Source organism: Ursus arctos, unplaced genomic scaffold, assembly GCF_023065955.2.
Source record: "Ursus arctos isolate Adak ecotype North America unplaced genomic scaffold, UrsArc2.0 scaffold_12, whole genome shotgun sequence".
In the NCBI taxonomy this organism is placed as follows: domain Eukaryota; kingdom Metazoa; phylum Chordata; class Mammalia; order Carnivora; family Ursidae; genus Ursus; species Ursus arctos.
Genome location: NW_026622786.1, coordinates 12,151,519 through 12,395,311, shown reverse-complemented (window position 1 = coordinate 12,395,311; position 243,793 = coordinate 12,151,519). Strand labels below are relative to the sequence as shown.

The window sequence follows — 243,793 nt, the reverse complement described above, 5'->3', positions numbered from 1 at the left end:
GTAGTTCCAGGGCAATTTTCGGGAATAGGGATAGGGGAAGGTGGTGGCCGGAAGAACTGTTTCTAGGTTAAGAATTCAAGCAGGCTGATAGAGGTCAGAAGAATGGAATGGTTGCGCCCTAAAGTATTTAAGAATACCATAGTAAAGTTTTAAGCTGCTTTCCTCTTCTATACTGCACGGTATTTTGGCCATTAATGGAACACTGACGCCTAACGGCCATTCCCACTCCACTTGAAACAGTGTCCTTGCTTGCCCAGCATGTAGCATTTGAGTCAGGCAAAGCTTGTGATAGATAATGGTCACACCAGTTACCACTTCAGAAAGCCTAAGAAATACGGTTCTAAGTTTTAAGAATGTCTTATCTATTAAATCGGGGTTGGGTGAAGTTGTCCCATTTTACTGATAAGGAAAAAGCTATTAAGTAAAAGTAACTTCCACAGAACTAATTAAAAATTATTTCACCCAGGCCTGATTTATTTTTATATTGCACACTTCTGATTTTGCTTCCTGACAGCTTTTCCCTTTAATTCTGTTGGGTTTCAGGACAAATGGCCAACTTAAAACAAAAAAAATGGATAAGTGACAAATGAAAAAGTCATTTATCTTAATATTTGCTTTAAGACCTAAATTACAAGCATTTTAGTTCATTGCTTAGCGCACAGAGACTTTGGGGGGGGGGGGGGGATTCATGGAAGAATTGAAATCAGGTAAGCTGCATTATGGACTAGTAGGAAGTAGCAAATCATCTTCCGCGTGCCCCTTTCCGGCAAGTTTTCAGTGCTTTCTAAGGCTGCCACATGGGCTTTGAACCAAGAACTGCATTCAAATCCCTGCTCCAATTAAAGAACTGCGTGATCTTAGGCAATTTATTCAACCTAACAAGCCTGTTTCCTCACCTGTATTTATTGTACCTTCCTACTAAATACTAAAGGCTGTGAGGATTAAATGAGATACCCTTCTAGAAAGTGCCTGGCCTGCGGCAGTTACTCAGAAACATTAGTTCCCTTCCTTTTCTTTTCCTAATCAGAACCAAGGTCTCAGGGCTTAGCAAATTCAAAGAGAAGTTCACACAAAAGTCATGAGGGAAAAAATCCATTGCATTGTGTCACTTAATACATCAATGACATCCAAAATGTTTATTCACCATCTTCATTTAACACTACTTGCATGTACTTTGAGAAATATGGACATCACCAGATTAAAAATTTAAGATTGTCCTCTCAAGTAGATATAAGCATCAGAAGGCACAAGTGCCACAAATGCCAAGTTTAGCTTTTCTTCTTCACAAAACTAGTTGCATCTCCGTATGATGGAATTTCCCCATTACCTCTGACCTTTTTTTTCTTTCTTTCTTTCTTTCTTTCTTTCTTTCTTTCTTTCTTTCTTTCTTTCTTTCTTTCTTTCGGAAAGAAAAGACAAAATTTTCTTAAAAGATTAGAAAATGACGGGACATAGAAAGTGGGGGATTAATACTTTAAAAACAGGTTCCAAGTAGCTAGAATTCACATGTACTATTCATTTGCTCATGAAACTTAAGTAAAGGACAAATCAGACTTTTGTTTATTAAAAAAATACTTTACAGGGGAAAAAAAAAAACCTCTATGCATTCCATTGTCCTATTTTACAAAGAAATAGCTTAACAATTTAACACACTTAGACAGCTACAAAAAAGCACTGTGTTAAAAGGATTATTATTCACACAAATTTAGATTTAAGACTATTCATTAAAAACCTTTTTAAAACACTCGTTAATGTCAATAAACAAACTAAGGCCACACAACGCAAATAGTCCGCCAGGCAAATTATACATTTCATCTATATGCAAAGACCTCTTAGATAAATTAAAGCCACAGGAAAAAAAAAAAGTCTTAGCTGCCAATCAAAATGGAGTTTAGTCACAGAAAACACTATTACATGAAAATTTACAACGTGATAGAAGTAGTACATAAGTATTTCTTTAGAGAATTGAAAAGTGCTATATTAAGAGACAGTGGTCTCAACTACATGCACAAGTGGATCATAAAAAATTTATGAAGAAAATGGAAGGCCATAATATTTATGGAGATACTTGCTTTTAAAGCAACAAACTTTCAGGATGAGGATAGGTCCCTTATGTGCTAAAGAAAAACATTTGTCTTGTACATTTCCTCTACTTACTGCATGACCAATAAATACAGCTATTACTTGTTTAAAAAAAAACTTAGCAGAAATATGAATTTCTGCCATGTACTAGTGAAAGGCTCCTTTTTTTTAAACCTGTAGCAATGATAAAATAGATTAGAAAGACACAAACTCAATTATCCTAAAGGTATAAACGCAAATAAATTTTTAATGGCAAATACAGATGAAAATATAATGGGCTAATATTAATGACCAAGAATATATTCACTAAGGGTTTTCTTGAATCTTGGAGTCTCGTTTCTAAATTAGTTTTTATTCTAGACACTATTTATAGAGGGAAAGGCAATAAGCAAAAGTTTCTCCAGGCATTAAGTGTGAACTTTATGCCTATTAAGACTGATGCAAGATGGTGCAAGACATCTTTTCCTAAGGTTTGGTAAAGGATTTTATTTTACAAGCTCCATTTTCCCCTACAAGAGCTTGTAATATTAGTCAACTGATATTCCAACTGTCTCCAAGGGGAAAGGGCACCTTTCGAGTTTTTAATTAAAAGTAATAAAGTACCAGTGAAACAAATTCTAAGTACTGAATAAGCAAATTAAAAACAATTAAGCTTAGGAATTCATTTTTAAAGAGTTAAAACTTTGGAGGGGAAAACTAATATGTAGGTTTTTATTATTATTGCTTTATGAATTTGGGATACCTCTGAATCATACTCCTACTCCTAGCATATCTTGGTAATACAGAATGACTTCTGGGGCAGGGGGAAGACTTTTATCCTTATTTATGAATACCATAAAATCATTCTAGTGACTAAGTTAGGAATATTCATTTATTGGGTCCTTTCCATAAGCACATTTTTAAGATATCCCTCTGCTCCACAAAATACTCAAACTTACAGCCACATTCTGCAAGTAATCTCAAAGAGTTGGCACAACAGATAATATACCAAAAAGGAAGATCAGCTTAAATTTCAGTTACAACTTCACTGCCATCACTACTTTACAAATCAGAAGACGCCAGATTGCTCCATGCCTCACTCCACCAAACCAAATAATTTCAAGATTTAGAAAAGTTGCAATCATTTGTATCACTAAACTAGGATACAACTTTGAAAGCAGTAAGGAACTCAAAACTTGAGCTTTTATATTCATCAGTCTTTAAAGCATGCTATTAAATCTAATACTCACATAGGACATTCAGTTTCCAGATACATCACTAGCTAAATGTTTCTCTCTCCATTCTATTGCAATTCTAACATACAATGAATTTATTAGTACATGATTTTAAACATTTGTATACTCTTTTAATGTGTTTATATTGGAGGTGAGGGTAGAATGTTTTATAAAAGGAAAATGGGGATTTGCTTTTGATTGTAGGTCTTTGCAGATCCGCTGGTTCCTGAGTGATTATACACAGTGCTGGCTGTCAGGAGACAGTCTCCTTGTTTATTAGTAATGACCAGCTTAGATGACAGATGGCATCTGCTGGATGGCAAGTGGGAGATGGGGAAATCGGATCTTGGAAGACAAGAAAAATAAAAATAAAAAAAGTTTTTGCTTTAACAACCTTGTTCTTCATGATTATTTTAAAAAGCAAATGCCTGAGAAGAATTCTACTTTGCACAGCCTAGTAAAGCTCTATGAAATTCTTCTGGACAGAAAAACAAAAACAAGAAAACCCAAATCCACATACTTTTGTGATTAACCCCTCCCCCCTCCAAAATAACAAAAAACACCCTCAAAGGCAGGTCCCTTTAAAAACTAGTCTTGATAAACTAGAATTTACCCTAGAATTTATACCCAAGATTTTAAAACACCCCTGCAATAATCACATTACTTTTCATACCATTCTAATTACCTTATTTACAAAGATAACTAAAACCAACATCACTTCCAATTCATAAATGGTTTACATTGAAATGTTTCTCTATTTGTCTTCATCCTTTGTAACAGAGAATACATACATATACATATATATAAGGAATAATACAGATTCTAACTAATCACTGCAGTATTTGCTGATGGTTACTTTTCTATCGGTTTACACAGTGACCTCTATACTTTGCTAATATGCATTTAACTACACAACAATATTGCACAAAGTAATATTTATATAAGATTTAGCCTATTTCAGAATATTTTAGAGAAAATTCATATTTGATATTTCAAAAGATGCAGCTAAGTTTTCATGGTGACAGACATAAGAAAGCAGCATCTTTTTTTTGCCTATGTTAATGTAAATATTCCAAATCTCACCCTCCAGGAAAAAAAATCTCCAAATTGCACAATAACCAGGTAGATACAAGAATCTGGTCTTAGGTGTGGGGAATACTCTCCCTTTAATGAACAAAAGGCCTATTAACTAAGAGAAAGTGAAATGTGTATCATGTTAACATTCTAAAATAATAGAAAGTTAAGACTACACTAGCTATATGAACTGTGCCTGGAAAAAAAAATTTTTTTTTAAATACTCAGGCACTAAGCAATAGGTTACCTGAAACTCTAGGATGAAGTCTAGTGCCATATTCTTTATCAGATCACAGCAACACAGAGTAATAGTAAATAAACCCAAGTATTCACCAGTTAAAACTGTGAATTGAAGTGTCTCAACAGATCTTTATCATGAAAAGGTTGATGCCAAGTGACAAAAACAGTTTTTCCTAAGTTTCATGCACAAAATATGACAGTCTCATCAGAAAGATTGATATCATTCTCTAAGTCTGATACTCGTGATCAATTTAGGAAGCAAAAGTATCCACACAAAGTGTGAGGATGCTAGGTAGCAGAATGATGGAGTATCATGTCAACATTATCTCTCTTACCCAATTATCTTCCATAGTTACCATGTATTCTAGAAGAGATTAATGAACCATGGACAATGAATGACCAAGGACTATTCATCTTTAGATATTTTTAATTGAAATATCCACTGGGCTTTAAATAACAGATACAAAAAAAGACAGTTTGGATCAGAAAGTGCTGTGCTTTCTCTTTTGTTAAGAAACCAGAGAGCCACTGAATTTTCCTTAGAAACTGTTCTTTGTGGTTGGAACTTACTCGCCCGAGTACAAGATGCAAGAACTCTTCCCTGCAACCTATGCCATTTTTACTGTAGAAACTGAATCGGTGCCGTAAAGACACAAGTACCAAAGCATAAATCTGATCTTCTACCATAAAAACAGCAAATATGGCAAGAGACAAGGCAAGATAAAATTAAGGGAAGTGAATAATTTACCAAATAAGAATCTGTTACTCCAGAGAATTCTCAGTTTGATTTGAAGAAGAGATTGAATTGTTACCTCACACCTTAAAACAGAAAGTAGCAGCAGACCCACTATTACATACTGTACTAACGGGATAAGATACAACTCTTAACTTTGCATAATCTGTGTAAAAAAGATATGCTTGACATTTGTGGAATGTCATTTCTCTTTATAGAATTATAGGCAAGATTTCTCCAATAAAACTTAACTTAAGCCAGTTATAAAACTATAACTTCACATCAAAATTTAAAAAAGTTAAAAAATGTGTTTGAATATGTACATATCACACAGGAGTGCTCGAATGTTCCTGTAGATTGTGTTGCTGGTCAGAGTCCAGTCTACTTTCCACCTTTAAAACTGGAATAGGCTGAGTCATCTGATCTTGCTGTAGATTAAGTTCCGATGAAGGGAAGGACGATGAAGCAGTTGTCAAAAGCTGCATCTCTCTGCATGTTTCTTCAGATTCAGTTTTTACCCTCACACACTGCGAGTCAACTTCTAATTCTCGCTTTCCAGTTAAATCACAGTCCATGGTAGAACTGCTTTCTGTGTTTTGAGTGGCTTCCACAACAGGGTGGTACTGTTTAAGCCTTATATGCCAAGCTAAGCTGCACACTGCTGACACTGTTTTGAACTGATGAATGACATTTCTAGGGATGAAGTAAATATCATTGTCACACAGCTGAATTCTAGCATAACGAATGCCTTCTCGCCTCATTTGGTTTAGTTTAGCTTCATCCACCCACTGCACACACTGCAAAGAAAAGAAAAGTGGCATGACACTTTAAAATATGTAATAATTTAGTCAAATAAAATATCAGAATTAACACTGGAAAACAGTAGTAAGGCCAAATTAAAGCCAAGCAATACTAAATAATAGACAACTTTCTAAAATTTCCTGTAATGTTTGGGAAACACTTTTACTCGTATTTACTACTCTCTAGTAACAAAGTACAGGTTAAAGTCAGGATGGCCTAAGGAATCATTTAAACAACTATTTCAAAATGCAGTTAGGTACCGCTAATGGATTCTCTGCCACACAGAAGAGCAACATTTATCTGCTCCTGTGTCTTTCAACCTCCTGTGCGCAGGTGAAGGCACACAGTGCAATGGGGTTGTCAGCTGAGACTGCTTGCAGCCAGTACTGAGCAGCCTAGACCCTCTGACCATCTGGGCCCGCCTGGCATCCCGAAGATTAAAGGGATCTCAAGCATTCTGCTTGGGAAGCTCTGTTTTAATGATTTCAACACGCTCCACACACAGCTTTTAATAGTAATAAAATTAAATTTACCATCCCATGCATCCAACTATAAGATCAAATGCAAAATAAAATGGGTAACAGGCACTTATTTCTATTATCTCACTCGAAAGATAATAAAAAAGCAAGAGTTTTACCTGGGAAACCGGAGGTTCATGAAGGTCTAACTGAAGTCTCTGTACAACATCAGTAAAATCCTCAGCATGAAAACAAATCACATCTTTGGTTATGCGAGGTTGGTCACTCCTAAGATTAACAAAATCAAATTTTAGAAAATGATGACAACTTTCAGTTCTCCTATTCCTGGAACTGCTACTACTAGCCTAGAAATAGACCCACAGCTCCTACAAACAGAGTGTGTATCTGCTTCTTTAATCAAGATTTAAAAAATAAATAAAACACCAATAAAGCTGTTTTAAAAAATGAAAATTAGATTAGTTGTTACAAAATCAAAATAACAATGACTAAAAACAGTTTCATTCTAAACTAGTTCCATCTGCATCCTCTCACCACTCTGCCCACCATTTCCAGGCCACCCTGTAATGTCATCATCAGGATGGAACGAAGTGGAGAGAAAACGTATCAGCCACATGAGTATCATGCCTTCAGTTTCCGAAGTAGAGAGGGAAAAAGAGCTGAATGATGTACCTGAAATACGTACTGTCGAGCTGTGACTGAACTATCCTTCTAAAAAAGGTCAGATCAAACTCTATTCTAATACTGAAGGCCCTGAAGTTATAAATATGAAAAACAAAACAGTTTTTAAATAAGCTAAATTCTATGCTCTGAGCTTCAGGTTCCAACTGAATGTTAAAGGGTGCAGCCACTATGGAAAATAGTATAGCAGTTCCTCCAAATATTAACAGTAGAATTATCAAATCATCTAGCAATTCTACTTCTGGGTGTATAGCCAAAAGACTGAAAGCAGAGACATGAAGAGATATTTGTTCATAGCAACCAAAAGGTGGAAGCAACCCAAGCGTCCACTGATGAATGAATGCAGATAAACAAAATGTGCCATATACATATAATGGAATACTATTCAGCCTTAAAAAGGAAGGAAATTATAACACATGGTACAATATAGATGATCCCAGAGGATATTATGCTAACAAAAATAAGCCAGTCCCCAAAAAACTACTGTATGATTCTACTTATGTGAAGTATTTAAAGTAGTCAAATTCACAGAAACAGAAAGTAAAATGAAGGTTACCAGGAGCTGGGGAGAGAGGAGAAAGGGAGTTATTGTTTAATGGGTATATAGTTACATGTTTGCAAGACAAAAAAGTTCTCTAAATCTGCTTCACAACAAATGTAAATATACTTAACACCTCTGAAATGTAAACTTAAAAAAATGGCTCAGATCTTTCATTTTCATTTTATGTTATATGTATTTTACCACAATTTCTAAGAAAGTTATCTCCCAACCTTTTAAATTGAGTCCACATTTTCTCAGACAACATTAACCAACCTTGCAGTTGAGTTCCCTTAACTTACCATTCACCAAACTGTACAGCTTTCAAAACCCCAACAGCAGCCGTACTCTGCCAGTCAAACCCCTGACCTACATGGTCAGCATGAGCTCTTGTCCTGTCTTCAAAGAGGACTTCACGGGGTTCACTGGTCCGAGGTAGGTACTGGAGATTTTTAATTTCATTCATTGATCTGGAGTTGATTTGGTTGTGAAGTAAAGGGGGGGAAAGTATTAACAGCAATAAGGTGAAAAAGCCTGCTAAAATATCAAATTTTTAATAAGACCAGGACTAATAAGGATTCAATGATTTTGATCATAAGCATTTAACATACTATATTGTCGTGTTTTATATGATTACCTTCTTCCCTCAGGATGTTATGATAATATAGAAGCTGTGTCTTTGATTTGGCTCGTGTAGTGTTGGAATATATAAAATTTAGGTTTCTAGCAACATAGAACACAATTCAAAGTTCAAGGCTGTATGTTTCTTTACCCTGAGTCATCTTAACTCTCAAAACGTTCTACTCGACTGGATTCAAGATGGCAAACTGAGCATGAGCACGATTTCCTTCTACATTAAAATGAAAGTAAAAGGCTTCAAACTACTACGGCAGGGGTAAGGGAGAGGAGATGCATGAATGGATAGGAGTACAGATGAAACAGACCTGGCTATGAACTGGTAACTGTTGATACTGAATACATGAGAATTCATTATATTATCTCTGCTTTTTTATGTGCTAAAAAATTTCTAAATATAATAATATAAAGGTGATAGTAAAGGAATGAATAAGAACCAACAAAGGAAATCAATTAGTTAATGAACAATATCAACAAATTTCTGGAAGATAGAAAATGATTACAAGTGTCTTAGACTAATAAAACTGAGCAGAGAAAGTCACAGGCCTAGAATACACATGAAAGGAATGGCAACTAAAAAGGCACCTGGCCTGCCCAAAAGACCTTAGAGAAGCCTAAGAGGCAAGGGGGTGGGGGGAGAGAAAGAAAAAAGGCCAGGTATAATGATGACAATAGATAGAAACGAGGTAAGGCTGAAAAATGGGGAATTAAAGTGAAATTCTGCAAATAAACCAGTCATCTGCCACCCCTGTGGGTAAAATGAGGTCAGGCACCTACCCCCTTGGAAAAGACTATGACTGACCCCCCAGTATCCATCTCTCAGATTTATTTCCCTGACAAACCTCTGATTCTCATTAGGTATCTGCTCCTACCCTGTAAAGGACCTCATTTACAAGCTTCAGAGCTAGATCCTGATGAATCCTGACAAATTATGGTAAGTGCATTCCCCTTGCTGGTGACTGATTTAAAAATGGGCATGAACTGATTCTGGACAGCAGTTAAGACAGGAAATCTGCTAAGGAGACTTTTGGGAAGTTTCCAAGCCCCTGAAAGAGAAGTAAAAGAAAAGATACTTTTTTCTTCTATTGCGTATAACCAGATCTATATGTGATGCCTAGAACAGTAAAAGTCATCCAGCAACCATAAAGAAAGCCATTGTGAGTACAAAGCCCAGGCAGAGAGAATGACAGAGCACACAAAAGGAAAAGACCTGACTCCTTGATGAATGTACTGAGTCACTGACTATATATATATATATATATACACACACACATATATAGTGCCCAGAGCCAAGCTTCTGGACTTGATACATGGGATAACATTTTATTTTACGAACCAGTTTGAATCAAGATTTTTGTTGCTCGTAGCCAAAAGCATCCTGATAAACTTTCAACAAAACAACAACAACAAAAACCCCTTCGTGTTCTTCTCTAAAGACACTGAACTTACCATATTAATAGAACTAATGTAATCCTCTGGCATGTGGACATATTCTTTAATGTCCAGTTCTATGCCTATTAACTCTACAATGAAACCTACCTAGTGACAAGCCTCACTAAAATATAAATAGAACACACAGTAAGCCCAAAGCTTTATTTCTAAGTACGAATACGTCAACCACAAATCACCAACTATGCGAAGATAGCCTGTAGCAGACTGACAAAGACCAAAATAAACAATGCTATAATGTAAGAATTCAAAAGAAAGGTTAAAAGACAAAAATCAAGTGAATGCACCAAAATCAAAATCAAAAAAACAGGAAATATGAGGATAATCAAAATGAGAGATCTATTACTCAACGAACAGTAGTTTCAGAAAGAAATAACAGAGAAAATGAAGAGATTACCAAAGCAGTTAAGCAAGAAAAATTCCCAGAAATAAAAGGAGACATGAATCTTTCAAATTTAAGGGACCTACCAAACAACAAAAAGGATTAAATATAAGAATAAGAATGAAAGACCCAAATACGTCACTGTGAAATTAAGCTTTCAGAGAGGAAAAGAAAGATTACCTACAAAAAACCCCCAAAATTACACCGGCATTAAGACTTCTCATAAACAATATTACATACCAGAAGACAAAATGTTTTAAGGGAAAATGCATCCTCTGGAATCCAGCTAAACTATCAATTCTATTTAATGAGAGAAAAAATTTTTCACACATAGAATGATTCAGAATACCTTCCTTTTGTTAGAATATTACTTGAGAATGTGTTAAAGTAAGAGAAGGAAATAAGCCTAGAAAGACAACACTATAGGTTAATGTAGAAATGCATTAAGTGGGAAGTCCTAGGTTATTAACTGTGAAGTAAGCTTTTCACATTGAAGAGAACACAGAGCTCCAAAACACTTCCAGGTTAAAAAAAAAAAATGATGTATTAGAGTAGACAGTATGACTAAAGTTCTGGATTCTTGAGAATACATACAACGAAAGCACAGAATCCAACGTAACTATCAATATTCTCAAAAAAAAAAAAAAAAGACTAATTAAAAAAGCCCAAGTCATAGTCATAGTAGAAAGTATGATTCTAGAAGAAAGAAATGTATTTGGAGCAAAAAAGAGAATACAAAATATTAGAGATATGGTCAAGAAAAGTATATGTCCCCCTTCAAAAGAGGGGTAAATCAGAACCACAGGAAAACAGAACAATTTTCTTAAAAAAACCGCACAATCCAAACATGAAACTAATTAAAATGTACATGATTTTCAGTATCTAGGTGAAATACTGGAAAGAAAGATCCTTTTGTATATTATCCCTTTGAACATTAACATAACATTGGAACTTTAGAATACAAATTTTTAACCTACTAATTAGGTTTGCAGTAAACTTACCTTCCCATAATGTTATAAATGCCATTTACTGACTTTCAAATTGTAGAATACACCTACTGACAAAGCATATAAAACCTAATTATGGTTTTAAAGAATATGAATTAACCTCAACAATGTATAAGGACAGCAGGCAAAGAGCTGAAAGGAAGGAGGGCAAAGGAAGGGTAATTTAACTGTTTGGAGAACAGGAAGGAGTCCCTACCATCATACCAAGAAACTGACAAGTTTCCTGCCACAGTCTTAAAACAAAAGGCATTAAAAACAGAAATGGTCTTTTGTCTCCGGTAAAAAGGTGTTTGCCTCTGGGAAAGGTGGCCAGGACTTTTCATTACAAACCTCACTGTGCCATTTGATTTTTTAAAACCCTGTGCTTTATGTATTTAACTTTAACGTCCATAAATTCAAAGATCATTTTCATTTTTTAAAACCCTGTGCTTTATGTATTTAACTTTGAAGTCCATAAATTCAAAGATCATCTTCATTAGCAGTGCCCTTGATAACTAGATAGCTTCTCACATTGATTCCACCATTTTCAGCAATAAAGAGTTCTCATTAACACAAAAAGATGACATGCGTGTTTAAGTTCTGATTTATTCATTCTAATTCAAAGTGCTTTTGAATGCCTTATTCAAGAATATTTAACCCCAATAAAAATAAAATTTGATAGTCCCTCAGATTAGTGAATAAAAAATAAATTATTAAGTAAATGATGTTGGTACAGCTGCCTAACTACTTGGAAAAAAAGATGAATGTCTCCCTCTGTCCTGAAATCAATACCAGGTAAGTAAAACATGTAAATAATGAAATCACAAAAGTACCAGGAGAAAATGTAGATGAATATTTTGTAATACTCAGTGAGAGAAGGAGTTTCTAAGTCGGCCACTAGGAGAGAAACCTCAGAGGAATATAGATCAGTGTGTAAAGAAAAATAAACTGGGGGGGGAAGGGGGACCAAACTCAAAACTGTGAGTAAAGAAAAAACTGAAGCTAAAAGAAAAAAAATGAGCAGGAAAATTTGCAACATAAAAAAAAGTTAGTAGTCATTAAAAAAGAGAATTTAAATGAAAAACAGCCCAGTAAACAAATGGGTAAAATGAAAGGGGAATCACAAAAGAAGAAATACAAATCCCTCAAAGAAAAACTAATTAAAATGAAACATCTCTGTTCAATCAGATCAACAAAGTTTAAAGAAAAATGTTAATGGAGGGTATGGGGAAAAGGGTACTGTCCTACTATTTGCGTGGGAGTATAAATTGGTACACTTCTGGACCAACTTAGAAATGTGTATATACTCTGCACCTTTAAAATTTGTACCAAGAAAATAAACATGCATCTGCACAAAGATATATATATCCACCTACGTACCAACCAGCCAGCCAGCTACCCACAATCAGTGATGTGTTATACATTCCTAACAACCGGCTTCAGGGAAAGATAGCTGATTATAGCTGATTTGCTTATTCCTGTGGTATAAATACTCCTAACATGGCCAATTTCAAGCAACTAATGTGACCTCATTCAATGTGGAATTGGGAGGCTAATAATGGCCCTGTGAGCCTGGCTCCAGCGTAGCACTGTCAAAGTCCTGTTTACATTGAAAAATTGGAAGCAATTTACACTAAAAAAGAATTGGTTAAGTAAATCTTGATACAACCATTCAGTGAGAACACAGTAATTTAAAAATGGTGATATAGCTGCATCTTAATATAACACATAACTTATGGGGTTAAAAAAAAAAAAACCCAAGTGTTAAGTAAACATCATGTAAAGAATGAGTTCATTTGTGTACAAAGTTTAGGAGTATAATACGGACTGAAATTTGAAAGGTGAATATGCCTAAGTAGGTGGGATTATGGGTATTTTCTGCCTTTTTATTTTTTTTCTATTATCTGAGTTTTCTAAAAGTTTGTAACAATCAGGAAACAAACAATGGTCATTTCCTTTTTGGAAAAATTATAGAACAAAAAAAAAGTATACGGTACTTAAGAATTTAGGATTTCCCGACTCACCATCATGATACACAAAAACTGCCGTGGTCTAAGCAACACGCAGAAGTAGTTTCCTGCCAGGTTCCACCATGCCACCACTTTGCATTCATATATATTTTTTACAAAGTATTTTCATTCAGTATCTCAAGTACCTAAGGTTATTCCATACTTAGCTTTAACATCATTCCCTGTAAGCTTTAAGGTAAAGTCTAGACTAGTCCATTAAAACTCACTTCTGGGGGCGTCTGGGTAGCTCAGTCGGTTAAGCTAAAAGGGTCCGTGGACTGAGCCCCACGGTAGGGCTCCCTGCTCAGCAGGGAGTTTGTTTCTCACTCTCCCTCTGCCCTCCCCCTGCTCTCTCTTGCTCTCTCTCTCTAATAAATAAATAAAATCTTTTAAAAATAAATAAATAAACAAACTCACTCCTGGATATTTATTTGGGGTTATTTCCATAGTCTAAGGAAATATAAATTATTTTCACTCTTATTAAAATGAGATATTTTTCATAGTACTAGAATAAATTAATCTACATTGTTTTAAGTGTCTGTAACACAAAATATGTTAGCCCCATATGAATTACTATAGGAGATATACATTACTGGTTTCATTCAGCAAACACTACTGATCACCTGTCTATGGGTCATGGAGACTGAGAAGAATAAAACACAATCACTGTCCTCAGAACTCAAAATTTAGTAAAAAAACAAAAAACATGTAAACAGATCATTAATGAACAGAATGATGTGTAAACACAGAGAAGGGAACAATTAATTGTCTATGGGAACAAAGTAAAGCTTCACAAAGGAAGTAACATCCAAGTTTAGTTTTGAAAATTTATTTAGAGTTTGTCAGGGAGAGAGGAAGATGGCGGGGGGATGCCATTCTAAGTAAAAAGAACAGTGCAAAAGTACAGAGCTGTGAAAGACCACAGTTTGAAAACCGAACTCTGCATGGCTGGAACAGACTAGAAACAGATCCAGCTAGAAGTACTGATGGGGCCAGATTATGAAAGATCCTTATAGCCACACAAAGGAGTTTGAACTTTTATCTTGCAGGCAGTTAGGACCCAGGTTTTAAGAAAATAGAAAAAAATTAAATTTGCTTTTTTAGAAGGATGCCTCACTCTGATGACTATGCAATGAGTAAACTGGACTGAGAAACTGACCACTGAAGATTTACTTAAGATAGCTTTTCAAATAATCTAGACAAATAGTTTTCAAACGGTGCCCAGGTCTCAATCACTTTTATAAGCAACCAAACTTTTAAAAAATGCTTTTCCTTATTTGGGAAAAATAAATGTTTACCGTCGTCTTTTGAAGGGTGACTTTGGCATATCTGCTGTAGGGATCATCTGCTCTCCCGGCCTTACCCACATGATCGGCCCATCATCACTCTGGGACCTACACTGGAGTCGGAGGCTGGAAAGCGTACCCCAGGGCAAAGTCATCTAGAAGTCAGATGAATTAGTCACATTAAAAAAAAATTTTTTTTTACTATTTACAAGTTAACTCTCTACTACCCCAAACCAAAAGAAAGCTCTAGAGCTGGAAGTTTACTTTGTATATGTATATGAAGAAATAAATGCTATATTAGATAATTTATATGTAAAATTCTGAACCAATAATTTCCTAAACATTTCTATTCAAAACATTGGATAAAATTTAATTTTAATAGACAAGATTAATTTAATATTAATACTTTTTAATAGAAAGTGTCCACTAAAGTAATGATCAGAACTCTAATAATTGGCATTAACACTCACTTTCAGAAATGGTGATTCTTCTAACATATCAAGGAACTCTGGGAAATAATCACCAACTTCTTCATCTACTGCTCCAACAAGACTTATCTGCCGCATGGGACCTGCTCGGTAGGTGCCACAGCAGTATGTCCTGTTGACCTGAGATAAAACGAAAGAGGGGGGAGAAAGGACTGAAGTACACTGTAATATAATTAAAGAATTAGAATATTGTTTCCATTGTTGCTCTTTCTTCTACATACTAAGAACTCAATGGTCAGTACCTTGTATAAAGTCCATAGTTACAGAAAGGTGCCCTAGCACACTGACAAACACATTAATATGATAAGCGCCACAAACAGAAATTTCAAAGAGCAAGTTAATCTATGACCCCAACATCTCAAAGAAACATGGAAGACATTAAGATATACTTAAACTTCTCTGAGAATGATTTTTGTACTTTGTAAACACTAAAAATAAGTAATAATAACAATAATAATAACAAAGTGATCTTTATTTAAGAAAAAAAATCAGTAAATAAACAGTAAAATTGGTAGGGCAAAGAAAAAAAAAAAAAAGACCAAAGTCAAGATTAATCTTCCATATCCATTCTGTACTCCCTAGTGAAAACCTTCACATCAGGCCAGATACCAGGCTTAACTGTTACCAAACCCAATCTCCCTCCCAATTACTTGCATATAAGATCCTCTACCCCGGGCAAACTGATCTTTTTGTCTACTCAACTTACGCCAAACTTACTTCTACCTGCAATGATTTTTCTCTTAAATCTGCCCTACTTGGACTGTCCTCTTTTCTGTCAACCCAAATCTTATCTTTCAAACATCACTTCAAGACTTTTCTTCTGGAAGCCTTCCTGATCACCCTTCATGATCTTTTCCTTTTCTGAAATTTAATGTTACCTGCAAGCACACAGACATTTTCTATATCAACTCTCTAGAGAACTGAGGGCATATTTTATACCAATTGTAGCCCAGAGAATCCTAGCATTCAAATGGAATCTACTAGTAGACCTGAAACTAATAGTACACTGTATGCTAACTGGAATTTAAATAAAAAAATAAATGGAATCTACCAATTGATTTGATACAATCTGATATTATTCTTCTAAGTTATTTCTTGTATTTTCTTATATTCCCACACCCAACTTATTTTTTTTTTATATTTTTATTTATTTGAGAGAGAGAGAGCACAAAATGGGGTAAGGGGCAGAGAGAGAAGCAAGCTCCCTGCTGAGCAGGGAGCCCAAAGTAGGGCTTTATCCCAGGACTCTGGAATCATGACCTGAGCGAAGGCAGACGTTTAACTGACTGATCCACCCACGTGCCCTTCCCATCTCTAATTTAAAATGAATGTTTCTCAAGGGTAAAGACAGATCCATGCATAGATGACTAGACTAAAAATGCTTAATTCTAACCAGAATTTCCACCCTGGATCAGTAACCAAGCATTCTCTACCTTAGTTAAGGTGCAGATTAGATTGAAAAACCTAATATAGGGGTGCCTGGGTGGCTCAGTCGGTTAGGTAACCAATTCTTGATTTCAGCTCAGGTCATGATCTGAGTCAGGCTCCGTACTCAGCGGGGAGGTCTGCTTAAGATGCTCTCCCTCCCTCTCTCTCTCTGCCCTTCCCCCCGCCACACACGCTCTGTCTCTCTAAAATAAATAAATCTTAAAAAAAAAAAAGATTCAATTGTTGTTTTAAATACCACCTATTCTGCCTCAATACAAGGCATAAATGACAATCTAGTATTTCTTACACAGTTCTCTACTATTAGTTCTCTACCAGCATTTTCAGAACCCACTATTTTTTTTCTGTAGATAATTTAATAGCACCCCTATTCGTACACAATACACACAGAAAAAAAAAGGTCTTAGCTCCTGTTCTCAAATATCAGGGATTTCTTAATTTCTTATGTATCTTTCCCAAGATCACCTTATGTAATCATTAAGCAGCAACCACCCACGACAAAAGTCACCTTGCATATATTTTTATGAGTTACCTTCCATTCATTTGTACGATCATCATGCTATGAAAAGCCAGGCGAGACAGACTGGAAAAGAAGATGATCATGGGATACAAAGATAAGGAAAGCTTTTCCACTTAGGAAAGCTTTTCTAAGCATTATTCTAACCTTTCTAGGCCAAGCACCCTAAAACAACTGAAGCAGATTCATTAACCTTCAATACAAGTTCTGGGAATTAACCTTCAATACAAGTTCTGGGAATTGCATGCTTTCAGGGATAACAAATATGAGTCCCCCCATAAAACTCCCCCCCCCACTATTCCCAATTGTAAGAAGTTCCTTTACCAAGATAGATTTTCAAAAATACAGAACAGTGGCATTTTATGTGAGAACTCTCCTAGAGACACGTCACAATTTAAAGCTTACAAAACTCAAGACTAATCCTAAAAAAGTACACTGCCATGTGCCACTTTTGCTAGCTTTGAGATTATGCAACTCTTAATGCATTATAAATTTGAAGGAATTCACACTACTTTAAATTTTACATACAAAGTAAGACTGAATTTTTTTTTTTAAGATTTTATTTATTCATTTGACAGAGAGAGAGACAGCCAGTGAGAGAGGGAACACAAGCAGGGGGAGTGGGAGAGGAAGAAGCAGGCTCCCAGCAGAGGAGCCTAATGTGGGGCTCGATTCCAGAACGCCAGGATCACGCCCCAAGCCGAAGGCAGACGCTTAACGACTGAGCCACCCAGGCGCCCCAAGACTGAATATTTTTATATCACAGTACCTGAAGTTACCTAATTTAAACAATTAGCAATAATTTAATCGATAGCACTGAACTTTAAGACAACTTAAAAATGTGAACACTTGGGATAAATAGTATGCGACATGAATAAATATAAAGCATCCTTTCCTATTTGGAAAGAGAAAGAAAGTTAAATTAAAAAGAGGGAATTGTTGAATTATTTTTTATTTAAATATATATATTATAAATTTACAATTTATCCTGTGTCTAGAAAGAACGTAATAATCAGACATTAAACTGTGGCCAAGGAAAAATAGTAATAATAGCAAAGCTGATTAACAGTATCTATCACATGTGTAAAAAATGTTCATAAATGCTACAGTTCATAATGCATTTAAATAATTAACAGCACAAGTTAGAAGATGGACAGCATTTATGACCAGAAATTCAACATGAACCAACTGTGTGACACCGAGCTGCCAAACAAGCAAACTACTAATTCTACCCTTCTTCTTTTTAGAAACAGAACTTCCTGGGCATATAGCCAATAAGCTAAGTTCCAGCCAAGTGTGGTCTGGAACTAAGTTCTGGCCAATGAGATGTTAGTATAAGTTACATATGCAATTTCCAGAGCATGCCTTTGTAAGTAAGCAGCTTGCTCTCCACTTCCTCTTTCTGTCTCTTGAGAGCCAGGTTCAAATACGCAGACACCACCACCAAAGGGACTGGCAAAACTTAAAAGGAAAGGAGAATCCTGGATGACATCATGGAACAAAACAGAGCTGCATAACCTCCAGACTTGCTACTCAAGAGAGAAACTTCGATTTTGTTCTGGCAACTGTATGTGACACCTCTTTGTTACAGTGGTTTGGCCTGTTTTGTATCTTGTATACCGGCACACACTTCACTTTATTATGTTTCACAGATACTACGCTTCACAGGTAGCTGCATTTTTTACAAACTGAAGGTCTGAGGGAACTCTGCCAAGAGTTAAGTCTATCAGCACCATTTTTCTAACATTTGCTCTTCGTGTCTCTGTGTCACATTTTGGTAATTCTCACAGTATTTCAAACGTTTTCATTATCACTGTATTTGTTATGATGATCAGTGCTCACTGTAATTGTTTTGGGACACCACAAACTGTACCCACATAAGACAGCGACCTTAATAAATACTGCATGTGTAGTGACTGCTTTACTGACTGGCTGTTCGTCCATCTCTCTCCCTCCTCCTCAGGTTTAGGCCCTATTACCTCAGACACAACAAAACTGAAATCAGGCCAGTTAATAACCTTACAATGGTCTCTGTTTAACCGAAAGGAAGAGTTGCATGTCTCTCATTTTAAATCACAAGCTAAAAATGAGTAAGCTTAGTGAGGAAGGCATGTCAAAAGCGAAGACAGCCCAAAAACTAGGCCTCTTGCACCAAATAGCCAACTTGTGAATAAAGGAAAATTTCTTCAAGGTAATTAAAAGTGCCACCACCATGAAACACACAATGATAAGAAAGAGCTTTATTGCTGATATGAAGAAAGTTTTAGTGGTCTAGACAGAAGATCAAACCAGCCACAAGATTCGTTTAAGCCAAAGCCTAATTCAGAGCAAGGCCCAACTTTTATCAATTTTATGAAGGCTGAAAGAGGTGGGAAAGCTGCAGAAGGAAAAGTCTGAAGTAAATAGAGGTTGGTTCATGAGATTTAAGGAAATAAGCCATATCCGTAACAGAAAAGCACAAGGTGAAGCAGCAACTGCTGATACAGAAACTGCAGCAAGTTATCCAGAAGATCTAGCTAAGATAATTAATGAAGGTGGCTACACTAAACAAAAGATTTTCAATGTAGTCAAAATAGCTTTATATTGAAAGAAGATGCCATCTAGGACTTTCATAGCTAGACAAGTCAGTGCCTGGCTTCAAAGTTTTAAGAGACAGGCTGACTCTCTTATCAAAAGATAATGTAGCTGGTGACTCCAAGTTGAAACCAATGCTCATTTACCATTCCAAAATTCCTAGGGCCCTTAAGAACTACACTAAATCTCTTCTGCCTGTGCTCTGTAAATGGAACAACAAAGCCTGGATGACAGCACATCTGCTTACACAACATGGTTTACTGAATATTTTAAGCCCACTGTTGAGACCTACTGCTCAGAAAGAGAGATTCCTCTCAAAATATTACTGCTCACTGATGTACCTGGTTACTCAAGAGCTCTGATGGAGATGGGTGGCGAGATTGGTATTATTTTCATGCCTGCCAACACAACATCTATTCTGCAGCCCATGGGTCAAAGAGTCATTTCAACTGTCAAATCTTTATTTATTTGTATAATACGCTGCCACAAATAGTGACTCCTCTTACGGGTCTGGGCAAAGTAAATGGAAAACCTTCTGGAAAGGATTCATCATTCCTAGATGCCATTAACAACATTCACGATTCATAGGAAGAGGTCAAAATATCCATATTAACAGGAGTTTGGACGAAGTTGAATCCAACTCTCATGGATGACTTTGAGGGGTTCGAGACTTAAGCGGAGGCAGTAACTGAAGGTGTGGTGGAAACAGCAAGTGAACTGGAATTAGAAGTGAAGCCTAAAGATGGGACTGAACTGCTGCAATCTCATGGTAACACTTTAGTAGGTGAGGAGCTGCTTCTGATGGATGAACAAAAAAAGTGCTTTCGTGAGATGCAGTCTACTCCTGGTGTGAAGATGCTGTGAAGATTGTTGAAATGGCAACAAAGGACTTAGAACAGCACATAAACTTAGTTGATAAAGCAGCAGCGGGGTTTGAGAGGACTAACTCCAATTCTGAAAGAAGTTCTATTGTGGGTAAAATGCTATCACACAGCATCACATGCTACAGAGATATTGTTTGTGAAAAGAGTCAATCAATGTGGCAAACTTCACTGCGGTCTTAAGAAATGGTCAAAGCCACCCAACCTTCAGCAACCACCACCCTGATCAGTCAGCAGCCATCAACATCGAGGTAAGAACCTCCTCCACCAGAAAAAAGACTCCCCAAAAGCACAGATGATGGAAGTTAGCATTTTTTAGCAATAGAGTATTTTTTTAAATTGAGGTATATGCATTGTTTCTTTAGACATACTGCTACTGCCCACTTAACAGACTATGCAGTGCGGTGCAAACGTAACTTTTATAATGCACTGGGAAAACAAAAAATTCATTTGACTTGCTTTATTATGGTGGTCTGGAACCAAAACCTCAATATCCCCAAGGTATGCCTGTACTTTCTATACTAAGAGAGACAATACTCCGTATTGCACAGATGACATCTGGAGTATTAGCTCCTGCTCTGAGCTTTAGAAGTCTGAAAAGGGAGCACATGCAAAGGAAACAATTAAGATGATTAGTGACTTGAAAACAAGATAAATCAGAAAAAGTGTGAAGAAATTATTTAACTTGAAAAGACCAAAGTAGAAAAGAAGAGCAGACTCATATAATTTTAAATAAAAAACAGGAATTATAGGACAGTCAGTATCATTCACTGAATGAAAGTTTACCGTATATTACGTCAGACACTGTCCTAACCACAGATATAGCAAGCCAGACCCACTCTTGGCCCCTGGAGGCTTCCAGTCTAGTCTTGCAGGGAGAGGTAGACACTAAACAAACATTTAATTATAAGCTGTGACAAGTCCTCAAAATGGAATAAGACACTGTGAAAGAGAACAAGGGATCCCGATTTAGAGAATAAAGTGTTCCTCAAAGTAACATGGAGTTGAAATATGTAAAACAAGTTTAAGAGAAACAAAACCCCATAAGAATCACCCTTCTCAAGGTCTACAAGAAAGCTAATGATGCTAAACACAGGAAGCAAAAGAAAAAAATAAGGATGAGGCTGGACGAATGAGCTGTAGCTGGATTAGGAGAGCCTTGAAGACTACACTAAAGATTTGGGAATCACTAAGATCCTTTCAAGTAGTAAAAGGAAAGTTATCAATTTGCCTTTGTCTTTTTTAGGGCAGAGGGGGCTTGGTGTTTTTGTATTTGTTTCATTTTCTCAGAGGGGTACTGAAAGAGACTTAGGCTTCTGTAATATTCCAAATAAGAAAACGATAAATGAAGTTACTAACAGTGGAGATGATTAGAAAATGATAAAGAAAAAAAGGTTTGAAAAATATCCACAAGTTAAAATTGCCAGGACTTGGAGACAGACTGGATATGATAGGGCAGAGGAAGGAATGCCAAAGATGTCTCCCCGGTTCTGACCTTTGCAAAGAGATAGAGAAACCACTGTTTCTACTAGAGGACCAGCAGGTTTGGGTGGGAAGGTGGTAGCTTCAAGTTTGAACATGATTAGCTTCAATTGTGTGGTGGGCTGAATAATGGCCCCCAAAGATATCTAGGTCCTAATCCCTGGAACCCGAGAACATCACCTTATACGGCAAAAAAAACTTTGTAGTTGTAATAGATTAAGAATCTTGAAATGGGGAGAGTAGCCTAGTCTACCCAGGTAAGCCCTAAATGTAATCACAGGCACCCTGAGGAGGCAGCAGCACAGGGAGATTTGCAGAGAAGGCGACACAATGATGGAAGCAGAGTGGAGTGATGTACTTTACAGATGGAGGTACGGGCCACAAACTAGGAAATATAGGAGGGTACCAGAAGCTAGAATAGGCAAAAAAACACACAATAAAACCCAGATTCTCCCTCAGAGCCTTCGGAACGTAAGAAACTAAAACTACGCACTGTTCTAAGGCACTATGTTTATGGTAATTTGTTACAGGAGCAATAGGAACTAATACCAAGTAGCTCTAAAACCCCCATGTGGGTATGTCAAAAGGGTAGCGGGCTATGAAATCAAGTGGTTTGGACTGAGGATATAAATCCTAGTCACTGGCTACAGAACATATATAGAGTTCAGAGAGCAGGGGTCTTTGCCTAGGAAGACCCAATTTAAAGAGCACCAAAGGAGGTTAAGAAGAAAACCAAGACAGCACGACATAATAAAAGTTAAAATAAGAAAATATTTCAAGAAGTTTGGTCAAAGCGTTTGTGAGACTTCAGTGAGATGAAGATGAAAAATGCCCACTGGCGACCTTGGCAAGAGAGGTTTTTCAGAGAAAGTATGAGGGCAGAAACAAAATCAGTAGTCTGAGAGATGAGAAAATGTGGACAGCAAGTGTAAACAATTCTTTCAAGAAATTAGGCTGTGAAAATAAAAACGCTGGTAGTGAGAGGAGAAAATAAGATCAAGAGAGAACTCTCTTAAATGGAAAGACTGAGCAACCCTCAATAGGGTTGTATGAACTTTCCCTCTAGCACTGTAAGAAAGACATCGTCCCACAGACCAACAGACTGTTTTTCAAACTTTTGGATTTTTACTAATTTGGTAAGTTAAAACTACCATCTTAGTAGTTCTAATTTTACTTTCTTAGGAATGAAGCTGTGTATCTTTTCAAATAAGAGATTAAAGGGTCTTTTGTATTTCTTTTTCTGTGAACTATCCACTCATAATGCTTATGTTTAAATTGGGCTACAAGTATTTATTTCTCTTATCTACTTCTAGAACCCTTAATAATTTAGAAAGATTAATCCTCTGTGAAATGTATACAGTTTTTCAAAACTTGTCTTTTGACGGTGTTGACCGTGATTTTTATTTTGTTTTGATCATAGAAAGACCTTTTGAACTACAAAGTTATGAAAGAGTTCTTCCATGTTTTCTTTGATTACATTAATGTCTCCATTTTCCACATTTAAATCTTTGATCTCATTCGGAATTTATCTTGGTATCCAGGGATATGGATACCAAGATGAATTCTAGGTAAATACCCTGATGTCCCAACACTATCATCTCTCTGCCATCAATGATTTGAGATACTATCATTTTTATGTATCAAGTACCTATGTGTATTTGGGCCTATTTCTAGACTTAATTTTCTGTTTTACTGAATAATGTTCATAAACCAATATACACTTACTTAATCACTAAATCTTTAGACTGTATTGGTATCTGATAGGGCCCTCCCCCACCACTGCTTTTCTTTTTTATCATTTTGATGTTGGCTCTTCTTAATCCAAAAATATATCTTTCCATCTAAGTCTTCTTTTGTGTGATGTCTTAATGTTAATGGGAAGAATCTGGTAAAGGTGAAAAGGTGAAGAGGGCTGCTATTTAAACATGGCAGACAGAACAAAAGATTTATGTCTATTCCGTAGGAAAACCCACTCAAGTGAGAGGAAAACAGAAGGCTATAAATCCCAGAAGCTCAAAGAGAACAGAAGTAAAAAAAAAAAATGACAGATACAAGTTAGCAAACCATTTTTTACAAGGGGAAAAGTGTACAGGGGCATTAGCCAACTGAGAACTTTGAATACTGAGTACCTACATAGAAGATAACCAAAAAGTCAGTTTGTGCTGCAGAATAATGGAAAGGCTAAGAAGAAGAAGGGGGGAGACAAAGCATGGAATTAAAAACTAGGAAGATGGATTTAAAATTTGTATAAGAATTAGTTAGATCCCTCTGCTTATGTTCCCCACTCCCTGCCCCATCCCACATTCTTACCCTATCTTGCGGAGAAAGTGAGCCAAAGAGACTATGGAAAATATAGATACCAGGCACAAATATGAAAGAAGGCCATTATACTGACAACCGACAATTAAGTGAAATTCCATATATTGAACAATGAACTCACAGTTCAACTCCAAGAATTCTAGCAAACAGAAATATAATCTACTCTACTCCCCTGGCAAAAATGCAGTAGAGTCTTAGCTGTAGAAATTAAAAGCCCCAGAGAAAAGATGTCTAAATGTTGATATTTGGAGCTTTTCTTACAATGATATGGCCAGATTCCCTACTTATCATCAAAGGGCCAATCCCACCTATGTGTCCGCAGTTTCTAATCTGTTTTATACTAACATATATTCCAATATAAATAGATCACCAGACATTTGAAGAAAATAAACAAGATTAAAACAAAATAGAACCTGAGGAAACAAACTACAAGAAAATTTCAAAACAATTATTAATACCATCAAAGAGATGAAAGATTATGATATTGCATCCATGAACAATAAGTTATTTAAATTAAAAAAAAAAACAACAGGGTCTTAAATTCAAAATATTAGTTGAAATAAATCAACAGGAGGGAAAGAAGATAGTTAAATCTCCCCAGAAAGTAGAACAAAAAGACAAAGAAAAATAAAAGGAGTGATAGGAAAAATTTACAGGTTCAGTCAGGAGGGCTAATACCAATCCACAAGTTTCAGGAAAAAAGAACAGGGAACACTAAGGCAAGGAAATTAAGAAAGAAATACACAAAACTTACCCAAACAAAAGGATATGCATTTCTATACTGAAAAGGCCTAAGTACTCATCAGAGTGAATATAAAAGGGCTCATACCAATGAAATCTGAGAAAATCATGTGGGTTGGAGGTGGTCTCCAACTGTATTGCTAAAATTTTATTTCTTGGGCCAAGTAGTTAGAACATAGGTGTTTATTACTCTTCATACCTCTATGTATGTCTGAAATATTTCACAGTAAATTAAAAACAAAAGCCAATTTAAAAAAAAATCTCAAGGCACATTATCCTCAGTATTCTGAAATTCTGCAGTAAAGAGGTTTTAAAATAAGTTTCCAGAGAGGGGGAAAAAAAAAAACACCTAAAAACATCAGGAATCATTATGATACTGGATTTCTCAATAGCAGTACTAGAAGCTTAAATAAAGACACTTTGCCTTTATAATCTCAAGAAAATGCCTTCATAAATCTCAAGAAAATGATCTCCAACAGAGAATGCCACACCTATCTGCACTACCCAAAAAATGTAATGGTAGGATAAAGACTTTAAACATGTGAAATCTCATTCGAATCACTGAATTCAGTCAAAGAATAGTCACGGGTTCTCAGAACATGAGAAAAAGGCAAACAGAAATCCCAGGGCACACATGTATAGGCTACCTGGGATGTATAGAGGGTACCTCTACATATATTCCCACTGCAACACTGTAATATTACAAAACTGTAAACAACCTAAATGTACAAGAACAGGAGAATAAACAGTGATATAATCACACAACAAAATACTAAAAATAGCAGTTAAAATGAATGAACTAGAGTTACGTATATCAACATAATTCTCTAAGGCAATGTTGAAATGAAGCAATCTGTAGAATGATACTCGCAAAATATTATTTATAAAGTGTTAAATTACACAAAATAGTTTTATATAGTCTATGTTCATACATGCATAGCAAGATAGTAGAAGGTGCATAAAAATAATAAACCACAAATTCAGAAGAAAGATTTACTTCTGGGGAGAAAAAAAAAAAGCTTAGTATTTTATTATAAATGAAGGAAACATAAAGAATTCACTTACTATAATTTGCACTTTACATGGGAATGGAGAGGGAAAAGATTAAAGGGGTGGGGTGCATAAAGATCCTAAGCAAATGGGTAGTTTCTGTTTCAAATGATGAAAAAGTTCAAGAAATGGATAATGGTGATGGTTGTATAACATTGTGAAAGCACTTAATGCCAATGAATTATACACCTAAAAATAGTTAAACAGTAATTTTGTTATGTATATTTTGTGACAATCCTAAGCAAAGTGAGGAGTGGAATCTAGAACACAGGTGAAAGATTAGCTTTTGAGGAGGAGGTGGGATTTCTTTCTATTTTAACAGGAGGGAATACAGAAAAGATGTATATAGATAAAGAGTTTGAATAGTCTTCATGAAGAACAAACAAGCAAGCTGACCAAAGAAAAGCAGCAAGCTTCCCAGACAATGTTGAGGGTCCACTGGCAGCCTTATGAAACCTTAAGAACAAACAAGCTCCTGAATAATTATCAATTATCAACCCAAAGTGATTTTCTAAAACACCTGCACTATGTAGAGGTTAGACAAGATTATCTCTAAGAGCCCTTGGTTTATGATTTCTATGAAATTCTAAAAGGATGATCTACAGGTCAAATGAAGGAAAACACAGTAATGCTAGATGGTATATATTTTCAAAGTTTCTTAACTTTGCCTGATCATAGGATTTGAATCACGTATTTATCTCAGGACTCACTCCAGACCTAATCATAATTTCCAGGAGAGGAACCTGTGATTCTAAATATGTATTTGGAATCAGCAAGCCCAGATTATTCTTAAGATCTGGCAGGTTTGAAAAACTCTGGCCTGAAAATGACACCCGAAAGCAGAGAACAAGCTGAGTAGAGGCGTTTCAGGAGGACTGGAGGGAGGAAGTAGAGACTTAAGAACAGAAAAAAGTAAGACTGCCATGGAAGCAAGAGACAGAATACCAGAGAAAACTCAATCATTACTAAAATCAGAAGGCAAAGGGGGAGCAGAAAAGGATTGTGGAATCAATGGAGAAAATGCCTGTAAGAAAATAGTTAGCTTTGCAGGCATTTAAAAAAATTCTTATAATATCTATAAAAGTTTAAGCAATTATATTTGAAAATACATATTGCTCTGTCAGTGGGTTATATAATCCTTTAGATTAGAAACTTAATTTCATGGGGCACCTGGGTGGCTTAGTCAGTTAAGCGTCCAACTCTTGATTTTGGCTTGGGTCATGATCTCTGGGTCTGGCCACTGAGCCCCGTAGAGCTCCACACTCAGCAAGGAGTCACTTGGGATTCTCTCCCTCTGCCCCTCCCCCTGCTCATGTGCATGCAAGCACACGCTCTCTCTCTCTCTCTCAAGATCTTTAAAAAGAAAAGAAAAACTTCACAGTTATCCTGTATCAATTGCTAAGAGTGAAATAAGTTCCAAATACATACACTTTTTAATAAGGACAGTCATCTGTCAGTTAAAAACTTAGAAGACAGCGGTTTTATTCATAACTGCCAAAACCTGGAAACAACCAAGATGTCCTTCAGTAGGTAAATGGATAACGTAGTATATCCAGACAGCAGAGTATTATTAAAAAAAAAAAAAAAAAGCTATCAAGACATGGAAGAGCCTTAAATGCATATTATTAAGTGAAAGAAGCCAATCTGAAAAGGCTACATACTATTTGATTCCAACTATTTCACATTCTGGAAAAGGCAAAACTATGGAGACAGTAAAAAGATCAGTGTCTGCCAGGGTTGGGAGAGGAAGGAAAAGGATGAAGAGGCAGAGCACAGAGGATTTTTAAGATGCGAAAATACTCTGTGTACTACCATAAAGAATGACTCATGTCATTACACATTAGTCCAAACCCATGAAAGTACACCATCAAGAATGAACTATAATGTAAACTACGGACTTTGGGTGATTATGATGAATCAATGCAGGTTGATCACCTGTAATAAATGGACCACGGGGAAGGTGGGGGGGGTGTATGGATGTTGATAATGAGGAAGGTTGTGCACAGATGGGGGCAGAGAGTTTGCGGGAAATCTCTGTACCTTCCCGTCAATTTTGCCATGAACCTAAAACTAATCTAAAAAAGAAATTCTTAAACACACACACACACACAAACACACAAAAACAACACTTAGAAGAACACCAAGCTAGAAATATACTATATGGACATGCCCACCCAACAACTGAGTGCAGGGGTAATTATTCTACAGAACTCATGTTTTAGGAAGAAGCCTATTCAAACTGATTGTTTAAAAAACAGAAAGGATAAAGCTAGCCAGCAATCTTCCCAATGTTGTGATCTGTGAATAGAAAGGCATTCCTACTTTAAAACATACAGTGAAAAAGCAGGATGAGTCAAAATGAGTTTATTATAAGCTGTACTTAGAATGAGAGGAAAAAAAGATCCAAACCTACCATTCCTATGCTGGTTTATTTTATAAAGCCAGCTACTTAAAACATTTACTTCTCCTTTTATATAACACACTGATGTGTAGTTCATAAACAGTTTCTCAGTTATTTAACAGCTACAAAGCACTCTCCCAGTTCGACTCTCTTAATTAGTACTACCAACTCACCATAAAATGTTAATTATATTGATCAAAGATGAGGAGCACCTAATAAGCCCAATTTAGGCCTTGCCACAACACACAAGGAAGAAATAACATTCGCTGATTTTCTCTGGAACAAAAGACATTACCATTTTATGGTAATAAAAGTATTATTTGTAAGAACTTCCACCACCACCTAAATAAAGTTAAAAAACTATGATCCTCAGTAAAAGACTTCAACATTGCATGTATACAGAATTTTTTTAAGCAGAACTTAAAATATGCACACTTGCCAGATAAAGAAAAACTCTTATTATGGTAGATAGGCTTTTTTAATCAATTGCCTCTCTCCCCAGCACATACATATACACATCCTTCTTCTCCATATACACCCTTCAATCCCCTAGTTGCTCTAAGGTGAAAATAATCTCAGATGGCAATATTTAAAACAACTCCTAATTTAATTTCCACTGTATTTTTAGTGTTTTAGTGTTCCTTGTTGTTGCTTTGGCTTGCAATTCCTGTATAGAATTTACAGTCTACAGCCTTGCTGGCTCGTGACCAGCAATATTAGCGTCACCTGGAAACTTATCAGAAATGCAGACTATAAAGCCCCAACCCAGACTTATAAAATCAAAAATCTGCATTTTATATACACATTAAAACTTGCTAACCCTCACCTATAGGATTTAATTCCACTCAAAGACAGAAGAAAAAATATTTATCTTTGTAGATCTGCCACTATTTAACCTTGGGGAAGGTCATAACCAAAATGTGACCTTCCTCAACTATAAAACGAAGGCTTGGAAACAGCTCCCACCTACTCTAAAATCCTGTTAGTCCGTAAGATGGCTGGAAGACTATTATAATTACAAGATATAGCACCTAAGCAAAAGAAATCATAAATTTTTTTTTAAAGATTTTACTTATTTATTTGACAGAGACAGCCAGCTAGAGAGGGAACACAAGTAGGGGGAGTGGGAGAGGAAGAAGCAGGCTCCTAGTGGAGGAGCCTGACGTGGGGCTCGATCCCAGAACTCCGGGATCACGCCCTGAGCCGAAGGCAGACGCTTAATGACTGAGCCACCCAGGCGCCCCAAGAAATCATAAATTTTACTTACTCCTAAAATATATATAGGGAGAAATATATTTCTAAGTGGACACTAATTTTTTTCTTCATTAACTAAAGATTCCACAAACACTTAAACTTTTTGGTCAAAATTGTTATTTAGCCAATGATTATTTAAACCTTAATTAGATCTGAATAATCCTACAAAATTATAAAAATACCATACATATGTATGTGTCAGTACATATGTAGTTCTTTAGATAAGAAACCCAACTTTACAAAGTTATCCTGTATCAACTGCGGAAAGTAATCAAATTTGAGGATCAGGTTGGTGCTTCAATTGACATTTATTATGAACTTATTACCTCCTTTGGTGTTAGAATATCTGAGTTTTATAGAATACGAAAAGAAAAAAAACCACCTTTATGTGCACCCTAGCTTTGCCACTACAACAATTTAAAAATATAGAAATAACAGAAGCTATAATTATTCTTGCACAAAACAAACCTACATTTTACTTCCTTCGACTTATGCAGGTAAGTTCTATAGTGCCTCCGAAACCTTAATGCGCATATGAATCACCTGCAAATCTTATTAAAATGCAGATTCTGATTCAGAAGATGTGGGCGGGGGTCTGAATGCCAAGTTCATACACGGAGAAAGTAGTAGGCTTCTTAAAAAGCCCCATAAATGACAATATTTAGCCATGGTTTACAAAGCAGTGGTCTTGATAAGCACGGTTTCCAATTAAATTCCTAATTGAGCAACTTCACATTTTCCCTTCCTTATCTTATTTGATCCCTCCTACGAATGTGATACTTAATTACTCCATCATTCTTAAAACCTAGAAAATTTGTATCCTAATCTTCCCTCTACCTCTCTTTTGGATCTCTTTCCCACGTTCCTCATACTTACATGTGGGTGCATCACAAGATTCCATTCTTAGCTTCATTTCTTTTCCACTCTAATGCTGTGCCTGGATCACCTATATGCTAATGGATTGAACGGCTGCTTTTCCAGCCTACACACGTCTCCCAGTCTTAGATCCATAAATTCAACTACCTAACAGACATTTCTAACCTTTAGTCTTCACAGGTACTTCCAACACAAAGTATTTCAAACTGAACTCTTCGTCAACACCTTCCGCCCCTAGAAATGAGCTTTTTCAACCCTGTATTAACTTTGTGACCAGCATCACCATCTGCCCATTTGTCCAAACCATATTTTAAGACTCTATCCTTCTCCCTCACCAACTGCAATTAATCCCGTCTTCTAATTATTTCTCAAATTTCATCCCTTCCTCTCTAGCGTCAGTATCGGTTTTGACATGGATCATTTCTGACTTGGTTACTATAGTAATCTAACCAGTCTTCTTGCCTCCAATCTCATTTTCGTCTTCAATCCCATCCTTCACATTTCTATGTAATCTTGGCAAACATAACTTGATAGTACTCCCCTATTAAAATACACCAATGATTTCCCCATTACCTTTAGGAAAAAGTACTAACTTTCTTTCGGCACATCATATAAAGCTCTTCACAATCTTGGTTTTTTTCCTCCCATCTCAACTCCCACCAACCCTCAATAGTTAACATGTACTCTTGCCAAGTCGGGCTAGCTGCAGCTCCCTGAAAGTACATTCTCTAATGCCTCTGTGTGTTTGCATAGGCTGTTTTTCCTTTGCTTAAAATGCCCTTATTAAGCTACGTACTAATCTTCTTTTAAGACTCTATTCAAGCATCACAAGGTTTAAACTGCCCTTTCTAATCACCTCAAGTCTGTTAGGTAACACGCAAACTGTGCTCCCTCTATTCCAAGGTTTTCCCTATGCATACTTCTATTCTAATACTTAGCAAATTGTATTATAATTGCTGGTCTATTCATCTCCTCCACCAGACTGAGCTCATCAGTTAGTTCTTTTAAGAACAGAAAGTCCAGTACATGGTTTGCTGAGGGGCATTGGGTGACACAGCCGCTCCTGGTTGCAGCTCAGGTCATGACCTCAGGGCCTGGCTCTGCGGAGTCTGCCTGAGACTCTCTTTCCCTCTTCCTCTGCCCCTCTCCGCCGCATGCTTGCTCGCTCTCTCGCTCTCTCGCTCTCTCAAATAAATAAATAAATCTTCAAAAAACAAATGAAAAATAAGTGTTTGCTAAATAAACTATCTAATAATAGTCATGAATAACTGTTATGGCTACATATTTAAACTATAAATAGGGACGCCTGGGTGGCTCAGTTGGTTAAGCATCTGCCTTCAGCTCAGGTTATGATCCCGGGGTCCTGGGATTGAGCTCTGCATCAGGCTCCCTGTTCAGTGAGAAGCCTGCTTCTCCCTCTCCCTCTGCCTCTGCCTGCCACTCCTCCTGCTTGTGCTCTCTGTCAAATAAATAAAATCTTAAAAAAAAAAAAAAACAACTATAAATAACTTCCAAAAACTGTCTAAGGTAACAAAAGTTTCTTCAGTTTATTTATAGGCTTAACAGAACTTCAAAAGACTTCATTAAACAAAGAAGTCCAAAATATTTAAGGTATTCATTTAATTCCCAACAATCTAAAGGTGTTTGTTAAAAATTAATAGCCTTCTCATGGGGCGCCTGGGTGGCACAGCAGTTAAGCGTCTGCCTTCGGCTCAGGGAGTGATCCCGGCGTTATGGGATCGAGCCCCACATCAGGCTCCTCTGCTATGAGCCTGCTTCTTCCTCTCCCACTCCCCCTGCTTGTGTTCCCTCTCGCTGGCTGTCTCTATCTCTGTCGAATAAATAAGTAAAATCTTTTAAAAAAAAATTAATAGCCTTCTCAATATTGTGTTAAACTAAGATTATTTTAATTTCACTAACAACAGTGTTAGACAAATAAAAGCACTGGTCTCTGTTCCAATGGCTGAAGTAAAGAAGTATGGTAAAAGGAAGGCATATCGTTCAGGTGGCCTAGGTTAGCACCCTGACTTCTACTTACTAGCTACATGAACTTGGATAACAATGAACATCTCCAAGCTTCAGTTTCTTCAAAGGAAAACAGAGATAAAATTGCTTAACTACACCATAGGTTGTTTCAAATACTCAGTTATGAACGTGAAAATATTTCTATAAACCATGAACTGCTAAATAAATGTTAACTCTTGTGTTAGCTTTCATACTAACATCTGCCAAATATTTGACAGGTGGAAATTTAAAGATTCATGGACTACTTCAACCTCCATACCCACCCCACACTTCTCTTCCAACAACTGAAAATTCATAAATAAAATTAACTCCCAGGATTACCACAGCACATGACTTAGTCAGTAGTCCTCAATATTCTTATCTGGCTGAAGGCTTAAAGATATCTAATTTAATAATAATCTGATATGTTCTTAAGAAGAGGTTTTTTTATAAATCTCAAAGTAAATCTCAAGGTAAGTTGTTGGTACAGTCATTTAAATTTCAGCTCCATTTTAAAAAATTGGAGGACAAAAATCAGCAGGGAATATGTAGAGATACCTTCTTTTATTAACTAGTTAGATTGGGTACTATTGACAAATAAGCTTGACCTACTATAGACTAACTAACATGAAAGTTAAAAAGTCACCACTACAAAACCAAGACTTTTTTTCACCCATATTTCTGGCTTATTTCTCAGATACGCTTGTTGGTCTATCAATCAGAAGAGAAAATTTGCTGCATTTTCTAAACTAAAAAAGTGATGAAGCATGTTAATTCTGCTCTCAGCAATATCCTTCTTTGTTAAATAGGGACTTATGGGGATTATGGCCTATATCAGGAAAACTGTTTTCAGTCCCTTCTCTGCAATATTTATAAAAATAGGATTCTTAACCTTCAAAGGGCAAAACTCCTTAAAAAAAAAAAAAAAGTAAAAGAAAAAAGAAAATCTACTACAAAAGTCAGCACTTCGGTACCTGATTGTGGTAACAAGGCCAAAATCCAAGACGAAGCCCTTTATTGCACATCGTGTTCCAACGTCTTGGGCAGCCCCATCTTGCGACCTCTCCAGATTGGCTGCTCCTGCTCTCTCTACTGCAGAGAGAACTTCAATTAGAGAAATTCTGAAGCTCATAAATCTAAACTGGATACTCCCCTCACTGGAGGCAAGGATGGTAAGAATCATTAAAAAGATTCAAGTTAGAGGAGGTTTCAAATAAATCCAAGTGGCTTAAAACCACTATAATGCAGGCAGCTGAGAGTCTTATTATGCAACAGTCTATTTACCTAAAAAAAAAAAAATCTTAAGGAAAAGAATGGCAGCAAATTATTAGATAACCTGAAAAAACAGGTTATATAATCATAAATCTCTAAAAAGTAAAATATTCTCCACTACACTTGTGTTGAATTTATATCTATGATACCAACTTATAGCTGACCATTCATGTTTACAATCCTTATGAGAAAAGGAAGTAAGAAAATAACTAGGACATGTTATTAACTTTTTTCTGTGCCCTAAAATAACTCATTGAAAAAATGTCTGGTTAAAAACCACTGATTAGGAAGGAGAGATTTCCCTGCTGACTTAAGCCTAGCTGCCTAAGCAAGGCTTTAGAAAAGGTCTTCACCTACAACAGTGCATAGGCAGAAGGAGCAGAGGCTACGGCGGTCTTCCTAGTGACACTTCCAAGTCACACAAATGGGGTATGTTTCTGGGATAGACTGCCAACAAGTTACTGAAATAAACAAAAACAGCAAAAACCTGGCAAATAAACAGGCCAATGCCTTCATGTATTTATTATGACATAAGTCAGTCTTAACTAAAGTTACCTTGACGCTACCAGATCTAAATCACATCCTCTGTACTAACGGTACCTGATTTCTGAAAGACTGGGTTAGTTTCCAAGCTGGTTTTCCATAAAGACTTATAATGATGTATAACAGGTATAAAGCATTTCTTAGACCAAGCAAGTAACAAGCTAAATCCCAAAGAACTTCAGCAATTAAGATTTTTCAATTAGAGCAATAAACTAATGATTCGAATCACCTTTACCACCATGAATTTTTATCAAAAGTGTGCTGATAATGTGCAAATGAAACAGAATGAGGTTAATATTGTCAAGAAATCGTATTTACTAAACAATTTAACAGTGATTTTATCTTACCTGAGTGTGAAAATTTGAAATGGTGGTTGTTTCGATATCTTTCTTGCCCAGAATCTCCATTTTCACAGGAGTGTTGGGGAAATTAAAAGCAAAGTAGTCCAAGAAGTCTGGGAGATAAGCAGCCGCTCCATGCACTATTGCTAAAGCATAGTAAGCAGCATTTTTCTCATTTTCACTGAATGTCAAAGCAAGAAACTCCTCAGAAAATCTCTCCATCTCCATTGGAGACAAAAATGAGAGTTCATCCATGTAAGCATGAAGGACAAGTGCACCACCATTGGACTGGTGTTCCTCATGAATAAAGTTGCTAAATTTAGTACCTGTTTTTAAGAAATTTCTACGAATAGAATGTTCCTGGTGAGTCATAAAAGGTGTTTGTACTCCCTGGGGTACCCGATATTCTTGCATGCCCAAATTTAATCGGCACAGCTGTTCATCTTTCAGATACCTGAAGGACTCCTTATTAACTCCTGAAGTGCTATTTATTTGTCCTTGGGTGAGGATTTCCTTACTGATGCGGGTCAGGCCAGCACAGACGGTTTGTACTTCCTTATTGTACATTTTAAGGCGTCTTCCTCGCATATCTTCTCGGTGTTTCTTTTTCTTTTTCTTCTTTATTTTCTTCAAGACAAAATCATCAGCTCTCTGGGTTTTACCATTTTCATCTGGTGTTTCTGGCCACAATAATTAAAAAGAAGTTAGTTGCTAGGCCTCGTGTCAACATATAAACTTCTTACGGTACTTGATCTCAAACTAAATGGCCTATTCTCAGTTTCTCTGAATTTGCCATGTCAACTTACATGTTTATAAAATGAATGAGACAAAGATCTTAAAATACAGTAATATTCGGTGTTGAAAACTCTATTAAAAAGTAGACAATGGATACGTAAGCATATAATTTAATATGACTTGCAATCAAAAGTAAAGGAGATATCCAAGTAACTTCACATCTGTCATACTGTATGGAATATCTGTTTCAGTAACCACTATAAAATCTAAACTGAAGCTTGTCATGTTTTCCTATGACACATATAGGTAAATCAAACAAAGGCAAATTAAGCTGTAAGACACCATTTTGCCTACCAAACCGGCATGACTTTTCTTTTTTTGGCATTCTCATGTACTGTTGTTGGAAGTATAAATTGGTACAAATTCCATGGAGGGCAATATGGCACCCACCAAAATGGATATGTACACCAAAAGCCTTGAAAATATTTATAATTATCAGACCCAAAAATTCCACTCCCAAGTAAAAATTACCTAAGAAAATAACTGAAGATACACAAAAATATCCATGACAGTTATTTTGGGATGCCCTTAAATATCTATCCTAAGTAACAGTATGTTGATTAAACTCTGGTACTTACATCCTGGCAAAATACTACCCAGCTAATACAAGTTATATTACGGATGAAAAGAACTGATGAATTACAAGGTTATAAAATGCTTACGTTGCCAATCTTCCAGGAAGACAATTCATCCCTACCCAGTTTGGATAGCTGCTCCTACCCTGTGTTTCCTTAGCACTGTACACTTCCCTATCACAGAACTTACCACATTCTATGTTATCACATATCTAATTTTCTACCTTTCTTCTACACTATAAGCAATCTAAGGTCAGAAAGCACCAAAGGCATCTAATGTGTATATAATCCGATCCCATGTTTAAAATATTAAATAATCAAACATTTATTAAGTACCCACTAAGTGCCAGGGACATTTCTGGGCACTAGGGATATGGCACTAAGATAGACACAATCCCATTCTCTTGGACTTCACAATCTAGTTTGGCAAGAAAAACAAAATATTAGTAAGCTACTCTAGATGCTGAGGAAATGTCTCTTTGGGAGGTACCATTTAGGCTGAGTCCTAAATAATAAGATAAGCCAGGCATGTTTTCTAGGGGAAAATATTACAGGGAGAAGCAAAGGACCTAAAGAGAGGAAAAAGTCTGACTGATTTACATATGTTTTGTACATATATTACACAAAGAAAGTACCTGAAGAAATACATATCAAAGTGTTCATGGTAGTTATCTAGGCTGGCAGGATTATAAATATCTAGATGTTTTCTTTTTTGCTTATCTGTATTTTCTAATTTTCTACAATAAACACATACTACTTTTATAATTAAAATATTATTTTTAATTTTTAGGGGATTATCATGGATTGACAAACCCAAAATAGAATAGCATCTTTCATTTACTAGTTCAGAAATAAATCTAGCAAGAAATCTTTAGGATTAAATATCTGGTATAGTCCTGACCAACCTTTCAAGTTCGATGTGGTATTTACTGTATAGAATTTGTCCACCCAACAATAGTATTTCTGACATGATTCAAGTAATTCAGTCCTAAGACAGCTACTCCAATTGATCCTATGACTACACCTGGGAAGAACAAATTCAATAAAACTTACAGTAAATAATTTACTTGGTATAATATGCAAACATGATACTTGCAGTACTCTATACAAAATTATTCCAAATCACCAAATATTGCAAGTTATGAAAAACTTCTAAAGAAAATATTTAAAAGTATAAGTCAGAGACTCTAAAGTGTTAGATACCAAGTGACTTTCATTCTATTTAACATCTGTTTTTAAACAAAAAGAAAACCCTTCATTTGCACATCACTTGTAATTAAACTGAGATCATACAGCAAAATACACATGTAATCAGACTGCTTAAATTGGCAAGAGAAAAAACAGTCCATCTTTTACTCTATATACATCTAAATCTTTGAGATTTTGTTAAAACACTTAGTAACAGTCATTTATATTTCTTACCAAATAAAATTAATCTAAATGCTTTTCCCACATTAAATCAGTAATTTAGGCAATTCTCCCAAGCAACTAAATGTTAATGCCATTAAATACAAAGGTTAGACCAATTTTTAAAAGTCATCTAATTACCCTCTGCTAAATGTTTTAGCAACTTCACAAAAAAAAAAAGAAAGAAAGAAAGAAAGAAAGAAACTATCTCTGAATAGATCTGTTATTTTAAGCTTCGGAGGAGGTATTTGGTATGCAGAAAATGAATTGTGACCTAGATCTGCCACTGAAATTAACACTAAGAAGGAGCTGCCTTGATTGTAACACATTTTCTATATTACTATCGGCTTACCAATGGTATTTCTAACATGGCCAAGTCTCTGTGGGTTTTATTCCAAACTCATTTACATGAGAACCACTCAAATCATCCAACACGGGCCCATCAAAAAAACCACGGTACAAGGAAATGAAAAGGACCTTAAATTGATTGCAATCTCATATTTCAACATGATAAAAGTTTAAAATATGAAATAAATGTCAATCTATCTCCTCAGTAATCCTGTTTTTCAAATTTTGATTCTTATCTAAGGCTGAATATAAAGAGCTCACCTTTGTTTATAGAGAAATTTGAGATTACTTGTGTCATACCAGCTAATGAATTTCAATGAATAAACAAAATTTACCTTTGAATTAGTGTGATGACAACCAGTTGAAATGGCATACATATACAAAGTTATTAAAGGTTATTACAGTAAGTTAGCCCTTGTTGCACTATGAGAATATCAAGACTGCCTTGCCTTGAATTAAAAACGTTAATTAAAAGTCAATGTCTTTACAATATAAATGTATCAAATCAGCATACTGTACACCTTACACAGTGTTATATGTCGGTTATATCTAAAAAAAAAAAGTCTAAAATTTTCACAATCTTTCCATTCCCGGTTGATTGTTTTAGCTTTCCAACAGAGAACATATTCAGGAAGTAACATTTTGAGCATTTCCCTAGAATGCACAAGCTAAAATTTACTGACATCAGTTCTTTTACAGAAAAAAAGCCAAGCCACTCTATTATCTGTGATTAAGGAAAGCTTTCATATATCATACTGTGAGAGTAAACATAAAGAGAAGTATGTAAGCCTACAGAGGAAGATATATTTATCTGAGAGACAAATTGCTGTCTTAAAAAAAAAGGTTATTCTAACTCCAACGAAATTAATGCAGGACACTAGCAATAAAATCCTCATAAGAGCCCAAGTGTCCACTGAGTCATGAATGGATAAAGAAAATGTGGAGTGTATGTATATCACACACACTCATACACACAGACACACACGAACACACAATGGAATATTACTCAGCCATCAAAAAGAATGAATTCTTGCCATTTGCAATGATGTGGATGGAGCTAGAGTGTATTATGCTAAGTGAAGTAAATCAATCAGGGAAAGACAAATACCATATGCTTTCATTCATGTGTGGAATTTAGTAAACAAAACAGAGGAACATATGGGAAGGGAAAAAAAGAGAGAGGGAAGCAAACCAAAAGAGACTTAATGACAGAGAACAAACTGAAGGTTGATGGAGGGAGATGGGGGGGATGCGCTAAATGGGTGATGGTTATTAAGGAGGGCACTTGTTACGATGAGCACTGGGTGTTCTATGTAAGTGATGAATCACTAAATTCTACACCTGAAACCAAAATAAAAAAACAAAATAAAATCTTCGTATGTGCTAATATTATCAATTATCAAATAGCATCATTTATTTAACATCACTACTGAAAAGTTCTCATTAATGCAAAAAAATTAGCTTTTCCTATCACAAAACTTAAATTCTTATCACCATTCTTACAATTGAATTATAACTTAGAACTGAAAGAAATGTAATATCCTCAATTGGTGGATACACATTTTTAAAAGAAGTACAATGTTTTCTATTTTATTAATAATAAAGAAAAGGGCTAAAGTTGTTTTCTGAAAATAAATTTTTTAGTCTTATTAGTTGTCTTTCCCATTCCATACAAAAACCTGACTTAAAAAGGTCATTTTATATTTATAACACTGCCTTACTTTACCCCCATCCCTCCATACCATGGTGTTTAAGAGTGGCTGACTGAATTTGAATCCCTGTCCTAGTACTTCGTCCCAGAATATTACCTTTTGCAACTTAATTTCTTTGCACCTTGTTCCTCATTGGTGTAATTGGGGAAAATGGAAGGCGGAAAATTGGTAAAATGGGGGGAAGTAACAGTACCTCCTCATAAAATCCGTAAGCAGAGTAAATGAAACAAAGCACATAAAGTACTTAAAATAATCCTAGAATATAACAAATACTCAATACATGTTAACTACTATTACTCCAAAATAGTTAGATTGTAGAGGCAGTAGAGAGTGCTGTAAGAGCAAGTGCTTTACAGTTAGAGAGACATAGCTTAATGTCCCAGACCTACTACGTACTGCTTAAGGTCTCTGGGAACACTCCTTAATCTCTTTAAACTTCCATTTTCTCATCTTAAGATGTTAATTCCAGTATCTACCTCACAGAGCTATTGTAAGGATTAAACAAGACAATAAACATAAAGGCCTCATCACGGTACTGAACACACAATAAGTGCTCACCATCTTTATTATCATTTTCACAATATTTGATACATTCCTTGAAATTACTGGCAACGACTCTGAGATATCAAAACTAGAGACAGAAATTACTGACCTAGAAAACAATGTAGTGTACTACAAGAGAATCCCATAAAAAGGACAAAAATCTCTGAAAGAGGGAAGAAAATTATTATTCACCAAGGGTCTAGTAGGTATCATATATGCTATCTCATTTTAATCCTCAAGCAAACCAGTGAAGTAGATACGTCAGTCCATTTTATAGAGAAGAAAACAGCTTAAAATAAGATATGTTACTTACTGTAGGTCACAAAACTAGTAGTTGAGAACCAAGATTCAAATGCTCACCTTGTCTGATTCCAAAACTCAAACTCTTCCCATACACTATTACACTACATTCTTCCTTTCTGCCTTCCCTATCAACTCTCTGCAACACTCCCATGAGATGACCACCTAAAATTATCTGGTTACAATTAATGGACTTGAGAAGGAGGAGGAGGACCTACAAGAATCTCCAATAAAAGGAGCATTACTTCATTCAACAAATATTTTACTGAGTGTCCATTACATGATAACTCCGCACGATCACAGAGATGGCATTATTTATGTTAGGCAACAATTTCATGCCCTAAAGCCTTTTTCCCTCCTCTCTCTCGGTAGGTAAGAAAACGATCAGTCCCTAAAGCTGTTGCTCTGATAAATGAGATGATCTGTTTATCCCAGTTCTCTGTATAATCCCCCCAAATAATTCCTCACTCCTATCACCAAAAAGGATTTGGATTTTAAATTCCTGCCAACAGCTTTCTGACATCACAGAAAATTAAAATTAGTTGTCTGACTTGGGGATACTCCCTGTGACAGAAATTGGACGGTTGGTCAAAGATGAAAAAATGTGAGAAAGGAAAGCTGATTTACAAGTGAATACAAAAGAGCAATCCTGTCACTTAATGACACTAGAGAAAAGAGCTAGGGGGACTGATTTCCCCCTTTCCTTTTTTTCTACAAAATATTAAAATATTACTAAAATCATAAAATTACTAAACAAGAATTAAAAATAACTTTGAGCAAATATGTTCTATGCTTTTTATGAGCAACAAAGGGAAAGAAAAAATTATGATTTCAAAATACACAAGTAACCATCAGTTTAAGACTCAGCCTGTTACTTAGAAGAAATAAACAATATTTTAATATCTCTTTATTTAGTTAATCCAAATGTGCTTAGTGAAAACTGAAAAGCAAAGTGGACCACAAGTCAAAAAAACTGGGCCCTAGATTCAGTTCTATCACTTACTAACTAGAAAATCTTAAGCATGTCACTTCACCTCTTCAAAACTCACTCTGGTTCCCATTTAGAGATGAGAACTTGTTGTTTCAACTATTTATGAGCAACTCCAGACATCTGGAATCTGAAATTTATGATTAACTTATACATGAAGTTGGATTGAGTACAGCTGGGCTGGTGTGAAGGAACAAGTCTTTCAGCTGAACGATCTATCTCAGAGACTGGCAAACTTTTTCTATAAAGAGCCAGATAGTAGTAAGCTTAGCAGCCCATGTGGTCTATCTCAACTACTCTACTGTTCTAGTGTGAAAACTACCACAGACAATACAGTTGAATGAGTGGAAGGATATTCCAATTTATTATGACACTGAATTTAAATTTCTTATGATTTTCACATGTCATGAGGTTTTCTTCAACCATTTAAAATGTAAAGACCATCCTTATTTGACAAGTCATACAAAAACAGGCAATGGAACTGATTTTTCACAAATACGTAGAAGAAACCCAATGGAGGAAGAAAAGTCTTCAACAAAGGTGCTGGAACAACTGGAAACATGAACCTCGACCTAAACACCTCACACCTTACACAAGTAACTCAAATGAATCAGAGATTCAAATGTAAAAAGTTACAATTATAATACTTTTAGGAAAAAAAATAAATGAAAATCTTTGGGACCTAAGCCTTGAGACCTGAGATATGACACCAAAAGCACGATCCATAAAAGAAAAGAGAAAAAAAATTAGACCTCAACAAAATTTACAACTTTTGCTCTGTGAAAGACCATGTTAAAAGGAGGGAAACACAAACAACAAACATGGGAGGAAATACTTGCGAATGATAGATCTGACAAAGGACCCATACCTGTAATATACAAAGAATTCTCAAAACTCAATAGCAAAAAAAAAAAAAAAAAAAAAAAGCAAACAATTCAATTAGAAACTGTGCAAAAGACATAGATTTTACTGATGAAGATATATGGCCAGCAAATGATGACCAAAAAAAGATGTTAAACATCACTAGCCATTAGAGAAAAGCAACTTAAGTCCATGATGAGGTAATACTTATTACACATGTATTAGAGCAGATAAAACAAAAATAGTAACAATACCAAATACTGGTAAGGATGTGGAGAAAGTGGAAATCTCATACATTGCTGGAGAGAATGTAAAATTGTACAGACATTTTAGAAAACAGTTTGGTAATAAATTAAAAAAAAACAAAACAAAACAAAAAAACACCTAAACATACATTTTTATGACCCAGCAACTGCATCCCCAGAGAAATAAATGAAAATTTACATCCACTCAAAGACCTAAACATGAACGTTCACAGAGGCTTTATTCTAATAGCCAAACTGGAAACAGCCAAAACGTTATTCAGTAGGTGAATGGATAAACTGTGATATTATCTATACCATAGAATACTACTCAGCAATGAAAAGGAATGAGCTATTGACACATACAACTTGAACGGATCTCAAGGACATCATGCTGAGTGAAAAAAGCCTCAAAAGATCACATACTGTATTATTCCATTTATAACATTCTCAAAATGATGAAATTTTAGAGTTGTAGAATTTTGCTAGAGGTCAGGGAAGGTGGAGAGACATAGGTGGTACCTAAGACTTTCAAGGGATTAGCACAAGGGGGATCTTTGTGGTGATGGAATAGTTGTGGATCTTGATTGCAGTGGTAGTTAATCTACAGATGATAAAACGGCACAGAATCATACACATACCATTGTACCAATGTCAATTTCCTGGTGTAGATATTATACAATAGTTATGTAAGATGTAACTATTGGGAAAAACTAATGAAGGGTAAAAACTTCTCTGCACTATTTTTTCAATTTCCTGTGAATATATAATTATCTCAAAATAAAAAGTTAAAATAGTTTCTGAAAATCTAAGGATAAGGGAGAGAAGACATAACTCTGTAAATAACAAGGGTCTAGCCACTCTCCTTATTAATCGTAGAGTTGTTTCAAGGATGAAGCATGATAAAATAACAAAAGGCAGTTTTAAAAGTGCCTAATATCAGCCACTGTTTTAAGTACTTTCCACGTATTGCCCCATTTAATCCACATAATAACCTTGTAAAACAAATACTACAACCCCATTGTACAGAGGAAAACTGAAGCTGAAAGAGGTTAAAGTAATTTGCCGATGATCAACAGTAAGTAGTAGAGCCACAAGTTAAACTTTGACTCCAGAGGCACGCCTCCTGCACACCTCTATAACAAGTATAAAGATGTTCAGCAGAAAAAGTAAAAATATCCATCAAAATGTGTGCAAAAGCCTGGATTAAACAAGCTTAAGCCAGTTTGTTTTCTGTAGGGTTCTCAGAACTTTTAAAATGCTAGTATATGTCATGTATCTAGAAGGCTATAATATACACTTTTTCCCCCATGTGTAAGGCCAGGGAGCCCTTTCCCTGCAGAATACATAATCCAACAGTCCCTCACACAAAAGTTAAAATGTTTAAACTAGACTTATTTCGGTGTTCCTTCTACAATACATACAAATATCAAATCATTATGTTGTATACCTGAAACAAACATAACATTATATGTCTACCGTATTTCAGTTAACAAAAAAAAAGGTAAGATGGTGAAATTACCTGATCTTAACCCACTTCTTCACATACTGGCAAACCGTAAATGCTTCAAGCTGCGCTGTCCAATATGGTAGCCACTAGCCAGAAGAAACTATTATAAATTAGAATTAAATAAAATTAAAAATTCAGTTCCTCAATTACACTAGCCACATTTAAGTCTTCAAGACTTACTTCAAGGGCCACATAGGACCAATGCTACCATATTGGACAGCACAGATTAGAACATTCCCATCACTGAAGAAAGTTCTGTCAGCACTGAGTTAAAGGTTTGTTTTTGTTTGTTTTTTAAAGAACACGGGGCCTGTGCAATCCTCAGAGAAGCACACTGTTGTTTATTATACATGTAGCTGCCACTATCTCACCATAAAAAGGGGCTAGGTCAGAAATTTTTGATGGAGCTGGCTACTGTCATTCTGATGCCAACGCAGGGGAAGGGGTAAGCAAGGAAGGGGGAAAAGTAACTAGCATAAAAAAAAGAAAGGAAGAACAAGCCTCTGGGGGAGGATGCTTGAACTGGGATTCAAGGATCTGGGTTCTACTCCCTATTACACCAATTATTCATTAAAAGAAAGAATGTTTTAATGTTTGTACTTGGTACTAATTAACTGTAACTTAGACAAGTCTCTTCACTACTCTGAGCCTGGGTTTCCTCTTCCACAATATAAATTTGAACTGGTTGATCACTAAGATTCCCTCTACCTCTGTATAGTTAAAATACACACACACACACACACACACACACACACACACACTGAGAAGACTGGAAATAAAAGAAGGCAAGATCGTTGCATACTGGTGGTGGAAACTGGCAGTCCTGTTAGACTGGCACAAGTTTTATTCCTGAAAATAACATCTGGATACCACCAAAGGAAGAAAGATTTCATTCAATTCAATAAATATTTATTGGGCAATTATTTGCAACAAACCACTATTTGGAAGTAGTGAAGACAGCAGTCAACTGATTAAGTCAAGACCAAGTACATGGAAGGAATCCAAGATTCACAAAACTTTAGATTGAAAGACTTTGCTCATTAACATGTAATAACCCAGCTGGCCCAATACTAAGAAATACTAAGATACTTATACCTTAAAATCTTCTTGAGGAAATACAACTAACAAATTATATAAAATCGTATAAAAATCCATGGTATAATAAAATTCATACCCCCCTCCTTCTACAGAGAATACAAATAAATACTACATGTACTCGGGAACAGGAAGACACCAATTTTGGTAAACCTAATTTCTCTAGATCCCACATTTAAATGGGTAGTCCTACATTTTCTGGGTTCGATATTCTTGACTTTAGTGAGGGTTACTGGAATTAAATAGATTCTCAATTTTTTTGTGCCAGAAAGAATAAACTGCAACTGGAATTCTTGCTTCTAACTATTCACTACTGCAAATTTCCCACTTTTTACAGGAACGGTTAGCCCTGTTTCCTAGGATGAAAAGGGAAAGAAAACCTTCCCCAACCCTCTTCCCAGAATTAAGATTTAATATAAAAATTAAAAACGATTTCACCTCCGGATAAAAAAGAACCACTACAAACTACGTTTGATATTTTACCTTGCAGAAGCTAAAGCAACCTGTGAGTCGCGTAACCTCTGGAAGAATTCAAACTCGTTAAAGCCCCACACCATACCCGTGAATATTTTGGAGCCTAGGAGAGCGAATATTAAAGACTTCCACCAAAGACAACAAGAAGAAAGGATTTTAGCGACAAGTCTTTACTTCAGAAAAGCAGTTTTTTAATACCCCAGCTACTAATCCCACGCCAAGGACCGCGCGGCGCGGAAACCCTGGCGAATTTGAAAACAAACGTTGGTAAAGGCTCTGGGTAAAGGGCGGGGGCGGGAGGGGGGAGAGCCTGGTAAGGGGGTTAGTAACTGACAGCTCGGCCTTGAAACGAGAAGCCTCAAGTAGGTCAGGCTGTGTCAACGGTTTGAAATCCAGAGTCCACCCCAGTGGGCTTAAGGGAGTAGAGCAGCAGGAGGTAAGTAGGGGTTTGGCGTCTTTCAGTGCTAAAGGGGCGGGATATCAGAACTGAGAGAGACCTAGAGCCCAAGCTCGGGGCAGTTCGCCTGCTCTCACCTCTCTTGGGGGCCTTGATCAGAGGCACCCCTCCAGTCCTCTCGCCGTTTTCCTGCTTGTCCTTGTGCTTGAGATCGCCCGGAACGCAGGAGCTGGAGTCACCATCGGAGCCGCGGTGGTGATGGTGCTTGTGCCGCTCCTTGTGGCCCTTATGCTTGGGCCCGGCCGCGCTCACCGTCAGGGGAGAGAAGGTGAAGAGGGCCGAGGTGCCTGGGGCCGGGAGCGGGGCAGCGACAGCGGGCCCGGCGGGTGCCAGCGAAGGTGGCGGCGGAGGCGGCAGGAGCAGAGGCTCAACAGGGCCTGGGACGGTTGGGGCTGCATTCGTTGGCGGCAGCGGCCCGGGATGTTGGCGGCTGCGACGCCGCCGGTGAGGGGGAGCGAGAGGGGCGTCCTGGCTCGGCCGCCCCCGCTTCTCCTGAGACCCCCCACTGCTCGCTCGGCGCTGCCGCTTCACTCCCCGCAGCGAGACCCCAGCATGGGGTTTCTCCTTCCCTTCTTTGTCCGGCTCCTCCTGCGCCGCCACCGCCCGTACTACGCGCACCGCTCCGACCTGCGCAGCCATTTCACCCACAAACACACATTTAAATGGCCCGACCGCCCCCCCGTCCGTGTATCGCGCAAGCGCCGCCCGCGCACGGCCCGCTGGGCGTTGGAGTCTCTCCCCCGCCCTCCACTTCTCGGCGGTTCTTCCTCCGGAGCTAAACATGCCGGAAGCGGCTGTTTTCAGCGCTTCTCCGCAGGCCTCTCCGAGCGAGCTCTATTGTAAGCCCCCTGGGCGGCGCAGAGCCTCATGGGAGTGGTAGTTCTCTTGCGCCCCCGCCGCGTCCCTGGCTCTGGGAGTGGAGGAGCGGAAAGAGAGCGTGCGCCGAGTCACGCTTCGGGCTGCGACGCAACCGCCGCTGGGCGGAGAGTTGCCGCCAACCGCCTTAACGGCCGAAACAATGTTAGAGGCTTTCAGAGTCAGTCGGCACGTTCCCATTATCGTGTTCGTGTGCCCTTTCGTCATTTTACACGGAGTAGGTGGTCTCCATAGGTACTTTTAAATTTCATAGTCCTCTCCTAACCTTTGTGAGGTAAAAGAATCTGCGGCCTTTTATCTTTGAACAAGCGATGAAATGAAGAGGAAAGGGGAACTTGATCATATGTAAAATGAGGGCGATTTGGGTTTAGAATCGAACGGGGCCGCAGTGAAGACATTTTTTTAACCTCTTCGTGGGCACTGCTATGGTTACAGCTACAGGCGTAACAAGGCAGGTGCGAGAAGTGCCTGGGAGCCTGGTGAGCGCCGCGCCGCCCCGCCTTCGCGCCGCATCCCCTCTGATGCCTGGAAGGGTAGAGGCCATCATTTATTTTGAATCCATCCCCATCGTGACGAAAAAATTCGAGACGGAAAACCATGTTTTTAAACTTTTTTAGATAAGATTTTTTTTTCAAGTCGCAAGTATAAGGTTGCATAAATTTGAGAAGTGTGTCTACCACAGAACATTCCAAAAATGATCACTGTTCACCAAGGTTGCTGCCCGGAAATTCATTCACAATTCCATCGTCAAGATTTTAGATTTTACCTAAGATGCTGTTCATATATTTGGTCCTTGATAAAGATATTTGGGAATAATTGGCTACAATGAAGTACTCAGAAATACCACTAGTGCCTGGAGAAATATTCAGCTAAAATGAACACTACAGTAAAGTTAGTTTTTAAAAACAAAGTTTATTCAGCACCTATTGTGTACATTGTACTACAGTAAACAGGTTAACATGTCATCCAATTTGCCCCATCATTAGGCTCCGTAATGAAAGATACTGAAGAATAAATGCTGTTTAAGTATGTCATGTTTCTAAAAGTTAAAAATAAACTAAATTTTTTAAAAACTTAAATCATTAGAATTCGGGAATCCTCTAACGATAATTACCCACTCACTTGTTTGTTACGTGAAATCAGATTTGAAAACTCAGATTTTCTAAAAATAAGGCAGATCCCTATTCATACAGAAAAATTTTTAAGCCTCTGATTGGTTGGATAGAAGTTGCACATATTTATGTAGGACCTTTGAAATGAAAAATGCTACCAAAAGATAGCTATTTTGCTGATCATTCTTCTAGACTTGGTAACTGAATAATGTTGGTTAAAACTTACCAGAAATGTAGTTGAACATCTTGTTAGTGAATATATCCAAATACAGAAATTATTTTCTTTATTTACATATTTTATTGTCTTAAATATAACTTCTGCTTTTCTTACTACTCTAGTTTTCCACCTTTGGGAAGATGCACAAGGTTTACTCCATTTAGGCAAAATTAATTCCCAGGGAATAGTCATTGTCACAAGCACAAGTCAGATTTTGCGAAACACTTTCTATAGTAAATTCTGGCAATATAAACATTCAGTTGAGATCCAATTCTTAAAAATATTTTGAAGTTTATGTAGGAAAGTAGAATAAAAATAACTTCCAAATGAAAAATAAGTCCATTCTAAAACTGTTTCTCACACAACGTTCTCTGCATAAACTCAAACTTATTTCCAGCTTCCAGCCAATATAAATGAGATTAAAATGTAAAATTTCTGGCACTTATTTGAATATTCTTTTCTAATATCGCTATTAACACATTACAGTACCTTCATTGTTGAAATTATGAATATGGAAACCTTATTTTAGCTAATAGTATTCTAGTACTTTCATTTGCAGATACACTTGGAGCCTATATTCCAAAGTTGTGTTAAATATTCCAAGTCGGTGGTGGTTTCCTTGGTCCTTTGGGTTTTGAAAAACGATTTGCAAAACCTGGGAACAAAAATAAAATTGAATGAGAAGTTTTTTAGTATAGAAATGAATACTTAGATTTTAGAGCGTATTATAACAAATGCAAGTACATGGATTTTTTTCCAAAAAGTTAGGCAACATCTTTGATTATTTTAATAATAGATTGTAAAGGCATAGTACATAAGTTAATACTTGATGACAGAATACTAATAACATTTTAACTTTGTAGAACACTTACAAATTTAATAATAGTAATAATTAGATGAAGAACCCTGGTTATAAAAACCTTTGGTAATTCAGCATATACAGTTGACCCTTGAACAGCATTTTCTTTAGCTTATGTATATATAAGCTTGTATAGATATATAGATATAGCTTATATATATATATATATATATTTATATATATGGCAAACAAAATATGTTAACCAACTTTATGTTATGGGTAAGACTTCTGGTCAACAGTATGCTATTAGGAGTTAAGTTCTGGGAGATTTTAAGTTTTGCAGATTGTCGACTATATGGGGGGTAGGGGAGCATCCTTGTCCCCCACATTGTTCAAGGGTCAACTGTAATATCCTTTTTTTCCCAGTTCTATTGACATGTTATTGACCTATAACATATGTAAGTTTAAGGTATATAAAATGATGCTTTGATACACGTATATATTGTGAAATGATTACCACATTAAGGCTAAATAACACCTCCATCCCCTCATAAGTTTACCATTTCTTCATAGTGACTATATTTATGGTTTACTCTAAGCTTTCAAGTATATAATACAGTACTGCTATAATTATCATGCTGTACATTAGACCTCCAGAATTTATTCATCTTACAGCTAGTAGTTTGTACGCTTTGACCAACATCTCTCCATTTCCCCCAGCCACTGGCAACCACCATTCTACTCTATATTTCCATGAGTTTGGCTTTTTTAGATTCTGCATATAACTGAAAACATACAGTATTTGTCTTTCTCTAGCTGACTTTTCTCAGTATAATGCCCACTAGTTTCATCCATGTTGTCTCAACAGGATTTCCTTCTTTTTTATGGCTGAATAATATTCATGTGTATATGTGTGTGTGTGTGTGTGTATATATATATATATATATATATATGAAATGTATATATACCTATTTTCTTCATTCATCTCTCAGATGGACACTTAAGTTGTTCCCATGTCTTGTCTATTGTAAATAACAATGCAATGAATATGGGGTGCAGATATCTCTTCTGAGGTAATGATTTCAATTCCTTTGGATATATACCCAGAAGCAGGATTGCTGGATCATATGATAGTTCTATTTTTTGTGTTTTCAGGAACTTCCATACTGTTTTCCATAATGGCTATTCCAAATTTACATTCACACCAGCATTATACAAGTGTTCTCCTTTCTCCACAGCCTCGCTAATACTTGTCTGTTGTCTTTTTGATAATGGCCATTCTGAAGGTGTGAGGTAATATCTCACTGTGGTTTTGATTTGCCTTTCCCTGATGATTAGTGGTGTCAAGCGTCTTTTCACATACCTGTTGGCCACGCATGTGTCTTTTTCAGAAAAATGTCTGTTCAAGTCCTTTGCCCATTTTTTAATTGTTTGGTTTTTTAAGTAATATCCTACATCTGCATCTTTTCACCCACCACACACTCATAAAAAAAAAAAAAAAAACTGGGAAATTTCAATTTCAGAAAAATAAGCCCTACTGCTTTACAAAATTATTGTGTGAAACTCATATTTCTACTTCAGCCCAGAAAGCACTCAATTTACTAAGACATTCTGTTTGAAAAGCTTAGAAAAATAAACTAATAAAGAATTCTGAAAAATTTAAGTAGTTAATCACTTTTACTTATCTGTCTCCTTCAAACACTCTCCTCTGCCCTCCCTCTCACCACAAAAGGAGGAAAACAAGGAAATTTTGCACAACCAGCGAAAACTATTTCTGAGTCCTTTCAAAAAGATTTGCAGGTTGATAACATTATCTCTTTATCACTTCAACATAGGACTTTTCTTTGATGATGGTATATTTTCAAGGTACTCTGACACAGCAACTTCAGGTGCTCAAATTGAACAATGAAAGCTTTGAACAGAACTGATGAAAAGATCAGAGGAGATATTTGTTAAAGCATCGAGCACAATGCCTGGCACATTGTAACTGCTTAAGGGTTGCTTCAATCAGAACCACAAAAACACTATACCAGAACTAGAAGAAAAGGAGAGTATGGAAGAGGAAAAGAAAAGAATATAAAAACAAGAAACCTACTAATACTAAATTTAATAATAGTGATGATAAAAAAAATTGGGGGGAGAAGCACACAGCCAAGTTCATGTACATTTTACTCCTTTGAGTGACAAAAAAGAAAATAGAAGGAAAAATATTTCAGGTTAGTTTCATATACATAGTCACAAACTCATCTATTCAGTCTGGATAGCTTGACTGTAACCCAAGTGCACTGAGAATAGAAGTAAGAACATAATATACAAGTACTAAGTATCTGAAATTTGAGGAATACCTACATTCAGTCTTTTTCACTCATCAATTCTGAATAGTTTGGAACAATAGTGAGCTACCTGTTTTTGCATGTAGGCCATTTCAGGAAAAATAAAAACGTTCATAAACCACAAAAATGTTTAATTCACATTTAGATACCTTTTTAAGTAAAATATTACTACAATTTATATTGCTTTCTTTCTAAAAAAGAGCCAATGAAAGAGTTGTGCTTTTTAAGTAAGTAAATATTCAAATCAAAGCATATTTGAGAAGAAATAATCTGGAGGAAGCTAATATTTTATCTTCATGTTAGATCACAGACTGTTGTAAAGTTAGATGGGTCATGAGTTACTCAGGTGGTATCACTGATGAAGAGAAAAGGAAGCAAGGGAACATTTGTGTTCCAGGCAAAGTTTGGTGCTTTTTTCATAGGTTATATAATAATCTGTATGAATTTTTAACTGATTTCATAAGAATAATTTCTTTTTTACTAACATTTTAAACCTTAAGAGTTACTGTAATCCAAATAAAATTTTACAGCCCAAGAAACATATCCAGAGATTCTAGTTAAATATTTTGCCAAGGCAGAATGAATAGAGAACCACAATCCAGGTGGGGCAGATGCCTACCTTTCCACCAAAACCTTTCCTTGCTGCTTCATGAATAGAATTATATCTCAGCAACTGCCTCCCCAGCATTATTACATTTCCCAGTCACCCTTGCAATTTAGATGTAGCGCATGCCGAAATTCTCAAGGGAAGGTGAGCCAACATGATGTTGCCACTTCCAGGCCAGTACCTTAAGACCAGAAGAGGAGGCCACACCTCGTACACATTTCCTCTCATCTTCTTGCCACCGGCCATCTGGATGTGGCAGCAACCCAATTTTAACCATACAGACAAGGACAGTACCACAGAGCAGCAGTTCTCAAGGTCTTGTCCTAGGGAATCTTAGGGGGCTCCCAGACCATTTCAGGGATTCTGCTTTTTAGGTAATAATAATTTTTAGTAGTAATAGCCTACCTTAATTACTGTACTTCTTACAAAAATATGTAGTATATGTGATATTATCTTGAAGAGTATCATGAATTTATGTCATATAGAATAATAGGATGCATAAAATAATATAAAATTATTTTATGCTTATAGTTAGGGGCAGTGGGGCAAACAATTCCTTTAAACTGTCAGAATTGTGCTTCAGCTGCTATATAGAATGAGCAATACAAGATTAGATGGCAACTGTTGTTCTTATTATCATACTTGCGTATTTTTTTTAAGATTTTTTATTTATTTATTTGACAGAGATAGAGACAGCCAGTGAGAGAGGGAACACAAGCAGGGGGAGTGGGAGAGGAAGAAGCAGGCTCCCAGCAGAGGAGCCTGATGTGGGGCTTGATCCCATAACGCCGGGATCACGCCCTGAGCCGAAGGCAGATGCTCAACCGCTGTGCCACCCAGGCGCCCCTTTACTTGCGTATTTTTTTATAACTTTGATTAGATATGAACTGGAGTGTCATAGCATCTCAGAATTTCTTCATTTGGCTTTGGCTAGTCACATTCGTTCACTACATGCCAACAGAGACATTTGGTTACCTGGTTACATTCTCTGCTATGCTAGGTATTTCAGTCCTAGGTAAGATGTTAAGAGGTAGCGAAGGTCAAAAATGAAAAGATAAATTGCATGGAAAGAATATAAATATAAGGACCTATACCTCAACCTTGAGTCATATTTAAAGTTGTATCATACTATAAGATAAACATTTTTTTAAAAATAACACACATACCAAAATTCAGAAAGGAGCTGGAGCAATTTGACTGAACAGAGTCTGCAGGCTTGTTTGGTGGTGAAGAATTACAGATACCTAGAATCAAAAGAAAAAAATGTAAGGGAAAAAATGAAGGCAGACTCTGATTACTGTTTATCAGACTGCATAATTTTGAAATTAAACATTTCCTCCAAGTAATACCCCCAAATAAATATATTACTATAAAATATAACAAAATATAGATGCTTACAAATGGGTTAACACTATAATCTTCTCATTTTTGTGTGGGTATTTTTTTTAAAGAGTTTTTTTTTTCCCTTTGGAAACAGATTGTCTAGTAAAGCCCAACACTAAAGAGAATCACCAGAGTATTCAGAAATAACATCCTTTACATTGTGAATCAACTTCTTGGGGGATTCACATTGTGGTTTTTTCTTTCATTTTACTTTGCACTCTGATCACTTTTTTTTTTTTAAGAGAGAGAGATAGAGCATGCCCACGCAGGGGAGTGGGGAAGGGGGGAAGGGCAAAGAGCGAGAGAAAATCCTAAGCAAGCTCCACACTGGATCTCCCGACCCTGAGATCATGACCTGAGCCGAAATCAAGAGGCAGATGCCTAACCTACTGAGCCACCCAGGGGCCCCTGCACTCTGATCACTCTTAACACGTTTTTAAATAATTTGTTTTCCATATTAGTTCATCCATAGCACGTCTATGGTTTTTCTTACAGTATCCTTTACTCCTGAATAGCTTTCTTCACTTTCCAGCCTATCTTTTTCCCATTATAGATGATTCTAGTTAGGTCCAGCATCTCCCAAAAGCATTGTTACATTGCTTTGTTTTACAGGTAGGTTAAAAAATATGTTTCTCTTCCCAGCACCTTAATATATTCATGTAACAGTTTCTGCCCAGTTTTAAAAACAATCCAGTGAAAACCTCATCCACATTTTGCATGTGCACTACCTAGCAGTGAAAAACGATAATTTCAGGTTTGTATAAACCTTCTACAAGCCTTTGTGTAAAAACAGCATATAATTAGGGAGAAATGATTAAATATTCACCTTTTTTTGGTTTCCAACATTTTGAGTGTACAGCATAGACTGCATCTATGTTTGTAAACATGTGCCTAACGCTAGGATTCAAGAAAAACCTCCCTCTTTCTGGAGGTACTTGAGTATGAATCTCTAGAGTACATAGTGAATTTCAATCAGATTGAATTAAAATATGTATTTATTGAATGCCTATTATGTGCCAAGCATTGGGCTAGGCATTTAGGATACAGACATGAGTAAGAAGTGAGTGACGGTGAGAAAGTTCAGAATATATGAACCATCATTAAGCTGCGTATGAGCTGACAGTTGTATACATCCTTCAGAAAGAAAACAATTGTGCCAAAAGGGAATGTTGGGGATTGTTTTGTTCTGTTTTGTTTTTCTATCACAGGGGACGAAGATTCTGCAGATATATCAGTTCAGTTTGCTTTTTTTTTTCTTTTCAAAGTGGCAGTGCCATATGGTTGAACTTACTATACTTCTAAGTACTTAGTTTTGTTATTACATAAACAAGACTGATTATCCTATAATTTACGTTTCTCCTTTAATGAAATATCTTGGTTTTTTTCCTATGGCAGTTCCAGTAGAACTGTATTATGTCATAGATATTTTTATGCTGCCTGCCTGGCATAAATTCCTCCTTCTTCTGATAACAGAACTTGAGTTTTCCTTTAGAAAACCACCCCTCCCCAATTTTCAGCTCCCATACTTCTGGTGAAGTTGTTTCTACCCTCAGATTAAGGAACTGACCTACGGCTAGGGCTAATTTTCACTTGGTACATTGCCATGGTCATACCAGTTGTTTAGATCTGACCTCATTTCTTATTGGACAGTGTCCATGTGTAAAAATGTTCAATATTTTAATAATAGTTAACAGTATGACAGTATGACACTGCTCTGCTTTATCAGAATATACTGGCAATAATTGGTTCAAGGATGGGCAAATGAACCAAACCAAAACGATCAGACCCAATCAGCCCTAGTCACCAGACTGTTGCTTGAGCAACCAGGAAAGAGCTCATTTTTTCCATCACAAGCCTGAAACCACAGGGTAAAAGCCTCCCCATGAATGAGCAAACACGGAGTAAAACAAAGCTGGAGATATGGAAGGAGATTAGGTCCTGATTATATCGTTTGAACTCTTGATTACAGGTCAATGAATTCCCCTTTTCTGCTTAAACTAGCTTAAGCTGGGTTTTCTATCACTTGCAACTGAAGGATACCTGAGTAATTAATGTTTCCCATCGAAAGTAGGCATCAGGCATCATGGTCGATAGCTTCAATTTTTGTCACCCTATAATTCACTCACCACACAGCAGCCAGAGAGAGATTTTTAAAGAAACAGATCATGTAACATCTCTACCTGAAGCTCTTCAATGACTTCCCATTGCACTTAGAATAAACTCTAAACTGCTTAACATAGCCCGTAAAGATTTACTACCTTCTCCCCCACCTCCACCATCTTGTCAGCCACACTTCACTGCTCTGTCCTCTTAATACCATGCAGCTATGATGGCTTCCTCTCAGTTCTGACAACACACCAAACTCACACCTCAGAGAGTTTGCATATGCCGTTCCCTCTATCTGGAGGGCTCCTCTCCCCACTTTTCTCCTGGCTGGCTACTCCTTCATGTCTCAGGTTTAATCATCACTTAGAAAGAGCCTCCTGGACCACTCTTTCTAAAATAAATCCCCTTTGTTATTCTCTCTCATGGTTACCCTCTTGGTTTCCTGCACAGCATTTATCACCATGTGTTATTATGTATGTATCTGTGAATTGTTTAATATCCGAATCCCTCACTGGACTTACGTTCCACAAAGGCATAGCCCAAGACCTGTTGTGTTTGCCATCACATACCCAGTGACTTACAGAATGCCTGGCACATAGTAGGCACTCAATGAATATTCAATGAATGAATAACACTATGCTTAAATGCCAACTTAAAACAACAGATGAAGAATCCTCATTTTATTAAAAGTAGGACCAGCTTTAATTTACAGACCAGTTGGAGATCCAGGCTAAAGGAAGAACATCTGGACTTCAGGAGTCATGAAACTTCTGGAAGGGTAAGAGGACGCATACCCAAGTACAGGCAGATAAATCTAAAGCTTCAGGATCAATTCTGAGGGCCACATCTTGCTCTTCATTTAAGAACAAAAGACCAGAGGATGAAGGCAATGGAGAAATTGAAACTAGCTTGGATCTAGAGAATGATCTGGGAGGTCTTATTTGGAAATGAGACTCAGAATCTCTGAGAGTCCCACCACGTATTGAATCTACACCAACCTAAATGTACCCGAGGTTTCTGTGTCTTTGATATCCCCAAGATAGGTTGGGGCTACACAAAAAAAGTTTCTTTTTTTTCCCTTTCTTCTTTCTTTCCCCCTTTCTTTCTTTCTTTCTTTCTTTCTTTCTTTCTTTCTTTCTTTCTTAGAAAGAAAACGGCGTTTCAGAAGCCCAGCTGTTCAAACCGACCTGGCTAGCTATTCAAGTCAGTGACTTCTTTGCTTCGGGCTGTTTTATTTCCCCTGTTTTATACCACAGTTTTCTCTGAAAGGTTTAAATTCTCTTTTGACTCACATTAGAGGAAAGAGTGTATTTTCCAATCATACGTTAGCCATCATAGGTGAGAAATCCATTCACTTCTAAGATCAGGTATAATGTCAAGGAAAGCAGGCTAGCACAAGTTTATTGACAGGGAAGTGAAGAGAAAACTTAGCAGAAATAGGTAAGACTCCGCTATAAACCTTCTTATATAGACAATACCATAAATTATGTTTTCTCAGTGCTCTTTGTCCCTCCCTATAACACCAGTATAATGCCAAATAGCCGTTTGGTCCTTGATGATTAACCAAGTGGATCTAATTTATAAAAAGTATATCACTATTTTTTTTATATACTTTGTAGTTGTAAATAAGGCTTTCTCAGATAATGCCCCACAGTTTCAGGAGTCTTTTGGTTTTGTTTTCATTACAATATAGCAAAAATAATAAGCAACAGACTTTTATTGCTAATAATACTTGGCAAAAATGGAAACGTGTCAATACTTTGCTGCTTTCATTAAATCAACACATTTGTTTCACAATATGCTTTGCTGTGACTATTTTCAAAGAAAATACATCTGAGGTTAGACTGCTAGGAATTTTAAATAACACACTTGTATGACAGCATCTTAGGATGGGTAGAAAGTGCCAAGCATCGTATTATTATCCCAGTCTGTTACGCAGAAACTCCCCTTTCCCTTACTCCCTTCCAAGATTAGCGCTGTGGAGCTTCGCGGACTACAAGGCCTGGGAGTGAACATTCTGATACAAATGGCCCTAGCAAGGCTCTGTATAGGAAGAATATTGTTAATGTTTTCACAGAGTGGTTACATAAGGAAAAATTATATAACTGTGAAAGTATATGTTTTCTAAAAAACAAGTAAAAAGAAACTTACTCTTTTTCACATTTCTTAAAATTTTCAAACTCTACAAAAATGAAAAGGAAAATGTTAGTTTGTTTTCCTATGAAATCCAAAATACTTTAATCAAGTAAAAATATAGACTTCAGTTAAAAGGATTATTTCCTTAAAAATAGCCATCAAATGCACAAAATTATTTTTCCATCTTCCTCTTTTAATTCAGTGCAAAGTCTCCACTTGATTTTATCTTGCTGTTTTTTCCCATCCACATAAGAATCACCCTATGTCTTTAGAAGTAGTGGTATCAAAATATCAGAGAAAAAAGGAATTCCTACTTTTCTTCTTTATTATGGGCCATTCTAGAAACCACAATGGCTTCTGAAGGTAGCTGTGATACACAGCCATTCCCATTCTAGCCAAGAACATCTGCCCGTCATACTCTGAACTAAATTTACTCCATACTGTTACCATGCTACTTCCTTCTCCAACCATTCAGCTAACCCCACTCTGCCTCCTTTATGGTGAAATCCCTAACTTATCTCTTCCAGGAACTGACCCATATTTCTTCTTTTCTTCACATACATCGGCATGTATGGTTTTAATCTGTTCCATAGTATTTTGCTGTTTTTGATATTTTCATGTCGTTTCTCATATAAGCATTCTATTCCAATGGATTAACTGTCCTCTTTTCAAGGACAGGTAGTTATCCTTTATGACATTTCTATTTTCCAAACACCTAACAGAAGTGTATTTTTCTATGTAATAGATATTTAATAAATTCTTTTGGGGGAAATTTTTATTTAAATTTTTAAAAATAAATCATTTATTTATAATTCAAAATACTGTAGTCAAAACGTTCCCATCTTTATTTTCCATCTTCCCAGTTTCTGACCCTCCCTCCCCAGATAACCATTATTGTTCATTTCTTATGTATCCTTCCAGAGTCACTTATAACATATAATACAAATATAGATCATATTTTCTACCTTTTAAGGAAAAGTTAATGAATTATAAATAAATACACCAAGAGAGTCCTCGTTCCTTTTTTAACTATATAGTATTTCATTATATGCATATACTATGATTTATGATTTATTTAATCATTTATCTTAGTGATTAATAGTCTTGTTGTTCCCAAACAGCTATTCTTATAAATAATCTAATTTCCATCTTGATTCTGGCAGCAGGGGAGGGGTGGAGGGTGTGAACACCTTCAGAAATGGAAAGACTCTGGCATGTTTCTTAAAACTCCCATCTTCTTTACCTTAGTCCTTGTGAAACCTTTTCCAGGAGTCTTCAATGTCTGTTTTGAAGATGTTGAATTTTCCATGGTATTAGGACAGCTAGTAGAATAATTCTCTATAGGCTGAGCCTGCATACCTTAAAAAAAAAATGTTTTGTTGCATAGCTTTTTAAGCCTTTGGGATATATATAGTTATATATTCAGTAATTCTTAGCTTGGCTTTTTTTTTTTTTTTGCATTATTTTTACAATACGTTATGGGTTTTTTTTCATGTATTATTTTTATGGCTAAATCATTCTTTATACCTTTACCATTTAGGTCCTACTTTATTGTTAATCTTTGCCTCATTTTTATAGCTTTTTTGAGAGGGATGTACTGTCACTTACAATCTTCATCAGCAAGAATGAAGGACTCCAGGGTTCTTTCTGGGAGTGGAGGGGGAGGGGGAGAAGAACGATCTTGATGTAGATCTGTGATAAGAAGAGTAGACGACAAAAGAAAACAAAACAAAAATCCATCAATTAAAAGAAGTCAAAACCCCTTTTTGGTGTTGTATAACTTTTCCAACTTTTCAATATTAACCTACAACAAGCAAATAAAAAAATAATCGGCACAATAACCGGAACCTCAAGGATTTTGTTGTTCTAGCTTTTTAGCCAATGAGCTTATCCTGCATCAAAAACTCGTACTCCCTTAGAAAAGTAATTTTCCAAAGAAACTGAACTTGAAATTAATTAAGCTTCTAGTTCTAACCACCACTGTACATAGGACCCGGGGGATAGCGTAACATGTTAATAAATAAAACCATGAGAATACAAAGAACAAAAATCCAGAATATCAGTCTTTAGGACAAATGATCCATGCTCTTCTACAAATAAATGGCACAAGGAAATATAAAAAGGAGGGAAAACTGTTACAGATTTTAAAAGACTTAACGAATATATAAACCAAATGCAATGTGTAGACTTCGAATCCAGATGCATATAAACCAACTATAAAAAGACATTTTTGAGGCAATTTGAGAAAATTGAATAAAATCTGGATATTAGATCATATTAAGGGATTACTGTTAATTTCATTGGGGTGATTATGTTATTATGGTAGTCTTAAAATATGTTTGGAATTTTCCATGGTATAAAGAATTTTAAATAATAGAGCTATTTTCCCACAATCTAAGTCCTAAAGATACAAAGGGTGTATGATAATCTCATTATACAGTGCTGAGTATAATTACATACTATATTAACGTCTTTTGAAACTGAAAATGTGGCTCAGTGTTAAGAGTTTCACCTACCTTTGGTCTTTGGGTTCTTTAGGCCTTAGGATTTGTCTCTAAAGCAAGTCCTTCTATTTCTTTCTTATACACCGGGTGATAAACAAAAGTAAAGTACAACCCTTATTTCCAGCACCTAATATAATAACTGGCATACAGTAGGCACTTAATAAATGGTAACTACTCTGAAGTTGCTTATCGTCTTCCAGTTTGCTGTTAGGAAATACATCGAGAACTAAAGCTTACTTGCGGTTAATGCTATCCTGGCAAATATCCTCCTAAAATACCACTTTCATTTTATTTCTCCCTTGATGAAGAAACTACAATGCTTATTTCTTATTGCATGAAGTCTAAATTCTTCTGCCTAGCTCTGTGTGTGTGATAGAATGCGCATAATAAAATTTGCTATTTATGACAGTCCATTTACAGTGTTGTGCAACCGTCACCACTACCTATTTCAAAAACATTTTCATCACCCTAAAAAGAAACTCCATACCCATTTAGCAGTCACTTCCCATTCCCACCAGATTAGACTGGCAACCACGAATCTGCTTTCTCTAAATATAGATTTCCTTGACCTAGATATTTTATCTGCCTAACTTTAAAATCCTTCAGAATCTTTCCACATTTTATCCAAATTTATTTTCCATAGTTCCCAGAATAGATCTTCTATTGCAATTAAATTAACCTACCCACCATTTCTCTATACTCATCATGCTTATTTCTACCTTTTAAGTCCATGTTACCCCGATCTCAGCTCCTGGAATTCCCTCCTTTTTTTTTTTTTTTTAAAGATTTTATTTATTTATTTGACACAGAGAGAGAGACAGCCAGCAAGAGAGGGAACACAAGCAGGGGGGGTGGGAAAGAAAGAAGCAGGCTCCCAGCGGAGAAGCCTGATGTGGGGCTCGATCCCAGAACGCTGTGATCACGCCCTGAGCCGAAGGCAGACACTTGACGACTGCGCCACCCGGGCGCCCCTGGAATCCCCTCCTTTTACCTCTGTCTACCCATATTCTTAAATTTCTTTCTTCTTCTACTCAGTGAAGCCTTTCCTAACCACTCCAGTGATACCTCTTATTTTCCAGACTCCTGCTGATTATAATCAGTCCACACAGATTATCAGTTAATGGTTCCAGGTAACTAGTATATTTACATATACTAGTATACTAATATACTAATACTAATTTTGCCTACCCAATTTAAATATAAACATTAAATAGTACGCTTTCTTATATATCCTGACTGTTCTAACACTGTATAAAGCATATAGAACTTGCGTAGGAATTGCTCATTTAATAACTGTCTAATAAAAATGGTAATAGGTAACATTTAATGAGAGCTTTTTATTTGAGAACCACTGTGTTAAAAGTTTTATATGCATTGTCTCACTTAAACCTTACAAAAACCTTCTAAGAAACAAGTTCTATTATCCTCATTTTATAAATGAGGAAAATCAATAGAGAAAGTATATAATTTAATCAAGGTTATGCATTTTGATAACTACTAGTAGGCTAAAGATTTGAATTAAATCCTATCTGACTCCAAAGCCTATGCTCATTAACCTCTATGTTAAACTATCTATGTAATTTGAATACTATGTTCATATGAATAATTATGCTAAGGGCAACTACCCCCTGTTATAATGTATGTAAAGTACCTATATGTACCCAATACATGAGCTGTGGATGTTGTTATTTGATGTATAAAACAAGCAAAACTGAGGCATCTGGGTGGCTCAGTCAGTTAAGCATCTGCCTTCAGCTCAGGTCCCAGCTCAGAGTCCCAGGAGTCCCAGGACGGAGCCCCCATGGCGGGCTCCCAGCTCAGCAGGGAGTCTGCTTCTCCCTCTGCCCCTCCCCTTGCTCCTTTCTCTCTCTCTCAAATAAATAAATAAAATCTTAAAAAAAAAAAACAAGCAAAGCTCAAGAAAGTACTGGAGAAGCAACAGCAAGTTAAAGAGCTAAAGAATCACACTGCTAACAATGATAAAACCTATAAAATAGAAATGTTGCAAAGTGTTAAGAGATTCTATTTGAAATAGTTGTTTGGTTTTTTTTTAAGGATTATATATCAAGGAGCGGAATTCTAAAATCCTGTGTTTTCCTTGTCCTTGACCAAACAAAACTCCAAACCTGGGAAAATCAGAAATAAACCAATAAATAGTGAGAGCTATTACGGGAACAATGCCATCTCCTGAGGTGAATTACTCTAAATTTAATGAGTCATTCTTATAGTATAAATTCTTAGGGCTACATGTCATGTAAAGCCAGGGGAAATTTTTTACCTGATTTGGGGCTCCGGAGTTTTACACTCTGAAAGAAAGAAAGAAGAGAAAAGTAAAAGAAGAACGCGTATACAAATTTACAAACTCAAAGCAATAAAAGGCATTTTGGAAAGCATATTTCATATACTTAAAGAGACAAGTGTTGACCTTATTTTTCCTAATTTGTAAGTGCACTCAATTATGAAAAGGCATCCTTAACTCTTATAGTGCTTTACTCTCTTTTTGTAAGTTTATTTCTTTCTTTCCTTTTTTATAAAGAAAGCTCATGAATTTTTAAAATTTTTAAATTATTTTTTAAACTTCAAGTATAATTAACATATAGTGTTATATTAGTTTCAGGTGTAAAATGTAATGATTCAACAATTCTATACATTACTCACTAAGCGCCGTTCACAATAAGTGTTCACTATCACCTTCACCTATTTGACTCATGCCCCACCTACCTCCCCTCTGCTAACCATCAGTTTGTTCTCTATAATAATGAGTCTGTTTTTCTGTTTGTCTCTTTTTTCTTTGCTCATTTGTTTTGTTTCTTAAATCCCACATATAAGTGAATCATATGGTATTTGTCTTTCTCTGTCTGATTTATTTCACTTAGCATAATACCCTCTAGGTGCATCCATGTTCTCACAAATGGCAAGATCTCATTCGTTTTTATGGCTGAGTAATATCCCATGATATGTATGTGTCTGGTATACGTGTGTATGTGTGTATACATATATATGTCATATCTTCTTCTTTATCCATTATCTGTGGATGGGCACTTGGGTTGCTTCCCTATCTCAGCTATTATAAAGAATGCTGCAGTGAACATAGGAGTGCATGTATCTTTTCAAATACCCAGTAATGGAATTACTATGTGATGTGGTAATTCTATTTTTAACTTTATGAGGAACTTCCATACTGTCTCCCACAGTGCCTGCACCAGTTTGCATTCCCACCAACAGTTCACGAGGGTTCCTTTTTCTCCACATCCTCACCAACTTGTTTCTTGTGTTTTTGATTTTAACGATTCTGACTGGTGTGAGGTGGTATCACATCGTGATTTTGATTTGCATTTCCCTGATGATTAATGATGGGCATCTTTTCAAGTCTATTGGCTATCTGTATATCTTCTTTGGAAAAATGTCTATTCATGTCTTCTGTCCATTTTAAAAATTAGATTATTTAATTTTTTTTTTTTTTGGTGTTGAGTTGTGTAAGTTCTTTGTATTTTTTGGATAGTAACTCTTGACCGAATGTATCATTTGCAAGTATCTTCTGCCATAACCTTATGGTGATTTTTATATGTCATGGCAATTGGTCCTAAACTGATCCTTTTCTAATTTATTTCCTTCCTACTAAGAACATTTCCCAGAAAATTTAATTGGAGGTAAATTGTTGAAATTGAAATTACTTCATGACGTTGGAAAAGGAGTGATTGTTCTTGACTCTTAGCAGTTGTTAAGATAAAGACCATTACATGTGGGTGTATTATTAACAATAATAATTACTAATATATTAAAAGTGTAATTGAAAAGATAGAGAATGTTTGCCTACCAGCATTGCAATTGTAGGCACTTTAAAAATGTTTGTTTAGTCAATTACTTTTCTGATTTTTGAAATTTTAAGGTAGCTGGTTCATAGAATATATACAAACATGTAACAGATTATTGAAGTGTAGATTTTACTTCCGGGAGTGGGGAGCATTATTCTGAAAAGTTTATCTTAAATAATACGGACATCTGTCGGTCAAAAAATTATTCTCTACAATATATTATCACAGCAGCACGATACAGCCTACCAAATGACTACTGTGAACAGGCTACCCACTTATGAAACGTTTATTTTTGCCTTCACTGTCCTTTAGCAACCAGCTCAAATATTTCCTCTTTCACTAAGCCTTCCTTAGTCACTTCCAACTTGAAAGTTTCTTAAGGGCAATAACTGTGTCTTATTCATCATCTATCCCCACATCCTCTAGCACATTGTTTTATAAGGAGTACCTGCTTTGCATTTATTGAGTGGTGGGTGTTAAAAATACAAGGAGTAGGATTATGGTCTGTTGAATCCAGATAAGTAGAAAAAAAAAGGAAAAAAAGTTATGGACCTTAGTTGGTCTAAGTCTCACAGTGTCATCAGATGTCTTTGACTCGGATGTTCCGCTCCATTCCAGCGATGTTCCAACTTTTGCCTCCACAGCTGAAGATAAGGATTTGGGATCATTCAGTGCGAATTCTCCTGAAAGAAAGTAAATATGGTCCAATTCTTAGGAGTGTCGTAATTCTTTTAGAACAATGCAAATGTTACTCAGTAATAGCACACAGAACATTGACAGGACCGGAGAAGTATTCTAGTTAATCCACTTTATTTTACACTTACTGGACTGTACTCACCAGCTTCCTCCAGGACGATAAAAGATTCAGGCGTCCGCTCAGGAAGTGGAGGGGGGACTTCATCGTCTATCCTTGGAGAAGTTGCTATCCCAAACGCCAGAAATAGAACCATAATTTTTCATTAGAAAAATCCAAAGGAGGGGCGCCTGGGTGGCACAGCGGTTAAGCGTCTGCCTTCGGCTCAGGGCCTGATCCCGGAGTCCTGGGATCGAGCCCCACGTCAGGCTCTTCCGCTGTGAGCCTGCTTCTTCCTCTCCCACTCCCCCTGCTTGTGTTCCCTCTCTCGCTGGCTGTCTCTATCTCTGTCAAATAAATAAATAAAATCTTAAAAAAAAAAGAAAAATCCAAAGGAAATTCTTTTATTTAAAGACCTATTTATTTATTTGAGGGAGAGAAAGAGAGAGAGGGAAAAAAAATCACGAGCATGAGTGGGAGGGAGAGAGACTCTCAAGCAGACCCCACGCTGAGCATGGAGTCATATGTGGGGCTCACCATCTGAGCCAAAACCAAGAGCCATCGGATGCTTAGCCCCCTGCGCCACCCAGGTGCCCCGCCAAAGGAAATTCTTATATTCTAACCTTGATGTAAAGTCCATCAAGCATCATTACCATACTTAAGCTGCTATGTGTTTACTTGAGGAAAAAGCAAAATAAATTCTGCCATTTTAAGTCACCAACCCAGGAGGGTTTGCTGCTTTTTCAAAATGTATTATTTCTTTTAAAGGCCCCCAAAGTATTTTGATGGAGTCACTGAGTGCCGGTTAACATAATATAAAACATTATATCAATCTAGGAAGTTTTGAATTGTTTTCTATACAGCCCTTTTGTTTTATGTAGAATATACAATAAAGCATGATAAAGCACTTTGAAATATGCCAAGGATTCAGTTACAGAGTAGGAAGACGTATAAAGATTTCAGTATCTCTTCTTCATTCTACAGTGAAGAATATGGGTGTTTTTCCTTTTTATAAACCAATGGTATAACAAGGTTTTCTATTTTTCTACAGAAAAATTCCCAATTTTTATAGAAAAAATTCAAATGCTATTATAAGAAACTGCCACCAGGTGGCACGCATGTCCACGATCCTACAATCCCTAAAGCTAGGATTTGCTTTTAATGCTGATGCTCAGAGAAGTTTAAGGTATTGAGTGTATCTTTAAAAAAAAAAAATCCTTTGAATTATAAAACAAGATCAAAGTACATAAAATAAAGAAGGACTAGATCCAGATAAAATATTTTTGTAACAAACTACACATCCACACATCTGTCTACTAAGAAACACCGTACAATAAATAATGTTAGAGGAAAAAAAAAAACCTTTCTCTGCTTCCTAGTCAGGTAAAATGTTATTTATAAATTTCTGATAATATACCTGGAGAGTTAAGCTTGCTCTTTTCTTCACCTTCTTCCATATCAAGCAATTATAATCCTCTCTAGCAGGACATTTATTTCTACTTTCAAACCACTCAATAAAACAAAAACAAGGTGCGTAACATGCAACAATCCAGGATTATAAAAGCAAAAAAGTGGGAAAGTAAAGGTGTCTATAAGATGAAAGTCCCACCCAGAATACTAAATGCACTTTCTCATCTACTACGTAATCATACAAGGATGGGAAGAAACAGGTCCGCCTCTTCCAACTCCTGCAGGAAGAGAATTCAATTCTTAGCGATCTGTTTAGTTCAGTGCAGCCACATGGTTGAGCAATAAAAGCCCTATGGTGGCTGCGGATCAAATCCTTCCTGCTGTTCCTTTGGAAGTTGCTTCTGCATCGCAAGGGTAAATTGTGGACCTCTGATACACATTCCGGGGAACGGGGACTGCCTTCTTTAGGGACACTCTTGCTGGCATAGAATCCGCACCAGCTCTGACTGCCGCCATTGCTGCCTGTTTCAGCCACCATTACATGTTTGCTATTGCTATGTTTTAACTTACCACACCATGAAAACCCTTTCCTGGAGGAAAAGGAAGAAGGAGAAAGAAGCGGAGAAAGACAAGAGGGAGCATAAGAAGAAACCAAATCTTCTGTAGAAACAGAGTGAAATCTCAAATGCCATATAAACGTCCAAAAATAACTTACCTACTACCGCTGTCTCTGGGTTCTGTGGGGGGCAACTACTTGGAGGACTCAATGCTAAAGAATCATGGGAATTGTAACAAGGAAAGAGGGCTGTAGAAGGTGCTGGCAATGAGGAACAAGGTAAAACGTTTCCATCTGCCTTCTCAGGTAAATCGGGAGACATCTTAGAAGCAGCACTACTTGGAGACAATGATAAGAAATAAGGATCTTCTAAAGACATATAAGAATGTACATTAAGAGCACAAGAGTCCGGCCGCTTTTTATCAGAGGCATTGCACATTGGGTGCTGAGAGTCCGAGAGCAGTGAATAATTCAGTTCTGCTGAAGAAACATGCCTTGCTTTTTGAGCCTGCTCAAGACGAGAGTTGTGTGGTTGAGATTCCAAACAAGAAACATTTTCCTTGTTGTCCAGCTCCTGGGTGTCTCTGTGTTGTACCAGCTCAAAGGGAGTTGATTTGGTCCGCATTATCGGTCCCTTTGAATTAAAATGCCTTCCTGCGACATCAGCAGGTTTAGAATTTGGACACGCTCCAAACAAAATGGCGCTCCAGTCTAAACTGTGATGCTTCTGAAGAGGCTCCCCAACTACTGGAAACGCCTTTGTCTCCCAATTCGTGGTTGTGTCAGCATTTTTGTTACAACTACAGTTTAGCTCCAAGAGGTCAAAAGCACTGCCCTGTTCGGCAGGATGCAAAACTAACCCTTCCTGTTCACGTCTGTCAGAAGTCCTGAGGTCAAAGGAAGAAGCTTCCTCACTTTTCACCCTTAGCCTTTGTTTGCTTGGTTGCTTCATCTTTGCTTCTCTTATGCCACTGAAACAAAAAGAAAGTAATGATGACACCGCACCCCAAACTGGTCTCTTCTTAGCATCACAATGAGTTATATGCATGAGATTTGCCCTCCACCCTGACAGAATTAGACAACATTGGGGTACGTAAAATTTTTGGTAAATTAGGAGAATAAGACTTACCTTTTTGGTAAATTAGGAGAATAAGACTCTGTTTCTAGAGTGGGATTTTGCTCAAGAGCTGAATATTGTGCTTGAATCTTCAAGAGAAATAAGGAAGACACTGGTTTTTAGTGAAGAAATGGCAATGAGATATTTTAACATTCATAAAGTTGAGAAGTTATTTTTCAAAGAACATAGAGATTTTAAATCATTCATGAAAGAGATGAGTTTCCAAAATATTGCACCCAACAAGAACCTGTTCACATATCAAGATCAAAGGGATCCAAATAAAGGATTAATAGTGTTCTAGAAGCTAGAAAGTGTTTACTCCTGGTATCAAATGTGGAGTTTTAACATGTCTTTGAGAGTAACTTTACTCTTACGAACAATCTACCTTCAGAAATCACATCATCTCAACCCTTAAATTAGTAAGTGCTTATTAGGTCCTCACACTTACCTAGTTCTACCTCTTTCTTCCTTACCATGCTCTAGCTATACTGGTTTTCTTGCCATTCCTTAAGCATGCCAAACTTGTTTCCAGTTCCAGACTTTTACACTTACTATTCCCTCTGATTGAAATGTTCTTGCTCCAGATTTTGCATAGCTGTCTCTTTCTAAGTAATTATGCTCTACTTAAATGTCACCTGCATAAGAAAACCTTCTCTGACCACTCAACCTAAAATCATACTCCCACACACTTGTCAGCCACTTTCTTTTTTTCTTCACAGCAATTATCACATTATGAAATACGTTACGTAGACTCTTAGATACCACCAATTTGTAAAATATATGCTGATTTTAGAAATGTTTAAATATATTTTTTTAAATGTCATCAGCCTTTGTAAGATTCCACCTGTTATGGGTTTAATTATGACTCTTAAAAAGATGTGTTGAAATCTAACCCCTGATATCTGTGAGTGTGACCTTATATGGAAATAGAGTCTTTGCAGATGTTATTAGTCAAGATGAGGTCATACTGGATTCAGGTGGGCCCTATCACAATGACTTGCGTCCTTATAAAAAGATAAAACAGAGGCTCAGAGACATCCAGGGAGAATGCCATGTGATGATGGAGACAGAGACTGGAGCAATGTATCTGCAAGCCAATGAATGCCAATGATTGCTGGCAAACACCAGAAACGAAGGAGAAACGAGGAAGACTCTCACTAGAGCTGTGAGAGAAAGCATGGCCTTGCTGACACCTTGATTTTGGACTTCCTACCTCCAGAACTATGAGAAAACAAAATTTTTTTAAAAGATTTTATTTATTTATTTATTTGACAGAGATAAGCCAGCGAGAGAGGGAATACAAGCAGGGGGAGTGGGAGAGGAAGAAGCAGACTCATAGTGGAGGAGCCTGATGTGGGGCTCGATCCCAGAACGCTGGGATCATGCCCTGAGCTGAAGGCAGACGCTTAACAACTGCGCCACCCAGGCGCCCCCAAATTTTTTTTTTTAAAGAAGTACTGGTGTGTTGCATCTGAAGTTTAAGATTTTATTTTTTAATTTGACGGAGAGAGTGCACAAGTGCACAAGCAGGGGGAGCAGGAGAGAGAGAAGCAGGCTCCCCACTGAGCAGGGAGCCTGATGTGGGGCTCGATCCCAGGACCCTGGGATCATGACCTGAGCCGAAGGCAGACGGTTAACCGACTGAGCCATTCAAAGGCCTCAAAAATAAATTTGTTTTCAGTACTCCTTAGTTTGTGATATTTGTTACAGCAGGTCTGGTAAACGATAAGAGACATTAATACCCACTTTCAATAATGGATAGATCAGAGAGAAGATCAATAAGGAAATAGAGGACAGACATGAACAACACAATAAACCAATTAAATCTAACAGCACATATAGAACACTCCACATTACAACATACACATTCTTCTCAAACTTACGTGGAACATCGTCCAAGATAGACCATATGGTAGGCCACAAAACAAGTCTTGATAAATTTTAAAAGATTGAACACATACAAAGTATCTTTTCCAATTATAATGGATTGAGACTAAAAATTAATAACAAAAGGAAAACTAGAAAATTCACAAATGTGGGTAAATTAATGGGTCAAAGAAGAAATCACAACAGAAATAAGAAAATATTTAAAAGTGAACAAAAACGCAGCATACCAAAATGTATGAGATATAGTGAAAGTGATATTCAGAGGGTATTTATAGCTATAGTTGCCTACTCTTAAAAGAAAGATCTTCGGTGATACACTATATGTTAATTAATTGAATTTAAATTTAAAAAAAGGAAGATCTCAAATCAATAACTTAGCTTTGAACCTAAGTAACTAGAAAAAAAAAAAAACAAACTAAACCAAAAGCTAGCTGAAGGAAGGAAATATTAAAGATTATAGCAGAGATAAATGAATTAGAGACTAAGAAAACAATGGAGAAAATCAACAAAACCAAAAGTTAATCCTTTGAAGAATCAATAAAAGTGACAAACCTTAGTTAGATTGACTAAGGAAAAAAGAGAGAACACTCAAAGTACCCAAATCTCAAATTACAGAAATAAAAGTGGGTACATTACTACCAATTTTGTAGAAATAAAAAATATTATAAGACAATAATATGAACAATTGTACACCAACAAATTGTACAACCTAGATGAAATGGACAAATTCCTAGAAACACATGATCAACCAAAACAGACTCAGGAAGAAATAGAAAATCTGAATAGACCTACAACCAGTAAGTAGACTGAATCAGTAATCCAAAGACCTTCCGACAAAGAAAAGCCAGGACCAGATGGTTTCATTAGTGAATTCCACCTAACATTTAATGAAGAATTAATGCCAGTCTTTCACAAACTCTCCCAAAAAATTGAATAGGAGAGAACAATTGCTAAGACTATGACGCCAGCATTACCCTGATACCAAGGCCAGACAAAGATACTACCAGAAAAAGAAAACTATAGATCCATATCATTTATGATTACTAATGCAAAGTCCTCAACCAAATACTAGCAAACTGAATTCAGCATCATATTAAAAAGATTATATACCATGACAAAGTGGGATTTATTCCCGGAATGCAAGGATTGTTCAACATACAAAAATCAATTGATATAATACACCACATTAATAAAATAAAGGGGAAAACCCCCACACGAGCATGTCAGTTGATGTAGAAGAAAAGTATCTGACAAAATTCATGATAAAAACAATACAGAACATACAGAGAACTCCTAAGACTCAACAACAGCAACAAAAACCCAATTTGAAAATGGGCAAAGGACTTACAGTGACACGTTTCCAAAGATGATATACAAATAGCCAATGAGTACATGAAAAATGTTCAACATCGCTAATCAGGAAAACACAAACCAGAACCACAATGAGAAACCCATATAAAACCATTGGATGGTTACCATAAACAAGCAAACTAAAATAGAAAATTAATAGGATATGGAGAAATCGGAACCTTGTAGATTGCTAGTGGGGACGTAAAATGGTGCAGCTGCTGTAAAAAACAAAACAAAACAAAAAAACAACAGTATGGCAGTGTCTCAAAAAATTAAACATAGAATTATCATATGAGGAGCACCCGGATGGCTTGGTCAGAAGAGCATGTGACTCTTGATCTCAGGGCCATGAGTTCGAGCCCCATGTTGAGTGTAGAGATTACTTAAATAAATACTTAAAACAAATTATCATATGACCCAGCATTTCCACTTCTGCATATATACTCCAAAGAACTGAAAACAGGAACACAAAAAGAGATACACACTCATGTTCTTAGCAGTATTATTCACAATAGTCAAAAGGTGGAAGTAAACCACCTATTCACCAATGGATGAATGGAGAAACAAAATGTGGCATACAATGGAATATTATTCAGCCTTAAAGAGAAAGGAAATTCTGACACATTATGACACTGATGAACCTTGAGGACATTATGCTAAGTGGAATAAGCCAGACACAAAAGGACAAATATCATGTGATCCCACTGATATGAGGTACCTAGAGTAGTCAAATTCATAGACACAGATGGTAGAATAGTGGTTGTCAAAGATGGGGGAAGGAGAGGAAGGAATGGGGAAGTATTATTTAATAGGTATAAAGTTAAGTTTTTCAAGATAAAAAGACTTCTGGAAATGGATGGTGGTGATAACTGCGCTATAATATGAATGTTCATAGTATCATTGAACTATACTCATAGAATTAGTTAAGGTGGTTAAATTTATGTATATTTTACCACAATTTTTTTTAAGATTTTATTTTAGGGGGAGAGAGCGAGCGCGTGCATGTCTGCGTGCACACATGCAAATGCAGGGAGTAGCAGAGAGGGAGGGAGAGGAAGAGGGAAAGAATCCCAAGCAGACTCCGTGCTGAGCACAAGCCTGACTAGACTTGATCCCACAACCCCAAGATCATGACCTGATCTGAAACCAAGAGTCAATGCTCAACTGACTGAGCCACCCAGGCACCCCTATTTTACCACAATTTAAAAATTTAGGGAAAAATAGTAGGCAAAGGACTTGGATATACATTTGTCCAAAGAAGATATACAAATGTCTGATAAGCTCATGAAAATGATGCTCAACATCAACTACTCATTAGGGAAACGCAAATCAAAACCATGAGCTACCGCTCACACCCATTAGGATGGCTGTTATCTAGAAAACAAAATGAAAACCAAAAACCAGAAAATACCAAGTGGTGGCATGGATGTGGAGAAACTCTTGTGCATTGCTAGTGGGGATGTAAAATTTTGCAGCTGCTGTAAAAAACAGTATGGCAGCACCTTTAAAAACTAATTTTTTTTAGAATCCAATTCCTGGATTCTTCTGGCTATATACCCCCAAAGAATTTAAAGTAGGGACTTCAACAAATATTGGTACACCAATTTTTAAAAAGATTTTATTTATTTATTTGATAGAGAGAGAAAGAGAGCTCATAAGCAGGGGGAGCAACAGAGGGAGAGAGAGAAGCAGGCTCTCCACTGAGCAGGGAGCCTGTTGCGGGGCTCAATCCCAAGACCCTGGGATCATGACCTGAGCCAAAGACAGATGCTTTACTGACTGAGCTGCCCAGGTGCCCCTGTACACCAATTTTTATAGCAGCATTAATCACAGTAACCAAAAGGTGGAAACAATTCAAGTGTCAATTGGTGGATGAATGAATAAGCAAAATGTGGGATATACACACAATTGGATATTATACAGCCATAAAAAGGAATGAAATTGTGATGCATACTAAAAACAATAGATGAACCTTAAAAACACACCACATGAAATAAGCCAGATACAAAAGAATAAATACATGATTCCATTTATATGATGTACCTAGAATAGCAGTTTTATAGAGACAAAAAGTAGAATAGAAGTTGCTAGGGGTTGTGGTAGGGGGCATGGAGAGTTTCTGTTTGGAACGATAAGAAATTCCTAGAAATAAATGGTAGTGATGATCACGAATATAGCAAAGGTACTTATTGCCACTGCATTGTACACTTAAAAATGGTTAAGGTGGTAATTTTTTCCACTGTGAGACAGTGATATATTTGGCCGCAACAGAAAATATGAATGGAGGAAGTGTTTACTCTTCCTATTTTCTGGTATAGATTGTGTAAAATTCATGGTAATTCTTCCCTAAACATTTGGTTAGAATGCTCAAGTGAAATTATGTGGGCCAAGGGATTTCTTTTTGGGGAGTTTTTAAATGATGAATTCCGTTGCCTTGACTGTTATGGGGCTATTTAAATGATCTATTTCATGTTAAGTTTGTGTTTTATGTGGAAGTAATCCATTTTGTCTAAGTTGTCAAGTATAGATGTGTCCAGTTCATACTATAGTCCTTTATTATCCTTTTGATATCTGCAGAGACTCCAGGGCTCTCCCATTTCACTCCTGATATTGGTCATTGCTATCTTCTTTCTTCCTCAGCAGTCTTCATAGAGGTTTGTCAACTTTATTGATCATTTGACTCTTTCCACTGTTTTTCTCTTTTCAATTTCATTGATTTCTTCTCATTATTTCTTTCCTTCTCTCTTTTTTTTTTTTTAAGATTTTATTTATTTATTTGACAGAGAGAGAGACAGCCAGAGAGAGAGGGAACACAAGCAGGGGGAGTGAGAGAGGAAGAAGCAGGCTCCCAGTGGAGGAGCCTGATGTGGGGCTCGATCCCAGGACTCCGGGATCACGCCCTGAGCCAAAGGCAGATGCTTAACGACTGAGCCACCCAGGCGCCCCTCTTTCCTTCTCTTTTCTGTGGGTTTATTTTGCTCTTTTCCTCCATTAGAGTCTTAAAGTGGGAGCTCAGATTGTTGATTTGAGACTTTTACTATTTTCAAATGTTTGCATTTAGGGTGCTATAAACTTTCCTCTCAAAACTGCTGTAGCTCTGTCCCGCAGATGTCAATGTGTTCATTTTTATTCAGTTCTATGTGCGGTTTTTAAAAAAATTTCCCATGAAACATCCTCTTTCACTCAATGGATTATTTAGAAAAATGTAGTTTACTTTCCAAGTGTTTGGATCTTTTCCTGTTATCTTTTTGTTACTGACTTCTGGTTTGATCCCACTGTGGTCAGAGAATACATTCTGTATGATTTCAATTCTTTTAAATGTTTGAGATTGTTTTGTGGCCCTGAATATGATTGATCTTGGTATATGTTCCATCAGCACTTGAAAAAAAAGATGTGTATTCTTGTGTTGTTGATTGGAATGTTCTATAGATATCAATTTGATCCTGTTGGTTGATCGTGGTGTTGAGTTATTCTATATTCTTGCTGATTTTCCGTTGAGTTTTTCTACCAATCATTAAGAGACGGGTACTGAACTATAACCAGATTTGTCTATTTCTCCTTTCAGTTCCGTCAGTGTTTGCTTCACATATTTTGTAGCTCTGTTTGGTTGATACACACTTAGGACTGCTATCGATGTCTTATTGGTGAATTGATCCTTTTATCGTTATATAACGTCCCTTCCTGCCTAAGAAAATTTTCTTTACTCTGAAGTCTACTTTGTCTGATATTAATATAGATACTCCTGCTTTCCTTTATTTGTGTTTATTTTTATTTTTTATTTTGTTTTTTATTTTTTTGCCATTTAACATTGTTTTACTCTAGCATTAAAGACTCTTCTTTCTTACAGATTATTTCCTTGGAACTCTAGTGGACCTGACTATCGTATGGGTACCCTGGGTTTAGATTCAAAATCTCCCCATAAATCACCCCAACAAATCTTTAGGCCACATCTTTTGAAATCTATTAAAAGATGGATTAACAATTTTCCAAACAATCTATAGACAATAGAATTCTGGCCATAAAGAGTACATTAACTCAATTTACACTACAATAGTCCTGCTGACGTTCTATGATCCTTATTATTTTTTTTCTTCAAATTTTTATTTAAATTCTAGTTAACAAATAGTGTAATATTGGTTTCAGGAGTAGAATTTGGTGATTCATCACTTACATATAATACCCAGTGCTCAACACAAGTGCCCTCCTTAATACCCATCGCTCATTTAGCCCATTCCCCTCCATCAACCCTCAGTTTGTTCTCTATGGTTAAGAGTCTTTCATGGTTTATTTCCCTCTCTTTTTCCCCTTCTCCTATGTTCATCTGTTTTGTTTCCTAAATTCCACACATGAATGAAATCATATGGTATTTGTTTTTCTCTGACTGACTTATTTCACTTAGCATAATACACTCAAGCTCAATCCACGTTGTTGCAAATGGCAAGATTTCATTCTTTTTGATGGCTGAGTAATATTCCAGCGCACGTGCCTAAACACACACACACACACACACACACACACACACACACACCACATCTTCTTTATCCATTCATTAGTCAATGGACATTTTGGCTCTTTCCATAATTTGTCAATTGTTGATAATGTTCCTATAAACATCAGAGTACACGTGCCCCCTTGAATCAATATTTTTGTTCCCTTATTCATGTTTATATGAATACATGATATATCTTTTTTCCCAATCTTTACTTTAAACCAATCTATATATTTGAAGTATATTTCTTATAGATAGCATATAGTCGGGTTATGTTTTCAATACATTCTGCCAATCTGTGTTTTAATTGGTATATTTATACCATTTACCTTTAATGTAATTATTGGTATGTTAGGGCTTGAGTCTGCCATTTTGTTTTTTTGTATTCTGTTTGTTCTGTTTTTCATTTCTCTTTTCTTTCTCCTGCATTTTTAGAATTTTATTTTGATTTATCTATAGTGTTTTTCAAGGTACATCTTTGTATAGCTTTCGTAGTGGTGGCTCTAGGTATTACATTATATATATAGCCTATCACAGTCTACAGGTGTTATCATTTCACTAGTTCAAGTACAACCTTTCCCTTTACATCCCTAACCCTTCCCTGTTTATAATTGTCTTAAACATTTCCTCTAATACATTTAGAACCACATCAGACTGTATAATTTTTGCTTCTATCATCAAACAATTTAGAAAACTCAAGGAGAAAAAGAAAACCTATTACATTTACCCATGGTTTTGCTTATCATGTTCTCCCTTTCATCATTTTCTTTCTGCTTAGAAAACTTTCTTTGTCATTTTTTAAAGATAGGACTACCAAACAAATACTCTTAGTTTTTTGTTTGTTTTTCATTTGAGAATGTCTTGATTTCTTCCTCATTCCTGAAGGATGTTTTCAGTGGGTGTGGGATTCTGGATTGCCAGTTATTTTTTTTTCAGCCCTGGAGAAATATTATTTCACTTTCTTCTGGCTTCCATGGTTTCTGATGACAAATTTGCTATCATTCTAATTGTTTTCTCCCTACGGTTAAGATCATTTTTCTATGGCTGTTTCTTAGACCCTTTGTCTTTGGTTTTCAGAAGTTTAATTATAATGAGTCTTTAAGTGTTTTTTTAGCCTTGCCTTTCTTCTCCTCTCCTTCTTGGACTTTGCTGACACAAATGCTAGTTATTTTGTTGTAGTCTCTTCCCTAAGGCTCTGTTTGTTCTTTTTTCCAGTCTATTTTATTTCTGATGTTTATATTGAGTAATTCCTATTTTTCTATCTTCTAGCTCATTAGTTCTTTTTTCTGTATGTACCCTGAATTTTGCTCTTGAGCTCATCTACTAAGCTATTTTGTTTCAGTTACTACCTTTTTCAATTCTAAAATTGCCATTTGGTTCTTCTTTATATCTTCTGAATTTTTTGCTGAACCTTTTTATATTTATTGCTGAGCCTTTCCATTTAAAATAAATTTTTAAAGCATGTTTATAATTGTTCATTACAGCATTTTTATTGTGGCTGCTTTTAAAACTTTGTCAGATAATTCTAACATCTTTATCATCTCAGTGTTGTCATCTATTGATTGTCTTTTATTCATTTGGTTTGAGATCTTCCTGGTTCTTGGTATGATGAATGATTTTCAGTTGAAACCTAGGCATTTTTGTATTGTTATGAGGCTCTGGATCTCAGTAAACCTTCTCTTTTGGCTAGGTTCTTTGATTTTTAACTCCATTCTACAGAGGAAAGGGAAGGTGCTGCCTCATTACTGCCTTGTTACTGTCAGGTATATTCTACTTCTACCAGTTTCCTCACTGAGTCTTTGTTGACACCCAAGGGGCGACATCATGGGAGAGGCTCCCCATTGTGGTCTCTACTGACACTGTGGTATGGGGAGGCCTTATCACTGCTGGATGATGGTGGAAGTCTTAACTCTCTTACTAGGCTTCTTCTGATACTACTGTGGGAAGGCATTAGGCTACCACGTTACTGTCCAGTGGAAGCTCAGGCTCTCCATGCAATCTCCAATGACACTGCAGGAAACCCTCATTTCAGGCCATTGAGGATGAAAGTCCTACCTCTTTACCTGACCTTCTCTGACACCACTCCAGCATTCTACTACAGTGTTAGAAAGGTGGGAATCTAGGACCCCACTCAGCCTTTGCTGATATGGGTGGGGTTGAGGGACCATTATTTTCTGTTGACTAAAGTAGAGTGATGATTATCTAAAAGTTTTCTGTCTTGCTGGACTGCCTCTTTTCTGGTCCTTTGGCTAGACAGTGTAGGCTTTTGTTGGGGCTTTTTTGTCTGCATCACTGGCATTTCCAGGTTGTTGACTACTTCAGTTTTAAGTCTGGGATATATGAGTCAAAACAAAACCCAAGGAATTTACTGTCATGTCTTTCCTCAGGTCCCAGGGTCCTTAGCTGGCCTATCTTCTTTCTATCTCTCAGAACCTTCTTATAGTTGTTTTATATATAATGTCAATTATATATATGGTTTCTGGTATACTTAGTGGGAGGAAGAGGGGAAAATGTCTACTTGATCTTTCCAGACACAGAAGTCCTCTTTAGCTAACTGTAACCAATTCTCTCTGTAGGAGTTTGAACTGTGTTCCTATGTTTCCATTTACTAACTAAGGACCCACTGCAAACAATCCACCTGGAGCTATGGCACTGCTACTGGGCTAAATTTGAGAATTGGCATTTCCTGAAACCTAAATAAAATATTAGCCCACATACTCCAGCAACATATCAAAAGAATATTTTTTGCTCAAGAAGGGTTAATTCTAACAACACAAAGATGGTTTGGTATTAACAAATCCAATAGTATGACTGTATTAATAGGCCAAAGGAGAAATCCATGTGATCACTCCATGAATGCAAAATATGCAATTGACAGAATTCAATATTCTTTCTCTATATATTTCCTAATAAAATAGAAATCAATGAATACTCTCTTTAAACAATTGAAAAACAACAGTCCAATTTATAATCGCACCAAAATGAGTAAGATACCTAGGAATACATTTAACCAAGGAGGTAAAAGACATTGATTAAAGAAATTGAAGATGATACAACAAATGGAAAGATAAACCATGCTCATGAATTGGAAGAATTAATATTCTTAAAATGTTCATACAACCCAAAGCAATTTACAGATTCAATGCAATCCCTGTCAAAATACCAACAGCACTTTTCACAGAACTAGAACAAATAATCCTAAATTTTGTAAGGAACTACAAAAGACCTCAAAGAGTCAAAGCCCAATCCTGAGAAAGAAAACAAAGCTAGACATATCACAATCCCAGATTTCAAGATATATTACAAAGCTATGTCATCAAAACAATATGGTACTGACACAAAAATAGACACATAGGTCAATGGAACAGACAGAAAGCCCAGAAACAGATCCACATTTATATGATCAATTAATCCATGACAAAGGTGGCAAGAATATACAATGGGGTGGGGCACCTGGGTGGCTCAGTTGTTGAGTGTCTGCCTTTGGCTCAGGTCATGATCTTGGGGTCCTGAGATTGAGCCCCAATGCAGTTGGGCTTCCTGCTCAGCAAGGAGTTGGCTTCTCCCTCTACCCCTCCCCCTGCTTGTGCTCTCTCTCTCACTCTGTCTTTCAAATAAATAAATAAATAACTTAAAAAAAAAAGAATATAAAATGGGGAAATGACAGTCTTTTCAATAAATGGTGTTGGGATAACTGGACAGCTACATGCAAAAGAATTAAACTGGACTACTCTCTTACACCATACACAAAAATAAACTCAAAATGGATTAAAAACCTAAAAGTGAGACCTAAAACCATCAAACTCGTAAAAGAAAACATAGGTAATTTCTTACAGTAATCTCTTGGACATTGGCCTTAGCAACATACTTATGGTTATGTCTCCTCAGGCAAGGGAAACGAAAGCAAAAATGAACTATGGGGACTAAATAAAAATAAAAAGCTTCTGCACAGCAAAGGAAATCAGCAACAAAACAAAAAGGCAACCTACTGAATGGAAGAAGATATTTGTAAATAATATATTTATAAGGAGTTAATAGCCAAAACATATAAAGAACTTGTACAACTCAACACCAAAAAAAAAAAAAAATCTGATTAAAAAACAGGCAGAGGACATGAATAGACATTTTTCTAAAGAAGATATGCAGATGGTCTACAGGTACAAGAAAGATGCTCAACATCACTCATCATCAGGAAAATGCGAATCCAAGCCACAGTGAGATATCACTCCACACCTGTCAGAATGGCTCAAATAAAAAGCACAAGAAACAACAGTGTTTCCTCTAACAGTGTTAGAGGAAGTAGAGAAAAGGGAACCCTCGTGCACTGTTGGTAAGAATGTAAATTGGTGCAGTCATTATGGAAAACAGTATGGAGGTTCCTTAAAAAATTAAAAATAAGACTACCATTTGATCCAGTAATCACACTACTGGGTATTTACCCAAAGAATACAAAAACACAAATTTCAAGGGATATATGCACCCCCATGTTTATTGCAGCATTATTTACAACAGCCAAACTATAGCTCAAGTGTCCATCCATAGATGAATGGATAAAGAATGGAATATTACTCAGTCATAAAAAAGAATGAGATCTTGCCATTTGTGACAGCATGGATGGACCTAGAGGGTAATACGCTAACTGAAATAAGTCAAATAGAGGAAGATGAATACCAGATGCTTCCGCTCATTTGGGGAATCTAAAAGGCAAAATTAACAAACAAACAAAAGGCCTTTTTTTTTTTTAATAGGCTCCAGGCCCAGTATGGAACCTGACACGGGGCTTGAACTCACGACCTTGAGCTCAAGACCTGAGCTAAGATCAAGAGTTGGAGACTTAACTGACTGAGCCACCCGGATGCCCCCAAAATAAAGACTCTTCACTATAGAGAACAAACTGGTGGTTGCCAGAGGGGAGCATATCTCCAATCAAGTCAGCATCACACTTGATAGTGAAACATGAGCATCTTTCCCATTAAAATTTGGTCGCCCATAATCACCTTTATCATTTAACCTTGGTCTGGGAATACTAGCCAATAAAACATACATAAATAGGGTATAAGTAACAATTTCTGACAAAACTATACTCTTATTTCCATGTCCTTCCACCACATTGTTTTCCCTTGAAGTTGACACTAGCTGGGATTGCTTAGTTCATTTCAAACTTCAACAGTTTTTCTTTCCTTCCCCATGATTCAGCATTTGACTGACAGGAGTTAAGATCAGAATCAGGTCTTATAGGCTTTGTATTCCTAATACTAGGTAGTAGTTAGGTAGCAGGCCCTCAGTGAATATTTTCAGATTAAGAATTCAAAATGTAATATTAAAAATTAAATAAGTATATGTTACAAAATATACCTTGGAAGGTAAATCAGTGATTTTATCTTCTTGAAGTTTGTTCAAAACCTAATGCTTTGTGACTACACAGTAAGTATGTGACTTATCAATTTTTGTAATGAGATCAAAATAGCATATCCTGGAATACTCAGTATTTTTTCACTGGAATTTGGTTAAATCATAACTGTTCTTATACTTAAGAGCTTCAGCTAGAAATTCCTCTGCATGTTCTAAAATATTCCCCAAATTTGATGAGACATATGCAATCAAAGCAAGACTGGAGGAACCCGAAAAATCACATCCGCACTCAACTATGATTTCACTTTGTAACTGTCACTCTCACTTTTAACTCACCACACAGCTATTTGACCTGGGAACAGAATATACACTTGCCTTGTCACTCACTCCTATTGTTTCTAAGCGTAGCTGAAAATTGTATACAGGAGGTTAACCAAAAGATTCATTTTCTAAGTTGAAGTACTTCAATTAGTCCGTCCTTCTCCACAGGAGATTTGCAGTGTAGTCCCATGCACCACTGACGCTCCAATTTAGTTCTGACAATAAACACTGAGTCCTGCAACTGATCTGAGATCCCTTGACCAAAATCAAATACGAAAAAAAAAGAGACACAATATCAGGTTGAATGCTTACCTCTGTTCCCGAGTGTTGATCCCTAATAACATCCATCTGTCTCTTAAATAGTTCTAACACAGCCTGGTAGACCAGTTCATACTGTTCCTGAAAAGCATCACACACCGAAACAAATGAAAACAAACAAGACACTTGGTGAAGCACAGCACCAGAGTTCAGGACTGTGCACATCAGTCGAATCCTAGCATAGCAGACCTGGAGAGACCATCGACCGCAGTTTCATTGCAGTGCCCTTATGTTTGCGTGGCCCATTTCGGATTGCAGAGCACTTCTAGGCTACTAGAAACAGCTAAATATTTGATCTTCTAGCTCTAAATATACAAGGGCCTTCCAGCATGGTTTATGTTCTGACCCACTTTCTCACTTATCTTTCCCTCCACCACCCCCCCTCCAATCCTGTTTTCCTGGCTCACATTTTAAACGTTTTATTTGACCCCGGATGCCTTTTTTGGTCAGGCACCATCTTTTCTGGAAAAAAGGAAAAAAGGGGGATTGATGGTGGTCGATGGGTAGATAGATAGCTTCAACACATATTCTTCACTTGACCCTGACAATTGATCTCCAAAGTAGGTAGGCTGTTATCCCTGTTTACACTTTGGGCAAGGTCGTTCAGCGGTAATTTCCAGACTTGGATTCGAACCTGAATCTTCTGACTCTTAATTTAGCATGCCTAGATCAAGCCGCTGAAATTCCCTCTTAGTGAAGACACTGAAGAAGAGTAGACCACCCAAGAGAGTCTGGAAATTTGTGCTTGTAAAAGGATTTCACTGTGGAGAAATGACACCACCGCCATTACAGGGTCGGCTGAGGGGTGGGGGTTGGTTCTGTCATGGGACCTGCTCTAACACTTGATTTTGGATCTACTTCTCATCTGAAAGAGCCTCAGCGGGGTTTTCCCGGCACGTCACACAATCCTATACAAATAAAGCACAACTTTTGCCAATTATAATTTTAGCAGGAGAACCATACAGAGTCCTTATCACCCAACACATCTATTGGTACACTCTACCATTTTTTTTAAGAAGAGAGAAAAATCAGACAGGAAGTGCTCAGCTGGTTACAGTGCTATTTCCTGGTGAGAGTGGTGTCAGAAAAAGCAGCGACAACTGGTAAGGGATTTGTTCAGCTAGTTGTTGATAATGCCAACATGTGAAGGCTAACCGGAAATCGTTTCCTCTGTCTTCCGACCTTTACAAGAAGACCGGAAATGGGCTTTCTCTGAAATGGGGTAGGATTTTATTGATTGAGTCAGTATTACAATGTAATATTAGACAGCTAGGTTGCATTCTTCCTGGGGTCTTCAGAAATTTACATGGATCAGCCTGCTTTTAAGTCCGGTGGTTCTAAACCAGCCACTGCTTTCATTTCACAAAAACTTTTTCCCTCAGGTTGAATATAGAAAACACCTACAGTCGACGCTCAAAAAAAAAAAAAATTTTTTTTTTCCACTAGCTATTAATGGAAAACCTGTGTGGGCCAAACGAAGGCTTATATTACAATAGCTCTTCATTTTTTCCCCTCAATTCACAAATGCCAGATGAAAATATCTGAAATGCCACTGTCGATTATTTTACCTCCAACTCTATGTGCAGGTCCATTTGTAAGTGCTTGAAACACTTCAGGGTCTTGCTATTTAAGCGGTAGAAAGTAGTTATAACAAATTATGTCAATGTGTCTGTTACTTAATATCAATAAATACTCGGTGAATGAATGAATGGTTGAAAGCTAAACTCCATCTTAAAGATGGAGACCATCTTTTTAGAAATGTAGGTAAAATTATTGGTGTAGAAATCTGGGTGAAATTAATATTGTAGAGAGTGAGAGATCTTTGCTGGGAATGTTTCATCTAGGCGGTGGAACTTGAGCAGGAGAGGAGAGATCAAAACAGGAGAAGAACATTCCTAATGCAATGAAAGAGGGTGAGCACTTTGGGGTGGATGAAAATATTGTGTGACATATGTAACCCTATATATAGTATAATTATAATTATGGTTTTTTAAGTATGCTTACAGTAAGGATCAGGAGAGACCACAGAAAAATAGTAATCGTGGCCACCTCTAGGTGATAGGAGTATGGTTGCTTTTATTTTTATTTTTCATCAAGTCAAAAAATGAGTATACAGACTGCATTCTCCAGATTCTGTTACCACTTCCTGAAGTCGAAATGACAAATCTTTGATTTTTCTACAGTTTCAGAAGCGAATTACTGCTACAAATAACTTCAAGTTACCCTGACCCAACTATTTCTTTCGAATCAATCAAACAGCTTGTGGAATTCTTTCAACATTCTTTATAAGAAATGTTGCATTGTTTTCTTAATATTTTCTGCACAGACAGTAAAATACAAGGAGTGAGAGGAATTTGACCCAAGGCAAGGGATACAAGAAAAATATTGATCCATTCAGAGTTCGAGGAAGTGCAAACGGGCTAGCGCACCTCTGAGTACATTGGTGGCAGAGCTACGCAGTCAGCTGTTTTGTGTTGCCTTCCTATTGACCAGAGAGACGTAGCAAGACTGACACATGTCATGATCCATTCACCACAGCCGCATACCTGAGTTTGAACAAAGGAAGGCCTTTGCGTTCGCATTTCCTGGATCAAACTAAAAACACTGAAATTCTCAGGAAGTATCTATGAAATAAAAGGGAAAAAAATATATCTTACTCCTTTGTTCCTTAGCTTTGTTACTAAATTATTTCTCCCAGCCTCGTCACTCCCATGATATCTCCTCTCCCCCCAGAAGATAATATCCGAAAAAGAATGCATTTTTAAAATAAATGAGATTTCTTGTCATTTGCAGCATGATTGAGAGCCTGGTATTTTCCCCAAAAAAGCTGGAAGAAGCTCCTGAGAATGATTCCACATGGGGTGGTCAAATGTCTGAAGTTAAAAATATAATGAGGGAGAAGGCTCAGATGAGTGTGAGAATTTTATGAATCAAAGAAATTGGCAGATAGATTTAAAGCCCGTATTTCAACCTTCCCACTTCCTATTAGACTTTTTTAAAATGACTTAGAGATGGGAACACAAGGTTTGATTGTGGTAGATTGAGTCCATCCACTAAAGTAGTTTGGGTAAAGGAAGGGTCACTGTGGAATTTAGGTCAGTGATTCTCAAACACGCATCCGAAGCGCCTGGAGAGCTTGCTGCCTGCCCCCCGCCCCCAGAGTTTTCGCTTCAGTCCATCCAAGGCAGGGCCCAAGGTTTTGCATTTCTAACAAGTTCTCAGGTGATGCCGATGCTGCTTGCCTGGGAACCACGCTTAGAGAACCACCAGCCCAGGGCCTAACTTAATCATCTGACAAAGCAGGTCTACAGTGAATATTCTAGAAAAGATGAGTCATGGAGATAGATGTCTGGAAGAACCAAACAATTCCTGAGTCTAAAAGTAGCAGGGTGAGCAAACAGGAAGTGCCTGCGGAGAGAAACTCACCCCATCTTTTAGCAACATCCAGGTATAATCAAGAGCACAGATAACACCAGTCCTTCCACAGCCGGCACTGAAATGAGAGATCACAGGAGCACGCATAGTTGGAGAGCCTGGATCATTGACGGCAGCTGGGAAATGTCACCAGCACATTGAGGAAGGAGAAATCTAGAGGCAATGGAACGGTCCAACCCCGCTCCCCACGCCCCATTTCCCAGAGCACGTTTGTCGGTTGCCACATGCCCACACCGAACCGCAGGACAGAGCCTCGGCGACTTCTCTCAGCAAGAGTCTCTAGAGCTGCCCTGTTCCCGAGGAACTTGTCAGAAAATATTAATTGAATGCTCAGGTTGAATTTATTATGGTTTGTTTTTGCTGTGGACCAGGCTCTTTCGATCACTCTCATTTCTAAGCTTCGTTCCTTTCTAATCAACTGGAAAAATTGAGACGAGGATCGGGAGCCTACATCCTTTTTTTTTTTTTTTTTAAAGATTTTATTTTATTTATTCATTCAACAGAGATAGAGACAGCCAGCGAGAGAGGGAACACAAGCAGGGGGAGTGGGAGAGGAAGAAGCAGGCTCATAGCGGAGGAGCCTGATGTGGGGCTCGATCCCAGAACCGCGGGATCACTCCCTGAGCCGAAGGCAGACGCTTAACCGCTGTGCCACCCAGGCGCCCCGGGAGCCTACATCCTATGTGCTTGTACCACCTTAAATTCCAACAGAGTCCGTCTTCCCTCAGTTACAGCGAGAGTCCTGGCCAGACCGTAATGTCCGGTTTGTTTGGGGTGGAAGGTTCACGGAACAGCATCATACCTGCAGTGAATGCATATGGGAACACTGTCGTCCTCTTGGTAAGACCGCACATCCCAGATGAGCTCAAGAATAGGGTCTATCGATGAAGGCACGTCATGGTCTGGCCAGTTCTTGTAATGAAACTGGTAGATAGTTCGAGTTTCCTATAAAAAAGAGCCAGAATTAAAGGAGAGTTCAGTGTTAGGACCCCACCTCATTCTACCACAAGATCTCCCTCCTGTTGGCAATTTGTGCTGCTTTCTTCTCTATAGGCCTCTAGGTGCCACATGCCTCCTGAGAACAATTAAAAGTGATTTCGGGTCACTGACTATTGCTCTTTCCCTGTGTGCCCCACTCACAAGAGGAGGTAGAGATTTAGTCCAAACCAGAGCTTCCCAACTGGTGTGCTTCACTGGTTCAGGTGGGGCACAGGCATGCTGATATCTGAAACCCCTTTGCCCTAGAGACACTGGGCGATGTGAGCTCTCAAGTTGGTTCCCAGCCTCTATTCACCTCACAGCCTCTATTCATTCTACAAAAGTTCTCATTTTATAAGTGTGCCATGGTGTGTAATAGATTGGGGAGTAGAGGTTACACCAAAGGTCTCTTTTGCATATGAAGATTTATCCAGAACGTGAAAGGCCCCACCACTCCCTATCATCTTGAGCCTGGCCCGAGTCATACATATGTATTTGCCTCTGTGGGCTCTTGAGTTGACCACTCCGGGTCTATACTTACACTATTGAACTTGGCTTTTAGAGTCCTGATTATGTAATCAGATTTTCTATTTTCTGCTTCCTAAGAAGTAAATTCAGATATTAGTTATTTCAAAGACTAATGTTCAAAAACTAGTCTCTATAAAGTAGACCTTGGATCATCTGCTCAGCCAGACGGAAGCAGGCATCATACTCACACAGGATATGGAGAAGGGGCCAACTTGCCGCGGTAGCTCTCCTGGCTCAGTCCAATAGCGCTCACACTTTTTCTGTTGCACAAAGCAGAATGTCATGACTTCCCTCCGGATATTCTAGTCTCTTCTGGGTAACAAAACCCACTCCCTCCTTCAGAAGCAAATTCAGCTCTGCGTCCTTCACCTTGGGTTAGGACCATTTAACCCCCTGGGGCTTCATCCCCAACATCGTGGTCTGGAATCTCCAAGGATAGGAAAAACACTAAAGGATATATAACTTACAGACTTCCTGGAAGTCTAAAGAAGTAGAAATAGGGATCTGACATTTTCAGTACAGTAGTGCCGGCTTATCCACAGCTTTGCTTTCCATGGTTTAGTTACCCACAGTCGCCACAGTCTTCCAGCTACCTATCGTCCAGGATGTGTTGCTGGAAGGTCTGTAGTAGCCTAACCCTACATCACGACACCTACGTCATTCCCCCCTCATTTCATCTCATCGTGTAGACATCTGATCGTCTCACGTCACCATCATCAGAAGGGTGAGTATAGTACAATAAGATATTTTGAGAAAGAAAGAGATCACATTCACATAACTTGTAGTATATTGTTATAATTGTTCTATTTTAGTATTGTTGTTGTTAACTCCTACTGCGCCTAATTCACAAATTAAACTTTACCATAGGCGTGTGTGCGCAGAAGAAAACACAGTGTATATAGAGTTTGGAATTATTCTTGGTGTCAGGCACCCACTCCAGGCGTCTTGGAGTATATCCCATGTGAATAAGGGGGGACCACTGTATTTCAAAGGGATTAACAGAAATTAAGTCTACTAAAGCAAAGCTTCACAAGCTAAGTGTAGCTTGTTTTTTTGGTGTTGTTGTTAAAGATTTTATTTATTTATTTATTTATTTATTTATTTATTTATTTGAGAGAGAGTATGAGGGGGTTGGAGAGGGGCAGTGGGAGAGGAACAAGCAGACTCCCCACTGAGCAGGAAGCCCAACTGGACTGAGCAGGGGCTCGATCCCAGGACCCTGAGGTCACGACCTGAGCCGAAGGTAGGTGCTTAATGAACTGAGCCAGTTAGGTGCCCCTGAAAGCTTGGTTCTCACTAGAATTATGAATGTCAACAGTAGGTAAGAAGAGTTTCTATTCAATAGAAACATAATGTGAACTACCCATGCAGTTTTAAGTTTTCTAATAGCCACATTCAAAAATGAAAAATATGAGAGTAATTTTAATAATACATCTTAGCCCAGTATATAAAAAAAAACATGTAATCAATATAAAACATATATTTGATACTTGACATTTCTTATCTCGGTCTTCAAAACTCAGGGTGTATTTCCTATTTACAGCACATCTCAATACCCTAAATTACCATTGGAAACATCTCCTCTCCGTTTAGAGTTCATCAAATGGATAGTTGAGAAAGATTCACATACCCAAGCTGTTCAAAACATACTTAAAGTTTTCCAAACACTGAATTGGAAAACCGAGTCTTTAAATTTAAGCTCACCAGAATGAAATGAGATAAAATGGAGCCCCTGGGTGCACTAGCCATGTTTCAAGGGCTCGATAGCCACATGTGGCTAGTGGATGTCATGTTGGACAGCACGGGGTTAGAAGTGCTGACTGTTAAAGATGCCTGATTAATAAAAGTGGGAAAGTGAACCATTACTCTAAAAACATATCTTATCTTAACATAGAGAGTCTACGGGGACAGTGGACAAAAGGAGTTCTTAGGGGTAAAAAGCCTGGAGAGTCATTTGGCATTCCCAAAACGACAGCTAGCAAGATGAGGATAATTTTTAAGTAGGCACACTTAAGAAAAGTTCTGCAACCAACTCTTCCCCTTCTCTCTCCTTCATCTGTAGGTTCACCAGAAGGCGACTCACCTTCCCCATCTCAAACTCCATGCATGCCATCACAATGATCTGAGGGGACGAAATAGAGCATTGACGTAGTTAGAGCAGTTCATACCTGGGTCCCAGAATCATTGGTTTTTTTCTGTGTTATTTGTTTTTTAACCCCCAAAGGAAATCTTAGTAAATGATTAAATGTTGCTCCCATCCTTCTTTCTGCCCTCACTTCCCTTTTCTCTATTCAAATCAGTAAATTCTTATTAACAAATGAACCTGTCAAGACATGAACTTTCATTTCCTTGAATAACGGTGACATTGTGATTTTGACAAAAATTTGCTTGAACACTGAAATCCTAGTGACTGACCCCAAAAGGCCCCGATTTTAATGTAGAGGAAACCTCAGTCACATATCCTGACACCCTCCCCACCCCATCCCTAACAACTACAGAACAGAGGAACAAAACAACTCTGCCCTTACCAGGACACTGTGTTCCCAGATCATCCTCCAGAAGTCCAGGAGAGTTGTAGACAAGGGTCCCTGGGTGGCAATATAACCCTTGGGTCCATAAACTCCCTAAAGGGGAACAGAAATTGTGTGGGACGACTACCAATAATATCCTCTTCCTCCTGTCTCGTATCCCCTCCGCCTTTTTTTAGGTACCGAGAGAAATATGGTCTAGAATACCAACCCTTTGTTTAGATGCCTAGAGACCTGCCGTATACAGGGCGTACCTTAATGAAGTTGGCGTTGATGTAGTTGGAATCTTCATCCGAGGTTATCAGGGCCAGCTCTACTCGGCTGTGATCATCTATAATACAAAAGACAGACACAGTGTAACTACAAGGGCTTAGTCATAGGGTTTACTGTAAGTCAGGACGTAGCGCTGCCAATAGCGGATGCTTGGAAGTGTTTGCTGAGTGAGTGAGTGAGTGAGTGAAGGTTCTTCTGTGGTTGTTAATAGTACAAACTAATTTGTCAGAGCATTGTTGGGGCTTAGGAGCAGCAGACAATGGGTAAAAAGAGATAAGAATGATGGAATTTGGGAGAAGGTACAAGCTCATAGGGAGAAACTTACAGGGCAAGATATCCTTATATCTGTTTTTCTTGATATTTGCGGGCATCTCGGCCACAGTGGTGGGATAGGTTTTGTCTGCCTTGTACTTGGTGGATTGTCTTTTCAGCTTCTGTAATAAAATTCCAAAAATTAGATCCTCCTAGGGTACAGAGGTGAGAGGCTGTCTCTGGACAGCTTTCCTTCTCTTCTGCCCAAACAGTCCCCTTTTCCATTTGTAGCACCTTCTAGAACTACCTCGAATTCAGGACAGAGTCCTAGAGCATAAGGTCAACAGACTTTAGTTTGGAGAAGTGAGAAGATCACACTTACAGCAGCTGAGCCACAAATAGCTGAAACCTAGAGGTGAAACTAGTGAATATTTTAAAAGTCAGTGTCTTTTTGAAAACAAGCTCTATGCTCCGCACAAACGTTTCTCGCTTTCTCCCTGTCAAATAAATAAATAAAATCTTTTTTTTTAAGATTTTATTTATTTATTCGACAGAGATAGAGTCAGCCAGCGAGAGAGGGAACACAAGCAGGGGGAGTGGGAGAGGAAGAAGCAGGCTCCCAGTGGAGGAGCCTGATGTGGGGCTCGATCCCAGAACGCCGGGATCACGCCCTGAGCCGAAGGCAGATGCTTAATGACTGAGCCACCCAGGTGCCCTGAAATCTCAAATTTCTATATGGAGATTCGATTACAAAGTTCCAGTTCTGAATTCCTGACCATGTCCTAGACCTTTCCACTTTCACTTATTATTAGAGCCTCAGAGTCGCCACATTTCAAACTAAAATCAGTATTGTTCCCGCTGTCAGAGCCACTGGCATTACCCTTATCCCAGGCAACTATACCCTGGAAATTGAGAGTCACTTGTGGTTTCCTGCTTCTAACAATTCCCACCTCTCGCTGTGTCAGCAAGTTCAACTGATTCTTCCCATGTCGTATCTTGCATTGACCTTCGTTCCTATCTCCACCACAGGTATCTTAATGAAGACCCTCTACCTTGAAGCTTGAACCGGTCCAGTTGCTTCTTAACTCCCGTTCATGCTTTTCTGTCTTTCCTCATCCAAATTCATTGAGGGACAATTATGCCAAATTAATCTTACTAAAATATTGCTTTCTTTTTCTCTCTCATGCCCAAAACAACTTCAGTGAAACCACCCCCCGCCTTGCTACTGGGAAAGAGCCCAGACTCCTGAGCCAAGTACTTGAGATTCTCCCCAGTTGGATCCCAAGCTAATTTTCCCATATTCCCCACAGTCCTAGAATTGTAAGGTGCCTTAAGATTGACTTCCAGGAGACATCATATGTACTCCATAAATGTTTAATAACTGCAGGAAATAGGAATAAACAAATGACTTCAGGCACATAAAATTCTTTTTATAAAATTTTTTAAAGATTTTTATTTTTTATTTTTAAGTAATCTCTGCACCCAATTTGGGGCTCGAACTCACAACCCTGAGACTAAGAGTCGCATGTTCCACTGACTGAGCCAGCCAGGTGCCCCAGGTTCCTAAAATTCTTAACCCGGGCCTAGGTTGTGGCTCTGAGGGTTCATACTTCTCTGGTCATATGCATTCGCCTGCAATGACTTCATTGTCCACACATCCTTGCTTAGCCAATTTAACAGGCTAGCTTTCAGTCTATGTGAACTCTAACTAGAAAAATATATTTGAGGATGTTAGAAAAAATGTATTTAAGGGGCGCCTGGGTGGCTCAGTCGTTAAGCATCTGCCTTCGGCTCAGGGCATGATGCTGGCATTCTGGGATCAAGCCCCACATCAGGCTCCTCTGCTGGGAGCCTGCTTCTTCCTCTCCTGCTCCCCCTGCTTGTCTCTCTCTCTCACTGGCTGTCTCTTTGTCAAATAAATAAATAAATAAATACATCTTTTTAAAAAAATGTATTTAAGATTGTCTAATAAAACAAGAAACATTTTCTTTCCTTTAAAAAAAAAAAGATTGACTTCCAGGTTCTTTTAAGATTATACAAATTGAGGGGCACCTGGGCGGCTCAGTTGGTTAAGAATCTGATCTGGATTTTGACTCTGGTCATGATCTCAGGGTCATGAGATCAAGCCCCGTGGTGGGCTCTGTGGAGAGCCTGCTTAAGATTCTCTCTCTCCCTCCCCCTCTGCCCCTCCCTGCTCCTTGTGTGTGCAGGCACCCTCTCTCTCTTAAAAAAAAAAAAAAAAGATACAAATCGATGTCACTATCAATTATGTGTAGTATCATTACTTTAAAACGATGGCTTTCCTTTTCTTTCTCATAAATGTATTTCTGATACTGCTTTTGCATTTCTCAGCCAAGATTATGGTCCATTTTTTCCATGGGTTAAATAATAAAGAGAAATAAGGAAATAGAGAAATAACTTTCTTCGAGTGACTGGCAACAAGAAAAAATAAAAAAGAAGAGGGCTGTTAATTATTGTTGCCTAGTCGCTCTACTTTATACGATGTTTTCACATAATTAGGACGTGTGTCTATCTGTAGGAGTTTACTTAAGGACGCATACTTATAACTACATCATTTAAAAAATGGGTGAGGAACGGAGAGCCTCAAACCAAGGTGCGATGACACGGAGAGAGATAAAATAAAGGTCGTAGAGGATAGAAATTTGCTGCAATAAATCATCCAAATCCATCCTTAGATTTCAAGATCAGCTCTGGATACCTTGATTTAAAGCTGGGGTCATGAGATGTTTGTTAGCTGGGAGTTCATAACACAAAGAAATCCAAATATCTAGAAGCTAATTAAATGGATACTTTCCAAATAATACATGATCGCTCAATTATTATACCACCTCGGAGAATAGGAATGCAAGCCTTTTCCAACTGAGGATGACAAATGGGACAGACAGCCAGGGCCTGCTTCGTTGCTGGGCCACACAGCCCAGCATGTGTTGTTTAATGACCGGTTTTTCTGTTTCTAGAAGCAGATCAGACACAGGCCACCTATTACAAAGCCAACGTACGGTCATTTCTTAAGTCCTAGGTTCTTACCATGGTTTGAATTCCTGCGGATTTGCAGCATTAGATTTAGGGGGAGAGATGCCGAACTGATAATGATACAGTATATTTTCACAACAAGATGGATGCAGGTGGGCTAGTTTGGGAGTTTAACCAAGGACGGGCCACAGGCACATGGGAAACTACAAAAGATTCCCACTCAAGTTATCCTGATTTTTCAGCTGTCTCTGCTCTTATGCATGTTTGGAATGATCACTTTTAGGTTGTCATTCCTTCCAGAGCTGCTGAAAAGCTGTCAAGTCCCAGAGCTGTTCCTCTCAGAAATCTCCAGAACGTAGCCTAGTGCATACTCCTTGTTACCCTGTTTCTACTTGTTTGTTTTGCTTTGCTTACTTACGGAATGCTTCCAGAGAGAACGCTATAGACAAAAAGGCCTTTGTGTAAGATATGCTTCTATTGATTTGGCAAAATGTCACAGATAAAGATTGTGAGTGTGTGTGTGTGTGTGTGTGCATGCACACATGCACTTGTAAACCTGTGCTTGTTCAGGGGCACCTGGGGGGCTCTGTCAGTTAAGCGTCTGCCTTCAGCTCAGGTCATGATCCCAGGGTCCTGGGATTGAGCCCCACATCGGGCTCCCTGCTCAGCGGGGAGCCTGCTTCTCCCTCTGCCTGCCGCTCCCCTTACTTGTGCTCTCTCTCTCTCTCTCTCTGACAAATAAATAAATAAAATCTTAAAAAAACAAAACCAAAAACCTGTTCATCTTCAGCCACCTTAACTGCCCCTTGCAACAGTGGGACAGGATGGCTTTTTCTCCCCGACCCGTTCCTCCTTCTGGAGTTATCCTGCTGGATGAGACAGGGAGACGCACTTTCAGCTAAATATCACATAGGAGATGCCAATAGCCAAAGTGGGGTGAGTAAACCAAGAAGCTCAACTTTTTAGATGCTTACAACATGAAGTTATGACAATACATGTGTGTTTTTTAATCCTGTGAATAACTGGAAATGGGGGACTGGACGATCCCTTGGGGGGGGGGATGGAGTTGAGAGGAATTCACTTTAGAAGTGATGCAATATATTTATTCTGGTGGTAGCAGCAAAAAAATGTTCACCTTCGTGTGCACAAAAGTCAAGAAATGTTGATAAGTACATTCAAGCGATAGGTTGTTTCACACAAACGAGTCATTTCAGTTGGACAGATGTTTGTGCACGGGCTATGCAGGAGGTAGGTACTGTGCTCATGACTGCCCTGGTCGGATTGTTACTGCAAATAAATATAGAACTAGGATACCTCTAGATCTTCTCTGTGCAACTAAAATGTACGCATGCCTTCTCTGGTCTGTCTGTGATAGGTCTCCAGAAGTTGCTACACCACCAGTCTGACCTCTAGTGTATTATAAACCAACATTACCGGGGCCTTCACGACTGGGTATATTCTATTAGGGCTCCCTGAATGCTCCATATTTAATAAATACGTCTTCGTAGTGGATAAATACAGTGTTCACTTTTTCTACAAAAATACCTCCTCCCCAAGAACCATAAAAATCACCACCCCTTTTTTCTTTTTGCTTTTTCTTGTTTAGATGGAATCAAGCAACACTAAAGGAAAATTTTAAATATAGATTTCTTAAATAAAAAAGTAATGCATGTTCATTGAAGAAATTTTAGCATACAGAGAAGCAAAACAAAATTATAAAAACCACCTATTATGCCACACTACCCAGAGTGAATCATGCCTAATATTTTATATTACATTCCAATCCTTTATCTGTGTGTGTAATAAAGATGGGATCACACCGCATATAGGGATTTGCAACTTGCTCTTTTTACTTATGAATTTGCGTTCTACATTTTTAGTGACGGCAGAGTGTCCCATTGTAGGGGATGTGACATAAATTACTTAGCCTATTCCTTCATATTATTGCACGTTTAAGGTGCTTCAGTCTTCCTAAATGATAGTTCTAAACAATATTATTACAGGTGCCAAAACCTATACAAATAATTTTCATCATTTTCTTCAGATAAATTCTTAGGAGTGGTCAAAGAATTTGCCCACTATAAAGGCTTTTGATCCATATTATCATATAATATATCGTATATATGATATGATATATATCATATCATATATATCATACGATATATATATACCGCATATATATATCGTATGATATATATATATATATTGTATATATCAGAAATGGTATGCAAATTTTGCCTCCAGAAAGGTTATAACAGCAGTGTATGAAACTGCATTTTTCTGAACTCTGATCAACATTAGGATTATAGGGGCACCTGGGTGGCACAGCGGTTAAGCGTCTGCCTTCAGCTCAGGGCGTGATCCCGGCATGATGGGATTGAGCCCCACATCAGGCTCCTCCGCTATGAGCCTGCTTCTTCCTCCCCCACTCCCCCTGCTTGTGTTCCCTCTCTCGCTGGCTGTCTCTATCTCTGTCGAATAAATAAATAAAATCTTTAAAAAAAAAAACAAACAACAACACTAGGATTATAATGTTTTAAATATAGGGCCACCTGATAGGATAAATGTTGTTGGTGGTGTTTTTGTTATTTGTACTTCTATTTGCAATTTCTTCACTCCAAGCGTTTTTTAGAAGGAGGAGGATACACCATAATCAAATTATCCTACCTACATGAAGCCATGTTCATATTTCTGTATTCCCATCCAGTCTTTGTACAAACACTTGTGGACATCCAATGAGCTCATATATGTATATTTTGCACAATTCTTGACATTTGCTAAGCTTTCACTTTTTATACACAATTCATACTTTTACACATGCTTTCTTTTTTTTTTAAGGTATTATTTATTTATTTGACAGAGAGAGAGAGGAAGTGCGAGCGCACAAGCAGGTGGAGCGGCAGGTGGAGGGAGAAGCAGAGCAGGGAGCCCAATGCGGGACTCAACCCAGGACCCTGGGATCATGACCTGAGGCTAAAGGCAGTGCTTAGCCACCCAGGCGCCCCTTACACATGTTTTCTAAATGAAAATGCTTCAACTGCCTCCAACACAGAAAAGTGTATCAAAGGAGTTTTAAACAAAATTGACCAGCATGTGGTATGCAGAACCAAGACTTGACCCCTATTTCATACAATGGCTGAAATGTACATACCATAAAACCACAATCAGCTGCAGTAATTGACCAAAGAGAATACCTATGCCTCTGCAAACTGTAATGTAGCTGATCACAAACGCACTAATGGAAGTAGATGGTCCTCATTAGCCTAGAAGCCAAGACATCCGGCACTGTCACTGTGTCCCTAGTGCTGGCCAGGAAAGAATGGTGGCCACCACCTTGAAGGTTCGGTTCGAACAAGGAGGTGGAGACCATACCATCACAGTTGAGGCCACCAAAATCGCTATGCTCATCAGGCAACTTTCTGATTATAGCTGGCTTCTCATGTAAGTTTTTCTCCAGATTAGAGAACATGCCGTCAGTCAATGCAAATGTCTACTCTGATAGTGATTTTTCTCCCTGAAAAATTAATAAATTGGCATTCTTGTTTCTGGTGAATTTCTTATGTGTTTGCCTAGTCCTGATCAACTCTGCATACTGACAAATCGGAATTTTTAGGCTAGCAAAACAAAAGCCAAGACACCGGACTGTGGTGATCCCAAATAGTTAACACCATCCTAGGTGACTACCTGACCTTGCTCAGTGCACGCTGTGATCACGACACGACAGTAATTGCATATGTTGGACCCTGATGGAATTCATAAAAATGATTAGAAAAAAATCAAGACCTGGCTACTTGTAACAAAATGGGTGGAATTTATAAACATAATGTAGAGTGAAAGACAGAAGACATTAAACACACACACACAAATACATAACATGATTGCATTACATAGGGTTCCAAAACAGGTAAAATTAATCTCTACTGTTCAGTGATAGGCTTTAAAGCTATGCAGAAAAATAAAAAAATTCACAGAGAAAGGCAAATATCATATGATTTCATTTATATGTGGAATCTTAAAAGACAAAACAAACAACATGAAAAGAGAAATAGACATAAATATTAAAAAAAAAAAAAAAAGCAAAACGCTAGTGGTTGCCAGAGGGGAGGGGGTGGGGGGGATGGGTGAAATTGGTGAAGGGGATAATAAATAAATAAAAATCATAACAATTTCAGGGCAGCATTTACCTCTAATGTGGTGGGGGTTGGGGGGAGTTGTGATCCAGAAGGACACCAAGGGATTTCCAAGGTGTAGGCAATATTGTTTCTCCATCTGAGCTGTGCTTGGATTCCTGCTTTATCCTAGTTGTTACATTGTGTGTGTGTGTTTATTTTTTTTTAAAGCTTTTATTTCTTTATTTGAGATAGAGAGAGAGAGGGAGCATGAGCATGAGCAGGGGGACAGGCAGAGGGAGAGAGAGAAGCAGGCTCTCCGCTGAGCAGGGAGCCCGATGTGGGGCTCAATCCTAGAATCCTAGGATCATGACCTGAGCTGGAGGCAGATGCTTAACCGACTGAGCCACCCAGGCGTCCCGTGTGTGTTTTTCTTTCTTCCTTCCTCTCTTTCTTTCTTTCTTTCTTTCTTTCTTTCTTTCTTTCTTTCTTAGTAGGCTCCATGTGCAGAGTGGAGCCCAAATTGGGGCTTGAGCTCACCACTCTGAGATCGAGACCTGAGCTGAGACCAAGAGTCATTTGGTTAGGCAACCAAATGAGCCACCCGGGTGCCCCTCATGTGTGTGTTTAAAGCACTTTTCTGTGGGCATGTTATACTACAATTGAAAGGGTTCAAACCAATGTATAAATTGGGGGCAATAGAGTCTGGGATCAGAAGGAGGGCTAAGAGCACAGCTTTAACAGGGGCGCCTGGGTGGCGCAGTCGTTAAGCATCTGCCTTTGGCTCAGGGCGTGATCCCAGGGTCCTGGGATTGAGCCCCACATCAGGCTTCTCCACTGGAAGCCTGCTTCTTCCTCTCCCACTCCCCCTGCTTGTGTTCCCTCTCTCGCTGGCTGTCTCTCTCTCTGTCAAATAAATAAATAAAATCTTAAAAAAAAAAAAAAAGCACAGCTTTAACAAATAGCTCTATTTCAAATCCAAGTTCCACCACTGAATGAACCGCATGATCTTAGACAAGTTGACCCTCAGTGTCTACTGCTTGCCAAACACATGCCCGTCGCTGTGGATACCCAGGTAAGCAGAACTAAATGTGAGCCTTGTCTTTGTGGAGCTTCAGACTGATGGGAGAGCAGACGGTAATCAATCCCACAAAAAGATGTAAAATTGGAACTGTGATAAATGCCATGGAAACCTCAATAAGGCTGGGGGCAAAAAAGAGATATTTAAAAAAAAAGATAGTGCTGATGAGAACGTATAATAGGAGATTTGATGTATTTGGGGAGGTCAAGAAAGGCTTCTCTGAGGAAATGACTACCAAATTGAGATCTGAAGAATTACGAAGTGTTAACTAGGTAAAGAGGAGTATGAGGGAATATTCAAGGAAAGGGAACAGCATGTGTGCAAAGGCCCTGTGGCCTTTGACAAGGACAAGACACTCGACATGCTGTGGGAAGCTGGAGAAGCACTTGAGGGCTGGTCCGTGCAGGGCTTTGTTAGCCATTGTAAGGGATTCTTCGGGAAGTAAAGGAGGCTCTGCTTGTGAAGCCCTTGAGCAGAGAGTCTGGAACACACGGCTCCACGGGTTAGTTATTGTTGAAGGTAGATGAACAGAAAATTTATATGCGAAAATACAGGTTGAAAATAACCATGGAGTATAGAGTTGTGGAATCTCTATGTTGTACACCTAAAAGTAATGTAACACTGTGTGTCAGCTATACTTTGATAAGTAAAGAAAGAAAGAAAGAAAGAAAGAAAGAAAGAAAGAAAGAAAGAGAGAGAGAAAGAGAGAAAGGAAGGAAGAAAGGAAGAAAGGAAGAAAGGAAGAGAAAGGAAGGAAGGGAGGGAGGAAGGAAGAGAAAGAAAGAAAAGAAAAGAAAAAAGAATCAGGAAAATTTTTGAGGCTCTGAAATCAAATAAATAAAATTAACACAACAAAGTACTATTTTACACTAAATTAAGGGGGAGAAAAGCATGTTATGATGCAAGATAGAGGGTAAGGGCTTTTAATCAGGCCAGTTTCAAATCCTGGCCTCGCCGTTCCATGGGTTAAGTGAAGATAATGCTTTCCTCTTGGGCTTGTTGTAGTGATTAAGATCATAGATGGTAAACCACTTATTGCCTAACATATGGTAAGCAGTCAAAAAGATTTATTTATTTTCTTGTGTCATTATTAAGACTAGCAAGGTGGTAAAGAAGATGATAAATTCAGACTTTGCAAGTTAGAGAAGCTCTTTGAAAAAACACATTTGGCGACACTTAGCCAATTAGATGCTAAGACTCTTTGACCCAGTAAGGATACTTTCGGGGATCTGGCCCCAGGATATAATTCAAAAGAAGAGAAAAACCACATGGACAAGCACATTTACGGCATGTGATGAATCGTGAAAAATTAGAAATAATCTAAATGTCCAAGAAAAGAAAAAATCAAATTACTTGGGTGTCTACCACACGACAGGCATTTTATGCATTTATTCTATTTTTCTCACAGCAATTCTGCGATGTGAATATTTATTTATTCCCACTTTTTGATGACTTTGTGCAAGGGCACAGAGCTAATGATAGGCAGAACCTGAATTCCAACTCGGGTTGATATGACACCAAAGTTGTTACAAATATAGACGGTAAAGCAAGATACTTGAACTTACATCTCTGTTCCATCGCTTATTAGCTCTCTGACCTTGAGCAAGTCAATTAACCTCTGTCTCAGTTTCCTCATCTATAAAATATACGGTACCCTCTTCAATCGTTGGGATATTGGTACTACAGTGAATTTATTTTAAGTTGCAATAATATTGTTTTATAAGAATAACAACAACATGGGACCCCCGGGTGGCTCAGCCGGTTAAGCATTTGCCTCTTGATTTCAACTCCAGTCATGATCTCAGGGTCATGAGATTGAGCCCCGAGTCAGGGTCTGTGCTGAGAGGGGAGCCTGCTTGAGATTCTCTCTCTCCCTCGCTCTCTTCCTCCCCACCTCACTCACACACTCTCTCTCTCTTAAAAAAAGAAAGAAAGAAACTATACCAACTGGGGACTTATGCTATTGCCTAAGGATTCATTTCACAGGCTCTGAACTAACAGACCCAGGTTACACTGCATGTCTGTGGCTGGACAGCGGCATGAGCTGTGGCCAATTACTTCACCTCTCAGAGCCTCAGTTTCCTCATCTGTAAGTCAGAGATCATAGCTACCTGATGGGTTTTTTTTTTAAATGAGTACTAAATAAGATAATGAATGTGATGCTTCCTTGGCACCCCACCAAGACTATCACAATTCAATATTTACTAGCGTAATTAGCTGTTTAATGTCTGCCTGTCTGTGACATCCTCTGATGTCTTAGGAGATAAGCGCCACCAAAGCATTGCATGACACGCTGCAGCCCTTAGCACAGTGCTTTGCACATAGTAAGCGCTCAGTGAACCCGTGAATGAATTGCATGAAAAGCTGACAGTCCTGGCTGTTTCCACTACACGAAGAGCCAAGTATAGTGGAACTAAACTTCCACCAGTTTCGTGACAGTTTCCACTACAGAAAGGTGATTGAATTTCGTGTTGGCGCAGGAAAAGTCCCACGCTGCGTGGTATTGGCTTCAGATGGCAGAGCGGGGCCATGTGCCCTGCACACAGATACACAGCCAAGGGCGGGGTGTGGTGGGGAGTGGTGGGGGGACTGAAATCCAAGCCACTGACCTGGCGGGGGCAGGGTACACAGATTGTCTCCCTGGAACCAGAAGATGACTTTCTATAATTCCACAAAGGCACCACCATTTCGGCAAGCAGTGGCCTTGTGTCACAGAATTAGTCCTCCACCCCCAAAAACATCAAATCCTGGGAGAATACACTAAAGGGCTTAAGGTGGGATGGGGAACAGGACCATATGGAAAGCTCTTCAAGTTAATGGCGGTATTGACCTTGTCCAGACAAGCAACCTAGCCCTGTTCACCACCACCCAACTCCCCCAAAATGAATGTCTCTGGTATCTCAGCTGAACCTTTAGGTGGGGCTGAGGGCAAGACTCTGTTTTTCCACTGGAGGACATGAGTCAGTGAGCAGTGAGGTTCCACTTAATCACCACCCAAAAACAAGGTCCTTAAAACCAAGAGCTAGAAAAGCAAGGAAGTGATTAATATAAGAGTCAGGATAGTGATTATTCCTTGGGCAGGGCAAGGCAGGACACGGTGGGGATGGGGATGGGGATGGGAGTGGGGGTGAGGGACCTACTGGAGAAGCGATATGTAGAGATCTTCCGGAGTCCAAGAATGTTCTAGTCCTTGACCTCAGCGGTGGTGGCTTTATAATTATACTTACGCATGTGTCTGTAATTTTCTAACTATGTATTATAGTTCACAATTTTAAACAGCTGAAAAAAATATGAACTATACAGTGCTGTTAAGCAGGGGCAACTGACCAGGTTTGTGTTTTCAGATCAGTTGGGTATTGGATGGATAACGGATTGAAGGTGGGGCAAGGCTAGAGGCAGGGAAAACAGGAGGTGAGGTGACTGCCAAAATTTGGTGGGAGATTATTATAATGACTGGGGTAAGAAAAGGAACAATATTAGGGATGTAGTCTATATTATTTTTTAAAAACACAACCAAAAGAAGACAGAGGCTGGCACTTCCCCTCAGGTCACTTTTTACCTCTATGTGTCGGGTGAATTGGGCTCAGGAGTTATAGCCCACGGGCAGGCACGTGTCTAAACAGACACATAAGCCAGGTCTTCCCCCTTGCCTCCCTCCCTGGTAGCTCTACTCAGAGGGACTCACTGCCTGGCCAGGGGGGTTGAGAGCACATTTTTCACAAAGCCACAATATTATCCAAATTGAGTTGATACAGGAGTTTTTATCACAACGTATAATCACTTAGTCATAATATCTAATCACTCAAGACTTTACAGAGTGTTTTCACATCTACTATCTGGTACCAGAGTGTGAGGTCCATGAGCACAGAGGTGTTGTCTTGTTGCCTAGAACTAAACTTGATACACAGGAGGCGCTCAATAAATATTACAGAATGAATGAGCACATTTAATCATTATTAATATTTAATCGTCACAACAACCCGTGAGGATTGGTAGGACATGAATTACCCCATTTTGGAAGTTAGTAAAGAAAGACTTGGGCACATCAAGGAACGTATCAAGGAGTTGATAATTCGGTTGACAAGAGAATCATGATTTGATTTCAGGTTCTCTGCTTCAACTCTCTTGTTTTTCCCACTTCTTCGCAGCTGAAGAGCCAAGGCTTCAAGTTATTGTAGCCCTGAAACACCGGCTGGAAGTACTCCAAAATACACGATTGGTGCTATCAGATATCCCACGTCCTCTGATGTGCTAGGTTATGGGACAAACAAGGCCTACCCAGCTGCTGACGCATCAGAGGAGATGCAGCATTCCCCTGGATGATCAGATCTAGTCGGCCCTAGGCTCCCCGGCACTCATGTTTGTCTCCATGCCCCCCACTTGGGTTTCTACTCCCCATCCCAGCCGTTCCACCCCTCCAAGCAAAAGAAGCTTAAGGAAACCCTGTTATTGCAAAAACACATGTTCTCATTTCTCCTCTTAGAAGAAAAATAAAAGAAGAGAAAAAGAAATGTGGCAACAGGTAGTTTTGGTACTCAAGAGCCCTTGTCATCCAAGGGGAGTTCCACGGGGAGGCTGACGCATAATGTTCCATGAAAAGTTAATCTTGGTTTCTTTCCTCTTAGTATTAATTAAAAGTAGTCATTTGAAGCATAAACCACAACTCAGATACCTAGGAAGTCCAGATGTTCAGTTAATATGAGTATTTCTACACCTGGAATTATGAAGGCCTTCCGTAGGAATCCCAGTCAAACTCCAAGAACTAGCAAACACCATATTTAAAACAGTATTTTGGAGAGAATACTTAAAACATCCAAGCCACTCAGAAAAGTGGAACTTTAGGTTGCCTTTCTCCCTTCCTCCCCTGCACGGTCTGAAATTCACGTTTTATCCCAAGAGCAACTTGGTCTAGGCAAGTTGGACTATCCTCATCAGTTAAACAGTCTGTGTGACTCCCCTGAGAGTGTCACACGTAGGACTCACCAGAAATTCATCGGCAAACTCCTCTTTGTTGGCTTTCTTCTTTTGGGCCTCCTCCAGGAACTTGTGCAGAATTTCCCTTTGGTCCATGCTGCAGGACAAGAGAAACTGTCTACCGGTGGGTCAAGGGAGGGCATGTCAAATGTATGTCATGGCCGAGATACCACCAAGAAGTCACTGCTGTCGCTGGAGCAAAGCATGTTGAAGGCTGTGGTTAACTGACTTCATCACAAGCCCTAGAGGAAATTAGTACGCAACCAGCCTCTGTGGTCACACAACAAAGCCATCATCACTCCAGGGCCCTAGTGCCTTCCTTCTCAAGGAAGGAACCTGGTTACAATTCAAGTTGTAACAAACAAGAGGCTAACCAGAGCATCACACATGGTCTGCGTAGCTCTGAGACCGTTCCACTCCATCATCTTTAAGCAAGTGTCACCTTTTTTCTTACTTCCTAGAGAAAAGGCAGAATGCCAGGTCTCATGGCTGGGGTCTGCCTCTCCCCATCGCCTCAGCGAACACACAGGCCCTGTTGATACCTTCTGTTTCCTCACGCACCAGATGAACTCAGCCAAGGTCAGCTAGGGTCAGAAAGGGAGGCACACACTGTCTGGAGTTAAGACATCTCCTGCTGTCCTATTCTCCCCAAAGTTTCTTGTCCGTGTGATCAGTGGCAAATTTCTGTTCATCAGAGGAGGGGTTTTTCTTCAGAAGTTGTAAGTCTGCCATATAGACCCCAGCCTCTCTTTTGGGTGAAGCAAAGTCAGCTGCTTCTGACAGGCTGTGTCTCTCCCAGGGCTGCGGAAGTGCTGACCGTGGTTAAGGGAAGTGGTGTTGATTTCAGGAGTGAGTATGGGATCCAGGAGCACCGTGGTCCCCACGAGGAGCACCTGACCAGGAAGTTGGCACAGGGTTCCCCGTATGCAATGCTAGTTAACTATAAGGAACAGAAAAAGAGTAACAGCCACCACCTTGCTGGGAACAGTATAACTTTCAGGGCGGAAAGCATAAACCATGTCTAGAGAAGACATTTCTGCTCTCCCAACTAGCGCCTGGGAAAAGGCCATTGCTTCAGGAGGCCACGCTGTGCATGTGGCATTTGGCCCTGTTTGACAGGCAGGCTGTTCTAGAAAAAGCTTCCACTTCTCAGCTTGAATAAATCCTGTCTTCAATGGGTACGAACCTCCTTAAGATGGTCTCATACAGAGTGAGCACACCCCAAAATCAGCCCAGCATCTCTGCTTGAGGACAGAAGTTCCGTAAATAATTGTTAACAAAATTAGTCCGAAATAATCCTGAAGAAAACTTGGAAATGTGCCATTAGAGCTTCCTCTATTTAAGATATTAGCAATCCTTTCTGTTTTGCATTATTCAAACTCCCTTTAGGAAATCATGACTCCAAACACCATGAAGCCGTTTCCACTTTACTGAGCCTCGCCACCAGAAAGGAACGGTCTTTGAGGAATCCTGCTTCCAGGCAGGTGAAGCCAGTAAAGAATTTCAATCTCGAGCCGCGTAACAAATTAAATCGAAGCATAGTTCTTCAACGATATTTGTTGAAAATGGGATAGGATTTCTCCAACTAGCCCCATCTAGCATTCAAGGGGAATTTTTTGTTGGGCTAACTCATGCGATGTTTAATTTGGCAATTTAAGGCATATAAAATATGGGGGAAGACTTTAAAAGCACGAAACCTAAAGTTCACAATAACTAAAACCCTGTAAGATTATGTATAAGGTTAGATGAAGACCAGGGCAGAAAAGGATCAATTGTGTAAGTGCGGGGATCAAGGGTGCTTTTGAAAAGTCTTTTAACATTCTTATGTCATTTTTTTAAAAAAGATTTTATTTATTTATTTGACAGAGATAGAGACAGCCAGCGAGAGAGGGAACACAAGCAGGGGGAGTGGGAGAGGAAGAAGCAGGCTCATCGTGGAGGAGCCCGATGTGGGGCTCGATCCCACAACGCTGGGATCACGCCCTGAGCCGAAGGCAGACGCTCAACCGCTGTGCCACCCAGGCGCCCCTCTTATGTCATTTTTTAAATTAGAAAAAAGACATGAAAATCCATCAATTTGTTCAACAAATTTATTGAGTACCCACTAAATACTAAGCACGATGTTAGGGCTGGGGATGCAGTAGCGAACAAGCCAGAATATAGTGAAAAGAACGCTTCACCAGTTAATAAAGCATTTCAGGACAAAGACACAGACGTAATTACTAATTAAAATGAAAACATTCCAAACTAACTTGCATAGCAAAGTTATGTAGCAAAGCATAACCCTAAAAGGAAAATGATTTTCTGTATTTTAACAAGAGAGAGAGTTTCATAAACTCTCTGTCCCCTTAGAATGTCATCACTTCCAAGCAAACCAGAACTTTACTAATTAATAAACAAAAAGAGACCTCATCAAATAAGATTTAAAGCTCTTTCTCTCAAGCTCGCACGTCAGAACAATCTCTAACTTTAGTCTCTTCTTAGGGAGAGCTAAGATAGAGACAGATATGAGGTAAAGAGAAACTCACTGAGATGCCCTCTATGGTCTTTTTACCCCAAATATAAGAATCTAAAAATAGTGTCTTAGCAGAACTGCGAAAAAAATTTTTAAAGCAAACAGCAATTCTTAGGAGTCTGTTCCACTCTAAAACCAAAAGAGACAGAAACATCGTGAAATAACCAAACCTCAAAAACCCACTTAGCTGAAAGACCATTTCCTGAGTAGACCACTCAAGCGAGCAAAACACAAAACTGAAGGAGAAAACAAAAAAACTTCAGTTTTATTTTTCACAAATCTAAGCTGCTACTTAATTTTTCACACTTCCCTCTACAGACACTTAGAGGTGTCTACAGACAATCGGAGCATGAGGCTTTTTGGTAAAGATTCTGATGACTCATTTATATCTCGTGGGAAGATCAAAAGCTGGGGAGGGGGGAATATGTTATACAGCAAAGACTGGCAAGTACCTAAAAGAATTTACGAATTTGTGATGAAACACTTAATCCAGTCTGGTGTACGTCCTGAGCGAATGCGTCAGTTCCGTGCAGTGAAGACCCACGGGCGTTCTGTCAGAACCCTCAGGGTTGAGTTCTAGTGGAAAGTAAAAGTGAATGAGCACCTGAAGAAGACCGAGGAAAGCACACCTCACTGCTGCCCCCTGTGGCTCTGCGGGCTGTTCAGAAGGAAGAGGACAGCAGAGAGGAGTGTCCGTCACACGGTCACCTACACCAGCACGAGGGAAGGGTGCCAGTGCAAGGGCACACACCAGTGTCACGGAGGTTGGAATTAGATGACAAAAAGACCTTAACGGAAGAGAGTATCAGGGGAGATTATTAGGGCAATGATGATTAGTTAATGGGAAATACACTCAGGTCTCAGCACTTCCTCTTTCTCTCTGAGGAAGCATGTTCCACCCTGGGGAAGCCAGTTGCACTATGCCTGCCCTTCTCTACCTCCCAGGGTCACTGATGTGATATGTTCTCTGTGTATTATCTGCGGGACACTCGGTTCTTTGTGAGTGTCCCCTTGGTCACCAAGGCCTGCTTGTCCTTTCTCCTCAGTGCCTTGTAGGTTCAAGCAGCCTTTTCCATTCCCATGCTGACCACCATGCCCTTTTGGGCACATGGGTTGCCGCAGCACTGGGCTCTTAGTGATACGCCATGCTAGCATCTTCTAGGAACCAAGGTTGGATGAAGGTTCTTAAAACTCCACTTTAATGATCAAGACCCAACGCAGTTACCAAGGGTCTACAGGAACACGCCCAGAAATACTCCGCTTGCCACCAAGCCCCTCCCCACGTGTCCCCACCCAAACTACCTAGCCACATCACCCACAGGCCTTGCTCATGCTACTACCACCTCTCACGCTACTTCTCACCTTTCCCCTAATTTTCGTCAAGACGAAAATAAAGCTGTAAAGCCTGGTCACTCTTTTCTTCAACAATCCTGCCCCTGACGCCGTCTCACCAACGAACTTCTCTTAGTCTGCCTCTTCTCGGAATTAAGTCTTTATATTCAGCCAGAGAAGTTTTCTTTGTGTCTTCGTGGGTTCCTTAAATCCCATAAATTTATTTAAAAGAGTTTATTCAAAAGAAAACACATAAACGGGCCTCTGGAGTTTTAAGTTTATCAAAGCCAATGCTGGTGTCTTCTATATGCATCTGGGTAACCCACATGCTTACCATGGTCTTAATGGTAACCAACACCTGAAATAAGCCTATTAGACACAGGACGCTACAGAACGTGGTTGGGTGTTGGTGAGAGACCCACCCTGACTTGCTTACTCACTACAGCAATGCTTCCAGGTCTCCTGCCGGGCACTTTCACTGTTCCAGGAGCAGATGGGCCTTCCCTGCAGGGAGGTCCAGGGACCTGGCAAAGAGCACTTGCCTGACGGCTGCTGCCCAGCAGCGGGGCCATTGTTATGGAAGGAATGGGGCTGCCATCACTGAGACAGAGTCCAGTCCTGCAGGGCCGCCATGGCTGGGGGGTGGGGGTGGGGGACGACCTCCTTCCTCTCCAGAATAGATCCAGGTTCCCTTCTGTAAAAGGACACAGAAGGGGCTTATAAAGCGCCTCTAACGAAGCTCATTGCTTTGCTTGTGTTTTTACAGCACCCACAGCAGGAAAGTCCCCTCCCCAGCTTCTGGTCACGATTGCTTCTGGTCACTACAGCATTCTGGGACCTCATCAAGCTCTTCAGTTCACCTGCTGTGAACTTCGTCCTCAGCTCCCCATATTCCACAGGGAATCATGCTCCGCTTTTGGTTTCGGAAATGCAATCCTCAGGGGGCAAAAGTCAACTGATAATTTCCAATTGACGCAATTTACCTTTTTTTAAAACAGAGTTGGGACTCTCGGTGGGGTTTGGGGTGTTATACGCAACTAATGAATCATCGAACTTTGCATCAGAAACCAGGGATGTACTGTATGATGACTAACATAATACAATAAAAAAACATTTAAAAAAAAGAGATAAATGAGAAAACAAAAACAATATAATCAAACTTGAAGTCTTATCTTTCATTTGTTTATTCAGTATTGAGTCTGTTTATTCATTTAATGAACACGTATGAGATCCATACACATGCAAGAGAACGGGGACGAGGGGCGCTGCAGAGTGTACAACAAATTATCTTCATTCAAGGATCTTTCATACTTGTAAGGAAAGTAAGTACACAAATAACTGTAATTTAAGGCCATTTGTGGTAAGGCCATAAATGTTATGTGAACAAAATTTTGAGAAGGCAAAGATCACTTTGTGTTTGAGTTATCTGGATAGGCTTCCTGGAAGAAGCGGCGTTTGAGTTCGGCCTAGAATATGTCAAAGAGCCTGAGGAGAAGGAATAGGAAAGAGAGAGAGAGAGAGAACAGTAGGAGTTGGGTAGCTTAGCGAGTGGCTCAGTCTGACCAGAGCCTTGGTTCTGTAGAGTACTGATTGACAAGGCTAGAAAGGGCAGATGGAGACAGACCCTGAGCGAATTTGAATACCAGGCTGAAAAGTCAGGCTTTATTTGATGGGCAGTGGAAAATCGGTGAAGGTTTTGTTTTTTGTCTTTTAATAACAGCTTTATGGAGGTACCATTGACATACAATAAACTGCACGCTTCCAGGTGTGTGGGTTGATAAGTTTGAAATGTGTACACAGCCACGAAACCATCACCACAATCAATATAATGAACATATCCAATCACCTGCAAAAGTTCCCCTGGAAAATCTTAAGAACATGGCAGTCAAAGCATTTTTCTCGAAAATTTTTTTTAAAGAAATGACCCTTTCTGATAAATTTTTTGAAAATCCTATCATCTCCTTCAGTAGTATGTAAAATTTCAAAATGAGTTATACGGTATCTAAAAATGAATCAAAAGAATAGACAAGGAAACCACAATCGATCGATCTGGTGGCAGTATACAGGACAGACTGGAATGGGGCAATCCTAGAACAGGACGATCAATTAGCAGCCAAACTGAGAGGCTTTACCAAAAGTCCAGGCACGTGGCATTAAACTCCAGTGAGACAATTAGGACGAAAGGAAGGAATAAGTGAGAAAGACTAACTGTGTGTGTAAGACTGGAAAGAGGGAACAGGGAGAAATAGCTAAGGTTTTGAGCTAGCTGGATGGCAGTCTGGGAAAGTATCGGGATAAGAAAGGTACACAGAAATGAAGAATTAGAGCTTGAGCATGTGGATTTAGGAAGAAGGGAAATAAGTCAGACTTGGGAATCCCACACTGAGGCGAGAGGTGAAGCCAGAGGTTGGCTTGCCTTTGCGAGAGACAGTGTCAGTGGGGAGAAAAAAGTCAGGCTAGAACTTTATGAACTTCGAATCACAGCAGCCCCAAAGTGTTAATGGTGCAGTGCTTAAAATATTCCAAAAACTGGGCTAAGCCCTTTACACAGTGTATTGTTTCCTTGATCCCTTACCACAATCCGATGAATTAGTAACCAAATCATCTCTATTTTAAGATGTGGAAACTAAGGCACAAAGGAATTGGATTCCTGGCCCAGGGTCACATGATTCGTGTACGGTGAAACTAAACTGTTAAAATCAGACAGTCTGAAGGTATTCTGAATCTCTGGACTACAGTGTCTTCTTTCTGCAACCCCACCACTTCAGCTCTCCTAGGAGAGTGTGGCCTAGCAACACAAACACAACACCCAAGCCAGAGTTGCTTTTCCCATTTACTTGGCATAACCCCCAGGGGCACCAGATCCTCAATCTTAAGATACAGCCGTAAACTTGGAGGAAGATTCATATTCTGATGTTTCATTGGCAGTATAGGATAAAACAGGGAGCTGCGACAGCTCGGTGGGAAAAGACAAGACAAGAGGGGGCTGCTGGTCTCTGACATTTATCATTTATTTTATCTTTCAGCTTACTAAGATATAACAGACATACACGTTTGTATAAGTTTAAGGCATACAGCGTAATGATTACGACAATAAGGTTAGTTAACACATCTGTCACCTCGCCTAGCTAAACAGTGTGCTTTGGGGCGCCTGGCTGGCTTAGTCAGTGGAATATGTGACTCTTGATCTCGGGGTTGTGAGTTCGAGCCCCATGTTGGGTGTAGAGATGACTTAGAAAAAATAAAACCTTAAAAAATATATATATATAAATACATACTGTGGTTTTGTGTGTGTGTGTGTGTGTGTGTGTGGTGAGAACTTTAAAAATCTACTCTTTTAGCAACTTTTCAATATATGATACGGTATTGTTAACTATCGTCACCATTCTGTATATTACATCCCCAGACCCTTTTCATCTTATAACTGGAAAGTTATACCCTTTGCCCAACTTCACCTATTTCCCCTACCTCCCACCCCCTGCCCCTGGCAACCACCAATCTGTTCTGTTTCTCTATCATTCGATTGAGATTGCACTTACTGAGAATTAGTTCAAATACATAGACACAATTTTATTTCATGAACAAAACAGCATTGGTCAAAGTGAAAATAGTGATTTCACCTAAGAAGTAAAATACCACAAAACCTACCATGTTGAATTTATAGTCATGTAAGGGACAAAGGAACACATCGAGTATCTAAGCTTGGTAGCAAAAAAAAGCTGATTTCTACTTAAGAGAAACATGAAATCTCATCAGGGATTACTAACCTTTTGTGATTTACCCACGAATAGAGAAAATAGCATAACTTGAAAAAGTCAAAATATAGTAGCAGGCTACATCTTTATTTCTATGCATTTAGGGGAAACAGAGAGCTGGCTGGCTGAAGGGAGGGGATGTGGTTATACTTGAGCCAAACTGTAACCAAACCATTAATGCCTTTCTTCAAAAATAGACACAGCAATGCTTTTCTTCTTGACAAACAGGTAAGTAGCCAAGCCTTGGGGCTTATGAATATAAGAGTCTCCGCTCGATGATTGCCTACTAGTCTATGAGATTATGAAGGATTATTCCAAGAAACACATGCCATAGATACCATAGGCTTCATTTGCAGCCACATATGTAGGGGCCAGGGAAGTGCATACCCCTACTGACTGACCACCCAGGCGTCCCAGAGCTTTCTGATTTGCCAACATCCCAGAGAGAGTGTGAACTATGCAGGAACTAATAAACACTCCACACTAGATTCTAAAAAAAAAAAAAAAAAGAAGAAGAGTTAACCTACATACAATTGTGTTTGGCACAGACGATCAGGATTGCAACAGAATTTAAATTATTCAAGGAGAAATGTTCATTTGGCTTGAAAGCAGGGGTCTACATGCTTTTCTGTAAGGGCCAGAGAATAAATACTTTTCACAGGCCATAAGGGGTCTACTGTAACTCCTCAGCTCTGTTGTTGCAGTCTAATACAGCCAGGCACAGTATGGAAACAAGTGAGTGTAGCATTCCAACAAACCTATCGGAAAAAAAAAAGCAGCAGGCGGGATTTGGCCAGGCCCTGCTCTAACATGATGGTTCTCAAGCTCTATATAAAAATCCTTTGTGGAACTGGTTAACAAGGTAGGATCCTAGGTCCCAGCCTCCCCCTACAGACTCGGAATCTCTAGGGATGGGGCCTGGAAGTCAGCAATTTATAAGGTCCACAAGTGGTATGTAAACCACTTTTTGGTTTTAAAAACACTGTGGTATGCAGCTAGCTTCAGCTGAGCTGGGATGGCCCCGCTGTCCTAGATGTGGGCCAGCACTTCCTGCATCCTGTGGCAGTAAAAATGCTCTGTTTTATCTTTTGTTGGCCTTTCTAGTAGAAGGGCAGATGAAGAAACTGTCTTTTTTTTTTTTGCTTTCAACCTAAAAATGCATAAATAATTCTGCTTTGGTGAAATGAACACAAAACTTAGGATAGGAATTTAAAAGAAAATCCTCAACTTAAAATAACCAGATTCCAACAAAAATCTCCCTGAAGTCCTTTAGACTGAAAAATGAGTAGACAAGATCCTTACCAAAGGATAGGGCTAAATCTGAGTGAATAGTTTACCGTGTGCTCCCTTTCCCAAAATATGTCCAGCAGAGGCCTGCTCTGTTGCCTGGAATTCCACTCCTAACAAGCCATTACTTTGTATCTGGAGGTCTTTGCTTAAATGGAACCTCATTGAAATGCACATAAAGACAGAAAGTACAAAATCTCCGTAGAGCCCCGAGGGCTGCTCCCCACTTCAGCAATCAGTGGAAAAGAAATTATTTTTTTTAAAGATTTTATTTATTTATTTGACAGAGAGACAGCCAGCGAGAGAGGGAACACAAGCAGGGGGAGTGGGAGAGGAAGAAGCAGGCCTCCAGGGGAGGAGCTTGATGCGGGGCTCCATCCCAGAACGCCGGGATCACGCCCTGAGCCAAAGTCAGGTGCTTAACGACTGAGCCACCCAGGCGCCCCAGAAAAGAAATTATTCAGCTAAGTTCAGTTGTGTCCAAAAGAAGGTAGCTTTGGATTTGGGTGTCTGTTTCAATGGCCAGCAATCAATCACGTGATCAGAGTGGAGATGATGTTCAGGCTAGGAAACAGCACCACCTCTTCTTCAGCTCTCCAGATTCTCCTAGGAAGGACAATGAATATCCTACAGTCAAAGGGGTCGTCTTCCTCAAGGGAGCTTCCTAAAGAAAGCGCAAATCATCTACAGATACCTCCAGGGAATGCAGCTCTGACTGAGGCCGCTGCGGCTGGATGAAGAGGGATTCTCAGTGAGAGCCGGTGCTCTAATGATTACTAAGGCCTGGGCTTAGAATGCCTCCTATAGTTATCGCTGTAGCAGAGACACTGTTTTTTGTTAGACGATAGGGGGATGATTCTGAATTTCTGCAGCTGGGCTGAGACAGTACTCTATCACCAGTATACTTAACAGGCCGTTACATACAGGAAGTGGGATTTAGCTCTGCACTGTTAGTAGGCAACTAAAATTTTAGGCAAAATGTCTCTGGAGTCCAACACCCGTAATCCTGAGCTTCTGACAGCTCCCCTTCCCGTGGGGGAAGAAACAACAAACTGCCATTTTCAGCAAAGTAGGGAGACCTGTTTTGCTACTTGGTTTCCAACTTACAGAAAGAATCAGGAATTGGGAGTTCCAGGTATTGGTACAAAAACAACGCAAATGCCTATCAAAGCCAGGGGCCCCAACGTACTTACCCAACCTCCCTGGCCCTGGACAAACTCCCGGATGGCACTGTTGCCATTGATCATGTCTGTCATGGGGACAGCCATCCGTCTTGCCATTTCGGGAGCCATGCGGACCACATATTCAAGAAGCTTCACTGACACTGCCAGAAAGGCTCTCTCGTAAGCTAAGCTGGAATCCTGGGCACACCAGGCCTGGCTGAGAGATTTTACTGTGTCCTGAAGTACAGCTCCTGCCTGGGGAGAGACATAGGATATCAGTGAGGTAGCGATAAAAAAGTACAGGAGGCTGCAGGTGCAGGAGTCCAGTAAAGCAAGAGTTTCCGAGAGAACGGCAAATGCACCACTGGTTGTATCTGGGGTAATCTTAAGGAGTAGATGGACAAACTTTCATTACTTTATTATTTTGTTATTTATTGTAATGGGTATAGAGAAAACATAAGTGGCCCATCAAACCCCTGAGTTCAGGTATTATTACTTAGGATGGGCAAAACGGTTGAAAGAAAAACAAAATGATTTGAAAGAAAAATATAAAGTATATGATAGTACAGCTGGTCGAGTTGTAAAGGTATGACTTGAATGACTGAAGTCTGGGAAATTCTAAAGTAAAAAAAAAAAGATTTGTTTTTCCTCTTTCTTTTTCTTCCCCCCAAAACTGATCCAAAAGTCATTAGGTGGGGCCAAGCAAGATCTACTGTGGTGTAGTATAGAGGGGCCCATGGTAGTCAGAGCAGGCTGTCAGAACCCAAACAAGCTGTAAAGGGCATTCACAAGAGTACCCACATCTTGGTTTCCAAATATCATTCTCTGTTGAAAGATACCAGAGCTCCCTGGAGAATGGCTGATTTCAGGCTGGGGCTTGGAAAATACAACAGATCTGTCAGAAATTAAGGAAGTACTCACAGAATAACAGGGACATGCCAAAAAGACACAGTCCAGATGGAGAGGACTCCCACTGGTCAAAATTGGGACAATTTGAGCATCCAAATAAATAATAATAGTAACAGATTTTAACCCTTGAATAAAGTAGGAATTCATGAGTCCGTGTTGATACAAAAAAAAATAAATGAATAGATTGAAATGTTGATGAGATATGGGATATTTACATGGTTTCAAAGTACCTCCCTCCACAACACTTAACTATGTTAACCACAGATATTAACTACAGGGGAGCAGCCTTGCAGACACCATCCTAAGTGATTGAAGTTAAATCAGTAATGGTACAAATTAAAATTTGTGCCCCTTAATAGGTGCAATGAGAAGAACACAGCAACCCTTCTGTGACCTTCCTACCAAAGGACATACCCTGAATCCACTCAAGAGGAAACATGGAACAAACCCAAGTTTAAGGGACATTCTACAAAATAACTGACCCATAATCTTCGGGGGTCAAGGTCACAAAAAATCAAGGAAAGACTGAGGAACAATTCCAGATTGAAGGAGATTAAGAGAAATGACAACTAAATGCAGGACCCGATTCTGGCCTAGATCTTTTTGTTGCATGTGACATCATTGGGACAATTGGCAAAACTTGAATGGGATCTGAGGACAAGATGATAATGTGTCAGTGCTGATCTCCTGGTTTTCATGTGGTTATATCAAAGAATGGCCTTGTTTGAAGGAAATGTGAAAGTATTAGGGGACGATGGAACATCTTATCAGCTACCTACTCTCAGGTGATTCAAGAGGGAAATTCTTTGTACGATTCATTATGTGCAACTTTCCTATGAATTTGGGAGTTTCAAAAACCTTTTTTTTTTTTTTTAATTAAAAAACAAAAGTAAATTCAGCTCTCGGGTACCTAGGAAAGTTTCAGCGCAAGCAGTTAGGAGTCGTAAGTCCAGTTCTGCCTGAATAAATGCACCATCCAAGCTATATCTGGTAAAAAGAATAAAGCATAATGGTGAAGAGTGTGGTTCTGGAATCCATCTGGGTTCAAATCCTAACTTCAGCACTCACTGAGTAACCTAATTTCTCGTTTCCCTCTTCCTCCGTTTGCTTATCTGCTCAAATGGGTATCGAGTCAGAAAACATTTGTGGAGGGTCTCCTATATAAGAGGTACCATTCCAGGTTGTGGGAATACTGCAGTGAACAAGGAGGTTAGATGTTTGCTCTCACGGCATTCCAAGTGCAGGAGGAGAGCGTGCCCTGTGAATAACAGTTCCTATAATACCCCAGGGAGTGGTGGAAGGTTTAAATGAGCTAATAAGTGCAAAGCATTTGGAATACTGTCTGGCACCTGTTAAGTGATGAGTCATATTACCTGCCATTATTGATAATCAGCAACACCTTCTAGAATATCGTCTATGGTCTTTACATCCAATGCAGAATCCAAGGGCCACTGCCAGTAATCAGCATTCTGATGAAAAGCCAGTGTTTGCTGTAAGTCCTTACCCCTCATTGCAGCATACTTGTGGACTGCCTGTCTTTCCGGTACATGATTTCATTGCTGGACCTTGGGTGGGGGGCAGGGGAAGACGCCCACTCCCAGCCAAATAAACATAAAACAGGTACATAAAAGAACATTTGTTCTTTACCAAGAACAAAGAGCTAAGATGTGCTCTATGCCACGTTAAGCACAGCTCTGCTGAAAAACAAATGGAAACAATCTGAAGGTTGACCAGCTCTCGCCAGAAGCTTTCCCTCTCAATATGACTTGGGCCTTTGATGAACTTCTGAAGGACTAGTCATTGGAGAATTCCTGCTGTGTCTCTTTGGATGAACATAAGCCCCCAAATCTTTTGCAGGACATTTCTAGTTATAGTCATATACGAGTGGTAAGAAAGGAGCATCTGCAGGAGAAAAACAGCAGCAACTTTACCTGTCCCCGAATGGTTTCTGCAATGACATTTTTGGCCGAAGCTTCCAGTTCTCCATTGAACTGGTCACCCAACATCCGAAGGCGACCAGCAATGATGGCCACGTCAAAAGAGCAAGACTCTCCTAAGATGGAGGGAACACGTTCATGTTTGTTACAGAACTTGAAGGGACCGTCAGTCCCAGGAATCTGGGCACTGGAGAACGTTCTCTAGACTTTTAAATAGTCTCGGCATCGTTCTCTCCCAAGAACACCTTCCATATTCTGTCAACCCCATAGGCAGTAGATCTCCCTTCACTAAGACAATTTTTCCCTTCCATGGACACTACTGACTTTCAGATATTGCTGAAAGCTTAGTTTGCCTTTTGAAACTTAAGAGGAAATAAGAAGGCATATTCAGATGCTCTTATTGACCTGCCATTGCCACCTCAGGCCAGGAGCCCTACCTGAATCTGGTTCGTCTCCACAATATAGGTCCCGGTCAGCAACCTGCATTGTGGTGCCCAGGAAGTCTGTGAGTAAAGTGTCCACGATGCATTCCGTTTGCTCCTCAAAAGTTCGGGGCCTCTTCATTTTAGATGTTTGCTGCAGAGTTTTGCTTTTCCACAAAACAAGCAGTTTTCTGCTCAGCAGGAAGTCAGAAATATGGTAAGCCAGAGGAGTCTGCCTTTGTACTTTGTAAAGTCTCCTAACGGGATGTGTCGTCCTAGAGCCTGTCCTACCAATTTTTTTCAAAATGAGCTGTCAGAAACACGGGACCTCTCTGAAGAGCTCACCTACACAAACTGGGGAGACTTTTTGAAGACTTTCAGTTCCTTTTCTCAGAACCACGCCCTAGCCAGTACCTAAGATTAATGAATAACTTTTATTGTTGGCCAATTTAGAACTGAAATAGGGTTGAGGAAGAGTTTCTTGGGCAATTTCATTTAGAAATACTTCCTGTTAGGTTCCTGTTAGGTTCTGTGTCTGGTGTAATTTAAAGAAAGAAAGTTTCGAAGTTAAAAGAGGCAAGCATTCGACTCCTGAGAGGTGGCATTTATTTGCCACAATCAGACATTTTATGTACTGTCTGCGGCTCTGCAGGTAATACAGGAAGATGACACAGACACGGTTCCTGTCCTCAAGGAGCTTCTGCTTCAGCACGTACGGCGGATATTACAGGACTAGTCCCGTCATTTCTGGTGCTTCTTGAGATAGTGTGTGATGACAGTGTGCAATGGGCACGCAGACCTAGGCGGTGAGGAAGGCTTCCTTGAAGTTGTAACATCCGAGATGAGCTCTGAAGGACAAGCAGGGATTATGAGGCAAAGAGGAGAAAAAAAGCCATTCCACGTGGGAATAGGTATATATAAGCTGAGAAGGTGGGGGGGCAGGGGGGAGCTTGGGCATTTGAGGAATTGGGAGTGGGGATAAGACAAAGTACTTCACAGGGAAAGCATATGAGAATTAAATAAGATAATGTCATGTGGAATGACCCCCCGGTTTCTGACATGTAGTAAGTGTTAAATGTCTTTCCTGTTAGCCCGAGGCCTGAGGACCAGGATGAAAGGGATCTGGGACTCACTCTCTGACAGAATTAAGTAGGATTCTCCTAACAGGGGTTAGACTCCATCATTGTTTTTATGAGATCTCATGATTGGACACTTACCACAGTGGCCGCTTCTTAATGTAGCTGTGGGAATTCACAGGGCCTGGATAGACAAAATCTGACTTGTATATGCCTCCCTGGATGAGACTAATTGAAATGCAAAGGAGGAGTGCCCAGAACGGTGGGCCTCCTTTGAAGTTTCTTGGCTGAAAACAGCCAGATTCTTACTGTGGCTGAAGGTTCTCAACTAAGGAGGAAGTGTTTAAATTTTGAAGAAAAACAGGCACCTGTGGTGGTCGTACTTCATGGACTCCTTGCCTCCTTGCCCTTATCACACGCTGCCCCATATATTATTATCCTGACCATTCAAGTTACACCGCGCTTGTGTCTGACGTATTGCTAAGACCCCAATAAAAGTGGAGACAAAGCTTGGCTCAACGCCTTTCTCGCCACTAGAGCTTCTGGTCCCCAGGTCTCTCCTTTCTCCTACTAAGGTGTCTGGACTAATCTTTTCATTCGCCACCTCGGGGTTTGCTGGCCAAACCCGACACGTAGCCCCACCTAGATTTTGGATTTCCTGTCAGCACTCAAACCTATCAGCTCTTCCAGGGTATTCCGACCTGATAAGCTGATAGGACATTCAAGTATAAGCAGTAAGTCAGTTGTTCAGAATGAAACTTCTACTTGCAAAATAAAGAGAGCCAATCTTCTGTTTTCTATTCTATTCTAAAAACGAATGATGGCTGGGTAGCCTGGGTGGCTCAGTCGGTTAAGCAGTTGCCCTTGGCTCGGGTCCTGATCCCAGGATCCTGGGATCTGCTCCCTGATCAGCAGGGAGGCTGCTTCTCTCTCTCCCTCTACCCTACTTCCCCACTTGTTCTCTCTCTCTCTCTCAAATAAATAAAATCTGTAAAAAAAAAAAACTGATTTAAAAATAAAATCAAATAAAAACGGATGATCATAAATTGCTTGTGGATGAGAGACAGAAATTATGTAAAGGGCTGTTTTCATTTGTCATCTATCACTAGGGCTGAAACTTTAGTTTCTGCTAAGTAAGCTTCAGACCTCTATCGAAAGAAGGTCCTTCTGAGATAATGCTAAGCCACCCTCCTTTCACACTAGAGCCAGTTACTAAAAATTTAAGGATTCCAACAAACTAATTCATGACATACTCCCCAAATAGCTTATGAAGACAAGCAAAAGGTTTATAAGATACCATCTAACTGGTGTTAAATAGCTTACCCAAGGTAAGTGGCATCCGTAAGTGGCAGAATAGAAATTTAAAACCAAGTCCGTCCTACCTCAAATAATAAATCTTTTCCCACAGCAATTCATTTCACGGCTGATGTGCTTATGGGCAAATGCTATCTTCGGAATCTAATCTTTGCATTATCTTATCTATCCTTTGCATTATCTTGTAGAATCAATGCTGTAAGGCTAAGGAAACCGAGTATACATTCTCCTGGGCCATGTGGGGTAGTTTCCTCCTTTGTGTGTTTCTTCTTGAGCCTTCATTATAGCGTCTTCCCGAACCATCCCATCCCTTCTCCCACAGCTCACATACCTTTCACTCTGGCGGTCCAAGTGCTATCTCCCAGTTAGTATTGAAGAATGAAGCCACAATGTCTTCACCATCACTTGCTTCTGCTGCTGTTCTGGCCACAACAATTTACTTCCCTCTCTCGAAAGCCTCCTCGCCGTTTATCATCTTGTCATCTGCGCCAGGTCTGCCTGTGAATGAGGATCCTTGGGTACAGCTCCTTTCAGTGTGTAAATCTGTAACTGAGAAAATAAATTCTTTGTCTTCCCTCCCCCAAACACCCAAGATATGCGAAAGGGATAGAAAAACGGTAACAGAACTCCCATTCAAAAAGGGGGATGGGGGAAATGGAGTCATTTAACAGCCACTAGGCCGTGGCAATAAGGTGATGGTCCGGAACTACGCAAATGATTGCCTCTGCAATGTTCTAAATCACCATGGTCATGAGTGGGCACCCGATGCATGTGTCACATACTATTTTCCAACCAACACAGACATTAGAAAGCCATTTTTCTAAAAGCACAATATCAACTACCCTCACGGATTTTAAAAATATGCATCTACTTATATCACATCATCAAACCATATGTCTGCAAGGCTAGAGAGAGCTCCCAGGGAGAAGAAATATAATTAACTTCATGGTATACTTAAGCTTTAGTCATTTTGCTTATAAATTAGCAAAACCAGGCTGCAGTTAAGAGAAATCATTTCTCCCTTGAGATCATTTTAAAAGTACACTTTTCAAAAGCAACGTTTTCGTATTCTGCTATGCCCCATACATTACAGACAAGCAACCAAGTAGGACTCAATCTTTTAAAAGCTCCAATACCTGGGATCATTTTAGTAACATTTATTCCATTATTGAGCCATACCTAATTTTCTTTAGGTCAACGTTTCAATTATAGTCTTTAATTTTTAAAAAAGTCCATCAATTACTTAATCTCTACCATTTATATCCTGTGCCCTTATAACACTGTAAATTGGCAGCACTTTACACTTCCATTTTATTTCTTTTAGTACCTAACTAAACACGCATGGTTTAACCAAACAAGTCAAACCATGGAAAAGGCAATTCTGAAGCCGTTCTGATCTCTCTACCAGTAATCCCTGGGTACCCACAATCTAGATCATTCTCAATGGGGAGTGATTTTGTCCCACCAAGGCACCTTTGGCAATGTCTGGAGACATTTTTGTTACGATTGGGGGTTCTATTGGCCTCTAGTGGGTATAGGCCAAAGATGCTAATAATCATCCTATAGTGCACAGGAAAACCCTCTACGACGAAGAATTATCTGGCCCCAAATGTCAGTAACACCACTTTCGAGAAACCCTAGTCTAGATGGACTTCCACTATTGTTTGGTTGATACGATATAACCAAGCACACTTCAAACACCAAACCCAAAACACCTTCAGAATCTAATTACTGACAGCCACTCATTTGGTAAATATTTATTGAGCCATCACTATGTGGCAGACTGTGGAGATGTAAGAAAAGAACATCACCGTCCTTAGAAATTGTCGAGGGGGGAAAACAACTCACAAAATCGAGGCCCTTGCCAGAAAATGCAATACTGTCTGCTATCTACTCCTATGAAGAGCCTAGTTGAGAGAAGTGATGGATGAAAAAATTTTTTAAAGGTATGCAGTCCATTTACATATCTATGTGGTAGAAGTCCTTGAATTGAGCTAGATGATATTTGGATTGTGTTATCTTAAGTCCTTGAAGAAATGCCCTCACTAAGTTCCATGTTAAAGTTATGCTCTCTGCTTTCATTGAAGAACACCTAAGTCATGAGAAACCTGTTAACTAACTTCCCATAAGAATCTTGTACTTAGGGTGCCTGGGTGGCTCGGTTGGTTAAGTGTCTGCCTTCAGCTCAGGTTATGATCCCAGGGTCCTGGGATCGCATCCCACATCACGCTCCCTGCTCAATGGGGAGTTTGCTTCTCCCTTTGCCCTCGCCCCCCACTCATGCTCTCTCTCTCTCGCAAAAATAAATAAAATCTTAAAAAAAAAAAAAAAAAGAATCTTGTACTTACCCTTCAGTGCCACCTTCGTGAAACTACATGTAAATTTCTTTTAGAAATTAATATTGGAAGGTTTCTTCCTCTCTGATGACAACTATATACCTATTTCTCTTCACCCTGACTGCCAAATCACTTACAGAGCTAACTTTGAGGTTCAACTGTACCAATTACGTAGGCCCTTAAGCCTGAACATTTGTGTACTTCCCCATCCCTAACAAGCTGGTCTGAGGTGGTATTTCCATTTTCCCTGTTGTAGCTCCTCTGGCTATTTATACTTTACTATTTATACCTTAAACCATTTTATTACATCTGCTCTCGCCATAAATGTATAAAATGTGGGCAGGTATGAATAAAATTGAAAGCAAGGAAAAGTGACAGAAAACAATTACAACAGTACTGCTAGACACATGCACTGGAGGCCGTGACGGTCTGAACAGGACCCGTAATGAAAGCTTCAAGGGTCACTTCCTGCATGAGCTTGTGACTGAGTGGAACGCGGAAGGACAAGGACTAGATGTTACCTGAAGAAAGAAGATAGGAGGGTGAGGAAATGTTCTAGCCAAGAAATAAAAGCAGGAGCAAAGACAGAGGTGAGAGAGAGCCTTGTGCATTCAAGGAATGCCAAGTGGTTTGCTTACGCAAGAACAGGGTGTTTGGCCGAGCGGTGAGACATGACACTGAAGAGTTACTTCTGATGCCGCACTAAGGGCTTCAAACTCTGGCCTTGAAAAGCACGGTTAGAAATAGGAGACCAGTGAGGAGTTTATTGCAGTAATACAGGGAAGAAAAGATGACACCCCCCCCCAAATGATGACTTCATCAGCTTCCATAAACATCAGGCATGTTTAATTAGTAAAACAATCCCTAAAACGGATTAGAAAAGAATCCAAATCCTATCCTCACCCCATTCCTATCCTCTTAGCAACATTAACCTTTTCAACATCACCTGGAAAAACGGGGTCACTCACCAAAGGTACAAAGGGAATAAGTCAACAGTCTTTGGACAAAAACATAAGAATTCTGATTCTGAGATTGTCCATTCTTCTTTGCATTTGATAGTATCTGGACTTACAAGCAAATTCTAGTAAGAAAAACTAGGAACTCTGATAGCTACTCATCTCACTTAGGACAGGCAGCAAGAATCTGTTATGATTTTATGTTTCCAATTGTTCCAAGCACAGTTTCTAATACAGAAATAAAACTGTTCAGTGTCTCAGTCCTCGGCTCATTTTGTTTCACAGAGATCTGCATTTCTGAGTTCTCGGGCTCCAACAGCAGTTCTGTTAGGAACAGGCAGCCAGTGTCATCCTGGGCACTGAGGTAGGCTTTCCACGGGTGAGCCCCAGCCCTGCTCATTGCGATGGTCTGCATGTTCACTACTTGCAGGGCCATCTGGAGGGTGTCAGGATGGACGGCTCCCCGCCAAGGGAACACCTGCTGATGAGCAACTTTCAGGCTAAACCAAGTTTTCTCAAAATACTCAGCAGTCAGCTGGCAATTGGGGACTAGCGTGAGGGCTCCAGAATCAGGAAGTTCCTGTCCCGTCTCCTTGCTCTCTTCAGGAATCAGGGGACCTAAAAGAGTTAGAAAGCTTGTGTAAGAGATCTTCTTAATCTATACAAACTAGGTTTTCTTTTAAAGACTTATTTATTTATTTATCTGAGAGAGAAAGAGAGCACACACGAGCAGTGGGAGCAGCGGGGGGGGGGGGGGGGGAAGAGGCTCCCCGCTGAGCAAGGAGCCCAATGTGGGGCTCAATCTCAGGACCCTGGGATCATGACCTGAGCCGAAGGCAGAACCGACTGAGCCACCCAGGCGCCCCTGAACTATGTTTTTTACCTGGATTTCCAAAAGTACACAGTGTGACTTTTATCTTTGGATAAATGGTTGAAATAACCAATGAGGAACTTCTTTCTTGCTCACAAAGACTTCAAACTCAGGCAATAGTCTGAGATGTAGCTAGGCTACTCTACTTTCTACCAGTCATCGAGAAAGGTAAAGATTTTTCATGACAAGGTATAGAGCAAGGACTATTTTTACCTGAGGTGGCAAAGGATGCAGTGTTAGGAAGCTCTGGGCCCCGACGCTCTGCCCCCTGGTATTTAGAGATGGTTGCCCAGCGGGCTTTGCCATAGACCGGCACCAGCGTGTTGAAGTCTGAGGCCCAGCTATTCACGGGTCTTTCTGCCTGATCCTCCAAAAGTCCAAGAGAAGGGTCAGATTTAGGACTACACAGGATCCGCTTCACTTCATCAATGCCAGCCAAGAGAAGGCGGTAGTAGAAGAGGCCCCGATCTCGCACTGCCATATCCTTTTCTTCCTCTGAGGTAAGACAAAGACTGAGTTAATCACAAACAAAAACAAAAACACACTCTATCCCCCAGTAGGGATAAAAAAGGAAGGAGGGAGGAAACCCTAGAGCATATTAACCTTATCTTCTTGGGTCCCCGGCAGGACTCACCAAACAGTGGCAGCTGTCGGAATGTTTACTACCTGACGTGGCAAGGACAACTTCCTTCTGAACCCACCTATGCAGTAATGCAGCAGACGCCCCAGCATGTCCTGGCACTCGGCAGGGCGCGAGAGGAAAAGGCGCAGCAGTGCAGTGAGCAGCTCCATCTTCACAGCTGGAAAGGTCTCTGACTTCACATTCTCCACGAAGTCTTCTAACACATAGGGAGCATTAGGGATTCTTTCCCCATGGACGCCAAGGAGCCAAATAAGCGCCTGTTTCCCCTGGCGAGTGAAGGAGGAAGAGCAAGTGCTTGACATTTGGCTGCCCCAAACACAGCGGCAGGTTTTGCTTCCCCCCAACGTCAGCACAAAAGGTATAATCTTTGATTTACTTCAATCTGCATTGTATCGATTCCCCACACCCTGACTCCACTCTCTACAACAGATAGGAATAAAATGTCACTACACAACAGGAGACTCAAGACTCCCAGGCCTGTGTTGGTTAAGTAATAAGGCTTCCTCAGTTTGGGGGCCTCTGCCCCAGTCTGGGGTTTAATGTGTCAGTGGAAGCTATGGAAAGATTCCTCTAAACCACTTCATGAAAGTGGTAATTAACCTAGAGTGCAAATCAGAGTCATCTGTGAAGCTTCTTAAAAATCTATGTGTCTAGGTCTACCACTCTTGAATATTTAAGTCGGTAGGCCTACAGTGAAGCCCAAATACCCACAAATGATTCAGATTCTCATTCCAGCTGGAAACTCCGTGGTCTAAATCTCTGGCTCAAAACTATTCAAGAAAACAATGATATCAAAGTATTTGTAATAAAAATCATAGATAAATCTCGTTTTTATCACTTCTATCCTATCTACACCCGAAGAGAATCTGAGGTGGCGATCAATTCTAAGTATTTCCACATTCAGACTCTGGGTAGAGAGAAGAATTAGATTCCATTTCACAGGGCAGGGTCCCAAGCATTTCCCCTCGGCCTGGAGGTAAAGGAGAATTGCCATCTACCTCGCTGTCTTGAATGTTCTCCTCACAGCCGGGCAGGGCCTGACACACAGCTTCCGTACACTGAGGACACAACCAAACCAGGTCTCGGAAAGTTTGCACCACCACTACGACACAGCACAGGATAAAAGAGCATGGGATTAGAGGCTCCATGCAGGAAGGAATCTTAAGGGAAGTCACATATTCAGACTAGACTGCTACGTGAATGTCTGTAAAATGGGTATTGGAGGGGTGGTCAATGATTATCTGAGAAATGTCTGAGATGGGCAATAATTTCTTTTTTTTTTTTTTTTTTTTTAAAGATTTTATTTATTTATTTGACAGAGAGAGACAGCCAGCGAGAGAGGGAGCACAAGCAGGGGGAGTGGGAGAGGAAGAAGCAGGCTCATAGTAGAGGAGCCTGATGTGGGGCTCGATCCCATAACGCCAGGATCACGCCCTGAGCCGAAGGCAGACGCTTTAACCGCTGTGCCACCCAGGCGCCCCTAAGATGGGCAATAATTTCTTAAATGAATGCTGCTCTTATTGGGTTGGCTATGAGGATAAATGAGCTCATATATGCAAAAGCATATGGTAAAATGTAAAGCAAATGTGAGGTCATGTTATTGTTGAATGATATTCTGAAGATATTATAAATGGAGCCACCAGGGCTGGGACTAGGGTAAGGCAAACACGGCGCTGGGGGTGTAAAATTTAAGACACACAGGGTTAGCACTTGCACAAACCTGACAGTGAGTGCCTCTTTCAATTTTTGCATCCTGGGCACCTCGCTTGCCTCACCCTAGTCCCAGCCCTGGAAGCCACTGCTGCCATAAAGCAAAAAGAGGGGTAAAGGTGGGGCGTTAACAAGCACGGGCATTCTGGTAGCCTTCATTACCTATGGAATAGCCTTGCAGAGTTGTGGCAACCTGAGGACCTGTTAGATATAGACCCTCTGCTTCTCTGATGGCAACAGATGAGGATGCAAAGAAAAGTTTACACCTCTGTTATTCAACGACAAATATTTTTTGAGCAACTGCTATAGGGCGGGCAATTGACCAAAAAAAAAAAAAAGCTCGAAGGGTAGCCAGCCATTACCTGTGGTGATGTGCTCTTGCCGAAGCCCCAGCAACTCTGTTAGAATCTGCACGCACCGATCCGTGTAGGTCCTGGCAATACCACCTAGAGAGGAACAGAAAGCAGAGAAAAGTGGTAAGTCAAATCCTAGCACCTCATTTTAAAAAAAACTTCCCACCAGCCAAAGACAAAGAAGACCAGAGATATCTTAAAAAATTAAAAAAAAATCCTTGCTGGATGAAATAACAATCGAAGTTTCCTAAGTTTGATAAAAGCGAATTTTCCATTGAACAAGGTTGAAAACTTTTAGTAACAAAGGTATTTATGCGGCAGCTAGATACGGGGCATCGCGGCATCGCTGGCGGCAGAGCGAGCGCACAGCAAAGTCCCTGCCGGGAGCACCTGACCGCAGGAGCTCTGCTCTCCTTCTTTCGCTCTCCCTGCCCCTGGAGAGAATCATGTTTTATTCTAATATAAGGGTTCCTTCTCCTCTTCCGCCTGAAGCCCTCCAACAAAACATAACTCCCCAGATGCTTTCATTTTGTGAGTCACTCTGGCCTTTTAAATTCCAGACAGAGTAATATGAAAAAGCCTGTGAGATTTAGGATTTATTCTGTGTTGGTCTGAACTCAGCACAATACGTAGCCCGTAGCAGAAGCTCAATAAACAACTGGTCAATTGGCACAGGACTTTGAGTCTGGAAAGCTGGGTTCCGACCCTGGGTCAGGAACTACATGACCTTTTGGCCATTTAATAACCTTTTGGTTTCTGAGTTTCTTCATCTCTAAAATGACGTGATATCACTGGTCCACTTTTCCCGACTGTCTCTCAAGACTGGGCTAAGATGATATATGGGAAAGCACTCTGGATCGTAGCCAACAAAAGGCCACATAAATTTTAAGTACTCTAGTTTGAGTTACCTGTATTCTCTATCATAGAAGATAAGGCAACACCAGTGTTGACAAAAAAAAAAAAAAAAAAAAAACAACCCTCCCTCCGCACTCCTGTCTGCGGCCGCTGACCCCATGGTAATTTGGTGCATGGTCATTTGTCTCTGATGCAAGATTCCTTTCCTTTTGTTCTCTATGATTCCACAGCTTTCTGGTTGGCTGAAGCTCTCCCAAAGGAAAAGCAGCAGACCCCTACCTATGGCAAAGATGGCGGCCTGGGCAAAGTCGGCTGACACGTCGGTGCAGTACCCTCGGAGCTCCTCTAGCACCTGCTGTACGTTCTCATCGTTCACCAGCTCGCACAGCACCTCCACCTTCTGCAGCTTGATGTAGTGGGGCTCCGAGTAGGAGCAAAAAAACTTTTTGTAGTGGCTGCTAAAGTGACCGGGCAAACTATGCAAGATCTGACGTACGTGACACAGGGCAGCAAAACAGAGCTCGCGGCTCTCTGAAGAACAGGCCGCCAGCAAAGGTCCCTTGACTTGCACAAGCACATCAGTTTGTACGTGGGGGAATTTTTTTGCCAAGATCAGAAAGAGTTTCGTGGCTCCCATCACCACACCGGGGCTACTGCTCTTGAGAAAGCCATCTAGCAGATTGAGAATGTCAAACAGCTCCTCCTCGCTGCGCGGTTGATAGCGTAGCAGAAAGTTCAATACTTCAGCCTGGCCCCATTGGTCCAGTTTTGGCATTCTATCCAAAAAAGAAAAGTGTTATTTTAGCGACCAAATTAGGACCATCTGCATGCAAATGCCATGTCGCCAGTCATCTGTTCATTGTAACAAGGGGAGAATTCTTGAGAACAGGCTGTGCCATAATAGAATTATTCTTTTCACGTACTATCTAAAGTTTACACAAAATAGGCTTTAAATTCCGAGATGAGTTTACAGTACAAATTTCCATTATCTAAGGCCAAGGACCATGATCACTATACCTAGATCCAGATTCTTTACAGTTTAAGACGGTATAAATCGCTTAGTTTGGGGGACATAATGATTGTAGAGGAGGACAGAACCTATTTCCACAGGATATTTCTGCTATCTCTCTATATCACCAAAAGAAACTAAAACAAATAAAAGAAATCCTCTCAATGAAATATGAGGAAGTTAATAGTTACGGTTAATTTTACTACTCTACAGAACTTGTTCAAGATGTCTCCTTCATTCAACATGTCAAGATCCCACTAGGATGCAGATCTCATCATAACAAAAAGAGCACTGAGGCATCCAAACCGATTTAAGAGATGGTGGGCGATGGGCTTGTTGATGACAACACCTCCTTCCTGTTTCAGAATTTCCTCTAGAGACCTCAGGCAGTTCACAACCACAATTGGATCCTGGTCACGCAGCAAACTGTATAATTCATTTACCAGAGCACCGTCTGTAAAAGAGCACAAAGATCTCAGATAAAGAACAGCTTCAGAGTCTCAGGAATAGAGCCGGAGTACTAACTCCAGGCAGACAAAGCTGAACTTCTCTGCTATAAAAATAACAAAGGCAATAATAAAGTGCAAGGCAAAAAACTGCCATCTCCAGAGTGTTCTAAGTAGCTAATGTGATAGATCTCACCTGGGCCCCAAAGAAAAGGCTTCTCTGATCTCAAAAAATACCAAACCAGCCTTTCTACTTAAAGAGACAAGTACAGAAGTAAGGCCACATTACTATTTTCTACCAAAGTCACGTCACCTTTTACAAAGCCATACATATAACCGAGGCACAAATAAATACTGATCATGATGGATTACACTGAAACTTACCCACTTCAGAGTCTCCATGGAGATTATGCATCTTGGCACAACCAAGGACCGCCACCCTTCTGACATATGAAGCTTTATCTCGCAGACCATTGAGAATAGGCTGTTGGATATATTCCTGCACACCAGGCATCCTTAAACAACACATGCTGGAGTCAGCCGGATCCTGAGATACTAGTTTTGACATAATTGAGCCCCTATTCACTTAACAGAAAGTTGAGTAAATGTTTGAATGTACATCTATCGCATCATAACGAATTAGGGAAAGCCACTGCCAAGCTTAAAAAGTCATACTTGACTTTTCATTTGGAATAGTACTCCAGGGGCAGCAAAAATATGTATCTCCATAATTGTTTAGAAATCTTTAACCAAAACCAAGAACTATTTCAGCAAGAGTGATGATGGAAAACTCCCTTTAATGTAACCATATGACAGTTTTTAAGCCTAAGCAATGGCTGAAAACCTGACTTCAGGTAACAACTGCATTTTTCCTAGTATTAAGAAGCTCAAATAGATTATCACCATTGAAAATCTGCCCCATGGTCTCCTGAATACATCAGCCACTGATAAACAGTCAGGGAAGAGGGTACTCACCTGAGGCTACACATGCTCCGTAACGCCAGCCCTCGCACCATTGGATTGGGATCCGAACAGTCTTTGCACAGTGTATTAATGGCCAAGAGAGCCAGATCTGGTTTCAGGGGGGCGTACGTACACATGTACAGATAAACCAACTTCTTCTGAACAATATCTACAGTGGCACTGGCCTTCACCATTTCCATGAAGACACCAGACATGTCCAAGCCCTGAGTCATGTGCCTGAAACCAACACACACAGCAGGAAGAAGTAAAATACATAATCCTCAGCCTACAACAAAAGGCATTTTACCTATATACATCTTGGTTATCCAACTAGATTGTGAAGGAAGCAACCAAGTCTACCTTGTCTACTACATTGCAAAATACTTCATGCTATCGGCCTACAATAAATGTTCTTCTATTCATTCAACAAACACTTAATTTCTGGTACATTCCTGTCTAGTTCAGCTTCTACATTCAAGGGATATGCTCTGGGAACATAATCTTGAAGACGGCATGGTCTCAGATCTTTAGGAACTCAAACTATAACTAAGGAGCAAGACAAAAACACCACTATTACAGTGCAATAGGTAAGTATTAAAACAGCTAAGTATTAAAAAAGAAGTTACAGACTAGTTGGGGCGCCTAGGTAGCTCAGTTAGTTAAGCGTCTGACTCTTGGTTTTGGCTCAGGTCATGATCTCAGGGTTTTGAGTTTGAGCCCCCCAATGGTTCTGTGCTCAGCATGGAGTCAGCTTGAGATTCTCTCTCTCTCAAATAATAAATAAATAAATCTTAAAAAAAAAAAAAGTAATAGACAAGGTACAGTGCGATCCAGATGTCTAATACTGCCAAGAAATCATAAAATGTTTCCAAAGAGGAAGTATCCTTTAGTTGAATGAGCTGGAATTTTCCAGGCATGTGTGTTGGTAGGTAAGGATACATGCTATGAGGCATGTAGACATCAGCAAGAATGCTACATTCCTTTGAGAGTCTGCAACTAGTTGTGTTAGCAGGGTGTTCTTTGGGTGCTATGATAAGAAGTTTGGAATTTATTCTGTAGATCACTGTTTCTCAAACTGTGGTCTCCTATAGGAATGAGATGGGATGTCTGTTTAAAATGCATATTCCTGGGTTCCATTCCACCCTACTGAAAGCAGCATTACTGGATTGGATGAAAATTTTACATTTTTTATAAAAAGCACCCCAACGGACTTCTGTGCATACTAACGTTTGTGACCCACAACTGCAGCCAAGCGTTAGTTATATATTCAAATCCATGTTAGGAAACTTCTGACTGAAATGAGGAGACAAGGTGGACCCACTAATAAGCCACTGCAATTGCTTTGGTAATAAAACCAGAAAGGCAGTGCCAACCAAAAAGACTACATAGACATTTTCTTTAAAAAAGAGGATGGATATTTAGAACTATATATCCATACCATCTGACTTGGGAAAACCAGGCGTCATCAAGATTGACTCCCTCCCTTGGTCAGCTGGTGACATTCCTCAACCCAAATAAAAGCGGAAGAGCAGGTTTGGGGAGAGGGGAAGGATGCAGGTGCTACTTTGCATGTCTTTGAAGAAAGATCCAGGTGGGAATGCCCAGCGGGCAGTAGGATATGTGGGTTTGAAGATACAAAAGGCTTTCTGTACTAGACTCTATAGATCTGGGAGTCAGCAGTTTAAGTTCAACACATGGGTGTAACCGCCCTGCTGAGTAAACGAAGTCAAGCAAGTCCCACAGGGGAGGCTGCGGCCATCCAGAGAAGCAGGAAGAGCAAATCATACGCTGCCCTGAGTTCATTCAGTCTTTCCGAGCGGCCAGGGGTAGAGGGCCGGGGTGGGGGCTGCGGCGGGGAGGGCGGGCGGTGGCTGATACCTAATCACTCGCTGGATGACATTCCGGTAGCGCAGCCTATCCGCCTGAATGTGAGGGTTACACAGAGCTTTCTTCAGCTCCTTCACCACGTCCTCGGAGCCAAGGTACGGCATCTTCAACAGTCACGGGGCAGTCCCCACAGACCCCTAGGTAACTCGCGGGCTCCTCCTAGCCCTGACGGGGGAACCTGGGTAAAGCAAATGTCAGTCAGCGAAGAGACCAAAGGCGTGATCTCGCCCCAGCCTCGACTTCCCCGGGGCCGGAGGCCAGGCCCCAGCACACTCACACCAACCCTTTCCGCGCCCCGACGAGCCCCAAGCGAGGCTCTGTGGTTCCTTCCCCGGGACCTGCAGGCCGGCTCGCTCCGCCCCGAGACCGCTCCGGCTACCTCGGGGCCCTCCGCCCCATTTTCAGCCCCGCCGCCGGAGGTCCACAGACCCCTCCCTCCCCAGTGCCAGTGCCAGCCCTTCGTGCGCCTCGGCGCGGTTGCCCGCCCGGATAGGCCCAAGCAAGCTTTCTGCGGAAGTCCCGCCTCCTCGGGGCCGACAGCGCACAGCAGCTGCCACTCACCTTCTCGCAGCGAGCGCCGAGCGTCGCCCAGACGCCGACCTTAGGGCGCCCTTCCCCCCACCTCTCACCTCCAGGCGCAGCCGCGCGGCTCCCTCTGGTGGAGGCGCGGCGGGCCATCGGAAATCCGCTGCTTCGGCCTGTCTCCGCCCAGCAGCGCGCGCTTTGAGTGCCGGCCTCAGCTCCGGCTCCCGCGCGCGGGTAGGAGTGGCGCTCAACCGAGCGTTTTCCGCGGTTTAAGATTCGCCCCAGGACTCCCGAGAGCAAGGCCACTTCCTTTTTTCTGCCCACGCTAGGGACTTATTCCTCTACTGGCCTGGCTTCCCGTTGGGGTCTCTGGCCGCGTTGTTACCCCAGCGTGACTTGTCTTCGGGGCGCGGTCGCGGGAGCCTCGCTTGGGAGCTCTGTGCCCATGAAGATCTCGCTGGTGACTGTCCAGCCCCGCCACCATGAACGGGGCCCTGATCCCCCATACGCCCATCGCTGTGGACTTTTGGAGCCTGCGCCGGGCTGGTTCCGCACGGCTTTTCTTCTTGTCCCACATGCACTCGGACCACACCGTGGGTTTGTCTAGCACCTGGGCCCGGCCCCTCTACTGCTCCCCAATCACTGCTTACCTCGTTCATCGTCACCTACAGGTACGGGGGGCTGGAGTCCTCCGAGAGCTGGGTCGAGGATTTGGGTGGGATTTCCGATCTGTCACAGCCTCGGAGGACTGATTTTTACAAATGGAGAGTTGTTCCAACCCAGAAGTGTGTCTTTAGCCCAGAATGGGAGTGTGGCTCTTGACTGGCCGACTTGGGATGTTTCAGCTATAAGTTGGGGAGATCTTTCAGTCCAGCCAAGGAAACTGTACCTACCTTTTCATATAAACTAAGCCAGTGTTTCCCTAGTCTCCTAAGAAGCCATCTAATGTTCTGGGTGACTCTACACACTCTCCCGCGCTCCCCACCCCACCCTCCCACCCCCATCTAGTAAATCTAGCTTAGCTGGTCCAGGTCCTGGAAATCTTGTCGGAATTTTTTTTAACGAATGCTCCCAAAGGATTATTATGATAGGAGTGTTTGAATCGCTTGGCTAGACTGTTTTTTGGACTCTTAATTTAAATTGTACAAAGATTGGAGGATGAAGGGACGATTTGAGGGGACTCTCCATTACCCTTTCTGCGCCAGGGTGACTTAGGATGTCGTCTACTTTCCCTGATTCCCGTAAAGGGTTAGTTCCTGATCCAGGGCAGTATTAAGGAGGAGATTCTGTGTTCACTAGAATGACCAACTTTTTCCTCAGGTACCTAAGGAGTGGATCCGGGCCTTGGAGGTTGGTGAGAGCCATGTCCTGCCTCTAGATGAAATTGGGCGAGAGACCATGACTGTAACCCTCATGGATGCCAATCACTGCCCTGGCTCTGTCATGTTTCTCTTTGAAGGATACTTTGGAACCATCCTCTACACAGGTGGGCCTTCCAAGGGGTCGCTCCCACCTTCCCAGCCTAGATACTGCTTTTCTTGACCCGCCTTAACTCAGAAGTCTGGAGGCTTCCTAGTTTCATCCCATATGAGCACAGGGACCCTTTCTCAACTGATTTCCCACTCTTTAAGGTTTCAAACCTTATAAAGAATAATAAAAAGAGAAGCAAAATGGAGACCTTTCCAAAAAGAAGCTATACAATGTTAGTGCCAGACTTCCTGTTAGTTTTTCCACAGGCTGGTAAGCAAATGTCCATCAGCTTTTGGAGGCCGGGAGAGGCTTGTGTTTTATACTTTTGTCTCTGACTCTCTGCCCCCCTATATGTTCTTCTTCTAGGTGACTTTCGGTATACACCATCCATGTTAAAGGAGCCAGCCCTGAAACTGGGGAAACAGATCCATACCTTATACCTAGACAACACCAACTGCAACCCGGCCTGGGTTCTTCCTTCCCGACAAGAAGCTGCCCGCCAGATCGTTGAGCTTATTCGAAAGCACCCACAACATAACATAAAAATTGGTAAGTGGTTTCCTTTCCTTTTTCTTTTACCCACAGCTAGTGAATCTCAGGTTTTGGCGGGGGGGGGGGGGTTCTCATATTGTTCTGGTCTTTGTAGATCCCCCCCCTTCCCCCTGAAACCTTATTTAAAATTGTAATCTTCCTGGGCTCCTGGGTGGCTCAGTCATTTAAGCCTCTGACTCTTGGTTTTGGCTCAGGTCGTGATCCCAGGGTCGTGAGATCAAGCCCTGCCTAGGGCTCCGTGCTAAGCTCCCAGTCTGCTTAAGATTCTCTCTCTCCCTCTGCCCCTCCCAGCTGTCCAGCAACCCCCACACCCTGCGCTCTTTCTCTAAATAAGTCTTAAAAAAAATTGCAATCTTCCCACCATCTCTACTCTGACATTCTCAACTCCTGATCCCCTATACCAACTCAACTTTTTCATTCTTTAATAGCAATCATCACCTTCCAGTATACTCTATCCATGTTTTAATATGCTGTTGCTTATTATTTGTCTATTCTCCACGTCTCCTGCCACACACACACACACACACACACACACACTTACACACACACACACACACACACACACTCCTTGAGAGCATGGATAGAGTTAAGAAGGAGTCTTGCTTGTGGAACAGAGGCTCAGCAGCAGCCATCGTGACAGGCATACGGTGGGTGAGGAGGCTGTAAAGGTAGGAGGGGCTGAAGTGCTTTCCTGTAGCTTGAACTTGATCCTAAATGTAATCCTTAAATATAACTTGATCCATATGGTTACATTTGGACAAAAAGCTGTTAAAGTTTTTTAAATAGGAGGGGGCCAATATTGCACTCATCATCTTATAATGAATAAAATCTGTGTATTCCAGAATTTACATATTGTTGTATTTGGTTTTTGTCTGTCTATCCCTGCTAGAATATAAGTTCCACAGTGGCAGGGCTCTTTGTTTTATTTGTGGATATATCCCAGATGCTTAGATTAATGCCTAAGGAGGCACTCAATAAATATTTGTTATCTGAGTGAATGAAATTTTTTTAAAGATTTTATTTATTTGTCAGAGAGAGAGAGCGCGCACAAGCAGGGGGAGCATCAGGCAGAGGGAGAAGCAGGCTCCCCGCTAAGCAAGGAGCCTGATGCGGGCTTGATCCCAGGACCCAGGGATCATGACCTGAACCAAATGCAGATGCTTAACCAACTGAGCCACCCAGGCATCCCTGAGTGAATGAAATTGATCAGAATGCAGATATTCAAGTGAATGCTGTGCTTAAAGTCAGAACATTGAGAAACCAACTGTATGTTTGTTCTAGTGATTCTACAATAGTATAAAACATTTTGCAGCCTTTTTTTTTTTTTTTGGTAGTTTATTGAGAGCAAGTGTGCAAGCACACACATAGGGGAAGGGGCAGAGGAGAGAGAGCTTCTCAAGCAGACTTATGCTGAGCGTGGAGCCCAATGTGGGGCTCAAGCTCAAAACCCTGAGGTCATGACCTGAGCCGATCAAGAGTTGGATGCTTAACCAACTGAGCCACCCAGGTGCCCTCATTTTGGGGCCTTGTAACTGGTACTTCTGCTTTCGGCATCTCCTCATCCAGGTGATCCAGTAACACTCCTGCCATTGTTTTCTTCTAAAGCCCTCCTCTGATCATATTATTCCTGTGGTTACAATTAGCCATTTTCCTGCTGCACGCTCTTTAATGGCTCCCCTTCACTTAACGAATTAAGTTCAAACTCCTTAGCTGTATATACAGGCCCTGTATTATACGACCCTTACCTCTCCTGTGTCATTTCTTACCAGTTCCTTCTTTGCACTTTGGTAACACCGAACCATCCCCTTCCCTTGCCCAGGTAAACTTAGACCCATCCTTTATGACAACACAGTTGCCATTTTCAGGGAAGTTTCCCTAACTCTGTCAAGCGGTAGGTACTTTTCTGTGTCCTCATAATACTGTGTGCATGCCTCTGACATTGCTTCTGGGTCCCCACGTAGATTACACTCCTTGAGGACTGAGGCTTGTGCTTATTTTCACAGTGTCCCACCCCTGATAGATGTTTTCCTTTGTTGAACCAAACAAGTGGGTGGATTTGGTGTTAAGCCCTTCCCCATCCTCTGTGTATTTCAGCTCAAATGCCACCTCCTCCCTGAAACACTCCCCAATTGCCCCATTTGTGTATTTTTGCCAAACATTTGGTTGATGTATTAGGATTCCCCTGTATCTCCTCCCTCTTTCATCTCTTGTTTTCCCCATTCTCTTGAACATGATTCAGGACTCTATAGCCTGGGAAAAGAGTCACTGCTGGAGCAGCTGGCCCTGGAGTTTCAGACCTGGGTGGTATTGAGCCCTCGGCGCCTGGAGTTGGTGCAGCTGCTGGGCCTGGCGGATGTGTTCACCCTGGAGGAGAAGGCCGGCCGCATCCATGCGGTGGACCATATGGAGATCTGCCATTCTGCCATGCTACACTGGAACCAGACCCACCCTACCATCGCTATCCTTCCCACGAGCCGGAAGATCCACCGCTCCCACCCCGACATCCACATCATCCCTTACTCTGACCATTCCTCCTACTCGGAGCTTCGGACCTTCGTTGCAGCACTAAAGCCATGCCAGGTGGTGCCCATTGTCAGTCGGCAGCCCTGTAGGGACTACTTTCAGGACAGCCTGAGCCCCAGGCTCTCTGTGCCCCTGATCCCCGACTCTGTGCAGCAATATATGAATTCCTCCTCAAGGAAACCGAGCTTTCTCTGGCTATTGTTAGAAAGGAGGCTAAAAAGGCCGAGAACCCGGGGTGTTGTGTTTGACTCCTCTCAGGAAACTGCTGATCAATCTCAAGCTGACAGGGACTCAAAGAAGGCCAAGAATGAGAACCTTTCTGGGGACCTTGAGAAGCAGGCTTCCCACCATCCTTTGCAGAACAAGAAACAGTTGTTCCCGGACTTCTGCAGCAAAGAATGGGATGGGGCAGCCCCTAGCTCTGAGTCCCAGAAGATGGTGACTGTACGGACTGCCCCCTTGAGTTTTTCAGTGCACGTACGGTCTACAGATGAGAAATTTCTTTCTCTAGAAACTGGGGAGGAAATTGGTGTAGGGCCCCACTTGGTACCCAGGGGAGACCACAATGGCTCAGCAGCCACAGGGAACCAGAGCGCCTGCCTGGGCCAGGATTCTCCCCTGTCTCACCACAGCAAGGCTGCCCCTCTCCAGGCTCCTGAGTTCAGGGGCCTGGCACTAAAATACCTTCTGACTCCAGTGAACTTTTTCCAGGCACAGTTCTCTTCTAGGGGCTTTGACCGGCAAGTGGAAAAATACCATAAACCGTGGCTGAAGTACAGAGAGGAGAATGCAGAAGGGTACCTTGGTTGATCGGCACTGCAGTTTTAAAGACTGACCAGTGGCTGGTGAGGAAGTTTGTTTGGGGCCTTACTTTTCTATCTTCCCAGGATCCCTATGGGCTCTCCCTGGAGCAATACTTCTCAAAATGTGTTCATTGGAATCCCGTCAGTGTTATGGTTGACGATGTTTCATAAACACTTTCCATTAAGCCCCCTGCACGGTATACGTGAGCACATTAAAGGTTCCGAGAAGTCTTGCAGTAATTTAATCTGCTTAACTTGAACTCAGTATTTCTCCAACTCTTTTGAACATGCAGTCCTCTTATGTGGGTGCAGAAAGAGATGTAGTCTGAATCCGAAGGACCAGATTATTCCCATTGTTCTTTCGTGGGCCATGTGCCATTCCCCATGTCCCCTTCTCCCTCTTCCCAGATAAAAGAACCTAGGTAGTTATGTTGTTGTTGTTGTTGTTGTTGTTGTTGTTGTTGCTGTTTTAGTCAGGAACTGCATTGCTGGAGGATAAAGTGATCCAGGCAGCACGTTCCAATCCTGAATGTCACTGACTTGCCATGACCCCATCAAAGAGACTTCCTCTCTTTGCCTCTGGGAGGGAACAGGAAGCAATGAAGAACCCTGGAACAGTGGAGAGAAACTCCCCCCTCCACGAGAGTTTGCAATTAGTGTCACTGGAGACATCTCTGGAACAGAGCCAGCTGGGGGATTGGGCACCTCTCACCAAGGCCATACCTGGAACCCAGCTGAGCATTAGACTTAGGGGTACAATGGCCTCCCGGCTGCCTGGAGGCCCTGACTGTTTGGCTGAAATAAAATTATAAAAGATCAGATGTGCTGCCAGATAGTCCTGATTGTTCACATAGCTGGGATATTTGCTGTTCTCCCCACCCCCCTCCCCCTTGGGTTGAGTAGGGAACCGGAGCACACAGCCTGTTTGTTTTAGTATCCAGGGCAGAGACGAAGGAGCCAGCTGGTGGAAGGGGTGGGGGTGTGCAGCTCTGCCCTGTCCTTCTGCTCACAGCCTGACGACATGCCAGGCCAATAAGCAGGACAGCAGATACCACAGGCTCTGAGAGAGGGCATAGCGAGTGGAGCTGGGCACAGGGGTAAAAACTGCTTCAGAACAGAGCCTTGCACTAAAGAAGGTGGTTTCTTGCCCAGGAGAAAGAGGTTTCTGCTTTCAGAAGAAGATAGCGTTTAGGAAGTAAGGCCTTGCTCTTCAGCAAGCTGTGCACAGCTCTGTTCTGTCCGTGCCCTTCACTGTAAGCCTCCTGTGGGCCCACTAGGAGCCGCAGCAGGTGGGGCATGTGGGACAGCAGGAAACATGGGTTTGTCCTGGGCTCGAATCCAGGGCACCCTGGGCAGAGAGCTCCCACGCCTAGATAGTGGAGTCTCCGTTCCTCATCTGTAAAACAGGGACTGTGAGACCTACCTTTCCTGGTGGTTCTGGAGGTTAGATAATTGGTAAAAATTCTTAGCTCAGTGTCTACCCCATGACCGGTATTTCAAATATTGGTTCTCTTAGCCTCTGGTTCTCTAAAGAGATTATTCTGTATATAAAATATGAAATTTTGGAAGTCACATAAAAATATAAAGAAGAAAAAATCAATTATAATCCCTCCATGTACATCAGTTGTTTCCTTCTAGTCCTTTGTTGTATGTATAAATGTATTAAATATATAATTTTTTTTCAAAATTAGGGCAATACTGTATATAGTTTCAGTCCTGCATTTTACTTAATATCTTAAACATTTCTTTGTACCATTAAATATTATTTGAAATGTAATTATGAATAATTGTATAATACCTTATATAGGCAATACCATTTCCATATTCAACATTTTATGTGCCCTTTTTTCACAATTATTCATATTACAGTGAACATCTTTATGCATCTATCATGGCACTCTTGTTTATTTCCTTAGAGTAAATTACTGGAAGTGGGATTACAATTTTAAGTTCTTTCTTGGGGGGCGGGTGGGGGCTGAGGGAGAGAGATCCTACGCCCAGCGTGGGGCCTGATCTCACGACCCTGAGATCGTGACCCGAACCAAAACCGAGTCGGACGCTTAACTGACTGAGCCACCCAGGAACCCCTACAATTTTAACGTCTTTTTTTTTTTTTTAAGTTTTTATTTATTTATTTGTCAGAGAGAGAGACAGCCAGCGAGAGAGGGAACACGAGCAAGGGGAGTGGGAGAAGAAGAAGCAGGCTCCCAGCAAAGCAGGGAGCCTGATGCGGGGCTCGATCCCAGGACTCTGGGATCACGCCCTGAGCCGAAGGCAGATGCTTAACGACTGAGCCACCCAGGCGCCCCTACAATTTTAAGTTCTTAATGTAAATTGTGCCCAGTTGCCCTCCAGAAAGGCTTCCTTACCATCCTTTCTGCAGAAGAGGATAGGATTAGAATACCTTGAAGATTCATCAAGTTCAAATGATGTTGTTAGACTGGAACATGTGAACATATGGCAAATCATCTTGTGTGTTAATAAATATTTACTAGGGCTGTGTGGGCAAAGGCTTAGCCTGAGCTCCTCCAGGAGCCTCTAGCTGTCTCACTTCTCTGCTATCCAAAGGTGGCTGGGAGAGATAAGGTGGTCTTCCTACAAGGGCCCCCAGATTGGCGTTATCGTCTAGTGACAAGGGAATGTGTCTACACTTGGCCTGTGCTGTGTCACACGCATTCCTTGAAATGAGATCTATGTGAATTCAGATGGGGGAGTGGAAGCAAATGGCTTTGAGGAATTTAGTTGTTGATGACAAGTTTGTGTTTGTGTTTGTGTTTTAATAATGGGAAAATTTTCCAAAGTAAATTTGTCTGGCTTATAATAGAGACTGGCAGTTACCCTATTTGATATCTCAATAGTCTCACATAAAAGTGCTGCACTGCATATAAGTAGCCAGTTTATTTTAAGATTTTATTTATTTACTTACTTGAGAGAGAGAGCGTGTGTGTGTGTGTGTGTGTGTGTGAAGGAAGAGGCAGAGTGAGAGGGAGAGAGAATCCCAGGCAGACTCCCCGGCAAATGTGAAACCTGACATGGAGCTTGATCCCACGACCCGATTATGACCTGAGCCAAAACGAAGAGTCAGATGCTTAACCAACTGAGCCACCTAGGTACCCCTTAATTTATTTTATTTTATGATGATGATGTTAGTCACCATACAGTACATCCTTAGTTTTTGATGTAGTGTTCCATCATTCACTGTTTGCGTATAATACCCAGTGCTCCATGCAATACGTGCCCTCCTTAATACCCATCACTGGCCTATCCCAATCCCCCACCCCCCTCCCCTCTGAAGCCCTCAGTTTGTTTCCCAGAGTCCGTAGTCTCTCATGGTTCATTCCCCCTTCTGTTCACCACCCCCTTCATTCTTCCCTTCCTTCTCCTACTGATCTCCCTGCTATTCCTTATGTTCCATAAATGAGTGAAACCATATGATAATTGTCTTTCTCTGCTTGACTTATTTCACTTAGCATAATCTCCTCCAGTCCCATCCATGTTGCTGCAAATGTTGGGTAATCATTTTTATTGATGGCTGAGTAATATTCCACTGTACATATGGACCACATCTTCTTTTTCCATTCGTCTGTTGAAGGGCATCTCAGCTCCTTCCACAGTTTGGCTATTGTGGACATTGCTGCTATAAACATTGGGGTGCATATGGCCCTTCTCTTCACTACGTCTGTATCTTTGGGGTAAATACCCAGTAGTGCAATTGCTGGGTCATAGGGTAGCTCTATTTTTAACTTTTTAAGGGACCTCCACACTTTTCCAAAGTGGCTGTACCAACTTGCATTCCCACCAACAGAGTAAGAGGGATCCCCTTTCTCCACATCCTCTCCAACATTTGTTGTTTCTTGCCTTGTCAATTTTTGCCATTCTAACTGGCGCAAGGTGGTGTAATCTAAGGATGACGCATAAATCTAAGGAGATCTTACAATTAGGCTTGAGGATACCAGGAGAAAGGAAGTTCCCTAGAGATCAATTAGTTGTTTCATGATCCGTGGGAAAACATGTACTCTTCCACAAGGAGACAGACTGGCTTAAATCCCTTTAGAGAAAAAAAATCTTCCTGGCTGGCTTCGAGGGGCCATCTCTCGTCCTGACCCGGACTGCCCTTTGTGGTAGGAAATAAGAGATTTTAAGAAAAGAAAAGAGATTTGGACTTGGGTTCTCCATGTCAAGGCCACTCCCAGGGAGACCTTCCCTCTGCCTTCTTGGAGTGGTTCTTAAGCAAGAGAAATCCCACCTGGGAGGCCACGTTTACATATTGTTGATGCTACCACAGGAGTAGCTGACAATTTGTTATCCGCCTCCCACCCTTCGCCCTCCCTAATCACTACCACAATAAGCTGTTTTGTCTTGGGTTCATGGTGCTTCCCACTTCCTCCTCCACAGAACACCCCACCACATCAATACAGAAGAATTCTGCTTGCCATTGTAATCTTCTAAATCTACAACTCCTGTGGGGACTCTCAGAATGGTTAGGCTTGTCTTTATTTTGACCACAGTGCTTTCATTGAGCTGTACCCTTCCACCTTGACTATCTCATTCCTAGGTAATGTCCTCTTCTTTGAACACATCCTTAACCCACCAGATCACACAATGCTCCCAGAATCTCGGGCTTGGTTCCTTTCCTGGACAGATGGTTCACTGAATCATCTTTCAATCACACAAAACTTCTGGCAAGCCTCCGGTGAGTTTTTCCCTTATATCACTCACATATTAAAAAACACAATTATATTATGGCTATTTTACCGATCCTGAGTCTTCCCATCAATTTTCAATAATTTGGGGGAATGGAGGATGAGAAGTTTGTCCTCTGTGCTATAATCCCACTCTTAATGTGTTCACTGTAAAGTGTGCTTTTGTGGAACCAAGACCATTGGGTCCAGCTCACTCACCCTACTAACCGGGCTCCATAGAAACAAAGCATCCAGGTGGGACTAGACTCCCGTACAGAGGGAGTCAGGGATATAAGGTTTGGAGAAAACCTGCTAAAATGTTCTGAGCACCCAATTCCTAAACTGGGGAGGGGAGGTGGGGAATCCCCCACCAACCAACAATTCTCTGATACCAGTTGGGTGTCCTATAATTCAACTTGATTCTGACCCTCTCTACCTGGAGATAGCCTCCACTCCCACAGGTGAAGGGCTCAATCCTACGAGACTGCTCTCTTCCCCCTCAGACACCAGTCACAAGTCCAGGTTGCCACCTGTGCTTCTGACCACTGGCCATAGATTGGAGCTCCCCACGACTTCTCCTTGGGTTCGGTTCGTTTGCTGGAGCAGCCCACAGAACTCAGAAAAACATCTTGCCTACCAGATCACTGGTTTGTTATAAAAGGATATAACTCAGATGGAAGAAATACTTAGGGTAAGGTATGGGGACAGGGCAAGGAGCTTCCGTGCTCTCTGAGCACGCCACTCTCCCCAAATTTCCACGTGTTCACTCCAAAACCCCGTCTTCCCTCTAGATGACTTCAACATTCCAGCCTCTCAGGTTCTTTGACCTCCTTGCTTCCAAAGACCTTATTTCTGTCTTTCTCACCACTCCGTCGTTACCAGAAATTTTACTACAGCTGAAATCTCAATTTTAAATCTTCTCCCAGCTTATTTACTCAAGTACCACCATTGCCGATGTAAGCCCTCTCTGAGCTTCACTTCCCACCTTGACCCCACTGCATCCCATGATCCATCAATATAATACAACTCCCTTGCTCGCTCTCAGACACACTCGCCTTGAAAACCCCAATTCTGAATAAATTCTACTATCTGTCTGCTCTTTGCTTGCACTGGAGCAGCTAGATGCTGTTGGAGAAACCCCTAACCAGGCTGACTGGTCTCATTTTAAATTCAGGACCTCATACAACAAAATGGCCTTCCATTCTGCTAAGCAATCCTATTATGTTTCTTTAGTGGGCTTGGTTTCCAATTTTCCCTTTCCTTTGGCTTTCCCTCCCCCCACCCCACTCCCATCTGTCAGTAAATCCTGTTGACTCTACCTTGAAACGTATCCCAAATCTTATTTCTTTTCTCCATCTTCACCTCCACCACCTTTGTCCGAGCAGCCTTCGTGTCATGTCTGAGTTACTGCAAGAGCCTTTTAAATGTTCTCCCTGCTTCCAGCATTGCCCTCTCCCCTGCAGACACCGTCTGGTATCCACAGCAGGCCTGATATAATCATACTGTGTTGCTTCTTTGCTCAAATCCTCCAGGGTCTTTCCAGCTCACTCGGAATAAAACCCAAAGTTCTCACCGTGGTCTTCCTGGCCCACGTGCTCTGCCACGTTCTCTCCTATTACTCCCCACCCTTCACTTAACACTCTCCAAGCCTGCTGACCTCCTTGCAGCGCCAGGCAAGCACACCCCTCACTTTGTTCCCTCTCCTTACGAGGCCTTCCTTTCAGACACCCACATGGTTTCCTTACTTCCTTCAAGGTTTTGCTCAGCAAGACTACTCTTGGTCATCTTATTTAAAATTGCAACCACCTGGCCGGCCACTCCCTCTCACCCGTCCTTACTTTCTCTCCATAGAGCCCTTACACCTTCTAACATACTCTAACACTTACTTACTGAGGTTGGTGTGTACCTCACTGTACTAGAATGTAAACTCCAGGACTTCCCCCCCCGCCCCCGGTTTCTTTTATTCGGTGTTGTATCCATAACGTCTCGAACACATGGCGGGTTCCTCATAATAAACATTGGTGGAATGACTAAATGAATGAATCTAGAGAAATGGATGGATTGTTCATCCTTTAGGCAATCCTCCCTCAATAAATGCTGTTTCTCTCAAACAGGAAATAAAGCAAGTTCTTAGCCCTCAAGGAGCTAACAGCTATTGAAAGCTTACCTTGGCATACACTTTCTATATATTACCTCTAAATCTTGCAACTCTCCTATGAGAAAAATAGTATCCACAATTTATTCATTCATTTGCTCATTTAACAAAATTTACTGAGTGCCTGCTATGTGCCAGGCATGTGTTCTAGATTGGGGATACAAAATAGTGACCAGAAAATGTCCTGCCCACATGGCATTTACACTCTAAGGAAGAGAGACAGGCGGTATACATAAAGATCAGACAGTGATAAATGCTTAGAAGAAAATAAAACTGGCTTATGGGTGTAGGGAGTAGTTCAGAAACAGGTCAAGGAAGGTGTGTCAGGGGATTACCACTTAAGATGAGATTCGAGTGACGAGAAGGAACCAGTCAGGTGAAGACCTGGTAGCATCACTGTAAAGACCATGTGATGGGAATGAGTTTTGGGTCCAAGGAACATTGAGAAGAGCCTGTGTTAGAGTGGGAGAAGATGAGCTCAGAGAGGGAGGCAGAAGTGGGGTCAGAAGTGACTTAAGGGTTAAAGTAAGCAGTTTGGGCTTTAGTCTAGGTATAATAGGAAGCTACTGGAGTGCCTTAATGTGTGTGTGTGTGGGGGGGGTGCGATATGATTTGATATATATTTTGAAAGCAACAGATGGAGAACGGGGCAAGAATGAAAGCAGGCATACCAGTTAGGAAGGGTCTTGCAACTCTGAGAGATACTGGTGAGCTGAACCTGGGGTTTCTGGAAGAAAGGGGACTAGCATTGTGTCTGGATATAAATCTATTAGACAAAACTATTCAGTACAAGCAGCTACAGAAATAAAAGACATGCCTTTTCCTCCACCAAAGCTTTCACATGGGGGAAAAAAAAGTATATCCACAAACATATACATACTGATATTTGGGGGGGGGGAATAAGAAAAGAAAGGAAGGAAATAATGAGTTTTAAAAGTAACTAGAATATTTTATGAATTAACCCTATTTCCTATAATAGACATAATTTACAACTATGTACTTAAGAGAAAGAAACATGTTTGACTTGCTTTGGAGTCAACACAAGCCTTGGGGTTAAAGGTTATATTTTCTGAGAGACTAGGGCTCTTCAGAAAAAAAAAAAATTATTTATCAGAGAATACTAAATTTTTAAATTATTTACATTATTATAAAGTTTTAACCATAAAATTGTATTGGGAATAATATCAGCCCTGATCTTTGAATATCTGCATCTACGAGGAGAGACCTATAAGATATAGTAGAGAACAGAGTATAGTCAAATTCAGTGGGAACTGAAACTTTTTGTTTAATTCACCAAGTTATAATATGCCACATCCTTACAGAGAAGCACCAGAATGAACAGGTAATTTTTCGTTTATGAGAGTGCATCCTCTCTCTCGGTAAGGCTCCTAGTCAATATATACATAAGTAAAACCCACACTCCCTTTTAATCAAGATAGGACTGAAAAATCCATATTTATTGTTAGTCTCTACCTCACTTCTTACTGTCTGTGAAATCAGAAAGTTTTGGGGCGCCTGGGTGGCTCAGTTGTTAAGCGTCTGACTTTGGCTCAGGGCGTGATCCCAGAGTCCTGGGATCGAGCCCCACATCAGGCTCCTCCGCTATGAGCCTGCTTCTTCCTCTCCCACTCCCCCTGCTTGTGTTCCCTCTCTCGCTGGCTGTCTCTGTCTTTGTCAAATAAATAAATAAAATCTTTAAAAAAAAAAAGTCTGTGTCAGTGGAGATTGAATAGTAGTGGATTCAGGATATTTTTTGGAAGTAATATTGAAGAGTTTTTCTGATGGACGGAATAAGGGCGGTAAGAAGAAGGTATTATCACCTCCATTTTAAGAATGAGGAAGGTGTGGGGTGCCTAAGGGGCATAATCAGTCAAGGGTCCCGCTCTAGATTTCTAGATTTCAGCTCAGGTCATGATCTCAGGGTTTTGAGATCAAGCTCTGTGCTTAGCAGGGAGTCTGCTTGTCCCTCTCCCTCTGCCCCTCTGCCACTCCCCACCTCAAATAAAGAAAGAAAGAAAATCTTTTTTTAAAAATAAGAAGTATGAGGAAGGTGAAGTTCATAAGCATGCCTACTATCACCCTAGTTACTAGAAGACTCAGGATTCCTAATGATGTCAAGACTCCAAAGCTCATGTTTTACTTCTGTACCGGACATTCTGGGAGCACTGAGACTGGTCAGGAAGAAGCCTATTTCACCTCCGAGAATTTACCCTCTAGGGTTTTGATAGGGCCCCTCCTACCCACCTCCAAAGGAGAGAGCCACTTGCTAACCCCTTGATGTCAGCTAACAGATTGTATAAAAGTGAGTTTCCAAAAGTAATGATAAAAACATTAAGTTAAATTCACAGCCAAAGGTGAAGATTGTTGAGATTTCCAAAACTCTATTCTATAGTTAACTGAATTCTGATACTTAGAGCACCATGAATAAACACTCAGTAATTTACTCAGCCAAATAGTTATAGGTACCGACCACATATCAGGAATTGTGTTAGGCAAGGGATACTTCATTAGGGCCTTTTTGATTTCTGAGTCTGCAGGAAGTGCAAAATGACTTAGCACAAATAATAGTCAATGATTAAATTTCAAGTTCCTGTCTTGATTCATAGCCCTCTCCCTTGTGGGTCTCTGTGTCCCTTCCCAGAGCATTTGTTTTGGCTTTGGCCTTTGCTTAGAATTAAGAATAGGGAAAGACATATGGAGGGCAGGTGCTAAAATCTTCTGTAACAGTTGGTCGAAGGTGAGAAGCTACAGAATGCTGGAGGCACGATGATGAAACATGACGATGACCCAGGGAAAGGGAGAGGAAAGCACTATCCCATGGTTTTGCTGAATAAAGAGTTGGTATATGGAGAAAGTGAGAGTAAGATGGTCATGTGTAGATAAGGGAGGAAACAAAATGATTAGGGGGAAGGAGGGTCTGAGGAGGAATAAACACAGTTGTAAGAGTATTTAAGGCATTGCTCTTCTCCCAGAAGGCTCTGGGTTGACTCTTGAAAATTAGGAAAATTAGGGATCAAGTCTCTTGCCCATTATCTCTAAATCCTGCAAGCCTCTCTTCCCTCCCCTTTTTTTGAAGTGAAATTCACATAACACACAATTAACAATTTTATTTTATTTTATTTTTTAAAAAGATTTTATTTATTCATTCGACAGAGATAGAGACAGCCAGCGAGAGAAGGAACACAAGCAGGGGGAGTGGGAGAGAAAGAAGCAGGCTCACAGCAGAAGAGCCTGATGTGGGGCTCGATCCCATAAGATCCCATAACGCCGGGATCACGCCCTGAGCCGAAGGCAGACGCTTAACCGCTGTGCCACCCAGGCGCTCCTACAATTAACCATTTTAAAGTGTACAATTCAGTGGTATTTCGTGCATTCATAATGTTAACTAGTTGTATTTGACTCTTTCTCTTTAATCCCACAGCCATGGCTTCTTTCCAAACTCCCCTTCCACCCGAAGCCATCATTTCTGCTGGGACCTAGTCCCCAAAATGTCCTATTTTGATACAAAAAGAAATCAAGACCAGAAAGACTTACACCTGAGAATAGAGAAGTAGTTCCTATTTGCAATCCCACTGTTCAGCCCAGCAACCATTCCCACTTTAGTGGGAAGATGCTGGGGAAGATGAGAAGTGTGGGAGCCATGAGGGGACCAAGACTTCTTACCAAACAGAAGAGGGACTCACTCACCTGATTATCCTAACACAGGTGGGTGCTTTACTTCTCTGCTCTGTACACCACACTCACCTCTGTCTGGTTTTAGTTTCTAACCCCATGGCTCTCTGGTGGCCTAGTGCAGACTGATAACTCCTTCCCAAGGAGTACTTGTACTGAAGAGCTCGTGTCCATTGTATATAGTAATATAATGGCGTATTTATTCTGGTCACATTTTGCATGAAGAAGGTAAAGATAGTTACTAAAAACAAATGATATCTCATTGATGGCCTGGCTGAAATAGTGCTGTCTTCTTTAAGTCCCTGTTCAGTCAATAGTGACACTTCTAGATGCTTCTGCAGCAATCTCCAGACAGTTAACTCCTATTTTCCTGAGCACTTGTAATGCCACTTTGAGGACCAGTCTTGGACTTGTTATAATTGTTCCTAATTTATTTCCTTAATTAGATCGTGAAGCTCCTGAGAACACAGAATGTGCTTTAGTCATCTTTTTATTCTAACTGAATGCCTGGTACTTATTATACAGTCAATAAATCCTGGAAGAAAATGTTTTTAAAAAGGTCCTATGTAGTCCCCATCCCACATGCTGGATTTGTCCTCCATGAAATCAGTTCAGGGGCCAGGACAACTTTTCCTGGCTTATTCCTGTGGGAAGTGGTAAAGAGAGCAGTCAAAATGATTCAGTTCAAGATTTCCGAGATGCAGCGGAAGTGGATGGGAGGAACTCAAGCAGCTTTCTTGGATATTAGGAACTGAATATGGGGATTGACCAGAGCAGATTCTATCACCCAGTTGGATCAAACCACCCTTCCCAGTTTGTCAGTCACCACTCATACTAGGAAAAATCCTTTGTAGGAATCACATTGCTTCTGCCCCCACCATGCCACTGAAACTGCTCTTACCAAGATCAACAGGGACTTTCTCATGGCAAATCCACTGGCCACTCTTCCATCCTTATTCTCCTTTACTTCTCAGAGCATTTGGGTACCACCAATTAGCTCCTTTTTCTAGAAAATCTCTCCTATTTCTCTCCTGTGTCACGTAAGAATGATTTTTGGCAGCAAAGAACAGAAAACTTGTCTAACAGTATTCCTGAAACATACAGACATTTATTTACTTAAAAAGTCCAGAAGCAGTGGGCAGTCCCAGGTTCATTCGGAAGCTTACCCCTGTCATCAAGGACCCATTCTTTCTATCCGTCTCCTTTGCTGTCCTCAGTATGTTGACTGTCTTCATCTTTCTCTGCTGTCACATTTATGGTCACAGGATGGCTATGGCAGCTCCAAGCCTGGTGTCTTCATTCCTTTGTCTCAGCAAAAAGAGAGGCAAGAACAAGAGTTTCTTCTGTGAAGGTCCTGTCTTTTTTATAGAAAAAGAAAAATTTTCCTAGGAGCCTCCCATTAGACTTCCTTTCCTATTTCATTGACCAGAACTGAGTCTATACCCCCTCTTAGACTCGTCATTGGTGACGAGAAATGGAATTACCAGGATCGGTTTGGACCACTGTGATTTATCTCCTGATTTGGTGAGAGGAAGGTTTTCTTTGAAATCAAAGGATCTATCTTCTATTTGAACAAAACTGGGATTCTGTTAATATGGAAGAAGTAACACAGGGGAATGGCTTTTGAACAAGTATGGCGGAGACTGGCCTAATTTTTACTAAGTCGTGTCTCTCTTCCCCTTGGGCACACAGATAGATTATATCATCTTCTAATCACTGTAGCAGTATCCATGTTCCTGAGTTCCCACCAATGTCATATGTGCAGAACAGATGTATGTGTTTGCTACCTGCAGGCCTGGCCTATAAAAACTTCCCACACAAATAATCTGCATTTTTTCTCTTCCCTGTGTTTTTTTCTGGCCAGATACAAAGCATCCCATGCTGCAAAGAATGGTAAACGTGCAAGAATCAAGATGAGTCCAGAACACCTGACATTCAGACATACTAAAGAAGACACAGGAGTTGAAAAGGCACCCATTGACTGAGTCTGGAAAATTTTAGCACCCAAATAATTAAAGACTGTAAGGAATTATAAACTATTGAAAAACAGTAATCCGTGAGTCTATATCATCAATAGATAACTAATTAATTAGTAAGAGGTAAGGAAGGATTGGCACAAGGAAGAACCATCAATAGACACTAAATCTAAGGCAACATGTTTCATGAAGAGCAGGTATTTGGAGGGTCTAAGATGTCTCCCCACAGACTGCTTATTACAAGGAAAATAAATAGTAAATACACTGCAGGGGAATCAGACACCTCAACAAGGTGACCACAATTATTATCACCCAATGAGGGACAGAGACATCATCTGACTTTGGGTTTGATATCCTGAGGACACAATATCACTTATGGAGTGTTCTGGCCAGGAACGGATAACCGGGATCTAATAATGAATAAATGTGAGACAAACATAAACAAATTGGAAATGAGGAACATTCCCTTGTCCAAACCAAGGGGGCGGGGTGTACTCTTCAAAAATATCCAAGACAAAGAAAAGCTAAGGAACCGATGCAGATGAAAGGAGACTAAAGAGACATGCAATATATGACCCTAAACTGGATCCTCTATTCGAAGGGGAAAAAGAATGACGTTATTGGATTAATTGATAAAATTTGGATATGGATGGTAGATTGAGGTATCATATCAATATTAAGTCTCCTGGAATTGATAACTGTATACATTGTGAATGTAAAAGAATGCATGTATTCCTAGTAGTAAGGGATAATGGGGCATGATGTATGCAATTTACTTTCAAATGGGCAGAAAAAAATGTGTGTGTACGTGTGTTATCTATTTGAGATTGCAAGTGTTAGAGCAAAAGGGGCAAAACAGTAATTAACAAATCTACGTAAAGGATATACGGGTGCTCTTTTTATTATCAACTTTTCTGCATGCTTGGAATTATTTCCAAGTAAATAGTTTTTTGGAATCCAGATCTAAAAAATCATTGAGGATTCCCTCTTGTTTCAAAGGCTTTTGCCATATTCTGTCTCCTATCCTCTCCTTCAGACCTGTATCTCATTGGTTTTCCCAGTTTTACAACTGTTGGCTTCTATTTGAATTCTCTTCTTCCTAGCCCCATGGATTTACTACTTGTTGGGATAGTTTGACGAGTGTTTTGATTCAACTTCTCTCGTGACACAGCCTTTTGGTCAGCTTCTCCGAGTTGGCCTAAAGCACTGCAGCTCCCAAGCAAGTGGCTTCGTGCCTGCCAACACGGCATCTAGGCTCCAGGCCCCAGGGGAATATCATACCCTAGGTGAGATTCAACGCATCCAACTGGCAACAGCTCCATCTCCCTCTCCAGCCACACTGATTTTGTCTAGGAGGAAATAGTTCTCCTATCTGCCCCCTTCTCTCCAGGGTCTCTGCTTGACCAAACCCTCATCATGGCTCTGTAATTAGGCTCTCTTTCTCTAGTCTTTACACATTCCCGTCAGCCGTCCTCCTCACTGCCACTGGCTCTCTCTTTAAAGCACGGATTCCTTCATATTGCCTGTTTGGTTAAACTTCCCAGAGTTCTTCATTGCCTTTAAAATCTGATTCAACCTACCTTACTAATTCCGTATCTTGCTACTTCTCTGCTGAAGTGTCAGCTCTTTCAGAGCATGGACCATGCTTTTTCTTTTTTGTATCTTTAATCTTTCTAATATAGTGCCTGGCACACAGAAGATACTCAGTAGATATTTGCTGAATGGACAAATGAACCCCAGCTACATTAACCTTTGACACTTCTTTGACCATGCCCTAGTTAAATATCTTCCTTTCTGAAGTCTTCTCTGGCTCTGTCATCCAAGTCTTGTATATGTTGCTGTGCTTTTTTTTTTTTCCCCTCACTAGACTGTAAGCTGAGGGAAAAGACCAGGTCTTATTCATTTTGCATCTCACCCAGTATCTAGGAGAGTGCCTGGAGTAGAGGCAGCATATAGTTTGTTGGGTGGATGAATGAATATTAGAGAGGGGGAAATAGTAGATTTTTTTTTAAAGATTTTATTTATTTATTCAACAGAGAGAGAGACAGCCAGCGAGAGAGGGAACACAAGCAGGGGGAGTGGGAGAGGAAGAAGCAGGCTCATAGCGGAAGAGCCTGACGTGGGGCTCGATCCCAGAACTCCGGGATCACGCCCTGAGCCGAAGGCAGACGCTTAACCGCTGTGCCACCCAGGCGCCCCGGAAATAGTAGATTTTGATCAGGTCTCCATGTAGTGAGGCAGACTGAAGAAATGACCTAAGAACCATGAAAATAGATCAACAAGTACAGAAAAGGTACAAGGAAGTAAATAGACAGATGATGATGTAGAATTAAATAATTAGAATAAAATGGGAGTCAATCAGGAAAGGCTCCCTCAAGCTGGATTTTGAGATATGTTTGAAAAATGAAAGGGACATAACTTGAGGTAATAGGAGCCTAGAAGCATGTCATGGAGTTTGGTTGAACCCAGGCATGGAAAGTAATTAGTGTGTTTGAAGCCTGGTTTTTGGGCAGGATCTGTTCTACTCCAGAGCTCAAGTTCTGCATTTTTCCTGGCTCCTCCCCAAGTGGGCATGCTCACCCACTCTCTATATTTTGATGTTTCCCAGGTCAGCCCAACATAGGACTTTATGTTCTCAGTTCCTGTGAAAATAAGCAAACAAAACTGCCCTGTGGGATTGAACACTTGCTAACCTTGGTCCTCTAGGGAAATAAACTTCCCTTTTCCCAATAAAATAGAACTGCTCCCAGGGCTGTTAAGCCAGAAAAGAAACCCTAAAGTACTAATGTAGTATTACTGCTTCTTCACATAAGTATTAGCATATCTTTATTTTATTTTTTTGTGAGGAGATGGGGATCCAAAGAGGTCAAGAATGTATACTGAGATCTGAGAAATAGAGTTTAATAGCAAAATCTTGACTTAGCCATATCCGTCTCCCTCCTCAAAGAGCATAGGCAAACACCCATGACACTGGACAGTCACCTTTGTAGGACTCAGATCATCGCTTCCTCCAGCACTTTCGGGATAGAAAAAATAGATTATACTCTAAAGATGGTCCCCACTTTAGGAATAAGAACATTTTACACAGCGGGAGGTACATCTGAAGTCCTACGGAAAGAATCTCTTGACTCTGGGAGATGGCAATAGTCTTTCTTTTAGGATAACCTAGTTTTTACAGTGTCCTTTTTTTCTGAATGCCGTGCCCAACGCACTGTTTCCTGAATACCCAGTCTTACTATCTCCTGGTAGAGGCAAGAACATTATGGTAGCATTCGCTCACTGCATATTTCGAGGGGCTGGGTCCAGAGCACAGGTGTTCTTCTCACCTCTTAATGCAAACACAGTTTTCCTATGGCGGGCAGCGGGAGAGTCTCCTAAGTGGCTCTTGATGTACGTGGAGGTTTCCAGATCCCGTACACGGATGCCACTCTGCTAGAACGTCTCTAGATGGCAACTAAACGTTAAAGCCTCAACTAAGGTAATTCCTCACCAGCAGGGGGGCTTCCCGGGTAGGCGCTGCCTCCCCGCGCGCTGCCCAATCTCTGGGGGTGTCACACTACACTGTGATGATGTCACACTGGCTGGGATGACATTTTACAGCTGGACCCCCTACCGCCACCAAGCACCTTTAAATTACCGCGGAGTCTGTCCCGCGGAGGGGGCGGGAAATCCGGCCCCCGCACTCGATCCACGCTGGCTCCCCACGGAGGCCCCCCTACTCCCACTCCCATCTGTGCTATGTGGTCGTCCTAATCCGCCCGCTCTTCGACACTTCCGCCTCAGTAGGTGTCATGGCGCGGGGCTGCTGAATGGTTCCCGCGGGGCGGAGCCGCCGGATGGGGGGCGGCCGCTCGGCGCTCGGCTCGTCGGGTCTGGCGACAACGGCGGCTGCGGAGCGAGGGGCCCGGTGGTGGCCCCGGACGGCAGCGGGAGGCCGAGGCGGGAGCGCGCGGGGCTGAAGCGGCGGCGGCGGCGGCGGCCAGGGGCCGGGCGGCGGAGCGGGCGGGAGGCTGAGGGGGGTCCCCCCGCGGGACGGGCGCGGGGACGGCTCCGGGGGGCGGGGGCCGGGGCCCGGGCCGGCTCGCGCGGGGGGTATGATGACCCGGCGACGGGGCCCCGGATCTCGTCTCCTCCGCCGCCTCCTCACGGCAGCCCCAGCTCGCGGCTGAGAACCAGACCCACCGGCGGTGAGTCGGACCGGGCGGGAAGGGGCCTCGGCGGGGAGCGAGCTCCCATCCGCTTCCCGAGGCGGGGCCGGGCGGGCCGCGGGCTCTCCGGGGCGCCCGGCCTGCGGGGGGCGCCTCGCTGGGCGCACCCCCACCCGGGACCCGGCGCCCAGTCCTGCGGCCCGGCCGCTCGCGGCCCCGGAGGAGCCTGCGTTCCCGGGAAAGCGGGGAGGCTCCGGGCTTGTTTTCGGGGCAACTCCCCCTGCCTCCTGCCACTTCTTTTCGGGGCGTGTTGTTGTCCTCAGATGACAGGGGGCCGCCTTGCGCCTCCTCACCCGGCCGGTTTTTTCCCCGGCCGTCGTGGCAGGTTCCCAGCGTGTGGCTTGTGCGTGTGTATTTCACAGCTCTGCTTATCACCATGGTTTTGGGTTATTTGTGCTCTTTGCGACCAGGAAGCGGTGTCTGGAAAGGACGGCGGTGGTGGGGTGGGTGTGGAAGCTTTTCTGTCCTCTCCGCTTCTGTTCTTTAATCGTTAGGTTTGTAATTTGTAATGATGGTGGAGACTACGTGGGACCAGCCCACCTAATGTGTGTCTGTGCAAGGCGGATTTAGAGGTCTGGCTCAGAGGGAAACTTTTGCTGTCTGTCGCCACTTTCCCAAAGCTTTCGTTTAAAGAAAAAAGAGAGAGAGAGAAAAGGTGAGGAAACAACCAAAAACTCTTGGGTAAGGCCCTCACTGTTAACAGGTCTGTGGGAAAGAGGCTCCTTTTGTGTTTAGCAACCAAGACTTGGGGCTCGGTCTCCAGGAGCGCTGGTCTAACCTCCAGTTTGTTGTGGTGACAAACCGTGAGCATTGGCCTTGTGTTTATGCTGGGCGCGTTTTCTTTCCTGTTTAGGTGGGGGAAGGGAGGAGGGGCTCGAGAAAGGGGAAAAAACAATCCTAAGCCCGTCTGTCTTTCCTCCACTTAAAGCCCTCACTTAGTGCTTTAGATAGACTCGTTTTGAGGCAACCCTAGATGCTTTTTCTTAGTGACACTTTGGGAATTTTCAGTAATTGCATCAAAATATTCATTTCAACTGTAGACCCTTCTGCTCAGTCTATCCTTTATCTTATTTGTTCCCTAGTAACTGATGAAAACAGCAGCCTGGCTTCCTGCTCTTGATGAAGTGGGGTTAAATTAAGTGGCTGATGCCCTCAGCAAAACCTACAATTTTGCTCTTGTTTGTGTAAAGCTATTTTTGATTCCTGGTCTGTAGTGTGTGTGTTTTAAAGATTGTAGGGAATTCACATCATTACAAGCTTTTACTTATATAGGTCTGAAGCTTTCTGTAAAACGTTTAAAAACCTAACAAGTCCTATTACCTAATAGTTGTTATTCATCTGGTGATTTTGGATCTTTACATGTAATTACCTCAGAGTTCTGTGTTACAGTACTGGTATGATGAGGTATATCATTGACTTTAAGATACTGTTCCTCGCTGGGAGGATATTTTAGTAAAGTAACTTGTGGTTGGAACTGGAGGCAGCCAAGCCAATAAAGCATTTGTTGAGTAAAATGGTGAGTGAGATCTTGTAAATATGTGTACTGGCTCTAGTTGGTAAGTAGGACTTTTGCTGGTGATACTCATAAATAGTTTATACTATTTTTGGATATTGTAGTTTTATGGATTGTAGAGTAAGTTGATTGGTAACTTGAGATTTAAACCCAAACCAGAACTCCCTCCTAAAAGAAAAAAAGATAATCTCAAAAGTCACAATTCTCTGGAAAATAGAATTTCTTCATTCTGTGGTTTTGTTTTCTTAAGCACAGCTCGGTCAGTGGTTGTGTTGGGAGAAATCAGTGAGCCAAACCTGCCTTGTAAACTTCTTACACTTGGAACTTGCACAACTTGTTGTTAGTTATATATTGTAACTGGTCCTTTTGTAATTTGAAGTAATTTTGCAAACATGAACTTCCTGATCTGCCCTTTTTTTTCATTTTCACGACTGTATAAAGCAATCCATATTTTTTAAAGCTTTTTTTTTTCAAGTTACAGTTATTGATTTCTCCCCAGTTTCTTCCCTTACGTTTTGTGCCATTCTGGACGCAAGCCATCAAAATCATTTTCCTTCAAGTACCACTTCACCAATCACTGATTTGCTTTTTGGTTCCTTTTTTGTTTCTAATTTCCCAGCTCCCTAAATGACTTACGTATTTTTGTAGAGCATAATTTGGCTCTGTAAAAAAACTTGACATCCTGTTTTTATATTTTTCTCTTTCTTTTCTTTCTTTTTCTTGTGTGTGTGTGTGTGTGTGTGTGTGTGTGTGTGTGTTTTACATCACCTAAGCAACATCCTAAACTGTTTGAAGATAGGGAAACTTCTGTATATTTCTTTTGGATTCTTTTAGGCACCTGGTAACAGTGCTTTCCCAGAGTGCTTAACGAAAAAGGATCAGAAGATCTGAATTCTTTGCCAGCATTGCTACTCATTAGCCCTATGTAAAACTTGTGTACGTTTCTTGGGTCTCCTTTTTCTCATCTTGAAATTAGGGGGTTTTGGAAAGAGTCTCATAAGGTCCATTTTAGTGGTAAGAATCCCTGTACTTTTTTGCCAGTGTCTTCTGCTTCAGTCAAGTACATCTCCTTACTTGAAACAGGTTTTCATTTTTCCACATTCCCTGGCCTACTGGCAAAAGTTATCTCATTCATCTGAAAGAAGTTATTCCACCTTCCATCTGCCAAAGTGTTGTTGCTTTATTTAAGTCTTGTTTTCCTTAGGCCTTTGCTGACTGATCTAAACAGGGTCATCTCAATGTTTATGTTCCATATTAATGTATGCTTTGTTAATCTGACATTTTCCTTATGCTCGAAACTCCTCAAGATATGGCTTTCTTCATTCTAAACTTTATAGTCCTTGTAAACTGTTGGGTGCACATACCAAGATCATACCTTTTCACCAAACACAAAAAATGCCTGCTTTTTCCTGTTGCTATAGATTCACCATGCCAAATAAATAACAGAGTGATTGAAATTTAGGAAAAGATATCCTGCCTGGAAGGAAAGCACCCATCGGATAGTTTACCAAAATATTACAAAATATTGATTATATGGCTGTAAATTACATAGAATTGTAGAGTTACTCTTTCATCAGCTAACACCACGTATTCCACACCCTCTCTTTGCATACTGGTTGGGCAATTGGCTTGTTGGTTCCTTATGAAGGAAAGTGTTACAGGAAAGGGGTGGGGAACTTCCATTTGAATGGTGTCCTTAGAGTTTCACGCTTATTGTTTCCTTCTGTATCACTACATTTAGAAAACTAATTTAGGTATTCTCTTGTAGGCAAGAGACTATAATTTCTATTTCACTTGAATATTTCTCTAATTCAGTCAGTATGACACCTGAGATCCCCTTATGTTCACATATGGAGAAGTAATGATCTCTTTCTAGTCATTCATTCTAACAAACATTAGACACATACCATAGATGCTGGGGATACCAAAAAAAAAAAAAAAAAAAAGACACCTACACTGATATTGAGAATTGCCCTCACAGAACTTGCAGTTTAGAAGAGAAGTCAACTTTTAAATAGTCATACTTAGAATAACATTTAGGGTGGCCTCATGAGTTAATGTGTGATCTGGCTCTTGTCTGCCTCTTTGGGCCCTGCTTCTATTATTTTCTCTCCTATTCTATTCCATCTATACTGGTCTTTTCTTCAAATAGGCCAAGAATGTGCCTTGGCACTCAACTGTTCTCTTTCACTGGAATGGCTCCTTCTTGTCAGTTAGATCTTAGCTTAAGTGCACCACCTTACAAGGCCTTCCGACCACCAAATCTAGAGTATCTCTGTCACATCATTGTGTTTTGTTTTCATCATAGCGTTATCACTAGCTACTGTTTTCTTGGGCGGTGGTGGGGGGGGGGGGTGTTCTTCCCAGAAGAAAGTAAATTCCAGGAGACAAGGGATCTTGTCCATGTGGAACACCACTGTTAATGCCTAGTTTCTAGAACAGTGCCGGGCAGACAGACTAGGTACTCGATATATGTTTGTTAAATGAGTAGATGACGTAAGTAAGTACAAGTGTGTAAGTATGAAGAAGTGGTAGAGGGTGCTGTGGGAGCCTTTACCAGGAAACCTAAGCTAGTACGACGGATTCCGGCAAGGCTTTCCTGAGTGTATTTGTCAGCATAAGGCTGACTAAAATATACATAATCTAGGAAAATAGTTTTTCTTTCATGTAACAGCCTGAAGTAAATGTTCCAGGTTAAGTGAGTGTCCTTGGTGGGCAGTCGGCTCTGCTCTTACAGGATCATTCAGAGACAGTTCTTTCCATCTTACTGCTCTGTCATCCCTTGAACATTGTTTCATGGTGGAAGCCAGGTCTCCATGGGATTCTCCTGGTGGAAAGGGAAAGGAACACAAAAAGCTAACCCACATATCACTGTCTGATGGTGAGAGGGGTTGGTGAATATAGCCATGTGCCTTGGGTGAAGGAGAGAGTAGATTTTGATCCAAACCAACAGCCTATACACCACACTGAAAAAAGTGAGGTTTAAATGGAGACCAACAGGATAAACAGAAGTTAGGAAAAAAAGAAGACTAGGAGAGGTAAATGAAGTCCAGAATGGGAATGTTATGCGTGAAGAAACTAGGATGGGAGAAATAAGGCCTACTCCAGGAACCGAGAGAAACTTAGTGCTACTGGAAATTTAGAGATTTCAGACTTTATCTCAAGGTTTTAAGCAGGAGACAGATAAACATTTTTAAAAGCTTCAGTTGTAAGGTAAAGAATGAATTGGAAGAAGGGAGTTTAAAAAGGGGGCTTGGGGGGCGCCTGGGTGGCACAGTGTTAAATGGCTGCCTTCGGCTCAGGGCGTGATCCCAGTGTTATGGGATCGAGCCCCACATCAGGCTCCTCCGCTATGAGCCTGCTTCTTCCTCTCCCACTCCCCCTGCTTGTGTTCCCTCTCTCGCTGGCTGTCTCCATCTCTGTCGAATAAATAAAAATAAAATCTAAAAAAAAAGGGGGGGGGCTTGAGAGTACCATTTGGGGGAAGCAAGTTAGGCTGTTGAAATAGTCCAGGATTGTCAGCAGGGGTAGAGAGAAATGGGTGGAGGGGAGAGATAGATGGTGTTGTGGTGAAGGAGTTTTCTTCCCAAAACCACTCCTTGCTTTATTTTTACAGAATGTGTTTTCTTACTTACCTACTTTAATGATACAAATATTCTTTATATATCAGCATGCTGGAGAAGATGTACATCTGTGTACACGTCAGTTGAGGACAAGTGCCAGAGGAAGCAATCAATATACAGTACTGATTTTAGGTTATTTAGGTCACCAGTTGTTAAATTGTATCAAAGAGGCAAAGATGATGCTAAGCGAAAGTAGGAATTTATTATTGGTGTGGAAGATGGAAGTTACCTGAAGAGTAAGGGCAAAACACTGACAAATGATTACCTTGGTTGTCATAACCAACTGTTCCATTCATAGTTATAATATTTGAATCCTTTGTAGTAATATTACCTACCCGTAGTGCCCATAATGTGGGGCACCCTGTAAATGTTCAGTAGATGTGACCACAGCAGGGAGTGGGGAAGCCTTTAATTTGGTTGTTTTTGAAAGCCTTAGGTTCTAGCAAGACTCAATTATCTTTAGCAATAGTGCAAGTACTAGTAACCTTTTGCCTGTTAGTTCTAGTTCCCAATTAATGCAGTGGCTAAATTTGTCAATAGATTCAGATAGTTAAATCCTTGGAAAGTCAGGTTTGAAATGAAAAGACTAGTTCATTACTGGAGTCAAGAGGTGCAACATTTTCAGGAAGTCAGAAGTAACTTTTAATTTATTGGGAGCTGCTCTCCTGCGAATTGAGAATAGTCCTAACTTAACAGAGTCTGATACATAGTAAGTTTTCCATAGATGTTAATTCTGTTCCATATTTTTGTTTGGGAGGCCTCACCCTAGGAAAAAAATTGCTTTCCCATTTTGCAAAGAGGCAGGTTTTATGGAACATAGTATCTTTATCTTATGCCTAGAAATGGCTGCCTTTAGCTGAATTTCAGGGTGTCGTATAGATGACAGTGTTGATTTTTCTTTTTTTAAGATTTTATTTATTATTAGAGAGAGAGAGAACACAAGCAGCGGGGAGGGACTAAAGGAGAGGGAGAAGCAGACTGCCCACCGAGCAGGGAGCCTGACATGGGGCTCAATCCCAGGACTCTGCAATTATGACCTGGGGGCAGTTGCTTAACCAAGTGAGTCACCCAGGTGCCCCAAGAGTGTTGATTTTTCCAGGCAGTTTTGATTTTGTATTTTCTTCTCCCCTTGTGCTTGTTGAAGTCAGGACTGACTTAAGTACCACACACCCTTACTGTGGGGAAGGCCAGTGAAATTCTGGGTTGTTCTTTCCCTATGGGTGGACTTAAAAGTTTGTCTAACTGAATAAGAATTACATTCATTTATATACTTAAGCTTTTAGAAAAATTCCGAGAACTCGTGCATGTTGCAGTGCTCACTGTGAAGATTTGAAACCATCAGTATCTGTTATTTTGTTTATTGGATGAAGAGTTGTCTATAACATTACTCTGGTAAATGCAGGATTTTAAAGACTGTCTAGTTAGGAACATACTTTTAAAAATTTGGTCTTATACTTCATGAATTCTTTTCAGAATTATTCATATTTCATGAATTATTACCTTAAGCTTTCATATTCCTAGACATAGCTACAAACCAAATTTTGCATTCAGTTCTTTTATCAAATACTTTAGGCACATCAAGGTTGTGCTCCCGTTTCTTGATAGATTGTTCAAATTAGTAGCTCAACAGATACTCAGTGGAAAACAAATTTCAAAAATTTGCTTCCTTTCATTGTTCAAAAATTGGCTCAGTTTTATGATAGACGAGAAGTATTTTTGCATATATTTTAATAGGTAAATTTTGTGAAGGTACTACTTGGTTTCACATTTTTTTAAAATTCTAATTTGGTATTATGTCAGTGATATAGGCAGACAAGACGACTTGTAAATTCGTAGCTTTGGAGTTAGAATGCACTGGCTTTAGCTTTTAATTTACACTTTTTTCTCTTCAGAGTTCATATAAATTATGGAAACTCTTGTTTAAAGTAAATCCAGACCACATTTTAGAAATTGAAGGCTGAGGATTTGTTCTTCGTTCCAGCTGTCTAGTCCAGTGCAGATGGTTTTTAGCTGCATTCAGGCACAAAGAAATGTACACGTTGCTTTTTTATGTTCTGTAACATCCTTTGTCACGCTTCCTTCCTTTCTTGTTGTGTGTGTTTATTCTCTATGACTAGTAAAGTTATACTATGTGTATTGAAGTGGAGACTCCCCCTATATCTCAAAGACTGCACAGATAAAAGGGAGGGACATTTGAAAAATAAAACGAAGCATTCGAAAATCCTGCAGTTTAATATGAGTGGTAGGGAGTAGATATGAGATTGGTAGGCAGGGGTCAAAATCATCCAACATATACTGCATGTCTGAATATTGGCAGAGTCTGTGTGGTAGTTTCTGGTGATATAAGCAAAGAACAAAATAGATATGGTACCTATCATGGAACTTACACTGTAGCTGGAAATGTGAGTAACATTAAATAAATAATTTCGAGTTGAACAGGATTCTATGGGAGTGCATGGTGCGGCGGGAGAGTGGATGGTGGTAGTTGTGGGGTGTGTATGCGTGTGCGTATGGGTGTGAGTGTGTAGTGTGTGTGTGTGTGTGTGTGTGTGAATGAATGGTTTTCCCAGAAGAAGATCTTCAACATATGAGAGGGCCTTCCAAGAACTGAAAAGGGCAGTATGGCTGTTATGGAGGAATCAAGGTGGGGAGATCTTGGAAGACAACAACCAGATTTTTGGAGAGCTTTTTAAGGCAGATTGAGTATTTTGGATTTTATCCACAAAGCAATGGAAAACCCTGGAGGCAGAGGGAGGAAGGTGGTTAAGAAAGAAAGAGCAGTCATCTGATTTGCATAGTTTAAAAACAAAGATCCCCAGAGTGCATTCAAGATTAGTTTGGAGGCTACTGGCTGTTTGAACTAGAATGGTCCCAATAGGGGTAGAAAAAAATGGCTGAATTTGAAATATACTTAGGAGGTAGAATGGGTAAGATTTGGTTATAGATTAGAGGTGGAGTAATAAGGGAGGAGGAGGAGTCAGGATAATACTAAATGAATTCCAGAGACTGAGCACTTTACATGTATTAAATAATTTAATTCTCAGAATAACCCCATGAGGGTAGGTATTGTTATCACCAATTTATAGATCAGGAAACTGAGGCTCATTGCCTCTCTGATTTTTGTCTTGAGATGTTGGGTATACGGTGGTGTCATAATTGAGATGGAAGACTAGGGGTGGGGTGGAGGCTCATAAGTTTAATTTTGGATGTGTTAAATTTGCGATGTCTGCAAGATACCCAAATTGCAGTGTGGAGTAGTTATTTGGAAATAAGAATTTGGAGTTCAGAAGAGAGAAATATGGGTTAGAAATGAAGATTTGAGAATCTTTTGCAGATGACTAATCCTGGGAAGTAGTTATTGGGAAGGGGGAAAGTATGGGAAAGAGAAGAAGAATTAATATAGAGCCCCAAGGCATCTGAGGGTTATATGGTTGAGAAGGGAGAAGATAAATAGGAAATGGTTTGTATGCTATGTCAGTTGTTTGAACTTTTTTCTGAAAGTATTAGCTTTGGGGGTCTTGGGGTTTATTGAGCTTGAGGTGTTTATGTGATATTCTGGGACAGAAAGCTGGGCTGTTCTACCCTTTCTCCATATTTTTCTAAGAATAACTTCCTGTGGTTCTTCAGAAGATCCTCTTAGTAGACTTCACATCATCTTGATTACTGTCTTCTGGTCATTTCATCAGTGGTCCTCTTACAATGTAGTGGACAGAGCTAGACACCATTAAAATAGTTAACTGAGCAGAGTAGATAGCCTTCACTTTGTCCAGCACATTCTGGACACTGTTTCTATGAATGTAGTTGAAGACGGAATTAGCTTTTGGTTGGGAGGGGGACGTTATTACATAAGGTTTCTCTTACCAACTGAGAGTGTTTTTCATACACATGTGCTCCTACTAAACCTTGTATTTCTTATCCTTGTGCTTTGTGCTGGTCACGTTTTATACTATGTAGGATTCTGTATTTGTGTTAAATTTCATCTGCTAGACTTGTCTTGTAGTTTCTACCCTATTGTGGTCTTTTTGGACCTGTTACTTAGCAATATATTGAGTATCCTGCCCAAATTTGATTCCTCTGTAAATTTTACAAGTGTGCCATCTATGTCTAAATTTAAATAATTGATCGAAAAACTCATCAGGGCAGGAGTGAACACAGATCTGTGGAATGAGCTCTGGGGCCAAAGAGCCTGGGTTTGAATTCCAGTGCTGCTATTTAATAGCTGTGCTATTTTGGGCAAGTTACTTTAACCACTCTGTATCTTAGTTTCCTCATCTGTAAAGTGGAAATAATGATAGTATCTTTTCCAAAGAGTTGTGGTGACAATTAAATGAGTAATGCATGTGAAGTGCTTAGACAACTGCTTGACACACAGTAAGTGATCAATCATCTAAGCTGTTATTATTATTATGGTTATTATTTTACAAACCATCATAGATGTTCATGCTCTTTTAACAATATGATCTACTATTGCTGAGTTCCTGATTAAGGGTGTGTGATTAGACCAAAAAGTTTATCTTTCTGTAATAGGAAACGTGTTTTGGAAAATGTGTAAAATAAAACCCCAGCCAGATAGTTACATTTTACTTGTGGTTTTTCTAAACTTAAAGTTTTAGGGTTTGTGTGAAATTGAGGGTGTAATTCTTCTTCTCTCTCAACGTAGGTATGGCATCACAGCTGCAGGTGTTTTCCCCCCCATCAGTGTCGTCGAGTGCCTTCTGCAGTGCGAAGAAACTGAAAATAGAGCCCTCTGGCTGGGATGTTTCTGGACAGAGCAGCAACGACAAATATTATACCCACAGCAAAACCCTCCCAGCCACACAAGGACAAGCCAACTCCTCTCACCAGGTAGCAAATTTCAACATCCCTGCTTACGACCAGGGCCTCCTCCTCCCAGCTCCTGCAGTGGAGCATATTGTTGTAACAGCTGCTGATAGCTCGGCCAGTGCTGCTCCATCAACCTTCCAAAGCAGCCAGACCCTGACTCACAGAAACAACGTTTCTTTGCTTGAGCCATATCAAAAATGTGGATTGAAAAGAAAAAGTGAGGAAGTTGACAGCAACGGTAGCGTGCAAATCATAGAAGAACATCCCCCTCTCATGCTGCAAAACAGGACTGTGGTGGGTGCTGCTGCCACGACCACCACTGTGACCACAAAGAGTAGCAGTTCCAGCGGAGAAGGGGATTACCAGCTGGTCCAGCATGAGATCCTTTGCTCTATGACCAATAGCTATGAAGTATTGGAGTTCCTAGGCCGGGGAACATTTGGACAGGTGGCTAAGTGCTGGAAGCGGAGCACTAAGGAAATCGTGGCTATTAAAATCTTGAAGAATCATCCCTCCTATGCCAGACAAGGACAGATTGAAGTGAGCATCCTTTCTCGCCTAAGCAGTGAAAATGCTGATGAGTATAATTTTGTTCGTTCTTATGAGTGCTTTCAGCATAAGAATCACACCTGCCTTGTGTTTGAGATGCTGGAGCAGAACTTGTATGATTTTCTAAAGCAGAACAAGTTTAGCCCACTGCCACTCAAGTACATCAGACCAATCTTGCAGCAGGTGGCCACAGCCCTGATGAAGCTCAAGAGCCTTGGTCTGATTCACGCTGACCTTAAGCCTGAAAACATAATGCTGGTCGATCCAGTGCGCCAACCCTACCGAGTGAAGGTCATTGACTTTGGTTCTGCTAGTCACGTTTCCAAAGCTGTGTGCTCAACCTACTTACAGTCACGTTACTACAGGCAAGTGGCAAATGCTAACAAAGCGTATCTTAGACTAGAGATCTGTCTTTATATTTAATAACTGTTACATAGAGCTACATATAACAAACGGTGAATTTATTTACAGATTCCAAGGTAGAATAGGATAATATGTTTTACTGCATTCCTTGTCTGGCATTCCTCTATGTAACATTATTTTATTTCTGAAGTTATTATTTAACACTAGAAAAATTAATTCAGTCCGATTCTGAAGGTTGTTCCTAGTTGAATTATACTAGCATCTGGTTCCTTCTTTAGTACCATTATACCTAAATTTCCCATCTTAAAGAGTCTTTAAAAATATAAAGATTGGGGCGCCTGGGTGGCACAGCGGTTAAGCATCTGCCTTCGGCTCAGGGCGTGATCCCGGCGTTATGGGATCGAGCCCCACATCAGGCTCCTCCGCTAGGAGCCTGCTTCTTCCTCTCCCACTCCCCCTGCTTGTGTTCCCTCTCTCGCTGGCTGTCTCTACCTCTGTCAAATAAATAAATAAAATCTTTAAAAAAAATAAAAAAATAAAAAAAATAAAAATATAAAGATGTTTACTTATTTGTAATGAATTTGGGCATATGCTGCTACATTTTCTAAGTTCCTTTGTTGGCAGGTAAGATGCCTTGGGAATAATTCCCGGTTTAACTCTAGCAACATTTCATTCTTTGACATTTTCTTTCTTTTGTAATAGAATTGGATTTGATGATTGCTAAGGGCTCTTCCTGTTTTAACATCTCCGTAATAGTTCGAACTTATTCAGTTATGACCTTATTTGGTTATCCTAGAATGTCCTTGACCCAAGCTTATACTTATACTTTAGTGATTTATATTTCCAGATTGATACTTCTAACAAAGCTACCTTTTCAATATATAATAATTATTAGGACCGTTCTTAAATGCTGGTATATACGATGTTGTCTGTGCTATAACCAAGGAGATTTACTGGAAGAAAAGGGGGAAGTCTTCTTAAATGAGCTTTTATTTCTCAATATCTCATTTGTTTATTTGTCTAGTTACTAATTTTAAGGAATCTGAGTCTTAATTTTAATGGTCATTAAATACAAATTGTCCACTCATCTAATCAAGAAGTGAAACAATAAACAAAAAAAATAGGTAATCCAAATATGTGTTTATTGGGAGTTACGTCTAATCTGTCAAATGCCTATATTAAATTTTGAGTAAATAGAAAGTCTGAGCTTAGAATTTTATATTATATGTGAAAATAACAAGGATATTTTAACCTGTACAAGGCTCAGAAAATATGCCATCTGCCTATTTTTTTTCTACTTTTGTAAAATCTGCCTAACATGAAGTTTATCATTTTAACCATTTTTAAATGTACCATTCAGTGTCATTAAGTACATTCATGGTGTTGTGTAACCATCACCACTATTTCTTAATTTTTTTCATCACCCAAAACAGAAGCTCTGTAACCATTAAGCAATAACTCCACCTTGCCCCCTACCCCTGGTAGCCTCTTTTTGACTTTCTGTCTCTGTGAATTTGCCTATTCTAGATACTATGTGTAAGTGGAATTTCACAGTATTTGTCCCTTTGTATCTGGCTTCTTTCACTTAGCATAATGTTTTCAAGGTTAATCCATACTATAAATTGTATCAGAATTTCATTCCTTTTCATGACTAAATGGTATTCCAGTGCATGTATGTACTACATTTTGTTTATCCATTTCCTTAGGTTTCCACATTTTTGGCTCTTATGAATAATGGTGCAAAGAACATTAGCGTTCAAGAGTTCAAGTCCCTGTTTTCAATTCTTTTGGGTATATAGCTAAAAGTAGAATTGCTGGATCATGTGGTAATTCTGTTTTTAACTTTTTGAGGAACCACCAAACTGTTTTACACTAGCAGTGCACGAGGATTCCAGTTTCTCCACTCCTCATCAACACTTGTTTTTGTTTTTTTGAGGTCGGGGGGATAATAGCCATCCTTACGTGTGTGAAATGGTATTCATGGGGTTTTGATTTGCATTTCCCTAATGATTAGTGATGTTGAGCATCTTTTCATTTGATTATTGGACATCTGTGTATCTTCTTTGGAGAAATGTCTTTTCAAGTCCTTTGTCCATTTTTGAATTGGATTTTTTTTTTGTTGAGTTTTAAGAGTTCTTTATATATTCTAGGTATTAGCCCTCTGCAGGTAGGTGTTTTGAAAATAGATTCTTTCATTCCATGGGGTTGCCTTTTCACTTTGTCAACGGTGTTTGCACGAAAGTTTTAAATTTTAATGAAGTTCAATTTGTGTTTTTTGTTGCTTATGCTTTTGGTATTATATCTAAGAAATCGTTGTCAAACCAACGCTATGAATCTTTTCCTTTGCTTTCTTGTAAGAGTTCTGTAGTTTTTAGCTCTTATTTAAAAGAACATAAGAAATATAGACATAGATATAGCTCTTATATTTGGATCTTTGACCTATTTCTAAGTTAATTTTTGTGTATGGTGTAAGGTAGAGGTCCAATTTCATTCTTTTGCCTGTGGATATTCAATTTTCTTAGTACCATTTGCTTAAAAGACTATCTTTTCTCTATTGAAAGGTCTTGACATTTGTTATAATTCATTGACCACAAATACAACGGTTTATTTCTTGGCTCTCTATTCTGTTCCATTGGTCTATATGTCTGTCTTTATGCCAGTACCACACTGTCTTGATTACTTGTAGCTTGGTAGTAAGTTTTAAAATCAAGAAGTGTGAGATCTCCAGCTTTATTCTCTTTCAGGATTGTTTTGGCTACTTGGAGTCCCCTAAGATTCCACATGAATTTTAGGATGGATTTTTCTATTTCTGCAAAAAACAACATTGGTTTTTGAAGGGATTGCACTGAATCTGTATATCACTTTGGGTAGTAATGACATCTTCACAACATTACATCTTCCAATCCACTCTTCTCTATTTTTATCTTTTCCTTTTATAGTTTTGTAAAACTCTGATTATTTCTTACTTGAGTGAGATGGAGTAAAGAGATTCCTACAGCCTCGGTTTCTCGTTTCATGCTGCTTTAGGCAGTTTGGCTAATTTTGAGAATCTCCCCTCCATTTACTTATTCACGACTTGGAAGATTTAGGTTCCAATTACTTTTTCTTTTAGTATTCTCCTTTGAGCAATCCCACCACCACCCACTCAGGTATATATACAGAAACACTCTACCGGTGCACTTAAGAGCTCAGTTCTGCATCTTGCTTGGAGCTCTGGGGAGGTAGGAGGGGGGGCACCGCTGAGGAGTGCGGAGGCTGATCAGCTCTTGCTTCTTGATCTCTTCTCTAGTCAGTGCCTGCAGGTGTTCTTTAACTATTTGCCTTGTCTTGTGGTAACAGAAGCAATGTTAAGATTGAAAAAGCGATAGAAATAAGAATTATTTTGTGAAATAATTTTGATGGCATTTTCTCTTAAAGGATAAAGGAGATTTGAAGGGTAAATAGTTCTGGCTGCTTAGCTTTCTCTAATAAATAATTCATTTGAATAATTTTCAGTGTTAGGTTGCTGGTCTTTGCCCCTTTCCCTATCCTTTTGATTTATTTTTTTTTAAGATTCTTATTTATTTATTTATTTGAGAGAGAGAGAGCATGAGCAGCGGGGAGAGAGAGAAGCAGACTCCCTGCTGAGCAGGAGGCCCAATGTGGGGCTCTATCCCAGGACGAAGGCAGATGCTTAACCAACTGAGCCAGCCAGGCGCCCCTTGATTTTTTTTAAAAGATTTCATTTATTTGAGAAAGAGGGAGAGCACAAAGGGAGAGAGAGAGGGAGAAGCAGACTCCCTGCCAAGCAGAGAGCCCAACATAGGGCTTGATCCCAGGACACTGAGATCACGACCTAAGCCAAAGGCCGACATTTAACTGACTGAGCCACCCAGGCATCCTATCCTTTTGATTTAATTTAAGCTGTCATTTGAGTAATTTGATCATGTTTTGTTTTTATAGGAAATACAATTTTCAGATTTTTAAGTCCACTGGTAATTCTCTTCAACAAATCCTGCAAATCCATTGCATTTAGTTTTGACTAGAGGAGTAATTGTGAATGGAGCTCAGTTTACCCCTTAAAAACAGGAGTTCTTTGTGCGTATTACTGAGTAATTACTGTGCATACTGAAGCTCAATGTCCAGGGCTTGACTACATTAGGATTTTTTTTTTTTTTTTTACATTTAGGATTTAATATGAGTATTCTCTTGTGTTGCAGTAATGCTTGATAATGAACCTCAGGCCAATGGAGTAGCAACTCAGGCATTCCTTCTTCACCATTAGTTTTATCCACAGTGGTCCTCTTTGTGTTGCTTTTAGAGTCTGTTAAGTCCGTACCCTGGTGTCTTTCAGAAAACCTCTGTGAAATCCCTTTGGCCAGTGAAGCATCCTGGCTCCAAAGCCGGACTTCCCTTTACCTTCCTTTTTAGTTTACGTTGCTTCATCTTTCTGATAACATGCCAAAATATTATCAGTTGACATAAATTTTGCCACCATACTCTTTTGGCCATGGGCATGACTAAATGCCTTAGGCAATGGAAATAATATACTTTATTTCCTGGCCACTATATATGTAGATGTAGACTGCTTCCAAAGAAGTTGCTGTCTTTGGGGCTTGAGTTCAGGCACAAGGGTTTGCTATGCTTACAAGCTCAGTGCTTTTCCATTCTGAACAAACTAGCTGGCTTTATTAAAGTTGAGATCACTATATTTGTTATGTATGGAAGGACAAGGGCTAGAGAAGGAAAGCATAGTTTCGGTTTATCCTAGACAAACATACTACAGTTTCACCTAAGCCGCAGATGCAGGAAGCTAGGCTTTATGTAACATCTCTGATCTGGTAAATAAGTTCGATGCCTGTGAGATGGGCAGGAAGGAACAAGAGTGTTCATGACAATGAGCAGAGATTAATTTGTGCTGTTAAGTGATCCTAACTGCAGCTTGCTCCAGGTTCAAGTGAAATAACGCTTTATGACTTTGGAGGAATTTTTTAGTTAAAGAGATTTGAAGTTGAAAAATCAAAAGGCAAGGATCGCTATTTCTGCCACCTGGTTGTAGTCATTAGAGCCTGTTTAGTATTTGTTCTTTAAGGTTTGTTCTTTAAGGTTGGGATGTATTTTCAAAGAGGAGACCCACTATGTCCAAAGTACAATTAATGCCATTTTCCTATAAAAGTGAATACTGCCAGTTTGGGTTTTTTCCCTCTCTTCCCTGTGCTTCTGTAGGTCATCTTTTTTAATGCCCAGTTGTTAGAATGTCAAAGCTGGAAAGGGACCTAGAAGAGTAGTTAACCTCACTCAGCCTTCATATACAGATGAAGTAGAAGCAGAATTTTAGTGTTGAGAGTTTATATTGAGGGATTGAGAAATAATGGAGGCCAAGGGGAAAGATGATACATTAATGAAGATAGTATCAAGAATTATAATCTGAATTCAGAGTTTAAAACATTCAGTCTTTGGAGGTGAACCTGCTTTAAATGTTCTCTTCTGTTCGGTAGAAGATAATGACCTTAGTCTTTTTGCTTCTTAGAGTTCAGGTCAGTCAGCATTTCTAGTTCCTAACGATAGCGAAAAGCCCTCAATAGACTGAGCAACCTTATTTTATTTTTACTTTCATTGCGTTTTTTCCCCCCTTTGATACTCACCTTTTTGTGCGGTAGATGTAGTAGAGTTACTGTTTTAAGTGAGTTTTTGCTGGAAATCCTTAGCCGGGTTTGTTACTCCAGAAGCAGAGTGAGACCAAATGGAAAAACTGATTCCAGCCAGTCTTTAGGGGGAGTTTTGTCTAATGGAACTTGGGGGCTGGAATTAGTGTTTTCTTAATTTCCCTGAAAGTTTAAGCTTTGGAAGCCTAACAATTATCACATATTATTCCTACCTTTTTAGAGAAGTAAGTTATTGGGTGGCCTGCCCCTCCCTTTGACCTACCTTTGGATTTTAAAATGTCTTCCTGGTATAGTGGGAATGGCAAAATCAATCTGCTACTCTTCAATTGATGCTTAGGAATGTTCTAAACCCAGTTTTTATTTTGGCACAGAGCCATTTGCGCTCTCCCTGCCAGCTATTTTTGGCACTGTCATGAACTTGGAAATTAATGATTCTGCTCACTGAAAGTAAAAATTTTGTCCCTTTTCAATTTTAGAAAAGCTTTTATGTTTCTGGATACTCTTATGCTCTAGTTTATTAATGCTATTAAACTTGTGCCATCTTAAAAACATGCTGTAGTGGTTGGGATTTAATTAAACTCTGAAACTCCATCAGTAATATGTGGCTGTAGCCACCTGCAACAGGAATATCCCTTTTGAAGTTTGTTTCTTTGGCTAACAAAACCACAGTTTATATCAATTAGTATAAAAACTGGTGATATTAGTCCTTCCACTGATAGCTGTCAAGTAGTGTCAAGTATTCAAGTCTCAGCAGACCTGGATCATTCTTCTGTTCTTTCTGTGCTAGGATCAGGAAAGCCTTTAGATCCTATGAAGTCCTCTAATTTACCTTATTTTCTAAGGGCTACTTACTTAGAAAATTACTTGGGGGAGGCTATTCTTATATAGCAAAATATCTTTATACACTCTCGCTCAATCCTCCCTGCCCCAAAGCGACAATATCCACATAATACTTGAAAGTAAAGTTGGAGAAACCTAGGCACTCCATGAGGGGACCCAGCCCATCAGAGGGCTCTTCGTGGAGAGAAATCTGCCGAGGGGTCTGGATCTGGTGTGCCCTTATAGATTCCAATTCTGTGACTTGTGAGAAGGAAGGAAATTGTCTGGAGATGATGATAAAATGTTGACGAGCTCAGCCCTCAGATCCAGATTGCCTGCACTCCATCGTTTAGTAATTGTGTGGCCTTGGGTGAGTTACTTAACTTCTCAATGCTCAGTTTCTTCATCTGTAAAATGGAAAGGATACTTTATTACAGAGTATCTAAAATACCGTTGATTAGAAGGTGAAACATTTATGTACCAATAAGAAAGTAAAAGCACTGCCATTAAGCTAAAATATATCATCATTTGCAAGAATCTTCTTGATTTTAGAGATGTTAAAATATGAAAAAAAGCACGCATCGTAGAATCGATGACGTGGGGCGCCTGGGTGGCTCAGTCGGTTAAGCGACCGACTCTTGATCTCAGCTCAGGTCTTGATCTCAGATCTTGATCCCACGCTGGGCTCCACGCAAGACATGGAGTCTACTAAAAAAAAAAAATTTGATGACTTAACAGTAGTGGTATGTACTTTCATAGGATTGTTGTAAGGAGTAAGTGACCACATTTGTAAAGAACGTAGAACAGTGCATGGCACAGAGTAAGCACTATTAAGTGTCATCTTTTATTATTATCGATATTAGTAATAACCTGTTATTATCATCCCCCTTTTAAACCCATTTATCTCATAATTTTAGTCACGGTTTGAAAAATGCCACCATGCCAAATAGATTTATATAGGTGGATATATACGACTTTACTTATTTGGAGACAGTACAATACAAGTCTGGGACCAGATTGCCAGGGTTCAAATTCTAGCCCTTCCACTTATTAACTGTGATTTTGGGCAAATTACTTACTCTGTTTGCCCCAGTTTCCTCTGTAAGTAGGGGTAATAATTTTACCTTGGATGTGTTCATATATATATATAAAGCTTTTATTTTATGGTATTATCTTAGTCTTCTGTTTAAGGCTCCCTAGGGTTCGGTTTCTAACTTGGAGCATTAATGAAAATGAGTATTTCTATAGTGCTTTCAACTACTATATCTCTACAGAAGGCATTTCTGTTACCAAGGGGTATTTATTGATCAGGTCATTTAATTGATCTTTCTATAATTAAAAAGGTGCTAAGAATAAAAAGAATAAATTTGTGATCCCTTATCTGTGATTTCAATTCAGATTTCAAAATTAAAAAACTTTTTCTAAGTTTGGTATAAGCTCATTCATTAGCAAAATCTGTCTTGAACGAATGTAAGGCTATTTAAAGTCTTTATTTAGCCAACTTAGAATGACTGTTCATTTGTTTCATTGTGGAAATGTTAATGTGTTTGATTATGGGTGCTTCCCTAAACTCCACTGGGATTACTATGCAATATGTAGTTTTATGTATGGTGGTGCCTTTCTGAAATTCCAAAAAGTTTTCAATTCAAAACACATCTGGCCCCAGAAGTTTCAAATGATGGATTTTATATCAAAGATAGTTTTCAGTTTCTTTAAATCAATATGTACCTTGAGCTGATACTAAAACAGGACTTAGTCAACATACTTATTTTCCCCAAATAATGTTTGTTTTTTAATTTGCCCTTTTTATTTTTGCTAGAGCCCCTGAAATTATTCTTGGATTACCATTTTGTGAAGCTATTGATATGTGGTCATTGGGCTGTGTGATAGCTGAGCTGTTCCTGGGATGGCCTCTTTATCCTGGTGCTTCAGAATATGATCAGGTAAGAGTATATATTTGGATGGAAATAGAACACAAGTATTTACTCGTGAAATAGATTCTAGAGGAAGAGAAGTACTTACTAGTGAAGTATTTAGATATTAGGGAAAGAGTAGTCCAATTAGAAAGGATTTTTTTTTTAAAGACTAAAATTTTCTCTACCTATTTCTTAGTCTGATATTATGTTTGCAATTCAACAATTCAAAAAGATTTTTATTTCCTATTTCATTACCTTTGATTGGTACTTTTCCAGATCTGTCATGACATATTAGAGGCTGGCTTTGGTTAACAAATGTGTCTTGTGAGTTTTTAAGATATGAAAGTAAAGAAGGATGAGGAATTGGAATTTTAAGAGTGAACTTTGTCTCATTCAGAGCTGTTACTTCCTTTTATATATGACATATGCTGAAATAAGTACTCTCTATATACTGAAACACATTGGGCCCCGGAAGCTGTGATGTATACTGGTTTCTGTAAAATAGGATTTAGGAGGGAAATCGTATGAGTGGAAAAGTATTGTAATAGAAGATGGTCTATGTCTCAAAACAGAGAAGCTTTACAGGATATGCTACAGTTTCCGAAGGAGCTGGTCCTGAGAGAAAAGGTTTTGCCATGGACGTAAATTGTGAATTCTTATTTCTTATTCTTAAAAAAAAAAAAAAAAGTTTCTAACCACTATGTTGTAAGCTCTTTAAGGACATGGACTGTTTGATTCCACCAATGTATCCTCAGCTCCTGACATAATGTCTGACACATAGTAGGTACATGAGGATTTTTTGTTTTTTGTTTTTAAAGAAATAAATGGTTAGCTGGAATTATTAAAAGGAAAAAGGAGTAAAACAGTATTTTCCCCTATTCAACTTAGAATTTTGATTGCTTGATCCATTTTAGATCCACCTTGTAAAAATTTGACTCTTTGGGCATGTCTTTGATTGAAACAAAAAATTAGTTGCTCATGTGATAAATAACTGATCACCTTGAGTTTTGTAATTTAGCCTTTCTTCTACCTCGTGAGAGAGAAGCCAGCTTTCTATTTTACAATGACAAAAAAGTGTGCAAAATGACGCAAATGATAATGCAAAAACATGGTTGAACTCTAAGCCATCAATTCTCCTTTTTGGGTCTTAGACCCTTTGGAGAATCTGATGAAAGATGGGTATGGATCTTCTCAGAAAAATTTATGTACAGTATTTTGAGTACAAATTTAGGGGATTCATGGATCCCTAATTAAGAAACCTTGCTCTGAGCAGTTACAGCCCCCCAAATGCCATTCCTGGGCCAACCTTCAATGTTAGGAAACAGATTGGTACTATAAATTTTCCTAGGAAGTGGAGTCAAATGAAATTAGATTTAGAAGCTAAGATACAACTGGGGCTTTTTTAAATAAAGAGATGATGTGATAGTTTTGAGAGAATTTTTGTCTAGTGCATAGATGTGAAACTGTGCGTGGTAGGAGGAAGTCATTTTTCCCATGCTGAATAAATAGGATACTGCTGTTGTAGAGCAGGATTGGGGATAGGTTATCTTGGCGCATCTCTGGTTATACAAAAAGATTTCTGTGGCAGGATCTCTGTTCTTATAGTCAAGTGTCTTTAAAACAACTTATGTTGAGATGTAATTCGTACACCATATAATTCAGCCATTTAAAGTGTACAACTCCATGATTTTTAGTATGTTCACAGGGCTGTAGACCATCACCATGGTCAGTTTTAGAACATTTTCATCCCTCTGTAATGAAACCCTGTACCTAACTATCAGTCAATGCTCATTCTCCCCTAACCCCTACCTCCCCCACCCCTGGCAACCACTAATCTACTTTCTGTCTCTATAGATTTGCCTATTGTAGTATCGTATTTATCACATACAATGTGTGGTTTTCTGTGATGGGCTTCTTTTACTTAGCATGTTTCTCATCCATGCTGTAGCCTGTATCAGAGCATCATTACTTTTTATGGCTGAATAATGTTCCATTCTATATATGTATACCGCATTTTTGTTTTTCCATTCATGTGTTGATGGACACTAAGTTATCTTTTGGCTATTCTGAAAAACAGTGCTATGAACATTGGCATACAAGTGTTTAAGTTCCTGTTTTCAATTTTTGGGAGTATATAGCTAGAAGTAGATTTGCTGGGTCATATGATAATTTTATGTTTAAACAAACTTTTCCATAGCGGGCACACTATTATACATTCCTACCAGCAATACACAAGTGTTCCAAATTCTCTACATCCTTGCCAAAACTAGTTATTTTCTTTTTTACTTTTCTTTCTTTTTTTAAAAAATAGCAGCCATCCTTATGGATGTGAAGTGATAATCTCATTGTGATTTTGATTTGCATTCCTCTAACAATTAGTGATGTCAAGCATTGCTGTATGTGCTTACTGGATACCTGTATATCTTCTTTAGAGAAATCTACTCAAGGGGTGCCTGGGTGGCTCAGTTGGTTGAGCGTCTGACTCTTGATTTTGGCTCAGGTTATGATCTTGAGGTCATGAGATCAAGCCCGAGTCAGGCTTTGTGCTCAGTGGGGAATCTGTTTGAGAGTCTCACTCCCCCCCCCCCCCCCCGTGCACACGATCCACCCCCCCAGTCAATCAATCAATCAGTCAGTCTTTGGAGAAGTCTACTCAAGTCCATTGCCCGTTTTTGAATTGGGTTGTTTTTTGTTGGGTCGTAGGAGTTTGTATATATTCTGGGTATTAATCCCTTATCAGATACGTAATTTGCAAAAACTTTCTCCCATTCCTTGGGGTTGCCTTTTCACTGTGTAGATAGCATTGTTTGCACAAAAGTTATTAATTTTGATGAAGTCCAGTTTATTTGTTTGTTTTTGTTGCTTGTACTTGTGGTATCATATCCAAGAAATTCTTACCAAATCCGAAGTCATGAAGGTTTTCTCCTATGTTTTCTTCTAAGATTTTTATAGTTTTATCTCTTGCCTGTAGGTCTTTGAGCCATTTTAAGTTGATTTTTCTACATAGAATAAAACAAGGGTTCAATTTCATTATTTTACCTGTGGATATTCAGTTTTTCCAACACCATTTGCTGTAAGACTTCTTTCCCTACCTTCTTAACATCCTTATCAAAAATCAATTGACCAAAATACAATGATTTATTTGTGGACTGTCAGCTCTGTTCCATTGATCTATATATCTATCTTTATGCAGGTATCCCACTGTTTTGATTACTGTAGCATTGTGGTCAGTTTTGAAACCAGGAAGTGTGAGTCCTCTAACTTTGTTCTTTTTCAAGATTGTTTTGGCTATTCAGGGTCCCTTGAGATTCCATATGAATTTTATGGTGGGTTTTTTTTTTTTATTTCTGCAAAATAATTATTGGTTGTTTTGTTTAAATAGTTGAGTGCATTGACTCTCTGGGATGTATCACCATCTTAACAATATTGTCTTCTGATCCCACAAATGTGACCAGATTTCTTAGGTTTTCTTTAGCAACATTTTGTAATTTTCAGAGTACAAGTTTTACATTTCTCTTATTAAATTTATTTCTAAGTATTCTATTTTTTTTGATGCTGTGGTGAATGGAATTATTTTCTTAATTTTATTTTCAGATTATTCATTGCTAATGTATAGAAATACAGAGTTTTGTAATTGATCTTTTATTCTGCAACCTCGTTGAACTCTTTTTCTAGTGGTTTTCTTCTTTTATTTATTTATTTTTTTATTACGTAATCTCTATGCCCAATGTGGGGCTTGAACTCATGACCCCAAGATCAAGAGTTGCATGCTCTACCGATTGAGCCATCCAGGTGCCCCTCTAGTAGTTTTCTGATAGAATTCTAGTTCTAATAGTTTTGATGGATTCCTTAAAATTTTCTAAGTACAAGATCATGCCATCTACAAATAAAAATAGTTGTACTTCTTCCTTTCCAGTCTGAATTCCTTTTTTTTTTTTTTTCTTGCCTAATTGCTTTGCATTGAAGCAGTAGTAACAGTGTTGAATAGAAGTATAAGACTAGAAATCCTTGTCGTATTCCAGATTTTAGGGGGAAAATATTCAGTCTTTCATTATTAAGTATGATATCAGCTGTGGATTTTTCATAAATACTGTAATTGAGATTTTATAGTAGATGTTTGTGATTCTTGAAATATTAGTTAATAGCTTCAAATTTGTTGGAAACATTTTAATTGTTTGATGTAACAAATGACAATAATACTTTTTGTTTACATAAATGTAAGACTTTTGTTTTTGCTGTATCGTAAGCTATGTAAAAGCAGTATCTGAACGATAGCTTCCCATTCTACTTTCACAATGAAACTCATTCTGTAATATTAAAATTTTTAAATGTTTTAATTCTTTAAGTGCATCATTATAGAAAAATTAGAAAAGATGCAGTAAGCCAAGAGATAAAACTTTCAGCCTTTAGTAGTTCCACCCTTCAGAGGTAACCCTGTTATGATTTGGCATATTTTGTATTTATTTGTGTGTATAATTTGTTAATTTTCATCATATTTATTGAGTAGCTACTTTGGATACTGGGGATACCATGCTGCATAGAACATTGTACTTGCCCTTGTGGAGGCTACAAATACTAAGTAAATAATTATAAAATACTTTTATACATAATATATAATTATATACATAATAGATAATAATTATATAATATGATTGAGATCTCCAGTTTTTTTACACAACATAAATTTGATCATGCTGCTTCCTTGCTCTTCAGTGGTTTTTTTATACTTTTAGAATGAAGGGCTAAATTCTTAATATGGCCTCTGAGCCCCCATATAGGTTGTCCTTCCCCTTTCTGTCTCCCTCTCTAGATTGATCTTACACCATTTCTTCTTGTTTTTCATGCTGTAGCACCACTGGCCTCATTTCAACACTGGTTAAGAATATGCTTCCTTCCAGCAAAGGCCCCTTGTACATACTGTTCTCATAGTCTGGAATGCTTCTGTACCACCCATTCATTTCATCTAGTCAGTGCCTACTCATTTATTTGCTCAAGTGTTACTTTCTCAAGGAGCTTTTCCTTACCAGTCCCCAGTCTAGCTCAGGTTCCTTTGCTGTGTATTTTTATAGAAGCCTATTTCTTGTATTCAGAATGCCAGTTCAGTTTGAATATTCAGTGTCTGTCTCCCTCACTTGACTGCAAGGTTTATGAGAGCAGGAACCATGTCTATTTTTAAAATCACCAGCGCCTGGCTCAATAAGTACTTACTAAATGAATGAATGAATATATGTGCTATATATAGTTCTATTCCACATAATAAACTTAGGGATATAGAGGAGCATATATACTGTACTTGGTCCTATCTAAAACAATGTTGATTGAAAGATACACCATTTTTCTGTACCTGTAAGAAAGAATGCTGCCAATTAAACCATGAGAGTTATCAGTTGTAAGACATATCTTGATTTCAAAGATGTTAGTGTGAAAAAATGTTCCTCTTAGAATCAGCGAAATGTAGTGAGATTATTTAATTTGTAATCTGCTTTTCTACTTAGTATACTGTGAAATATCTTTATGTGTCAATAACTAAACTTCTACTTTGTCATTTTATTTTACTTATTTTGAGAGTGTGAGCGTGCACATGTGAGCAAGCAGGGTGGGGAAGGGAAGAGGAATAAAGGAGAGAGAGAGAATCTTAAGCAGGTGCCCCTCCAGTGCAGCTAGTCCCAACCCAGGACTCGATCTCAGGACCCTGAGATCATGACCTGAGCCAAAATCAAGAGTCCCAGCTGCCCCTGTACTCTCTTGTTTTAAATGTCTGGGTAGTATTTTATTGCACCAATTTTATTCTGGATTTTAAAAAATATTTCACCATTTTTGTACACAAAAGAAGTTCACATTTAAAATGTTCTGATCTACAGTAAATTTTTTTTTCTATTTTGTTAATGCTGTATTGGCTTCAATATGTGGCTCCCACAGATTCAAGAGTAATATCCTGCTGTTATCTGAAATTGTCTTGTGATAGCAGGCAGATTTGGCCTATAGGCCAGAGTTTGGTGACCTCTGCTTTACACTGTTAAAATATTGGTGAGGATCCCAAAGAGCCCTGTTTGTATAGCTTAGATCTGTTAGTATATACTGCATTTGAAATTGAAACTGGGTGCACCTGGGTGGCTGTCGGTTAAGCATGGGACTCTTGATTTCAGCTCAGGTCATCATCTTAGGGTCATGAGATTGAGCCCTGCTTCAGGCTCCACAATTAGCATGGAGTCTGCTTGAGACTCTCTCTCTCTCTCCCCTTTACCCTCTGTCCCTTCTCTGGCTTACACACACACACACACACACTCTCTCTCTCATTCAGAAGTAAGTAAGTAAGTAAATAAATAAATAAAATCTTTTAAAAAATAATAGAATAAAAGGTGTAATTTTTTTAAAAAAAGACATGGACTGAAGTTTTTAGGGGCAGAGGTGGGACGTAAGATTTATTTCCTTGCTTACAAGTTTCTCTCTAATTTCATCTTAAGTATAGCCATTCAAATATGGAAGAAGTGGTAAAAAAAAAATTGCCTCTTGTCTCACTCTCAGTAGTGGAGAGAAAAGCAAATCTCTTCTATTGCTTTCTTGGGTCATTATAATTGTGGAAGCAAATAAATGTTGAACAATAAAACTGGGAAATTTTCAAAACACAAGTATATACAAGCACAAGTTTCATTAGCCATCAGAGCAACGACATCATCACACATCCGCTCTGGAAATCTCTACTGTATACCCATATGGGAAGGAAAAAGGCAGAGTATTATTTTAAAAATAGTTTTTGCTTCATGGACTCCCTGAAAGGATCTTGGGGAGACCCCCAAGGGTCCCCAGACCAGACTTTGAGAACTGCTAGCTTAGTTCGTAGTAGGTATTCAGTAAATGTTGATTGAATGAATACAGTGCCTGCCCCCTAGTGATATAGAGATAGAGAAACTAAATTAAGTATTTAATTTTATGGTATGAGAGAGAAGCTCTATGGCAGTTTAGAGTAGGGAGCTAGAGTAGCCAAGGAAGAAAGAAGCTTATAAAAATGTTTTCCTGATCTTTTAAATTTGATAATGTGTCAACAAATGAGACCGAAAAACCCTTGGTGATCCATGAGATAGTTTGTTGGAAATTATTCTGTTCTGTCCTAAAAATCTCCTGAAGTTTTCTGAACTTTGTATCAGAGTCTACAAAAAAGCAAAAATGGTTACACACAAAATTTTCAAAACTGAGTTTTCCTTGTAAATAACAGATACAGTAACATGGAAATAACTGAATAAATATTTAGGAATTACCTGTGAGTGGGTTAACATATATATATGTATTTACAGATAAATTTCATTTGTATTGATTTGGCTAGAGCTAATAATGTCTTAGTGTAAAAGTTTTTAATATTTTCCCTTTTCACTCCAAATCAATGTTTTAATGGTTTTGATGTTTCAGATTCGTTACATTTCACAAACACAAGGCCTGCCCGCCGAATATCTTCTCAGTGCTGGGACGAAAACAACCAGGTTTTTCAACAGAGATCCTAATTTGGGGTATCCGCTGTGGAGGCTTAAGGTCTGTCTCCCCTACTACATTACCCATACTCCTCACTCCCAACTTTTTAGTTATTAAATTCTTGAAGTGGAGGAGGGAAAGGGGGGGATGGTGGCAATGTATGTTTGCCGGAAGGAATACTTGGAAAAATTATTTCATTGTACCCATTTGACCTGATCCTTAGCTAAAAAAATAAACTAAACAGCATTCGGTTGTCCGAGGTTTTTTTGTATATTTGAACCAGCAGCTGAGACGAGGGTATGGAGAGTAGTGCTCTCCATTAAGTCATAGGAAGAACTAGAGTGACTTAGCAATGACTGTTCTATAAAGAATTCTCAATAAATATGAGAAAACAACATAATTTTCTAACTCCCCATGTTAAGGCCTTACATGTTTTCATGAAACAAATGCCTGTTTTTTACTTTTTTACTTCTGAGCCTACTCTTTTAACTTGAGAGATCTCTGACTAATGTGAGTAACCTTGTGAATCTGCCCCGAGCCTGTTTAATAGTTAGCGTTTGAAATATCATTTTATTTGAAAGTAGCTTTAAGAGAAAAATGGTAATGTCCCTCTTACGTGACATCCTTCAGGAACTGTGCTACATCATTGTGTCCACATTTAATTTAGCACTATTAAAAGGGTGGTCAGATATCCAGATCCCATCCATCCACCAGATTTTCTGGTTATTAAATTACTTTCATGTTTGCCATCTCTGATTGTCAAGGTGATGACACTTGTTTCTTTGTATTTTGGCTTTAGAACAAAATGTGAAAATAACATACAGATGGAATTTTTTTTAATCTATATTTTATAGACACCGGAAGAACATGAATTGGAGACTGGAATCAAATCAAAAGAAGCTCGAAAGTACATTTTTAATTGTTTAGATGACATGGCTCAGGTGAGTATAGAAAGTTTCAGGAAGCCAGATATTTACATATCTCTTAATCAGAGACACACTTCCATTGTTTAGTTATATTAAAAATAGATTCAATCTGTTATCTTCTAGTATGTTTTCATTTTTAAGAGAAAAAAGTTCATTAATATTTTGCCATGTATTAAAACAACATTTGAATCCTAACCAAGGATACTTTTAGAATTATGTGTTTTTCCCTTGCTTTTGCTTAACTGGCCTTGTTGCCTATCAGTATTTTGAAGTACTATTTTTGAAGATTTCTTTCCTATCCATTTTCTCTGCTAAATAAATACGTAAGAGCTAACATTAATTGAGCACATATTATGTTCCAGACTCTGTTTAAACAGTTTATACTTATGTCATTTAATCTTTTCAACAATAGAAATTTTTATATTTAAATAATAATAATTGCTTTCACATGTTTGTCCAAATTTTGAATAAAAAGACTTCATTCAGCTTTATTCTACCAGCACACTCTACCAAATTGAAGATGTTACTTAGCATAAGAAGAGCTTCCACTTGTGAAAATGCTTTTTCTGTAATATAAAGAATTTCCTCAGGTTTTTTTCTTTAGATCTATTATCTATCTCTCTATCTATCTGTTTATCTGCTGTGCATGTGCTTAGTATCAGCATTAAAGGTTAAGTCATGAAGTATAATATTTCTAAATTTTCCTTGGAAGGTGAATATGTCCACAGACTTGGAGGGAACGGATATGTTGGCAGAGAAGGCGGATCGAAGAGAATACATTGATCTATTAAAAAAAATGCTAACCATTGATGCAGATAAGAGAGTTACTCCTCTGAAAACTCTTAACCATCAGTTTGTGACAATGACCCACCTTCTGGATTTTCCACACAGCAATCAGTGAGTACGGTCAGGGGCATTTGCCGTGATGAGGTCCTGTGTTGTTACCATCTTATAGCTAGACAGAATGATCACATGAGCAGCAGCCGTGGTACTTGCACATTTGGCTCACTGATGCTTTCCTTTCTCATTGAAAAATCATGAGATTAAAAATAAGATGTATGTTTTCTCTCTTTATGGTTATAAAAACTCTTGATTCATTTTATCTAAATATACTTGGGGAAAAATGTTGATCCGTATTCATCTTGAGTTTTTTGTTATCTGTTGAAATCTCCGCATTCATTTTACTGAATCTTTAATCTCTTTTTTCAGTGTTAAGTCCTGTTTTCAGAACATGGAGATCTGCAAGCGGAGGGTTCACATGTATGATACAGTGAGTCAGATCAAGAGTCCCTTCACTACTCACGTTGCCCCAAATACAAGCACAAATCTAACCATGAGCTTCAGCAACCAGCTTAATACAGTGCACAATCAGGTATTCAGTAAATGATTTTGGAAACTCAAACCTAAGAGCGGTAGAAACTAGTAAGAGTACAGGTTGAGATAAAGAAACCAGTCTTTGTTTTGGTGATCTTGTTGCTTCTTACAAATTTCCTGCATGGCAAAAGTGATGGAAGACCTGTGGACTGATGATACTTACCGGTCATGTGCTGCCGAAAACTAAATACAAAGGCCTAATCCAGGCCCTGATAGTCTTCGCATAGTCCCAGAATCAGACCATAGCTGTTATACTACTTAACTGCTCTTAGTTGTACTTTGTACTGACTTTAGCCACTAACTTCCTCTGTTGGAGAGATTTTATATGTCTCATTACATGTGTTGAAGGGTGTTTCCAGTAATTTTTTTTCTCTACTGTACATTAGACCCTCAGAACTTATTCATCTCGTAACTGCAAGTTTGTACCTTTTGATTACCTTCACCCATTTTCTCTCCCACCTGCTGCCCTGTCCTAGCAATCACCAGTCTACTCACTGTTTCTAGGAGTTCAGTTTGGTGTTTCCGATAATTAACTTTAAGAGTAGTTTTGCATTTGTTTGCCAAACGGTGATATTTACATTTGTTATTGAAGATGTGAGCTTCCTAATTTCTTAGCTAGGTCTACTTTTAAAGTGAGATTTGGTGGTAGCTCACATCCAGCAACTTTTTTGCACAGAAAGAAGAGATGAGGGTTTATCTGAGGCTGTCCTCAGTCAGTAAAGGACTGTTCTTTATTCTGTGTTTTCTTATTCAACCTTATAGTATACCTTAAATTTAGAGATTGGGAAAATTTCTTAAGTAGAGAGTTATTTCAGGGACAGTTACTACTACATTTTAAAACTTTAAGTTTTTCTGGGTGGATTCTGCATGTGTAAAAATACTGTTATTTCCGCTTTATACCAGTGTATAACTATAATCCTTTTGTTTTTAGGCCAGTGTTCTAGCTTCCAGTTCTACGGCAGCAGCTGCTACTCTTTCCCTGGCTAATTCAGATGTCTCACTACTAAACTACCAGTCGGCTTTGTACCCATCATCTGCAGCACCAGTTCCTGGAGTCGCCCAGCAGGGCGTGTCCTTGCAGCCCGGAACCACCCAAATTTGCACTCAGACTGATCCGTTCCAACAAACATTTATAGTATGTCCACCTGCTTTTCAGAGTAAGTGGAGAAACTCCTGTATCAAATGGTATCATATCAGACCTACAGAACTTGCTTTAGGCAGTGCCTTAGTAGGTATCTAGTTGTTTAGTTTTGATATCTGACAAGTTTAAACTCTGTCTCTGAGTATGAGGATAACTGAAATTAACAAAAGTGATTTACGCTTTTTACATTGGTTATTTATCCAGTTATGATACTGTCTTACACATTATGAGAGTTCAGTTAACATTTTCTTATTTGAACTTCCGTGATACCAATTTCTTGCCCACTGAGACCTTGTACCAATGTCCTATATCTTGTTTAAGTATGTATCTCTCAGTATGCAGAAATACTAAGCTTGAAGAAATTTGTTGTAAACAGAAATTCCATATTGAATCTTAACTTCCTTTATCATTCCATTATTAAATAAAATTAGCATTCCAAATAAAAGGTAATTTTATTCTAAAATATAAAAATTACGCTTAAGAATATGGAAATCTCATGAGTTACATTCAGAAATAAAGATTATTATTTATTGAACTGAAAAATTCTACCAGCTGAGGTACTTGTATTTGGAGTGCATTAGATTATCTTCTTCAGCTTATGAATCATATTGTTCCTGCAAACTCCTCTATCAACAGAGGAACAGAATAGCTGAAGAAGGAGGCTCTGACCCCATGTGTTGCAATAAGATTTAAATTTTCACATTTCCATCCTTCCTCATTTTTTTCATTGTTGTTATGTAATTCAGTCTGTTCAGTTCCTTTTTTTCTGAAATATGGGAAATGTGTTTATTGATATGGCGAGCCATTTAAAAGGTTAAATTATTTTAAGGATATTTTCTGACAACACACTTGACTTTCCCAACAGAAAGTCATTGTCACTACCCTGTGGTAATAAACCAGGATTCAGGCTTGTCATAGCACTTTACAATAGAAGCAGGTAGCATTTTTATCTTTTTACTTCAGTTACTTATTGACTGTGACTCTCTTGTTTGTTTGGTTTCTGACAGAGTCGGAGCAAGCAGAAGGAAAAGAGGGGCTAGGGGAGACTGAGAGATTACCGGGAGGACAGGAGAGCGATAGCGATGTAAACCAGGGAGAAACCACAGGGAGAGCGGAGGAGCAGATTCCAAACCCGTAAATGCAAATTTAGCCTAACTTACCAAATTATTTTCTGTGTATGCTACATAATAGTAAATTCTATACTTTGGGTTGTCCTATGTTGAGTGATTCTTCTACTGAATTTAGCATACTAGCCACCCTCCTCCCCCTCACCTTTTCCAAAGTGAGTCTCACGGGAACAGTTTTCAGATGTGGGACTCTGAAGTCTGCTGCTTCTCAGATGATATTTACGAGATGAGGCAGAACTTTTTAGTTCCCTTAATAAAACAAAACGTAGACTCAATGTAGAGGGGAAAAGTGATGTAACTCCTTTTGCTATAATTAGGTAAGTATAAGTTTTGGAAATTTTTTTCTATTTAGGATGTCTGAATGACCTGAGGAACTAGAGCAAATTAGAAATTTCCAAACAAAAGGGAGTTTTTAAGTTAAGGTAATGAGGATGAAAATAGCTAATATATATTACTACATGCCAGATAATGTTCTGACTCTTTGTACATGTATTAATTCATCCTCAACAAACAACCCTAGGACGTGGGTGATGTCATTATGCCCAGTGTCATTATGTCCCATTATAGATGAGAAAATTGAACCCGATTCTCTCATCTGCCCAAAGTCTTAATAACCAGTTAGTGTAGAACTGGGATTTGAACCCAGGCAGTGGGGTTTTGAAATATGCTGTACCACCTCCTAGTATTTAAACTCCGCTGTAAAGAGTTGTCAGGTGTTTTGCCAGCCACAGCCGTATGCTGGTGTCTGCCCAGCAGTCCTCTATTCCAGGTTGCCTCCTTTTCTTTCACCATCTGCTTTTTTACAAGCTACTAAGAGGAAAATTGACCCTCATCAATTAGAGTGCTTTCCATACTTCGCTGTTTTTTTTTATTTAACGGGTTGCATTCAACAAAAACAAAAATCAAAACTTGAATCATTTCTTAGTTCAGGGTGCAGGGAGAACCTTCCAAAAGTGTTGCCTTTTGTTAATTCTTTGTTTCCACTTGTAGTTTCCTGAAGAAGCAAGTTTTAAACTAGTTTAACTGCTGTGGCTTAGCCTAAATTACCAAAGCAATCTAATGCTATTTAGTTACATTTGTAGGTCAGTACTATAAATATTACTTTCTGTACTATTCCAGTTGACCAAAATTTCTTGCTCAGTGGTAACTATTATTTTGTAATTTTGTCCCCTTTTACTTCATTATCCTGGAAGTTACAGGTGAACTTCTATTACGAACACTTCTTCCTAAATTTTACGGGCCTTTGCCCTTTGTTCATGCCCATTTCTAGGAGGCTATTACAGTAATGTTGTCTTGTAGTTGGCCATGTGTCCGGGGAATTTAGACAAGAATTTTGATGTTGCTTAGCTATCTTGTTAGATAGCATTGCCTTATGAAGAAGAATGACTGGCAGATTTTTAAAGATCTGGATATCTGGATTTGTTACCTTTTATTTTTATATAAGTAGCACTTTTTTTAAAAAGTTATTATTAGAGTGTTTTAATTCTGATTTTACTAGTCTCTCTTACTTGGTGTATTTCTAGATTGTGTTTTCCAGTATGACATTCTGACTGCTAAAATACTTGTAAATCACTGAAATGGAAAATTGGAAGACTTGCTGAAAACCACAGTATTAGAGTTTAGGAGTTATGCTTATTTGGTATCTCTGTAGTAATATTAAGAGAAATTAGTTGGTGATAGCTTAGAAAGTGTCACTGAAGAAATATTCTAATTAAAATAAAATGTCTGTGTCCCCACTTAACAAAACTGCAGGCATGAGTGAATTAGAGAAACTTCTGTAAGTAGATAATAGAAACTTAAATTCTCCACCTTGAAGATTCTGACAGGGCAGGTTTAAAAGAAAGCTTTGAAGTCTCTCTTCTCAACTCTTGGCAAGAGAGAGAACTATCTTGAGCCCCTCTTTTCCCCAGAATAAGAAATTCCCTTTTGTAGGAAACATTCATTTAGTATCTGTGCCCAGAGCAAGGCAACAAAAAATTCTTGATTTTCTTAGCTGTGCATTAGTTGTAAAAGAGTCTTATTAGAAAGCTGTCAGTGGCCAAGGCAGATTCCTAAAATAAGTAGAAAAAAAGTGTTTCTGTAAACCAAAATATCTACTTTTTAAGTATTTTTATCCTGGGATATAATTTCTTCAGTTCACATACTAGTTAAAAATAAAATGTGTAACTAATTTGTGAATTTTTTGAGGAGTAGGGTAAAACATCTTGATTTCTGCAAGGGTAACTTAGATGATAAATGATAATTTTTTTCTTAACTAAGAGTCATAATTAACCAAAAGTTTTAATTATTTTAAGTCTTTGCTTTTAATAGATTACGTGTAAACAATATAAGTTCCCCCCCCAATGGATTAAAAGGTGAATGTAACTTTATAGGTTTTTTGTTAGTTTGCTTTTGCATATGCTGTTAATGGGAATAGGATGGGAGTTATGTTTTAAGTGTTGTAGTATAAAAAAAAATATTTTTAAGTCCCTTAAACCATCCCTCCTTATATCAAACATCTTCCCATGAGTTTAACCTGAAAGATCAAACCAGTCTCCCTTTCCTTAACTCCCTAGACCTCTATGAAACTCCTTTGTCTTAGATGTCTCGAACTAACCTGGGTGGTGGGTTATTTGAACAGAAAAGCCAAAAAAACCCCAAACGAACTGCAGACCTAGCAGAGCCACTTAACTGTGATGTTGTTCTCTGCAGCTGGACTACAAGCAACAACAAAGCATTCTGGATTCCCTGTGAGGATGGATAACGCCGTGCCGCTCGTGCCCCAGGCGCCGGCTGCCCAGCCGCTGCAGATCCAGTCCGGCGTTCTTACGCAGGTAAAAGCCACAGCAGCTGGGATACTCGGTATTGCTGAAGCGCTACTGAGATGCAGATATTTTGTCCCAGAAGATGGTATTGGCTTTGACTATAAGATCTTTCTTAGTTATGATTCAGTGGACTTAGAAGGAAGCATCTATAGTGGAATGATTGCTCATTCCTAACACTACCACAGCTCTTGACAGTATCTTCCTTAGACTTACGGGGATAAATACCCAGACCTCAAGAAATTGTGTTTTGAGTAAATTTACTCAGACTTTGTGGGACGTAGTTCATTTTTTATACACATGTAACGACATTTTGATTCTAAAGATAAAGTGATCCCCTTTTTTCCCTTTAGTGTCCCCTTTGCTCACTCTTTCAGAATGACATCATGGCAGAGAGGCTGGATCATATCAGGATGCCTCTTCAAGTATTACATTCCTTCACTCTGTGTGTTTAACTAAGCTGTAGAAAGCCTTAAAACTTTCTACCTGCCACGGGACATGCAACTAAGATGGGCAAGAAAATGATGAAAGACTCATAAAAGCAACAGATACTGTATTTTCAATTCTGTGTGTAAATGTTTGTGGCCCATGACACAGAGGAAATTTGGAAGTCCAAACTCTTCTTTTGTGAGTAGGAAGAAGAGGAATTCTTAATATGTGCCTTTGTTAACTGAGTTTTGTAAAACCGATCCTCTGAATCTGGCCCGAGAAGGATTCCTATACTTGATTGCTTTAGGCTCTTGACATTTGACCTAGTGGGCTGATGCCGTGCGGAGTTGAAGGGGAAAGTTGTGCTTGTACATGCATTTTAGGTGATACGAAATCACTGCTTGTTGGTAATATCTTGGGGGGAATGAGAACCCTTCTGAATCCAGATAACCTGCCTCCGTGTTTGTTTCACTCACCTGCCTGATCTACGTTGCAGGGAAGCTGTACACCACTAATGGTAGCAACTCTCCACCCTCAAGTAGCCACCATCACACCGCAGTATGCGGTGCCCTTTACTCTGAGCTGCGCAGCCGGCCGGCCGGCGCTGGTTGAACAGACTGCCGCTGTACTGGTAATTCCCCTCACTTGATTGTGTTACTAACGGAGTTTCTTTGGTTTCTTTCTTTTTATTTTTTCCTGTTCGTTTTTGTTCCGTTTTCTTCTGGTTTTCTCATTTTTCAAAAAAAAAAAAATTTGTTTTTAACTTAGTCTTTGCAGAGGGCATGGAAGCATGTGCCATCTTGTGGCTGTGTTCTTGCTACATCTTTAATGTCTCATTGTTTTCCTCCCCAACATTTGCTGAAGCACTGTTTGACTCTGATATTCAGTGTGGCTCCGTAAGGAGCCAGATCCCTTTATTCTTCTTTGCCAGCCTAGTGTGATAAAAGCTCTTGGTGTAGCCTCAGAAGAGCTTCAACACTGTATCTGCTTTCTGCCCTTTTACCCTCTGATCCTTGAGAATAAAGGAAATGGCCTTTAATTTGGCTCTGCTGCAGGTATCCGGATGGCTAAAATTTGAACTCCTTGGCAAGTTAGCTTCCTTCTTTATTTGCTATTTTAAGCTTCTAAAATTTTTGTGCATGTAGAAATGTTTAAGATGCTCTTAATTTATTGCTTTATCAGTTGATATTAACTTTTCTTCTATGAACATATGAAGATAACTCTCTTTGCCACTCATGATCAGTGACAGCTTATATCTTCCATTTAAAGATGTTCCCTTTAGAATCTTTTTAGATCATATTTCATTTGTTGGTTGAGATTAAACGTGAACTCATTTTTAGGGGTTTATGAAGTAAAAATTAATGACTTTACAAATAGGTCTTTATACAGAGATGAAAATATGGCTGAAAACCTTTATGCAAATACAATACCTTTGTTACTAAAAGTCCTGGGGAAAAGTAGAATACAGCAGCAAATATAATAGTATGGGGCTTAGAGATAGGAAAAACAAATAGGACCTCAAGGTGTATTTCAGGATTTGTACCCTTCAGAGTGGTCTTTGGATGTGTTTTGGTTTATTTGGGGGAGTTAGAATTGTTTACTGGACATCCAGCATTTCATTATTTGAAATTTAAAATTAGGTAAGCATTTGAAAACCTTATTGAATACTGATATCTACATCTTTTGGAAGGGGCTTTTAAATTTGCTTTGTTGTTTCTCAAGGACTCATGTGAGTGTAAACACTTCCAGAAACATACTTTGGCTGTTGGAATTTGTTTGGTTTTTAGTTTAAAAGCCTTTGTCACCTCCAGGTTAATTATATCAGGAGCATAAAACCTGAGTGCAAGGGAGTCAGATATATTTCCAATTTGATTGATCCAAGCCACTGGTTTTAACTTGCTCACCTATAGTTTTGAGAATGTTAGTTGATACTTCTCCTTTGCTGCTTCTCTTAAGTTTGCACTAGTCATTTGCTAAGCTTTGCATATTTTTGTTCTTTCTCTGTCAAAACAGTTCGTCGCTTGGAACGCCAGATTTCTGCCTCACGTTGGAATGTTATTTCTTGCTCTGTATTAAACTACATGCTTTGTCTTGTGCAGGTGTTGGCTTATGGAAAGACGCATGGTGTGACTTAACATACTTCTCTTATTTTTTGTTTTGTTTTATTTTGTTTTAAATTCTGCTTATGGTAGCAGACGTGTTTGCAGTTTCTCTGCTTTGAAGGCTTCTTGTTTGGAACCAGTATTTGTAACAAGTGGATCTGTTACTTGCAGAAATATTTTTAAAACAGTGTGTTGATGGCCTTGCAGTTTGAAATTCAAGAAAGAACCATATGTACCCAAGCATTGTAGGTGATTGTACTGTAGAATTTAAGTTTAAAAAGGAAACTTTCAAATCTGTTCTCATTTTTTCAGAAAATGCCAGAATTTCTGTAAGAAGTTCAGAAAACATTTGTTGCTGTCTATTGCAAGTGCTTGTTAAAAACTAGAAGTGATGTATTTTCTTGTAGTGATCAGTTTATATGTTGAAGTATGTTTCTATAAATGATACGTTAAACATATTTTAGGTAACTATTAAAAACAAAATATGGTGTCCCCTGCATCTATTTTGAAAATATTTTACTTACTGGCTTATTTAATTCTATCACATGGCTATATGTGATGAAGTTAGCTTTCTCTTGCTGGCACATGCTTGTTTGCCAGAGGATTTTGGCCTTTGGTCATCCACATCTGGCTCCATGTTCCAAGTTCTACCCTTTTAAAAAGGCACAATTCTCCCCTTTGTTTTATGGGTTGAATTGACCTGATGTCTTAACTGATTGGCACTTAAATTTAAAATTCCTATTTTTAATCTCAAGGGAGCTGTCTTAACTCTTTCTGGGTGTATTTTTAGAATCGTTGCAAAAATGACACTCCATCATTTAACCAGAGCTTACCTCTGAACTTTTCAGACTCTTTGACTGCAGTATAATAGAGAAACTCTTAACCACAGGGATCTTCTTTTCTTTAATACCCTGGTGGCACTGTCACAGAGGTGGCCAAGAGAAAGCAGCATGTTCTCTTTCCCTTTTCATAAGACTTGTAACTTTGAGCCCCTCTGACTTTTCTTTTTTGATCTCTGCAAGTTAACAATCTACAAGCAACTTCTTTTAAGATACGAATTTTTCTATCATCTAAAAAACAAAAGAAAAAGCCAAGAATGAGTCAAGTCTGGATATTTTTTGTGTGTGTTTCCTTACAGCAGGCTTGGCCTGGAGGAACCCAACAAATTCTCCTGCCTTCAACTTGGCAACAGTTGCCTGGGGTAGCTCTGCACAACTCTGTCCAGCCCACAGCAGTGATTCCAGAGGCCATGGGCAGTGGCCAGCAGCTCACAGACTGGAGGCAAGTACCCCGTGTTCCTCTCTGGGAGATTTGCAAGGGCAGATCCCTTAGGGTAGGAGTGTTTGATGATTTGGTCAGACTGGGAAGAAAATAAAGGAAAGGAGAGATGTGTCTCTCTTTCAGATTCTTTAAGAAAAGAACCCTTATCAGGCTAAAAGATGGAGTAATGGGACAACTTGGAGCATAGGAAAACAATAGGTTCCGAGAGATCAGGAATCATTTACTTCCGATTTAAAGAAAGTCTTATGCAATTAGAAACCATGCAGTGAAAACCTGTAGCCTTGTAATCCAGGTGCCCGATTTAAGAAAAAAAAAAAAACGCAGCTCTATTTGGTTGTTTTAATTGCTTTTAATACCTGTTTGGTCCTAATTTCCCAGTGGTTTAGGCATTCAGTCTTCTGTGTCTTTCTGTTGGTCCAGGAATGCCCACTCTCATGGCAACCAGTACAGCACTATCATGCAGCAGCCCTCCTTGCTGACTAACCATGTGACACTGGCCACTGCTCAGCCCCTGAATGTTGGTGTTGCCCATGTCGTCAGACAACAACAATCCAGTTCTCTCCCTTCAAAGAAGAATAAGCAGTCTGCTCCCGTCTCTTCTAAGTAAGTTCCTGTTAGAGCTGGTAGTTAAAACTGCCGGTTTGAGAGAGATGTCGCCAGCATTTAAAGTGCTATGGTATAGATCCTTTTGGTGTGAGGCAGCGAATGGCTGCTGAATTAAGGAGGAGCTAACCTTTCCACTTGGGCACGCCTACCAAGTGAGTCCTGGTTATGCAAATCCTTTCTCTCTGCTGCCACTTTGAATCCAGGCCATTTTGGGGCTGATGTTTTTATTTTTCTGCCCACATTACAGAGGGAAATTAAAGCATAGAGTAAAGGGCATACAAAAGTAAAATTTATGTTGTATTTTAGGGTTCTTGTCCCTGATGGAAACCCTGGCTAGAGCGGTTTGTTTAGTTTTTTTGGAACTTCTGTAGTTAAGTGTATTGACTTAATGATTAGGGAAAAAGGAATCAAAGAACAAGTTGGAAAGAGTTCTGGGGAAAAGATGAATAGTTTTGGGGGCCAAGGACTGAACCGTCTTTCTTGTGACCTCTTTCTGCAGGTCTTCTCTGGATGTTCTGCCTTCTCAAGTCTATTCTCTGGTTGGGAGCAGTCCTCTCCGTACCACGTCTTCTTATAATTCCCTAGTCCCTGTCCCAGATCAGCATCAGCCAATCATCATTCCAGATACTCCCAGCCCTCCTGTGAGCGTCATCACCATCCGCAGTGACACTGATGAGGAAGAAGACAACAAGTATAAGCCCAATAGGTAAGATAAGTGAATGGCTCCGTGGCTCAGTGGCTCCTACCCTTAATTTTAGACTCTTGGTTTCAGGCAGGTGGTCCAGTTGGGCTATGAAAGGAAGGACTGAAAAATGGTATTTTGGAAGCGTGGCCTTGGGTGTGTGAGTCAGAACACTCAAGTTGCTGTGACTGAGCATCATGGTAAATCAGTCTTTTCAGATACATTAGCTAGAAGGGGGGATATTACGTTGCTTAATATTTAGCTTGGATTGTACATTATACCACAGACGTGATTCCTTGCCTTTAAGGACCTCTAGGGTCTGAAAATAGATGCCACAGCAGAAGCACATAAACAGTAGTTAATTGGAAAAGTCAGTAGATAGGAGTTTATTTGTAATTTCTTAATCCGCAAAGGCCTCTTTGGAAGAGGTACAACTTTAAGTAGGGCTACCTTTTTCTCCTTCTGCTGTGTGGTCTGAAAGTTGAGGAATATAAGTACCAGACACTTTCCTCGTCTCTCAGCACCTTAATCCAAGTTCTTAACTGGGCAGTTAGCCAAGAGAGTGGATACATTTAAGAACTGTTACAGGCACCTCTCTCTTAGTGGGAACATAGTCAGTTGCTTTGAGTGTTCTGTGTCGTTTTCTTCATTGGGCCTTTGGTGCTAGGCATAAAGAAGAGGGAATAACCCCACGTTTACTACGGAGGTAGGATTCACACATGACAGTAACTGAGCAGACTTCGCAGAGTTATATATAAATGAAGTTCAATGACCTGAAAGAGCAGATTTAGAATGAAGTACTTCAAAAGAGCTACTTACAAATGATACTTACAGTTACAAAATGGTAATTACAAATGGGACATAGACTTGAAACTAAGTATTGAAAGTGGTTTCTGAACTGATTTGGGGAAGAAGAAAGGTAAACTTTCCAGTGAGGAAAAGTGACCATGGAGTGGTAAAAATTATGTAACCAGCAGGATTGCTTTGACTGGAGCCAAGTCTCTTAAAAAAATCAGGAAAAATTAAGGTTAAGAAGGTGGAGTTCAGTTTGTGAAGGAACATAAAAAAAAAAAAAAAGGATGGCGAGTTTGATTAGACATACTAAGGAACCATTTCTGTAGTCTAGCGGGGTGATACGGGGAATACTGCCGCAATAACCCTGAGTGGAAATGGCCGAGCGGCAAGGCGGAAGAGTTAGAGCTGTGTATCCGGTGGCATTCTGCCCCGGCTCGGAATTCTGTCTTGTGTGACCACTTGTGTGACCTCGGCTGAGTGTCTTAATCTCTCTGTGCTTCAGCTTCCTCATCTGCAAAATGGGGGTGATAGTACCTACTTCATAGAAGTGTTGTGAGGATTCGGTGAGACCTATGTGGAGTGTAAGAATAGTGCCTGATGCCTAATAAGCGCTCAGAAGTTGGCCGCTGCTAGTGTTCTGTCGCCATCGTCATCCTTGTCATCATGGGAGGACCAGAGATCATCAAAGAAACATTGCTAAAAGGGGGTTGAATTTTCACGTCTTTTCTTCTCCTCAGCTCTGGCCTGAAGGCAAGGTCTAATGTCATCAGTTACGTCACTGTCAATGATTCTCCAGACTCTGACTCTTCCTTGAGCAGCCCGTATTCCACTGATACCCTGAGTGCTCTCCGGGGCAATAGCGGACCCCTTGTGGAGGGGCCTGGCAGAGTCGTGGGGGACGGCGCCGGCACCCGCACCATCATCGTGCCTCCACTGAAATCGCAGCTTGGTGACTGCACCGTAGCAGCCCCGGCCTCAGGTGAGCGCCTGCATGGCCGCAGGTGAATTCTCCGTTGATCTGTATGGACTTCATGTGTCGTTGTCATCTACTTATGCCAGCGGTAGCGACCAGTTACTTAATTCAGAAATCAGTTCCTCGTGATGGGAGATTATTTTTGGCCATTTATCTTACTGTGTTTATTTTGTTCGGCTTAACATAAAAGTGAATTTGTAGTCTCAGAAATGTACTCGCTTTTGACGGGAGAAGGCAGGCAAGAGCTGTTGTACGGCAGGGAGAAGCAGCAGCAAATTTTTTTGCCACAGGTGATTCAAATTTGACAATCCAGAGTGAACAGGAACTGATACTGTTAAAAATGACTGCAAACTTTTTTTTTTTTTGAAAACAATATGGACTGAGATCTTTTCTTACCTAATGTCATAGCAGTGATACTTTTGTGGTTTTATTATCAGCCTAGCTACCTCCATCGTTTTTGCTGCTAAATGCTGGGCTTAGGCTCCCTAGTTCAGTTACAAGGTAATGCCAGCTGCAGGTAACAAGCTGCAGATCTCCCTGGCTTGACATAATAGAAGTTTGCTTCTTACTCACATGACTTTCAGTGCTAGTGCTCCTGGTTGGTGGGCCTGCAGTGAGTCAAGGATCAGAGCCCAGGAATCTCAGCCTCCGGTGAGGAGAGGAAAGAGTTTGGAGGAGGGACACACATTTCTTTATGTCTTGAGCCCTGGAAACAGTGCCAACTAATCCCATGGCCCCAGCTAGAGGCTCGGGGGCCCAGGAAATGGAGTCCTTGTCTAGGCAGCTGTTTTCCAGTGGCAACTCTGTGCACCAAAGGAGGGGAGCATGAATTTTTGGTGTCAGTATAGCTGTCTGTGCTGTACTTAACATAAATTAATGTTTTACTATGAATTGTGTTACTGTCAGAGACATGAACAGGGTTCTGATTTCAGGATATCATGTTAAGCTTCAGTACGGTTCTCCCCCTCAGAAGTGGGCCCTGTCTCATTGGCAGACAAGGCAGAACTTCCTGATGCCAGGCTACGGAACAGCATCGTCAGGAGCTCTGTCCGCTGTTGGGTCCAAAGAATTTAGGCTACTCCACATATCATTGAATAAATGCTTCCATTTTCCTAGTGGGACCACAGAGGAAGCAAAATTTTGAAATTGATCTTGCTTATATCTGCAGGTTCTTAGAATTTGAAGATAGTGAGTGCCCAGCAAGATCTAATCATGCCTTCTGTTAAAGCCCCTTTGACGCCTAAATGTCCTAAATATTACCAGCATCTTATTCAGCTTCCCATTGTCATTTCTATACTTGTTTAACCCCTTCCTACGTAAAACCCTAGGCCCCTTGGGGGGTAAGGACTGTGTCCCACTGGTGTGTGTATTTCCAGTAGTGCCTTGCACGTTACAGGAGACTAGATAAGATTTACTAAAGGGAATCTTTCAAAGATCCTTTATGGAGCTTTGTAGCAAGACAGAAAAGAAACGGGTTGTACAGTTGTTGTTCCTGTGGTGTAAATACAATTGAGGAAATAATATACACATGAAACCTTAACTCTTGCAAACCCGGTACAGACGTGGACTGATGAATATGATGCCATCTGAGGTTTAGCCGAGGCTACTCTTGACTACGGTCTGACCCTTTTTTAGGTCTCCTGAGCAGTAAGACCAAGCCAGTGGCCTCAGTGAGTGGGCAGTCATCTGGATGCTGTATCACCCCCACAGGGTACCGAGCTCCACGCGGGGGGACCAGCGCAGCACAGCCACTCAACCTTAGCCAGGTAAGCGCTAGGGGCTGCTGCCTTCTGTTTGGGGCCCTCCCTCTTGTCACTCTCTGGAGAACCCTGCTTCTGGCTGGACTGCTGAATAAAGCCAAATGAAGCCCCTTTTGTGTCAGACCGTTTGGTGTTCTGTGGCCTGCGTCATATCTGCACGTGCTGTGTCCCTTTATTCCCTCTGTGTGTTGAGGATGCACGTTCCAGGTTTTCCATCAGACCTCCCTAGTCTGTCCTGGAAGATGAGAGAAATGTCTGGTATTTGGAAAGAGCCTGGGTGCTTTAGTCCATGCCTGCTTCTGTGCCAACACATGCTTTGCTACCAGATCCTCTTCCTTCATCTCCCAGGTCATAAGTAACCTTAGCCTCACACCGATTACGTGAGGCAAGAGACAGTGCAAAGCTTTGTGGCCACTTCATCAACTGGTTCTAGTTCTATGTGTTGGCTTGAGTCTGAGATCCCTCCTCCCCCTGCCACTGTGTGATCTGATGCGGTGGGGAGGGACACTATTCTATTTTTAAAAGGGGCACTATTCACTCTTTCTTCAGCTGAAATTCTGGTGCTTGTATGAGGTCTACCAGTAGTAAGAAAGTGTAAATATGAGGGTGTAACTGTGAGTGAATGTGTGTGTGTGTGTGTGTGTGTGTGTGTGTGTGTGTGTGTGTGAAAGAGAGAGAGAAAGCACATGGCAAGTGCAAATGTCAGTTCGAGTTAGTGCATGTGTTTTAGGCTCCACAAGTCAAGAGGGATATGAAGAACTTAGAGGAGAACAAAAGAAAACAATGGCAAGAAAGAAAGGTTAGGAAAAATTCAAATTCCCTGGCGCCAGAATAGGGTGAGTTGAGTCAACAGTTACTAACTTGCAGGAGCGGGTAACCCTGTGAACTCTTGATTCCCCCCTTGCCTCTGTCATACTTAAGAGCAAACTGCTGCTATCTGGGCTGGGTTAGGATCTGTTCTGCCAAGAGGTGGAGGGATGGAGGCTGACTTCTGGCAGCATTGCCAGTCTGGGAGAGTCTGTGCTGTGGAAGCCCAGGAACGGTACAGGTTAGAGCCTCAACTCTCCACTTGGTCTTTGGTGCCCCGAACCGGAATGACCTCGAGGTTCCTCACTCCCTTCTTCCTCCTTCCAGAACCAGCAGTCATCGTCCGCTCCAACCTCGCAGGAGAGAAGCAGCAACCCTGCCCCCCGCAGGCAGCAGGCGTTTGTGGCCCCGCTCTCCCAGGCCCCCTACGCCTTCCAACACGGCAGCCCACTACACTCGACGGGGCACCCACACCTGGCCCCAGCCCCCGCTCACCTGCCGAGCCAGCCTCACCTGTATACGTATGCTGCCCCCACCTCTGCTGCTGCCTTGGGCTCCACCAGCTCCATTGCTCATCTCTTCTCCCCCCAGGGCTCCTCAAGGCATGCTGCAGCCTATACCACCCACCCGAGCACTCTGGTGCACCAGGTCCCTGTCAGTGTTGGGCCCAGCCTTCTCACTTCTGCCAGTGTGGCCCCTGCCCAGTACCAACACCAGTTTGCCACCCAGTCCTACATTGGGTCTTCCCGAGGCTCAACAATTTACACTGGATACCCACTGAGTCCTACCAAGATCAGCCAGTATTCCTATTTGTAGTTGGTGAGCAGAGGGAGGAGGGGTCATGGCTGCCTGTTCCTGGCCCTGAGTTCTTAACAGCAGGCTGTGATGAGCTCCTCCCTTAAGCCGCTCTTGAAACTCCTTAGCCAGCAACTTGTTGTGCAGGGGCCCTCTGAAGCAGAAGGTTTTTCTCTGGGGAACCTGTCTTAGTGGTGACTGCATTGTCGTAGTCTCCCAAAGTCTGCCCTGTTTTTTAATTCTTTATTTTTGTGATAGCATTTTTGGTATTTGGAAGAGTTCAGAGCCCATCTTCTGCAGTTACCAAGGAAGAGAGATCGTTCTGAAGTTACCCTTTGAAAAATATTTTCTCTCTGACCTGATTTCTATAAATGTTTTTAAAACCAAGTGAAGCCCCTCTTTATTTAACTTTGTTTTATTGTAATTGCTGGTCAGAGGAAAAATGCTGATAGAAGGACTTGAAATCTGGTAACAAGTGAGAAAAGAAAAAATCATCACTTTTAGCTTGTTTAAACACCAAGACTTAATTGCCTGTTTTAAGAGTAGCTTACACAAGTCTGTATTTGACTATCAGGCATTTCTCCTCTCAAAATTTTACCTTTGTTTATGGGACATTAGACTACAGTGTTTTAGTTTTGTTTTCATGTCACGTTATACTTACTGGGCAATTGTTATTTTTGCAAAACTCTGTGTTACTCTTGGGATTCTCTCAGTTGCTCCTGTGTTTACTGTCAAGTCGTGTTAAAAAGGCAGCTCACCGTTTGCTGGTAACTCAGTGTGAGAGAATCCATACCTACCGCGAAAGCACTAGGTATTATTCTTTTTAAATGAAGTACCGTGCATTCTTCCTAAGTTATTTTTTAAGTCTTTCTCCGATTCAGCTTAAATTTTATTATTGGAAAAGCCATTCAGGTGGTCATTATTGTATGGTGGTGGTTGTCCTCTTATATGCAAAATCTCTCTGTATTATGCGATACTGGTATCGATGAGGTTTGCCTGAAGGTTGTTGGCATTGGTGAACTTTGCTTAAAGATTAATATGAATTTTCAGTAATACACCTCTCTCTCTTTGCCTCATCTCTCCCTTCTGTTCTATGTGATTTATTTGGGGAGAAAGCTAAAGGATCTGAAACCAGATAAGAACGTTGTGTACAGCTTTTATACTTTAAAGTAGCTTCCTTTGTATGCCAGCAGCAAATTGAATGCTCTCTTATTAAGACTTATACAATAAGTGCATGTAGGAATTGCAAAAAATATTTTAAAAATTTATTACTGAATTTAAAAATATTTTAGAAGTTTTGTAATGGTGGTGTTTTAATATTTTGCATAATTAAATATGTACATATTGATTAGAAAAATATAACAAGCAATTTTTCCTGCTAACCCAAAATGTTATTTGTAATCAAATGTGTAGTGATTACACTTGAATTGTGTATTTAGTGTGTATCTGATCCTCCAGTGTTACCCCGGAGATGGAATGGATGTCTCCATTGTATTTAAACCAAAATGAACTGATACTTGTTGGAATGTATGTGAACTAATTGCAATTATATTAGCGCATATTACTGTAGTGTTGAATGAGCAGGGGCATTGCCTGCAAGGAGAGGAGACCCTTGGAATTGTTTTGCACAGGTGTGTCTGGTGAGGAGTTGTTCAGTGTGTGTCTCTTCTTCCCTTTCTCCTCCTTCCCTTATTGTAGTGCCTTATATGATAATGTAGTGGTTCATAGAGTTTACAGTGAGCTTGCCTTAGGATGGACCAGCAAGCCCTTGTGGACCCTAAGCTGTTCACTGGGATTTATCAGAACAGGATTAGTAGCTGTGTCGTGTAATTGCATTGTTATCAGTTTCCCTGCCGACATTGAAGAATAAAAAACAGCAGCTTTTCTCCTTAACCACCACGTCTACCCCTTTCCAGTCTGGAATCTCAGCTGAGTTCTCACAGAAGCATTTTCCCCATGTGGCTCTCTCACGGTGCATTGCTACCTTGCTTCTGTGAGAATTTGGGAAGCAGGTGAGAGGAGTCAAGCCAATATGAAATATGTGGTTTTCTTTTTCTTTTTCTTTAAAGTATGTGCAATCACTTTTAGAATGAGATTTTTCTTTTCCTTTTCCCATGTGGCAGTCCTTCCTGCAAATAGTTGACATTCCTAGTAAAATATTTGCTTGTTGGAAAAAAACATATAACAGATCTGTTTATACCAAAGAGCCTGTTGTATTGCTTACCATGTCCCCATACGATGAGGAAGAGTTTTGTGATGCCGCTGGTGACAGGGAACTCACAGAAAGGTTTCTGAGCCGGTGAAGAATATTAAAAAGGAACCAAAGCCTGTTGAGTCATCGGGCTTTTGAGGTTTCTTTTTAACAACTTGAATATTCTTGGGGCTGTGAAATTGTCCTTGTACTCTCAGCTCCTGCATGGATCTGGGTCAAGTGGAGGGTACTGGGGATGGCGATGTTCCTGCCCATAAAAGACTTGGGGGAAGAAGGTTAACTCTAAGATATAGAAGTGTTCCATCTGAATTGAAAATTATGTACTTGAGGGCTAAGTCTAGGACTGGTTCTTTGTAGAGATGGCGTCAAGGAGGTGCAGGGTGGAGATGGGAGATTTCATGGAGCCTGGTCAGCAGGCTCTGTACCGGGTTGAACAGCGAGGAGCTGTCAAGGTATTTGGAGTTTCTTCATTGTCAAGAGTAAGGGCTTCCACAATGGGGCAGATAGTCAGTACAGCCTGCCAGGAACATGCTGGTGTTTTCTGCTTTTGCTTTGCTTTTCTCTCTTTGTGTGTGTGTGTGTGTGTGTGTGTGTGTGTGTGTGTGTGTGGTCATTCTCCTCAGTTGTGTTTGTACCGCTCTATTGGTGAAGATACCCAAGCAATTTGTATAGTTTCCGTCACTGGTGTTACACAGTTTTCTGGTCAGTGTGTGTGATCTTTGTGTTTCCTTTTTTGCCAAGCATATTTTGATTTTCTTGTTCAAAGGCAGACCTAATTTCTAGTGGAAACATTTTTTGTTCCTTATCTTTCCTCTACAAGGGATAAGATTTGTTGTTTTTGTAACAAATGAGATGCAGGAAAAAAAAGATACAAAACACTCCACTCCTGCCCCCCTGTCCAATAAGTGATTCCACTTCAGATGTGAGTCTTACTAACTTCATGGGGAAAAGGCAATACCAAGAGTGAGTCACCTTACTAGCAGTGTGTGGCTTTAAGAATTTTAGACATTTTCAGCCTTAGACTGCAAATTGGCATTTCACAGTTACCAAGATAAAAATCCATCTGTGTCTGCTGAATGTGTATATGCTCAATGTGGCTATAGATTCTGTCCCTGGGGCTTAACACTGCCAGCCCTGACAGGATGGGGGAGGCCTGCGAATCCGGTGAGTGGCTGGCCCGGGTCCTAGTGGCCTAACCTCAGGCCAGCGTCAGGCTTTACGGCCTTTCAGAACTTGCATTTCCAGCTTCTCCCCTTCAGGGTGAGAGAGAAAGTGGGGAAGGTTTAAGTACAGCCACTCTGGGCTCATCAGGACACTTGATCACTCCAGAGTTTTAACAGCTCCCAGGAGGGGATACTGCTGTCAGTGCTCAGCTCAGATACCAGCCCCAGGAACAAGAACTCCATTTCAAACAGTTCTGGCCATCCATCGTCCTCCACTAGAGGGGCTCAGCTTGACTGCCCTTAGCCAGGCAAGCACAGTAATGTGTGTTTTATTCAGCATTATTATGCAAAAACCCACTGGTTAGGTTGGTTTGTTTTAGGATAGGAAATGAAATTGCCTCTCAGTGACAGGAATGGCCCAAGCCTGCTTCCTATTTTGGTTTTTGGTTTTTTTTAACTGATGGATGGTGCAGCATGTCTACATGGTCGTTTGTTGCTAAACTTTATATAATGTGTGGTTTTGATTCAGCTTGAAAAATAATCTCACTACATGTAGCAGTACATTATATGTACATTATATGTAATGTTAGTATTTCTGCTTTGAATCCTTGATATTGCAATGGAATTCCAACTTTATTAAATGTATTTGATATGCTAGTTATTGTGTGCGATTTAAACTTTTTTTGCTTTCTCCCTTTTCTGGTTGTGCGCTTCCTTTTACAACAAGCCTCTAGAAACAGTTTCTGAGAATTATTGAGCTATGTTTGTAATGCAGATGTACTTAGGGAGTATGTAAAATAATCATTTTAACAAAAGAAATAGATATTTAAAATTTAATACTAACTACGGGAAAAGGGTCCATTGTGTAAAACATAGTTTATCTTTGGATTCAATGTTTGTCTTTGGTTTTACAAAGTAGCTTGTATTTTCAGTATTTTCTACATAATATGGTAAAATGTAGAGCAATTGCAATGCATCAATAAAATGGGTAAATTTTCTGATTCATGTGGCTGTTTTTGACTTCTGTTAGAGGGGTGCACAGGGGATCGACAAATGGCATCTGGGGAGTGGCTAAATACATCGCATCTGAACATCAGTGACGGGTAAGAGGCAGATCCGTCTTTCATACAAATCTCCATGATGGAAATCAATTGGGGTTGGTAGAAAACACTTCCCAAGAACCGAGTGTCCGGGCCCTAACTGCAGATCATCTGGTCCTGGCCCTCTGAAAGAGCTAGAACTTCTGACCCAGGGAACCAAATTTTGTTTCCTAGCATGTTCCAGCAACCATCTGAGGTATCATAATGAAAATCAGAATCAGCACGGAAGACGCTTGTTTTTCCCTCCTTTCAAGCCGCATTGTTAGAAGCATAGTCCTTTTGGAGAAGGAGCCCCTTTGATTAGATTTCTCTTGATTCTAAAATGAAGAAAATTCTCCTGATAGAGAATTAGAGATTTGTCTAGATCGATCACTGCAGGTCTCTGAATAAATGCTCTACTCGTTTGGCTTCTTTTGACACGTGTTTCAGGCCACATCCAGCCTGCAGTGGCCATTAATTCAGTGTGGGGTTCTGCTGTCGTGGTTGGGATAGAGAAATGAGACACATTAAGAAATGCCGTTTTGGACCATAACCAAGAGAAATGATCAATAGGCTCTTCTCTGCATTGGTAGGGAAGTCACAGCACATTTATTTTGATTTAGATTGCAACACATATCTTTTTCAGATTTTTTTCCCTAAATAAATGAACATGAAATGAGTGTGAACTGACTTAAATTTTCCCCAGTTTGGGTAAGAGAATATACCTACAAGCGTTCAGGTAAGAGAAAGCCAAGTAGAAAGGCTCTGCTGTCAATCTCACTTCCAGGAAATCAAGAATTAATTTAACCTGTCCATGATCTGAGTTTTTTTGGGTTTTTTAATTGTTTTTAAATCTCCATTATATTCTCTTCCTTAGGCTAAATCAGAGAGAGTTTGGGATAACCCCTTAAGTAGTTGGGTAGTCTGTGGGGCAATCTGTGTTTTAATGATGAAAATCCCTATAAATTCGATCTGCTTGGCTTGCTTTGTGGAAAATTTTCCACAGGACGTGAGAGGTCTAGGCCTTGGTGTCCCTGTGAATCCTGAGATGACACCAGGTGCTCATCACAAGATGGCGCCAGTGAGCTACAGAAGAAGGTAGCACAGACTTGACCACTGTGATCTTTTCTCCCACCTCTTCCCCTCAAACCTCATCTCCCCTGCTTCGAGCTTCCACTGGACAAGGCAGAAAACAATTCATGCTATTATTGCTGGGAAAGGAAAAGATTGATAATGGATGTTTCTTAAGAACCCAGCGCTGGAAGGAAGCGTACATTCTCCTCAAACAGGAATAGAGTGTCCTCTGGGGCCCCTGCCTCCCGCTGCTAGCTCCTTTTTCTGGGTGACTGCCCAGAAGGCCTCTGCCCTGGGGTTTCATCTCCTTCCCCTCTCCTGGGGAGCCCACAGCCTAGGCGGGAGGTGGTTAAGGCTTCTGGCTGCTCTGCCATAGGGCCATCTGTGTTTGATCAATCCAGGCGGAAAGGAGGGGGTGGGGGCTGTAAAGAGACTGTGAAAGCATTCCAGAGTAGTGAGAGAGACCCAAGATCCAGAAAGAGAGAAGGCACCGCCCCCACCCCGCCTCCCAAGCTAAGCGGCGGGCTTGAGTGCAAACGGCACAGGACCGCGCGCTCCTACTCCCGCCCGGTTCTCCCGCTGCCATGGGGCCCCGCACGCCTCTCCTCACCTTGTTCCTTTTGTCATGGCTGCGACCCCTTCAAGGACAGCAGCACCACCTTGTGGAGTACATGGAACGCCGACTCGCTGCCTTAGAGGTGAGTGACTCCTTTCTCTTCTGGACTCCACATCTGTTGATTCCCCCAGCGTGTCAGGGATCTGGGGACATGACGAGACGGGGCTCTGTGAGGACCTACAGAGAACTCTCTCTCTTAATGAGAGCAGCCTTACAACTGCAAGCCCCCCTCTCTCTCCCCACAGCCACAGAGCCATTCCCAAGCAAACAGGCCTTCGTGTTCTACCCTGAGAGTGCAGGGAATGAGGGGACAGCGGACAGGAGAGCTAGCGTGGTGGGAAAGCATCGCAGGAGGAGCTGCTGGTTCTGCGAGAGCTGCAAGTTCGCAGGGCGTCGCAGCTTTCTGTCTTCTTAACAGTTTGAAGTCTGTGGCTTTCCCAAGTGGAAATCTGGGCATGCCCAAGAGGAGAGCTGTACAGTGGAGCAGGACCGGCCTTCGCGCACGTAGGCCGCCCCGGAGGCCACGAGTGGGGGGAGAGGCCTGGGTGATCCGAGCCGGGCTTCTCGCACATTTAGCGTCTCTGAACATCTGGTTTCCTTTGGGGGGGGGTTGAAGGGGAGTCGATGCCTGGCTGAGTTCGTGCTTTCTCCCGTTCCTCACTCCCCGCCTGGGCCTCTCCCTGCCCGGGAGTTGTAACCCTTCAGCCCCTCTCCTGGCCCCCCTCCCGGCAGGAACGGCTGGCCCAGTGCCAGGACCAAAGTAGCCGGCATGCCGCTGAGCTGAGGGACTTCAAGAACAAGATGCTGCCGCTGCTGGAGGTGGCCGAGAAGGAGCGCGAGGCCCTCAGAACTGAGGCCGACACCATCTCGGGGAGAGTGGACCGTCTGGAGCGGGAGGTTGACTACCTGGAGACCCAGAACCCAGCCCTACCCTGTGTGGAGGTTGATGAGAAGGTGACCGGAGGCCCTGGGATCAAAGGCAAGGGCAGAAGAAACGAGAAGTACGACATGCTGACAGGTAAGCGGTCCGAAGGCAGAGCCCCGACACTCGCAGGACCTGTGTTGTGCCTTGGTTCTTGCCTGTTCTTCTCCTTGTCCCAGAGCCCACTTTGGCCCGATCTTCTGGAATCTGCTTTAGGGGAATCTCTGTAATGACAGGTCCATTGCGAGCGTTTCTGGGGACCCAGGCCTCTGTGGCACGCCCTTTTCCCTATCCTCCGTAAGAGTGGAGGCGCCCACTGGCCTATGCCCACTGTCCTCCAGATGGCCCACCCTGGGGGGGCTCCCGCAGCGGGCATCCAACTCCTGCCCGTGTTGCCTTGTCCTGTGCTTTTCTCCTTCCCCACCAGACTGTGGCTACACAATCTCTCAGGTGAGATCCATGAAGATCCTGAAGCGGTTCGGTGGCCCAGCTGGTCTGTGGACCAAGGATCCCATGGGGCCAACAGAGAAGATCTACGTATTAGATGGGACACAGAACGACACGGCCTTTATCTTCCCAAGGCTGCGGGACTTCACCCTCGCCATGGCCGCCCGGAAAGCTTCCCGGGTCCGGGTGCCCTTCCCCTGGGTAGGCACGGGGCAGCTGGTGTATGGTGGCTTTCTTTATTACGCCCGGAGGCCTCCTGGAGGACCCGGAGGAGGCGGTGAGCTGGAGAACACTTTGCAGCTCATCAAATTCCACCTGGCAAACCGGACCGTGGTGGACAGCTCCGTATTCCCGGCGGAGGGTTTGATCCCCCCGTACGGGCTGACAGCAGACACGTACATCGACCTGGCCGCTGACGAGGAGGGCCTTTGGGCCGTCTATGCCACTCGGGAAGATGACAGGCACTTGTGTCTGGCCAAGTTAGACCCCCAGACCCTGGACACCGAGCAGCAGTGGGACACCCCGTGTCCCAGAGAGAATGCCGAGGCTGCCTTTGTCATCTGCGGGACCCTGTACGTGGTCTATAACACCCGCCCTGCCAGCCGCGCCCGCATCCAGTGCTCCTTTGACGCCAGCGGCACCCTGACCCCTGAAAGGGCAGCACTCCCGTATTTCCCCCGCCGATATGGGGCCCATGCAAGCCTCCGCTATAACCCCCGAGAGCGCCAGCTCTATGCCTGGGATGACGGCTACCAGATTGTCTATAAGCTGGAGATGAGAAAGAAAGAGGAAGAAGTCTGAGGACCTACTCTGGTTGGTGAATCTCTCTCACCTCTACACATTTTTTATCTCCACGACGTTTCCCGCTCCTCGTTCTCCAGATGTGGGCAAGTTGTGGTTTGGGGCCTGTATCTGCAGCCAATGGAAGCCAAATTCTCACAGCCCCTCCGGTTCCTGTGGGACCTTAGATCTTGAGAGATCCTTTTAGAGCTGAAAGAGAGACAGCCCTAAGTGTCCACTCCCCTCCTGCCCCGTGGCAATGAATTTCTGGCCAAAGACCACACAGACCCCGTGCTCTGACCCTTGTATGGGGGCAACCCCAGCAAATGGGCAACAGAATATTGCCTCAGTGTGAGTCCTGGTGGGCCGGGCGGGGGGAGAGTTCTAGGAGGAGGGGACTTCAAGCTCTGGCTGTCTCCCTTCTCCGTTTAGTGCCCTGGAGAACTGAGCTTTCTCCACACCATTTTGTATTGCAAAATTTTGCATTAAAAGGAAAATCCACTGCTCCTCGCCTGTGTTTGCTTGGGGTGGCCCTCAGATCAGATTTCTCCCCGTGACCCTCCATTTTCCTCCTCCACCCCATTGCCACTCCTTAAGCCACATTAGGGACTTGGCTGGGCTCTCTTGCTGAGGGAGAGGGGACTTCTCTGGTTACAGATTTTACCGGGAGGCGCCTGGGGAAGCACAGAATCCCGCCACTTTAGGACACGGGCCGAGAAAGGCTTCCCTCCACACCCACCTCTCCTCCACCAGGCCCTCCCAGAGCCGCCCTCCCAGAACTGCCCTCCCAGAGCCGCCCTTGGCACCGTGCCCCTCGCCGCCAGACTGGGGCCCAAGGGCAGAGCTTCCAATTCCAGCTCTCAGAGGGTTTGAACGAGAAAATGGATTCGAGTCGCACTGGACTGTAGTGTGAAGACCAGAGCCCTGAATGTGTTTTCCGAAAGAACTTCCCGTCTCACTTTGGAGGTGGACTCTGCCCCAGCCCCAGCCCCCCACTCCCCTCCCCAGCCTGGGGCAGTCCGCTGGGCCGGTTGCACAATCGAGCTTGCTTGAACCGCGCTGATTTTCCTGCTGCCACGGCGTCTGCGGTTTGGGCAAGGAGGAGGGGCAGTGACCATGCCGCAGATGTTAGCTTTACCAGTTTCCCAACACATCTCTCTGGTCACCCCCACCACAGTCCTGGAACCTGGCTGAAGTCTGGCTGGGAGTCCTGGAAACGTAACCCTTTCCTGCCCTGGACTCTGGCTCAGAATTACAGAAGGCCATTGGGGAAGGGAGAGGGACCCAGAGAGGAAAACCCTGGCTTTTTTTTTTTTCTTTTTTAAAAGATTTTATTTATTTATTTGTCAGAGAGAAAAAGCACAGGGGAGCAGCAGGCCGAGGGCGAAGCAGGCTCCCCGCTTAGCAGGGAGCCCAATGCATGGGGCTGGATCCCAGGATCTGGGGATCATGACCTGAGCCAAAGGCAGACACTTAACCCACTGAGTCACCCAGGTGCTCCAAAACCCTGGCTTTTGGACTCTTGTCCCTCCGAATGTGCTGAGCTCTGTGCCGGGCCCCACTCCAGCCTCATGTCCCCCGTCCGGCATTCAGCAACAAGGTGGTGTGAAGGACAAGACCCCCCCTTTCTGGGGACAAGACCCACTGCCTTTCTGGGGAGGTAGACCTCAGGCAGCCCGAGGGTCCTTGTGGTTATTTACCTCAGTGTGGGGAGGAGAACAGAACACATCTTTTCCCTAAAGGACACCCCCACCCCACTCAGGATAAGGTGGATCAGCCAGGGCCCTGTGAGCCTCCTTTTTGTCTTCTTTTCTTCCCTCCCCAAGCAGAGCTGCCCCTGACGTAGGTTGGCGAGGAAGGGAAAAGAAAGACAGTGAAGCACCCCACAAAGGCGCTATTGTAGGGAGCGCGGGGCGGGTGGGGGCTCGCTCCCATTCAATTCTCTCCTAATGTGGGGCTGGCAACGGTAATCACCGCCTGTCACCCACACAGGGGGCTGCCCACGGAACATCTGGCTCTGGCAGGCGAGCACGGGAGGGGTGTGGAGGAGGGAGGGAGCGCTCACTGGAGGCCTGGAGAGAGGGGTCCCGGTGGAGGGGAGGGGCAGCCTGGCACGGTCGCTGAGTCGCTGCGTGTGTGCGCCTGTGTGTACGTGGGGAGGATGGCCTCCCTGCGAGTGTGACACTCTCACAGTGTGATTACAAGCTGCCAAGAGGCTGGGGCCGGGTCTGTGGCTTATCTTGATAGGGCAGCAAACATCAGGAATGGTTTTGGATGACCCTCAGGAGGGAACAGCTCGGAGACTGTGTGCGCACGACATCAGTGTGAGGAGCAGAGTGTAAAATCCGGGGCCTTCTGCCTCCCGTGTGGCGCCTGTCCTCGTAGCGTCTTTCTTTGCCTGAATCCTCAATGAGAAAGGCAAAAACAGCCCTTCTTCTTCTTCTCCTTCTTCCTCTTCCTCTTCTTCTTTGCCTCAATTTTCTTTGGAAAAGTTCACTCACACTTTTCTGAAAGGGCAGAAATCTCTGGGGCCTTGTCATTTATGACTTTTTGCTCTTTTTCTTTTTGGCTCCCCGTACAAGAGCTATGGCTATTTTGGAAGCGTTTGGGAAGGTGAGTGGAACAGCGTGGGCAGAGCCAGTGAACTGTCCAAATTCATTAAGCTACATTATCTGCTCAAGGAGAGCGCCTCCGGAGCTGAATCCTATCATCAGAAACCAGCCTCGCCGCCCCTTCTCAGACCCTCTCGAACCCATCACTTGGCACAGACAGGTCGTGACCTCTGGTTTGGGTTGAACAAAAGGCAACGACAGCAGAGCCCCTGATGGGGAGAGGGGGCTAAACCCCCAAAGAGAAGGTCCACATCTGCCCCCCCCCCAGCCCCACACGGCTCGGCTGCTGGGGCCCAGCTGTCGGCCACATCAGTGGTCCAGATGTTGCCTTTCCATCACGAGGCCGATGCAGAGGGCTCCCCTTCCCGCTACTCCAGCCCCCAGAGTCTCCTGCCCGAACACCCAAGCTCTTCGCTTTGTTCTCAGTACCTTCTCGTCCCTGGTGCTGGTCTTTGCATCTGCGCGCTGGAGAAACCAGTGATCGTCTTGCCATTTTCATCAAGGAGCCTGAGCCAGTGTTGTCGGAGCCCTGGTTGGCCGGGAGGGAAGGGCAGAGATGTTCGGATGAAGTTGTTGATTCAGCTGTCAGTGCTTCCTCTGGGACAGGGCTCTGGGCTAAGCAGGAAGCAGAGCCCTTTCCAGCCTCTTCCTCCTCCTCCAGGCTCAGTCCCTCTCCTAGCGCACGAGCCCCTTCCTTCCCTGAGGCTCCTGGGACCCTCCGCTGACACTGTTCCCAGGTCTCTACCTGTTTAGGTCAAAACATGCTCATTTGGGGAGCTGTTGAGGTATTTGTCCCAGCCTCCGGGGACGGCTGTCTCTAGGACCCGCTGTCCAGCCTCTCTGTGACTGCCTGGGCTGGGCGGTGTGGTCTCCACTGCAAGAACTCTGCTGTCAGAGCGGGGGTGTCCCCCCACCCTTCGCCCCTATCAGCCACTGCAGCTTCTCCCGGCTCCTCGGCCCCAGCAGCCCGGACGCGCCCTCCTTTTCTACTCCTGCCACCAGCCACCACCGAGGCCGAAAAGCTCTCCTCTGCCTGCTCTTTAACTTCTGCTCTCACAATGCAGAGCTTAAAAGATTAAATCTTTATTTATGGATTTAATAACACCACAGAAGAATTATAAATGTGGAAGCCGATGTATTACTTTAAAGGGCAGACCTCTCAGCACCGTCTCTCCAGAACATGGGTTCGGACGGTATCTAGAGTTGGACACCTCTCCAGAGCCCTCGGGCATGACCCCCGGGGGTCTGCCCCTCCGCCCAAACTCCACCCTCTCTCAGAATGGACACCCACACTCCCTGGCCTTGGCTGTGTGGCCCAAAGGGAACAAATCACATTCTCTCTCCTGGGGATTGAGAATTGCAGGTGAGAGATGTTAGATCTGAGACAGTGTTTGGAAGCATCTTTTGCCCTGCTGCTGAGAGGCCGCAAGAGCCAGCCTGCAGGGGGGAAAGGCTGGGGGGGGGGGGGGACAGAGGCCGAGGCCCCCGAGAAAGGGCCGCTGAGCGTGTGTCCTCTCCCTACCCATCCCCCGGGCTCGCCCTGCTCTGCTAGCCTGGCTTCTCCAAAATGCCTCATTCCTTAAAACAGATGCTCCCTTTCTCGCTTGCTTTTCTTTTCTTTCTTTTCCTTTCTCTTTTTTTCTCTTTCTATGAGTGGGTTTCTATTTCTTACAACCCGAAGACGGACGACTCCTCATCCTCAACTTACCTCCCCACCAAAGACATTCACCCTGTCCCCTGGACTGCTGGACAGGGGGCCTGGACCCACTACGATGTTCCTCTTTGTACATGACCCAGAGGACACACCAGGATAATGGAAGAACCTCTGTAGGCCTGTCATACTTCCTCCCTGTCACCTTCCGGACCGGGGGGGGGGGGGGGGGAGTTCCGCTTTCCTGCTGTGTTCATTTGTGGTGTGTTCTTTCTCCAGCCGAGCTTGGGGTACAGTGTTCTCTGTGGCAATATTAGAAAGTGCACGAACTTTAGAGTCTGGCAAGCTTGGCGTCAGAGTGCCTGGGATCAGAATCTGGTCTGTCACTTCCTGCTGCGGTACCTGGAAGAAGTCACTCACTACCTTATCTGTAAACCGATAGTATCTGCCCAATAGGATTGTTGCGGCGAGGATTGGAGCCGATATATGGAAACTGTTGAGCAGTGTGGACAATCAGTATGGGGCTCTGAAAACCCCACTTCGCTGGGGAGGCTCGTCTGACCGTTTCCACTCCCACCCCACAGAGTCGGGGCGCCTTTCCTCTGGGCCCCCATTTACCCTGGGCACATCCCAGCTGTGGCCTATATCACCATGTACTGTATCTTGCTCATCTTTGTGTCCCCAGAGCACAGCTCATAGATGGGGCCCCGTAAATACTGGTCTTCAGGTTCCCCCACTAGACTGTGAACCCCTGGAACTCTGGGCATATTTGTCCGAACTCAGGACCTAACTCAGAAGGGGCACGTCGCCAGCACGTGGTGAGTGTTCTCGGCAGCATTCTTCAATTCAGTTGGACAAAGACAAGCGACAGAGAAACAGTGAAAGCAGTCTCCCTCAACTGCAGGACATGCCGGCCTTCCCACTGTGGCAATCTCTAGCTCCAGCATCGAAAGGCAAAGTCTCAAGCTAAGCCAGCACCTCCAAGCCCTGTGACCACAAGGGAGGAAGGCAGTAGAAGGTAATGGAAGCTGCTTCTTCAGGATCTGGGTCCTGGCACGGGTTGTGGAGCAGGTAAAGCTGCTCCCACCCCAGCCCTGCCCGCCCCCCTCCCGCCGCTTGCCGCTTTCTTGACCTCCGTGAGCCTCCATTTCTTCACTCATAGAACGTGGGCAGCTGTACCCATTTCACAGATCACTGTGAGAACTGAACGGAGCAATTCCTGTAAAGCAGTGAGCCCAGTGCCTGACGCATAGTAGGTGCCCAATAATTGTCATTCCTGTTATTGTTAGTGATGTCGTCATGATGGCAGAAGTCTCTTCAGAGAGCAAAGTGCTCGTGCATTTAATCTCCTTCTATCTTTACAACAATTCCATGACAGAAGCAGGTCTCAGGAACCTGGGGGGTACAGAGATGGAGACACTTTGTCTAAGGCCACATGGCTCGTAAGTACTGGGGCAGGACCTGTGTCGCGCAGGCTGAGGGAGGAGAGGAAAGAGCTGGAGCTCTGCACTCGAGCCGAGTTCCAACCCTTGCTCGGCCGCTCCCTCGCCACGTCAGCCTGAGCGCACCAATTCTCTGGGCTTCAGGGATTATTACCCACCCCAGAGCTGGTGAGGAAAGGACGAGCAAGGGTTTGCAAAGCAGCCGGCAGAGCACCCAGAATACTAAAGGTGCTCAGTAAATGCTCATTCCCAGGGCTGATTCTTGCTGTCTTACCGTGAGGAGTGTGCTGGTGGCCATCTCTGGTGTTCTAAACCGTTTGTCTCGCTCCAGACGGGTGGCTCGGGCTGCCCTCTCTCTCCATTTGTACGCTGTCTGTGGGAAGACACGCCGTCATCAGGAACGGCGGGGCTCCCAGCCTGCACCTCCCCCTTTTCTCTGCGCCTAACCCAACCCAACAGCAGGGATGTGCGTGTTTGGTTTGGGGGTTTAGTCATCTTCCCGCCGCCTTTTTTTTTTTTAAACATAGTGCTCCCCATGCTGCCTTTTTCCCTCTCCCATATTTTCTCTCAAAGATATTTTAGCTGTTCAGCATGGGTCCCTGGCAGGCGCACCTGGAGGGTGGTGCGCTCCCAGCCTATTGACTTTTTCAACTTCGCTTGCTGTCGATCTTGACAGACCCTTCAACACGGGTTGCACTTGGTCTTACGGATATTTATGACGGTCCGAGCGCACGTGATCTTTGTTCTGTAGCTGCTGAATGCAGTATTCCAGACCGGTAAATCCGTGCGGGTGTCAGGCGTGCGGGCTGCTCTCCATCTATTCTGCTTGCCCTTTTGGAGGAAGGCAGAGAGTGCAGAGAGAGCACAAGGGGAAGAGGAGGACCCTTCTTGGTGTGACGGGTCCATGTGGCTGAGCGTCTCAGCTTCATTGACGGTGTGACCTTGATCCAGGCGCTAACCCCTCCGAGCCTCAGTTTGTTCATTTGCAAAACAGGATTATGGGACCTGGATTACCACCTCATAGGATTGTTGAGGTTCAAGCCCTAAGGCATAAAGCTTCTAGCACCCCCAGGAAGGAATCTTAGGAAACACTGAGTTTGGCTCCCTCATTTTACAGCTGAAGAAACTGAAGTCCAGAACCTCTTGGAGGCGAGGACCGTACCTTACCCATCTTTCTACCTCTGGATCCAGAATCAGGTGCATACTGGGCATCCAATAAATATGTTGTAAGGGAGTTGAGTGACCAGCTAGCTCACAGTGACATATCTATGGTTAATCTCTCGTGATGACTCAGAGTTATTATCAACATCAATGCCTATACCGTGCTGCTACGCCAGGATGCCTTCGGAACCATTATGCTGAATACAATGTGGCTACCATGCTTTTCCACTTATGTTTCTTCTCTTAACCTCTCTCACTGTCACCTGTCAGTTCTCTCTGTAGCCACTGGATCCACTCGGAGGAATCTGCATCACTTTCTAATTAGCTGTGCCCTCTAGGCTGGGACAGAACAAGAGTGAAGGGCTTTGAAGATTTAAAGTTGGTACCATGATGGGAGTCCCAAGGAATGTGGCAGAATATTCCAGAGACCAGAAGCACAGCCTCTCTTAAGCTTGAAGTGGCCTGAAGTCATCTGGTCTCATCCTCTCAAGACATACAAGTATTTTCTACCTCACTGTACCCTTTCTACACACTGCGTGATTAGTTTACTCAGCAAAACGGGTGCATGGCGGTGGCTGGTACTGGCTGAGCAATGCACTGGTTTCTGCCCCCTGGATCTCTACCCAGTGACCTGGATTCTTCGTTCCTTTTCCCTCCCAGCCAAGGGGAGGGAAACACACAGAGATGTGGGTTTCTCCTCTCCTTTCTGATGATGACCTAGTAAATTCCCTTCTCTTCTTCTCTCTCTCCTTGGCAGCCCTCCTGACCGAGGTGAAATATGTTTTGCTGTTGTAAACAGTAAAGGTGTAAACTAGGAGCACTTGCTTAATAATAATTCAGGAGGTAAGGGAGACATGGGGGAAATGTGAGTCATATCACTGGATTTTCGATTGAGATAGGAGTCATCTCATTTATATGAAACTTCAGTGTTCAGTTGAAAGCCTGTAAATTGCAGATAGGTTATCAGCCATAAATTGGGATTTATGTTCTGTGGGTTTTTTTAATGAGGGCAAATCAGGCGGCTCGACACTCGTACTGATTCACGTCTGGAGAGTGCCAGCTGGCTCACCCTTACCGCGGGCAGGGCAGCGGAAGGGCTCGGAGCGGACATCGAGGCCCACGGTGTAGGCGATATCAATACCTCCCTCCCGGGGATGGTGTGATGACTAAATGAGATAATGTATGTGAAAGGGCTTTGTAAATCACAAAGCCCATGAGTGCATACAAATGCCAGCTGCTCCCAGTATCCATTTCAAAATTAGCCTCAAAATCTCATGTCTGTGTTGGGTTTCGGGCAGCCAAGGAACGGGACCGGCCGTGGAGCCCATCTGGCAAGAAGGAGCAAAGGGATGCTGTACAGGTGAGAAGTCGAAATTAGGGGAGTCGATTATTAGGAACAAAAGGAACTTGAAGATACCCCAGGCTCAAAAAGGGGCTCTGAACGCTGTCTTACCTGGACCCTGTATGGGATTGCACTGCTGTAAAGGGTCATCAGCAGGCAGGGAAGACAAAGCCAGAGATGGCGCTCAAACGGCATGGTTCAGAACACACTGGAGAGCAGAGGGAAGCCCAAAGCCTAGTCCGCGGAGCAGGAAGACAATCGGGTGAGACACAGGTCCGAGTCAGGAAGTCCCCTGAGAGACGCTGCCGTCTGGACGGAGCCCACGTGAGAGGCAGTATCTGTGGGAACACTTCAATGTCAAAGCCAACTGGGACAGACAATGGATTAATTAAAAACGTAATGAATATTGATGAAGTATTTACTATGTGCTACATGCTTATTTACAATATTGAATAAGACAGACATGGACGTGTCTTCGCAGCCTGGGGACTGGGGGGGATAAAGGGATGAATAAACAGGCAACTATGTCACAGTGTGGTGGGATTAGAGGACAGGGGGAGCGTCTACCCTAGCCTTGCCTGGGGGAGGGGTGGGGCAGCTTCTGGAGGCTCAGCCTGAGCCAGAGGGACACCCCCATGGGCTCCTCCACACACCACTGCCACTGCTGTCGTGACCACTCACTGGCCCATGGCAAGAGGCTCCCACTTGACCTTTGTCCACGCGTCTCTCCGGGCACCCACACCTGTGTCACTGTGTCTCACTGTCATTATTTGTTACTGGACCCAGGTCCCCAGATCAGCTGTGGAACTGCCCCTGTCTGTGGCAGCCCCGAGAAAGCTGGGACAGGACCTGCCTCTTGACCGAGTCAGTATCTCATGCTTGAGAGGTGTTAAAATAGAAAGAGGAAAAGGCAGGAAGGCACAGAGAGAGGAAGGAGGGTCTTTACTGGCCAGGGGCTGTCCTCTCCTCCCAAGGATGTTCTCTATGACCTTGAGAGGCCAGTGCCCACACACGAGGTCTTTTCACAGGTGTAAGCTCTCCAGAAGCAGCTGCTCCTCTCCTGAATGTCCAATGTGCCAAAGGCCAGGAGCCAGAGGGCCAGAACCCAGCAGCCATCTCTCTTGTCTTGCACACCGTTTTGTCTGGGAATCTCCTGGTAACAGGGGACCTTGTTGCCAGCCTTGAGTTCCCTGGAGCCTAGATTCACTGGATGCAGCCTCGAACTCACACTTGCCTTGGGCTGCGGCCACCACACAGAAATAATAAACAGCGCTGTCTCCCGAGCCCTATGCACCTGCCGGATACGGCATGAATGCAGTGGTCTCAACGCTCAAAACAACGGATCCCACCAACAAATATTTAACGAGAGCCAGGCTTTGTGCTGGTGGTCAGGGAGGACACCGTGATGACTTTTGTGCCTCTGGAGCTGACGATGCGGGTGGGATGGGGGAACAGGGAGGGTTACAGGTGGGATGATAAACGGGCACCTGTTTCCCTCTGCTACCTGATTTCCGGAGTGGTTGGAGAGTAGTGCCTTAAGAGAGGGTCCTTCGTAAAATCCCCAAGGAGGAAGCGGTCATACTCCAACAGGGGGAGATTTGAAGGGGCTCCGTAAAGGGGTGACATCTGAGGTCGGCCTTGGAGGGAAGACTGGACCTAGAGCAGGTTCCAGGAGAAAGGACTAGCGTGAACAAGGGTGGGGAGGCGCGTCAGGACAGGTGTGGTCAGGAAATAGCCACTAGGTTAGTGCTTTGAGAATATAAATGGCCTCTAACTGCAACACGGTAGGTTTAAAGCAGAAAGACTTGAAGGATTTTGGCTGATATCAGGTTTATGTAAGTAGGTACTGTGAAGTGCGGCTGTTGCAAAAGGTGACCCTTCTTAGGCTGCGTAAGTGGAAGCCCAGCATTAGTGTGAAGGAGGGGAAACGGTCCTGTGTCGCTCTGCTGTGGTCAGGCTGGGGAAGCAATGTTCTTTTCTGTCCTGAGGAAGACGATAATTAGAGCTGCTACCAGTTATTAGGGACCTGCTGTGGCCGAGGCTCCTGTGAGATGTTTGCATGCACTCTTTTCATTTTTATTATTTTTTTAAGATTATTTATTTATGTCAGAGAAAGCAGGAGGGGCAGAGGGAGAGAGAGAATCCCAAGCAGACTCCTCGCTAAGTGTGGAGCCCAACGCGCGGCTCGATCCCACGACCCTGAGATCAGGGCCTGAGCCGAAACCAAAAGTTGGATGCTTAACCAAGGGCGCCACCCAGGCACCCTGACATGCATTCTTTTTCATCCCAACAGCAATCCTGAAAACTAGGTATTATCATCTCCATTTTACAAGTAAGAGAACTGAGCCTCCAACAGGTTGTCATGGGCCAAGTTCCCTGGGCAATGGAGTAGATGACACCACTGAGAAGGCCCATGGTAAATAAGAGCTCTGCCATCAAACGTCTGAAAGGTCACCAGAAGGAAAGGGGATAATACTTGTTTAATCTGGCCCCAAAGTGTAGAAAGAGGTTCTCAGTACAAGTTAGTTGCCAGAAAGAGTTTCACTTAACAAAAGGAAGAATAGTCAGCCCTGTGCCAGAATGTTTTGTGTTATCTTTGGTGATAGTGAGCTCCCTGTTCCTGGAGGTGTGCCAGCAAAGGCTGGATGAATGGTGGGTGGGCTTTACAAAGGATGCAAGTGTTAGAGGGGTGAAACTAGATGCCCCTTACAGTATTTTCCAACATTCAAACCTTGTTCCATTTTTCAGCAAGATAAAAAAGAGGAAAAGTCAAGAGGGAAGAGGTTCAAAGAACATGGGATGGCTGGCCACAGGGCAAACCTCTGCGTGGTGCATTTTAACAAATGAGAGGGGTTCTTCTGGCCACTGGGTGAGGGGTAGAGCTGGGGCTCTGCCCGACCCCACCCCTGACTTGGCCTCAGGTGAAGTCTCCTGGAGAAGTTAGAGGAAGGAGAAATTTAGCATGTGCATTTCTGCTTAAGCAACTCTGCATCCGTCTTTCACAAGCTCTGGCTCAGGCAGGTGTCTGGCTGTGGTTTGAATCTGATTTGTTTGCATTTCTGCAGCAGGTGGTCGCTGTGACTGGCTGCAAAGGGAGAGATTTGCTTTGCACATAATTTAATACAAGGGTTAGTTAATGAGTTTGCTCCCCCTCAGACAAGGGGAATCAACACACTTCCGCCAGCCTTGCCCTCGCTTGGTCGTTAGCAGGGATGCTGCTCTGTGAGCCTTGTTAGTTTCATGTGATCACAATTCACGGGTGATTTGCTGTAACTCCTGATATTAAAAACCTCTGAGTGAGACATGCGGAATGAATAATGGTCTGTAGTGAATTTGTTAATGAATTTCCTTTCTGCTCTCCAAAAGAAGGGACAGGCAAAAAAAAAGGGGGGGTGGTCTTAGATGAGGGAAAGACCATAATACTCTGCAAATCAGAGTTCTTGATGATTCTGGTGAGAAAGCAAGCAGAAATTGCTTCTCAAAAAAAAAAAAAAACTTCTGTTCTCAGGAGGGACTGTCATTAATTTCAGGGTAGAAAATGAGTTGGCATCTTTCTGATATCCTTAAAATAGAATAAATAAGCAGTCACCTTAAGGGGAAAAAAGGAGGTTATGATCCAGGGTTTAAATAATCTTGGCTGGCTTCTCATTTGCATATATATGATAAAGTATGCCACTGTTCCAGAGGTTGATTGCTGGGAAAGTGGACTCAGGAAGAATGAAAATCTGTTCAGCAACAGGTGAGGAAGTAGTGGGACCTCCTGCCAACTCCCCCAGGCATGGTGCCGGTCTGTAAGCCCTCACCTGCTGTGTCGGGGTGCCCTGCTCCAGGCCGACAGCTTCCTGGACACGTGACCCCTGCAGCAGCAGAATGCTCCCCCTTAGGAGGGCCCCACACTTGGTGTAATAATGTTCTGCTGTTGCTGTTTTGAAAAATCTTAATTTTCTTTAAAGATTTTATTTATTTATTTGAGAGAGAGAGAGGGAGAGAGCACGAGCAGGGGGAGCAGCAGGCAGAGGGAGAGGGAGAAGCAGGCTCCCTGCTAAGAGGGGAGACCGGTGCAGGACTCCATCCCAGGACCCTGGGATCATGACCTGAGCCAAACGCAGATGCTTAACTGACTGAGCCACCCAGGCACCCCACGAAAATCTTAATTTTTGTAAAAGGAGCTCCTTGCTTTCATTTTGCACTGGGCCTTGCAAATTATTTAGCTGGCCCTGCCAATGATTCTTCCGTCGATCAATGACCTGCCCTATGTTCATCTGGCTTTTCCACCTCTGCCTTTTCTCAGAAGGCAAAGTGATAAGAAGTTTGCTCAATGAGTATTGGATAAAGTATATATTTGCCTTTTAGAAAGGTGGACAGTTTATCGTTTTTGTCTGCTGACTAAAAAAAATGCATGCTAATTGTGGAAAATTTAAAAAGTACAAAGAGAAAAATCACCCATATGCCCACCACACAACATCTTCCCAGTCTTTTTTTTTTTTTTTTTTTTTGGATATTTGTTTTGTTTTACTCCTCTTTACGTCATTGGAGATATACTAAAATAATGTTTTGGAAAATGCTTTTAAAAAGTTCTCAATAGCATGAACTTTTCCCCCTACTTTTTTTTTTTTCTTCAAGATTTTATGGTATTCTAGTGTCCCAAATACCATAATTTGTTCAGTTCCTTCTGTTGGGTCATTTATATTTACTACGAATAATACTTCAAAGAGAACACTTACAGATTGAAGACAAAATGAAACAAATTGTTTTTCTTGGGGTAGATTCTTAGAAGTCAGACTTAGTAAGACTTTTGGCACACATACCCGAATTCTCTCTGGGAAACGGATCCAACGTACGGTGGGGAAGGGAGGAAGGAGGCCGGGTGAGGGCATAGAAGAAGTAACAGGACAACGAAGCCCTGCGTGGTCCTTGGGCCCTGTGGATTTCTTTTTTGACCTTCTTTCCTTTTCTTTATTGTTCCCCCCCAATTTTTATTTAAATTCCAGTTACTTAACATGCAGTTGAGTTTCTTAGAACAGAGCTAGTTTTGCCGCTAGACCAGAGCTCCTCCCTGGAGGAGGTTGGTCCCTCCTTTAGGCCTCCACTGGCACTGCCCCAGGGGATCTGACAGCCGCGGGGAAGGGAGCTCCCAGGAGCTGCTTCCCTCTCCTTGCTGTAGGAGAAGAGCTCTGCGTGCGTGGACATTTTAGGGTGCTAGGCTTGGCTGAATGTCTGTGCTCTTTCCAAAGTTTCTCAGGAGGGGGAGCATGACATTCCAAGCTTGACAGCCTCTACAAAGGGTCTCCAGTGAGAAAACGGAGCTTTGGAGAGGCTGCTGCCAGCGGCCCTCTGCAGGTTCACCTGGAATGTGAAGGATCTCTGTTTGCGTTCACAGAACGAGTCTGCCCATAGCTGTCATGATCATTTAGACTTCTGTTTAGGTTTTTGGGAGGCGGAACGGTGAGCAGCTGGTGTGTTTACTACTGAGGCCTTGGCCTAAGTCGGGGCAGCTGCCATATGTTGCTGGTGGGGAGGGAGCTCTGGAGATCTCTGAAATGCAAGTTGGGAAATCTCCAGATGTTTCCACTCTGGGTCCGTGGCCAGGGTGATTCCCGGAAGCAGGATCCTGCTAGGGAAGAGGGGAGATGAAGATGGTGTTCTGGGCAGTGTGAGGTTGAAATGGCATTTAGAGAGGAGCTGTGCACCCCAAGGGATCCTCAGCCCCTGCAGGGTCCCTGGCGGAAAGGAGGGGGCACAGGTCATCCTTCATGTTTAATTGCAGTGGTTCTTCTTTGCTTGGAAGACCTTGTCTTACATCTGCTGGAGATATAAAATCCCTCTGTTACATCGTTTTCCCTCAACTTCTTTCTGCCTCTGCCCACAGTCCATTTCGCCCTCAGTCTTGTGCAAGGTTCTGCTGGCTCCAGGGTCTGCTGGGAGGTTGCTCACACCCACGGGCTGGACCCACACCAGGCTGGAGCTGCCAGGGGCAAACCGCTGGCCTTTTGGCTCCCTCTCCTTAGTCCCACCCCCATGGGAAGAACAAAAGGCCCTGTCTCTGCAGACCACCACAAAGAATGTCCCCTGGAAGGAAACCACACTGCTGGCCAGGGAAGTGGCCTCTGCCTTTGGCTCGGCCCCAAGTCAACTTCGTAAACAAAGGCTCCTCAGACGGGGGTCTGTGGACAGTCTCAGCTTCTGCACATTCTCCAAGAATTGCTTGAATTTTGACGTCTCAACACAACAAGCCTTACAGAAGTTTTTACTCCATTTATAAAAATAAAATTTATTTTGAGTCACTGTTTTTGCATATGTGTTTTCAGGGATCTTATGAGAAATTCTCTCTTTTAAAGGGGACTGAACTTCTAACATGTGAGAAATACTATACCATGCTTCTAATGATAACAGCTGCCTTTGTGAAGCCCTTAATCAATGACAACCCCCCCCACAACAGTAGCTCATTCAACTCCTTCAACGCTGTTGTGAAAGAGGCATCACCACCACCATCACCCCCATTGTCCGAAAGAGGAGAAAAAAGCTTAACACATAAGCTAGGAAGCCAAGATGCGAAAGTCCCATCCCAAAGCCCACACACCCTTAATTTGATTAGAGTCTCCCCCAGGAGAGGCATCGTTCTAGGTGGTGTGGGGACGAGGGTGGAGTGAGGTTACGAAAGTTAATTCCAATGACCCTGATCGGTTCATAACCCATGAGGGGTTGTAACGCACGTGTACACATAACTAATAAAAGTCACACGGTGATTTTTTGCTCCGTGCAAAATCAAACGCGAGGAGGTGCTTAAGCTCAGAGGAAAGATGAATTCTAGCTTAATGGGTTGGGTTTGAAGAGCATAGGAAAGAGATCATTTGTTTTTAAGCTAAAATTTGAATGAGCTGTTACTGTGTGCAAGGAATTGTGCCGACTGCTGGAGATACAGAGATGAAAAGGAGATGTCCAGCCTTCAGAGCGCTCTCTAGGGCAGTGGAATGAATGAGTGGGCAATGAGGAGACAGTGGGGAAAACTGCTGGAGTGGAGATGAGCACAGGATGGTACTTCCTGGGGAGCGCGGATGCTCTCCTCCCGCTCTGAGGTCCTTGGGGAAGCGCTGGAGCAGTGGGAGGAGAGGAGAGCAAAGGGGATAAATCTGGCATGCGGAGAGAGCAGCTGGAGCAAAGGGTCAGAGATAGTGGCCCACACAGGGAATTAGAATCTGTTCCATATTATCGAGGGCAGGGGTGCTCCTTGAATAATGACTGCAGAGAGATTAGAGACGTGGGTCTAAGCTCAAATTACCCAATTTTTAAAGCCTCACCAAGGAAACTGACATTTTCTGGCAACAGTGGAGACCTGGTAAATGTGTTAAGAATGGGAATGATGGCTTAAAAAAAAGAAGAAGAATGGGAATGATGTGTTGCAGAAAGCTGACTCAGGCAGCACTGATGGGTGGGGCAGGCAGGGTGAAGGCTGGAGTCAGGGAGGCCAGATAGAAGGCTATTGCAGTAATGCAGGTGAAAAACATGGAAGTCTTGGTTAAGGCTGCCCAAAGCACTCAGAGTAAAGACCAAAACCATCACAATGACCTACCAACTAGGCCCTTGCAGGCTGGTCCCTTATTTCTGTGTCCTCATCTCCTATTCAGCCTTTGCTGGTCCAGCCACACTGACCTGCTGACCGCTCCTTGAACATGCCTAACACTGACCTCAGGGCCTTTGCACCTTCTCTTTCTTTACTCTGGAATGGTCTTCCTCCAGCTGTTCGCATGGTTCACTCACTTATCTCCTTCAAGCTTTTGTTTCAAATTTTCTTTTCCATGAAGCCTTGTGAGTCATTTTATTTATTTATTTATTTATTTATTTATTTATTTTAAAGATTTATTTATTTATTTATTAGACGGAGAGAGACAGCCAGAGAGAGAGGGAACACAAGCAGGGGGAGTGGGAGAGGAAGAAGCAGGCTCCTAGTGGAGAAGCCTGACGTGGGGCTCGATCCCGGAACGCCGGGATCACGCCCTGAGCTGAAGGCAGACGCTTAACGACTGAGCCACCCAGGCGCCCCGAGTCATTTTATTTAAAATAGTCCCTCCACCCTCCACTGTTATGATTTATTTTTTTCCATCCACCACACTGTATCCTTTACTTATCTCTCTTCTGTCTCCTTCCAGTAGAATGGAAGTTCTTTGAGGGCAAGGAAATTCCTTGAGAGCAGTATTGGTCACTGCTGTCTCTGAAGTATCTCCTCAGGGCCTGGCACATAGTAGGTATCAATAAATATTGGCTAAATGAGTGAATTATTGAATTTGTGGGTGAACGAAAAGAATCATGAAGATAGGGGCAATAACAGTGGGGTTGAGTAAAGGGGAGAGATGGAGAGAAATCTAGGCGATTGCTCACAGGACCTGGGATTGCTGAGTATGGGATGAGGGGGCAAGGAGGAATCAAGGATGACTCTCAGGTGTCTGGTTCCAGCACTGGGTTAGTGGAAGCCTAGGACAATGGTTTTAAACCATGTACGGTTGACTCCTTTGGGTGGACCCCTGGGGGTTTTCTGCAGCCACTTCAGAGGCCAGAGAAGGGAGGAAGGGAAGAGCTCCAACCAGAGAAAATCTGTGTTTCTCTATTTGTTTTTGGTTTCCTTGTTTTGGTTTATGTGAGGTAATAGAAAAATCTGTATATTGGTCTTTGCCCCCACTTCCTGACACAGGGCTCCTGAACCCTTATAAATTCCTAAGTGATAAGAACACTAGAAGCATCTTTTGTTCTAATGAGGTAATTTTGGGGGACCTTCTGGATGACTCCTAGATGGGAACTGCTCCCCAGAAAGACTAAGTTATGATTAGAATGTTGGAGTTTTCAGCCTCACCCCCCATTTTCCAGAGAGGAGCGAGGGGCTAGAAATGGAGTTAATAATTGATCATGTCTATGTAAGGAAGCCTTCATAAAATGCCAGTAGTGTGGGCTTCCATCAGAGAGCTTCCAGTTGGCGAACACATCTGTGTTACCAAGAGGGTGATGCACCCCAACTCCATGGGGCCAGAAACTCCTGTGCTATCCTCTCAGACCTCGCCTATGCAACTCTTCCATTTAGATGTTCATCTGTATCCTTCTATCCTTTTATATTACACCTGTAAACAGTAACTGCTTTCCTGAGTTCTATAAGCGCTCTAGCAAATTAAACCCTAGGAGGCGATCGTGGAAGCCTCTGATTTGTAGCTGCTTTGTCAGAAGCACAGCTGACAACCTGGCATCTAAAGTGAGGTGAGGGCCATCTTGTAGGACTGAGCCCTTAACTGTGGGATCTGACGCCATCTCCAGGTAGACAGTGTCAGAACTGAGTTAAATTGGAGGCCACCCGGCTGGTGTCACGAAGAATTGCTTGGTGGGGAAAACGCCCCCCTCCCCCACCATCTGTTGTCAGAAGTGTTCTGAGCGTGGTAATCCTGTGAGAATAAAGAGATACATAACAGGTAAGGTTGGGACGTTTCTTCCAACTCAGTTTGGTTTAACTTTTAAAACACTGAGATCAGAAATTATAATAGGTTGCAGTTACTGAGTTCCTACTATGTTCCGGATGTTAGGCTAGGTAAGCATTAAAAATGGGATTATCACATTTCTCCTTCATGACAACTTGATGAGGGTGACATTGGTCTTATCATCCTCTTTGTACAGACAGGAAACTGAGGCAGAAGACAGGTGAACTGACTTGCTTCAGGTCACACAGCTGGTACGGTGAAGAGCAGTGTAATTCCTACATCCCTGGACTTAGTAACAGGCAACGTGTAGATTGATGGAGAACAGTCTTACCTTTATTACGGGTTAAAGTTCTCACATCTGGAGCAAAATGGGGTCCTTCCGCAAGGGACCCGCCCCACAGGGCCTGAGGTCTCAGAGCCAAACACTTGCCCTGCGGGCAGGTGGCTCCGAGCAGGAGGGGCGGTGCCTGCCCGGTTTCCGGCAGCCCGTCTGCTAATCAGGAATGGGGGCGGAGCCAGGCGGGGGTGGAGCCAGGCGGGGGTGGAGCCAGGCGGGGGTGGAGCCAGGCGGGGGTGGAGCCAGGCGGGGGTGGGGCGGTCGGTTCAGGTTGGTCCCTCCGCAGGTAAGGAAGGGAGGGTGAGCAGCTGGGAGAGCCACAGTACCCTTTTTTAAAGCTCTAACACAAAGGACCTACACCGGGGTGGAGAAGGCAGACTCATCAAAAAGAAGTTGGTCCGCTGGGGACTGTGGGAAGCCCATGCCCCATCTGAAGGGCAGCTGCTGACCTGGTCTAGCCAATTCTTGTCACCAGGGAATGAGGGCTCAGAGTTGCCTCGTTTTCCAATAATAATTTTTAAAAAAACAACAACAACTAGAAATCAGTATTTTTGTGTAAAGTCCTCTGACCTTTAAATGTTGCCAAAAGCCCCCAAAACACTGTGCCGTCCAAACCAATAACCTCGGAAGGCCACATCTGGCCTGCAGGCCCTGATTTGTGTCCTCTGACAAGGATTCTTAACTTCTCTGGGTCTTGAGGAGCTGTTGAAAACTATAGTCTTTTCCTCAGGGGGAAAAAAATATGCCTGAACAAACACCAAAAATTGTGGATATCCTTTGTGGCAACTTTGTGCTCCCAGAATCATTCTCTCCTGAAGGCACACTTTGTAGAAGCAAAAATGACAGGAGCTTCTTGTTAAGGGACCCGAGGCCCGGGAAGGTACAAGCTGACCCAGTGGGGGCTCCTGGGAGGCTCAGTCGGTTAAGTGTCTGCCTTTAGCTCAGGTCATGATCCCAGGATCCTGGGATCGAGCTCCACATCGGATTCCCTGCACACCAGGGAGCCTTCTTCTCCCTCTCCACCCCACTTATGCTCTCTGTTGCTATCTCTGTCTCTCTCTCTCTCTAAAAATAAATAAAATCTTAAAAAAAAAAACTTAAAAAAAAAGCTGACCCAGTGGTACTTGGATGAGGCATGTCTTATATCTGAATAAAATGGCAGAGTTTGGTGGGGTCAGTACTTACACCTCCGTGCACCCTGCTTACCACGCTCTGTACCCGCCTTTCCTCCTCAGTCTTGGTTAATTTCCTCCATGTCAGGAGATATGAGTCAGGAAGGTTGGCCAGGGAAGGGGCTGGGAGGCTGGGGCACTGGTCTGGAGGAGGGACGGAGGCAACTGAGGCAACCTTGAGCAGGTATGGAGGGAGTGAGGGAGGCTTGATAGACCGGGAGCTTTTTTTTTTTTTAAAGATTTTATTTATTTATTCGACAGAGATAGAGACAGCCAGCGAGAGAGGGAACACAAGCAGGGGGAGTGGGAGAGGAAGAAGCAGGCTCATAACGGAGGAGCCTGATGTGGGGCTCGATCCCACAATGCCAGGATCACGCCCTGAGCCGAAGGCAGACGCTTAACCGCTGTGCCACCCAGGCGCCCCGACCGGGAGCTTTTGAGCTGGGCTTTGGAAGGTTGATAGAACTTTAAAAGACAGGATGAATGGTTTTCTGCTCCTGGGCAAGGAGGAGGGGATGTGGATCTAAAGTTGGAACGCCCTAAATGCCAAGGCTGTCTGCAAGTAGGACAGGTATTCCATGCAAGACGCTGTCCTTCAGCCACGTATGTGTCCCAGCCAGGCTCCTGACCTTTCACACGTGGAGGACAGCCCATCTCCAGCTCAGCTTATTAAATAAAGAACAGTGGATCTGTCCTCAATTGGTAACAGGGCGCAGCTGAACTACATGTACTTGTCAGCTAGCATAACATTGAGCTCCCTGCAGCTCAACATTTACCAAATGCTCAGTGGCAAAAAAAATAGCATTAATGGAGGCAAAAGACATGCATTCTCACCATTCCTCTAGATTTCCTTGTCTTATCCACGGGTAAATCAGACCCTCAGAGATCTTCAGAGAGCGGGATGCCTAGACACATGATCTTGGCCTCTGGTTGGCTAGCTTTTTGGAACAGGGCTTCTCTGCTATGCCCCTGGCCTAACAATGATGTACTTATAAACATGTTAAGGATGAGGTTTGCTTTATTAGCAAGTTTCTACTTTTTGAATACTTGTGTGGCAGCCTCCAGCGATCCTTGCCTCCTAGTGATTCGTGTCTGTATGTGGTCACCTTCCATAGTGAATAGGGCTGACCTATGTGGCCAAGAGGATATACGTGGAAGGATGGAGTGTGACTTCCAAAGCTAGGTCATAAAAGATACTGTGGCTTCTGCCATGTTCTTTCCTATACTGCCCACTCTGGGGGACGTTGGCTACCATGTTGTAAGGAAGCACAAGCAGCCCTGTGGAGAGGTTCCGGTGGTGAGGAAAGGAGGCCTCTTGCCGACAGCCAGCAACAAGGGGCCAGCTGTGTGAGTGAGCCTTCCTGGAAGAGAATCCTCCGGCCCCAACTTTCATAAGCTCCTTTTTTGTGGTACTCACTTTCACATCTCTAAATAACAAGTTTATACAGCTGCTTCCTGATTTTTCTGTCATAGGCATTATCTATTGATTTCCCACCTTTTCATTTTTATAGTGAGAACTACAAATTACCTCAAAATGTAGCAGATTAAAACAAAAAACATCATCTCTCACACTTTCTTCTCCTCTTAATATGTTACAGCATCAATTTGATCCACATTTATACTGATATTTGATGATTACATTAAGAGCACATAAATCCTATTCAGAGCAGAGTTATTAGTTTTATTTTCTTGTACTTTTAAAAAATACTGGATATAACTATTGCCCTGTCGTTATACTTAATTTCTATGAATTTATCATTATTTCATGCTGAACGTCCCCTCCTTGTCTAAACTCATCAATACTTTCAAACATATCAGGTATTCCATCAGTTTCCTCCCATGGAGACGGCTGTCTGGAGACAGCTCCTGGAATGTTCTGGTTCTCTCCAGGCCTGCTGCGTGGCTAATACCCTGGGATTTTCCTGTATTTTCATGCTGGAAGTTCCCTTTGCCTCTCTTTTATTCTGAATTCTTTTGTATTTTAATACATTTGTTTTTATTTAAAAGCACAGCGAATCGCATACCTTATGTTTCCTCTTTACATTAGTTGCCAGGAAGCTCAGAACTCAGTCTACGACCATTTAAAATAAAGTATATAGAAACTGATGGAATGTATTTTTGGCATTTTCACCTTACTCTTGGATTTATCCTCCTTCTTCTAACTTCGTTTTTTCTTCTCATTTATGATCTCATTTAAAAAAATCTTGTTATAGTCAATATATCTCTGTTAACCACCTCAAATCCCTCTACCCACGAGAGACAAAAGCTAGAGTGTCAAAGTATTGAATACAAGACAAAACTCTGGAGAAGGAGCAAAGAATCAGGGGCAGAAAGGAAAGAACACCAAAGCCAAAGGAGCAGGGGTAAGCAAAAAATGGAGAGGTGGTTCCAGAGTTGGGAGGCAGCGTAAGTGAGGATGGGTTTAAACCATAACGAAGCCAGAGTCCCCATAACTTAGTGAGGATTCTTGCCTCTTGCCTATGGTCAGCAGGGGCACTGAGTGGAAGACTGTGGGATGCGGACGTCTATGCCCATTCTAGGCTGGAGTCCTTTTTCCCATCCCCACTTCTCCTGGCTCCGGGCCCCTGGCCCTCTCTCTTGCTTCTCGGGCACCTCTGAGTTCCTGCCCTTACTGGAAGGAGTTGGAGAAAGGATGAAATGGAACAAACTTCACAGTAATGTCAGTAACCGATGTCGGCCTCAGTTTACAGGGAGCGGAGAGCTATGCATGCAGGATTATTTCAGGAGAGCCGGAAAAGCCACTGCATCTCGGGGAAGGGGTAGCCCTTCTCCAATCCATGTGAACCCTTTCAGCTGTGCCCTGCACCCCATGCCTTCTCCAAGGTGCCCTTCCGCCACTGTTCTCTTCTCTCCCAGATCTGCAGTTTCTTCCTCTCTCCCACTTCCTTCTCCCCTGTAGATACTTAGGTTGTTCTCATCCTTGAAAAGTCCCTTCCTTGGTTCCCTCTAGTCCCAGTTCTGTCTCCTTCCTTACCTTTCCAGCCAGATTTCTTGACTTTTCCACAACTGCTGTGCCTGCATTCTGTGTGTTTCTGCATGTGCCGCAGTGTGGATTCGCTGCCTGCTGTTAACAGGGGCCTTTCCGTTGCTGTGCTCGGTCCAGTCTTGATGTGATCTGGCCCGTTTGTTCACATTACATTGCGCTGCGGTCAAATGCACCTCTTTCCAACCCAGGGCCCCCTCCCTCCCTGAGCGCGTGCATCACAACCACCTGCTGCCCCCTAAACGTAACCCTCCCCACGCGGAATCCACGGTCCTGCCCAAGCCTGGCTGTCCCCCTGGATATCCCGTTCTGGCAAATGGCATGAAGGTGACCTTGCTTGCCGATCAGGGGCTGCGACATCATCCCTGATCCTCTCAGCCCTCCTCTGCCCCCATGGCCAGTCAGACACCAGGCAGCGTACTCCTGGGTTCTTCCTCTTACTGTCTCACAACCTTGGTCTCTGCTCTCCGTTGCCACGGTCGCTGCTTTAGTGCAGGCCCCCCAGTGCTCCTCCAGCCTCCCGAATGGTCTCTCCGCCTTCAGGCTTCCCTCCTGGAGCCCAATCTGCTCCCGTGTCCAGGGTGGTTATGGAAAATGCACACCGAGGTGTGATGTTCTCCTGGGTGAAACCACATCAGCTCCCGTGGCTGTAGGCAAGATCCAAACTCCCCGCCTCGGTCTCAGATTGGAGCAGGGCCAGCCTGCCTCTGCGACCTTGGCTCTCTGGGGCCCGGGCTTGCTCCGCCTGCACTAGCCCGTCCTGAACCAGCGGCTCTTTAAACCCTCCACGCCTGCTGCCAAACTTGCTGTTTCCCGCACCTGCAGTGTCCTCTTCACCTTCTTCACCAGATTAACACAGACCCGTCCTTCCAGAAGGGCTCAAGCACCCCTCCTCCAGCCTTGGCTGCCCCACTGCCTCCCTCGGCCCAGGCCCAGGCTGGTGGGGGGTCGGTCCCCTGCTCTGTGCTCCCTTGTCTTCGCCTCTATCGGGCACTGTCACTTCATAGGACCTATTTTTTTTTAAAGCTCTGTAATCCTAGTAACTGGTAGAGTTTGGCCAGCTGTGGATGCCTACCAAATGTTCATAGAGTGAGAGAATAAATGAAAGACTGTGTTGTGTGACAGAGTGTTGTCCATACTCTTACTTCACAAAGCTGGTGTTTCATAACAACTCACTTTTTCTCCCCCTAGTTTTCCGGGGGAAACACAGGGTTGGATTGGCCCATTGCTCAGCTCATGTCACGCACGGTCCCCACCGGTCCATGCAGAACCCTCGGCATCCGTTCCTTTCTTTTGTCCCCATCCCTTGGTGCTATTACTATTCTAATTTGTTTAATGTTGGATCTTTGAAAAGCGTGTACGGTTGTTTCGTGAGCATGTTTATTTTTAATTTCTGTGGAGAGTATTGTGGTATACAGCTCATTGTGTTTCTTGCATTTTCCATTCGGGGCCATGTTTTTAAGATCCAGCCATGTTGCTAAGTGTACAGCTAGCCTATTGCTTTTAACAGCGTCATTGTTCTCCTAAAAATAAACATTTAAGCAGACTTTTGCTGTTCCCATGATTTTTTGTTTTGCTTTTGTTTTTTTAATTTGATCCTCATATCAGCAAGGTGGGGAAGTCAGGCCAAGTATTCATATCTCCATTTTACTGAGAAGGAAGTTGAGGCTGAGAGAGATGAAGCCACCTGCCAGAGTCACACAGCGTTTTTGCGGCAGGACCTGAATGGAGTTCCCTGTCATCTAACACCAAGTGCAGCGTATGCTCGAGGACTGCAACTCCATTTTCAGTGCAGAAATGGCTATTTCTGAACCTAAGGATGTGGGAGATCTGAGCTTGTCCTGATGGTCAGCGGCAAGAGGGTCCCCAGGGCAAACCTCGCTGACTGTCTCAGCATTCCTACTTCCTCAAAGTCAGATTACAAGGAGTGTCTGGGCAGCTGGGAGTGGAGGTAGGGAAGAGGACACTATGCCAAGGCAACAGCTTTGGGGGGTATTGGAACTCATGTGGTCAGGGTTGTGGTGTGATTGCTAATTGTGGATAATGGACACTTGCCTCTCCCTCCTTCCATTACTTCCCTGAGCCATTGTTGCGTTGTCTGCAGGGAATGGCCGCCATCTCCAAAGCCCAGTCTCTGGAATTTACCCCATCTGCTCCCTAGCCTCACTGTCTGTCTCAGGCCCAGGTGTCTGCTCTGCACGTTCTGAGAAGTGACATCTGTGCTTGTTTCTCTAATTAATGAAAATGATGAAGGACTGGAAGTGAACCTCCCAGAAGAAGCCAGGTGAGCTCTCTGCAGATCTTACCCACGAGAAAGAGTTTCCAGGGACTCAGGCCACTGCCTTTCACCCTGTCCTCTCCCCATTATGGAAATAATACATAACTATGATTCAACTAATAAGCACTGTTTACAAAGTATCTATTACTTCATCTAATACGTCTTTAACGCATGTTATTACTGGTCTTTAGGGATGAGAAAATTGACGTTCAGAGAGGGTAAATAAATGTCCCAAGGTCACACAGCAAAAAGGTAGCACCATTGGGTCTCAGATCTAGATCCTCTGATCACAGAGGCTATGCCTTATCCACCATACCCTATCAAGGACAGATGTTCAGTTTTTCTCTAGAATTCCGGGTTGGTGCCTGAGACTCAGCATGACAATGATCTTCTAAAAGGAAATTGCTCACATCTATCCAGTGAGTACCCTAAATAGAGCAAAAGTATCATCCATCATTTAGCGACTATGCCCTGGACCCCCACTGGGTGTGCAATGGTCTCTGTGTAAGTGAGAAACTTACAGGTCTCCTTCTGTCTTCAAAGTAACAGAGCCATCTCCCAGTGAATCATAGATGACTAATTAAAATGCATGCTGTCCTGAGCTCCCTGGTTCATTCTTCCCCAAAACAGGGAAGGGTGGGGTGAAGGCAGAGGACGGAAAGAAAGCAGAGAAAGAACAAGAGACAGACAAAAGGAATGGAAGGAGAGACAGGCAGAAAAAATGAGAAGGAAGGAAGAGAGGGAGGAGGAATGGACAAAGGAAGTAAAGTTTACCTAATTTTTTCAACGAAAACAGGTAATCTTTTTAAGTCTCTAACAAAGTGACACTTGCTAGCATTTTTTAAATTTTTTAAAAAGATTTTATTAATTTATTGGAGAGAGAGTGAGAGAGAGAGAGCATGAGCAGGGGGAGGAGCGGAGGGAGAAACAGGCTCCCCGCTAAGCCAGAAGCCTGATGACACAGGGCTCGATCCAAGGACCTTGAGATCATGACCTGAGCGAAGTCAGACACTTAACTGACTGAGCCACCCAGGCTCCCCCTTGCTAGCATTTTACAAAGAACTCTCAGATGTGTGATCCTATTGGACCTGCTACAAGACCTAATGTTTTAAGTAAAATTTATTATTCAATTTTACAAATGAGGAAGCTGAGATTCTTGGAGACTGGGGATCACTTAACCTTGAAGGTAGCCTGGAACTGGAAAGACCTTGGATTTTGATGCCTGACAGACCTGGATTCAAATCCAGATTACCTATGAATGATCAACCTGGTCTTTGTCAAGTTACTTAGTATCTCTGAGCTTCGGTTTCCTCTTCTGAAAAAAATGCGGGTGAACCCAATCCCTTAGGGTTATTCTGAGGATTAAATATGATATTGTGTGGCACATAGAAAGAGCTAGATAGGTTAGCTATCTTGTTTCTGTTGTTTCTGTATTATTGTCATTACTATTACTAAAGTATCTGGCTGTACTATTATTCATAATAGCAACATTCAGCAAATGTTAGATACCCCCTACACAACCCCACACCCCTACTTCCTATGGTATCATAGCTAGTGATTGCTGGAGTCAGGCTGGCCATGGCTTTTGACTTCAGTACCAGTATTCTTCTGCAGTATCCTTGCTGTCCACCTCTCTATTTAGCACCTTAAAAATGCAACCAGACCATATTATATCTCTCCATGACATTAATGTTCTTTACTTTTCAAAAAGATATCCAGATATCTTCAGATCAATTCTTCAGAATATCCAATTATCCTCTGCTGCTTGGGGAAGGACCCATGTGCCATCTGTATTATAGCCTAGTATCCCAGGATATGATGTTCCCTCTAATTATTTTTCAGTTTAAGTAGACAATCAATTCTGTAGAAACGATAAACCAGGAAGCCTGAAAATAATGGCAAGTTTAATGTTGAAATTAATCTTAAAGCAAAGTTAATCAACACACAATCATCTTCGTGCTATATGGTGATTAGGTATAAATGAAAGCTATTTGTGTAAGTGAAAATAGTCAGCAATATTTTGTGCATTCAAACCAAGTACTTGCAGGGGATTCTAGGAGTGAGCAGCAGTCCTGAATGTGGGTGGGTAATAAAGTGCTAGCTCCCGGGGTCTCTAACTTGCTTGAGGAAAGGATTGGCCACTGAGTCTCTAAGATGCTTACTACAGTGCCTGGCCGTTGTAAGGGTGTGATATATGTTTGCTCCTCCTCTTCCACGTCTATTTCTTCTTCTTTACCTACCCTCTTCCCATTATTATTATTATTGCTGTTATTATTCCTTAGCCTTAACTAACATGGTCCCAGGACCGCTGCCTTAGTTCCCAGTGTCTGAGAATAAGTAACTGTGAGCTAGGGGCTTGGAGCCCCCTGTTGACACATTTGCAAAGAAGAGAAAACTACTCTGGAAAAAAATGATTTTAGGATTCATTAGACAGTGCTAATAACAAATGATACCTTCTCAGGTAAGAAAAGCAAAAAATAAAGAGGGAGATTATAGTAATTTTTAAAAACCCAGTGGATGGAGTTACAGGACTAGAACAGCAACAATGGCAATGTGGAAAAGTGGCTCTCTTTCCATGCAGGGTGATAATAGGGTGTAGATAGTTTTGAAACTGCTTCCTGTCCCTCGCTGTCCCTTTGAGAATCTTCCCAGCCTCGCCCTGTCTACTCATTGGGATGTGCTGGTATATGTTCCCTGGGCTGGATGGGAAGGGATGAGGACTGGTGCTGGACTCGGGCTGAGCCAATCGGATGCCTTCTCCCGGAAGCCTGGAGCTGTCATTCACTGAAGCTCCTGTGTGTGGCTTGAATTGATAACATAAAAACTTGAGAGTCAAATCATAACTATCAGGTAGAGAGACAGCAGAATGGAATAAAGGTACAGGGAGAGGCAGGGATGGTCTACATGATATAAAGTGAAAGAAAACCAGAAAATGGCTCATTTGGTCTCTGCGGGGTTTCCAGCTTCTGGTTTGAACTCTCCTGAGAACCCTAGCTTCTCCCTGATCTTGGATTCTGCGAGATACGCTTCTATCCATGTGATCCATTTTCCTATTTTATTTAAGCTAGCTCAAATGGGTTTTTGTTGTCTGCCACCCAAAACGCCTTAACCAAAACACGCTGCTTTGTCAGATTGCTTCCCTGATACCTTTTACTGAAGGAAGAGGAATTTGAACAGTTTTGTTGAGAGATGATAGACACTGCCGCTTCCTTCTTAGAGGCTAACGCCAAGCTTACTTAACTTTCTTTAAATCACTTTTCTCCTTCTCTTTCCTGGCCTGTGTAATTAGGTCAGAATGGGGATGGGTGAAGAGTGGGCAGTGGAGCAGGGACAAGATACAAACAGCTGAATTGGAGACTTTCTGTCCTGGGCAATGCTGTATACTCACATCTCCAACACATGTTGTTACCACTATCCCCTTTCTCGAGATGAGAAAATTGAGGCTCAGAGAGGATACATAACTTTCCCAAGGTCACACAGTGTGAAAAGTAGGACAAATGGGAATCAGATCTAAATCCTCTGATCAGTAACTGCCCAGGACTCATCCGCTGGAGGGGTTTCCTCTCATCTGACCCTGCTTCCTGCAGACTTTTCCAGGGTCTCCAGGAGCCTGCTGCCACAGTTCTAGCCACTGAACCTGGGCAACCACTGTCCCCCACCCCTGCAGCCCACCAGCAGATTTGGACTTAAGAACAGCTTTTGGAAGGGCTTAAAAGCCAATGGGCCAGCAAAAACAAAGTACTAAGGGGAATGGGGAAGTCAATTGCCAAGAAATACAAGTCCACTTTTGTTTATTACAAGTAGATGCAGTGATTCTTAGAAGAGCACCAAATATGGACTTAATTAAAAAAAAAAAGTCCTTGATTTTCTTCTATGTCCCCCGTTGCACAAAAACTCATTTTCCCTAGCAGTTTGGAGTGGTAAGAGATGCAAAAAGACTGGTAAGGGGATCCAAATGTGTTCTCTGTGTTGGAAATAATTAAAAATCCGGAAAATATTGACATATGGGGGCTTCGTTAGGACAGAAAGGTCCCACATTTGAAGCAGGTCAAGCCTGCATATGTGTAGAGGATGAACCTGTCTCATTGAACAGAGATTTCTTCTAGAGAAAAAAATCGAGGACAAATTTTCTGAGTCCCATCTATGCACACTGTGTTGTAGATTTCTGAATTAAATGAAATTCTGGGACCAGCCAGAAAACTCTATATTCAAGAAGATCAGAAATTCTAGAAGAAAAGTTTCTCTGGTCATCCACCCAGCAAACATTTGGTGAACATCTGCTTGGGTCAGAGCACTGAATTGGGGGCAGCAAAAGACACGAGAAGGTCACCAGAAGCACAGATCCCACTTTGGAGACTTCACGTGTCACTTATGTGTCCAGGCAGCATTTATGAAGCATCTCTATGTGCCAAACACTAGTCTGGGTGTTGAAACAAAGTGGTGACCCTGGGTAGATGAGGTCCCACTGCCATGGAGTTTAAATTCTAACGGAAACAGACAAAAAAACAAGCAAGGAAGTAACGTAATAGAAAATAAATATATATGCGAATTTTCAGAGAATAAAGAACATCAAACAGGGTAATGGGATGAAGTGGGGTTGGTGAAAGGGACTATTTTAAATATTGTGCCCCCTGAGGCCTGAATAATGGGGAGGAGACAGCCAACTAAAGCCGGGCGGGGAGGGGGGGTGTTTTAGGTGAACAGTACAAAGCTGAGGGATATTTGATGGCCACAAAAATGAGCAACAGAGTGCTAGATAGTGACAGGTGAGGAGGTGACAGAGGGACAGAGGCCAGCTCACCTGAGCCTCACAGACCCCGGAAAGAGTCAGGTGTTATTCTAGGTGTAATGAGAAAACCTTGAAGGGTGTTAAGCCGGAGAGTAATATGATCTGCTTTGTTTTGAGATATGGAAGGCCACTCTGGACACCTTGTGGAGAATGGGCTCTAAGAGAGCAGGAGAGGGCGTTACTGGTAGGGACACTAATTATGCTGCAGCAGTAAGCTCAAAGGAGGTGTATTGGTGGCTAGGACAGGAGTGGTGGCAGTGGGGACAGTGAGATGTGAGCAGATTTAACATGTAGGCTGAAGGGACAGGACTTGCCGGAGGTCCCAGTGGTGGGGATGGGTGCAAGAATTGAGGACAGCTCTTGGGATTTGGGCCTGAGCAAATGCACAGAGCCACCAACTAAGGCTGGGGAGAAGAAAGTAGGAGATGTAGTGGGAAATTGAAGAAGAAGTTTGGAGAGAAAATAATGAGCACCATTTTGGACATATTACATTTGAGGTGCTTTATGGTACAGCTTGGTTGGACAAACACATCGAACAGGCAAGACAGCTCAAGTAGTATAGAAAGCATGGTATCCACAAGAGGTCTTTAATATATAAAATGCCCTTCATACTTCGGACCCTTACAACAAAGGGTCCTGTACCTCAAAGCTCCAACTCCACTACTTACCAGATGATTGGGGGCATGTGCTTGACTCCTAAAACAGTGTATTCTCCTCCTACAAAACACAGATAAAAATAGCATCAACTCCACAAAGCTGCGGTGACAAAAGAAATTCTGTAGGAGAGGACTTAGTATGGCTCTTGGCATATGGTAAGCATTCCACAAATATTAGCCATTAGTAACTTAGGGCTACCGTAAGAAAGTACCACCAGCTGGATGGCTTCAAACAACAGAAATTCATGTCTCATGGTTCTGGAGGCCAAGAAGTCTGAAATCAAGCTATCAGCAGGGTTATGCTCCCCTTTGAAACCCAAAGGGGAGAATCCTTCCTTGGCTCCTCCAGCTTCTGATGTCTGCGGGCAGTCCTGGGCTTGTAACTGCATCTGCCTTTGTTGTCACATGGCTGTCTTCTTCCTGTGTGTCTCTATGCCTTCACATGGTGTTCCCTCTGTGTGTCTCTGTCCCTTCTTCAAAGAGCACCAGTCATCGGGGATGCCTGGGTGGCTCAGTTGGTTAAGAGTCTGACTCTTGATTTTGGTTCAGGTCATGATCTCAGGGTCGTGAGATGGAGCCCTGCAACGGGCTCTGTGCTGAGCACAGAGTCTGCTTGAGATTCTCTGTCTCCCTCTCCCTCTGCCCCTCCCCCCCCACTCTCTCTCTCTCTCTCAAATAAATAAATAAATCTTAAAAAAAAATAAGAAAACCAGGCATTGAACTTAAGGGCTCACCCTTCTCCAGCATGATCCCACCTCAACTAATGACACCTGAGGCATAGGGGCTGGGGAGAGGGACAAGATTCAGTCTGTAACAGTAGTATGAATAATATCACTGAGAAGTTATTTCCACATCTTGGTAAAGGGCCCTGGCAAACAGAACCACTTACAACCAGTTCTTCCAATCCATGTAATGGTATTTGTCTCTAATAAAGAACTTGACTGTGTGTGGTTGGCATTTTGACAGAACGTGAGTTGAGACGATCTATTCATACTTAGAATCATGGAACAACTTGGTCCAACTCCTTCACTTTGTGAGTGAGCCAGCCGAGGCCTGGAAGGTGACATGTTGTGACAGAGGGCACATATCTACACAGCATCCATGCCCAGTCTAGGAAGCTTGGCTTCTCTCTTCCAAGCTCATGTTCCCCTCTGCTGTACTCATTCCGTCCTGCCGCCAAGTGGCAATTGAACTTCGCTACCTTTACCCCCTCCTAATCCCCTCTCCCTCTCCAACCACCAAACCTACCTGGAATCAAAACCTATGTCCCTCTCCAGCTGGATTTAGAGTCCTCGTTTTTCACTTCCTGTTTGACTCCGAGGGGGTTAGGCAGCAACTGAAGGTTGTAAAGTATAAAACTCTAAACAGATGTGGTGGGTTATTACGGCTTCATCTACAGTTTCTGCAGACAGGGAATGGTGTTATTTCAAGCAACTCATTCTTCAAAAAGCAGTTCTAGTGTAACAAAACAAGCCAACGTCAGAATTTTTACCTTTAGAGTAAAGCAAAGACTTAAGTGTCATACCGGTGAGGGTGCTTTCGGCTGCAGGTAACACAACAGCTGAATAAAAGTGGCCAAAGCAGTAAGGGGTTTGTCTCATATAATGAGAACATCAGAGTGAGGCAATTCAGGGTTGCTTAACTTGGTCGTTCAACCAGGTCAGGAGGCCTAAAGTGGCTTCTTGGGAATCTTGCTGGCTTTCACCTGTGGTCACAAGATGGCTGCAGCAGCTCCAAGGGCATGTGTATTAATCCTGCCTTTCTATTTTCTGTATTTCTGATGCTTTGAACTCTCAGACCCTTGTTGGCCCCAGGGAAGATGCCCTCCCCTGCCAGGGGTAGCTAATTCATAGAGATAGTAAACCATGGGCCTGTGAGCATGCCTACCACATGTGAACCAATCAATCCAGATCGCATACCCCAGCCACCTCCTTTATCAGACTCTCACCGTCTGGGCCACCATTCACCTGACCTTGCCATCTAAGGCCAGGTTCCAGGCAATTAGGGACTTCCCCTAGGCCTCAGAGCCCGCTGAAATTATTATTATTATTTTTTAAGATTTTATTTATTTGAGATAGAGTGAAAAAGAGTGAGCATGAGCTGGGGGTGGGGGTGGCAGACAGAGAGGTGGAAGCAGACTCCCTGCTAAGCAGGGCTTGATCCCAGGACCCTGTGATCATGATCTGAGCTGAAGGCAGATGTTCAACCAACTGAGCCACCCAGGCTTCCCTGCCGAAATTATTCTAACTAGCCAATGCCAAGGCTGCTTATCCTATCTCACCTGTCTTGTCCCACAGAAAACTGCAATGAAGACCCTTGCTGACATTTCCCCCCATTCCCTCTCCCTCTGGACTGACCCTGGTGCTTCCCCACGTGGCATGGCATGCTCAGTTCTCTGAGAGCTGCGAGAAACAAACTGTCTTTCCAATGGCAATTGTCTCCTGATCTGTTGGCCTCACCACGCCTGAGAGATAATAAACCTGCATTTTAAAAACAGCGATATCCTCACATGATAAGTCCAAAAGCATAAATGAGCTGGAGAAGGAGCACCTTCCTTGAGCACAGGAAGAGGGTGAATATTGGAACTAAAGCAGAGTTCTGATGGCAAAGGCACAGGAGGGATCCTGGCTGTTGGGTAGGAAGTCCACAGTGACACAGCCCTGAGGGAATACAAGGAAGAGAAAGAACAAGATTGGATCCTGATGAGGAAGACTTTCTGGAGGCCATGGGCTCCAGTGAGATCTAGAAGTCCCAGATGGACTTGGTATGTGAGGTGTGTGGAAGTGGGAAGTCAGTAGAGGCAAAGAAGAAAGAAAACAAATGAGCAGCACCTTGCTGATGATGGTGGATACGTGTACTTGATGCGCAGAGAGCGCTAGCCTTGGCCAGGGATGTTGTTGGAAGATCCTGGCGTTTCTTTCTTCCTTTCTCTCTCTTTCCCTCCCTCTCTTTCTTTCTTTCTTTCTTTCTTTCTTTCTTTCTTTCTTTCTTTCTTTCTTCTTTCTTTCTTTCTTTCTTTTTCTTTCTTTCTTTCTTCTTTCTTTCTTTCTTTCTTTCTTTCTTTCTTTCTTTCTTTCTTTCTCTTTCTCTCTTTCTCTCTTTCTCTCTTTCTCTCTTTCTTTCTTTCTTTCTTTCTTTCTTTCTTTCTTTCTTTCTTTCTTTCTTTCTTCTGTCCTTCCTTCCTTTTAATTGAAGTATACTGGACATACACTAGATCCTGGTCTTTTCTGACTTCAAATCACTTGCCTTTGGAATGGAAAAAGATAGGTATCTCATCAAATGAACCAACCTGGCTGCAAAGAGTACCGGGATCCATCCCCACTCAGGAGGCCTGGTTTAAAGATGCTACAAGATGTCTGTGACAAGGAACGGTGGGTCATAAGATCTATTTCTGCCTGCTGCCTATGACTCAGGGGATGACTCAAGGTGAATCTCTACCCATCTCTGAGTCTCTGGCCCCCGTCTGTGAAGAACAGAAGACCACATCGGTATTTACCTCTGGCAAGGTAGGCTGTCTGTGCAGGGGCTGTGGTAAGACTACCAGCCTGCACTGTCTGCCCACCCACCCGCTGACTCTCTCTTCAGCCTTTTGGGCTCTTTCTCCCCCTCCCACTTCCCCCCCTTTCTTTCTCTTTTTCTTCTTTTCCAAATAGTACTGCTCTGGAGCAACCCAGACACGTGTCCTGGGGACAGCTCTGCAGACCGACCCTGAGCAGTAGGAGCAGGCTCACGATGGCTGCCTCCATGTGCAGGATAAATAATGTGAACCTGAGTTCTGGCTCCTGAGGCCTGGGGCGGATTTCCATTTTGCAGCGGGTCAGCGTCCATTCCACTAGGGGGTTTTGAATGTTAATAGGTATTTCCAGGGGCGCCTGGGTGGTGCGGTCATTAGGCGGCTGCCTTCAGCTCAGGGCGTGATCCCGGCGTTCTGGGATCGAGCCCCACATCAGGCTCCTCCGCTGGGAGCCTGCTTCTTCCTCTCCCACTCCCCCTGCTTGTGTTCCCTCTCTCGCTGGCTGTCTCTCTGTCACATAAGAAAATAAAATCTTAAAAAAAAAAATAGGTATTTCCAAGGGCCGGGCTCCAGCTCCGTTCTTTGCAGAGCACCAGTCCAGGAGGGACCTTCCATTGGAACCCTACTGAGAGACTATTATTCTTCCCATTGTTTTCCTTACAAATGAATTTCTGGGTTTAATGGCTCTGGTTGCTGGGCAGACCTGGAAAATTAGGGCGGAGAGTGGGGTGGGATGAGCTGGGCGCCTCTGGGAGTATGCGGTTTGGGATTTAGGTGGAATTGACTCTCATTGGTCTCTTGGAGACTTGGGGGATAGCAGTGGGCTTTCTCTTCCCCTGGAAGGAATTATGTTTGTGTTACTGTATGTTCAAGCAATTTTAGAACTGGTAGCCCTGGAATACAATAAACTGAGAACAAGGATCTCAGTGGGATGTGGGGGAGTGTTGCTCAGCTGGGGGAGGATTTGGAGTTAGAGTCAGAACTGGGGATTGAACATGACCTCAGGACGGTCTCGTTAATGCCCCGGAGCATCGAAAGAGGTAATCCAGGGATGCCCCTGGCACCGGGAATGTGAGAACATGTGTATACAGGGTGGGCAGACAGGGAGAAAGTTGAGAACCACCATCCCGGAGGACAGCAGGTGCCCAAGAAGGTCACAGGGTCTGTGAGAAAATTGGTTGGAGCTGGTAACCTGAGTGATTCATCTTCGGGTTTAGGATGTGTTAGTCATCTCTGCAGTGAGCTGGGACAAGAGGTGCCCTTCAGGCTGGAAACTGCGGCTGAGTGGGAGTTCCCACAGGGGGCTGGAGCTCTGACACAGGAAGATAGAAGTGGACGGTGGGGTAAACAGAAAGAAACACAGCTATTATTAAAAGAGAAATTTGGGGATCAGAGAAATTATACTGAGGAGAAGGTGCCATTAGTTTTCCAACGCAAGCAGCCGCCTTTTCAGCTGATGGGAGACGTTTTGGAATAAAAACCAGGCCGGGAGTGGGCGAATGGTGCTTTAGCATAATAAGGCCAGGGTAATTACTTCCCAAAGAGTAGGGTCAAAGTCGTGTTGGTGGGAAGAATATGCACTCCTTATGTACCTCAGGCTGTGGGCTTTGGAAGAAAATTAATTGTTGCTGTAGCGAGAGGTGTTTGCCGTTAGGTCATTCAGGGAAAAACAGCCTGCAGCATTTGCTGAGGGACAGAAGCTGGAATTGAAACACCTATCAGCTCACCATCCCTCCCCAACCCACCGGGCCCTGTAGTTCCCCATGGACCAGCAGAACACCAAGGAGAGGAAACTCAGAGATGCCCGAGGGACTGGCAGCCAGGAAGAGAATGGGCCCGAGTCTGGCATTGTCCTGTGGGAGGGGAAGGCTATCCCTATAGAGGAGAGGCTTCAAGGGAGGATGTTGTGGGAGGAAGAAGTAGGTCAAGGAAGAGAGACAACAAGGAATATTCCACCAGGAATGTTCCACCTTGCCTCTCCTTTTGAGCAAGTAATAGTAGCTAGCATTTATTTGAGGACCAAGTCTGTTCTAAGCTCTTGTACATCGATGGTCTCGTGTAACCCTCACAACCATCCTAAGAGAAGGTACTGTCTCTGTTTTATAGAGAAGGGAAAGGATTAAAAAACCCCTGTGACTTGCTCAAGGTCATTCCACTAGCCAGTGGTGGTATCAGGGTCCACCTTGGGCAGTGTGAGTCTAGAACCCAGCTCTCAAACCACGCTGGCACAAGGAGCCAGAAACAAAATGCTTGCCCCCGCAGCGCATGGGGTCTTTCCAGCTTCGGACACCTTTGACAATGGCTTCAACTGCCATCAGAAACATGGCTATACAATTTGGTGAAAACTGGCCAGGCCGTATTAGTAAAAGGAGAGTACCTTTAGAGGTCCTCTGACACCCCGGTCTGTAGCTCTGCTCACCCAGGCAGAGGGCATGAGCAGATCCCGGAGATTTGGAGGGACGTGTCACGTGCGTTACAGGGCTGTGTCTAGCTGGCGATGGTGGTGGCAGTCTCCCACATCACATGGCGGCTACTGACACTTAGCTCTGCTGGGGACCCAGGAAAGCAGAAGAGCTGAGCCCCCCTTGGCAGCCATGTATCTACTAAGGCAGCTGCATGTGACAGAAACAGGCTGGGGCCAAGGCAGGCCGTCCAGAGAACAGAGCGACGGACACCCGGAGGAGAGCGGTGGAGGGCTTCTGCTCCTTCATTCGTTCCATCAGAAATGTTCACTGAGCAAGTACTATGAGCCAGGCACTGTGTTGCATGGTAAAAACGCATGACCTGGTTTATGTCTTCAAGGTTTTAATAGTAGAGATAGGCAAAGAAGCCAAATTCAAAGGAGTATGAAAAGTGGGAGCAAGCCCAGTGTGCTAGCGTGGGGTGGGGCAAGGTCAAGGATAAGCTTCAAGCTGACACCTAAAAGTGAATAGGAGTGAGGAAGGCCTGGGGTTGGGGGTGGTGGCAGGAAAGGTGAGCTTTCGAGGTAGAACCGAGAGCAGGCCTTCCACAGGTAAGGCAGAACGGGGACAACCTTGTTCTTTCTGTTGAAAGCTGATGTCAGGGAAGGTGAGCCAAAGCAATATCATGAATGGCTTTGTAGACTTTGTCAAGGACTGTGGGCTTTCTCCTAGGGCACTGGGGAACCACTGAAGAGTCTCAAGAACAGGGGCAGTGAGATCAGATATACGCTTAGCAAGGTTGTTCTGGTAAAGGTACAGAGGTAGTTTGGAGGGAGACCAGTTAGGGGGCTATTAAAGTTTTCCAAGCAAAAGATGATGGTGCTGTGACCCTCCAGTCTGTGTGGGATGCCTCAAAACCGGGGGAGAAATCTGTTGGTAGTGGTGTGAAGACGGGCCTTCCTTTCCCAGTGTTCAAGGATTGGGGCACAATCCAGAAATGCCAGGTGGACAGCTGCAGAGTTTATAAATAGAACAGCTCAAGGCTAGAGATGCCTGCAGTGAGTGAGGAGATTTGAAAGAAGGTTCTGGAAGAGACCAAAAATTCCATCACATGTAGAAGAGGTGTCAAAACAGATATTTTTGGCCTAAAGACAAGTAGCATAGTCTGCCATCCAACCAGACAGGAAGTGCAGGTGAATTTCCAGAACGGAAACCGATTCCCCTGTGGGATCATCTAAGCGGAAGGTGGGGGTCCGAGAGCCATGGAACTGAGACCATGGCAGTTTCAGGGACTTTATAATTTCCTGAGGTTTGCCATTTAAAAATTCTGTTTGCTTTGTTTTTCTGTGGGAACTAGCAATAAAACCCTTAAAATGCAAAGGATTATTACTTATTTAGCGAAGGCTGGTAGGGATGAAACTGGGAAGACTGCATCCTACTGAGTGTGGGGGGGGGAGTCCATGGTGGAAGGGAGTTTGATGGTAGATGGTGACCGTTGGAAAAAAGAAAAATCAGTTTTGGGGCCTGAGGAAGAGGGATTAGGGTTGTTTGAAAATATGTCCACAGGGGCGCCTGGGTGGCTCAGATGGTTAAGCATCTGCCTTCAGCTCAGGTCGTGATCTCAGGGTCCCGGGATCAAGTTCCATGTCGGGCTCCCAGCTCAACGAGGGTCTGCTTCTCCCTCTCCCTCTGCCGTTACCCCTGCTGTGCTCTCTCTCTCTCTTTCTCAGTGGAATAAATAAATCCACCATGTGAGGATATGGTGAAAAGACGGCCATTTGCAAGCCAGGAAGAGAGACTCATCGGGAACCCTGATCTTGGACTTCCTAGCCTCCAGAACTATGAAAAATTAATCTGTGTTGTTGAAGCTGCCAAGTCTGTGGTATTTTGTTACAGCAGTCTGAGTTGACGAGGACAGGACAGGTGTCTGTCCCTGGTCCAGTCAGCCATGGGACAGGGAAGTGGACAGGACTATGAAGTACAAAAAGAGCCCCATAGGGCAGCCTCTTTAGCAGGGTCTGATGGCTGAGAAAACTCCCCTCAGAGGGTCTCTGCGCTATGGAAGGGCAGATGTGAGGCGAAAGGTTTCAGATCTCGTAGCGGACAGCTCTGGGTGCCTCGTGTCACACCCCCTTGGTCCTCCCCTGATTTCAGTTGCTCCAGTGGGGGGTGGTTTCTGGGCAAGATCGGGATCACTGCTCGATGACAGGTCCCACCTCTAGCGCACTCTGCCTTCTGTCTCCGAGTGTCTCTGAGGCCACGAGGGCAGAGTGGGTATTACACTCCGGGACAGCCTCATTCTCGGGATGGGGCCAGAGCTGGTGCACAAGCTTTCTAGCCTCCTGTCTT

At 41.5% G+C, this 243,793-nt stretch overlaps 7 protein-coding genes across 16 annotated transcripts; 3 read left to right on the top strand and 4 right to left on the bottom strand.

The window, feature by feature from the left end:
* Nucleotides 1-1,537: 1,537 nt before the first annotated feature.
* RSBN1 (round spermatid basic protein 1) lies at nt 1,538-46,881 on the bottom strand. The gene is made up of 7 exons (XM_026483722.4): nt 46,161-46,881; nt 34,783-35,456; nt 15,058-15,195; nt 14,600-14,742; nt 8,142-8,309; nt 6,782-6,890; nt 1,538-6,140 (listed from the first exon to the last, which is right to left on the bottom strand). The coding sequence occupies exons 1-7, from the start codon at nt 46,864-46,866 to the stop codon at nt 5,670-5,672; spliced, it is 2,409 nt and encodes an 802-aa protein (XP_026339507.2). The 5' UTR covers nt 46,867-46,881; the 3' UTR covers nt 1,538-5,669.
* Nucleotides 46,882-47,851: 970 nt separating this feature from the next.
* Nucleotides 47,852-102,934, bottom strand: PTPN22 (protein tyrosine phosphatase non-receptor type 22). Its single transcript, XM_026483721.4, has 21 exons — nt 102,726-102,934; nt 89,632-89,740; nt 89,288-89,364; nt 89,034-89,129; nt 88,589-88,627; nt 86,694-86,765; nt 86,519-86,578; nt 85,802-85,944; nt 84,991-85,057; nt 84,111-84,188; nt 81,559-81,645; nt 67,860-67,936; nt 66,890-67,701; nt 64,810-64,893; nt 64,524-64,654; nt 62,435-62,462; nt 59,261-59,344; nt 58,896-59,011; nt 57,668-57,698; nt 53,194-53,271; nt 47,852-48,943 (listed from the first exon to the last, which is right to left on the bottom strand). Exons 1-21 carry the CDS (start codon nt 102,810-102,812, stop codon nt 48,879-48,881), a joined length of 2,421 nt encoding a protein of 806 aa, XP_026339506.1. The 5' UTR covers nt 102,813-102,934; the 3' UTR covers nt 47,852-48,878.
* Nucleotides 102,935-111,858: 8,924 nt separating this feature from the next.
* BCL2L15 (BCL2 like 15) lies at nt 111,859-118,844 on the bottom strand. The gene is made up of 5 exons (XM_026483713.3): nt 118,758-118,844; nt 116,052-116,884; nt 115,609-115,730; nt 112,799-113,023; nt 111,859-112,211 (listed from the first exon to the last, which is right to left on the bottom strand). The coding sequence occupies exons 2-5, from the start codon at nt 116,176-116,178 to the stop codon at nt 112,194-112,196; spliced, it is 492 nt and encodes a 163-aa protein (XP_026339498.1). The 5' UTR covers nt 116,179-116,884; nt 118,758-118,844; the 3' UTR covers nt 111,859-112,193.
* An 18-nt stretch (nt 118,845-118,862) lies between these two features.
* Nucleotides 118,863-131,112, bottom strand: AP4B1 (adaptor related protein complex 4 subunit beta 1). 6 transcript variants are annotated; one of them, XM_048220644.2, is made up of 11 exons: nt 131,017-131,112; nt 130,447-130,633; nt 128,581-128,805; nt 127,990-128,120; nt 127,466-127,613; nt 126,430-126,926; nt 125,305-125,388; nt 124,231-124,334; nt 123,291-123,498; nt 122,803-123,084; nt 121,587-122,336 (listed from the first exon to the last, which is right to left on the bottom strand). In XM_048220644.2, the coding sequence occupies exons 2-11, from the start codon at nt 130,557-130,559 to the stop codon at nt 121,909-121,911; spliced, it is 2,220 nt and encodes a 739-aa protein (XP_048076601.1). In that variant the 5' UTR covers nt 130,560-130,633; nt 131,017-131,112; the 3' UTR covers nt 121,587-121,908. The 6 variants fall into 6 exon arrangements, with proteins under 6 accessions (XP_044234556.1, XP_048076601.1, XP_026339494.1 ...); XM_026483709.4 differs by lacking the exon at nt 131,017-131,112 and adding an exon at nt 130,733-130,962; XM_026483711.4 differs by lacking the exon at nt 131,017-131,112 and adding an exon at nt 130,794-130,951.
* Nucleotides 131,113-131,161: 49 nt separating this feature from the next.
* DCLRE1B (DNA cross-link repair 1B) lies at nt 131,162-138,217 on the top strand. Of its 2 annotated transcripts, XM_026483705.4 has the most exons (4): nt 131,162-131,651; nt 132,301-132,466; nt 132,817-132,999; nt 135,242-138,217. In XM_026483705.4, the coding sequence occupies exons 1-4, from the start codon at nt 131,463-131,465 to the stop codon at nt 136,333-136,335; spliced, it is 1,632 nt and encodes a 543-aa protein (XP_026339490.1). In that variant the 5' UTR covers nt 131,162-131,462; the 3' UTR covers nt 136,336-138,217. The 2 variants fall into 2 exon arrangements, with proteins under 2 accessions (XP_026339490.1, XP_048076600.1); XM_048220643.2 differs by lacking the exon at nt 132,301-132,466 and having other exon boundaries at nt 131,588-131,651; nt 135,242-136,573.
* Nucleotides 138,218-152,857: 14,640 nt separating this feature from the next.
* On the top strand, nt 152,858-201,712 carry HIPK1 (homeodomain interacting protein kinase 1). 4 transcript variants are annotated; one of them, XM_026483701.4, is made up of 16 exons: nt 152,858-153,000; nt 162,818-163,895; nt 172,177-172,300; nt 179,678-179,797; nt 180,592-180,678; nt 181,376-181,560; nt 181,873-181,933; nt 182,969-183,194; nt 186,997-187,118; nt 188,032-188,166; nt 190,776-190,918; nt 191,339-191,521; nt 192,024-192,230; nt 193,739-193,980; nt 195,610-195,740; nt 196,869-201,712. In XM_026483701.4, the coding sequence occupies exons 2-16, from the start codon at nt 162,820-162,822 to the stop codon at nt 197,355-197,357; spliced, it is 3,531 nt and encodes a 1,176-aa protein (XP_026339486.1). In that variant the 5' UTR covers nt 152,858-153,000; nt 162,818-162,819; the 3' UTR covers nt 197,358-201,712. The 4 variants fall into 4 exon arrangements, with proteins under 4 accessions (XP_026339486.1, XP_026339485.1, XP_026339483.1 ...); XM_026483700.4 differs by having other exon boundaries at nt 181,873-182,035; nt 190,779-190,918; XM_026483698.4 differs by having other exon boundaries at nt 181,873-182,035.
* Nucleotides 201,713-203,302: 1,590 nt separating this feature from the next.
* OLFML3 (olfactomedin like 3) lies at nt 203,303-206,135 on the top strand. Its single transcript, XM_026483704.3, has 3 exons — nt 203,303-203,562; nt 204,213-204,498; nt 204,830-206,135. The coding sequence occupies exons 1-3, from the start codon at nt 203,449-203,451 to the stop codon at nt 205,648-205,650; spliced, it is 1,221 nt and encodes a 406-aa protein (XP_026339489.2). The 5' UTR covers nt 203,303-203,448; the 3' UTR covers nt 205,651-206,135.
* The last annotated feature ends 37,658 nt before the right edge of the window (nt 206,136-243,793 follow it).

Bases quoted from the DNA above. Each gene is read 5' to 3' on its own strand.
- RSBN1 (XM_026483722.4), bottom strand. From the start codon at position 46,866: ATGTTTAGCTCCGGAGGAAGAACCGCCGAGAAGTGGAGGGCGGGGGAG. The intron at 14,743-15,057 runs GTGAGTGTTAAT...TCTGACTTCTAG, and splicing joins AAGAATCACCATTTCTGAAA to ATGACTTTGCCCTGGGGTAC. The intron at 6,891-8,141 runs GTAAGTTAAGGG...TGTTAATCTTAG, and splicing joins GCTGTACAGTTTGGTGAATG to GAGTGACCAACCTCGCATAA.
- PTPN22 (XM_026483721.4), bottom strand. From the start codon at position 102,812: ATGGACCAAAGGGAAATTCTGCACAAGTTCCTGGAGGAGGCCCAAAAG. The intron at 85,058-85,801 runs GTATGATGCTGT...CTCTCATTTCAG, and splicing joins CCCATATGCATTCACTGCAG to TGCCGGCTGTGGAAGGACTG. The intron at 48,944-53,193 runs GTATGTGTGTTA...TTTTGTTCCCAG, and splicing joins CAGCTCCTTTCTGAATTTTG to GTTTTGCAAATCGTTTTTCA.
- BCL2L15 (XM_026483713.3), bottom strand. From the start codon at position 116,178: ATGAAGAGGCCCCGAACTTTTGAGGAGCAAACGGAATGCATCGTGGAC. The intron at 115,731-116,051 runs GTAGGGCTCCTG...CCTCCATCTTAG, and splicing joins TGGAGACGAACCAGATTCAG to GAGAGTCTTGCTCTTTTGAC. The intron at 113,024-115,608 runs GTAAAGTTGCTG...GTCTCTCCCCAG, and splicing joins CAGAAACCATTCGGGGACAG to GCAGGAGCTGTACTTCAGGA.
- AP4B1 (XM_048220644.2), bottom strand. From the start codon at position 130,559: ATGCCGTACCTTGGCTCCGAGGACGTGGTGAAGGAGCTGAAGAAAGCT. The intron at 127,614-127,989 runs GTAAGTTTCAGT...GCTCTTTTACAG, and splicing joins CCATGGAGACTCTGAAGTGG to ACGGTGCTCTGGTAAATGAA. The intron at 124,335-125,304 runs GTAATGGCTGGC...GCTGTGTCGTAG, and splicing joins GCAAGAGCACATCACCACAG to TGGTGGTGCAAACTTTCCGA.
- DCLRE1B (XM_026483705.4), top strand. From the start codon at position 131,463: ATGAACGGGGCCCTGATCCCCCATACGCCCATCGCTGTGGACTTTTGG. The intron at 131,652-132,300 runs GTACGGGGGGCT...CTTTTTCCTCAG, and splicing joins TCGTTCATCGTCACCTACAG to GTACCTAAGGAGTGGATCCG. The intron at 132,467-132,816 runs GTGGGCCTTCCA...TTCTTCTTCTAG, and splicing joins TGGAACCATCCTCTACACAG to GTGACTTTCGGTATACACCA.
- HIPK1 (XM_026483698.4), top strand. From the start codon at position 162,820: ATGGCATCACAGCTGCAGGTGTTTTCCCCCCCATCAGTGTCGTCGAGT. The intron at 179,798-180,591 runs GTCTGTCTCCCC...TATATTTTATAG, and splicing joins ATCCGCTGTGGAGGCTTAAG to ACACCGGAAGAACATGAATT. The intron at 187,119-188,031 runs GTAAAAGCCACA...TCTACGTTGCAG, and splicing joins AGTCCGGCGTTCTTACGCAG to GGAAGCTGTACACCACTAAT.
- OLFML3 (XM_026483704.3), top strand. From the start codon at position 203,449: ATGGGGCCCCGCACGCCTCTCCTCACCTTGTTCCTTTTGTCATGGCTG. The intron at 203,563-204,212 runs GTGAGTGACTCC...CCCTCCCGGCAG, and splicing joins GCCGACTCGCTGCCTTAGAG to GAACGGCTGGCCCAGTGCCA. The intron at 204,499-204,829 runs GTAAGCGGTCCG...CTTCCCCACCAG, and splicing joins GAAGTACGACATGCTGACAG to ACTGTGGCTACACAATCTCT.